We start from the raw sequence: 288,358 nt of genomic DNA on the forward strand, positions 1-288,358 counted from the left end.
AGAGGTTACGTACCAGTTGTCTCATCATAAAAACATAGGGTTTCGGTTATCTAGTATCCTAACTGCGCATATCTATGAAACGAAGCAATAGCAACCTCCGCATCTGTCGTCTGGCTCAGAGCAATTAACCCTGCATTCCGTGCGCAATTGTATGCCCGGTTTCTTTTACCAAGAAACTGAACATCATTATGTCAATTCTCAGTGTACCCGCTGTCAAACAGTAAACCAAATACTCCCACATCTCTTCTCCCTTACCTTCATAATTTCATCACGTCCCTCTTTCTCCTCCTTCGACACTCTCAGCCCATTGCTGATAGCGCTCGGCGTTTAAATCTACCTTCCTCTAATTTTTCATTGTACTTGACACGAACGATTACAAACTGCTTCACTGCAACACTCTAATTTCTAACGTTTTATTCTATATTAAATGTAGCTTAAAATAAACTTACCTTAATGAATGGCTTGTAAAATATTTAGAATATCTGGTTGTAGAAGTCGCCTAGCAGTAATTGCCACATTAAATAAACAAACTGAAATCTTGACTGTTTGAAGTTAACCTGTCCAGACGATACAACTGAGTTTTCGTTACTGTACCTAGAATAAACTGACAATGTGCATGTTCATATCTGATCCCGAGTGAAATTTTGCCGACTGCCTCCCTGCTAACTGACACCTTTCCAGGCTCGTTCTCTTCAATCCACACTCTTGATTCAATCCTTAGCAGCGTTGATTAATGTGAATCATTGCCAATCACTTTCTCCATACTTAGTGTGGTAGACCCTCTTGTCGTTAAACTTCTCTCAGTAAATAGTTTAGTGAACCACCCCTGCTCGTTCAGTAGACAGTGTCCCAAGGCAGACAAAACTTGCGAGTAATCATATTGTACTATGTTCGACAATTCCTATTAAAAACTTCTAAGAGTTAGATTATAATTCTTATAAGGAACGCATGCACGGGAAATGTACTGTTCGGCTGTAACTGTAGCTCGAAGATCGGATGACTTTCACGGTATGCGCCCAGCAGAAACAGCGGGCGCTGAGCTGCGTTGTTGTCTACAAAATACCACGACATGCGGAGTGTTGAGAAATTATTGCAAGATTCCAGAATGAGATTCTCACTCTGCAGCGGAATGTGCGCTGATATGAAACTTCCTGGCAGATCAAAACTGTGTGCCCGACCGAGACTCGAACTCGGGACCTTTGCCTTTCGCGGGCAAGTGCTCTACCAACTGAACTACCGAAGCACGACTCACGCCCGGTACTCACAGCTTTACTTCTGCCAGTACCTCGTCTCCTACCTTCCAAACTTTACAGAAGCTCTCCTGCAAACCTTGCAGAACTAGCACTCCTGAAAGTTGTTTTATTGCAAGATTGTCTTCCACGTGACGGACGTCCTCCTCAGAGCCGAGAACGCGCCGTGTCCGTGGAGTACGTCAGCCTTCCTAGCTGCGAAGCTACCAGTTTCTCTCAGCCCTTGTAATCCGAGGAAAATAGTATGTGACGTCATTAAGACATGGACTAACGACGGTGCCCTCATCTCGTGTACGTACTATGAAGAGGGAGATTTGTTAGTGATCCGATCTTCAAACTTATTTAATAAGCAAACGATACATTTCCGCACTTGAGTTCATCAGAAATTTATCTGATAAGTCCTTTATAAACCACAGGTGCCTCTAGTGTAATTCTGGAACACACTATGTAATCTTAAGAAATTCCTGCTGCCGCTGCAGCTGTAGCACCAGACTGAGTAGTGTAAATAATCTGGATCCTCAGTTATGTATCTTGCTTCATACTTTCAATTTTTTTATTTATTTTAGAGTGCAAATTGCGTGAACTGCGGCCTTCATTCCGAAGACTAGTTCCATACAGCTCTCCGTATTGGTCTGTCTTGTGCAAGCTTCATATCTACATAACTACAGCGACCTACATCTACTGCTGTTGTCAAGTCTAGGCTCAGTTCCACAATTTTTACCCCAGCACTTGCCTGCATTACCGAACTGACCATTCCTTGCTGTCTCCGGATGGCGCATGAACAGATTGCTTATTTCCTGGTTTTTGTTAACTTAGATTTCCTTACAGTACTTCTTTTCTTACGGGTTTTACAAGTATCTGTTGATGTCTTTAACCCCGCAAAAGACATCTGCAAATGCTTTTGCTTAGTCAATTGTAATCCATTCGGTAAATATGTTTAAAAATGGAAATTTCCTCTTTGTTTCTGATAAATTTCCATTGTCCTTTAATTTCCAACACTCTAAAAACTATAGAGGTCATAATAAATTCCTTATTCTTCTCATACTAATTATTTTTTAGTCTCATAATTCAGTAATGAACACTGGCTGGCATGAGGGCATTCCAGTTTCACTATTTTCTTTCAATATTTTTAGATAGGCATTTTCTATTGCAATTGCCCTTAATTACGGTGTAACCCCTTTCGACGTTACATGCCGTTACCTATATGACGTGTTTTTGTAAACCACACTTTGATTCCTCTCAAATATTTGAATTTTAAGTTACGCATTGGGCCAACGGCTTTTTCCTTCTATTTTCATGTTCCGTTCTTTTTGATACGGAGAAACTACTGTAGTGATGAGCAACAGGGTGAAACTGCATCGATTAAAACTGTATTCTGGGACTGGGATTTAGACATAGACATTTGCCTTCAGCGGACATTGCTCTGACTGGGTTATGCAGATACAATTCTCCATCTTGCACAGCTATAATAGTAGTCTACATCTCACACACGGTCCAGTCCTCTTGTCACCACCTGCCAAAAGCCTGGATAACCACCTGTTGAAGTGCGGACAGCTGCAACATATACAGGAAGACCAGAATGAGATTTTCGCCCTGCAGCGGAGTGTGCGCTGATTTGAAACCTCCTGGCAGGTTCGCACGAGAGCTTCTGTAAAGTTTGGAAGGTAGGAGACGAGATAGTGGCAGAAGTAAAGCTGTGAGGACGGGGTGTGAGTCGTGCTTGGGTGTCTCAGATGGTAGAGCACTTGCCCGCGAAAGCAAAGGTCCCGAGTTAGAGTCTCGGTCCGGACCCAGTTTTAATCGGCTAGGAAGTTTCACATACAGGAAGAGTTAATGAGGTGTTGGAAAGTACATTAAGGGATGTGGGCCCCATGTCCACTCCAGTTCCATGGCCAGCTACTCTTAGGTTTCATGAGGATTAATGGCGCGAACAGCCTGACAGAGGCGATTCTCAGCTGGGTAATCCAAGGAGCTTCGTGCTCAGGGGAGTGCGGTAAGGTCACGTTGGTGCTCCTGAGGAAAGAACTCCTTGTGGGATTGGACACGGTCCCTAAGGACAGACGCATTCTCGTGCTGATCCATTGTCCCTTCCAGAATGACGTCATGCAGGGGATGCTACGAAAACATTCGCCAGACCATAACTCTCCCTCCTCCAGTTTCACGCCATACATGCCAACAGCCATCTGTCCGATGGAGCACAAAACGTGATTTATCTTAAAAGGTCACCTGTCTCTGCTCAGTGGAAATCCCAGCCTCCATTGCAGGTTCACAGCAGTTCGCACTGATGCATGAACCAAACACCTGCTGCAGAGGCCCGTACGTGGCCATGTTCACTAAACGATCGTTGAAGAGACATTGGTAGTCCCTTTGTACATCTGGGTGGCCAGTTGCTCAACATTTGCACATCTATTTGCCCGTACTCATCTCTGCAGCCATAGTTAAACCATCATCTACGGCCTGTGGTGCACCAATGTTTGCTCATCGCGAGAGTTGGATAGCGCTATATTTCCATGCATCGAATACTTCAACCAGAGCAGCACGCACACGGTCCACAGACTTAGGTCTTTCAGAAATGCTTCCATCCTTGCCCCAAAAGCCAATGACCAGAGCAAATAAATTGCTCCAATTCCGCATTACGACAGTAACTGCGCTGCGCTTTTTTGGCCACAAAGCCTTCACTTTTGTCGAACACATGGAAGACAAAAGCAAAACGAGGATAATGGAATGTATTCGAATTATGTCGGGTGACGATGAGGGAATTAGATTAGGAAATGAGACACTTAAAGTAGTAAAGGAGTTTTGTTATTTGGGGAGCAAAATAACTGATGATGGTCGAAGTAGAGAAGATATAAAATGTAGACTGGCAATGGCAAGGAAAGTGTTTCTGAAGAAGAAAAGTTTAACATCGAGTGCAGATTTAAGTGTCAGGAAGTCGTTTCTGAAAGTATTTGTATGGAGTGTAGCCATGTATGGAAGTGAAACGTGGACGATAAATAGTTTAGACAAGAAGAGAATAGAAGCTTTCGAAATGTGATGCTACAGAAGAATGTTGAAGATTAGATATGTAGATCACGTAACTAATGAGGAGGGACTGAATAGAATTGGGGAGAAGAGGAGTTTGTGGCACAACTTGACTAGAAGAAGGGATCGGTTGGTAGGACATGTTCTGAGGCATCAAGGGATCACCAATTTAGTATTGGAGGGCAGCGTGGAGTGTAGAAATCGTAGAGGGAGACAAACAGATGAATACACTAAGCAGACTCAGGATGTAGGCTGCAGTAGGTACTGGGAGATGAAGCAGCTTGCACAGGATAGAGTAGCATGGAGTGCTGCATCAAACCAGTCTCAGAACTGAGGACAACAACAACAACAACAACAACAACAACATTGAAGACAAATACGAAGTTGCAGCAATCTCGGATATGAAGGAAAGTTCCCTCCTGCTTCAGACATCTCCTGCCCAGTCAAAGGCGCTGCTCTCTTGTGAAAAATTGGGTGACATTCCCATGACTCACTCCCAACAAGTGTCTCAGTATGGTTAGGGCATCATTTCACCGTGATCCTCTTTTGCAACCTGACAATGAGCTGTGGACCAATTTGCAGTGGTGGAGGTGTGCACTTCGTTTTGTCTGGGTCCAAGGAAAACAGAGTTACTTATTTGACCTTCATTTTGGCTTTCAGGGCTGATTCGTTGCCTGAGAAAGTAAAGCTGGTGGTCTACCTGTGTGACGTGAAATCCTGCGTTTCTCCTCCTATAAGACGCTTAAAGCATATGAAGTTCAGATATGTCTTCCCATTGCACCGCTACCCTGTCTGCATTGCGTGGACTGTGGACATCTGTTGCACATGAATGTCCCTTGTGCCCATCTCCCATCTGTATAATCTGCTCTGAGCTGCTCCTCTCTTCCTTCTCACCAGACCATTAAGTGTGAGAAGAGAATCCATGAGTATAAGGGCCTGGACCAGCTGACATATCAAGAGACCAGAAAAAAAGTAGGATTGTCTTAATTCCTTACACATTTCACAATCTTAAGCTACAGTCGCAACGTCGTCGCCTTCTCAGTCGATGGTGTCTTCCTGTTTGCGCCTCTGAGTGGACCCTCAGAGCTTTCCGCTAATACCTGTCCCTAGGCAGTTGGAGGCGCTTCAGGTGCTTCAACTGCACTCACTTGGGAAGCATTGGCTCCACACTTCATAGGACAGTGGTGCACATCCCCCAGCTGGAGGCGCCTCATCCACCTCCAGCTTCTCTAGCTAAAAAGCAGCCCCTTGGGAAACATGGTTCCTACTGGTCCATAGTCAGTTGCCAGATGGTGGCTGAAGGAACCAGACTGCTGGCTGTTGGACTTCTCGTTCCTCCTCTGTCACTGTAACCAATTCGGGGAAACCTTCTCAGTCCTTCTAAGGAGAAGGATAAGGAGGACAGAAGTCCTCTAAGACGACATGTAGCCTACATGCCATCAGACACTGCATGTACTCCTTCTGTGCCCTAGGTGGAGGTCCCTGAGCCCCCTGAGGCACCAGACCTCTCCAGACAATGCGCTACAGAACCTGCCACTGGATCCCCTGCTGTCTCAGCCGATAGTAGCACATGACTGAGTCATAACCTGTCCCCCTCCTCCCCCTCCCAGGTCGTTTCATGCAGCCACAGTACTGTCAGTCTGATCCTCCAGTGGAATTCAACTGTGCTGGATTCCATACATAGTGATCTTGAGCCTCTTGATACACCTTGGGACGCTGTGGCTGTTGGGGTAAGGGCGCATCAGGATTTTACTATCTGTAATGTTTCTCTCTCCTGATGTCGTGTCGCAGGATGTAACGTCGGCATTAATCTCTCAGCTCCTCCCACCTTTCCCAGTCTTGGGCAACTTCAACAATGATAACTAGCAATGGCAGAGGCATCGAAACTTTACTGGCACAGCTCGATCTTTGCTTCTTGAACTGTTGTGCCCCATGCAATTTAGTGTGGCACAAGCAACATACTTGGCCATTGATCTTCCTTGTTGCAGCTCTGCTCTGCTACAATGTGTCCAGTGGGCAGTCGACGATGACCTGTGTGGTAGTGACCACTTCGCAATCTCCCTGTCCCTCACCTGGACGCTCGCCCAGATGAGTTCTCCATAATGCCGACATGTATGGGTTCACTTCTGCTGTTGTCCTTAGTTCCCGATTGCAAGGCTGTACGATATGGCTGTTCAGTATTCAATGGCGGCCATTCTTTTTGCTACTAACCAAGCCATTTCCTCTTCCTCTGGTTCCCCCTCTTCTGAACATGGTATCCTGTTGGACACCAGTGATCACTGCACCCATTATAGATCGTAGACAGGCTCTCCAACGCCATAAGTGGAGCACCTTATTGCCTTCAAAACAGCTCTGTGCCGTGTCCACTACCTCATAAAACCACGAAAGCAAGAATCCTGGGGATGGTATGTTTCCACCATTGGATCATGTACCTCTCAATCACAGGTATGGGCAAAGATCAGATGCCTCCATGGCTTCCAGTCCCTTACAGGTATACAAAGTATTTGCTTGAATGCTTCCATTTATACTGACCCAGATACTGTCACCGAATATTTTGCTTAGCATTATGCCCATGCATCTCGGTCTGAGAACTAACATCCCACCTTCAGACTCATTAACAGCGAGAGGAGCGAATGTGCTTACCTTTTACTACCCACCACCTGGAGCCGTATAATGCTCCATTCAGTGAATGGGAACTCTACAGTGCCCTAGCCCACTGCCCTGATATGACCCCCCAAGGGGTCCACAACTTTTCTGTGGATATGTGCGTGGCGAGCACGGGGCCCCGAGCAACTTCAGCCTTCCTTCTTTCCAGGGTTGCATTTCCTTCCCCCTCCCAGCCCCCACTCCCAGCCCCCCCCCCTCCCAGCCCCCTTGCTTATGTTGGCCCCTGCTATCCTCCTGGTTACGTTGGTTATACAATTTAGCTTTGTTATGTAACCACCTCCTTTTGGCACTGTCTGGTCCCCCTCTGGGGTTTGACCTCCATTTCTAAATTTCTCTTCCGTAGTGTGAGTCATTTGGGGAAGAGCACCTTACCTAGTGTCTCATGTGTGCCCTTTTAGTTCATTCCACCTTTTCTTACATGTCATTGTCTGATGCTAGGGTGCATAGCCAGGATGGTAGCCAGCCCGTGTGGTGGGGTCGTTATGTACCCTTTTGGTTGAGCCCCCTGAACACACATGGATCACACTTCTGATACCTGAGCTGTGACCACCTCATGCAAGCCTTGGAGTGGTTGCTAGTCATCCTGGATCATTGGAACTCCCAGTAACGGCCGCCGTGCCAGACGGCCCTTGCTGTAGCTGGGTGAGGAGAGCCCCTGATAGGAGTGGGTGGTATCAGGATGGACGCTATGCAAATGAAACACGTACAGGTCCAGAACTCTGTCCATTCTTCTGCGGCCGTCTCTCTGTGTGGAACTGATTCTTCTAGTGCTGCTTCTCCTGCCCCTTCAGCCTTCCCTTCGATGGCTACACCCTGGGAAGAGGGTCAGCTTCTGTGGTTCTACAGGAATCCCATTTTACTGATGATCGCTCACTGACCCTCTGTGGGTTCCGTGTTTTCTGTCGAAATTGGGTCAGACCCCTGCAGTTTTCTGGTGGCGTTTGTACATTGGTCTGTACAGACATTGCTAGGGTGTGGATTCCTCTTCAAACTACATTGGAAGCGGTTGCTGTTCGGGTCCACCTGGACTCTGAGGTCACGGTTTGCAATCTTTATCTTCCTCCTGACAGACCTCTTACACTTGCTGCCTTGACTGCCCTTCTTCAGCAACTTCCTTCTCTGGGATTTTAATGCTCATCATCCTGTGTGAGGCAGTGCATTTCCATCTAGATGAGGTCTTCTCTTAGATCAGTTTATTACAGACCACGACTTGTGCCTTCTTAATGGTGGCTCCCCTAGTCATTTCAGTGCCAGTCATGGTATCTTTTCTGCCATTGATCTTCCTCTTTCTCCTCCCTCTCTCCTCCCTTGATTACACTGGTCGCCACACGACGACCTTTGTGATAGTGACCATTTTCCGTTGATTCTCTCTCTCTCTCTCTCTCTCTCTCTCTCTCTCTCTCTCTCTCTCTCTCTTTCTCTCTCTCTCTCTCTCTCTCTCTCTCTCTCTCTCCCTCTCCCTCTCTCCCTCCCCCCTCCCCCCAATGGACAGGTTACCTCGTTGGTTTTCCCAACTCGCCGATTGGCCTCCATACACTGCACAGGACGTGTTTCCTCCCTCTTTGTCAGGATGTATTGATGTCTTACGTGACGCGTGTGACGCGATTGTTCGCGCTGCTAGCCTTGCTGTACCGCGCTCATCTGGACCATTTCGTCGCCGACCAGTCCTGTGGTGGAGTACGGCCAATTCCATTGCCATCTGTGATCGCCGTCGAGCTTTGCAACACCTTAAGAGGCACCCATCCGTTGTCAGCCTTATTACCTTTAAACGCCTTCGGCTAAAGCCCGTTATTTAATCAAACATAGCAAACGGATATGTTGGAATGATTTGTTCCTTCCATCGGTTCTACTGTCCCTATCTCACGGGTATGGGCTACACTTCCCCCTCTCCAAGGTTGCCATTGGCTGTCCACCCTCCCAGGCCTTCACCTCCCAGATGGCCTTTGTACGGACCCATTGATTCTTGCGGAACATCTTGCGACCCATTTTGCAATGGCATCAGCATCAGCCATCTATCTGGCTGCTTTCCTTCACCGGAAACAGCGGGCCGAAGCTTCCACCTTATGTTTTACCCCTTGTCAGTCAGAATCTTAAAACAACCCTATTTCTGAATGGGAATTTCCTTCCGCCCTTTCTTCTTCTCATGATACGGCCCCTGGCCCAGACTCCATTCATTACCAACTGCTTCAATATCTCAGTGCTCCACAACGGCAACATCACCTCTGGGTGTTTAACCATATCTGGCTCCAGGGTCCTGTCCTTAAGCCTGATAAGAACCCCCTATTTGTTGGCAGCTATCGGCCAATTAGTCTGACCAATGTAGTTTGCAAGTTACTTGAATGGATAGTAGCCCATCGGCTCAATTGGGTCCTCGAATCTCGGGATCTATTGTCCCCATACCAGTGTGGCTTCCGAGAGGGATAGTCTCTGATCGATCATTTACTTCACTTGGAATCTGCAGTTCGGCAGGCTTTTTCCCAGTGCCGCCATTTGGTTGCAGTATTTTTTTACCTTCGCAAGGCCCATGACACGGCCTGGCGCCATCACATCTTACTTTATCAGTGGGGGTCTTCGGGGCCCACTCCTGATTTTTATCCGCCAGTTCCTGTTCCATCGGTCATTCAGGGTTCGGGTTGGTACTGTTTTTAGTTCTCCACAGACCCAGGAGACGGGCATCCCACAGGGTTCTGACTTGAGTGTACTTCTTTTCCTCTTTGCTTTCGATGAACTTGTGGCCTCTGTCGGTCCTTTGGTCGCCCCTGCCGTGTATGTGGATGATTTCTGCATTTGGGTTCGTTCCTCTTCGATGGCCTCTGCAGAACGGCAGCTCCAGGGAGCCATACGGTGTGCCTCTGCATGGACCCTCTCACAGGGGTTTCAATTCTCTCCTTTAAAATCGCTGGTGGTCTACTTCTGTCGCCGTACTACAATCCATCCTGATCCAGAGCTCTATCTCGACGCACAACGATTGCGTGGTCCCACAGTTTCGTTTCCTGGGTCTTCTTTTCGACGACAAGCTTACTTGGCTGCCCCATATCAGACTTCTGAAGGTAGGATGTTTCTGTAAACTCCATGTCATTCGCTTCCTTGCCCACTCCTCTTGGGGTGCGGACTGCTCCCTCCTTCTCTGTCTTTATCATGCTTTAGTTCTGTCTCGCTTGGACTATGGTTGTCAAGTTTATGGTTCGGCTGCTCCTTCCACACTGCACATGCTGGATCCAGTCCACCATCATGGTATCTGTTTGGCCACCGGTGCCTTCCCTACTAGCCCTGTTGATAGTCTCCAGGTTGAAGCTGGGATCCCCCCCCCCTTTTCTGTTCAGCGGTCCCAGCTTATGGTGTCTTATGCACTCGCCGTCCGTTCCTCTCCCACTCATCCTTCCTATTCTATCTCGTTCCAAGACCATGGACATCGCCCACCTGATTCCCGCCCACAGGCAGGTTTACCGGTTGGGCTCCGCCTTGCGTCTCTTTGCCGTGATTTTCAGCTTCCTTCTTTGTCTCTGTCTTGTCTTCCTCGCTCCCTCCCCTCAACCCCCCCCCCCCCCCTTGGTTAGTTGTTAGTTCCTCGGCCTCGAATTCGGATGGATCTCCACCGAGGTCGGAAAGATTCCATCCCCCCGATGGTGTCCCATTCCTTTTTCCGCCGAATTTTATGGGAGTTTCGGGATGCTGTGGTTTTTTGCACTGATGGCTCTAAATCTGCTGATAATGTGGGGTATGCCTTCACGTCCTCTGTTGGAACGGAAAATCATCTGCTGCCACCTACATGTGGGGTGTTTACTGCAGAATTTATGGTAATTTCCCAGGCCCTTACCTTTACTAAACAGTCCCAACACAACCGCCTTTTCTTATGTACGGACTAAATGAGTGGCCTTCTGGCTATTGACCGATGTTTTTCGCGCCATCCCTTGGTCTCTGCCATCCATAACCATCTCGCTGCTATTCACCATGCTGCTTGTTCCGTTGACTTCCTTTGGGTCCCTGGCCATGTGAGTATTCCGGGTAATGAGCTCGCTGATCGTTTGGTTGGGGGAGCAGTCACTTACCCCCCATTTTCTGTAACCCATCCTGCAGCGGATTTACGGCTTCACATCAAATCCCACTTCTTGCAATCATCGACCAACTCTTGGGAGGCTACTTCCCTGTCTAATAAACTTCATGCAATTAAGGTGACATCAGGCCCTTGGTCTTCTTCCTATCGCCTCTCCCAAAAGGACTCGGCCACACTGTGTCATCTCCGCATTGGCCATACCAGGCTAACCCATGGTTTTCTTTTGTGTGATGAGCCATCCCCACTTTGTGGTTGTGGAGCCTTCCAGTCAGTAGCCCACATTTTGGTTGAATGCCCCTTCTTTTAGCTCTGCGTGCTAGGTACAGTCTCCCCCGCACTTTACCTTTGATGTTGGTTGACGATTCCCGGATGGTCGACCTAGTTCTCGGTTTCCTCCAGGAAAGTGGTTTTTATTCTCAGTTTTATAATCTCCATTTGGTGTTGGGGCAGGGCGGTGAGTGTTGGGTTATCTCCCACTATAAGCCGTGTTTGGAGATTCCTGACTCCCCTCCCTGGCTGAGATCCTCTTTTCTTCCCCTTTTACTCTGTTTTTATCATTTTTTAGGATTGGTTAGTCTCCTTTTCCGTTACACACTTTTACATTCTAGCTGTTGCACCTTTTAAGTCGCAGGTGGTCTTCCCTCTGCTGCTTCAGAAGTGAAACATTTTCTGCCTGTAGCATAGTGTTGGGTTCGCTCTCATGCTGACTTACCTCATTTTGTTTTTACCATTGACAACATGTCTGCCCTTTTACAATTTTTAACCTTTTCCCTATTATCGTTCTCACTTTTCTGAGATGTCAGACTATCAGAATGGACCATATTTGAAACAAGGGACTGATGACCTTGCTTTTTTGTACCTTCAACCCCCACCAACCAACCCTGATATGACCCAAGGAGTAGATCGCATCAAAAACCAAATGTTCAAACATCTCTCAGTGGATTGTCACAGTCACATGCTTGCTCTCTTTATTCTGATCTAGAATGAGGATAAGTTCCAATCTCAGTGGCGAGAAAGTGCGATAATTCCAGTAAAGGAACCAGTAAAGAGATACAGTTCTCGCCCAGTCAGCCTTACCAACATTATTCCCTGCAAGTTGCTTAAACACATGGTAAGCAAATGGCTGTGTTGGCTCCTTAAGGCGTGGGGTCTCGAGGCTGCCTCTCAGGGCAGTTTTCGCAATGGTTGCTCCACTGCTGATAATTTGGTTCACGTAGACTCTGCCATCCAGTCAGTCTTTGCACGTTGCCAGAAACCCATCGCTGTCTTCTTCGACCTACAGATGTCTTGTAACAGAACATGGCATCACCACATTATTTACTATGTTTGAGAGGGGTCTCCATGGCCCACTCCCAATTTTTGTCAAGAACTTCCCGTTGCACCATACGTTTCAGGTTCAAGTGGGTGCTTCACTCTGTATCTCTTTCCACCCCCCCGCCCTTCCCATATTAAAGAACATGGTCCCACAGGGCTCTGTGCCGAGCATCTCCATCTTTCTAGTGGCCATCAGTGTTCTGGTGGTGGCTGTGAGGTCTTCGCTATTGCCTCACTTAAATGCCAACAAGTTTAGCTTTTGTGGATTGCTCCTCTAGGGTGCCATACGAAAGGTGCAGTCATGGGCTCTTACCCACGTTTTTCTGTTTCCAGCCGCAAACACTCATGGTATGCACTTCTGTCGCTGTTGTACTGGCCATCTCCATCCAGAGCTTTACCTAGACGATGATTTACTGCTGGTCGTTGGGACGCACCATTTTCACGAACTAGTCTTAAATCCCAATCTGACATGGCTTTCCCACCTTCGCCAATTTAAGCGAAAGTACTGGCGACACCTCAATACGCTTCACTGCTTCATTGACACTAAGTGGGGGTGCAGATCGCTCCACAAAGCCCTGATTATGTCATATCTTGATTATGATAGTCTTAGTTGTGGGGGTGGTGTCGTCCTTGGTTGTGGGGGGGGGGGGTCGTCCTTGGTTGTGGGGGGGGGGGGGTCGTCCTTGGTTGTTGTGGGGGGGGGGTCGTCCTTGGTTGTTGTGGGGGGGGGGGGTCGTCGTCTTTGGTTGTTGTGGGGGGGGTCGTCCTTGGTTGTTGTGGGGGGGGGTCGTCCTTGGTTGTTGTGGGGGGGGGGGTCGTCCTTGGTTGTGGTTCAGCATCACACTCAACATTGCAGATACTGGACCCCAGTTGTCATTGTGGGATTAGACTTGCGACAGGAGCCTTCCAAACTAGCACTGTGAAAAGCCCACTAGTTGAGGCTGGAGTTGTTCCATTACCTATCAGGCAGCCAAGAAAAGCCTCTGAATTGCGCTATATACGTCGTAAGATAGGGCTTTCTGGCCTCACTGACTTCCTGATAGGTTCATGGGGCCTCTCTTCTGCTCTGCCCCATCCACCCTCCCAGGGGTTCCTTTGTGGCCCTTGCTTGGTGGCCCAGCCTGGCCTCTTCCCTTTCTACCTTTTTACGTTATTCTTATTATTTCTCGGTTTTAATGCCTTGTCTGACTTGTCTGTTCTGTCTTTTTTTTCTGGGCTCTTACCTCTGTTTTTTTGTTGCGTTGGTTACATTTAAGCTTTCCAGGATTTACCTATTGTCCCCTTCCTTTGACGACCGCTTCTGGGTTGAAGGGACTGGCGACCTTGCAGTTTAGTCCCTTTCACTCCAAGCCAACCAGCCGTCTGAATGATAGTGTAAGATAAAGGTTAAATACACAAAAATATTAATACTTAGTACTAAAACATGGTCCTCAGTTGGATGTATCATGAAATAAGAAATATGTTCGGCCTGTATTAATTGGTCCTCCATAATATTCTTAAAAAACGTCACTGTATGTGTTACAGAAATGTTCACTGTCACAATGGTGGCATGTAAAACTACAAAAACATTACTTACTTATCGACCTTAGTTGGATGCATTCCCTTATCTAAATGTTGGTTGACCTGAAACATAAAAGATAGCAGAAAATAGTCCTTCAGATTATGAGAAAAAACAACTCTCCAAATACACAGAAAATGTCGTGAGGTACCATGCAGTACAATGTGACAGAAGGTGTGCCGTAGTATCACATACGTAAGATATAAAAGGGAGTCCATTGGAAAAAGTCATTTGTACTAGGTGCTTCATGTGAAATTGTTTCTGATGTGATTGATACAATCTGCATGCAGAATGGTAACCGGAGATAGATGCAAGGGACATAAAAATTTTGGTAATCGTTAAGGAATTAAATATTCCGCGACCCTCAGTGTCAAGTGTGTGCTGAGAATTCCACATTCAAGCATTACCTCTCACCACAGACAATGCAGTGGCTGACAGCCTTCTCTCGACGACAGAGCAGTGGCTTTTATATAGAGGTGTCAGTACTACAAAATGATCAACACTGTGTGAAATAATAGCTGAAATCAGTGTGGGATGTACGACGATCGTGTCTGTCAGGACATGGCGGCGAAATTTGGCAGCAGACAAAAGAAAAGAGTGCCTTCGCTAACAGCGTGATATCGCCTGCAACGCCTCTTCTGGGCTCGTGACCACATCGGCTGGACACTAGACGATGATGCCTGGTCAGATGAATCCCGATCTCAGTTGGTAAGAGCTGCTGGTAGGTTTCCACAGTGGCGCAGGTCCCACGAAGCCATGGGCCAAAGTTGTCAACAAGGCACAGTGTAAACTAGTGGTGGCTCCATAGTGGTGTGGGCTTTTTGCGTACAGTGTACTGGGTGCTCTGGTCCAACTGAACAAATAATTAACGGAAATGGTTATTTTCAGCTCCCTGAAGAGCATTTTCAGCCATTCATGGGCTTCATTACTTCATTTTCCCAAACAATAATGGAATTTTTATGGATGACTATAAGCCATGTCACGAGGCCACACTTGATCACTGTTGGTTTCGAGAACCTTTTGGATAATCAAAAAAAACCGTTTGGCTGCCCAGATCACCCAATTTTAATCCCATCGAATATTCGTGGGACCTAATTGAGAAGTCCGTTCGTTCACAAAATACTGCGCCAGCAAAATTCCCACAATTATGGATGGCTATAGAGGCAGCATGGCAAAATATATCTACAGGGGACTTTCAATGACCTAAGTCTGTCGCATCAAGATGCTGTGCTATGCTAGACAAAAAGAGGTCCGATATATTAGGAGATATCTGATGGCTCTTGTCATTTGGGGGATGATAATGTTCGCATAAGTATTTGTTTCGTGGCACTCTGTCTCCCAAGGACACAATGAGGGGAGGGGTATATGCAGAGAGGGCATCTACTCAGTTTATCGCCTCAATCTGTCTTTACTCAAAGGCCACGCAAAGTTGTTGACCTGCATCAGCAAAACATTGTCCTATCATAAATCACAATTTATTAATCATTGTTCACAAATCTCTCCACCTGCAGCCTGTAGCGGGCCAGGCCCTAATGATGACATGAAACGTCCTTAGGAGGGAACTACACACTGCTGCTACTCTTAACACACATGTTCGCAACCTCTGGTCCATTCAAGTACCCAGTGCAGCACTCAGGATAATGAGACTGTAAGTCATTTCAATTTATCACTCTTCAATGTAGCCTGCAGCCTTTAGTTTTCGGGTTGCCCACTTCTACATGTTTGATATTTGTGTATAGGTCAGTGGAACCCCGCCTCCCGGTAGGACAGCAGGCCTGAGACAGTAGCAGACGAAGCAATTATGTGTTGCAACGTATCTCCCAGTGGTTATATCAGCGTGGGTGCTCTTTGTGGCCTGCAAAGAGACTGATCGTAGATCAGCTGATGGCAGCAGGCAGTGACATGTGGGCATGAAGGCATGATCAGTCCGGACCAAGGCTGGTGGGAGCTCAGATGGGCTGTGGAATGGGAAGCAGCAGGAGGTGACGGCTACTGTTGCCGGATGCAGACCATCCTGTCTGAGCTGTGGTCTTTCTTCTTTTTTTAACGAAGTCTGAACTTCAGCTGGCCACAGGTATACTTGGCCTCGGATTTCGACAGTGGCCTTGGCATTTGTGGCACGTTGGATCCCCCTACCGGAACGGACCAGAATATGGTAGCTTGCATCTGTGGTTCACTCTTTCGCCTCCCCCAGATGACGACTGCTTCAGCGTTTGCTGCCCAAGCTTCACACTAGAGTGTGATGGCGTCATACCTCATAACAATTTTAAGTCACTTGGACTATCTATATTCATTAAATGAATACTTAAATAGGACATAAGCAATTTAAAATAGGGCGGGGGTGCGCCCCCCCCCCCCCCCCCCTACACACACGCGCACACGCGCACAATATAATTGTTACATAACGAAAAATGGCGGCCGGTTTCAGGATAATAAATGGATTGTTGAAACTGCTATTAACCATGCATTTACCTAAGAATAAAAAAAAACATAATTTTGAAAGGCCTTTAAAATGTAATTGAACAAAATAGATACGCATGATAAATCACCTAAAACTGGCGCTGCGAATATGTTGAAATGGAAAGTGTTACTGATGTGAGGTTTTCACAGATTGTATTTGCAGTTAGGGGCACATATCATTAGCCAGTCAACAGATTGTAATAACACTTAGAAAGTGTATTTTTCGTGCAAATATACAGTTTGCAAGTGGAACAATACCTACTGACGTTAATAAACTAAAAGTAGGGTAAATTAAACTGTCGGTCGTATTTGTTGCAGGATTCTACTGTGAGTTGCTCACGAGAAACCATATTTTGAAAAGTTCTCACGCCTACACTCGTAAAATACGTGGTAGCAGATACTAAAGAATAACACCAGTATGTACTCTAGTTATGGCTCCCAGCAGCCTCGCCACCCTTTGGCAGGTTCGTGCTCGACTACCACGGGGCCCCAGCCTTTCCAGCATATTCCCCCTCCCGTGCTGCATGTCTGTCCTCTTGCTATTCTTTTTCGCCTCCCTTTGGAACATGTCAAGGCTGTTCATGGAAATGTATTTGGCATTTTCGTTAGCCAATATCAAAATACTCTTTACTGTTCTTCGTTCCTTTTCTCTTTCTTCATTCACCTTCTCCAATCCTTCTTCCGCATCGCCGTTTGAGATTTCTCTTTTTTATCTTCCTTCCTGTGGAGCCCTGAAGGCCAGCATCATGCATCTGATGAGTAAGGCGTGACTGAGTAATGCATAATTCCCAGCCCCAGATTGACAGAAGATTCGCCAGGCCCAGGAAGAGGTGATTACCTGAGCTGCTACCTTCCCGAATTGCCGATTGGTTTCCGGGAGGTGTAACCCAAGGTGTCAGTAGTCACCTTAGGTGGGCGAGCTCCTTTCTGAGTGGAGCCCCCAGCTGCAAGGAGCGCGCCATCGGGGACGCTGGCAGTCATGGAGATTTTCTTGTAATGGACCAATCATCATATTTACAGTCAGTGTCTGCTAAACGCAAACAGAATGAGGCTGATCATTCAATGACCCTCCCAGCTGCACCAATGTTCCTCATGGTGTCACGTATTCAAGATGCAGTCCTTCGCTACAGTAAATCCGTTTATTATTCAGAAAGGTGCTGACGCAGATGCCAGCTCTGTGAAATTCTGCTCTCGTTTACACAATGGCACTTCGCTTTTGGAGACTTTCTGATTCTCAAGCACAGAAACTGCTTGCCACTTCACTTCTCCATGGCTATCCAGTTCGTGTCGAGGCCCATAGAACTGTGAACTCGTGCCGTGGTATTATTTGCACAAGCCTGCTCTCAATGGTCTGACCAAGGCAGAAATGCAAACATACCTCTCTGATCAGGGTCCCATAGCATTCCATTGGGTGATGGAAAGGTAAATCGACCCTTAGTGATCACCTGCAGCCTTTTTGTCACTTCTGATAGTGTGCCTTCCTTCTAAGATCAAAGCAAGCTATGAAGTTATCACAGTACAACCATACATTGCAAACGCAATGTGCTGCAACTCGTGTGAGCGTTTCAACCACACTCAAATGTCCTGCAACACCTGGCCAAATGTGTAAGCTGTGGTAGATATGCTCACAATGGCGACTGACTGCCTCCTTTTCCCCACCGTATCTACTGCAAAGGCGACAGTTCTGCCTCCTTTAGAGATTGTCTGACGTATCTCGATGAGGGGGCTATCCAGGAGCTCTGGATGAAGGAAAAAGTGCTTTACCTGACTGCTCACAAGGTACTTGCTAGTCGCAAGCCTGCATTCTACAGGGTGTTTCAAAAATGACCGGTATATTTGAAACGGCAATAAAAACTAAACGAGCAGCGATAGAAATACACCGTTTGTTGCAATATGCTTGGGACAACAGTACATTTTCAGGCGGACAAACTTTCGAAATTACAGTAGTTGCAGCGCCATCTGTTGTTGAAAATTGTAACTACTGTAATTTCGAAAGTTTGTCTGCCTGAAAATGTACTGTTGTCCCAAGCATATTGCAACAAACGGTGTATTTCTATCGCTGCTCGTTTAGTTTTTATTGCCGTTTCAAATATACCGGTCATTTTTGAAACACCCTGTACCATGGCCATGCAGACATGCGATCTCTAATTCACCACTGCAGTTGTAAAGCCGCCTAGTGTCATGGTAGCGTCACCATCTCCCCGTCCAGCTGTGCAACAAGCCACCATACATTAGCCTCCCAGGGCGAAGTCACCTGATACACAACCAGGCCAGAAAGCATAGAAGGAATACTCCCACGAAGACTTCCTGCGTCCCTCCAGCCAACAAATATGAATGAGTCTTTCTCTGCCACATGATACCCTCGCCCAGTCGTCCTCCGTGTCGCCAGTGTGCACCGCCAATCATTTTTCTGCAATAGGCTCTGCAGACAGATAGGAGTGTACCAACACCTCTGTAGATCTCATAGAGCAGGGACCTCTAGCCTCTGAACCCTGTAGCAGAGGTCTTTGAAGGCTGGCACTCCGCTGTCGCCGAGGTAACACTCCTTCATTTTTATATCTCCTCCCCTTTCCTCGTTATGATTCGCCTTCAATGGAACGTTTGTGGTCTTCAATCACACAGAGAATTTGTGGCTGCTTTTAAAATCGGAGCTTGGTTTGTTCCATGCCTCCAGGAAACAAAATTGTGTTCTGCCGACTGCTTTGATCTCTTGCCATTTTTTCCTGGTCCGTTTTGACCTCCTCCACCCCTTACGCTCTGCAAAGATGGCATTCCATCTAATGGGGGAGTCGTCTGCTCATGCAGAATGACGTTCATAATCGACCCATCTCCCTGACTACTCACATTTCAGTGTCGCATTTTCCCTTTTCCTTCCTCACTTGACCTTTTCCCTATGTACAATTTACATCCCTCAGTCATGCTGTGTCACCAGGGCAGACTTTCTCCACCTTAGTGAGGGACACCCACACACTTCCAACACGCACCATACCTTTCAGGGCTCGCCCAGAACGTGTCCAAGAGGTGCCCTCTTGTCTGACCACCTTAATCAACTTAACCTCCTCGGTCTTAACATAGGAGCACCCACATTCATTTCAGACGCCACGAACACCTATTCCCATTTGGACCTATCCTTCTGAACTGCCCAGCTTTCTCATTTCGTGTGGTCCCTCATTTCGTGTGGTCCCTCATTTCGTGTGGTCCCTCATTTCGTGTGGTCCCTCATTTCGTGTGGTCCCTCATTTCGTGTGGTCCCTCATTTCGTGTGGTCCCTCATTTCGTGTGGTCCCTCATTTCGTGTGGTCCCTCATTTCGTGTGGTCCCTCATTTCGTGTGGTCCCTCATTTCGTGTGGTCCCTCATTTCGTGTGGTCCCTCATTTCGTGTGGTCCCTCATTTCGTGTGGTCCCTCATACCTCACCTACGTGCACACGCAAATGGTAGCTGTCTAACTAAGGCTGACTGGAGGCCTTACTCCTCCCTGTCGACCTTCGACGAACATCATTTCCCCAGATCTGATGACAGGGTAGAATATTTTACAAACGTTACCCTTACCACCGCAGGACTTCCATTCCTCTCACTTTCTCTTAATCACACAGTGTCCCAGACCCTTGGTTTACTGAGGCATGCAACGACGCAATTTGCATGTGGAGATGGGCTCTCCGCGTTTTCAGCCATCATCCTAAGATGGCATACTCCATTCATCAGAAAGAGTTGCATGCACAGTGTTGTCGTGTTCTTCAGGAATTCTAGCTTATTTCATTCACTAGTACTTCTAACAGTACCACTCGCTCTTCTGTCATGTGTGCCAACCTCTAACAACTCTCTGGGACCAAGATCCAGTTCCCAATTTCCAGCTTGCCAGTAGCAGACGATGTCATAGAGGACCCTCTTGCTATCTGAAACATCAGGAGCCACCATTGCGCAAAACTTCAGAGTTCCTCCTACTATCACCCTGCCTACCTCCAGCGGGAATGAGTCGAGGTTTGGGCGTTACCCTTCTCTTGTCGCAATCGTGACTGCTACAATGCAGCCTGTACTATGATGGAGCTAGGTCATGTTCCCACTTCATACCAATCCTCCACCCCAGTGCCAGAGGCTGTTAACATTCCGATGTTGCAGCACCTTTCTCTTGCGGGCAAGCACTTCCTGCTTCATATGTGAAACAGCATCTGGGTAATGTGCACAGTTGCCAGATGCAGGCGTGAAGACACTATTGTACCCACACCTAAGCACAGTAAGGACAAAAACCTTCCTTCTAGCTACCACCCCATTTCCTCACCTGCTGTACTTGCAACGTCATGGAACGTATGATTCATGCTTGGCTGGTGTGTTGGTTTAAGTTTCGCGGTTTACTGACCACTGAACAGTGTGGATTTCGAACGCGCCGCCCTGCAGTTGACAATCTCGTCACTTTGTCCACCCACGTCACGAATGGTTTTCTGCGAAAATCCCAAACTGAGGCCGTGTTTTTCGATGTGGAGAAAGCTTAAACACCTTCTGGAGGACTGGTATCTTCCATATTCTACACATCAAGTATTCTGAGGCCGCGTGTCCAGTTTCCTTCAGGAATGTTTAAAAGACAGAATTTTAAGGGTACGTGTGGGTTCTGCCTTATCAGACATTTTTATCCAGGAAAACGGTGTGCCTCAGGGTTCCGTCCTGAGTGTCTTCCATTTTGCTATCGCCATTAACCCTGTAATGGGCTGTCTCCCGCAGGGCATTTCAGGCTCCTTTTTTGTTGACTATTTTGCCGCCTATTCCAGTTCCCCATAGGTCTGTCTCATTGAGCGGAGTCTTCAGCGAGGTCTCGATCATCTTTACTCATGGAGCATCAACAGTGGCTTCTGTTTTTACACTGATAAAACTGTTTGTATTGCAATTGGTTTCCTCGATCGTCTTTACATCTTGGGCCTGTTACTCTTCCATTAATTGAAACTAAGAAATTCCTGGGACTCAAGCTCGATAGGAAACTTTCTTGGTTCTCCCACGTGTCTTGCCTGGCAGTCCCTCAATGTCCTACAAGTCATCAGTGGTACTTCCTGGGGACCATATCAAATGACTCTCCTTTGTTTGTATCGGTCCCTTGTGTGCTCGAAACCAGACTGTTTCGTTTATGCATCTGCATGTCCGTCCTTAGGCCGTCTCAATGCTGTCCACCAACGTGGCATCCATTTGGCGCCTATTACGCTAGCCCATTTGAGTGTCTGTCTGCAGAAGCTTCCGAACTACTGCTGTCCTACCGCCGTGACTTTCTCCTCAGCAGATACCATGCCATTTGTCTGCCACGCGTGGTCACCCATCCTATGACTCCTTATTCGATGACTCATTTGGTCGCCAAAGTGGGGTGCATCCTTCTATTACCTCCTGGCGTTCGCTTTAGACTCTTGCTCTAGCAGCTTAACTTCTACCTCTTTCCTGATGCGTATGAACCCTTCATCACCTTTGCTTCATGCGGCGGCCTGACTTGACCTTTGCCTTCATTCGCTTTCTAATGACACTACTCTAGCCTCACTCTGTCGCCTTCAGTTTCACGCCCTACACAGTGAACTTCATAATAGTACCTTTGTGTGCACCGATGGTTCTCGGACTGATAGAGGTGTGGTGTCTGCCTTCGTCATCGGCACTTTCTTCGGTATCGGCTTCTGGAACACTGCTCGGTATTTATAGCAGAGCTCTTCACCCTGCATCAGACCACGCAGTACATCCGGCGACACAGACTTTCCAATTGTGTGATTTGCTCAGACACTCTGTGCCCTTCAAAGCCTCTCTGTGCTGTACACCATCTATCCCTTAGTGCAATAGGTACAGGAAAGTTGCTTGCTCACTCTTGATGGTGCCACTGTGATAATTATGTGGGTTCCTGATCACTTTGGTCTGCCAAGGCTGCAGTCCTCATACCTTGGCCTGCTAGTTCTGACATTCCCTCCGATGCTCACTGTGTTGCTGTCTGTTAGCAAGTGGTGTCACTTTGTATCAGCACTGGTCCTCCCTTCATGGGTCCAAGTTCCAGGCTATGATGCCTTTCCCAGTGGGTTGGACGACCTCCTCTAGGCCCTCTCACCGTGAGAACATTTTGGCTAGGTTGCGTAACGGGCGCTGTCATTTTAGCCGTCGGCATTTAAGTGGTGCTCCCCCACCACTTTGTGCTCATTGCGTCAGCCTTTGACGGTCCGCCATTTCTGATGGCCTACCCATTTTTAATCACTTACGTTCTCGTTCCTGTTCAACGTCTGTGTGATCGGCCGTTTTAGCGAACGACGCGCGGGCTGTCGACCGCGTTTTCTTTTTCCGTCCTAGCAGTATGACGAAGGACATTTAATTTTTAGTTCTAGACCTCCGTTTATCTATGATGTATTTTGTAGACCTCTCTCCACGTCCCTGTTTATAGCTGTCTTCTCTTCCGTCGGTTGGGATTGACGTTTAGTCGTTTTAACTCATCTTTGTCTTCGTGTTCTACAGTTCTGACATGGGCGCGAATGACCCTAGTTGTTTTTGCGCCCTAAAACAAAACAAGACTCTAATTATGTGGAGTCTGACCAGTAACGAGATAACTGAACAAAACGGGCTGTGTTCAAAATTACCACCAGCAGCGGCAATACACGCTTGCAGTTTGGTACGGAACGACTGCCGCACGTATGCTAGCATTTCTAAGGAGGCGTCGGAGTGGGCTGCAGTAATACATCTACATCGATACTCCGCAAGCCACCCAACGGTGTGTAGCGGAGGGCATATTACGTGCCACTGTCATTACCTCCCTTTCCGGTTTCAGTCGCGTATGTTTCGCGGGAAGAACGACTGCCGGAAAGCCTCCATGCGCGCTCGAATCTAAGTTTACATTCGTGATCTCCTCTGGCGGTATAAGCAGGGAGAAGCAATATATTCGATATCTCTTCCAGAAACGCACCCTCTCGAAACCTGGCGAGCAAGCTACACCGTGATGCAGAGAGCCTCTCTTGCAGTCTGCCACTTGAGTTTGCTAAACATCTCTGTAAAGGTATCACGCTTACCGAATAAACCTGTGACGAAACGCGCCGCTTTTCTTTGGATCTTCTCTATCTCCTCTATCTCCTCTATCAACCCGATCTGGTACGGATCCCACACTGATGAACAATAATCATGTTTAGGTCGAACGAGTGTTTTGTAAGCCGCCTCCTTTGTTGATGGACTAAATTTTCTAAGGACTCTCTTAATGAATCTCAACCTGGTACCCGTCTTACCAACAATTAATTTTATATGATCAATCTACTTCAAATCGTTCCGCACGTATTCTCCAGGATATTTTACAGAAGTAACTGCTATCAGTGTTTGTTCCTCTATCATATAATCATACAATAAAGGATCCTTCTTTCTATGTATTGGCAATACGTTACATTTGCCTATGTTAGGGGTCAGTTGCCACTCTCTACACCAAGTGCCTATCCGCTGCAGATCATCTTGCATTACGTCGTTGTATATCATCAGCTGTAGTTGGTGTGTCCTTGTAGACAGCGTCTATCAGCTTTCCTCACAGAAAAGCGTCTATGGGCGTTGAATCCGGCGAAAGGGCCGGCGAAGGGACAGATCCTCTGTGTTGAATCCAACGATTTGGAAACACTGTAGTATATCATGCACTATGGACCGGATAGCCATCATATTGAAACCACAGATTCCTCCCAGTCTGCAGAGGAACATTTTCTAGCATCCATGGAAGATATTGTATTAATAGGCTGCAATACTTATGTGCGTTCAGTGTTCTGTCTAATAAAAACAGGCCTATGAGCTGATGGTTTACTAAACCGCACCACACTTCTACAGTCCATGGACGCTGATGTACCACATGACGAGGCCAATGGGACCAGTAGTGCACGGTTCGATGGTTTACTTGGCCATGACGGGTAAATGTGGCTTCATCACTGAACAAGATAAAAGATGCATTTGGTGTACCTTAACGCCTATGTACAAAAGTAAATACGATTCTCATAGTTGTTTCCATGCAGCTCTTGATGGAGGAAGACGATAGGACTGGAACCTATGTCTATGAATAATGCGTAGGACACTTGCCTGACTCGTCACTTCCCTCCGCTATTGCATGCGAGCTAACATAGGGATCAACTGGTACAGAAGCAAGAACATTTTTTCCCTCTTCTATTACGTTGTCAAAGTGTTACACGCTACTTTCGTACAAGTAGTTGAAGAGGTTGATAAATAACTGCCGAGATGGCTTACGTCTCTTGGGATATCTTGCCACGTACACTGTACAAGAAAAACTGCAATCCCCTTACACTTCCCGTACAACATGAGCATGTCAGCTTTTTCTTTATTTGTAAATACCATCGTCCACTCACGACCTACTGCTTGGACTGCCACACACTGAATAGCAAACTACGATGTACTCAAGAATCACACAAGCGAACTGTAAGCAAACATAACATCGTAGCTAGCAACTACGCGGGTTGAATGGCGCAAGTCACAGTGTGGAAACTTTTCAAAATGTATATCGTAAATGAATCGCACTAAAAGCATGCAACAATACCACTAACGTTCTAATTTCTTACTTTTAATTTCACTAGCCATTATTCTACTTAAAAATTTTGTTTGCACAAAATAGGTATTATTACAATTTTTAGTGGCTAACAATACGGGCCCCTGACTAAAAGCCCATTCTGCGAATATCGCATATTACCCTTTCCATTTCCGCAGCTTTTACGATGCAAGTTTTAGGTGATACACCCTGCGTAGGCAAGCGACAACACTGCTCATACCCCACCGCGACAATGAATATCATTTGTTGCCGTTACGATTATTCTAATTCGGTATGAGTCTACACAGATGGATCGGAAGTCGATGACAGAGTTGGTTACACTTTTGTACGTACAAGGATACATGAGAAGCACTCTTTGCCGAGGGCCTGTAGTATATACACTGAAGAATTGACTGTCGTATCTCAGGCTTTGCGGTACATAAAGTCTCTGGCCAGCGCGAACTTTCTGATCTGTAGCAATTCTATTAGTTGCTTAAAAGGCATATCCCTGTGTTATAACCCTCAGGGGGCTCAGCATTTAGTTGCTGGGTACGGGCTTAGCGACCCTAGGATCCCTGAGCTGGGGACTGGGAAGCGCCACCAGTCCTCAATACTGTAAGCTCTGAGCGTGCTTCATCGACCACCGTAAGGCGCGACGGTGGAACGTTGTATGGTACAGAGCCCGGGGATCTTGGCGTACCTGCCTGGGTCGCGAGGATGGTATAAACCTCTATAAAAAACCCTCAATCTCAAGATGTGCTGCGCGCTAAGGAGATGCATGGCTGTTGAGATAGAACAGTTGCTAGCGGGTGACCTCTGGGGAACCTGCCGCCCCCGGTTGCATCATGCTTAGCCAGGCAAGTGGGGCTCTGTCTGGGTGGACAGTCCTTTCCCTAGCTGCTTGTGGGACCACCATGAAAAGAAATACGAATAGTGCGCAAGCACGAGTCTCTAAGAGAGGAATGTTTAATGCTTTAAAGTATGATTCCCCAATCGTTTCCTTCCCTGCCCACACCAGGGGAGGAACGGCAGTCTAACTTACCTGATGAGACGTATTCTCCTCGATTTCTGGTCTGCAGCCGAACAGATGGGGGCTCATTTCTGACCACAAAGCCTCAGTTTTTTGTGGAAAATTTAGAGGACAAGTTCGGAGAAGTTGAGGGCATGTCTAAAATGCGATCTGGGGCAGTCCTCATACAGACAGTATCCCCAGCACAGTCACGGGCACTGCTTGTTTGTGACAAGCTCGGTGCTGTTGCAGTCTCTCTTACGCCTCATAAGAGCCTCAATATGGTTCAGGGACTTATTTTTCATCGTGACCTGCTGTTGCAGTCTGACAACGAGCTCCGTGAAAATCTGGAACGCCGTCGTGTCCATTTTGTACGTGTCTTCAGGTAACTAAAGAGTGTAGGGTCGCCACCGGCGCCTTAATCTTGGCTTTCGAGGGTGACACCCTGCCTGAGAAGGTCAATGTGATGATATATCGATGTGATGTTAAGCCTTACGTCCCTCCTCCCATGTGCCGCTTTAAGTGATGGAGGTTTGGGCATATTTCATCGAGATGAGACGCCAACCCTACCTGTCGGGATTGTGGACGTGCCTCCCACCCCAACGTCCCATGTTCGCCGGCCCCTGTTTGTGTCAACTACAGACAGAAACATTCACCTTGCTCGTCAGACTGTGCAGTTTATCATAAAGAATGAAGATTATTATGGAGTGTAATACCTAGGACAGGCTCACTTACGCAGAGGTTAAACGCAAGTACGATCGACTTCACCCTGTGCACATTTCATCGACGTTTGCTGCAGCAGCTTCGCTGTCGCCATCCCTGACGATAAGCCACCAAGCTTAGCCACTTTTTGTGGGCCCTCCAGCTCGGCCGTCTATTCAAGCCCACTAGTAGTTGGGAACACCCTCTTCCATTGCTCCCCTGTTTTCAACATCGGGAGTACCAACCCCTCCTTCTTTGGGGACTTCAGTCCTCACCTCTGCGCCAGAGAAGTGCCCACCTCCTCTGGCTCCCCACGCGCAGAAGGGATCGCTTGGTGCCCTTCCTTCCACAGTTACTGGCCCTCCAGATGTCAGCCAGTGGCTGAAAAAGCCACCACCTGAGGGCAGTAGGGCTTCCAGGTAATCCTCAGTCCATGAGACTGGGTCGGAAAAGCCCACCCAGCCTGATAAACCGAGGGACAAATGGGACCCTACCAAAAATAAGAAAAAGCAAAAGGACATAGACATAAAAGGAGTTCACCACTGCACCGGAAGATGATGTGGGGCATCTAATGTCCACTCAGTAGCTTGATGTTGCTCGACCCGCAGCTCCTATGGAAGTTGATCAGGCTACTTCGCAATCAGTGGCGGCAAGCGCTTCAAAGGCGTGACCTATCTCTCCCCCCCCCCCCCCAGGTGCTTTCATGTCTTCACAGTTGGATACCATTATCCTTCAATGGAACTGCCATGGTTTTTTCCACCACCTTGCTAAGTTGAAACAGCTTTTGTGCCGCTTCCCTGTCACTTGTCTTGCCCCCCCCCTTCCCAGGAAACTTGGTTTCCTGTTCAGCGGACCCCCTCCCTCTGTGGCTACCGGTTTACTATAAGAACCACGTAGAATACGACAGGGTGTCTGGCGGTGTCTGTGCTTATGTTCTTGCCACTGTTCCTAGTGCCCCAGTGCCACTTCACACAGCTTTCGAGGCTGTGGCTGTTCAAATCTGGGCAGGAATGGAGCTTACCATCTGTTCCCTCTACCTTCCCCTGGATGAGGTTGTCCCTCTTGCTGATCTAGCTGCCTTGTTCGCCCAGCTCCCCTTGTCATTCCTCCTTTTGGGGGACTTTAATGCCCACCACCCTTTATGGGGTGGGGCCCAGATCTCAGACCAGGGTAGGAACGTTGAGGCGCTCTTGGCACAACAGGACATTTGCCTCCTTAACATTGGTGCTCCCACATATTTTAGCTTGACTGATGGCATATACTCGGCCATTGACCTCTCTCTTAGTAGCCCCGGTCTTCTTCCATGCATCATGTGGAGGGTCCACGATGACCTCTGTGGTAGCGACCACTTTCCTATCCTGGTTTCTCTTTTTCAATCCCTACCCCCTGACCAGCTACCACGATGGTCTCTTCATGGAGCCGACTGGGCAGCCTACACCTAAGCTACTATGGCCATCGCTCCGCTCCTAGTGACATTGATATGGCAGTGGACGAGGTCACTATGGCTATTGTTTCTGCTGCAGAGGCAACTGTCCCCTGTTCTTCAAGTACCCTAAGGCATAAGTCAGTCACTTGGTGGACACCAGAGATTGCAGAAGGTATCCGGGACCGCCGGCGAGCCCTGCAACGACACCGGCGTCATACTTCCCTAGAGAATCTGGTTGCCTTTAAATGGCTGTGGGCCCGGGCTCAGCGGTTAATCTGGAGGAGCAAACAGGACTGCTGGGAACGATATGTTGCCACCATAGGTTCTCGCACCTCCCCATCTCAGGTGTGGACGCGGGTTCGGCGCATTTTGGGCTTTCTGCCTCATGCGTCTGCCCTTCGTTTTTCTCTTTGTACTGACCCAATCGCCATCGCCGAACATCTGGCAGAGTACTTCGCTCGTAGTTCCATGACAGCAGGCTACAGTGCAGAATTCTGCGTCATTCGAGAGCAGGCTGAGCGTACGCAGTTGTTGTTTCGCACGCACCGTTGGGAATGATACAACGCCCCATTCAGTGAATGGGAGTTCCAAAATGCACTTACAGCTTGCCCTGACACCTCTCACGGTCCAGACCGAATTCACAACCAGTTTCTTTGCCATTTCTCGGCGCCCTGTCAGGATGAATTACTCACCCTGTTTAATCGCATCTGGATGGAGGGCGTTTTCCCGACTAGTTGGCAGGATAGCGTTACCATCCCGATGCTGAAACCTGGTGCAGATCCGCTGGTGATTGATAGCTATCGTCCTATCAGCCTTACCAACGTTATGTGCAAACTCCTGGAACGAATGGTGAGTCGGTGGCTCATGTGGATCCTCGAAGCTCGGGACCACCTTGCCCAGCAACAGGGGGCTTCCGTCAGGGCCGCTCAGCGATCGACAATTTAGTCTCGCTAGAGTCGGCTATTCGTACAGTTTTACTCGGCGAGAACATCTAGTTGCTGTTTTCTTTTATCTTCAGAAGGTGTACGATACCACATAGTGCCATCATATCCTTGCTATGCTGCACAAATGGGGCTTACAGGGTCCACTTCCGATTTTTCTACGGAATTTTCTCTCCAATCGTTCCTTTCGGGTTAGAGTTGGCACTTCTTTTAGCTCTGCTCATATTCAGGAGAACAGTGTCCCGCAGGCCTCGGTTCTCAGTGTTCCCCTCTTTTTGGTGGCGATTAATGGTCTTGTGGCTGCGGTGGGCTCATTGGTCTGTTTCTCTCTATATGCCGATGACTTTTGTCTTTATTACAGTTCCCCAGGCATCAGTGTCGCTGAATGGAGACTGCAGGGAGCTATCCGTAAGGCACATTTTTGGGCATCCAACCATGGTTTTCAGTTCTCAGCCTCTAAGACCAGAGCAATGCATTTGTCGTCATCGAATGGTCCACCTCCATCCAGAGCTCTACCTTGCCAATGAACACCTTCGCATTGAGGAGACACATCGTTTCCTTGGCATATTGTTTGATGCTCAGCTCACTTGGACATCTCATCTGTGCGAGCTTAAACAATGGTGCAGGTGGCACCTCAACATCCTTCGCTGCCTCAGCCACACCATTTGGGGGGCTGCACGAACAACCCTCCTACAGCTCTAAAAGGCCTTAGTCCAGTCCCATCTCGACTACGGGAGCGTGGTGTACGACTCAGCAGCACCTTCAACGTTGCAGATCCTCGACCCGATTCTCCATTGTGGCGTCAGACTGGCGACAGGTGCCTAACGCACTAGTCTGGTGACTAGCCTTCTTGTAGAAGCTGGAATCGCTCCCCTACGATTCTGCTGACAACAGTTGCTTGCATCATACATCGCCCGCGTCCATGCCTCGCCCAACCACCCAAACCGCCGGCCCCTTTCTCCATCTTCTGCACTCCCCTCCCCACGTCGGCGGCCTAGGTCGGGTCTCCCGATCGCGGTCCGCGATCTTTACCTTCTCTCGTCACTCAAGTCCTTTCCCCTTCCTCCATCCTTCCGGCCCTCTTCTTCTACCCCTCCTTGGTCCCTCCCTCGCTTGCAGCTTTGCTTAGATTTGTCCTGCGACTCAGTCCTCAGTTCCACCTGCCAGTCTTCAACAATTCATGGCTCTTCTTGCCTCGTTTCGCAATGGACATGTAGTCTACACCGATGGTTCTGTGGTCGATGGACGCACTGGGTTTGCTTTCATCCACGGCGACTACATTGAGCAGCATTCCCTGCCTTGTGGGAGCAGTGTTTCCACTGTGGAGCTGGTTGCTCTTTGTCATGCGCTCACTCACTTTTTCTCCTGCTCTGGGGAGTCACTTTTCATATGCAGTGACTCCCTGAGTAGATTGCAAGCACTCACCAGTGTTTTTCTTGGGACCCTTTGCTGCGCAGTATTAAAGATGCTGCGTTTGCTCTCGTCGAATGTGGTTGTTCAGCGACGTTTGTGTGGACCCCTGGCCACATCGGCATTCCAGGAAATGAACGTGTCGATCGATTGGCCAAGCAGGCCACCGCTTCGCCACCGCTTCGCCACCGCTTGAGCTTGGTCTCGTGGAAAGAGAGCTCCAGTCAGCCTTACATCGCAAGGTCCACGGCGTCTGGAGCTCTGAATGGTCTGTCTTGAACACGCCAAATAACCTCCGCATGGTAAAGTCGTCCACAGCCGTATGGAACTCATCCTTGAATAGCACGCATAGTGACTGTTCTTCTCTGCCGTCTCCGAATTGGACATATGCGGTTGACCCACAGCCCAAGTGTCACTGTGATGCAGGGCTGACAGTGGTCCATCTTCTGATGGACTGTCCCCTTTTAGCCCCCTTGCAGCAGTCCTTTAATTTACCAGCTGCACTTCGTTTAATTCTAGGTGACGATGCCTCTATAGCTGACTCAGTTTTATGTTTTATCTGTGCACTCTAGTGCGGGCACTCTAGCATGATTTCTCAGGCTACACCCACTCCAGCGACTTTTGTGACGTGGATACCAAAATAGTGTCTTTCATGGTAACAAGTTGTGTTGGTACCTCTATCAACACTTTCCAGCTGGAGGTTCTTCGTTTGTAGTTAAGTGGTTGGCTTTTACCTGATCCATCAACCACTGAAGTCTGTTTTACTCTAACTATTTGCTTTGCTCCTTTTAAGTGTCCTTTATTTTGTGTTATTGCGGTGTTCATTTTAGCTCTGTACCCCTTGGTGTTCCCTCCCTTTGAGTGCTGAGGTTACGCATTTACTGTATAGGCCTTTTACAGGTATGTCTGTTTGGAACAGAGTACTGTTGACCTCGATGTTTAGCCCCCATAAAACCCCAAAACCAACCAACCAACCCACCCACCCTGTGTTACCCCAAAAATCTTTGGCTAGTCAACATCCAGGATCTCTGCAAATCTGCAAAGGCAATGACCTTCATATGAACACTGAGTCACATAGGCATTTCAGAAAACGAACTCTCCAACCGTCAAGCTAAAGACGCAGCTGTAGATTAACTTGATGTCCGAATACTGGACACAGACTTACAATTACAACTTTGACGAAATATTTTGAGGCTCTGGGAATTGGAATGCCAGGCTACTGCGACCCAACACAAGTTAAGAGCGATTAAGTGGTTCTCAAAAATGTCGTTCATCTTTCCAGGTCTCTCAGAAAGATGCCATTGTGTTGTGCCGACTATGCATTGTCCACATTAGACTAAGCCACGAATTTCTTCTGCATTGGGAGGATCCCCCTCACGTTAGCCTTACCTGTTTACTACTTCATCTCATGAGATGGAAGCACTGGTGTTACAGTAGTTTAGTCCCTTTAAACCAACGCCGCCGCCACTACGAAATAGAATAAAGAATAAAATTATCCACAAGTGTGTGTGAAATATAGGCGGAAACTCAACGTATCAAATGATAATCTAAGAAACCTAAAATAAGAGAACTATTATAAAACAAAAACCAACAATCATGGCGTGACTTGTCTGTTCCATGATGAAAGTCAGTTTACAGATACCATCTGATAAAGAAATTCTGAGAAATAAGTTGCTTACTATCACAGGGCTGTTCCAAAGTAATTGCTTTGTTGGATAGGAACTACAGAAGTAATTCTGGCTCAGTCTATCAAATTTCGGATACTGGTTCGTATAAGCGAAATGGACTAGTGGAAATAAACAAATTGCAGTATAATTGGATAACATAGTCCTTAAGATTACAGTATAACCATGGTATTTTCCAGGAAATTGACCAGCAAGCGCAATCTGGAGCTTCGCAGGGCCCACACCTGCATGCACAACAAGGAGCTTGGCAAGCCCCATACCTGCATCCACAACCTGGAGCTTCACATGGTGGCTACCTGCCGGTCAAACCTGGACCTTCGTATGGTGGCGACTACCTGCCGGGAAAACCTGGACCTTCGTATGGTGGCGACTACCTGCCGGGCAAACCTAGACCTTCGTATGGTGGCGACTACCTGCCGGGCAAACCTGGACCTCCGCATTGTGGCGACTACCTGCCGGGCAAACCTGGACCTCCGCATTGTGGCGACTACCTGCCGGGCAAACCTGGACCTCCGCATTGTGGCGACTACCTGCTGGGCAAACCTGGACCTCCGCATGGTGGCGACTACCTGCCGGGCAAACCTGGACCTCCGCATGGTGGCGACTACCTGCCTGGCAAACCTGGACCTCCGCATGGTGGCAGCTACCAGCCGGACAAACCTGGACCTTTGTATAGTGGCGGCTACCTGCCGGTCAAACCTGGACCATCGCATGGCGGCGGCGGTGGCTACCTGCCGGGCAAGCCTGGACATTCGCATGGCGGCGTCGGCGGTGGCGGCTACCTCCGGGGCAAACCACCTGGACCTTCGCATGGCGGCGGCGGCAGCGGCTACCTCCGGGGCAAACCACCTGGACCTTCGCATGGCGGCGGCGGCAGCGGCTACCTCCGGGGCAAACCTCCTGGACCTTCGCACGGCAGCGTCGGCGGCGGCGGCGGCGGCGGCGGCGGCGGCGGCTACCTCCCGGGCAAACCTCCTGGACATTCGCACGGCGGAGGCTACCTGCCGGGCAAACCCCCTGGACCTTCGCATGGCGGCGGCGGCGGCTACCTGCCGGGCAAACCCACTGGACCTTCGCATGGCGGCGGCAGCGGCGGCTACCTGTCGGGCAAACCCCCTGGACCTTCGCATGGCGGCGGCAGCGGCGGCTACCTGTCGGGCAAACCCCCTGGACCTTCGCATGGCGGCGGCGGCGGCTACCTGTCGGGCAAACCCCCTGGACCTTCGCATGGCGGCGGCGGCGGCTACCTGTCGGGCAAACCCCCTGGACCTTCGCATAGCGGTGGCGGCGGCGGCTACCTGTCGGGCAAACCCCCTGGACCTTCGCATGGCGGCGGCGGCAGCGGCGGCGGCGGCGGCGGCGGCGGCTACCTGTCGGGCAAACCCCCTGGACCTTCGCATGGCGGCGGCGGCGGCGGCTACGTATCGGGCAAACCCCCTGGAACTTCGCATGGCGGCGGCGGCGGCGGCGGCGGCGGCGGCTACCTGTCGGGCAAACCCCCTGGACCTTCGCATGGCGGCGGCGGCGGCGGCTACCTGTCGGGCAAACCCCCTGGACCTTCGCATGGCGGCGGCGGCGGCTACCTGTCGGGCAAACCCCCTGGACCTTCGCATGGCGGTGGCGGCGGCGGCTACCTGTCGGGCAAACCCCCTGGACCTTCGCATGGCGGTGGCGGCGGCGGCTACCTGTCGGGCAAACCCCCTGGACCTTCGCATGGCGGCGGCGGCGGCGGCTACCTGCCGGGCAAACCCCCTGGACCTTCGCATGGCGGTGGTGGCGGCGGCTACCTGTCGGACAAACCCCCTGGACCTTCGCATGGCGGCGGCGGCGGCGGCTACCTGCCGGGCAAACCCCCTGGACCTTTGCATGGCGGCGGCGGCGGCGGCGGCTACCTGCCGGGCAAACCCCCTGGACCTTCGCATGGCGGCGGCGGCGGCTACCTGCCGGGCAAACCCCCTGGACCTTCGCATGGCGGCGGCGGCGGCGGCTACCTGCCGGGCAAACCCCCTGGACCTTCGCATGGCGGCGGCGGCGGCGGCTACCTGCCGGGCAAACCCCCTGGACCTTCGCATGGCGGCGGCGGCGGCGGCTACCTGCCGGGCAAACCCCCTGGACCTTCGCATGGCGGCGGTGGCGGCTACCTGCCGGGCAAACCCCCTGGACCTTCGCATGGCGGCGGTGGCGGCTACCTGCCGGGCATGCCTCATGGACATTCGCATGGCGGCGGCGGCTACCTGCCGGGCATGCCTCATGGACATTCGCATGGCGGCGGCGGCTACCTGCCGGGCATGCCTCATGGACATTCGCATGGCGGCGGCGGCTACCTGCCGGGCATGCCTCATGGACATTCGCATGGCGGCGGCGGCTACCTGCCGGGCATGCCTCATGGACATTCGCATGGCGGCGGCGGCTACCTGCCGGGCATGCCTCATGGACATTCGCATGGCGGCGGCGGCTACCTGCCGGGCATGCCTCATGGACATTCGCATGGCGGCGGCGGCTACCTGCCGGGCATGCCTCATGGACATTCGCATGGCGGCGGCGGCTACCTGCCGGGCATGCCTCATGGACATTCGCATGGCGGCGGCGGCTACCTCCCGGGCATACCTCATGCACATTCGCATGGCGGCGGCGGCTACCTGCCGGGCAAACCTCATGGATATTGGCATGGAGGCGGCGGCTACCTGTCGGGCAAACCTCATGGACATTGGCATGGCGGCGGCGGCTACCTGTCGGGCAAACCTCATGGACATTGGCATGGCGGCGACGGCTACCTGTCGGGCAAACCTCATGGACATTGGCATGGCGGCGACGGCTACCTGTCGGGCAAACCTCATGGACATTGGCATGGCGGCGGCGGCGGCTACCTGTCGGGCAAACCTCATGGACATTGGCATGGCGGCGGCGGCTACCTGCCGGGCAAACCTCATGGACATTGGCATGATGGCGGCGGCGGCGGCTACCTGCCGGGCAAACCTCATGGACATTGGCATGGCGGCGGAGGCTACCTGCCGGGCAAACCTCATGGACATTGGCATGGCGGCGGTGCCAGCTACTTGCCGGACAAACCTTATGGACATTCACATGGCGGCGGCGGCTACCTGCCGGGCAAACCTGTTGGACCTCCACTGGGCCAGTATGCTCCGCCACAAGCTGGACCTCCACTGGGCCCAGAGTGGGCACAGCATTCCAGCAGAGTTGAGGCAACACATCTGCACTTGGGATACATTGCAGGACAACATCAAATAGCGCGCCCCCTCAGTGCTGCACCACTGCGAATAAGGTAAGTCAGTTAAATGAATGACAGGTTCCTCGCTGTAGCTCCCTTCCCAAATACTACAGCAGTGTTATTGGTTCGCTCATGTTCACATAAAATTGAAACTAGTTAGTGGTGGAGGTAAATCAGTGCTCTACCAGGTGATCTGTTGAACACCAGCATTTCACTATCTGTGGATTTGTTGAGTGTTCTTGCATTGCTCCAGCCACTGAACTGACTTACCCAATTATAGTGGGGCTTACAGTTTCACATGGTCTCCAAGCAAAGTTGCAGATTATCAGTTTTAACATTCACTAATAATTATCACAGGTGAAGGAAGCGATAAATGATAAATAACCCTAATACCAATTGTGGTTTGAACTTTGGAACTGTGCTGTCACACTAATCTGTGGAGCTACTGAGGCTCAATAGATAACTGAATGCTTGGTGTATGCTTCTAGAAGTGCATGAAATTTTCTTTGTTAAGCAGAACTTCCTTCTGCAATTGCAAACAGAGCTAAACTCTGCAGCAAAGCCTGAATTGGTTTCAATCTTGTTAGCTGATTAAAATTGTTGGCTGTGTTGTAGTTTCATAATTAGAGCACAGTGCTACACAGAGGTCAATGATGGCGACTTAAATGAACTTCTATGATGTTTCTTTAACAGGGACCGATGATGCCTCTCTCATTGTAAATATTTCAGTCATTTCCGTTTTGCAGCCACTGGCTAGTGCATGCTAAGCCAAAACCTAAAAGTGTCACCCTGTTCTCTTTTAAAAAAGTCGACATATTGGGGCCAGGCAGTTTCTGGCGCACTCTGCATTGTTGCCAGATGTATCAAAGATTGCTATGTGCACTCTTGGCAACAGCTCATGACGTCATCCAATATGGCGGATTTTGGCGGGAAGATATCAATTGGGCAACCTCCACTAAGCTAACTCCCTCCCTCCCTCTCCCCTAGAAAAATGGAGGGATGTTCAAATTCCAACAGGATAATACATCACACCATAGTTACTCTACTAACCTAAGAAAATGGTGGGAAAGAAAGGTAATCTCCACTAATGTCACCTAAACGCCACCTTCCCCCAGGGATTCGACCAGTGTTGGACGTAAGTCTTTACTTAAACAATTAGAGGCACTATCACCATCTAGTCTGTTCGCCACAAGGTCCTGAGCCGAACTGACATAGTACACTGTAGCACTACCAGAGGGTGCTGTCATCCATTCTGTGATGTAATCCAAGGTCGCAGTCATGTCAGCTGATGATGCAAGTACAGTTATCAAAGATGGCGTCAGTCTGTTAACCACGAGGTCTGGACCTAGTACACAGTACTGCCACCAGAGGGTGTTGCCATCCATTGTGTGATGTAACCTAAGATGGCATTCTCATGTGGGGGAAAGTTGTGGGAAAACGACTCAGCCTGCACCGGGTTGCTGGATAGAGTAAGGAAGGAGTGTACTTTATTTATTTTAGAACAATTTATTTAGGGATGGAGTATATCACACTGATACAAAACACATGCTTGGGGTCATGAAACACAGTCCACAGACCTGTAAACTACTCCTAAATATCGCTCTGAACACACTCAACTCCTGATGTATCAAAATAATTTTAGTACAGACATGCAGACTGTTCCTAAATAATGCAGTACACTGATGGCTAGACATGCTCAGTACTTGCACACTGTCCAAGTAATGCGTAATGCAGCATACAGACATGCTTCCAAAATAATGCAACAGACACACAAACAACTGTACGCAGACACCGCCCGTCGCCCCCTGTCCATTGGACTGTGCAGGAGGGTACTGCACATGTTACCAGAAGTCAGGATGCACAGACACCCCTCCCCCTCAAAGTGATGCACAGATGCCCACTCAGTTCCCACATGTATGAGGTGACGACATCCCTTTCATATTCCTCTTGAAATACGTGTTAACCTTGGCACTGTTCCTGAAGTGACAGGACGGGAGCAGAGACCTTTTTACAGAGAGCAGATGCTCCAAGGTAGGCCATGCGCACATGTGTTCGCAGTTGCTGGCGTGAATGCTCCCTCTACCTGCAGTCCAGCAAAGAGCTAACTGCCGAGTGACGCCCCAGAAATCCGTTCCAGAATAGCACAAGCTGCTTTCTCCATAGCAATTCTAATGGACCATGTGTGCCATATGGCTGATGCATCGCTGCGTGTAGCTACATACCATCGAAAGTGCATCTAGCAATGTTCTCAATGTTACACTGTAGCCACTGGAAATCTAAAACAATAACAAAGTCGAACTCTGGCAAATTGCGTAGTGTCCCAGAAATACTTAATGTGCGCTTTTGTAAGAGTTTTTGTGATGTCTCAGCTTGTATGCACGGAAATTCTTGCCCTAACCGAACATGTTTACGAAAACAGCGCAGAATAACGTCGAATGCAGTCTTCCTAGCGGCCCTAACATGGCACCCCATCCATCACGTGTTACCCTTCCTGCTTTCAACATGCACAAACGTTCTCAGCACTATTTAGAAACTCTTATATCCCTGCACAAAGGATGTCTTGTGAATGAATGGGTGATTATGATTGGCTCTCATTGAATGTACCCTCCAAATTACTGATGCCATTGGTGTGGAAGCACCGTCCACCTTGTCTTTTCCTTTCTGCAAACAAGACTTTCAGTGGCAGAAAACTATTTTACACTGATAGCCATATTCCAACAACAACTAAACCTTGCAATGTGCCCTATGTATCCTTCAAGTACAGAGGGACTCTTATTCAGTTACACTGCCCTCCCACTGAGGACAGGAGCTTGAATATTAGAGCGTGAAACTGATCTCCAACCCAGCCCTATATCACCATGTACCATGTACCATTTACCATGACGATGTAGTAAACATACAATTCGTATCCTACACCATACCAAAAGTGCCCCTTTTACATCATTTGCACAGTTACCATGAAGACAGATAGCACCATAGATACACTTGTGGCAATAGGTAGTTCCCTGCGAGGTTGGCAGTCATCCACTCCCGACATGTGATCAGAGCACTGTCAGCGGGCCAAAGTCGGAACGGTTATACAAATTCAGGATGGTTCCCCCTAGACAGCTGGCTGTTTTGACCGAGTGGTTCTAGGCTCTTCAGTCTCGAACTGTGTGACCACTATGATCGCAGGTTCGAATCCTGTCTCAGGCATGGATGTGTGTGATGTGCTTAGGTTAGTTAGGTTTAAGTAGTTCTAATTTCTAGGGGACTGATGACTTCAGAGGTGAAGTCCCATAGTGCGCAGAGCCATTTGAACCCTCTAGACACACACACATTGTGTAGACCTGCTTCCCTGCTTGCTTTTTTCTATACCCATCTCCATACTCGGGGATGACAAGAACAAATATATTTCCACATGGTCCGCACACAGGAGTAGCCTACTGATCGCTCATGCAACATAAATCTGAAGATGCAGACTGGGAATTATTTCTCAACAAACCTGACCACTGAGTAACTAGAAACTCATCCCGTCTGCGAAGACCTTTACATGAGAACTCTAAACAAATTGAGGAAATAGATACTTCCACTTGTGAATACTGACGTCGGTGATTTAACAGATTCCAAATCATCTCTATGATTTACAAGGTCAACTAAGGTAGTTCTCATGTCTAGAGAACCGGCAAACGTGTCTTCCACATGCTAGATGCACACACCACAATCGATCTCTCTCAACTAAATCAAGACGGGAAATGTGAAGAAACTATCAACTGAACAATTTACATGGGAGGGAATAACCATCCAATGCAAACTCACCTACATACTTCTCAAATTTTCACTTGATCACGAAAGCTGTCCAACACATACTAAGTATTAGTTCGCTATTCGGTCGTCTAGAGGACAACAGATAATTCATCTACATTCCTACACTCCAACAGACCTATCCATTCTGACAGCTCCTGCCGTTAATGGGAAACGTGTATCATTCCCACCACAGGCCGGGAAGAGAGAGTGAACGCGGAGCAGCTAGGAGGCGTGAGTTACGCATGCACTGTGTTGGGAAGCACACTGGGTGTCAGTATAAGCTGGCAACGCGTTGAACTGAGGCCGTTAGTACTAGCGTTGGTGATTCCGACGTTCATTAGTTGACGGAACTCTCAGTGGACAGCCTTGATTCTGCTCACGGCGGCATTGGAACAATGGATAGATCTTCTTTTTTTTTCTATTGGTGAGCAAAATTTCAGCCCATGAACTGTGGTAACGACGTCATTTAATGTATTGCTGCCTCTTGTTGCCTCATTAGAAATTCTCGTCAGCTACTTAAATCTGTGCTATGGGTATTGCCATCTGCCAGTCCTGAACGATTTCCTTAGTAGTGAAATGCCCTTATTTTGATGGTTTATCAAATGTGGTTAATTTTTTATTTTGTTTACTGGACCAATTGGTTGCTTGAAGTTTTCCAGGCCATAGCTTAAACTGTCGCTATTGTCTGCCCTGTATTCCCTAAAGCACATATGAGCATGTTATTGAGGCTTTTTGAATTAACACCATCTGCTTGTGTTTTAGAAGCTTGTCTTGTTACTTCGTGTTCTCTTCCGTGTGTACAACGACCTGCCTGAGGAGACGGGCGAGCTGGGTCTGTTGATTGTTGGAGAGTAAAAGGGCTCGTACCAAGAGCGGCAGTTCATGTGTAATGAGAGGAAAGCAGTGTAATCGTGCTTAAAGTACACGCCTCCATTTATAACCATTATCTATTGATGCATTTGTAGTTGCGTGAGTGGTGGCTTAAGTTTAAAACCACGAGTTTCTTCAATTTTGTTTAATGATCCTGTGTTTAACTATTGCAGAAGTTAGCTCTAAAGTCATTCACTTGTCAGCTTGAATTTGTTTTCGAGCTTTCTATATTTAGAGTAATGGTTTTATGAGGAACTTTCTCTTAAAATTCTATGCTCTGTGCTTTTTTTTAACAAGTTCCAAGGAATGAAACTTTCTGACAGTTACATTGTAATCAATCTTGTTTGATAATTGTGGCCTAGTCCTTTCATTAACTGAAACTTGCCTGTGCTAGTGTCAGTCGACTTGAAAATAATTTTTTTTTTTTTTTTTTTTTTTTTTTTTTTTTTTTTTTTTTTTTTTTTTTTTTTTTGAGGGGGGCCAAGAATCATTTTATTAGGTACTACATTCGACAGATAACTTCCAGTTTCCATCTACATGTTCGTCGACACTCCAATCCTATTTGCAGATGACACCAGTGTATTGATTGAAGGTGGAAATAGAAAGGCTCTTAGGCTGCATGCTGAAGTCACAAATGAACAGATTTCAGAGTGGTTTGTGAGGAATAAGCTACTGATTTACCCTTAAAAAAAAGAAAAAAAGCTGTCACTATACAATTCCACACACAGCAAAATTAAAAATCCATTAAAACGAAATATTTCTTTCGAAAACCAAAGAATTGTCACTGAAACAAAATTGCTTTGTTCACTTACAAGACAATCTGAAATGGAATTCCCACATCACATTATTAAATTCTAAGCTATCTAAAATGACCTATGCAATGAGAATTCTATGGAACAACACAAGTTCTGAAGCAGAGAGGTGTATTATGCACGCATCCTTTTCCTTTCGAGTTATGACATCATATTCTTGGGAAATTCCACTCACAGCATAGCTTCCAAGAAACAAAAAAGATTGTGAGGATAATGAAAAGTGCAAACAGCTGAAAATCATGCAAACTAAGATTGGCTGGCGACTAGCCCCTACTCCTCGACTCGCTGAAACGTCAATCACAATGTCATTTCAGTCGGAGTATAGGTAAGTAGTGGTACAGTACATATATAAATGAAGTTGAAGAAACATGCCTTAATTTTTGATGGCAAATGTACTCCTCAGATCATTCCTCATATGAACTCGCATATGGCATCAAGGTAGAGTTTCATCGACTCTTCCCCCCCTGCGGGTTCGGGGGTAAGAATAGGCCCGCGGTATTCCTGCCTGTCGTAAGAGGCGACTAAAAGGAGTCTCAAACGTTTCGGCCTTATGTGATGGTCCCCTCTCGGGTTTGACCTCCATCTTTCTAAATTATTCAGAAGAGCGAGCCAATTGGGGAAGGGCGCCTTACATGGTGCACTGTATCCGTCGTGCAATTAGACCTTTAGCCGTCTTTCTCGTCGTTGCAATGGTGTCCCGCTCGTTTTCGATCTCTTGGGCGATTACCGCGCTGCACTCTGCAGTGTTTCTTTTAACTGCGACGACGACCTTGGCCATTTTTGCACCTAAGATCCAGCACGGTAGCCATTCCGTTGTGGTGGGGCCGCCATGTACCCTCTTGGTTGTAGCCCCCTGACAACACAGGGATCGCTCTGCTGATGCCTGCGCCGTTAACTCCCCACGTATGCCAAGGAGTAGATGCCCATCTCTCTGGGGCATCGGGACTCCCGGCAATGGCCATCCTGCCAGGTGGCCTTTGCTGTGGCTGGGTGGCGCCCGTGGGGAGGGCCCTTGGTCGGAGTAGGTGGCATCAGGGCGGATGACCCGCAGTGAAGCGTGGTACATCATCTCTCGCTGGCGGCCAGCCGTCAGCAGTCTCTAAGCGTTCGAGAGCCCATTTTAAAGGTAACGTTTATGACCCCAAATCGTTCCCCTCCCTCGCCACACCATGGGAGGAACGACAGGCATTGCGTGACAGTGAGACGTATTCGCCCAGATATCTTGTCTGTACCAGAGCTGATGGGGAATCCTTTATATCCGTGAAGCCTCAGTTCTTTGTAGAGCATTTAGAGGACAAGTTTGGGGAGGTGGAGGGCTTGTTCAAGTTGCGGTCCGGATCGGTGTTGATAAAAACGGCATCCTCCGCCCAGTCGCGGGCCTTGCTCGCTTGTACTAAGCTGGGGGATGTCTCCGTCACTATCACGCCCCATAAAAGTCTGAACATGGTCCAGGGCATTATCTTTCACAGGGATCTCCTTTTACTGTCCGACGACGAGCTGCGCGCCAACTTGGAGCGCCGAGGTGTCCATTTCGTCCGGCGCGTCCACCGGGGTCCGAGGGATCGTCAAGTTGCCACCGGTGCCTTCATCTTGGCCTTCGAGGGTGACACGTTACCTGAGAAGGTCAAGGTGATGGTGTACCGTTGTGATGTCAAGCCGTATATCCCTCCCCCGATGCGGTGCTTCAAGTGTTGGAAGTTCGGCCACATGTCTTCACGCTGTGCTTCCGACCTAGTCTGTCGCGATTGCGGTCGACCTTCCCATCCTGATCATCCCTGTGCGCCGCCTCCAATCTGTGTGAACTGTGGTGCGCACCATCCGCCTTGCTCGCCAGACTGTCCGATTCTGCAGAAGGAGCGGAAGATCATGGAAATAAAGACTCTCGACCGCCTGACGTACACTGAGGCGAAGCGGAAATATGATCGGCTTCATCCAGTGCGCATGACAGCTTCTTATGCCGCAACTGTCACTCCTTCTACACTTCCATCCGCTCCAGTCAGCTCTCAGAGTCGAAGTCCCACACCTGCCCCCTTGATGGTGGGGGGCACTAAACCTCCTGTTGCTCCTGCTCCATCTACTTCAGGAGCAACACCCCCCCAACCATCGGGGACATCAGTCCCCCCTTCCCAGCCGGAGAAGCGTAAGACTTCTTCGGCTACTCTCGTAAGGAAGGGGTCCCTTGGGGACCTCACTTCCCAAGTTCCGTCCGGTACAAAGGCCGACAGCCGCAAGTGGCTTAAACAACCGCCGGTCCCTGGTCGTAGGGACACACGGTCGTCGTCTGTCCCTGAGACCGACCCAGTTGCGCCCTCCCAGCCTGCGCCACCAAAGGCACAGCGCGAGAAGCAGAAGAAGAAGAAACTCCCCAAGGCTACCGACATTGCGGTGGCACCCATTCCACCGCTTCCTACAAGCTCTGCGTCTGAGGATGAGGTGGAGATTCTGGCGTCCGCTGAGGACATGGATCTCGCCAGTCCCTCGGATGCAGTAGATGGCTGTTGTCCAGGTGGTGACTCAGTAGCAGCAGGGGCCCCGGAGGCGTAATCTGCCTCCCCAATCCCTTCACGCCTTTCCCATCCATGGCTAATACCATCCTCCAGTGGAACTGCAGCGGTTTTTTCCACCATCTAGCTGAGCTCCGCCAACTTATCAGCCGTCATCCTTTCCTTTGCATTGCTCTGCAGGAAACTTGGTTTCCAGCAATGCAAACCCCCGCCCTCCGTGGCTATCGGGGTTATTTTAAGAACCGGGCAGCTTATGAAAGGGTGTCTGGTGGCGTCTGCATATATGTCCTTAACTCTCTTCACAGCGAGTTTGTACCTCTACAAACAGCTTTAGAGGCTGTCGCTGTTCGGGTGTGGACGCCACAGGCTATCACCGTATGCAGTATTTACCTTCCACCTGATGGTGCTGTCGCGCAGCATGTCCTGGCTGCTCTGATAGCCCAACTGCCGCCACCTTTTTTGCTGCTGGGCGATTTCAATGCCCACAACCCTCTATGGGGTGGGACTGTCTCCGATGATCGCGGTCGGGCCGTGGAGCATGTATTGGCTCAGCTCGACATTAGCCTCTTGAACACGGGTGCTCCCACGCATTTCAGTGTGGCGCATGGCTCGTTCTCGGCCATCGATCTCTCTATTTGCAGCCCTGGACTTGTCCCATCCCTCCACTGGAGAGTGCATCCTGACCTGTGTGGTAGTGACCATTTTCCCATCTATTTGTCACTGCCCCAGTGTCATTCTTCTAGGCGCTTGCCCCGCTGTGCTCTCCACAGGGCTGACTGGCCAGCTTTTACTTCCGCTGTAACCATTGCGTCTCCCCCACAGGGTGACATTGACGAGGTGGTCCGTGTTTTCACTACGTCCATCATTTCAGCGGCCGAGGCTGCCATCCCCCGTTCTTCTGGCCTCCCTCGGCGGAAGGCTGTACCCTGGTGGTCGCCGGAGATTGCTGAGGCTATTCGCGACCGTAGGCGGGCTCTCCAGCGTCATAGGCGGCACCCGTCTCTGGAGACCCTCATCGCCTTTAAGAGGCTCCGTGCCTTTGCCCGTCGTCTTATTGCACGGCGTAAGCAGGAGTGCTGGGAGAGGTACGTCTCCTCCCTGGGCTCCCGTGTCTCCTCCTCGCTCGTGTGGTCCCGGATCCGGGGGATTTATGGATCCCAGACCCCTATGGGTGTCCTGGGCTCTCCTTGGACGGCGCTGTCTGCACGGACGCTGCCGCCATTGCTGAACGGCTAGCCGCGCACTTTGCTCAGAGCTCTGCGACTGCATCCTATCCCCCTGCCTTTCGCTCTCTAAAGGAGCGAGCCGAGCGGGCGCCGTTCTCATTCCACACGCGTCATTCTGAAAAATACAATGCTCCTTTCAGCGAGAGGGAATTCCTCGCTGCCCTCGCCGATTGCCCTGATACAGCACCAGGCCCGGACTGCATTCACGCGCAGATGCTGAAGCATCTCTCCAGGGACTGCCAGACACACATTCTCGCGATATTTAATCGCATTTGGAGCGAAGGCGTGTTCCCGTCGCAATGACGAGAGGGTGTTATTGTCCCCATCTTGAAGCCCGGTGCGGACCCACTGGCGGTGGACAGCTATCATCCCATTACCCTCACCAACGTTTTGTGAAAATTGCTCGAACGTATGGTGGGGCGGCGTTTGTGTTGGGTCCTTGAGTCGCGCGGTCTCCTCGCTCCATCCCAGGGTGGCTTCCGTCGGGGCCGGTCTGCAGTGGACAATTTGGTGCGGCTGGAATCTGCTGTCCGTACGGCTTTTGCTCGACGTCAGCATCTTGTTGCTGTATTTTTCGATCTGCGGAAGGCGTATGACACCACATGGAGGCATCACATCCTCGCCACGTTGCATGGGTGGGGTCTTCGTGGTCGGCTCCCGGCTTTTCTTCAAAGCTTTTTATTGCGCCGCTCTTTCCGGGTGCAAGTCGGTGCCACCTCTAGTTCCTCTTATATACAGGAAAATGGGGTCCCGCAGGGCTCGGTGTTGAGCGTCTCCTTATTTTTAGTGGCCATTAATGGTTTGGCTGCAGCAGTGGGGTCGTCGGTGTCTCCTTCTTTGTATGCCGACGACTTCTGCATCTCATTTAGCTCCACGACTACGGGAGTCGCCGAACGCAGGCTGCAAGTCGCCGTTCGCAAGGCAGCATCATGGGCTCTGACTCAAGGTTTTCAGTTCTCTGCTGCCAAGACTCGGGTTATGCACTTCTGCAGGCGTCGGACGGTCCACCCTCATCCTGAACTTTACCTCGACGGCCACCTGCTTGAAGTGGTGGACACTTGCCGCTTCTTGGGACTCGTGTTTGATGCCCGGCTCACATGGGTTCCTCATATTACTCAGCTGAAGCAAAAATGCTGGCGGCACCTCAACGCCCTCCGCTGCCTTAGCCACACGTCTTGGGGTGCTGATCGCTGCACGCTGCTGCGATTGTACAGAGCCCTTGTGCAGTCTCGGCTTGATTATGGGAGCCTGGCCTATGGGTCTGCATCACCCTCAGTGTTGAAGTTGTTAGACCCCATACACCACTGTGGGGTCCGGCTTGCAACTGGCGCTTTTTGTATGAGCCCCGTGGATAGTCTACTGGTGGAGGCCGGGGTTCCCCCGCTGCGGATTCGCCGCCATCGACTGCTCGCCGACTATGCTGTCCACGTGCATTGCTCGCCAGGCCATCCCAATCGTCGCCTGCTTTTCCCTGCCATGGTCCTCCATCTGCCCGAACGGCGACCTAGGTCTGGGCTTTCCGTCGCTATCCGCGTTCAGTCCCTGCTGTCGGAATTGGGTTCTTTCCCTCTTCCGCCTCCCTTCCGGGTCCGTGCACCTACGCCTCCCTGGTGTTTGTCCCGGCCGTCCGTCCATCTGGACTTGGCACAGGGACCCAAGGACTCGGTTCCGCCTGTGGCCCTCCGTCGCCGTTTTCTTGCTCTCCTCGCCTCATTTTCGGACTGTGAGACTGTCTACACTGATGGTTCCCTGGTTGATGGTCGCACTGCCTACTCTTTTGCTCATGCTGCTCATGTTGAGCAGCGCTCCTTGCCGACTGGCTGCAGTATTTTTACTGCAGAGCTGGTGGCCATATTGCGCGCTCTTGAGCATATGCGTTTCTGCTCAGGTAGGTCCGTCGTGATCTGCAGTGACTCCCTGAGCAGCCTTCAGGCCATCGACCGCTGCTATCCCTCCTCTCCTCTGGTGTCCTCCATTCAGGAGACTGTTTCCGCCATTGCCTGTTCTGGTCGTTCGGTGGTCTTGGTTTGGACGCCCGGTCATGTTGGCATCCCAGGGAACAAACGTGTAGACAGGCTGGCCAAAGGGGCGATCGACGCCCCGGCTTTGGAGGTCGGCCTTACGGCTCGCGACCAGCAGATGGTGTTGCGCCGTAAGCTGATTGGGATGTGGGCTGCTGAGTGGCGTGGCATGACAGCCCCGAATAAACTGCGGGCTGTCAAGGGGACGACCGATGTGTGGCGTTCCTCCCTGCGGGCTTCTCACAGGGACTCGGTAGTCCTGTGTCGGCTGCGCATCGGCCATACATACCTGACGCACGGCCATCTGTTGTGTCAGGAGGATCCCCCCTTGTGTCGGTGTGGGTCCCGGCTGACGGTCGGCCACATTTTGCTGGAGTGTCCTCGACTGCGCACACTCCGGCAATCTTTTAATCTCCCGGGCACTTTGGCTTTGGTTTTATCCGACGATGCCTCCATGGCTGACAATGTTTTACATTTTATCCGTAGTAGTCGTTTTTATGGTTCGATTTAGGGAGGTCCTGCGCCTTTCCCTTTCTGTGTCTTTTGTCCTTGTGTCTGTTGCTGTTCTGGTGTGCCGTCAGATGGTTGACTCTTTCCCTTTTTTTCTCATGGTCAGTCAACCAGTCTCCGGCCATCCTCCTTTCTTCTGTTTCTTTCTGTCTGGTGTTCCTCTGTCCTGTTCTTGTCTGTAGTGTTTCTTGCTGCATTTGTGTTCTTTTAGCGCCTGGGGGTCGTCTCCTCCCCCTTTGGTTTTTATCTGCTCCGTTGATTTTCGGCTCGCCTGATTTTGGAATGGGGGACTGATGACCTTCGCTGTTTAGTCCCCCTCAAACTTCCCAACAACCACCACCATCGACTCTTCTCTATGGGCGTTGAGAAGGGCGCTGGCATTACGTCGATCCTGCCTCATTACAGAACGAAGATAAGTTTTCACCCTCCGCAGACAAGGAAAAGATCACTTAGCGGTGCAGGACGTTACCGGAATCGTCAGCACTACACGTTTGAATTTCACTAGTTCAGGCAGTACGTCAAACAGGTGGGTTTCCTGTTTTAGGTATTTCGCTATGTCATCCAACGAACTAATATTCGCAGAATCACTGCTTCGGATAATCTCATGAAATATGCTTCGGTGGAGAAGCAAGCGTTCTTTGTCTATATCTGATTCGTAGAAAGATAAAATATCCAATGAATGTTTATCACCAAGAAGAAATCGTTCAATTTGATTTACAAACATGAATGATTGAGTTTTGAACCGTGATTCCAAGAAGCTGATGGATGTATCCATTGTTTATCTTCTATATTTGTCACATACTTCAGTGAATGTTTCTACACATGAACTGATGGAGTCATCGTATTTCTTAGGAAATTTTCTTCTAACGGGTAATTTTGGGAATCAACATCCATATCTTGACATTTTGAAGTTACTTCACGCCAGAACGATTCAAAATTGTTTCTCATAAATTTAATAGAAGTTACAAGAGTGGAAATCGTCTTGTTGACCGCCTCTAAGTGTAGGGATTTCCTCTGTAGTGCTATGTCTACGGTATCAATGTGACCTAACTGTTTTCCCAAAGGTGATAACATGAAAAAGAAATCACATGTCTGCATATTAATCAAAAAGCCGCTTGCTTTGGCCCCAGTGTCTGAATTGTCATTTCTTGAAACATTTAGAAAAAATTCCTGAAGTTCTGTATAGTTGGACAAAACTGAAGACTTTGCCAAGTATCTTACGGCCCACCTTGTAGGACAGAGTTTTAACGAACCGTGCCATCGCCCAGGGCGGCAGGTTTTTGGGGGCGCAAATCCATCTTGCGTAAATGAAGGAATGTGAGAGTAAATTGGAAACACAAATTATTCGTAAAATCAAGGGTCTTATTGAAAATTAGCTATGGTACAGAAACAGTGTGCTCAGATTTTCGAAAGAAACGTTTCCTCCAACAAAAATGGCTTAAAATGTATTGCACTGTAAACGTATCACTCACTGCTGCTTTGATCTTAGACATATTCACAACAAAGAGACGAGTGAGTGTGATATGTGAAAATAAGGCTTAATGTATTAAATATATTGTGGGAAAAGTTGACTATGTCGAAAAAGCGAGGGGGGTGGCGGTTGACAAGTTCGCGCCGGGCGACAAAATCCCAGGAGCCGGTGCTGATTTTGTGTGGTGTTGTACCTAGTGATTGTCAATAGAATTTACAAAAGCGAACGAAGAGCCACTGGTTAGCGATCGCCATCAAATTCGGTGTCACTATTGCTCATTAGTTTCTTTACAAGGAAGTGGAGTTCGTCCTAGCAGCCAAAGCGCTGCGAGCTCATGGTGAACTTACGTTCCCCGCATACCTCCGTACAGTAAAAGTGTGAGAATAGTACCGATGCAGGGGACAAACCCCGTCACGACACTTCTTCATATGCAGAGGTGGGAGGAGTAGCAGAAAGTAATACGCAATAGCTGGTAAAATCGGTATTTTTCCCTAAATAATCGTTAGATACTATTAAGCAAAAATGTATATAACAGTTTCAACAAAGTTCCCAGTTAAGGCTGAGGAAGGGGGGAGAGCGGTAAGAAATGCCTGTTTTGAATATTGGGGAGGGGGGCGAGGCCCCTACTTTTAACTATTGGGGGGGCACAAAGTACCTTGCCGCCCCCCCCCCCCCCCCCCCCAAATAACTTGGCGCCACTGGTTAGCGTAAAGTTGCGCTACAGCTATACTTACAATTAAATGTTACGATTGAAGGCTCAGTTGAACGACATTCGACAATGAGCGAAGTATCGTAAATACACCCTGCATTACTTTCTTTATCTGTGATCGCACAGTCAGCAGCTTTGGACTTTACCTCACACAGTTGGGGAAACAAGCCTAGGAAGTATTCGAATTCCTATTCAGAGCTTTGACAAGCTGTGTCATTTGGCCCAACTTTTAGTGGTTCCCACTTCACGCTCCGCTTTCCACACATAGAATTCGTTTCTCTTTAGCCAGGTCCGCCTCTTTTAGTGAGAATCAATGTCTTTGCTATCCTGAAGGCAAATAAAAAAGGAAACTTAGTAAAATCACTTTGCAGACCAATAAGTTACTCAATTTTAATCTCTCTTCTCCCCCTCCCTCCCTCCCTCCCTCCCATCCATACATTTGGTGGATTCTAGCAAGAACTGGACGCTTGTGTAACTCTTAGAGATTAATTGAATGATACAGATGAAATTATGGGTATATATTTCCACTGTAAATAAATTTTGAGGCTTTATAATGAGCTGTCTGTGAATGGATGACAATGGTTTCGATTGAAAGGCCTTGCGACAGCGTCAAATAGGCCTTTACATTATGGCAGAAATTTATATCATTTGACGAGAAAAAAGAACCCCTGGAAAAATCGTTGTGGAAGTACCTCCGTTCAGAAACGAGCACAGATTTTTCACGTAATCAGCCACAACACAGAGGTGACAAGACATGGCACATCTCCTAATAACGTGTTGGACCTCCTTTGCCCAGCGTAGTGCAGCCGCTAATATTGAGCAATGCTGCCTCTATAGTTGTACATAATACCGAAAGTGCAGGATTTGGGGCACGAATTAACGTCTCGATTATGTCTCATAAATGTTCAATGGGATTCAATTTGGGCTATTTGGATAGCCAAATCATCGATCGAATTGCACAGAATGTTCTTCAAACCAATCTGGAAATAGAAATACCTGTACCATTGTTATCACTTTACTCTTCCCTCTATCACAGTATCCCACGTCAAATCCATACCTTCCTTTCTGCACATGTCGGAACACAAACACATACTTTATAAGCCTGATGCTCAAGGTGAACCTATCACGCATCCCCTACTACTACTAAATATAATACTTCGCCAATAAATGATTGCCTACGATACGAAATAATAGTGAGAGAAAATCAATTGGAGTGAAAGTAAACCTATCCTAGTGATGGGTGGACATGTCTCGTAACTTTTACTTGCTAGTGCTACCACGTAATCGGCCAGATGTTAAAAAACCCGATTGCAAGAACTACTGTATGTTACTGTCACAAGCGGCCTTGCTTCCACAGGTGCTCATCATTATCGATGTTAAGAGCTATACTTGCTTTATAAATGTAGATATGACATTACCTCTGAATGAGGTGGTTTTACGGTGATCACTGGAGTGTGTATTATCATACCAGCAGTCCAATTACACGTACCCCACGATGCAGCCTCGTGATAAAACCGCTGAATTTTGACTGATTCAGCTAAGGAACGTGGTATGTAACAGGTATTTGCGAATCCCTCATGCCACTGCAGCTAGATATTTCTCCAGTATGTGTAACGTATTCTGTCGCGATACCATATCAGAGGTTCTGCGCTATAACCACTGAGTTATAGGCGATGACTGACTGAGAAGATCACAAATAGCAGTAGATGGTGAGCTGATTGAGGTCGTAAGACATGTACACCAGCTTTTGAGATGTCTAGAAATGATGCATATGATTTGTAATAAAGTCCTCCCAGTCAACTACATACCTGCGTTGGATCATAACCACAAGTGAATCATATTTCTAACACTGTTGTAAGATTTCAGCATCATAACGAAGTAAGCGATAGGTGCTTGTGAGGGACTGCAATCCCCATTTATACATTTGCCTGACAGATGTGCTGTTTACAGAGTTCGTGACAGTGACTTGTAGACCACATGTCGGAAACTGCTGCCTTAAGTTCGTTCTCTCTCTCTCTCTCTCTCTCTCTCTCTCTCTCTCTCTCTCACTCACTCACTCACTCACTCACTCACTCACTCACTCACTCACTCACACACACACACACACACACACACACACACACACACACACACACACACACACACACACACACACGTGTTTTGTAAACAGATAGTGTTATGGCAAGAATTTCCATGCATGCAAGCAAGCAGACACATCACGAAAACCTGGGCGCTAATGACCATAGCAGTTTTGCGCCCTAAAACCAAAACAACAAAAAAATCACGAAAACTCCTACAAAAGCGCACGTAGTATTTCTGGGACACTATACAATTACTTAGAGTTAGACTTAGTTATTATTTTAGATATCCATGTGGCTTCAGTATAATACTGAAAACGTTACTAGATGCACTTGCAATGGTATGTAGCTACACACAGCGATGTGTCAGCCACACGTCTCCCATGGTCCATTAGAATCGCTTGGGAGAAAGCAGCTTGTGCTATTGTGAAATGGGTTTCTGTAGCATCGCCCGGCAATTAGCTCTTCGCTGAACTGCAGGTAGAGGCCCACCTTGGAGCGTCTGCACTCTGTAAATAGTTATTTGCTCCCATCCGGTCACATCAGCAACAGTGCCTAGGTGAAAGGGTATTTAGAGAGGAATATGAAAAGGATGTCGCCACCTCATGCATGCGGGACCCAAACGGGCATCAGTGCATCACTCGGCACGTGGTGTTGATGCATCCAAACTTCTGGGAGCGCCTGCGGTACCCTCCTGCCAATGGACAGGGTGCGACAGGCAGTGTCTGCGTACGTTGTTTGTGTGTCTGTTGCATTATTTTGGGAGCAGGTCTGTGGGCTGTGCTATGCGTTATTTGGACTTTGTAAGAGTACTGAGTGTGTCTACTCAAGTGTACTGCATTATTTAGGAGCAGTCTGCATGTTTGTACTGAAATTATTTTGGTAAATTAGGAGTTGTTTGCTTGTCTGCAGAGCGTTATTTAGTAGTAGTTTACAGATCTGTGGGCTGTGTGTCATGACCCCAAGCATGTGTTTTGTATCAGTGTGATCTACTCCATCCCTAAACAAATTTTTCCAAAATAAATAAAATACACTCCTTCCTTACTCTCTCCAGCAACACGGCACAGGCTGGGTCATTTTGGCGCCATTTTCCCCCTCCAGACCACTTAAATTGTCACAATAGGGATGACAGCACCCTCTGGAGGCTGTACTGTGTACAATGTCAGTTGGAGTCTAGATCACATGGTAAAGACACTGTCTGCAATATAGACTTACGTCAAGCACTGGTTGAGTCGTTTTCCCAAGAATCCCTGGAGAAGGTGGCAGTCTGGTGACTTACATTAGTGGAGGTAGTCCAGATTAGTAGAGAATACTGTGGTGTGATGCATTATCCTGTTGGAATTAAAACTTCCCGCCATTTTGCTGGAGGAGGGGTGGGGTGTATTGGGTGGGATAGGTTAGTGGAGGTTGCCCAATTGACCTATCTTCCCTCCAAAATCCTCAATCTTGGATGATGTCATGCACTGTTGCCAAATCTACACATCACAACTTGGCTGACGTCATCACCGCCATCTTGGCTTCATCTCGCAACAATGCAGAGGGCGCCAGAACTGGCCTTGCCCCAATATCCATGTGTGGTTGGATTTTCTTCTGATCCTTACATAAATACGTTGCTCCTTCAGCATATAATTAAGGTAACCGGATCTGTCAGATTCTGCATGTATCCTTGCGAGTCCCACACAGCTGATAGATGATTGCAACTAAATATAATACACATCGATTTTATATAGATCTACTTTATAAAAAACACAGTGCACCTCACTGTTAGTGGGAGATATTGCAAGACTCAATCCAGCGACCTTGATGTTCACATATATTTAGTGCTTGCATATTACCAAAATTTTCAACAGTATGATTGAAAGCACAGCACAGCAATCTCCCACTTCATTTTGCTGTCCATTTGTGCGCTATGTAGTTTCGCATTCCCTGTCCGGTTAGGTCTTGGCTCAGCTGGACTCACAATCTCATAAATGGATTCCACGTACTCTTTCAGGTATGTTAACATGAAACAAAAATCTTATCTTCATAGTACAGAAATTTCATGAAACTCTACAATTAGTCACAAGTTACTTCTGTATTGTCGGTACTGCGTTTTTGGCAGTCTTTGTGCGTTTAACAATGAGACATACTGAATTACCACACTGCAATGTAATGTTTAAGTAATGTCTTATGAGAGACAGACACACACAGACAGAGAGACAATATTAAAATCTAATACCACTGAAACACGACATAAGGCGTCAATCTAGCTTTGCGAGACGTGTAGCTATCTGCCCTAGTCTATCATATACTAGTATAATCCCTGCACAGAATAAAGCGCAGCTTTTGTTTCGATGTTAGTTAAAATCTTTCTGAAACACACCGTATTAAGCCTACGACTTCTTGGCAAATTAGTTACGTAGCCTGTGCTTCTCTGCACTACTGACTGTGTCGAATAGAGAGACAAAGTATTGGAAGTGCCGAAAGAAAGATACTAACGCAGAACAGTGGTTATAGATAAATTCAATGACGTAAGCACATTATTAAGTTCGTCTGGCTGATTGACATTGGGTGAACAGAATCTCAAAGCACACATCAATTACGTTATTCTTTCCAAAGTCCATAGAAAATGAGCAGCACAATTAATTTACTAAGAATGGTAAAATTCAGAGCGATATTAGCAACTGCTAGTTTGTATTTCCACTTCACAATCACATTACATGGATTGTCTCCTTCCCAATGTCTCGGGCTCCCTCTTTGTCGACGATTTTATAATCTCCTACAGCTCTCAACGGACCAGCCTTCTTTACCGACGTCTTCAAGATGTCTCGATCGCCTCCCCTTATGCAGCATCGAAACCGTTTTCCGATTTTCTCCCAGTAAGACCGTCTGTGTAAATTTTTGGCGTCGTGCGGAGTTTTATCCGCCTTCCATACGTCTAGGCGCTGTTGACCTTCCGTTTGCGAACGTCGCCAAATTCTTGGGACCTATGTTTGATAGAAAACTGTGCTGGTCTTCCCACGTTTCATATATTTCGGCTCACTGTCTGCGATCCCTCAGCATCCTCCGTGTTCTGAGTGGTACCTTCTGGGGAGCGGAGCGAGTGTTAATCATCCTATATTGCGCCTTAGTGCGCTCGAAATTGGACTATGGAAGCACGGTTTACTCCTCCACACCGCCGTCTATTCCTCGGTGTCTAGATTCTGTCCACCACTGTGGTTTGCGTTTAGCGCCTGGAGCTTTTTATACCAGACCTGTGGACAGCCTTTACGCTGAGACTGCTGAACCTCCGCTGTCCAATCGGCAAGCTGCCTTAGTCGTTAAGCTAGTAACGTCTTCCATGGCTGCTCATCCAACCCATGCTATTTCCTTCGATGCCTCCTTGGATTTAGGGTATGCAGGCAGCCCTTCCTCTCTACTACCACCAGGAGTCCGCTTCTGTCACCTGCTACATGCACTTTCCTTCAAATTTCCTGGAACATTCTTGAAAAATAAAGGTACATTGGCTTCGCCCTCGAACCTGCTTCCTACGTGATCTTAGTCAGGTTCCCAAGAACAGGAGCCCCCATCTTGTAGTTTATCGTAGGGCATTTGTTGCTGTATGTGTACGAATGGAGGATCCCACATTTATTTATACTGTTGGTTCCAAGGCCATCTTTGGTGTCTGGAGTGCCTATATTATTGACGTCACCCCTATCAGATTTCTGCTTCCTGACCAATGTTCGGTTTTTACTGCGGAGCATTACGCTGTTCTCCAAGCTGTCCAACATATCCGTCGCCATCAGTGGAGCCTGTATATTATATGCTCGGATTCGTTGAGCTCTCTTCTCTACCTCGAAGCTCTTTATCATGCCCACCCTCTGGTACACCAGACTCAGGACTACCTCCACATGCTCCACTTTGGAAGGCATCTCTGTGGCATTTCTCTGGATCTCTGTAGCATTTCTCTGGATCCCAGGGAATGTTTGTATACTGTGCTTGGTCCTCTTCCTCCCGACCGCGTCGTCGGAAGGAAGTAATTTTAACTAGACTCCGGATTGGACACTGTCCTTTTAGCAATCGACGTCTTTCAAGTGGCGATCCTTCCACGCTTTGTCCCCATTGCTCTCAATCGTGGACAGTGAGACGTCTTCTACTTCAGCGCCCCTATTTTAATCCGCTACGCGCCCGTTAACTGCTGTCGCCTGTTACGTCTTCCCTTTTGGTGACGCGCGCCTAGCCGATCGCGTCCTTGAGTTTGAGTGTTATTGAGATGACATCGGTTATTTGAGGTTCTTTTTTGGGATAAACACCCTTTCAATAGCACTTTTCTAAGATTTCCTTCTGATTTTAGTTTCCCTCCTTGAGTTTCACTCCCATAGCAAAAACAATCCAATCACCAACAGTCGACCTCAGTAGACTTAGGAAGGTAGGAACATCATTGATGAGCTTATTATTCAGGTGACATCGAATGACTAGTCCAGTTTCGAACTCGCTGAGCTGTTCTGCATCTCTACTGGCAAAATGCGCTACCCTCTCCAGAGCGACTCCTCCAAGGAACATACACAGCCGGAGTAGTAGTGTTGGGAGCGTCAGAGCGGGTCTCAAATATATGAGTAGAGGTTCATTGCCGAGCTTTACGCTTAAGGATAGAACAGCCTACGCTCCATATTCCCAGACTGACCGACCCCGACATCACTTCGGGCCTGTGTCAGTAATAACTGTCTTTTTCTATGTTTATTATCAGAATTTCTGAAGTAAGCTCAATGGATAAAAGCATTTCATCTACATTTTTGTCCTCATTGTCTCATCTGGTAGCTCCTGTCTTAAATCTTTTGGTAGAAATTTCAGATTTCCCCATGGCTGCGGAAAAATCAGTCTAACATGCATTCCTCTTTTTGGATCGGCAAGTATTCCTAACGATTGTGAATTACCTTCCACCAACATCCATGAAGCAGAGTTACTATTTTCTGCAGATGACACAAGCGTTAGAACTAATCCTGGTAGTGAGAAAGCAACAGAATAAAATGTTCGTAATATTTTTCAAAGAATTTTTCAATAATTACCTGAAAATACCCATTATTTTGTAGAAAGACAGTGTATTCAGTTACGGGCAACATACTGACCGCTAACTACTGATAGACTTTGATACTTTCAACATTGCAGCCCCGTCAGCAATCGGGATAATCTAATATATAAGAAACTATCAGCCTCGAATCCGGTAATGAAACCAACCTAGGTTTCAGCCCAAGTATTTGAGCCTTCTTCAGAAGATAAACCTGATTCTATAATATGTCTACGAGGGCATGGTCTAGAAATAAAACTAAAACAGCCTGAATAGGCGTAGTCACATTTTAAAAATGCGGTACTGATAGATCTTATAAACTGGAGACAGTAAATAGGACATGAGATTGCCAATTTTTTGGGTAAGTAATGATTTCTACCGGAACCTAGCACTGAGCTGCTCAAAGAACTTAATTGTAACTTCTGCTCTTAGCATAATATCTAGCTTTGGAAACATCAAAATTGTGGTTTCTGTTCTTCTTAAATTGGTCTTACGGCACAATTTTCTGGATTAACGCTTCAATTAGAACATATTTATTGCTCTACATCGAATATGTGACGTGCATCCGCAATAAATTTGTAGACTGCTCATAAAGGAGTTAAATTTTAAACGCTCGTCAACATTACGTATGTTAGTCATAAAATTAATTCTAAATATCACTGCTCGGAAAGAATAGTTACGTCCACAGTTAGAACATCAGGAGGAAAAATAACTTCCATCACGCAATAGTAAATCTATCTGTTGTGGACTGGCAAGACAGCCAATCCACAATGACGGGTAGCCGAAAGGCACGCGTTTAAGCTCATGCAAGATGACGTGAGGTCTGGAACAGGTCAGGGATATGAGACTAGCAAAAATAGTACGTATCTGTTGGAATACTTAACTTTAATCCATAATTGGTGAACATCGGTCTGACGGTACATGCATCACAAGATAAATAGCAAATGATAATGGCGCCTTGCTAGGTCGTAGCAAATGACGTAGCTGAAGGCTATGCTAACTATCGTCTCGGCAAATGAGAACGTAATCTGTCAGTGAACCATCGCTAGCAAAGTCGGCTGTACAACTGGGGCGAGTGCTAGGATGTCTCTCCTAGACCTGCCGTGTGGCGGCGCTCGGTCTGCAATCACTGACAGTGGCGACATGCGAGTCCGACGTATACTAACGGACCGCGGCCGATTTAAAGGCTACCACCTAGCAAGTGTGGTGTCTGGCGGTGACACCACACTATCATTGTCCTAGTACCCACGGTACTCAGCAGTAGTGGGTCGTATCCGCGTCTGGAGCTGTCACAGCTGAAGTGGCGCGACCTTGTGACGTCCTCTGGCCGGCGCTGGACCTGGTCAGTTGCTGTTGATGCAGACCATCGTCGCTATGTCTTCAGCTGGGTGTGCTGGCAGCCTGTTTCAGCAGTGACTGACGACGGAAACGATGGCGTTCTGAGAGTGAACCTCGGCTCTGACATATGTTTGGTGACAGGGGACACTAAACGGTTTGGTCGCTAGAAAGGTCCTAGTTTGACCCTCATACTATTGGAACTGATGTTAGACCATATAGCAAGCAGTCCAGAAGACAACGAACGTGGCAGTGCTTCTCAAAGCCACGTCTAGGTAGCCTTCTCCACAGTGACCAGTCTCAGTATCTTCTCCCAGTTATGTGGCAGCTAGCACTTATGTGCCCAAGGTTTAGCCATGTTGACGTGTACATATCCCATGTGTCGTGTCTTAATGCATCCCAAATCTCTGTAACACTGCTGGTTGCTGACCGGCTGGTCGTAATAAAACAGGGGCCAGCTACGTTGGAAAAATACTAATATAGATTCTTGCTGTAATTGAGGTGGTCATGGCAGCAGTGGCTTGTGCCAACCAGTGCCATGACAAGGCCCCTTATCTTTTTTGGGTTCAAATCCTGAGTTAATTGAACAACTAGATCTTTCAATCGATCATCACTGTGACTATACGGCTACAGAGGGGCTGAGTAGAGACTCTTGCAGGAAGTCAGTACAGCTGTTGGGAACCTGTGAAACATCTTCGACACCAGTAAAACACTAGTTGGAGTTTATTCGCAATGTTTAGAACTCTTCTTTCTTCTGCACCATGCTTGGCTGTTGTTTATTCAGCTGTGTGTGTGTGTGTCCAGCTGATGTCTGTCTGTTCAGCTCAGCAGTTGCACGCCAAGGCGAGGAGTAACGATGTCAGCACTGAGGCAGATTCCTGGCGAGTTGGTACGACTGTTGCCCAGTGCTAAATGGTCTCTTGTTGGCTCCCAGTGTGTCCACTGTCCCACTCAGAAGTCTACTCCGTTGAAGACCCATCAGCACTGAACCTGGTGTCGGTAGTCTTGTGGTTGGCTGATCTTTGTTACCAGCCTGATAGACTTCAGCACCAGGAGGCACCTGAGTGTTGAACATGAATCACGAGAGGTCCTGTTGTTGGCTTCCACGTTGAAGTTAAATGTTGGCAGCACCCTATGATGATGTGTCATGGTCAGAAGTCAGTCAGTTGATGTACCAGGATTTGATAGATGGCAAATAGCATGAAATCCATCAGGTGAAGATCACCACTTCGAGTACATCTGCAGTTCGGTGTGTGTGCTAGAGAATCTAGCACTTATTCACTACATTATTGTAATCGTAGAATCAAGTGCTGTTACTGTAAATGGAATCAACCCCTGTGATCAACTCATGATGAGCTGGAACGCTGGATTATTCAAAAGGAGCTAGGATGAGGTTATCACACGAGGCTAAGTTTGTAATGAACACGTGTCCACCTTGCTCTGCTGTATTCACTTCAAAAATTGTTCGAATGGCTCTAAGCACTATGGGACTTAACATCTGACGTCATCAGTCCCCTAGAACTTAGAACTACTTAAACCTAACTAACCTAAGGACATCACACACATCCATGCCCGAGGCAGGATTCGAACCTGCTACTCAGATTTAGGGAAAACTCCCCTATCCCCAAAAGCTGGAGACTCGTCATTTCCTGGATCCAGTTTGTTAAGCAACGGCTTCAGATAACTTTGATGTCCACACCAGGCTTAGTGAAAATCTGCTCTAATCGCAATTATTACATATAAAATAACTATCCAAATAGAAATTTAGATCGTAGTCATACAATTAGTTCTCAAACAACTCGTCTGTAGCTCCCTGGAAAACTTCAATATTTCGAAGGAATGATATCGTTAATCTGACCCTGCATGTTCTCGAACTATTCCTTTCTTTCTTCAGGGGTCATCAGTCTTCTAACTACTCTGGTGCTTTACAGTTTGGACTCCCGTTGTGGCAGTCTCTGCAACTCCAGTAGCACCTACATTAATCTTAAATTATTTGTTAGCTATGTCATGTATGTCGACTTCGGCAATGTTTGCCCTCTGGACCTCCCTTTAGTAGCATAATTTATTCCCTGATTACTGGAGACATCGACTATCGTCGTATCCCCACCTCTAGTTACTTTCTCACATTTCTTTAACTGATACTGAGAACATCGTTTCCTACTGTCAACTTGATTTGAAACATTCTTCTGGAATATATTTCAAAAAAATTCTCTGCTTTCTGGTTTTCCAATAGTCCATGTTTTTAACATGTACATCGTCGAACATTTATTTCTCAAGTCAAGTTCTGCGTTTGCTGCCTCTACGCTTGTTTTGGCGAGGAATGGTCTTCTCTCTTCTTCTAGTCTGCTTCTTATGTAATCTCCATCGGCCTAACCTTACTTTTATTTAAAACTGAGAGTACAACATGTGCTACATAGAGGATGGCAATATCATCAGCGAATCTTGTCACTGGCATCTATTCACTCTGAATGGTAATCCCCCTTCTGAACCTGTTTTTCCTTCATTGCTTCTTTGCTACAGTATGGGAGCGCCTGTTTCTTTGCCTTGGTGCCTTTTTTATACAAGTACTTCTGTCTGCCGTTCTTATTGTTCGCTGATTGTCCTTGAACGTATTGCATATTTCCAGTCTTTCCTTATATTGGCCGCACGGGGTAGGCGTGTGGTATGAGGCCCCTTGCCACTGTTTGACTACCTCACGTACCAAGAGGCCAAGAAGAAACAGGATCGCCTACATTATAGACATAAGACGGTGACGAATACTGCTACTATTATGACATCATCCATCTTAGACGTACTGCAATCGCCTTCCATGTCTTCTATGCCTGGCCCTTGGGGTCGCCTCATTTCACTTGCTCCCCCCTGCGGGTTCGGGGGTAAGAATAGGCCCGCGGTATTCCTGCCTGTCGTAAGAGGCGACTAAAAGGAGTCTCAAACGTTTTGGCCTTAATGTGATGGTCCCCATTCGGGTTTGACCTCCATTTTTCCAAATTCCACAGAAGTACGAGCCTTTTGGGGAAGGACACCTTACGTGGTGCACCATCAGTCCTCTGTGCCCTACGACCTTGGCACTCTTGATCGTCTTGGCGTCGTCCCTGCACCCTCCATCCCTCATTTTGGGCATAGACACCTGATGTATTGTGTAAGTACCGCCCTTAGTGCGTCACCACCAGCACCCACGATCACTATGGACTACACATGGCACCCGAAATCCAGCACGGTAGCCAGCCCGTTGTGGTGGGGTCGTCATGTACCCTCTAGGTTGTAGCCCCCTGACAACACAGGGATCGTACTGCCGATGCCTGAGCTGACTCCTCCCCACGTAAGCCAAGGAGTAGATGCTCGTCTCTCTGGGGCATCGGGACTCCCAGCAACGTCCATCCTGCCAGGTGGCCTTTGCTGTGGCTGGGTGGCGCCCGTGGGGAGAGCCCCTGGTCGGAGTGGGTGGCATCGGGGCGGATGCCCCGCAATGAAGTGGGTGAAATCTCAATCTGGTGGTCGCCCGACCGCCAATGTCTCTAAGCGTGGTAAGGTGGAATTTAACGCTGTGACATATAACCCGAAGTCGTTCCCTTCCCTAGCCACACCATGGGAGGAACGTAGGGCTGCAGACAGACAGGAGCTGTATTCGCCACGATACCTTGTATGCAGCAGAACTGATGGGGATTCGTTTTTGGGGACTAAGCCTCTTTTCTTCGTGCACAATCTCGAAGATAAGTTTGGGGAAGTGGCGTCTCTTTCCAAAATGAGGAGCGGGGCCATTTTGATACAAGCAGCTTCATCTGCGCAGTCCCAGGCATTACTCGCCTGTGAGAAGCTCGGTGACATCCCCGTTACTGTCACTCCCCATAAGTCCTTAAATTTGGTCCAGGGGATTATTTTTCATAAAGATCTTCTGCTACAGTCTGATGACGAGCTACGTGAGAACCTGGCACGACGAGGTGTACACTTTGTCCGTCGTGTCTTTAGGGGGCCAAAGGATAATAGGGTCGCTACCGGCGCTTTCATCCTGGCCTTTGAGGGCGACTGCTTGCCTGAGAAAGTCAAGGTCATGATATACCGGTGCGATGTCAAGCCCTATGTCCCCCCCTCCCCCTATGCGATGCTTCCAGTGCTGGAAATTCGGACACATGTCCTCCAGGTGCATTTCCAGCCCCACGTGTCGTGATTGTGGACGACCTCCACATCCTAATGCTCCATGTGCTCCGCCTCCCACCTGCGTTAACTGTGGGGAGCATCATTCTCCCTGCTCACCAGACTGTGAAGTCTATCAACGAGAGCGGAAGATACAAGAAATTAAGACCTTGGACCGTTTAAGTTACCAAGAGGCAAAGAAGAAATTAGAACGACTCACCCCTACACCTCTGTTGAGGAGTTATGCTAACGTCACACTGCCGCCACCAGGTCCTGCACAGACTACCTTCTCTGTTGGCCCACAGAGAACTCAAGTAACGTCTGCCCCACCGCTGGGACAGGCCGCTCTCTCTTCCACTGCTCCCAAAACACCGAGTTTGGGAGCAGTGCGCCCCAAGCAACCGGGGACGTTAGTCCCCAACTCTCAGCTGGAGCGGCGACAGCCCTCTCCGGCTCCTCAGCCGGGGAAGCGACAGCTCTCTCTGGCTGCTCAGCCGGAGACGCAACAGCCTCCTCCGGCCTCCCTTGTTCGGAAGGGATCCCTTGGGGACGTCCCTTCCAAGGACTTCCCCAGTGTCTCACAAGACACTAGCCAGTGGCTGATGAAGCCCCCAGCTGCTGGTCGAAGGGCTTCACGCTCTTCCTCTGTTCCTGATAATGCGTCAGGACAGCCATCCCAGCATGCCAACCCTCCTCCCAAAGACAAGAGAGAGAAGAGGAAGCTCTCCAAGAAGGATAAGGACCCAGTGGTTCCCGCACCAACGCTCCCTGTCAGCTCAGCCTCTGAGGACGAGGTCGAGCTCTTTGCGTCCCCTGATGACCTGGATCTTGCCATCTCCTCAGAAACGATGGCCGTAGTGACGTCCGTCGCTCAGTCGGTGGCAGCATGTGACCCTGCCAAGTAATTTGCCTTTTCAGTGCCTGAATGCCCCTACTGGACACGCTTTGTACAATCCTCCAGTGGAATTGTGGCGGTTATTTTAGCCATCTCCCTGAGCTACGGCAGCTTCTAAGCCTGACACCTGCTTTCTGCATTGCCCTCCAAGAAACCTGGTTCCCGGCAATGCGGACCCCTGTCCTTCGTGGATACAGGGGCTATTACTGCAACCGTAGCACTTACAATTGTGTGTCAGGTGGAGCCTGCGTGTATGTCCTTACCTCTGTATATAGTGCTCCTGTGCCCCTTCAAACATCATTGGAAGCTGTGGCTGTCCGTGTAAGGACTACCCAGGACATAACCGTCTGCAGTGTCTATCTCCCTCCAGGTGGTACAGTCTCCCTGACCGAATTGGCTGCGCTTGTTGGCCAACTCCCCACGCCTTTTCTTCTCCTGGGGGATTTTAACGCCCACAATCCCCTGTGGGGTGGAACGAAGGTTACTGGCCGAGGCAGGGAGGTCGAGAATCTCATCTCCCAACTCGACCTCTGCCTCTTAAACACTGGCGCCGCCACACATTTCAGTGTGGCGCATGGCACGTTCTCGGCCATAGATCTGTCGTTGTGCAGCCCAGGGCTTGTACCATCGGTCCACTGGAGAGTCCACGAGGACTTGTGTGGTAGTGACCATTTTCCGACCTTCCTTTCACTACCACAGCGTCGCTCCTTTGCGCGCTCGCCTAGATGGGCATTTAGCAAGGCAAACTGGGACACGTTCTGCTCTGCTGCCACTGTTGACTCTCTCCCCCATGGTACCATCGATGTGGCGGTTGAGACACTGACTGCAGCAATTGTTTCCGCTGCGGAACGTACCATTCCTCGTTCGTTCGGGTGCCCCCGGCGAAAGTCGGTGCCTTGGTGGTCTCCAGAGGTCGCTGCCGCCATTAAAGAACGTCGGCGGGCTCTTCAGCGACATAAGCGGCACCCGTCTTTGGAGAACCTCATTTTATTCAAACGTCTCCGTGCTCAGGTACGGAGGCTTATCAAATGGCGGAAACAGGAGTGTTGGGAGAGGTACATTTCCAACATTGGTTCCCGTACTTCCCCCTCCCAGGTGTGGCTGAAAATTCGGCGCATCTTTGGATTGCAGTACTCTACAGGTATCCCAGGGCTTACCATCAACGGGGCAGTATCCACCGATGCCGATGCAATCGCCGAGCATTTTGCTCAGCACTATGTTCGGGCCTCTGCGTCGGGGAATTACCCGCCTGCGTTTCGCGCGCTCAAACGCCGGGAGGAAGGCAAACGGCTTTCTTTCGCTTCTCGCCACCCTGAGGCGTATAACGCCCCATTTAGTTTGTGGGAACTCCAGAGCGCCCTGGCACAGTGCCCCGATACAGCCTCTGGGCCAGATGGCGTCCACAATCAAATGCTCAAACACCTGTCCCCGGACTGTCAGTGATGTGTCCTTGCCATCTTCAACCGCCTATGGGGTGATGGTGTCTTTCCGTCGCAGTGGCGAGAAAGTACCATCATTCCGGTGCTGAAGCCTGGTAAGGACCCGCTTACTGTGGATAGTTATCGGCCCATCAGCTTAACAAATACTCTGTGCAAGCTGCTGGAACGCATGGTGAGTCGACGGCTGTGTTGGCTGCTCGAGTCTCGGGGTCTTCTGGCTCCATGCCAGAGCGGCTTCCGTCAGGGCCGTTCCACCGCCGATACTTTGGTCCTCCTTGAGTCTGCAATCCGCACTGCTTTTTCCAGGCGCCAACACCTCGTCTCCGTCTTTTTCGACCTCTCTAGAGCATATGACACGACGTGGCGGCACCATATTCTCGCCACGTTGCACGGGTGGGGTCTCCGGGGCTCTCTCCCCATTTTTATTCAGAATTTTTTATCTGTTCGGACATTCCGCGTTTTAATTGGCACATCCCATAGTTCACTTCATATCCAGGAGAACGGCGTTCCACAGGGCTCTGTATTGAGCGTGCCCCTTTTCCTTGTGGCTATTAATGGCCTTGCAGCAGCAGTAGGGTCGTCTGTCTCACCCACGTTATATGCTGACGATTTCTGCATCTTTTTCAGCTCCTCCACCATTGGTGTTGCAGAACGTCGGTTGCAGGGAGCCATACGCAAGGCGCAGGCGTGGGCCCTAGCCCATGGGTTTCAGTTTTCTCCTGCGAAGACTTGTGTTATGCACTTTTGTCGGCGTCGCACTGTCCATCCCCACCCTGAGCTCTATCTTCAGGATGCTAAGCTCAGGGTTGTTGACACTTACCGTTTTCTGGGATTGCTGTTCGATGCCCGGCTTACTTGGCTTCCACATATTCGTGAGCTCAAGCGTCAGTGCTGGCAGCATCTGAATGCCCTCCGCTGCCTCAGCAACACAACTTGGGGTGCAGACCGTAACACGCTGCTGCAGCTCTACAAAGCCCTTGTGCTGTCCCGACTGGATTATGGGAGTGTGGCGTATGGCTCAGCGTCGCCCTCAGCGTTGCAACTGCTGGACCCCGTTCACCACTGTGGGGTTCGACAGGCGACAGGAGCATTCCGCACCAGTCCTGTTAATAGCCTACTTGCTGAGGCTGGGGTTCCTCCGCTCCACATTCGGCGTCAACAACTCTTAGCCAACTATGCTGCCCACGTCCGTTGTTCTCCCCGTCACCCTAACTACCGTTTCCTTTTCACCGATGCGGCAGTCCATCTTCCACGCCGGCGGCCGCGATCAGGCCATGCAATTGGGATCTGTGTTCGGTCACTCCTTAGTGAACTCGAGTCTTTGCCTCTTCCATCTGCTTTTCAGGTCCGCCCACATACACCACCTTGGTGTATTCGTCGGCCGCAGCTTCAGCTGGACCTCTCCCAATGGCAAAAGGATTCAGTTCCTCCTGCAGTCTTGCGCCGCCAATTTCTTGCTCTCCTCGACGCATCCCGTGACTCGGAGGTTATCTATACCGATGGCTCGATGGTTGATGGCCGTGTGGGGTACGCTTACGCTCACGCGGACTATGTCGACCAGCGCTCCTTGCCGGACGGCTGCAGTGTTTACACCGCAGAGCTAACAGCTATTTTTCGTGCCCTTGAGCGTGTTCGTACCAGCACTGGCGAGTCTTTTGTCATTTGCAGTGACTCTCTCAGTAGTCTCCAGCCTCTTGACCAGTGCTACCCACGCCATCCCATTCTTGTTGCCATCCAGGAGTCCGTTCATGCTCTTAACCAATGTGGCCGTTCAGTGGTGTTCATATGGACCCCAGGACACGTTGGGATAGCGGGCAACGAACACGCCAACAAGTTAGCTAAAGAAGCCACCCGCAAACTGCCGTTGGAGATGGGCCTCCCGGCAACTGATCTCCGATCGGTGTTACGCCGTCGGGTCTTTGGGATGTGGGCAGACGAATGGCGCACCCTGTCTGTACCCAACAAGCTGCGGCGTGTAAAGGAGGCCACGACTGTGTGGGGTTCCTCCATGCGGGCCTCTCGGAGGGATTCTGTGGTTCTCTGTAGGCTCCGCATTGGTCACTCTTGGCTGACGCATGGTCATCTGCTGCGTCGAGAGGACCCCCTCATTGTCGCTGTGGTGCGATTATGACGGTGGCCCATATATTGTTGGACTGTCCTCTTTTAACCGCCCTCAGGCGAACTTTTAATCTCCAGGGTGCTTTATCATCTCTTTTAGGTGACAATGTCTCTATGGCAGATCGGGTTTCAAGTTTTATTCGCGCAAGCGGCTTTTATAGGTCCATTTAAATTTTTTTTTAACATCACCCTCTTTTGAGCTCTCTCTTTTAATTAGTTTTGTGTTGTGATTCGACTCCGCCCTAAACTTTTAGGCTGGAGGTTTTAACGTGTTGCAGAGTGGCTGGCTCATCCTATTATTTTCGTGATCAGCCAGCCACAGTCCTCTGCTGTGCAGTTTTAATTCCTTCTGCCTTTGTTCTCTATGTTGTTTTTGTTGCTGTGCTCTGTTTTCCGTGTTGTCTTACAATGGACTATGGGGCTTTTCTTCCCCCGGAATTTTTCTTTCAGTGCTTTGCCTGCCTGGTGGATAGTTTCACTCTGCTCTGTGTTTTTGTGAAACAAGGGACCGATGACCTTTGTAGTTTGGTCCCTTTAATCTTTAACCCAACCAACCAACCATTTCACTTGCTCTGCTGATGGTTTGGTGTGCTGCTCCTAATACTTACCCCACATCCCATTTAGGAGAATCGACTACCTACCCACTGGGACATCAGTCCCTGACACCCAGGCAGAGAAACAAAGCCCTCCTCCAGCACTCTTCACCAGCAAGAGGTCCGAAGGGACACTCCCTTCCAGGACTCTGTGGACTTGCACCTGGATACCAGCCAGTGACTGAAGGAGACATAGGTTTCACATTGTAGGACTTTGCATTCACCTGTCTAGCTAGCAATGGTCTAACTGCAGCTATGGAATCTGCAGTATCATCCTCCCTGCATGCTGACAACTTTTGCGTTGACTACAGCTCCTTAGTTGTGGGTATTTCTGAACACCAATTGCAGGGTGCCATATGAAAGGTGCAGTCTTGGGCTCTTGCCCACGCCCTCTGGTTTTCCGTTGCCAAGACATTCGTAATGCATGTCTGTTACCATTGTACTGTCCATCCCCAACCATAACTATACCTCAAGGACCAAATGCTCAATGTGGTGGAGTCTTAGCGTTTTTCAGATTGGTCTTAAATGTCCAGTTGACATAGAGTCTCCATTTCAGCAACTTAAGCAAATGTGCTGGTTACATCTTAATACTCTTCACTGCCTTAGTAACACCAGTTGGGGTGCAGACTACTCTACACTTCTGAAGCTGTATAAAGCGCTGATACCATGGTATGTTAAATATGGGATCCTGCTGTAAGGCTCAGCATCACCGTAAGCATTGCAAATGCTCACCCACTACACCATTGTGGGGTCCAACTTCCAACAGAGGCCTTAGGACCACTCTTGTGGACAACCTACTTGTAAACACTGCTATCCCTCCCTTACAAATCAAGCGCCAACTACTGCTGCTAAACTACACAATACACATCAGCTGCACCCCTGAAGATCTAAACTACTGTGTCCTTTTTCCCAGTAGGGAGATCTACCTCCCACCAACACACCCCAAGGTCTTCATAGTGTCTGTGCACTGAACTCGTATTTCCTGGCTGTTGCGTCCTGTCAGGGAGAAATTTCATGTGCTCCAGTGGTGTGGTGTGCCCCATCTTTGGATGTTCTTCGACCTTTCCTTTGGACTGAAACACTCAATAGGCCCTATGATTTTCTACCACCTTTTCATGGTCATCTTTGCTGTATTTCCAGGCTCAGACATGGTATACACTGATAGCTCTGTGTTAAACAGATGAGCCAATTCTGTCTACCCATGTGCAAGAGGCAGTGAAGTACATTCCCTAGTAAATTGGTGTGGTGTATCCACTGCAGAATTGGTACCATTACTTGACACCTCAGCCATCTTTGTTCTTCTACTGGGGAGTCGTTCTTGCATTGACTCGTTGAGTATTCTTCGGGCTGTCAACTAGTGCTACCCTCGACATCTGTTTGTTGTGACCGTCCAGGATCTCCTGTATGACCTCCACCATACTGTACTAGTCGGTCATCCATGTATGGGCCCTTCGTCACATTGGGATCTGTGTTGACCAGCTGGCAAAGTTCATTACCAGGATGCCAACTTCGGAGATAGGGGTATTGGAACCAGACCTTTGCTTGACTCAGTGGTGACTATTATTGGGGCCTTGGAATGCAGAGTGGTGTACCCTGATTACTCTCAATAAATTGTGTATAATAAAGGAGACCACGACCCTGTGGCAATCTTCCCTCTGTGCTTCTCACACAGAATCTACTGTCCTCTGTTGGCTTCACAATGGCCACACTCGGCCGACACACAGCCACAACTTCCATCGTCGCAACGCACCCCACTGTAGGTTTGTTGCCTATCTCATTGTGGCCCACATCCTACACGACCCCCCTACTTTGGCCACCATATGATGGAACCTTAAACATGCTGACACAGTAAATTTGGTGCCACTGGACGAAATCAGAGTGATCTGGTTATACATTTTACCAGTGACTCCTGTGACATAAAGCACATTATCCTTGTTGGCCGATGGAGGGATTGGAGGGGTGCCCCATCACCAGCTCCCATCTGAGTGGCCCATGGCTACCCTTGCTCGTTGGTCTGGTTTGACTAGTACCCTTCCACCTTTTTATATCTTCTTATTTCTTTACATCTCTTGATGATTGACACTGTCGTCAACGTTCTTTCCTGGGGTTTTATCTTGTCACTGTAGCTAGTTTTCTTTTGGTGCTTTCACACCAGTCAGAAGCAGGGGTATGTCTCCGGTTGCATAACGTGTTGTGGAGACCTCCACCTTCTTTCTGGGTGGGGAAACCCTCCCACCTTCACCTTTTTACCCCTCTCTCATTGTTTCTTGCTTCTATATCTTCACTTCCTTGATTCTCAGAACCACAAGAGTCCATTGGGATTTGTCTTCTACGTACTTACTCTCCAAGTAGTAATTCCAGCTTGACACACACATGATTAACACAGCACTGACCTTGTAGTTCAGTTCATTTAACCCCAGCCATTCCTCTATCTTGTACCATTACATATAGTCAAACACTTTTTGTAAATCGACAGGTCCTATGAAAATGTCTGGAATTTTAAGTTTTGCTTCCACTATGAAATGTAACATCGTAACTGCTTCTCTGATGCCTTCACCTTTATCAAATCCAAATTGATAGTGATGTATCATGCTTCATCATGTAGATAACAAAAATTTCGTTCTGGGCTAAGTGTTTCGTTAAAGAGACATGTTTCACGTAGCCAGAATCATAAACTCTAACATAGTTTCAACAGTCTCAGAATGGAAACATTATTATACCCAAGAAATCAAACCACCCATATTTCTAAGAAATGATACCTTTCAGACATACGATATACAGGCTCTGCAGAGCACCTCCAAGAAAAAGAGCTATGAAGACCAAAACAACCATCACTATAGGGCAAAACAAAGGAGCAAGACGGTACACAAGATACATATCAAAATGGAAATACTCGCAGGAGCAGAAGACTGTAAAATTAAAAATATTGCAGATACACCAGCACACAGAAGACAGCAGAACTAAAAAACTACACACACACACACACACACACACACACACACACACACACGGACCGCGGGACACGTTGGAATAGCGGGAAACGAACTCGCCGACAAGTTAGCCGAAGAAGCTACCAGCAAACTGCCGTTGGAGATCGGCCTCCCGGCAACTGATCTCCGAACGGTTTTGCACCGTCAGGTCCTTGGGATGTGGGGAGACGAATGGCGCACTCTGTCTGCACCCAACAAGCTGCGGCAGGTAAAGGCGACCACGACTGTTTGGGGTTCCTCTATGCGGGCCTCTCGCAGGGATTCTGTTCTGTGTAGGCTCCGCATTGGTCACTCTTGGCTGATGCATGGTCATCTGCTGCGTCGAGAGGACCCCCCTCATTGTCGCTGTGGTGCGAGCATGACGGTGGCCCATATATTGTTGGAATGTCCTCTTTTAACCACTCTCAGGCGTGATTTTAATTTCCTGGGTGATTTATCCTCTCTTTTAGGTGACAGTCTCTATGGCAGATCGGGTTTTAAGTTTTATTCGCGCAAGCGGCTTTTATAGGTCCATTTAAATTTTTTTAACGTCACCCTCTTTTGAGCTGTATCTTTTAATTAGTTTTGTGTTGTAATTCGACTCCACCCTAAACTTTTAGGCTGGAGGTTTTAACGTGTTGCAGAGTGGCTGGCTCATCCTATTATTTTCGTGATCAGCCAGCCACAGTCCTCTGCTGTGCAGTTTAAATTCCTTCTGCCTTTGTTCTCTACGTTGTTTTTGTTGCTGTGCTCTGTTTTCCGTGTTGTCTTACAATGGATCATGGGGCTTTTCTTCCCCCGGAATTTTTCTTTTAGTGCTTCGCCTGACTGGTGGATAGTTTCCCTGTGCTCTGTGTTTTTATGAAACAAGGGACCGATGACCTTTGTAATTTGGTCCCTTTAATCTTTAACCCAACCAACTCACACACACACACACACACACACACACACACACACACACACACACACACACACACACACACACCTCCCTCTAGAGCACGTCATATCACATCATAATTAACTCAGACATAAGATTACTAACGTTTTCAAGTCAGATAAAATTGATGCATCCTTTAAAACAAACAGAGCAATATAAAAGAAATTAAAAACTGACGACGGAGAGAGATTCAGTAGTTTTTGATGTTTCCCACAACTTTGATAAATATAGACATAACATTTTGTAAAACATGAAACTGCTGTACAATTTATTTCTAATTGTATTATCGGTTTTGGTCAGACTTTTCCAGTATGTGTTGCACAATATAATGGATCTAGGATAATTTTCGCGCAAAAAGGATGTTTAAAAGTCTTAGTAAAATACTAGCAATTTTTACAAACAAGTGGCCCATAGCAGCAAGAAGAATCGCACCAACCCATAGCTTGCAATCGATAGCGACAATTTGCTCAATGGCTGTAGTGAATACAGCCCCTGGTGTCTCTATCTTCTTGCAACTTCACTCCCGACTTCAAAAAAATTTGGAGCTCAGAAGCCTTAGTCCAAAACGACTAATTCCACATGTGGATTCCTTATGGCTGAGTAACGGTGCGATAGTGAGCTAGCGCAGCCCCCACGAGTCCACTCACTCCATCAGCTACTCGGCGAATGGGGCCAGATTGCTCACTCTCTTCTGATACTCTTCCCTATTTGGGGAAGCGTGTAGGATAGTTTGTAGCCTTTCGGCTTTTACTCCACTTGTTTACTTGTGTATGTGATTATTTCTGCATAATGTGATGATTGTTCTGTGTGTGTCTGTACTTGCCTGAGGTTGGCGAGATGAATGATATTATGGGGGAGGGAGGAGGATTAAGGATTAGATATAGGGATTTTCTCTTCAACTTAGTCGTCGAAGAGCATCATTGGCCATTTGTGCTTGTCGTGGGACATGTCATACCGACCTAAGGAGTGGATGAGGATGTTTCCTGATATGGAAGAGCTTTCATACAAGGCCCTTGCCAGATCTTGGACGTGCTCTTTCAGGGGTGGGATTTCAGCTGCGGTGTGCAGATAGTCATTGGGGAATCGCAGGTGTAGATGCAGCGCTCTCCTGAGGGCGCAGTTCTGCAGCTTCTGCATCTTGTCCAGGTGCTGCTTCACCACGTATCCCCAGACAGGGGCATGTATACTCCATTACTGGCCATATAAGGGCCTGATAAACATTCACTCCTACAGAGCTGGGAAGGGAGCTGGAAGTGTTAAGGACTGGGTAAAGTATGGGCATTCTGGCACACTTTCCTGTGGAGTTTCCAAGTAAGACGAGAGTCCAAGGTTACTCGAAGATACTTGGCGGTTCTGTACCAGGGGAGTTGGTCAGATTGCGGCCGCCAACGCAGGTCCGTGCCGGGTAGTGGAAGATGCAAAATCCTGTAGTATGTCCTCAGTGACAGTCGTGGAAGGATTTTGTGTCCACTTCAGGCGTGACTCCTTGATGGAGCTAAGTAATAGTTTCCATGCCTGGCTGAGTTGAAAACTTGTCTCAGTTTATGAGATCGATCGTTATGCGAATTTCAATGACCACCTTGAAGATGCTGTTCCAGTGGAAGCTGGTAGGGGCCAGAATCTTGGTCTCTTCATATTTCTCTTTGTGTCCAGTTTCCAAGATGTAATCTGCCAGTGCCGATTTGTTGGCCTGGTCTAGGCGTCTGTGGCTTTTGTGTTCTTTGCAGTAGCCTTCGACTGTTTGGATTGTTTGACCGATGGAGGATTTGCCACAACCATATGGAATATTATATATGCTCACTTTCTTGAGCCCAAATCAGTCTTTCGCTGTCTCCAGTGAGGTGCACATCTTCGACGGCAGTGTCAACTTTGTTTTTAGCAGTCTCCCAACTTTTGATATCATGTTGCCTGCATACGGTAAAAGGTTCCCCGCCTTCGGACTGTTCCCTGCCTTCGTTTCTGCTGTGTTTCCATCGTCTGAGGGCTGTCTGGATCTGTCAATTGCTGTACCCGTTCCTGCAGAACACATTTTCTAGGGTTTGAGTTCTTTGTGCAGATTTTGTTCGTCCAGTATAGAGTATGTCCCGTGAATCAGTGTGTTGAGCATCCTGGCGAGTTCTGCAGGATGGTGGCTACCTGAGGCAAGTAAATATAAGTCCGAATGTGTAGGCTTGTGGTATGGAAAAAGCACAGGTTTCCGTTTGGTCGCTTGTAATGCCTCCTCTTCAAAACTCTCCATAAATAAGTTGGCTACCACTGGTGAGACAGGGCTCCCCATAGCCACACCATCACTCTGTTCATAGTATTGGCCATTGAAGATGAAGTAGATGGATCTAAGTACCTGCCTGAAAAGTTGTCAACAAGGATCAAATTTCTCGCTAATAAAGTGGTTCGAATCTTCTAGTGGGACCAATGTGAAAAGTGATATGACATTAAAGCTGACTATGTTGTCTGTTTCTCGTAGGGTCAGTTACTTAAGATGAAGTCCATGGAGTTCTGAATATGGTGTTCACACTTTCCCACATACAGTCTGTTCAAATCACTTTTCACCAACAAAAACAAACACCACTACACGTTCTGTACAACAAAAACACAACAAAAGTGTCATCGGAGACCTCCCAAAATGACTGTCCCCTCAGGCTATTAAAACAGATGACTGCCCAGGGATTCGTCGTCAAGGGTGTTCAACAGATGGGCAAAGTTGAAAGCCAATTGCCTTTATTCCAGATCACACTGCCTGATATCCCCCAGAACAAAAAGAGAGAAAAATGGTAGTGGCTGTGTCTGTCACCACCGAGCCACTGCACCACAAAAACAAGATGGTGCAGTGCTTCAGGTGTCAGTCGCTGCGCACTGCACTATGGCGGTAATATGCAGGAAGTGCGCCAAGCCCCATGACATGAGGTCCTGTACACTGAAACCCATGGACCTACGAATAAGGTGCACCCTTGTGGTAAAAACCACACAGCTGGTTACCAAGGTTGTGAGGTCCATAAGACACGCACAACAGGGAAAAGGTGTAAAGGCAGCCACCCCTTGCACACAAAAACAAACAACCACCACCACCACCACCACCACCACCACCACCACCACCTCTAGACACACAAAGAAATCAAACACATCAACATATGCAGACAAGACTTGCATTACACCAAGACCCGACATGCTGAGGGCGACATACGCCAAAATGGTTTCTCCACAAAGAAGCCAGAAAAGCATAGCCCTGTCCCCACAAATCAGCCACAAACACAAAAACAACACCGAGTAAGACAAAACAACAAAGACCATGTCCCCAACAGAACTCTCTCTCTCCCAGCCCCTCGGATCAGTTGTTAGGCATGATTGTCCAGACCACGAACCAAGGCAAAACATGCAGATTCTCATTGCCCTTCAGGCAGCTTTCCAGCAGTCAGTCCCTCCTCCGACTTCACCAGCAGCAGAAAATCCCATCTTGGATAGACAACCAAATGTTCCAGGCCTGACAGTGCACATCTTTAATGCAGTTGGCATTGTTAATAAAGTGGTCGAATTCAGAGTGTTCATGAAAGAATTATCAATCGACATACGCATAATGGCGGTAACCCACCTCAAGCTGCGAATCAGACAGTTCCTAATTACAATAGTTAACGTGTAGACAAGCCAACCCAAGGCAGAGGAGTGGCCATCTACATAAAGAGGGATCCCCCACCACCAGGCATACTTACCAGCTACCAATAAAATCCAAGCAGTGGCAATAGAAGTAACCACTGCTACCAGATTCCTAACAGAAGCTGCAGTCTACCGACACCCAAATGATGAGATTGATGAGGGAGATGTAACAGCTTTAGGCCAAACAGAAAGCAAACTCCTAGTTGGCAGCGACTCCAATGCCAAGCACCGACATTGGAACTCAAGAATAACCTTCAGAGCAGGCGCCAATCACACACTATGGCTAGCAACCAAGCAAATCGCAAAAAGACACACTAGGATGCTGCCACTGCATGGCAAGTGGGGTCTGGCCTACAGCCATGCTAAAATGACAGACTCTTCGAGAAGCAGTTTCAAGCAGCAGAAACCCAGGATGAAGAACATGAAGTGGTAGTCCATCATCAACCGGCTGTCTTCCTCATTGCTGAGGTGGAACCAGAGGACGTGGCAAAAGTAATTAGGTCGCTCCCCACAAAAAAGGCACCAGGACACGACAATGTTGCCAACCAATTAGTTAAAAACCTCCCAAATGATCATTGTCCATGAGCGTGTTCATACCCTTTTTGCTAACTCAAAACATGACCACCTCACGCTTCTCCAAGCATGACACTTATTGCCATATGTGGGCTTCAGTTCTCTGTTGATTTCGATTGGTATTCGTTCCATGCTTCACAGGAAAGAATCAAACTCTGTTGTACACAACTGACATGTGAGTCTCAATCACAATCTTAAACGACTGAGCAGCACCGTGCTGCAGAGCTACCAGCAGATAAGGCTGGCTCAGTCCATGGAAGGTCCTTTGCTGGGAATTGATACATTGACTTAGGATTTACAACTGTAAGGAAATAAGGGCAATGACTTGGTTTGCCTTTGTAGATAATATGGTCAATTTTTATGTATATTTGTTTTTTGTGCACATTTTGATGTCTTTTGTATTACACTTGCTTTGACAGCACAAGGAGAGACGTGGAGGCAACGTATGGCGTCGGCACACTGGGAATGGCAGCAGCGTATCAAAGGTGCACAGAAACCTTGCCACAGGAGCAAGGTCCCAGCACCTACCCTGTCACACAGGAGCAAGTCCCAGGCACAGCTGATGAAGAATACTACTCCACACCACAAACCAGGCTCAGTCCAACCTCAGCAACTGGACAAGGCCACCGTGATGAACACAGGTATGCATTGTTAAACCACTCCAGTGTGGGCACATTCAAATTAGGTTTCCTGGTTTGACCATAATTAGATAGCGGATACATAAATTGGAAAAATAGTCTTACAGTTCACAAACTTGACACTTGTTCATAATTTTGTCCTGATTGCACTCTGTTATACAGGGTAGTTCAAAAAAATTCATGTTTCCAGAAATATATTCCTCATATTGGGGCCTTCAGAACTGTGATATGTCACATGCCTCTCTGAACAAAATAAGAAATTAAGAGTATTTTGTATTTTCATAATGTGCCTTAATTATGGTCTGAAGCACTAAATGCTCATTCCAAATGCAGAAATCCATCTCCCACAATGGTGACCCAGATCAATGTTTGAGACTGCAGTCTGCATCAGTCCCTCCTCTCTGAACTCCAGTACTTTCTTCTACCGCCTCTCACATACCTCAGCCACAGCTTTGTCTTCACCTATCACAAGGCCCAAAAGACTTGGTTTGTCGTGAGGCCCTCTGCCATCAATTTTTCTCCATCTTCGGTGCATCTTTATGGTTGTTGGTCACGTATGCTTTGCTTCCATGCAAGTGGGACATAACAAACTGCACACCTTGCCAGTTGACTGTAGCATTTTCAATGCAGAGTTAGTAGCCATCTCTCGTGCTCTTGAGCATAATCTGTTCCTGCACCAGTGGGTTCTTTCTCATATGCCATGAATAATCCTTCAGTCTGCAAGCCCTCGACCAGTGTTAACATCACCATTCCTTGGCCATGGCTGTTGAGGATTTCCTGTGTGCCCTTGAGCACTATGGATGCTCATTGACCTCCTCCTGGACACTGGGTCACATGGGGATCCCAGAGAATAAATGCACTTATAGATAACCCAAACTGGCTACCGGTAAGTCAACTCTTGAGATAGGTGTTCCGGAAACAGATCACAGATACGTGTTACGGCATCATGGTTTAGGAACCTGAAACACAGAATGGCTCACTCAGACCACCAAACTGCAGGTGATAAAGGAGCCTATGAATCTATGAGGTCCTCCACGCAGGCCTCTCACAAGCACTCTGCCATCCTCTGCCTGCACTGCATCAACCATACTCGACTGACTTATGGTCGTCTTTCCCCATCATGAGGAACCATCCCGTTGTTGTTGTTGTTGTTGTTGTTGTTGTTCCCATTTGACAGTGGTTCACACTTCACTGAACTGTCCCAACCTGTCCACCCTTCAGTGGACTCGTAATCTCCCTCACTCACTACCCTTGGAGTTAGGAGACAATGCCTCAGTGGCTGACTTAGTTTTACATTTTATCAATGAAAGGGGCTTTCAACAGTCTCTTTTTATGGGAGCGCCACTTAACCTTATTGACCTATTGAGATGTTGGCAGAACACTGTTGCATTCTCTGCCCACACCAGGTTGTGGCTGTCTGGCTTAGTGGTACACCCCAGCCCTCACCCTACCTGCTTTTTCACTCTTCCTCCCCCTCATGCATGGCCTGTTTGACTTGTTTGTCTTTTGTCTACCTGTTCTCCTGTCTTGCCCTGTCCATGTTGCTAGTCTTTTCTACGCAATTTCTGAGTGGGGTACCTCTAGCAAGTGGTGGGAGTGACAGATGTACATACCTTCATTGCACTCTGCTTTTGGGGACTTCTGGCTGCTCCTTATATGGTGCATGTCACCTGCTTTTCTTGCTATGTCTCCCCTGCTTTCTTGTCCCTTATCCAGTCATCATTAATCTTTGGTAGACGTTAGGCTTTTCTTCCCTTAGGGGTTTGCCTGAGGTAGGGCATCTCAGGTGTACATTCTTGGAGACCTGTCAGTGGAAGAAGGGACTGATGACCTACTAGTTAGGTCCCTTTAAACATCCTACCAACCAACTACCTAACATTTGGAAGTGATTCCATGTCAGGCACAGATGATGATACACTAATGATCTTGAATAGTCCCACAAGTAGAAATCTGTATGACTGAAATTGGGTGAGTGTGGAAGCCAAGTAATTGGGCCATTTCTACCCATTCATCGATCAGAAAACATTCGAGAAAGTACTGGCAAGCTGTGCAGCTGGGGTGAGTAAAAGCACCAACATTCAAAAGTGAGCCTGCCAATGAAAGACTAGTGGAATGTCTTCAAAAGTGGGAAGTATGTTGTTCTTCCAGAAATTTGTGAAGACCTGCTTCTTAAGTCTGTTAGCAAGTACATGGAATCATGCTGACTGCCAATGATATTGGTCTCTATTTTGAGGGAGAACAGCACTTGGTGAAGAGTTGGAACAGTTACATGTGGGTTTGTGTGTACCCATATATGCATGCTGTGGAGGTTTGTAATGCAGTCTCGTGTGTTCTGTGCTTCATTGGTGAATAGCATTAAACAGGGAAGACTGCTGCAAGAGCTACTGGCAGAAAACAACTCGTGGAGTGTAATCTGCTGGGGATGGCCTGTAAGCCTGACAAATATGGATACAACTGCTGTTCTTGTAATTGTCTCCAGACAGTTGTACCAGAAACATTCACTTGAAACTTCAACCTTCATGTGCTGATAAGTCATGATCACAAAATGCTGAATGTCCTCCAACTGAAGCTGCAGACCTTGGTCATCCTTTCTCTAACTCACATACCAATTTCTCATTGGCAGACACTGTGATGGAGATGTTCAAATGTCATCTAATCTAAAAGCCATCACTGTGGGTACCTCTCCTGGTGCAAACTGAGGTCATACAGCATTGTGGTTATTTTAAGTCACCAGTTATCTCTGACTGGTTTGATGTGGCCCACCATGAATTACTCTTCTGTGCCAATTTTTCAATCTCAGAGTAGCACTTGCAACATACATCCTCATTTATTTCCTGGATGTATTCCAGTCTCTATTCACCTTCATAGTTTCTACCCTGCACAGGGGTCTCCCCCCCCCCTCCCCTGGTCTCCCTCCAACCACCACAATCAGAGGGATTGCTGCTGTTTGGTGGGTTCATGCTTGGCTATCACAGGGCCCTAGCTTTTGCACCATCTCTTCCCTCCTTCCATCCTGCATGTCTTTCCCCTCTCTTGGGGAATGTGACAGGGCTGTTTCTGGAAAAGTATTCTGCATTTTTGGCAGTCAACTTCAGAATACTCTTCACCATTTTCTGTCCCTTTCTTTTTCTTCATTCATCTTCTCATATCCTCCTTCCACTTAGGTGTTTGAGGTTTCTCTTTTTCTTCTTCCTCCCTGCACGCTCTTGCATCTGACATGTAACAGGTGACTGAGTAAAGCATAATTCTGAGCCCTGGGTCGACATGTGAGGTTCTCACATACTCTCTGGTACAGGCCAGTCCCAGGGGCAGTGATTGCTCAAACTGCTGCCTTCCCAAACTGGTGATTGGTCGATCTGTCAGGTGTTTGGAAGGAGTGACCTGAGGTGTGAACAATCACCAAAGGTGAGTGCACCCCTTCTGAAGGGGTTCCCAGTTGGAGTGCACCATTGGGGATAATGGCAACTGGAAGAGATTTTCTCACATTGAGCCAATCATCTTCACAGTCAATGGCTACCAAACGTAAATGGAATTAGGCTAACGATTCTAAGCAACATGGTTCCTTGTGGTTTCACCTACTGAAGATGGTCAGTCCTTTGTTACTGTAAGTCCGTTTATTATTCAGAAAGGTGTTGATGCAATTGCTGCCCCCCCCCCCCCCCGTAAAATCACGCTCTTGGTTACGCAATTACGCAATGGCCTTTAACCTTTGAGACTACTTCTGATTCTCCACAGCTATTGCATTTGCTGTTGTAGACCTCGTGGAGCAGGATCTGCTGCCTCTGTGCCATGTAGTAGCAAGCCTTCAAAGGCTGGCACTCAGCAGCTGCAGAGGTGCACCCCTCCATATTTTCCTCATCTTGACTCTCCTCCATGGCAATGTCTGGGGTCTTTCATCCAATAAAAGGGATTTACGGCTGCTCCTAGAATTGCAGCATCCACACATGTAGTAGCAAGCCTTCAAAGGCTGGCACTCAGCAGCTGCAGAGGTGCACCCCTCCATATTTTCCTCTTCTTGACTCTCCTCCATGGCAATGTCTGGGGTCTTTGATCCAATAAAAGGGATTTACGGCTGCTCCTAGAATTGCAGCATCCACACATGTAGTAGCAAGCCTTCAAAGGCTGGCACTCAGCAGCTGCAGAGGTGCACCCCTCCATATTTTCCTCATCTTGACTCTCCTCCATGGCAATGTCTGGGGTCTTTGATCCAATAAAAGGGATTTACGGCTGCTCTTAGAATTGCAGCATCCACTCGTTTCTCCCTTCAGGAAACACAATTGCATCCTCGTGACCATCTTGTGCTCTCGCATTTCCTCCTGGTCCATTTGACCTTCTCCAAGAACAGCTTTCCTTCTCCTCATTGGAAGTCATGTGGGATAACATTTATAGTCGACCCATTTGCTTCAAACTGTTGCCTTTCCCCTTGCTTACTAGACCTTTCCCCTTTGCACCATTTACATCCCTCTGTCATTCAGTGTCACAAAGGCAGACTTCCTTCAGCTTATTGGGCAGCTACCTCAGCCATTTCTGCTGCTCAGTGACTTTAAAGTGTACCATCCCCTTTGGGGCTCCCCAAAATCTGAGATGTGCCCTCTTGGCTGACCTTACCAATCAACTTAGCATCTTCTGTCTTAACACAGGAGCTCCCATGTTTCTTTCAGGATCCTCATAGATCTATTCCCATTTGGACCTATCCTTCTGTACTGCCCTTCTTGACCGTCTCAGGGGGTCCATTCTATGACACGTACTTGAGCAACCATTGCCCACGTCCTATCAGTTGGCTGACTACTACCCCACCTATGTGCACACGCAAATGGCAATGTACTAAGGCCAACTAGAGGCCTTACTCCTGCCTGGCGACATTTGATGAACATTATTTCCCCAGTTGTGATGAACAGGTAGAATACCTTACTTACGTTATCCCTACTGCCGCAGCATGTTCCATTCCTTGCACTTCCTCTTTACCATGCTGTCTCTCAGTCCCTTGGTGGACTGAGGCATGCCACGATGCAGTTCACGAGTGAACACATGCGCAAACTGCACTCATTATAAACAGTTGTGTCCACCATCTTGTATTGTTCTTTGGGATAGCAAAAAAGTTAGCTGGCTTTCATTAACAGTTCCACTCCCTCTTCCATTGTGTGGGCCAACGTCCAACAGCTCTCCAGAAATGAAGTGCATTCCCCAATTTCCAGCCTGATAGTAGCAGACAATGTCATAGTGGACCCCCTTGCTATCTCAAATGCCTTGGGCTACTACTTCGCAGAGATTGAGATCCTCCCAATATCATCCTGCCCTCCTCCATCAATAATGAGCAGAGGCTCTTCTCAGAATAGTGAGTGCTACAATGACACCTTTACTATGAGGAAACTAGATCGTGCTCTCGCTTCATGCTAGTCCTCCACCCCAGGGCCAGATGATGTTAACGTTCAGATGTTTCAGCACCTTTCTCCTGCAGGCGAGCACTTCCTGCTCAATATGTACAACCACATCTGGGTGGAGGGCACGTTTCCCAGACACTGGCATGAAGCCAGTCATACCCATACCTAAGCACAGTAAGGGCAAACGCCACCCCATCTCTCTCACCGTCTGTTTTTGCAAGGTGATGGAATGCATGGTTTGTGCCAGGCTGGTGTGGTGGCTATAACGATATGTTTACGTAATGTGTATACATAAACATACAGTTATAAATGTCCCCGTTCGTAGCCGCTAATTATAACAATATGTTTACTTTTGTGCTGTAACATATAGCTATAATCAGCGGTGGAAACATATTTGCAAACGCCGATCGTGTGCGGCTGTTTCTTGTTGGATCGTCTGATCAGTCGGAAGTTGCATTGCGGAAGAGAGTAAATGCCTATTCAAAATATAATTATTTTTGGATAGCTCAACATGAATTTCCTAAGGGACCGTAGTTTATCATGCATTTACCAATAGAACATGGCGCGGAGAAAATATTTCGCCGCATACAACTTCCGTCCGATTTCGACGAAAGAATTCGTGACTGTGAACACTCTATTTGGCAGAAACATAAAGAAAATTAAATAACTTCATGAAGGAGTGAGACATAGATTCTATATTAAATAAATAGTCCATACATCTGTTCCATTTAAATCTGAATTTATGGCAATTAATAGACGAACTTACACTGCAACGAAGGATTTAACATGGATGCCGTTTTGACTGGCACTTCTAGTAATGAAAACAATTCCTTTGACGTTTTCACATACACGTCGCACAATAAATCTACTGTTACGCACTTTTAGTATTACACATTTACTTTACACTAGAACAATATTATTTTTAACAATAATAATACGGCGGCAAGACATGCGCGTCCGACACACGTTACAGGAGACAAGAGAAGAATGAGTAGCTGTTCATCGAGAATATCTCGTACATAAAAAAAAACGTGTAAAAAAGTGTTCTTCTTCTGTCCGTTTTTCGCGCCGCGGTTTTCAAAGTCAATAACTCACTACATCTCTGACGGCGCTTCGACAATAAACAAGTTATGTCACAGGTCGTTCACCTTTTACATTCTCGCAACATTATTTGCTAACTGTAGCTGTTGCCGAGCGACTGCTCGATTAGTGAATGATTTAAAATGTTAAGGCAATCACATAATATTACATTGCCTTCCATGGGAATCTTGGAAATCAAGGAGATTACCAAAATTCACATGTCGCCGTTAACATTATGGGATTGAGTGCTTTACAGATTTACATTGATCAAACACAGTATTCCTGTCATTTGATTATTAGGATTACACAAATATGGTGATCTCTCATTCATAGACAAAGTCAGTTCTTAAGGTAAAGATACACAAAAAAATTTAAAAACTAAGACAGTAAATCTACGAAGTTTACAATGGACATTATACATTATACTCATTAAGTCCTTTTTTTACAGAGTTCATACCGACCATCTTTGTGGCCTCAAGTTATTGTCCAGAGCTCATAGGCTCTTTGCTCCTGAAAGAAAACACATAGGATTCATCTTTTTATACACACATAATTCTCACACAATTCTCACTCATGGAATTTCTCACACGTGTCCATTTTCCATTGCTCACTAGTTGTTATAATTTTTACGCTTTCATTGTTTGTGTATTGACAGGAAAGTTAAAATTTGATTCTTCTCCAGGTGAAGCTTATGCCTTGAGAAGTTGGATCGCTACTTTGCGGTCTCCGAGTAGAAAACTTTTCATCAGCTCTGGCGGGCGAGTCTCACTCGCACGTTACATGTAACAAAAAATATAAATACCCATTAGTCTAAGAACTAAGCTTAAATCTAGGACTTGGGATTCATAGGAATTTGACTTTGTCACTATTCGCGTGTGGTTTGGCTGTTCGCATTTCATCCACGGGATATAACATTAGCATAGTATGTGATATGTTGTGAACTCATATAAGAGTCTTTTATTTTGGGAGCGGCTTTCATGGAAAGTCCGTTCGTCGAACTGCAGCGGGAGTGCTGTGCAAGTACATCACTTTAAATTTAACGCGTTTGTTGCGTCGATGGACGTTGACACAGGCTGATTGTTAGAGCTGAATCGCAACTCGAGGCGCTCACCAGCCTCCACGCGGTACTTCAGCTTTTCCGCGCACGGTTCAGTGAACACGTTACGTCGATGGTGTTGTGGTTTGCTGAGCTGGTGCGGAGGGACGAGTATTACCAGGGACAGAGACTCCATTGAAACCATCCCTGTCTCCACATTTTCCAGCCGATTTTGAAGATTTTAAGGTTGGCTAGCGCTCGCACTTTGCAAAGCAGCCAACACACTTGGTTTCCGATGCACTGCACGTAATCACATCACCGCCTTCGGTTACACAACCGGACTATCATTGTCCGTCGGCCTATCTGCACGTTTAACACTTTTTATCTTCATTGTGTCTGTGGCAGACTTCCACACCATTTTAAGCCTTCACTTATACACTACTATGTACACAATTTTTTTTTTACAGTTTATGATCAAATAGTTTGTCTCACTTTGAAGCTTGCTAATTGAGAGCTTCTATTATCATGTCCATTTCAATTTCTGTTACTTTGTTGGTAACTATCTTTAACATTTCGCTTTACATTGTTCATCCTCTTTCTCTAAGACTAATTATGCTTTTAGTTCACAGTCACAATACATTAGTTTCTCCGATCTGTTAGCAATTATTATTATTTTAATTCATTTCAACCGTTCTTTCTATTTATTAGATTCATTAAAGTTATCACTGTCATTTCAACAAAAATTCTCTTTTTACTAGATGTGAGGATCAATCAGTCACATTTGATCGCCCTCTCACATGAGAACAGAACACCATTCAAGAAAATATTCAAATTCCTTATCGCGATCTCGGTTTCCGTCTCGGATTGACTTTAAAAGGAAAAATAAAGACATTTCAAAACTAGCTTTTCCCGATTTCGTTCACGCGTTTCCTTTTGAAAATCGTATGCCAAACCAGCCTTCCACGTCAACCGCATTTCTCAATCTGTGACGTCAAGTCTACGGGACGGGTTTAGGCGGGTTAGGGTATTTAAACAAATTCAGAAGAAAGACATAGGTATAATAATACATAGAAGAAGAAATCTAGCAAACAACTCCTTGTTCCTTATGACTTAGAAATTAATTTCCCTTTGCGCCGTACGTCTGCGTACGCGCTCCAATTAAGAACTAGTTGCGTTGTTTTGCCGGCTGTTTCATTGTCATTTTATTCTCGCCTTGACGCCTGCTTGCGCTACACTGCATTGACCTCTATATATGACCTTAAGTCATCATTGCTTTGTCCTTGCCACTTACGCTCTTATACTTGGTATTTATTTCACTTATGGCTTTGAATGTATCTGTCCTGCGTATTGCAATTACAATTAATGCTACTTTGTTTATCTAGCTGAAGGATAGCGCTTTCGTGGTCATGTTGGTACTTACAAGTAACTCACATGCTTCGTAAACATTACGTTATTTTAATGCAGAGATGAACCTGTTCCAGATTTCTATGTACATTGGAACTTAATGTAGACATAGCTGACTTAGAAACTAGTTACTTGTTTTCCTTTTTAGTGGGATCAGGAACCAATAATTGTCAAGCGACCCTTGTTCTTGACGAAAATAAATTTCGTTTCTGGATCATTGCTCCTTGAACTTAAAAAAAATTCTTACGTACTATGTTTTATTTTCACTTCTTTAGCATTTCATATCGCAGAAGCCGGCTTGTTAAGCACATCCTTCGCTTTATATTTCATTTTTCTCTCTTAAATATTATCTCCTTAAAACTAAATCTTAAAACTAGAGTTCTTGGAGTTGACCACTTTCTTTGTTAAACAAGAATTTTTTTATTTATCAGCTTGTCTGTACTTAAATTATGGCTCAAGATAACATATTTTAAATTGTCTGCTGTATAGCAAGATAGACTCACTGTCGTGTAATATATTCTAAGCATTTTTTTTAACGAAGTCAAATCAGTTGTCACCTAGTCACTAGCGGCTAACCGTCTCTTGTCATTATAAAGCTTTCCTTTTGACTTATTCTGTAGCATGATATTTTTTAAGATCAGAGTGATGGTTTAACCCCTTTATTTTTCCATTTGCGGGATCAGAAATCAGATAACAACCTGCATGCGGTATACGAAGGATCTCGTAAGGTCCCTCAAAAAGAATTTGCCATTTTCGATTTTTGTGTAAGAGCAACGATGGTTTAAAGTGTGTTTTTAGCAAGACCTTTTCGCCTACTTTATAAGTTAACACCTTATTAATATGTTTGTCATACGCCTTCTTGCGTAAATTGGCTTGGGTGGTCAACGTTGTTAGAGCTTGTCTTATTCTGGCGTCTAAACTAGCACTTGTGTTGTTACACTTAGGAATTGAATTGACCCATTCATTTTTCTCTTGGTCAGAAGACATCAACTCACTCGGAGTGAAACCAGTAGACAGGTGTGGTAGATTATTCAATTTCCTCGAAAGGTGACACAAAGTCAACCCAGCGAGTCTGCTGATTTGGTATATAAGTACGAATAAAACGATTAAACTCCTTGAACACCCGCTCAGTCGGGTTCGACTGCGGTCTAAACTTGGAGATAAGGATTTGCCTAATTTGATGACTAGCAAGGAAAAGTCTCCATCTTTTGCAGACAAAGTTAGACCCATTGTCTGAGAGAATTGATTCAGGTTTTCCGAATCTAGGAAAGTAGTCACGTTCTAAACGATTGATGATTAGTTGAGTATTTGCAGATCTCATAGCGTACAATCTCAAATGGTTGGTAAATACAGTAGATCAATGACAGCTACAAGGTACCTTAGTCCTCCACGACCTCGTGGGAGGGGTCCTGCCAAATCTATGCCTAGGGTTTGTCTAGGTTTCTCTGTGATAATAGGATTCAAAGGCAGTATATTCGAAAGATTAAAAGGTTTCGCCTTTTGACAAATGATACAGTGTTTCAAGAGCTTGTGAATTCTGCTATGAAGGTTAGGGATGTAGCAGTACTTTGCTATTTTACGCTTACACTTTTCTGGACCAAAGTGTCCCCACGAAATATGTGTATACCAGAGTAAGTGTTCTACATATTCCTGCGGAATGCATACTAGCCAATTTTCTGATGACAGTGATGTTCGATGGAAAAGAACTTGATTATGCAATTTGTAATATTTGCACATGCGATGGGTAGGATTAGTTTAGAGGATGTGTTTCACACCTCTCCATTTTGGATCAGTTGCCTGCAATTGGACAATCTGGTCACAAAGATCAAGAAAATATTTCCGATGTATTGGATCCTTCATAAATAGAATTCTGTAATTTGACATTTGTTCCAAAAGTTCAGTACTGTCCGAAGAGCCTTCAGGCATGCGAGATAGAGCATCCGCAATAATGTTATCTTTGCCTTTTATGTAGATTATTTCGAAGTCATATTCCTGTAAGAAAAGACACCACCTCGTTAAGCGAGGATGTAGGAGTTTACACGTCAGAAGAAAACTAAGAGCCTGATGATCAGAATAGACTTTGATTTTCTTGCCATTGATGTAGTAGTTGAATCTCTCGAAGGCCCAAACTACTGCAAGAGCTTCCAACTCAGTAATAGAATAGGATCGTTCAGTTTCTGTAAGAACCCTACTAGCAAAACTAATTACTCTGATGTCTGGTTTTCCATTGGTTTCATGGATCTGGAAGAGACATGCGCCTGATCCCTGAAAACTTGCGTCAGATGACACAAAATTCCTTATCCATATCTGAATGATAAAGAATGTTCCTATTTAACAAAGCTTCTTTGATATCGAGGAATGCCTTTTGACAGTCGTCAGTCCAATTCCACTGAGTATTTTTCTTTAACAATTTCAATAAATCAGGGTTGTTCATTACTTGCTTTGGTAAAAATCTTCTGAAGAATGAAGCGAGTCCAAGATAACCTTTAAGTTGTCGTTTTGAAGATGGGATAGGAAAATTTTTAATTGCACTTAGCTTAGCCGGATCAGGACGGATTCTGTCAGATGAAATGACGTGTCCTAAGAATTTGATTTCGGCTCGGCCAAAGTGTGACTTTTGCAAGTTGGCAGTGACTCCGTATTCCAGGAATCGCTGAAACACTTTCTGTATTAGTTCAACGTGCACTTCCCAGGTTTTAGTGGCAATTAAAAGATCATCAACGTAGAGAGTGTCTTCATCAATAAGATCTGGACCAAGAACATGATCTAAGGCAGAGATGAATACTCCAGAACTAACATTCAATCCAAAAGGCGTGACCTGAAATTGATAGGATCTGCCGGCGAAAATAAATGCCGTATATTTTCGTGAGTTAGGATTTAGTCTCACTTGCCAAAATGACATTTTCAAATCTATGCTACTCAAATATTTAATTCCATAAAATCTCTGGAGGTGTTCTTCAATCGCTTCAGGTCTCGTTCGTACTGGCACAACAATTTTATTTATGTTTCGTGCGTCAAGTACGAGTCGTACGGTGTTATCCTGTTTCAAAATCGTCAACAACGGGCTACTATATGGTGAATTAGAATACTCTGACTTTCCAGTTCAACATTTTCTTAATTTCATTACGAACTGCTTCCCTTCTTGCATACGGTATGGGATATGTCGTGCGACAGAAAGTTTGGTGCGGCACCACTTCCATAGTATATTCATAGTCTTTTATAATACCGGGTCGTTTTGAAAACACGTTGATATAGTGTGATAACAAATTGAATAATTCCTGTCGCTGAGGTTCGGATAACTCAGTTGATTCTGTAGTCTTATTGGTTATTTCCTGCTGAGAGGGTAAGTCACTGACTGTTATTGTATCATTAAATGTATCACAGTTGCCATAAAACAAATTGAAATGATTACGACAAGGAGATTTTCTGCCTATCCTTTGTAATCTAATGCTATTACAAGTCCCAAAGTTTTTTACTCTTTCTTTCACTAACTCCAGTGCAACTTCTGTTTGCTGTACTAACGGTGTGTAAATGCCTATATAAAGATCTATTCGGGCTCTATATCGTCGTAGAAAATCCATTTCCAAGAGACATGGCACTGCCAAATTCTTGACAACGAGGAAAATACATTTTGTGGGTATTGATTGAATCTCCAGTGGTACCCAAGCTTGTATGCTGACCTTTTGTGTCTGGGAGCCGATGGCTCCTGTTATTGAACATCCTTGGATGGGTAATGTTGGAATTTTAATTAATGTACTAATTTGCTTATACGAGGGCAGTTCAATAAGTAATGCAACACATTTTTTTTTTTCTGAAACAGGGGTTGTTTAATTCAGCATTGAAATACACCAGGTTATTCCCCAATCTTTTAGCTACACAACACTATTTTTCAACGTAATCTCCATTCAATGCTACGGCCTTACGCCACCTTGAAATGAGGGCCTGTATGCCTGCACGGTACCATTCCACTGGTCGATGTCGGAGCCAACGTTGTACTGCATCAATAACTTCATCATCATCATCATCCGCGTAGTGCCTCCCACGGATTGCGTCCTTCATTGGGCCAAACATGTGGAAATCCGACGGTGCGAGATCGGGGCTGTAGGGTGCATGAGGAAGAACAGTCCACTGAAGTTTTGTGAGCTCCTCTCGGGTGCGAAGACTTGTGTGAGGTCTTGCGTTGTCATGAAGAAGAAGTTCGTTCAGATTTTTGCGCCTACGAACACGCTGAAGTCCTTTCTTCAATTTCTGAAGAGTAGCACAATACACTTCAGAGTTGATCGTTTGACCATGGGGAAGGACATCGAACAGAATAACCCCTTCAGCGTCCCAGAAGACTGTAACCATGACTTTACCGGCTGAGGGTATGGCTTTAAACTTTTTCTTGGTAGGGGAATGGGTGTGGCGCCACTCCATTGATTGCCGTTTTGTTTCAGGTTCGAAGTGATGAACCCATGTTTCATCGCCTGTAACAATCTTTGACAAGAAATTGTCACCCCTCAGCCACATGACGAGCAGGCAATTCCGCACAGATGGTTCTCCTTTGCTCTTTATGGTGTTCGGTTAGACAACGAGGGACCCAGCGGGAACAAACCTTTGAATATCCCAACTGCTGAACAATTGTGACAGCACTACCAACAGAGATGTCAAGTTGAGCACTGAGTTGTTTGATGGTGATCCGTCGATCATCTCGAACGAGTGTGTTCGCATGCTCCGCCATTGCAGGAGTCACAGCTGTGCACGGCCGGCCCGCACGCGGGAGATCAGTCAGTCTTGCTTGACCTTGCGGCGATGATGACACACGCTTTGCCCAACGACTCACCGTGCTTTTGTCCACTGTCAGATCACCGTAGACATTCTACAAGCGCCTATGAATATCTGAGATGCCCTGGTTTTCCGCCAAAAGAAACTCGATCACTGCCCGTTGTTTGCAACGCACATCCGTTACAGACGCCATTTTAACAGCTCCGTACAGCGCTGCCACCTGTCGGAAGTCAATGAAACTATACGAGACGAAGCGAGAATGTTTGAAAATATTCCACAAGAAATTTCCGGCTTTTTCAACCAAAATTGGCCGAGAAAAAAAATGTGTTGCATTACTTATTGAACTGCCCTCATAGAAACATAAGGACATAGCATTAATATTTGCACCTGTATCTACGATTACAGTCGTCAAAATTCCGGCTATAGGAAGTTTTGTCATAGCTTGCACTTGGTCATCTATCGGTTCATCACCGTCAGTCGTCTCTTTCTCTTGTAATAATTCTTGTCTCATGTCAATCCCGTCATTGTATCTCAGTACAAGTACGTCATGGTTAGTCTCTCCGTCGAAGTGGTAGCCCCCATTCTCTCACACAGCATCACTTAGGGAGCTTTCAGATGCTGAACTTAGTTTTCCTGCTTGTGTGGTTTCGATTGGCTTTCATCATTAGAAAGTTCGACCAATCTGACATTGTGAGAACACTGAGGAACAAAATTACTGTTATGCACAAACCTCGTGTCAAAATGTTGCTGCGTTTGTTCTGGTGTCCAATACGTGTTACTGTCTTCCGCGTTTGCGAAAAATACAGGGGGATTGTAATGCCTTCGCGGGTCTGATGATTTTTATTACTATTATGATTTCCGGAATTGTTACTGTGAAATCCACCTTAACACTGTGGTTTGCCGTTAAACTGTGTGTATCTGTACTTTCCCTGCGCTTGATTTTTACTAGGCGCGGAGTTGTATTGGTATGAGTGGGCGTTATCAGCTGTTTGTTGCTGCCCGTAATCTGAGTGTTGGCTGCGCGAGTACGGTGCATTCCATTGCGATCCGCTCTGCTGTTGCCAACCTTTTTGACTGAAACCGTTTCCAAACTTCTGCTTGTACGATTGATTGCCGTACTGGTTACCAGTCGTGTTATACACGGGATTGAATCGGTTGTGTTGATTATGTCTATTCCTTTTGTGCGGATACCCACTGCCTTTATTTCCGTTTTGCCAATCGTTATTATTTTTTGAATCGTTCCCTGACTTTTCATACCCGTTACTGTCGTAATGTTGTGGCCAAGAATTGTGCGGAGTATTCCGCGGTTTGTTAGCTCTCATGTCCTCATAGATCAGGTCTAGTGAATCTAATATCGACAGAAAGGTATCTGGATCATCATCTGGTATGGCTATCAGCTTTTCACGAATCGAAATGGGTAATTTAGACTTGAGAATCATAATTACATCTTTACTGTTGATAGGGTTATCCCAATGCCTAATTTTGCCAAGATATTTTTCGAAGTACTTTCTCAGGCTACTATTCCTGGGGTCAAATTGTTCTGCATTATAGACTTCTTTACGAAGGCGCTTCTGAACACCTTCGCTCCAAAATTTGCTGAGGAAACAGTGCTCAAACTCCTCATATGTTCGACACTTATCAACCATTTCTGTTCCCCATATTGCCGATTCGCCACCTATATATCCGGTAACAAATTGGATACGCTGTTTATCAGTCCACGAATTTGGAAAAATGCCGGAGAATCCACGAAGAAAAACAATTGGGTGGATATTTCGTTTTTCCGGGTTAAAGGTTTGAAAAACTCGATGCTTTATCATGCTTTCTTCCTTCATCATTTTTACTACTGAGTCAGATTCTTGGTTTCGGTGACTAACTGGAATATGTGGTGGTGAAGTGTGTTCATTAGATACAACAGGTATTCGGAATTGACGAAATAATTCATCTTCTTCCTCTGAGGCTAAAGAGTTAGGAAAATTCGGTCTCTGTATTCGGGAACTACTACTCAATTGTACCTTCAGGTTATTTAGCTGTTCCGTTACCTCTTGCTTCCAATTTGGTAATTCTTGCTGAAGGGTACGCCTAATGCTACCGAGTTCAGACATTACGGTATCTCCGGAGCTTCCAGGAGCTGACAAGATACCAAGACTGGTTGCTTTCACAGTCTCTACTAGGTCTTTGTTAATTTTATCTTCGACAAATTTGTCCTTTCCAGCAATCCAGTTCTCATACTTTTCTCTAAATTCTCTCTCATGACTATCTAGCCTCTCCTTTATTTTCGTTTCCGTTTCCACAGTCAAGTTTGACATTCCCTCGGTTAATTTTTCTACCTGCATAGTTACTCTGTCTAATCTGTGATTAACCGTGGTTACGGTGGAATCAAGATTCTTGGTTGCGTTTCGGATGTCAGCTGTCTCGCTTTGTATGGTATCTAAAGTGTCATTCAGTTCGATAATTATTCCACTTCGCATTTGAGAAACAGCATCCTTAACTTGCTTTGCTTCTTCATTGGCTACGTTTTCTCTAACAGTTTTTATTTCTTCGCTTACTGTAGACAGTTTATCTTCAAGCGAGGCTAACATTTGGCGATTTCCGTCCTGCATCATTTGACTTATTTGACTCAGTAGCTGTTTGAATACATCGTCTGTCACTACCCCTGAATTGCTTTCACCTGCCTCTCTTGTAACAGGTATATGGCTACGACTACTAGTGGCAGAAACTATGCTGGCATTGTCTAGTTCAGTACCAGTAACATTATGGTGTGAGGCATCAAAGTCCGTAAGATTTCCCACTTCACTTTCTACAATTGTTTCGATTGGTGTCTCAGCCCTACTAATTATTGTGCGGGACCGTAAGCGACGCGACACTTCACTCGTTTCATTCTGTTCATTTGAATCTAGTGATGGCATTTTATCGTCTGCCATAGCTCACTTATTTATAAACAGTAAGTCAATGAAGTTCGGTTGAGCTACGGCCGTCAGCTGTCGACAGAGATGTAATTTATCGGTTGCGAGTCGGTTGTCACTGCTACGTCCAAGTTCGGAATGTCGGGAGTTGCACGTCACGAGAACAAGAGACTATTCTGGACCGTAAAGAAAGTATGGCTGCACACTGGTCAAAATAAATGAAAACTAAGGCTGGTCAGCTCCGTGAACAGGCAGCGGACATTTAAAAACAATTGATATGCAATACACAACAATGTCATTTTAACAATACTTGAAGAAATTTCTACTCTACTAAATGCAATCTACCGAATTCAAAGCAAATTTTTACTACAACTACTAAAGATCGTCACAAATTGATTAATGTCGGATGAAATTAAGGAAGCTTGGCTATGGCTAACGGAATTTTAACTTACGTTGTTGATGACTGCCTTGGGCGTTGCAACTAGATTTTCGCACAAATTCTGTTCAAAAAAAAAAAAAAAATCTCTCTTCCGTAATTTTCTCTGAATATCTCGTTTCTTTCGCTCAATGGAAATTTTATTGGACGGCGTTTGATGTCATGTAACAAATAAAAAGCACAAGATTAGCTACAATTATTTTATGAATATTTCCACAATGCCTATCTTACATAAATTTTTTTTCCTTTAATTTTTTTTTTTTTTATTTCGGTCCCTGTTCGGGCGTCAATTATAACGATATGTTTACGTAATGTGTATACATAAACATACAGTTATAAATGTCCCCGTTCGTAGCCGCTAATTATAACAATATGTTTACTTTCGTGCTGTAACATATAGCTATAATCAGCGGTGGAAACTTATTTGCGAACGCCGACCGTGTGCGGCTGTTTCTTGTTGGATCGTCTGATCAGTCGGAAGTTGCATTGCGGAAGAGAGTAAATCCCTATTCAAAATATAATTATTTTTGGATAGCTCAACATGAATTTCCTAAGGGACCGTAGTTTATCGTGCATTTACCAATAGAACATGGCGCGGAGAAAATATTTCGCCGCATACAACTTCCGTCCGATTTCGACGAAAGAATTCGTGACTGTGAACTCTCTATTTGGCAGAAACATAAAGAAAATTAAATAACTTCATGAAGGAGTGAGACATAGATTCTATATTAAATAAATAGTCCATACACCAGTTCCATTTAAATCTGAATTTATGGCAATTAATAGACGAACTTACACTGCAACGAAGGATTTAACATGGATGCCGTTTTGACTGGCACTTCTCGTAATGAAAACAATTCCTTTGACTTTTTCACATACACGTCGCACAATAAATCTACTGTTAGGCACTTTAATATTACACATTTACTTTACACTAGAACAATATTATTTTTAACAATAGTAATACGGCGGCAAGACATGCGCGTCCGACACACGTTACAGGAGACAAGAGAAGAATGAGTAGCTGTTCATCGAGAATATCTCGTACATAAAAAAAAGTGTAAAAAAGTGTTCTTCTTCTGTCCGTTTTTCGCGCCGCGGTTTTCAAAGTCAGTAACTCACAGCATCTCTGACGGCGCTTCGACAATAAACAAGTTACGTCACAGGTCGTTCACCTTTTACATTCTCGCAACATTATTTGCTAACTGTAGCTGTTACCGAGCGACTGCTCGATTAGTGAATGATTTAAAATGATAAGGCAATCACATAATGTTACATGGCTCAAGTCTCGCAATTTACTAAGCACTGTGCAATGTGCAATTTAAGGGCGCCATTCTGCAGTTGACCAACTCGTCACTTTCTACACCCATGTCAGGAATGGATTTCTGCGCAAATCCCAGACTTTGGCCATGTTTTTTGATTTGGTGAAAGCTTAAGACACCTGCTGGAGGACTGGTATCCTCTGTACACTCTACACTTCATGCTACCATGGCTGCCTGCCCCGTTTCCTTCTGGAATATTTAAAAGACCATGTTTTCAAGGTGTGTGTGGGTTCTGCCTTGTTGGACAACTTCATTCACAGAAACAGTGTGCCTCAGGGTTCCGTCCGAGCATAATCCTCTTTGCTATCACCATTAACCCTGTAATGGGCTGTTTCCCGCAGGGCATATCCACTCCCTTTTTAGTGACGATTTTTTCATCTATTGCAGATCTCCATGGACATGTCTCATTGAGCAACATCTTCAGGTGCGATGTCTCAATCGTCTTTACTCGTGGAGCATCGACAGTGGCTTTCGTTTTTCCGCTGACAGAACAGTTTGCATGATTTTCTGGCGACGAAATTGGTTTGTTCCACTGTCTTTACATCATGGACGTGTAGCTTTTCCATTCATTGAAACTATGGAATTCCTGTGGCTGATGCCCAATAGAAAACCACCTTGGTCCTCCCACGTGTCTTACGTGGCATCCCACTGTACGTGGTCCCGCAATGTTCCACACGTCATCTGTGGTGCTTCTTGGGAAGCAGATCGAACCACCCTCCTGTGTTTGTACTGGTCACTTGTCTGTTAAAACTGTCTCATTTATGCATCTGTACATTCGTCTCTCTTATACCCTCTCAATACTGTCCACCATTGTGGCATCCGTTTGGCTAGGGCACCTTTTACACTAGCCAGGAAGCTGCCGGACTACTGCTGTGACTTTCTCCTCAGCTGATATGCATGCCGTTTGTCTGCCATGTATGGCCACCCACCCTTTGCCTCCTCCTTTGACGTCTCCTTTGATCGCCAGTATGTGGTGCGTCCCTCTCATCTATTATCTCCTAGAGTCCACTTTCAGCTCTTGCTCAGGCAGCTTAACTTTGTGCTACTTGCCACATTCCTGATGGATATAAACCCTTCACCAATTTGTCTTCATGCAGTGGCCCATGTTCACCTCAGCCGTCATTTGCTTCTTAAGGACACGACTCCAGCCTTGCACTATTGCCGTCAGTTTCATGAACTTTGCACGGAACTTCGCGATACTACCTTTGTGTGCCCTGATGGGACTAGTGCATCCAACACACATTTTCTGTAAGAACCATGAAGAATAGATAGGCAATGGCTTGTACAGAGGAATATGGGCTTTGTTCTTGTCTCACTCCATTTGCAAGTGGAACTGGAAAGGAAAATCTGTTAGTGGTGCAAGGAAAATGCTGCAATTCACGATATGGTGGCTTGTGGATGTAGATGAGCATACAGAAAAAAAAATTCTAAGAGACATAATAAGGATAATTTGTCTGGCAACAACACCTGCTTTGCACATGCAGATACATGAAAAAGTGAGAATGGCTGACTTGAAGGTAATCTACACTTTGACAAAATAAGCTGTAGCTGGTAGAGGGCACTTGTAATGAGGTAACATGTCTAGCATAATATATACAATAGTTTAAAACAGAGTAACACATCATTAAATGAAGTGGTTCCACGTGGTTGAACCGTGAATCTAACAGTCAAAAATAAAACACATTGTTACGTAGTAACAAAAGCCATACTTGAAATCGGAATACAATCAGCTCAAGAGTATCTGGACACCACTCTGTAAAGCAGATTTGACAACTAGATCTCTTGAGTGGCAGATGTATCGGTATAAAAGGACACAGTGACTATTTTCTGTAAAGAAGCAGTAACAGCAGAATACATCAGTCTTGAGAGCTCAGTGAGTTTGACATGGACTTGTCACGGGATGTCATCTGAGTAACAAATCCACAAAAGACATTTCAAACTTCCGGAATTGACTGTTGACATGATTCTAAAATGTAAAGAACCAACAGCTAAAACAAGATCAGACAGACCTCGTGTACTAATGAGCAGTGACTGTTGAACATTGCAGAGTTTTGTTCTAAAAGGTCACTTGAAATCAGCAGAAGAATGAGTGAAGCATGCCAAAGTGATGCCAGTAGTCCAGTTTACACAATGATGATGTGTAGAGACTTAATAAGCATGAGATAAAATGGTTGACCAGCTCCTCATAAGCCACCCATTTTTGTACGCAGTGCTGACTGATTCCACTGGACAGTGAATTACTGGCAACAAGTGATTTGGAGAGATGAGTCACACTATGCCCTGTGGCAATCTGAAAGCAGGGTCTGGTTTAAATTGTGCATAGAGAAGATTGATTGTAATCGTGTGTAGGTCAACAGTGAAGTACAGAGGTGCTGGTGTTAGTGTGTGGGTATTTTTGGTAGTTAAGATATTGTTCACTTATTGTGTTTAAGAAAACTGCAAATGCAGAATAATATTCACACACCTTACAGCACTGTGTATTCTTACAGGGGAACAATTTAGAGACTGATCGTATCAGTGTCACAATGCACCCTGTCATAAAGCAGCATCTGTGAGGCAATGATATGCAGACAATAACACCCCTGAAATGAAATGGGCCAGCCTATCTAGAGCCCCAGCTCAAACCCAATGGTACAACTTTGGAATGAGTTAAAACATTGACTTCGCTCCTGATTCAAGTATCCCACATCCAAAAGTTTTCTGATTTTGGCTCTTGAAGGAGAATGGGCAGCCATTCCTCCACACACATTGAGATATTTCTTAGACGGTGTCCCCAGCAAAGTTAAAACCTTCATAATGACAGTGTGTGGACATGTCCCGTATTAATGTCCTATATCGGGGGTCTTGATACTTTCGATCAGAATGTTTAACTCTCTTAAAAGTTTTACACTACCTGTTAACAGAAAGCTTTCTACCAGTGCAAGGTAATTAAAACAAGATTTTGCATGAAAGGCACTTGAATGAAATAGCAAACAATTTGTGTAGGACTTGATGGCCGACAGCACATGTCAAGTCTCATACTTTAATTTATATGCTCATTTAAACACTGTGAAACTGTTGTAACTAATGACTGTTAGTATCCTATTTTAAACTATTGTATTTGTGATGCTAGACAGTTTTTACATCAATAACACCTTCTGCTGGTTGTAGCTCATGTGGCATAAGTACGAAGTCTGTTCAAAAAAATTCGAGAACTTTGGCCACAAAATTTTTCTACACTTACTTTTTACTTGCAGTGCATGGTCTCCTTCGAAAAACTTGACTCCACAATTGATACACTGCTCCCAACACAGTTTCCACTTCCAGAAGCAGTCTTGGTACCTCTCTTGCTGGGTCATGCCAGGCGCTATCTGTGAGTTTTCTTTTATCTCATCTATCATTGAAAGTCTTCATCCTTTCAATGGGGTTTTGAACTTTGAAAATAAAAAAGTCCACAGGGGTCAGATCTGGAGAATGAGGATTATGAGACAGCACAGGGATTTCATTTTTTGTGCAATAGTCACACACCAACAGGGATGAATGTGTCGGTGCATTATCATGATGTAACAGCCATGAACTCTCACCACATTTCAGGCAGTTTCGTTCTCACCTTTTCTTGTATGTATTGCAATACATCCCAGTAGCACCATCGATTAACAGTTTGTCCCTTTGGCATAAATTCGTGATGAACTAATCCTTCAGAGTCGAAGAAAACTACCTGATGAGCTTTTTTTGCTCTTGGAGAACCTTTCATGACCCATTGTGAAGACTGAAGCTTGGTCTCAACACTATAACTTTAGACCCTTGTCACGTAACCAGTTATGATTCTCTTAAGGAACATCTTATTCTCATCTTCCCAAATTGTCAGGCAAAGACCTTTCTGGTCTTAACTCATGAGCCATGGGACAAACTTGGCAGCAACACAGTGCATTCAGAATGCTGTGTCAGAATTTCATGATTTGATCCAACTCAAATGTCACAATCTTCTGTAATCTGTCAGTCTGTTTCAACTGGCACACACAGTTTCATTGACGTTCCTGATGTGAGCATCGTCAGTAGCTGTCAATGGGAGTCGTGAACAAGGGTTATCTTTAACATCCATCCAGGAATTTTTAAACTGTGTGGATCATCCATAACAATGAGTACCATTTAATCACTCCTCACTGTAGGCTTCCTGCATCATTTGGTGTCTCTCTGTAGGTGGTGTCGCTAGTTTCAAGCCAATTTTAATGCGACAAGTCCTCTAATTCTGTTATCTTGAAATTAGCAAATTGTGTGATGTAAGTTCTACTCAGTACAGCACTGAACAAGGTAACAGGAAACTTCCTGCAGTTACACATCAAACAGAGGGGTGTGTAGGGATGCCAACTGAATTTCGCTCACACACACCATTGACACGAAATTACGAATGTTCCAGAATTTTTTGAACAGACCTCATACACACCACCATTAGGTTATTGCCAGCACTTATTCCTGTACCTGTGTGAACAAAGCATTTGGTCTTCATACTCGTATTAGAATACTTTCAATAATATTTTATGGCTGTCAGCTATGTTGTTATTACATACTCTGACTTGTTTCTTTAGACTTGGCCTCAGCCGACTGAACCTATTATTGTTAGGTCAGTCTTCTTTTTTCTGGTGCCAAAAAGCAGAAACCATTCATACTGTAAATTATTGTGTGTGTGATCACAATGGACAATTTTGAATATAAATGTCAAATAGGTCACAGTTATGATTTGCTACTTTAGATTAATATTTAAACTCGACTAAATTAGGAATGTTTGCCATTGGACTCAGCCGGGAGACTGGTTGGGAACACCTTATAACACTACCATTTACTACCACAATATCAATAAACCGATAACGTTATGCCTATGAAAGGAATTTAATTTGATACATTTCCATTACATACAGTCACAGTCAGACTTTTTTTCATTATCCAAATGTTGTTTGATAGGAAGCAGTAGCCAGACTAGCAAAAATAGAACCAAGGTTCCAGTGGTTATAAAGCAAAAATGACATAAAGGAAGCCACTAGCCTCATCAGGCAAATTAGCATAAAGTATTTATACTGTACATAAAAAAAAGAGATACTACTGTATAAGACTAGCACAATCTAGCATGCCTCGGAACACATTTGCAATGAGCAACATAGGCGGAACTTCAAAATACTCTGGCAATAAACAGTGTCTCACTAATACACTAAAGTGCCAAAGAAACTGGTTTAGGCACACACATTCAAATGAAGAGATAAACAGGCATTATATGGTGCTGTGTTGGGCAATGCCTAGATAAGACAAGAGTGTGATTGGTTACTGCTGATAGAATGGCAGGTTATCAAGATGCGAGTGTGTTTGAATGTGGTGTTCTAGTCAGCGTATGCAATGGGACACAGCATGTCTGAGGTAGCGATGAAGTGGGGATTTTCCCATATGACCATTTCATGAGTGTACCATGAATATCAGGAATCCAGTAAAACATCAAATCTCTGACATCGCTGCGACTGGAAAAAGAGTGTGCAAGAATGGGACCAATGATGACTGAAGAGAATTCTTCAACATGACAGAAGTGCAACCCCTCTGCAAATTGCTGCAGATTTAAATGCTGGGTGATCAGAAAGGTTCGGTGAAACATTTATATGGGCTTTCGGAGCTGAAGGCCCACTCATACACCCTTGATGACTTCATGACACACACCTTTATGCCTTGCCTGGGCTCAACAACACCGACATTGGACTGTTGATGACTGGAAACATGTTGCTTGATTACAAGAGTCCCATTTCAAATTGTACCGAGTGGGTGGACATGCACGTGTATGGAGATAACCTCATGAATCCATGGACCCTGCATGTCAGCAGGAGACTGTTCAAGCTTATGGAGGTTCTATAATAGTGTGGGGCATGTGCAGTTGGAGTTACAATGGACACCTGATACATCTAGTTATGACTCTGACAGTTGACACATGTTTAAGCATCCTGTCTGATCATGTACATCCATTCACGTCCATTGTGCATTCCGATGGACTTGGGTAATTCAGCAGGGCAATGCAACACCCCACACATCCAGAATTGCTGCAGAGTGGCTCCAGGAAGACTCTCCTGAGTTTAAACACTTCTGATGGCCACCAGACTCTCCAGACATGAACATTATTCAGCATATCTGGGATACCTTGCAACGTGCTGTTCAGAAGAGATCTCAATCCCCTTGTGTGCTACAGATTGATGGAAAGCCCTGCAGGATTCATGGTGTCATTTCTCTCCAGCACTACTTCAGACATTAGCCAAGTCCATGCCATGCCATGTTGCGGTACTTCTGCATGCTCACAGGGCCCTACAGTGTTAGGCAGGTGTACCAGTTTCTTTGGCTCTTCAGTGTACATTACTTCTATATTAAGCACACAAAGGATAATGTTCATTACAGTGTTACTACATGGAGGAGGACCACTACTACTTCGGACAAGAGCTTCTAGCATAAAATACAGAGAAACACTGGCTTAGAATTCATCTATAGATGATTGTGTTAAATGATCTGATTACTGTTCTTATTGGCAGGATTTACTACTTCGTATTAAGCATATATGAAACATGAGGTCCCTGAATCTGATGTAAACTGAAAAATTGCAGTCGGTTAAGCTTTAAAGAACACACAAGCTATTAAACTGAGTGCTGCAGTTAAGTACTTTTACTGAAATAACATCTGTAGTAGTGGCTCAATATGTTTTATGGCAACCCAGAAACTGCGCTATCAATTTACTGAAGACAGAACTAAACACTTCGAGCAAGACACAATACAGAAACAATTTTAAGCACAAGTACACAAATAAAAAAATTTTTACTAACCAGTGAAGCAGGTACTCATTAAATTAGCCTTTAAACTGCAATTACAAATAAGAACTTAAAGTTACTGTTGCATTCATTGACTTCTAATGCTCATCATAAATTTTAGTGAACTACTTAGTTCTCCTATTTGCTTCTACAGTTAAGTATTGGCTCAACACTTACAAAAATTTATGTGGAATATTTCAGAAACAAATTAACTAGACACGTAAAGAATTTAATACTCTAAAAAAGTTAATGAGTGCTATTAAAGCTATAAATACTTTGCAGTTCAAGAAAATAGGTATTAGTATAATGGAAGGAAACATTCCACGTGGGAAAAATTATATATAAAAACAAAGATGAGGTGACTTACCGAACAAATGAAGTGGTTCCACGTGGTTGAACCGTGAATCTAACAGTCAAAAATAAAACACATTGTTACGTAGTAACAAAAGCCATACTTGAAATCGGAATACAATCAGCTCAAGAGTATCTGGACACCACTCTGTAAAGCAGATTTGACAACTAGATCTCTTGAGTGGCAGATGTATCGGTATAAAAGGACACAGTGACTATTTTCTGTAAAGAAGCAGTAACAGCAGAATACATCAGTCTTGAGAGCTCAGTGAGTTTGACATGGACTTGTCACGGGATGTCATCTGAGTAACAAATCCACAAAAGACATTTCAAACTTCCGGAATTGACTGTTGACATGATTCTAAAATGTAAAGAACCAACAGCTAAAACAAGATCAGACAGACCTCGTGTACTAATGAGCAGTGACTGTTGAACATTGCAGAGTTTTGTTCTAAAAGGTCACTTGAAATCAGCAGAAGAATGAGTGAAGCATGCCAAAGTGATGCCAGTAGTCCAGTTTACACAATGATGATGTGTAGAGACTTAATAAGCATGAGATAAAATGGTTGACCAGCTCCTCATAAGCCACCCATTTTTGTACGCAGTGCTGACTGATTCCACTGGACAGTGAATTACTGGCAACAAGTGATTTGGAGAGATGAGTCACACTATGCCCTGTGGCAATCTGAAAGCAGGGTCTGGTTTAAATTGTGCATAGAGAAGATTGATTGTAATCGTGTGTAGGTCAACAGTGAAGTACAGAGGTGCTGGTGTTAGTGTGTGGGTATTTTTGGTAGTTAAGATATTGTTCACTTATTGTGTTTAAGAAAACTGCAAATGCAGAATAATATTCACACACCTTACAGCACTGTGTATTCTTACAGGGGAACAATTTAGAGACTGATCGTATCAGTGTCACAATGCACCCTGTCATAAAGCAGCATCTGTGAGGCAATGATATGCAGACAATAACACCCCTGAAATGAAATGGGCCAGCCTATCTAGAGCCCCAGCTCAAACCCAATGGTACAACTTTGGAATGAGTTAAAACATTGACTTCGCTCCTGATTCAAGTATCCCACATCCAAAAGTTTTCTGATTTTGGCTCTTGAAGGAGAATGGGCAGCCATTCCTCCACACACATTGAGATATTTCTTAGACGGTGTCCCCAGCAAAGTTAAAACCTTCATAATGACAGTGTGTGGACATGTCCCGTATTAATGTCCTATATCGGGGGTCTTGATACTTTCGATCAGAATGTTTAACTCTCTTAAAAGTTTTACACTACCTGTTAACAGAAAGCTTTCTACCAGTGCAAGGTAATTAAAACAAGATTTTGCATGAAAGGCACTTGAATGAAATAGCAAACAATTTGTGTAGGACTTGATGGCCGACAGCACATGTCAAGTCTCATACTTTAATTTATATGCTCATTTAAACACTGTGAAACTGTTGTAACTAATGACTGTTAGTATCCTATTTTAAACTATTGTATTTGTGATGCTAGACAGTTTTTACATCAATAACACCTTCTGCTGGTTGTAGCTCATGTGGCATAAGTACGAAGTCTGTTCAAAAAAATTCGAGAACTTTGGCCACAAAATTTTTCTACACTTACTTTTTACTTGCAGTGCATGGTCTCCTTCGAAAAACTTGACTCCACAATTGATACACTGCTCCCAACACAGTTTCCACTTCCAGAAGCAGTCTTGGTACCTCTCTTGCTGGGTCATGCCAGGCGCTATCTGTGAGTTTTCTTTTATCTCATCTATCATTGAAAGTCTTCATCCTTTCAATGGGGTTTTGAACTTTGAAAATAAAAAAGTCCACAGGGGTCAGATCTGGAGAATGAGGATTATGAGACAGCACAGGGATTTCATTTTTTGTGCAATAGTCACACACCAACAGGGATGAATGTGTCGGTGCATTATCATGATGTAACAGCCATGAACTCTCACCACATTTCAGGCAGTTTCCTTCTCACCTTTTCTTGTATGTATTGCAATACATCCCAGTAGCACCATCGATTAACAGTTTGTCCCTTTGGCATAAATTCGTGATGAACTAATCCTTCAGAGTCGAAGAAAACTACCTGATGAGCTTTTTTTGCTCTTGGAGAACCTTTCATGACCCATTGTGAAGACTGAAGCTTGGTCTCAACACTATAACTTTAGACCCTTGTCACGTAACCAGTTATGATTCTCTTAAGGAACATCTTATTCTCATCTTCCCAAATTGTCAGGCAAAGACCTTTCTGGTCTTAACTCATGAGCCATGGGACAAACTTGGCAGCAACACAGTGCATTCAGAATGCTGTGTCAGAATTTCATGATTTGATCCAACTCAAATGTCACAATCTTCTGTAATCTGTCAGTCTGTTTCAACTGGCACACACAGTTTCATTGACGTTCCTGATGTGAGCATCGTCAGTAGCTGTCAATGGGAGTCGTGAACAAGGGTTATCTTTAACATCCATCCAGGAATTTTTAAACTGTGTGGATCATCCATAACAATGAGTACCATTTAATCACTCCTCACTGTAGGCTTCCTGCATCATTTGGTGTCTCTCTGTAGGTGGTGTCGCTAGTTTCAAGCCAATTTTAATGCGACAAGTCCTCTAATTCTGTTATCTTGAAATTAGCAAATTGTGTGATGTAAGTTCTACTCAGTACAGCACTGAACAAGGTAACAGGAAACTTCCTGCAGTTACACATCAAACAGAGGGGTGTGTAGGGATGCCAACTGAATTTCGCTCACACACACCATCGACACGAAATTACGAATGTTCCAGAATTTTTTGAACAGACCTCATACACACCACCATTAGGTTATTGCCAGCACTTATTCCTGTACCTGTGTGAACAAAGCATTTGGTCTTCATACTCGTATTAGAATACTTTCAATAATATTTTATGGCTGTCAGCTATGTTGTTATTACATACTCTGACTTGTTTCTTTAGACTTGGCCTCAGCCGACTGAACCTATTATTGTTAGGTCAGTCTTCTTTTTTCTGGTGCCAAAAAGCAGAAACCATTCATACTGTAAATTATTGTGTGTGTGATCACAATGGACAATTTTGAATATAAATGTCAAATAGGTCACAGTTCTGATTTGCTACTTTAGATTAATATTTAAACTCGACTAAATTAGGAATGTTTGCCATTGGACTCAGCCGGGAGACTGGTTGGGAACACCTTATAACACTACCATTTACTACCACAATATCAATAAACCGATAACGTTATGCCTATGAAAGGAATTTAATTTGATACATTTCCATTACATACAGTCACAGTCAGACTTTTTTTCATTATCCAAATGTTGTTTGATAGGAAGCAGTAGCCAGACTAGCAAAAATAGAACCAAGGTTCCAGTGGTTATAAAGCAAAAATGACATAAAGGAAGCCACTAGCCTCATCAGGCAAATTAGCATAAAGTATTTATACTGTACATAAAAAAAAGAGATACTACTGTATAAGACTAGCACAATCTAGCATGCCTCGGAACACATTTGCAATGAGCAACATAGGCGGAACTTCAAAATACTCTGGCAATAAACAGTGTCTCACTAATACACTAAAGTGCCAAAGAAACTGGTTTAGGCACACACATTCAAATGAAGAGATAAACAGGCATTATATGGTGCTGTGTTGGGCAATGCCTAGATAAGACAAGAGTGTGATTGGTTACTGCTGATAGAATGGCAGGTTATCAAGATGCGAGTGTGTTTGAATGTGGTGTTCTAGTCAGCGTATGCAATGGGACACAGCATGTCTGAGGTAGCGATGAAGTGGGGATTTTCCCATATGACCATTTCATGAGTGTACCATGAATATCAGGAATCCAGTAAAACATCAAATCTCTGACATCGCTGCGACTGGAAAAAGAGTGTGCAAGAATGGGACCAATGATGACTGAAGAGAATTCTTCAACATGACAGAAGTGCAACCCCTCTGCAAATTGCTGCAGATTTAAATGCTGGGTGATCAGAAAGGTTCGGTGAAACATTTATATGGGCTTTCGGAGCTGAAGGCCCACTCATACACCCTTGATGACTTCATGACACACACCTTTATGCCTTGCCTGGGCTCAACAACACCGACATTGGACTGTTGATGACTGGAAACATGTTGCTTGATTACAAGAGTCCCATTTCAAATTGTACCGAGTGGGTGGACATGCACGTGTATGGAGATAACCTCATGAATCCATGGACCCTGCATGTCAGCAGGAGACTGTTCAAGCTTATGGAGGTTCTATAATAGTGTGGGGCATGTGCAGTTGGAGTTACAATGGACACCTGATACATCTAGTTATGACTCTGACAGTTGACACATGTTTAAGCATCCTGTCTGATCATGTACATCCATTCACGTCCATTGTGCATTCCGATGGACTTGGGTAATTCAGCAGGGCAATGCAACACCCCACACATCCAGAATTGCTGCAGAGTGGCTCCAGGAAGACTCTCCTGAGTTTAAACACTTCTGATGGCCACCAGACTCTCCAGACATGAACATTATTCAGCATATCTGGGATACCTTGCAACGTGCTGTTCAGAAGAGATCTCAATCCCCTTGTGTGCTACAGATTGATGGAAAGCCCTGCAGGATTCATGGTGTCATTTCTCTCCAGCACTACTTCAGACATTAGCCAAGTCCATGCCATGCCATGTTGCGGTACTTCTGCATGCTCACAGGGCCCTACAGTGTTAGGCAGGTGTACCAGTTTCTTTGGCTCTTCAGTGTACATTACTTCTATATTAAGCACACAAAGGATAATGTTCATTACAGTGTTACTACATGGAGGAGGACCACTACTACTTCGGACAAGAGCTTCTAGCATAAAATACAGAGAAACACTGGCTTAGAATTCATCTATAGATGATTGTGTTAAATGATCTGATTACTGTTCTTATTGGCAGGATTTACTACTTCGTATTAAGCATATATGAAACATGAGGTCCCTGAATCTGATGTAAACTGAAAAATTGCAGTCGGTTAAGCTTTAAAGAACACACAAGCTATTAAACTGAGTGCTGCAGTTAAGTACTTTTACTGAAATAACATCTGTAGTAGTGGCTCAATATGTTTTATGGCAACCCAGAAACTGCGCTATCAATTTACTGAAGACAGAACTAAACACTTCGAGCAAGACACAATACAGAAACAATTTTAAGCACAAGTACACAAATAAAAAAATTTTTACTAACCAGTGAAGCAGGTACTCATTAAATTAGCCTTTAAACTGCAATTACAAATAAGAACTTAAAGTTACTGTTGCATTCATTGACTTCTAATGCTCATCATAAATTTTAGTGAACTACTTAGTTCTCCTATTTGCTTCTACAGTTAAGTATTGGCTCAACACTTACAAAAATTTATGTGGAATATTTCAGAAACAAATTAACTAGACACGTAAAGAATTTAATACTCTAAAAAAGTTAATGAGTGCTATTAAAGCTATAAATACTTTGCAGTTCAAGAAAATAGGTATTAGTATAATGGAAGGAAACATTCCACGTGGGAAAAATTATATATAAAAACAAAGATGAGGTGACTTACCGAACAAATGAAGTGGTTCCACGTGGTTGAACCGTGAATCTAACAGTCAAAAATAAAACACATTGTTACGTAGTAACAAAAGCCATACTTGAAATCGGAATACAATCAGCTCAAGAGTATCTGGACACCACTCTGTAAAGCAGATTTGACAACTAGATCTCTTGAGTGGCAGATGTATCGGTATAAAAGGACACAGTGACTATTTTCTGTAGAGAAGCAGTAACAGCAGAATACATCAGTCTTGAGAGCTCAGTGAGTTTGACATGGACTTGTCACGGGATGTCATCTGAGTAACAAATCCACAAAAGACATTTCAAACTTCCGGAATTGACTGTTGACATGATTCTAAAATGTAAAGAACCAACAGCTAAAACAAGATCAGACAGACCTCGTGTACTAATGAGCAGTGACTGTTGAACATTGCAGAGTTTTGTTCTAAAAGGTCACTTGAAATCAGCAGAAGAATGAGTGAAGCATGCCAAAGTGATGCCAGTAGTCCAGTTTACACAATGATGATGTGTAGAGACTTAATAAGCATGAGATAAAATGGTTGACCAGCTCCTCATAAGCCACCCATTTTTGTACGCAGTGCTGACTGATTCCACTGGACAGTGAATTACTGGCAACAAGTGATTTGGAGAGATGAGTCACACTATGCCCTGTGGCAATCTGAAAGCAGGGTCTGGTTTAAATTGTGCATAGAGAAGATTGATTGTAATCGTGTGTAGGTCAACAGTGAAGTACAGAGGTGCTGGTGTTAGTGTGTGGGTATTTTTGGTAGTTAAGATATTGTTCACTTATTGTGTTTAAGAAAACTGCAAATGCAGAATAATATTCACACACCTTACAGCACTGTGTATTCTTACAGGGGAACAATTTAGAGACTGATCGTATCAGTGTCACAATGCACCCTGTCATAAAGCAGCATCTGTGAGGCAATGATATGCAGACAATAACACCCCTGAAATGAAATGGGCCAGCCTATCTAGAGCCCCAGCTCAAACCCAATGGTACAACTTTGGAATGAGTTAAAACATTGACTTCGCTCCTGATTCAAGTATCCCACATCCAAAAGTTTTCTGATTTTGGCTCTTGAAGGAGAATGGGCAGCCATTCCTCCACACACATTGAGATATTTCTTAGACGGTGTCCCCAGCAAAGTTAAAACCTTCATAATGACAGTGTGTGGACATGTCCCGTATTAATGTCCTATATCGGGGGTCTTGATACTTTCGATCAGAATGTTTAACTCTCTTAAAAGTTTTACACTACCTGTTAACAGAAAGCTTTCTACCAGTGCAAGGTAATTAAAACAAGATTTTGCATGAAAGGCACTTGAATGAAATAGCAAACAATTTGTGTAGGACTTGATGGCCGACAGCACATGTCAAGTCTCATACTTTAATTTATATGCTCATTTAAACACTGTGAAACTGTTGTAACTAATGACTGTTAGTATCCTATTTTAAACTATTGTATTTGTGATGCTAGACAGTTTTTACATCAATAACACCTTCTGCTGGTTGTAGCTCATGTGGCATAAGTACGAAGTCTGTTCAAAAAAATTCGAGAACTTTGGCCACAAAATTTTTCTACACTTACTTTTTACTTGCAGTGCATGGTCTCCTTCGAAAAACTTGACTCCACAATTGATACACTGCTCCCAACACAGTTTCCACTTCCAGAAGCAGTCTTGGTACCTCTCTTGCTGGGTCATGCCAGGCGCTATCTGTGAGTTTTCTTTTATCTCATCTATCATTGAAAGTCTTCATCCTTTCAATGGGGTTTTGAACTTTGAAAATAAAAAAGTCCACAGGGGTCAGATCTGGAGAATGAGGATTATGAGACAGCACAGGGATTTCATTTTTTGTGCAATAGTCACACACCAACAGGGATGAATGTGTCGGTGCATTATCATGATGTAACAGCCATGAACTCTCACCACATTTCAGGCAGTTTCCTTCTCACCTTTTCTTGTATGTATTGCAATACATCCCAGTAGCACCATCGATTAACAGTTTGTCCCTTTGGCATAAATTCGTGATGAACTAATCCTTCAGAGTCGAAGAAAACTACCTGATGAGCTTTTTTTGCTCTTGGAGAACCTTTCATGACCCATTGTGAAGACTGAAGCTTGGTCTCAACACTATAACTTTAGACCCTTGTCACGTAACCAGTTATGATTCTCTTAAGGAACATCTTATTCTCATCTTCCCAAATTGTCAGGCAAAGACCTTTCTGGTCTTAACTCATGAGCCATGGGACAAACTTGGCAGCAACACAGTGCATTCAGAATGCTGTGTCAGAATTTCATGATTTGATCCAACTCAAATGTCACAATCTTCTGTAATCTGTCAGTCTGTTTCAACTGGCACACACAGTTTCATTGACGTTCCTGATGTGAGCATCGTCAGTAGCTGTCAATGGGAGTCGTGAACAAGGGTTATCTTTAACATCCATCCAGGAATTTTTAAACTGTGTGGATCATCCATAACAATGAGTACCATTTAATCACTCCTCACTGTAGGCTTCCTGCATCATTTGGTGTCTCTCTGTAGGTGGTGTCGCTAGTTTCAAGCCAATTTTAATGCGACAAGTCCTCTAATTCTGTTATCTTGAAATTAGCAAATTGTGTGATGTAAGTTCTACTCAGTACAGCACTGAACAAGGTAACAGGAAACTTCCTGCAGTTACACATCAAACAGAGGGGTGTGTAGGGATGCCAACTGAATTTCGCTCACACACACCATTGACACGAAATTACGAATGTTCCAGAATTTTTTGAACAGACCTCATACACACCACCATTAGGTTATTGCCAGCACTTATTCCTGTACCTGTGTGAACAAAGCATTTGGTCTTCATACTCGTATTAGAATACTTTCAATAATATTTTATGGCTGTCAGCTATGTTGTTATTACATACTCTGACTTGTTTCTTTAGACTTGGCCTCAGCCGACTGAACCTATTATTGTTAGGTCAGTCTTCTTTTTTCTGGTGCCAAAAAGCAGAAACCATTCATACTGTAAATTATTGTGTGTGTGATCACAATGGACAATTTTGAATATAAATGTCAAATAGGTCACAGTTCTGATTTGCTACTTTAGATTAATATTTAAACTCGACTAAATTAGGAATGTTTGCCATTGGACTCAGCCGGGAGACTGGTTGGGAACACCTTATAACACTACCATTTACTACCACAATATCAATAAACCGATAACGTTATGCCTATGAAAGGAATTTAATTTGATACATTTCCATTACATACAGTCACAGTCAGACTTTTTTTCATTATCCAAATGTTGTTTGATAGGAAGCAGTAGCCAGACTAGCAAAAATAGAACCAAGGTTCCAGTGGTTATAAAGCAAAAATGACATAAAGGAAGCCACTAGCCTCATCAGGCAAATTAGCATAAAGTATTTATACTGTACATAAAAAAAAGAGATACTACTGTATAAGACTAGCACAATCTAGCATGCCTCGGAACACATTTGCAATGAGCAACATAGGCGGAACTTCAAAATACTCTGGCAATAAACAGTGTCTCACTAATACACTAAAGTGCCAAAGAAACTGGTTTAGGCACACACATTCAAATGAAGAGATAAACAGGCATTATATGGTGCTGTGTTGGGCAATGCCTAGATAAGACAAGAGTGTGATTGGTTACTGCTGATAGAATGGCAGGTTATCAAGATGCGAGTGTGTTTGAATGTGGTGTTCTAGTCAGCGTATGCAATGGGACACAGCATGTCTGAGGTAGCGATGAAGTGGGGATTTTCCCATATGACCATTTCATGAGTGTACCATGAATATCAGGAATCCAGTAAAACATCAAATCTCTGACATCGCTGCGACTGGAAAAAGAGTGTGCAAGAATGGGACCAATGATGACTGAAGAGAATTCTTCAACATGACAGAAGTGCAACCCCTCTGCAAATTGCTGCAGATTTAAATGCTGGGTGATCAGAAAGGTTCGGTGAAACATTTATATGGGCTTTCGGAGCTGAAGGCCCACTCATACACCCTTGATGACTTCATGACACACACCTTTATGCCTTGCCTGGGCTCAACAACACCGACATTGGACTGTTGATGACTGGAAACATGTTGCTTGATTACAAGAGTCCCATTTCAAATTGTACCGAGTGGGTGGACATGCACGTGTATGGAGATAACCTCATGAATCCATGGACCCTGCATGTCAGCAGGAGACTGTTCAAGCTTATGGAGGTTCTATAATAGTGTGGGGCATGTGCAGTTGGAGTTACAATGGACACCTGATACATCTAGTTATGACTCTGACAGTTGACACATGTTTAAGCATCCTGTCTGATCATGTACATCCATTCACGTCCATTGTGCATTCCGATGGACTTGGGTAATTCAGCAGGGCAATGCAACACCCCACACATCCAGAATTGCTGCAGAGTGGCTCCAGGAAGACTCTCCTGAGTTTAAACACTTCTGATGGCCACCAGACTCTCCAGACATGAACATTATTCAGCATATCTGGGATACCTTGCAACGTGCTGTTCAGAAGAGATCTCAATCCCCTTGTGTGCTACAGATTGATGGAAAGCCCTGCAGGATTCATGGTGTCATTTCTCTCCAGCACTACTTCAGACATTAGCCAAGTCCATGCCATGCCATGTTGCGGTACTTCTGCATGCTCACAGGGCCCTACAGTGTTAGGCAGGTGTACCAGTTTCTTTGGCTCTTCAGTGTACATTACTTCTATATTAAGCACACAAAGGATAATGTTCATTACAGTGTTACTACATGGAGGAGGACCACTACTACTTCGGACAAGAGCTTCTAGCATAAAATACAGAGAAACACTGGCTTAGAATTCATCTATAGATGATTGTGTTAAATGATCTGATTACTGTTCTTATTGGCAGGATTTACTACTTCGTATTAAGCATATATGAAACATGAGGTCCCTGAATCTGATGTAAATTGAAAAATTGCAGTCGGTTAAGCTTTAAAGAACACACAAGCTATTAAACTGAGTGCTGCAGTTAAGTACTTTTACTGAAATAACATCTGTAGTAGTGGCTCAATATGTTTTATGGCAACCCAGAAACTGCGCTATCAATTTACTGAAGACAGAACTAAACACTTCGAGCAAGACACAATACAGAAACAATTTTAAGCACAAGTACACAAATAAAAAAATTTTTACTAACCAGTGAAGCAGGTACTCATTAAATTAGCCTTTAAACTGCAATTACAAATAAGAACTTAAAGTTACTGTTGCATTCATTGACTTCTAATGCTCATCATAAATTTTAGTGAACTACTTAGTTCTCCTATTTGCTTCTACAGTTAAGTATTGGCTCAACACTTACAAAAATTTATGTGGAATATTTCAGAAACAAATTAACTAGACACGTAAAGAATTTAATACTCTAAAAAAGTTAATGAGTGCTATTAAAGCTATAAATACTTTGCAGTTCAAGAAAATAGGTATTAGTATAATGGAAGGAAACATTCCACGTGGGAAAAATTATATATAAAAACAAAGATGAGGTGACTTACCGAACAAATGAAGTGGTTCCACGTGGTTGAACCGTGAATCTAACAGTCAAAAATAAAACACATTGTTACGTAGTAACAAAAGCCATACTTGAAATCGGAATACAATCAGCTCAAGAGTATCTGGACACCACTCTGTAAAGCAGATTTGACAACTAGATCTCTTGAGTGGCAGATGTATCGGTATAAAAGGACACAGTGACTATTTTCTGTAAAGAAGCAGTAACAGCAGAATACATCAGTCTTGAGAGCTCAGTGAGTTTGACATGGACTTGTCACGGGATGTCATCTGAGTAACAAATCCACAAAAGACATTTCAAACTTCCGGAATTGACTGTTGACATGATTCTAAAATGTAAAGAACCAACAGCTAAAACAAGATCAGACAGACCTCGTGTACTAATGAGCAGTGACTGTTGAACATTGCAGAGTTTTGTTCTAAAAGGTCACTTGAAATCAGCAGAAGAATGAGTGAAGCATGCCAAAGTGATGCCAGTAGTCCAGTTTACACAATGATGATGTGTAGAGACTTAATAAGCATGAGATAAAATGGTTGACCAGCTCCTCATAAGCCACCCATTTTTGTACGCAGTGCTGACTGATTCCACTGGACAGTGAATTACTGGCAACAAGTGATTTGGAGAGATGAGTCACACTATGCCCTGTGGCAATCTGAAAGCAGGGTCTGGTTTAAATTGTGCATAGAGAAGATTGATTGTAATCGTGTGTAGGTCAACAGTGAAGTACAGAGGTGCTGGTGTTAGTGTGTGGGTATTTTTGGTAGTTAAGATATTGTTCACTTATTGTGTTTAAGAAAACTGCAAATGCAGAATAATATTCACACACCTTACAGCACTGTGTATTCTTACAGGGGAACAATTTAGAGACTGATCGTATCAGTGTCACAATGCACCCTGTCATAAAGCAGCATCTGTGAGGCAATGATATGCAGACAATAACACCCCTGAAATGAAATGGGCCAGCCTATCTAGAGCCCCAGCTCAAACCCAATGGTACAACTTTGGAATGAGTTAAAACATTGACTTCGCTCCTGATTCAAGTATCCCACATCCAAAAGTTTTCTGATTTTGGCTCTTGAAGGAGAATGGGCAGCCATTCCTCCACACACATTGAGATATTTCTTAGACGGTGTCCCCAGCAAAGTTAAAACCTTCATAATGACAGTGTGTGGACATGTCCCGTATTAATGTCCTATATCGGGGGTCTTGATACTTTCGATCAGAATGTTTAACTCTCTTAAAAGTTTTACACTACCTGTTAACAGAAAGCTTTCTACCAGTGCAAGGTAATTAAAACAAGATTTTGCATGAAAGGCACTTGAATGAAATAGCAAACAATTTGTGTAGGACTTGATGGCCGACAGCACATGTCAAGTCTCATACTTTAATTTATATGCTCATTTAAACACTGTGAAACTGTTGTAACTAATGACTGTTAGTATCCTATTTTAAACTATTGTATTTGTGATGCTAGACAGTTTTTACATCAATAACACCTTCTGCTGGTTGTAGCTCATGTGGCATAAGTACGAAGTCTGTTCAAAAAAATTCGAGAACTTTGGCCACAAAATTTTTCTACACTTACTTTTTACTTGCAGTGCATGGTCTCCTTCGAAAAACTTGACTCCACAATTGATACACTGCTCCCAACACAGTTTCCACTTCCAGAAGCAGTCTTGGTACCTCTCTTGCTGGGTCATGCCAGGCGCTATCTGTGAGTTTTCTTTTATCTCATCTATCATTGAAAGTCTTCATCCTTTCAATGGGGTTTTGAACTTTGAAAATAAAAAAGTCCACAGGGGTCAGATCTGGAGAATGAGGATTATGAGACAGCACAGGGATTTCATTTTTTGTGCAATAGTCACACACCAACAGGGATGAATGTGTCGGTGCATTATCATGATGTAACAGCCATGAACTCTCACCACATTTCAGGCAGTTTCGTTCTCACCTTTTCTTGTATGTATTGCAATACATCCCAGTAGCACCATCGATTAACAGTTTGTCCCTTTGGCATAAATTCGTGATGAACTAATCCTTCAGAGTCGAAGAAAACTACCTGATGAGCTTTTTTTGCTCTTGGAGAACCTTTCATGACCCATTGTGAAGACTGAAGCTTGGTCTCAACACTATAACTTTAGACCCTTGTCACGTAACCAGTTATGATTCTCTTAAGGAACATCTTATTCTCATCTTCCCAAATTGTCAGGCAAAGACCTTTCTGGTCTTAACTCATGAGCCATGGGACAAACTTGGCAGCAACACAGTGCATTCAGAATGCTGTGTCAGAATTTCATGATTTGATCCAACTCAAATGTCACAATCTTCTGTAATCTGTCAGTCTGTTTCAACTGGCACACACAGTTTCATTGACGTTCCTGATGTGAGCATCGTCAGTAGCTGTCAATGGGAGTCGTGAACAAGGGTTATCTTTAACATCCATCCAGGAATTTTTAAACTGTGTGGATCATCCATAACAATGAGTACCATTTAATCACTCCTCACTGTAGGCTTCCTGCATCATTTGGTGTCTCTCTGTAGGTGGTGTCGCTAGTTTCAAGCCAATTTTAATGCGACAAGTCCTCTAATTCTGTTATCTTGAAATTAGCAAATTGTGTGATGTAAGTTCTACTCAGTACAGCACTGAACAAGGTAACAGGAAACTTCCTGCAGTTACACATCAAACAGAGGGGTGTGTAGGGATGCCAACTGAATTTCGCTCACACACACCATTGACACGAAATTACGAATGTTCCAGAATTTTTTGAACAGACCTCATACACACCACCATTAGGTTATTGCCAGCACTTATTCCTGTACCTGTGTGAACAAAGCATTTGGTCTTCATACTCGTATTAGAATACTTTCAATAATATTTTATGGCTGTCAGCTATGTTGTTATTACATACTCTGACTTGTTTCTTTAGACTTGGCCTCAGCCGACTGAACCTATTATTGTTAGGTCAGTCTTCTTTTTTCTGGTGCCAAAAAGCAGAAACCATTCATACTGTAAATTATTGTGTGTGTGATCACAATGGACAATTTTGAATATAAATGTCAAATAGGTCACAGTTCTGATTTGCTACTTTAGATTAATATTTAAACTCGACTAAATTAGGAATGTTTGCCATTGGACTCAGCCGGGAGACTGGTTGGGAACACCTTATAACACTACCATTTACTACCACAATATCAATAAACCGATAACGTTATGCCTATGAAAGGAATTTAATTTGATACATTTCCATTACATACAGTCACAGTCAGACTTTTTTTCATTATCCAAATGTTGTTTGATAGGAAGCAGTAGCCAGACTAGCAAAAATAGAACCAAGGTTCCAGTGGTTATAAAGCAAAAATGACATAAAGGAAGCCACTAGCCTCATCAGGCAAATTAGCATAAAGTATTTATACTGTACATAAAAAAAAGAGATACTACTGTATAAGACTAGCACAATCTAGCATGCCTCGGAACACATTTGCAATGAGCAACATAGGCGGAACTTCAAAATACTCTGGCAATAAACAGTGTCTCACTAATACACTAAAGTGCCAAAGAAACTGGTTTAGGCACACACATTCAAATGAAGAGATAAACAGGCATTATATGGTGCTGTGTTGGGCAATGCCTAGATAAGACAAGAGTGTGATTGGTTACTGCTGATAGAATGGCAGGTTATCAAGATGCGAGTGTGTTTGAATGTGGTGTTCTAGTCAGCGTATGCAATGGGACACAGCATGTCTGAGGTAGCGATGAAGTGGGGATTTTCCCATATGACCATTTCATGAGTGTACCATGAATATCAGGAATCCAGTAAAACATCAAATCTCTGACATCGCTGCGACTGGAAAAAGAGTGTGCAAGAATGGGACCAATGATGACTGAAGAGAATTCTTCAACATGACAGAAGTGCAACCCCTCTGCAAATTGCTGCAGATTTAAATGCTGGGTGATCAGAAAGGTTCGGTGAAACATTTATATGGGCTTTCGGAGCTGAAGGCCCACTCATACACCCTTGATGACTTCATGACACACACCTTTATGCCTTGCCTGGGCTCAACAACACCGACATTGGACTGTTGATGACTGGAAACATGTTGCTTGATTACAAGAGTCCCATTTCAAATTGTACCGAGTGGGTGGACATGCACGTGTATGGAGATAACCTCATGAATCCATGGACCCTGCATGTCAGCAGGAGACTGTTCAAGCTTATGGAGGTTCTATAATAGTGTGGGGCATGTGCAGTTGGAGTTACAATGGACACCTGATACATCTAGTTATGACTCTGACAGTTGACACATGTTTAAGCATCCTGTCTGATCATGTACATCCATTCACGTCCATTGTGCATTCCGATGGACTTGGGTAATTCAGCAGGGCAATGCAACACCCCACACATCCAGAATTGCTGCAGAGTGGCTCCAGGAAGACTCTCCTGAGTTTAAACACTTCTGATGGCCACCAGACTCTCCAGACATGAACATTATTCAGCATATCTGGGATACCTTGCAACGTGCTGTTCAGAAGAGATCTCAATCCCCTTGTGTGCTACAGATTGATGGAAAGCCCTGCAGGATTCATGGTGTCATTTCTCTCCAGCACTACTTCAGACATTAGCCAAGTCCATGCCATGCCATGTTGCGGTACTTCTGCATGCTCACAGGGCCCTACAGTGTTAGGCAGGTGTACCAGTTTCTTTGGCTCTTCAGTGTACATTACTTCTATATTAAGCACACAAAGGATAATGTTCATTACAGTGTTACTACATGGAGGAGGACCACTACTACTTCGGACAAGAGCTTCTAGCATAAAATACAGAGAAACACTGGCTTAGAATTCATCTATAGATGATTGTGTTAAATGATCTGATTACTGTTCTTATTGGCAGGATTTACTACTTCGTATTAAGCATATATGAAACATGAGGTCCCTGAATCTGATGTAAACTGAAAAATTGCAGTCGGTTAAGCTTTAAAGAACACACAAGCTATTAAACTGAGTGCTGCAGTTAAGTACTTTTACTGAAATAACATCTGTAGTAGTGGCTCAATATGTTTTATGGCAACCCAGAAACTGCGCTATCAATTTACTGAAGACAGAACTAAACACTTCGAGCAAGACACAATACAGAAACAATTTTAAGCACAAGTACACAAATAAAAAAATTTTTACTAACCAGTGAAGCAGGTACTCATTAAATTAGCCTTTAAACTGCAATTACAAATAAGAACTTAAAGTTACTGTTGCATTCATTGACTTCTAATGCTCATCATAAATTTTAGTGAACTACTTAGTTCTCCTATTTGCTTCTACAGTTAAGTATTGGCTCAACACTTACAAAAATTTATGTGGAATATTTCAGAAACAAATTAACTAGACATGTAAAGAATTTAATACTCTAAAAAAGTTAATGAGTGCTATTAAAGCTATAAATACTTTGCAGTTCAAGAAAATAGGTATTAGTATAATGGAAGGAAACATTCCACGTGGGAAAAATTATATATAAAAACAAAGATGAGGTGACTTACCGAACAAAAGCGCTGGCAGGTCGATAGACACACAAACAAACACAAACATACACACAAAATTCAAGCTTTCGCAACAAACTGTTGCCTCATCAGGAAAGAGGGAAGGAGAGGGGAAGATGAAAGGAACTGGGTTTTAAACGAGAGACCCTCTCCTTTAAAACCCACTTCCTTTCATCTTCCCCTCTCCTTCCCTCTTTCCTGATGAGGCAACAGTTTGTTGCGAAAGCTTGAATTTTGTGTGTATGTTTGTGTTTGTTTGTGTGTCTATCGACCTGCCAGCGCTTTTGTTCGGTAAGTCACCTCATCTTTGTTTTTATATAAAATAGGTATTAGGATTGATTCAGTGTTCTCAACACAAAGTTGAACTAAAAACAATTATTATTTATAAAACAGAGCAACTAATTGGCCCATAAAGGTGGGAACTTAATTATGGATCTTGCTGTATTAAAGCTCTGAAAATTATATTCTTGGCATTGGATTATTGCAATTCATAACTAAACAGTAAATTCTATGAATAATTTGCCGGTTACCTTCCACATCCAAGGCACTATCATTCAATCTTGCTGCTTACTAGCCTCATTCAGCATACAAGATGTGAACAGTTTGCATGCTAACCATGACTAACTATGGTACAGACTAATGGCATTTCTACATAGATCTGGTAATTGCATGCACAGATTAATTACAATGGGATAAACTGTCAAGAAATGAGAGTAAACATTTAGAGATGCTTAACCAACAAAAAAAGGTACAGATGTAACAGTGAGCATATGGATAAAAAGCATGTACATGATACAGGTATAGTCGATATTGTACAGGTGTTCCAGGCTCTCCATGTTAATTGCTTCTTTCATGTATGACTATTGTGACTAATATCTAGTAAAGCATCTGTCTCAATCAAAAACCCTCTACCCTCCATTATAGAGATAACTATTCCTTGATGCTCAATTCAAATCAAAAGTTCACCATAACAAGTCATACATGTGTGTATGATGTAAACGTGACAGAAAAGGAGACTGTGCTAAAAGTTACCAGACAGTCATATATACAAAGATACATGTCTTAAATGACAAATTCATGTGATTCAAATCTCCAAAGTGCATAGAGGAAATGAAAATAAATTAAGATTGCTTACAGTACATGTACAGTTTGTTGATATTCTTCGTCTGGTAATGACTTGTTAATTCAAAAGTCACAGTCCCTATATGAATTATTGGACACACAGAGGTCCATAGAAAAATAGCATAACAAGACACAGCTATACTATAGGTGCAGCCATGATAATTAAAATCTGTTGGGGGCTGAGAATAACCTGTGAGTCCTGAAAAGGAGCAGCAGCCTTTTCAGTATTTGCAGCGGCAATGATATCAATGATTGATTGATTGATCTGATTTTGGAACATTAGCAAATACAGAACTATGTTGGTACTATGGACAGCCGAAAGCTAAGGAAAACTGCCATTCTAATGTGTGGCTTAGTCATAATGGCATCTTCCTGAGCAAAATAGTCCAGGCAGGGACTATTTGGGAGATTGTCGTCAGGGACAACTAAAATGGTGCCATACAGGCTGGATTGTGGAATGTCCCACCTCTTAGTTGGTCTGGCAGCATAGAGAATTTAAAAAGGGAAGTGGATAGATTGAGATTACAGTGGCAGGAAGAAAACTGCTTCTCACAAGGTGAGCACAGGGTTATAAATACAAAATCAACTTGTGGTAAGGCAAGACGTTGCCTAATAATGAATAAGAAAATAGGAATTTGGGTAAGTTACTATGAAAAACATAGTGAGTGCATTAGCAAAGCCTATGGGATATGAAATTAACACTCACCTAAGCAGTAAAAGTTCCTCTGCCTCCTAGCTTCACAGATTAAGGGATGGAAAGAATGTATGATGAGAACACAAATGATACACGTAGTTAAAGATAAAAATTTAGTAGGAAAATGGAGGCAAGGTAAAATCATACAATACAATGGACTGGGCAACAGTAGTAGTTAAAGAATAATGAAAGTAGGTAGTATATGTTGAAGAGACTGCACAAACCAGAAGTTTGATTATGAAATAATAAGATTGATTTTGGAGCAAAAATTAAAAACGTAGCACAAATACAGATTGACAGTTCACAGAATTTTTTTTAGGTGACAGGTAAAAGCGAATATATACCAGGAGGATAGCATGACATGGTGCTGCCTTGTAATACTTACTCATTATGACTGGTTTCAGTCTTTGACTATCCACATGGCAAGCAAGATTACTATTGCATCATTACATGTCATAAATACCTTCCCATACAAAGAATAAATATAACATAATCAAAATGTGTAAAACAATGATGGTTGGTTTAAAGTACTACAGCAATGTTGATATAGACTGGGTCACATTGCTTCAGCACTGAAAACTTTTAATCATTGTTTTGCACATTTTGTACTATGTTAAAGTTATTCTTTATAGATGAAGACATGTATGATGTGATTTGATCCTAATCTCGCTAGCCATGAGAATGGTCAATGACTGAAACCATTTGTAATAAGCAAGTATTAAAAGACTGCACTGTGTCACTTTTTTTTCTTCAAGGAAGGAGGTTATAAATGGCAGATTAAAAATGAAGTTGCAGGAGGGGTAGAAAATTGAGGAGACTGGTTTTGGATAAATTGAAAAAACCAGATATTGCTGGGTTTCAGAAGGACCATTAAGCAATGTTATCACTGAAACAAGGAAATGGAATACAGAAAAATAACAGAATATGATGAATAGGTAGCTTTGAGGGATGAAATAATGAAGGCAGCAAGAGATCAAATAGATAAAAAGCAAAGAGCCAGTAAAAATTATTCAATAATAAATGAGATATGGAATATAAATCACAGAAGGCAAAATATAAAAACACAGCAAATATGTTGTCTAAATAAGATAAACAGAAAGTGTGAAGTGGTGGTGCAGAATAATTAGAAGTGAGCAGCAAAGCTGTAGAAATGTGTACAACTAGGAAAGATTGATACCACCTATAGGTAAATTTGAGACATTGTAGTTATGCAGCCACTTCTCTTTTCTCCAAAGAGCTGTGCCGTCAATCCAATGATGGGCAAAGAAGGTAAGGCTGGAAGTGGGAATGAACACACAGAATCTTGCAGATGATGCAGACCTAAGTTGAACAAAGTCCCACAGGGCAAACAATATTTGCTTAGAATTATGAGGATCCTTGGAACAGCCAGCAATGATAGAACTACTCCACATAGTGCACAAGGTATGAGAGAAGCAAAATTCCCAGAAGCTGCATTCACACAAGCCATGCCACACTAAACCAGAGAAAAGATGCTTGGCACAGCACAGTGCATGCCAAACCATTCCCACTGTGCCATAATGAAAAAGTTCTGTACTATGTTGGGACATCAAAGGAAATGGTTCATTTGTCCACACACTATTTGGACAGCACTCCTCATTTTTCATTCTTATTGGTGTTGCCACACCAGAACATTGCTGCACACCTATGAACATGCTGCTCTATTCAGCACAGTTCTGCCCTGGTATATATAAACCAGAAAAATGCTGTGCACATATGAATACTGTGCTCTATTCTGCACAGTTCCATCATACACTCTGTAAGATGCCTGAAAGCATGGTTGCTCAAATATTATGCTCGGTTCTTGAATCTCGGGCCCTTTTGTCCCCCTATCAATGTGGCTTCTGGGTGGGATGATGCACAGCTGATGCTCTGCTTAAGTTGAAAACAGCAATCTGACAGGCTTCTTCTAAATTCCAATATCTGTTGCACTTATTCTTGACCTGCATAAAGTGTATGACACCATTTGGTGACATCACATTTTACTCAATGACTGGTGCCTTTGAAGTCCCCTACCAATTATTACCTGTGAGTTTTTATCCCACCAGTTACTCTGGGTGACTTGCCACTTCACTCAGCTCCCCCCCATGTCCAACAGAAAGGCATCCCACAGGGCTCTGAAATTAGTGTAACTCTTTTCCTCATTGCCATTAACAGGTCAGTACCCTCTGTTGGGCAGCTGGTAACCCTGAGTTGTATATTGACAATTTTTGCATATGGTACAGCTCCCACTCAGTAGCCTCTGCTGAATACCAGCTCCAAGGTGCCATACAGGGGTCTCTGCATGAGCTCTTTTCCACTCTTTCCATTCCTCTCCTACAAAACACAAGTCATGCATTTATGCCATTGTACCATATTGGCCCAGAACTCTACTTAGGTACCCAGCTCTTGGACATTGTAGTATAGTCCTGTTCTTGGGCCACCTGGCTGCCCCATATTCATCACCTGAAGACTAGCTGCACGAGGAAGCTTAATGCTCTCTGCTTTCTTGCCTCACATCTTTGGGTGCAGACCATGCTACTCTTACCCATATTTCCCAGTCTCTGATTTCATCCCACCTGGACTAGGATTCCCATTTTCATGGCTCAGTGGCTTGGTGGTTCCTTCAGTTTTAAAACTGTTAGACCCAGTCCACAATCATGACATGCGTACGGCCACCAGTGCCTTTTCGACTAGTCCTGTATACAGTCTCCTTGTGGAAGTGTGGATCTTACCTTTCCAGATTCGATGCAAACTTCTTCATTCTTTGTATCCCATTCTCTTTGCATACACGGGGTGTTGGCATCCTGAACCTGCTCTCAGGTGGGATTACCAGTTGGAATGCACTCCCTTCCCTCTGCCAAGATCTCCACCTCCCCTCCTCGTGCTCTTATAGTGTTACCTTGCACACTCCCTTGTGGATGGTACCCAGGTACAGACTAGAACTGATCTCTTTGAGGGTCCTAAGGCCTATCACCCCCATGACATTTTGGCATCTGATACAACCAGTTCTTAAATAGTTCCAGGGTGCTACCATCTTTCAGACTGACAGCTCTAAGACTGTGGATCAGATGAGATATGTATTTACATCTACTGTCTGTTTGGAACCCCACTCACTGCCAGGAACATGTACTATGTTTATGGTAGAGCTGACAGCCACTGGCAGGATATCCATTTTATTAAACTGGCCTCCCTTGACCATGTTTTAACATGTACTGACTCAGTGAGCAGGCTTGAAGCTATTGACTGACTGCTGTTCTTGCCACCCATTGATCTCTGCTATTCCTTCTTACTGACCATCATCATGCTGCCTGCTCAGTTGTATTTCTCTGGGTCCCTTGTCATGTAGGTATCCTGGGGAATACTGACCATTTGGTTAGAGGAGCATTTACTCACTGCCTGTTCACTTTGCTGACACACAGGAGCATATCTGCAGTTGCACAAGAGACACTTTGCTGACACACAGGAGCATATCTGCAGTTGCACGAGAGACCTCTGCTCACTTGAAATGGAACGTCTTCTTGTGGGCTAGTGCTCCAGCCAATAAACTCTACACAACAAGGAGACACACCGAGCGAGGTGGCACAGTGGTTAGCACACTGGACTCGCATTCGGGAGGACGATGGTTCAATCCCGCGTCCGGCTATCCTGATTTGGGTTTTCCGTGATTTCCCTAAATCGCTCCAGGTAAATGCCGGGATGGTTCCTTTGAAAGGGCACGACCGACTCCCTTCCCCATCTTTCCCTAATTCGATGAGACCGATGACGTCGCTGTTTGGTCTCTTTCCCCAAACAACCCCAACCCAGCAAGGAGACTACTGCAGCATGGTGCTCTTCCTTCTGCTTCTGCCAGGAGGAATCCAGTCCTATATTGTCTCCATACATTGGTCATACCAGGCTAAGCAACAGTTCCTTTCATGCAATGAGCCATCCCCACATTTTGGTTGTGGAGCCCTACAGACAGTAGCTCATCAATGGTAGAATTCCCTCTCCTTTTGGTCCTTCAATTGATTATGGGCTTTCAGACTCATTGACTATAATATTATAGTCCAATCCATGAACGATGGCAGTTCATGCACATTGAGACAGAGACAGGTATTGCATTGTTGAAGATTCCAAGAGACAGTTGCAGTTCATGCATGAGTGTGCTTTCCGCTTGAAGAAAGCATTTGTCCTGAAAAGTAAGTCTTCCACTTGCTTATGCAGAATTTATCACTTACCACCTGAATTATCAATGACAACTCGCAACAAATGTAATCAAAATCTACTAAACAACTCGCTAAGATTGCGGTTAATGCTCGCATTAGCTATGGCATTCACAGCAGAGTGCTCAGAACACTACTGAATGCTAAATGGCTGTTGGAGAAAAATAACACAAGTGTGCAGAACAAGCCTAAACTTTACAACCATCATTTGTAACACCAACTATAGCAGATGACCCATAGATGGATTAACTGGTTCTGTATTTTCTCTGTGAAAGTGGTTTCTATTCTCAGTTAAGACTTCAGTCTCTCTCTGGAGCAAGTTGAGGGGACTGGGGATAGAGCACCTTCTTGCGAGATTAGTTTTCACCCCTCTTTCACTCTGTTTTAATCATTTTTTAAATTCAGTTTGCCTCCTTCCTACTGCACCCAGTTATTTTATTTTGGGAGCTGTACTTCATTGAATGGTGGGCACTACTGACTGTAATGGATCAGGGATAGGAAAGCTGCAGGCAGGAGATTTCCTCTTGCATGCAGAGCCCTGGGGACACCCCCATGCTGACTTCTGTCTCCTTCATCTTACTTTTATTATTGAGGTACATTTTGTTATGAATCTCTCAACTAGATCAAAAAATGTTCTCAGTGAACATCTCTACTTCCAAATGCACCACTCAAGGAGTGAGGGCCTGCTGATAACCTTGTTGTTTGGTCCCTTACTCCCCCTCACCCTCCCCCCCCCCCCCCTCCCCCCCCACACCAACACTACTTTGTGGAGGTGTCAACAAGAAGTTCCAAAAAGGTCTGAAATGTGTAAAATTAGATAGAACTCACTAAGTGCTTTTGTCCTAAAATACTGGAAGTATGGAGTCAGAGTAATTTTTGTGCCATGACTTACACTGCCTCAAGACAGTTTTTAACTTAAATACTTGGATATTGTGTTAAAACTTCAACATAAGATTATACCTCTTTGTGCACACAATGGCATTTTAGACTTTTTAATTCAGTCACTAGTTACATGAAATATTCAAAATAAAATTTTTGTTCACCTTGGTTGCAGCATGGTGGCTACCTGAAACTGGCATCATGCACCATTTTGGCCTTTCAGTAATGTAGATGGATGGAGACTGTGAGAAGGCTTTTGGGTGAGGCGACACACTGTGTAATGTGTCTTACAGTGGTCTCTCTGTGATATTTTCAGAAATTTTATAAATTATATAACTCGGTACATATCTCGAAATATCTCTTCTTATCTTACCGATTCCTAAACTTTAATATACGATGATTGTCAATGCAAAGTAGTTTCAAGCCCTATTATTCCTTGGAGCATCCATTTACTCCATGGAATAGCTTCTCTGCTATCTATGTTTTCTCTTACGAAAAGAATGAAGAGTGCTTGCCGATTAGCCGTGAAAGGAGGAGGATGTATATGTATGTATTGTTGAGCTAGTCGCCATCTTGATGAGATTCTGTATGAGAAGGAATTTAATACATGAACTAAACTAAAGTAAGTGTGTTTGCGTATTTTTTAACTGATTATTATTGACAGTGTCTGCTTACTACGCAGTGTTGCACGGGATCAGTGGGGAACGTCTGATTTACACTGGACGAACCTGCTGTTTTGTATGCTCAAGATATCCAGTTACTTCAAATAAATAGGCTAACACAGTCTTACCGGCAGATCTCCGGTCTTCCCCATGTGATCACCGAAAGTTAATAATTATGACAAATGTTTTCAGGAGATCGACTGAAAATTTTCGTCGCACCGAGACTTCGAAATTGCTTCACTGCCTTATGGAATTTAAGTTAAGCTCAATTTAATCAGGATAGAACAGTATTGAACTGTGTGAATGTGATAAGCCTGCATTGTGAATGAAAATTCCCTTAACATACGCATGTTTTTACTATCCTGATCAGTGAAGCTAAATCAGGCCGGTGTGAGAGAGGTTTTTAAATTATTTGAATACCACAAAAAAAAAATTAAAACTGGACTAACTGAATCATAGAAATAGAAAGATATTAACAAATATTGGCTGATTTCAGGTCACTGCAAAAAAAGCTAGTAGAAAACACTTTGCTTACCCCATTCTTTTGTAGATATACTCATTAAACAGTTGACTGTTGCTGAAATGTCATATGGAACAGAGCTTGAAAGAATATTATTTACAGGTATGTTGGACACAATATCAGTTTGTTACTGTTTGAAGTTCAAGGTGATTGGAAAAGAGTAAATACTGATAAATACTGATAAATAGCATTAAATTCCTATTGATGATGTTACTCCCACCAACCACCTCAATTTTGAGGCAGTGCATATTCGTTCACATCCTTATAAAGTATCTTGTCTGACAAAGGTCTCCCTAGTTCTGGATCGGCTGAAGTCAGCAGAGTTTGAACCTTGAGTATTTTGAAGGAGCCACTGTCAGATTTGGCAGTATGTGCTGTAATTCAATTCATTAGCATCCTTGTACTACATCTTCAAAATGACATAGGACTCGCCAATAAACTTTACAATTAAAATACATGTACATGAAAATTTATAATTGAATTTACTTGTCACTTAGACATTACTATTTTAATAGAACTATAAGAACATTAACATAAAAATATATAAGTAGGATAACAACGTACAAAAAAAAAGCTAGTGATTCTCACAACAAAGATTATTTCCATTCTTACATTAACACTGTTTCACACTTTCATAGAAACAGCAAGTATTTAAATGTGAGCAATTACACACATTTATTATGTCAGGGAAATATTAACTGTGCTTTTATTGTCAATAATTCATAAACTCTTCAGTACTGTAAAAACTATTGCTCAATAACATGTTTTTTTAATTTCCTTTTAAATATGTGCAGTTTTGGTATTATTTTTAGGTCTTTGGGGAGAGCACTGTAGAGGATTTTGGGTTGGTATAGTACACTTTTGTGATACATAGCTGTTTTATGAATTTCTCTGTGGAAATCATTCCTATTCCTTGTTTCATAGTTGTGAAATTCTCTGTTTAATGTAGAAAATTCCTTGTGTTCTTTTAAGAAACATATGCTTTCATAGATGTATAAAGATGGTAGTGTCATAATTTTTAATTCTTTGAAAGCATGCCTACAAGATTCTCTATATCCTATACCTTTTATTATTCTGACTGCCTTCTTTTGTAGTCTAAATGAATGTTTTGTTAGACTGTTGTTCCCCCAAAACTGTACACCGTATCTTAATAAACTGTGCATGAATGAGAAATAAACACACAACACTGTTTTAATATTACATGAGCTTTTAAGCATTCTAAGTATATAACATGTTGTTGTTGTTTTAGTCTCCAGTCCTGAGACTGGTTTGATGCAGCTCTCCATGCAAATCTATCCTGTGCAAGCTCCTTCATCTCCCAGTACCTACTGCAACCTACATCCTTCTGAATCTGCTTAGTGTATTCGTCTCTTGGTCTCCCTCTACGATTTTTACCCTCCACGCTGCCCTCCAATACTAAATTTGTGATCCCTTGATGCCTCAAAACATGTCCTACCAACCGGCCCCTTCTTCTTGTCAAGTTGTGCCACAAACTCCTCTTTTCCCCAATTCTCTCCAATACCTCCTCATTAGTTATGTGGTCTACCCATCTAATCTTCAACATTCTTCTGTAGCACCACATTTCAAAAGCTTCTATTCTCTTCTTGTCTAAACTATTTATCATCCATGTTTCACTGCCATACATGGCTACACTCCATACAAATACTTTCAGAAACGACTTCCTGACACTTAAATCTATACTCGATGTTAACAAATTTCTCTTCTTCAGAAACACTTTCCTTCCCATAGCCAGTCTACATTTTATATCCTCTCTACTTCGACCATCATCAGTTATTTTGCTCCCCAAATAGCAAAACTCCTTTACTAGTTTAAATGTCTCATTTCCTAATCTAATTCCCCCAGCATCACCCAACTTAATTCAACTACATTCCATTATCCTCGTTTTGCTTTTGTTGCTGTTCATCTTATATCCTCCTTTCAAGACACTGTCCATTCCGTTCAACTGCTCTTCCACGCATACAACATGTTTGACTTAATTTTTTGTTCAGTGATATTACATGCTTTTCCCATCTTAAGTGTTCATCAAACCATACTTCCAAGAATTTAGTGTATGATGCTTGTTCAATCTTACACTTACCCAGTTCTATTGTAAGGTTAGTTTTTATTTTATTTGTAATATGTCTGAAGTTGATCCACGTTGTTTTTTTGGCATTCACAATGAGTCTGCTTTCATTAAACCATCTGTCTGCTTCGTCTGTTGCTAATGCTGACTTTTTACTGTAAGTCAGCTTCACTATTTACTTTAACAAACAAACTTGTATCAGCAGCAAACAGTACTACCTCTGCTTCAGATAGTTGACTTGGTAGGTCATTGATAAATACACTCCTGGAAATTGAAATAAGAACACCGTGAATTCATTGTCCCAGGACGGAGAAACTTTATTGACACATTCCTGGGGTCAGATACATCACATGATCACACTGACAGAACCACAGGCACATAGACACAGGCAACAGAGCATGCACAATGTCGGCACTAGTACAGTGTATATCCACCTTTCGCAGCAATGCAGGCTGCTATTCTCCCATGGAGACGATCGTAGAGATGCTGGATGTAGTCCTGTGGAACGGCTTGCCATGCCATTTCCACCTGGCGCCTCAGTTGGACCAGCGTTCGTGCTGGACGTGCAGACCGCGTGAGACGACGCTTCATCCAGTCCCAAACATGCTCAATGGGGGACAGATCCGGAGATCTTGCTGGCCAGGGTAGTTGACTTACACCTTCTAGAGCACGTTGGGTGGCACGGGATACATGCGGACGCGCACTGTCCTGTTGGAACAGCAAGTTCCCTTGCCGGTCTAGGAATGGTAGAACGATGGGTTCGATGACGGTTTGGATGTACCGTGCACTATTCAGTGTCCCCTCGACGATCACCAGTGGTGTACGGCCAGTGTAGGAGATCGCTCCCCACACCATGATGCCGGGTGTTGGCCGTGTGTGCCTCGGTCATATGCAGTCCTGATTGTGGCGCTCACCTGCACGGCGCCAAACACGCATACGACCATCATTGGCACCAAGGCAGAAGCGACTCTCATCGCTGAAGATGACACGTCTCCATTCGTCCCTCCATTCACTCCTGCCGCGACACCACTGGAGGCGGGCTGCACGATGTTGGGGCGTGAGCGGAAGACAGCCTAACGGTGTGCGGGACCGTAGCCCAGCTTCATGGAGATGGTTGCGAATGGTCCTCGCCGATACCCCAGGAGCAACAGTGTCCCTAATTTGCTGGGAAGTGGCGGTGCGGTCCCCTACGGCACTGCGTAGGATCCTACGGTCTTGGCGTGCATCCGTGCGTCGCTGCGGTCCGGTCCCAGGTCGACGGGCACGTGCACCTTCCGCCGACCACTGGCGACAACATCGATGTACTGTGGAGACCTCACGCCCCACGTGTTGAGCAATTCGGCGGTACGTCCACCTGGCCTCCCGCATGCCCACTATACGCCCTCGCTCAAAGTCCGTCAACTGCACATACGGTTCACGTCCACGCTGTCGCGGCATGCTACCAGTGTTAAAGACTGCGATGGAGCTCCGTATGCCACGGCAAACTGGCTGACACTGACGGTGGCGGTGCACAAATGCTGCGCAGCTAGCGCCATTCGACGGCCAACACCGCGGTTCCTGGTGTGTCCGCTGTGCCGTGCGTGTGATCATTGCTTGTACAGCCCTCTCGCAGGGTCCGGATCAAGTATGGTGGGTCTGACACACCGGTGTCAATGTGTTCTTTTTTCCATTTCCAGGAGTCTATTAAAAACAGTAGTGGCCCTAATACAGATCCCTGGGGTACTCCGTACAAAACTCTCTTGAATCTTGATGAATATGTCCTATCTGCATGGCTTACCTCCACCTTCTGATACCTGTCAGACACACATGATTCAAACCATTTGTGGGCAACTCCATGTATCCCATAGGCATATAACTTCGTAAGCAGTAACTTATGGTCGATGACATCAAAGGCCTTTGATAAGTCTAAAAATAATCCACAATTTAATTCCTTTCTAATTATGGAATTTAGAACAAGTTGCAAAAAATTGAAGATAGCTGTTTCAGTTGATTTATTTTTATGGAAACCATTTTGCTCATTAACCAATATTCTGTTCTTAAAAAGAAATTTGTATAGTCTACGATACATTATCCTTTCTATTATTTTTGAGAAACCTGACAACATTGATAAATATAATGTTAGTAACTTCAGGCCTTTATCACTGTTCTTGTAAATTGGCTTTATAGTTGACATCTTAAGTTTTGATGGAAACACCCCTGTCTTAAAAGATTCATTTATAATTTCAGTGAGATGTGAGACTACATTTCTTGCACTTTGCTTAATGACTGGCAGGAATCCCATCACACCCACATGACATTTTATTTTCTAACTTACTTATAGCATTTAGTACCTCTAATTCAGTTACTGAATAAAGGAACATTGTCATGTCATTCATGGGGATTTTTACCTTGCTATTGGAATTGCATTTAGTTTTAATTAAATTTATGGCTATATTTGTGAAATGTTCGTTAAATATGTTGGCAATCTGAAGTGGATCCTTAACAGTTTTATCCCCACTTTTAATGGCAAAGCTGTTATCTTTTCTTTTGTGTCTACCTATATTTTTATTTATTACCTCCCAAGTTGACTTCATTTTGTTGTTACCTTTCTCAATATATGAATCATTATCAAGCTCCTTAGTGGCAATTATTACTTTCTTGTACAGGCTTCTATAACATTTCACATGTGCTTTCAGAGCTAAATTCTTCCTGGCTGATTTATTTAACTTTCTGAGAGTGTCTGATGACTTTCTAATCCCCTGTGTAACCCATGTTTTGGTTTTGTTTAGTTTTGACTCTTTTTATAGGAAAGGCAACATAGAAGCAGTGTTTGTAGCTTTCAAGGAATAAGTCAAACTTTGTGTTGACATCACCACTTGATTCACTACCGCCGTTGTTACTTTCCAGAACGTAATTAAAAATTCTTATGCTATCATCATTTATAAATCTCCTTTCTCTGTAATTGTTCTTGATAAAAGGGCCATTGTGAGATGTGATATTTCAACTCAATTTGATACCCTTGTGATTCGAGAAACCAGTGTCAATTACTTCAGTGTTATATTCACACTTGTCCTTGTTTATAAATACTCGATCTATTACAGTTTGATATATTTCCGCATCTGGTAACTTCATTTACAGTTGTTGTCATATTATGACACAAAAACAGATTGCACAGTTGCTGTTGTTTACTACAATCATTCTCAAAGTTAACATTAAAATCACCAAGAACAATTAAATTATGTTTAAGTTCATTCAGTAGTCCCTGAAGGTTTTCCATAAAAATGGCAAAGTTGCCCAATGGTGATCGGTACACACACACACACACACACACACACACACACACACACACACACACACACACACAATAGCAATTTTTAATTTGGTTAGCTCACATATAATGTATTCAAAATCTTCTTCTATGCATTTTAGTTCACATTTAATTTCTTTTGATTCTACCCCTGTCCTAACATAAATACATGTCCCACCCCCTTCATCGTTGATTCTACAAAATTTGCTAAACATTTCAAAATTTGGAATAATTATGCTAGACGCTTGCATTCTTTTACCCAGTGCTCACTTATGCATAGTATGTTAGTCTTTTAGATAGTCAGTTAATAGAACTTCTATTTGAGCCAGTTTACTTTCTAGTCCCTGCAAATTTTGGTTGTTGTTGTTGTTGTTGTTGTTGTTGTTGTTGTTGTGGGCTTCAGTCCTGAGACTGGTTTGATGCAGCTCTCCATGCTACTCTATCCTGCGCAAGTTTCTTCATCTCTCAGTACCTACTGCAGCCTACATCCTTCTGAATCTCCTTAGTGTATTCATCTCGTGGTCTCCCTCTACGATTTTTACCCACCACACTGCCCTCCAATACTAAATTGGTGATCCCTCGATGTCTCGGAACATGTCCTACCAACCGATCCCTTCTTCTAGTCAAGTTGTGCCACAAACTCCTCTTCTCCCCAATTCTATTCAATACCTCCTCATTAGTTATGTGGTCTACCCATCTAACCTTCAGCATTCTTCTGTAGCACCACATCCCAAAAGCTTCTATTCTCTTCTTGTCTAAACTATTTATCGTCCACATTTCACTTCCATACATGGCTACACTCCATACAAATACTTTCAGAAACGACTTCCTGACACTTAAATCTGCACTCGATGTTAACAAATTTTTCTTCTTCAGAAACGCTTTCCTTGCAATTGCCAGTCTACATTTTATATCCTCTCTACTTCGACCATCATCAGTTATTTTGCTCCCCAAATAGCAAAACTCCCTTACTACTTTAAGTGTCTCATTTCCTAATCTAATTCCCTCAGCATCACCCGACTTAATTAGACTACATTCCATTATCCTCGTTTTGTTTTTGTTGATGTTCATCTTATAGCCTCCTTTCAAGACACTGTCCATTTAACTGCTCTTCCATGTCCTTTGCTGTGTGACAGAATTACAATGTCATCAGCTAACCTCATAGTTTTTATTTCTTCTCCATGGATTTTAATTCCTACCTCAAACCTTTCTTTTGTTTCCTTTATTGCTTGCTCAATATACAGATTGAATAACATCAGGGATAGGCTACAACCCTGTCTCACTCCCTTCCCAACCACTGCTTCCCTTTCATACCCCTCGACTCTGACTGCCATCTGGTTTCTGTACAAATTGTAAATAGCCTTTCACTCCCTGTATTTTACCCCTGCCACCTTCAGAATATGAAAGAGAGTATTCCAATCAACATTGTCAAAAGCTTTCTAAGTCTACAAATGCTAGAAACGTAGGTTTGCCTTTCCTTAATCTTTCTTCTAAGATAAGTCGTAAGGTTAGTATTGCCACACGTGTTCCAACATTTCTATGGAATCCAAACTGATCTTCCCCGAGGTCGGCTTCTATCAGATTTTCCATTCGTCTGTAAAGAATTCGCGTTAGTATTTTGCAGCTGTGACTTATTAAACTGATAGTTCGGTAATTTTCACATCTGTCAATACCTGCTTTCTTTGGGATTGGAATAATTATATTCTTTTTGAAGTCTGAGGGTATTTCACCTGTCTCATACATCTTGCTCACCTGATGATGGTAGAGTTTTGTCAGAACTTGCTCTCCCAAGGCTGTAAGTAGTTCTAATGGAATGTTGTCTACTCCGGGGGCCTTGTTTAGACTCAGGTCTTTCAGTGCTCTGTCAAACTCTTCACGCAGTATCGTATCTCCCATTTCATCTTCATCTACATCGTCTTCCATTTCCATAATATTGTCGTCAAGTACATCGCCCTTGTATAGACCCTCTATATACTCCTTCCACCTTTCTGCTTTCCCTTCATTGATTAGAACTGGGTTTCCATGTGAGCTCTTGATATTCATACAAGTGGCTCTCTTTTTTTCCAAATTTTCTTGTAGGCAGTATCTATCTTACCCCTAGTGAGATAAGCCTCTACATCCTTACATTTGTCCTCTAGCCATCCCTGCTTAGCCATTTTGCACTTTCTGTCAATCTCATTTTTGAGAAGTTTGTATTTCTTTTTGCCTGCTTCATTTACTGCATTTTTATATTTTCTCCTTTCATCAGTTAAATTTAATATTTCTTCTGTTACCCAAGGGTTTCTACTAGCCCTTGTCTTTTTGCCTATTTGAAACTGCTGCCTTTACTATTTCATTCCTCAAAGTTACCCATTCTTCTTCTACTGTATTTCTTTCCCCATTCCTGTAAGTTGTTCCCTTATGCTCTCCCTGAAATGCTGTACAACCTCTGGTTCTTTCAGTTTATCCAGGTTCTATCTCCTTAAATTCCCACCTTTTTACAGTTTCTTCAGTTTTAATCTACAGTTCATAACCAATAGATTGTGATCAGAGTCCACATCTGCCCCTGGAAATGTCTTACAATTTAAAACCTGGTTCCTAAATCTCTGTCTTACCATTATATAATCTTTCTGATACCTTCTAGTATCTCCAGGGTTCTTCCATGTATAAAACCTTCTTTTATGTTTCTTGAACGAAGAGTTAGCTATGATTAAGTTACGCTCTGTGCAAAATTCCACCAGACGGCTTTCTCTTTCATTTCTTAGCCCCAATCCATATTCACCTACTATGTTTACTTCTCTTCCTTTTCCTACACTTGAATTCCAGTCACCCATGACTATTCAATTTTCATCTCCCTTCACTATTTGAATAATTTCTTTTATCTTCTCATACAATTCATCAATTTCTTCATCATCGGCAGAGCTAGTTGGCATATAAACTTGTACTACTGTAGTAGGCATGGGCTTCGTGTCTATCTTGGCCACAATAATGCGTTCACTATGCTGTTTGTAGTAGCTTACCTGTACTCCTATTTTTTTTATTCATTATTAAACATACTCCTGCATTACCCCTATTTGATTTTGTATTTATAACACTGTTTTCACCTGACCCGAAGTCTTATTCCTCCTGCCGCTGAACTTCACTAATTCCCACTATATCTAGCTTTAGGCTGTCCATTTCCCTTTTTAAATTTTCTAACCTACCTGCTTGATTAAGGGATCTGACATTCCACATTCCGATCCGTAGAATGCCAGTTTTCTTTCTCCTGGTAACAACGTCCTCCTGAGTAGTCCCCGCTTGGAGATCTGAATGGGGGACTATTTTACCTCCAGAATTTTTTACCCAAGAGGACGCCATCATCATTTAATCATACAGTAAAGCTGCATGCCCTCGGGAGAAATTACAGCTGTAGTTTCCCCTTGATATCAGCCGTTCGCAGTACCAGCACAGCAAGGCCATTTTGGTTAATGTTACAAGGCCAGATCAGTCAATCATCCAGACTGTTGCCCCTGCAACTACTGAAAAGGCTGCTGCCCCTCTTCAGGATCCACACGTTTGTCTGGCCTCTCAACAGATACCCCTCCATTGTGGTTACACGTACGGTATGGCTATCTGTATCGTTGAGGCACGCAAGCCTCCCCACCAATGCCAAGGTCCGTGGTTCGTGGGGGGAAGCACATTTTGGTATACAACTGTTAAAGTTTTATGTAGTAGATTTGCTGCAGTATTTACCTTTGTACTTTCTTGTTGCTGACACTGTAAATATTCTGCCTTTTCTTCTTCTTAGAATTGCGAAGATCCCATAAAAAAATAGTCACTATGCACAGCAGCTTTTCTTATCCTGAGGCTCTTACTTTGAGATGTCTGCAGAGCAGCTGATGAGTTTCTGGATCTAGTAGAATGGTTGTTTGCTGTTGGTGTGGTTGCAGTCCTAGTTACAAGTGAGCATGAGGCATTAAGTGTGTCGAATGTGCTGACAGCTTCATCCTTGGAGGTTTCAGGTGCACACAAGTTTACACTAGGTTTGTAGGCTTTCTCATCTAAAGAAATTGTTTCCTCTTCAACTTTGCTGGATGTTTCTGACATTTCTACTGGTACCCCATATTCTACCACTCCTTCAGATACTGGTACCGGTATGTTAGGTATCTCTCTCATCTTAGACGTTTCCTTGCAAATTTCCATTTGCTCAGTTACTGCTATGGTGAGGATACCAGGTAGTTTGTGTTGATCATTGAGATTATTTATTGTTTTCATAATTTGAGCACAGACATACAGTTGTCCTGCTCTATTTAGGAGATCTCCACTGTTTATGAAATGTTGTTTTCTGAAATCTAGCTGGACAAATGTTGAATTTGGGTAGCACTTTATTTTGTGAAGCAGTCTGTTAGTTTTTTGATTTCTTCATTAACACGAGATTTCTTAAAGAAAAAATCGTATGGAATGCTGGTTACCATCACATGTACATTTTTGAGCTTTTCGAGCATCTCTTAGCGCTCGTCTTGCTGATAATACATCATTGCACCATTGTGTTGATCATTGAGATTATTTATTGTTTTCATAATTTGAGCACAGACATACAGTTGTCCTGCTCTATTTAGGAGATCTCCACTGTTTATGAAATGTTGTTTTCTGAAATCTAGCTGGACAAATGTTGAATTTGGGTAGCACTTTATTTTGTGAAGCAGTCTGTTAGTTTTTTGATTTCTTCATTAACACGAGATTTCTTAAAGAAAAAATCGTATGGAATGCTGGTTACCATCACATGTACATTTTTGAGCTTTTCGAGCATCTCTTAGCGCTCGTCTTGCTGATAATACATCATTGCACCAGACGTCTACTCCACCCCCTAGGATTAGAACACAATCATTTTTCTTTATCTTGATACTCAGATTTTAGCAGTTCTTGATGATCTTTCAGTGGAGCATCAGGTTTTATTACGCCAGTAACACTGCCTCCTGAGTTATATAAGGTTTCTGCCAGTCTTTTTCCGAGACTGTCGGTAAGTATATATACAGTAAAAGCATTATTTTTTGTGCTCAAGTCTTCCGAAGTTTTGCAGTCTACTATACAATCTTCTTTCTTTTCACAGTCTCTATGTACTATATTATTAACAGATTTTAACGATTTGAGCACATTATGGGCTGAGTTGTTAACTTTTTGCTTGAGGTTTTTGTTAACAGTTGCTTGTATGTTAGGTGTAACGAACTTTTCGGAGGCTTGTTTACTTTCAGTTCTCACGACGCTTAGTTCTTCCTCTCTCTCACCACAAGATTTTATTTCATCACATATTTCCAGAGCATTGTATCTGTTTCGCACAGCAATCTTTTTAGTTGCTTTTAGTTTTTTTTTTTCTTTTAATTTACGCTCGTTTTAGGAAGATCAGATGTGCTGTAGATTTAGGAGTTTGAGTTAAGTGATGATACTCCATTCAATTCACATTCACAAAGCTTTGCTTTTAGGACATTTATTGTTTTTCTAGCACTTTGCAATTCATACAACACACTTTGTAACACATTAATTTCATGTCCGGTAGCGAAAGCGACTAACATAGCATTAAATCCGTTACAGCTTCCATGATCACATTCACATGAAAACACAGTTTTTGCATTAATGTATCTCACACATGCAGAATGTATCCATAATTGTGATTCTAAGCAAAGTCTGAAACCATTTTGCACATTTGAATTACAGATTACACACGATTACTTTATAATTACTGTTTTCTTGAGAGAAACTGTAACTCACTGCTGTTACTGATGCCATATTGGATGAAATGTATGTACAGTAGCTGTTACAATGTAGTCGTCATGCTGTGATGTGCCAAAGCAGTAGGCACATATGTAACATATATTGTTCTCATATGTAGTTCCACTATCTCTGCTTAAATGAGTAGAGCTTGTTCCTCAGATCCCCACATTCTAGAGAGATCCACAAGTTTCTATAAGCTAATTTTGGTGCAACTGACAGCCTTTACACTTGATGAGAATTTGAATTTTGTGAAATATTTTTTGACAGCATTGTGCTACAGTAGTTGCTACACCCACCACTTAGAAAACCAGCCATGCAAACTAACTAATGGGTGATTAGTCTCCTCTAATTGTGATGGTATGTGTCAGTGGGTAACATCTGTATGAGTGAAGTAATTGTTTTCTGCGAAGTTTTTGTTCCCTCATTGGTGAGTTTGATGGCAAACAGAAAAATATGATTGTAGGTTTATGACCATAGTCAATACCAAGCCTTGTCTGACCAACCTCATGTACCCTAAATTTACATTTTCATGGAGGTTTCTTCTCTATTGTGAAAAAATACACCATTTATATTTCCCAATAGTCTATACTCGATATGTGTATTTCAATACACAGAAATGCATACTGCCACCAACTCTGGTTTTTAGTCAGCTTCCTCCACTGCTTCTTAAGGCTGCTTTAAACTCTGGGACATTGTTGTGAATGCTTCAGCAAAAATGACCACTGGATTTTAACTGTTGCATTTGTGAGCACCATTTCTTAGCATTGTTGACTAGTACTACAGCCACCATTATCTCAATTGGGTGGACACTTCAAGAATCCCTAAGCTGAAACATACCATGTGTGCAATCAAGTCAGCCACCTGAGTATCAATTGCTGATATGTAGCACTTTCTTGGCCTATTTGGAGGTCCTGAAATTCCCAGCTCATTTGCACTAGTCCAGGAAGTTACAGCCTAGTTGTCACAGAATGATTTTAGTCTGACTTGAGTTGATTGCTTGAAAAACTGAAGCCCATCAGTTCTCAACAACATACTTCAGACTTGAGCTTAATTGAAAATCTGTGAGCAAGGGCATTCTCCTCAAAAAATGGTTCAAATAGCTCTAAGCACTATGGGACATCTGAAGTCATCAGTCCCCTAGACTTAGAACTACTTCAACCTAACTAACCTAAGGATATCACACACACCCATGCCCAAGGCAGGATTCGAACCTGCAACCGTAGCAGCAGCGTGGTTCCGGACGGAAGCACCTAGAACCGCTTGGCCACAGTGGCCAGCGACATTCTCTTCAACCCTGTCTGAAAACAGTTGCAATGATCAAAGTTATGTTGTCAAGCCCCCCACACACAAATGCTTTGGCTGTTCCAATGTGCACAACAATCTACAGTTGGTTCCACCATGTATCCTCAATGGTTGCCAGAACAGCCTATTCCCCATATATTTGAGGTACTGTTGATCAACAGGGCCCTACCCAAATACTTACCTTTCCATAACACACAACACAACACTACTATCCTTCTTTGTATGCATTAAATATCCGAGTTAATACAATTTGATATAGATACCACATATTTCAGTGGCATTTTGGGATTAACTGTTCAAACTCATTTGTAAGCTGGCTAAATCTTTCCAGTGTCATACCAGTTGTGACTAACATCTGCCACCTCATTTATCAGTGACAGTGTCTATGTGGTCATGGCTTTTCATGGTCCTACGAACTGTTACTCTAGTATTTAAACTAGGATTACGTTCCACAGTTGTTACAACTGTGTGCATTGTCTATATTCAAAACATGCATGTGGAGAGTTTGCATAAATTTGATGCCATTAATAACCTGTAAGTATGTTGTCAGTCTGCAGGGTGTTAAAGACATTATGGGAAACATATCGTCTCTGTAAATATCAGACATCCTACACATTAAATTGGTTTGGTAACTCCTCAGAAAGTAATTAAACCACATTCAGGACCCAGAATTTCAAGAAAATGTGGTCATTTCTCGAAAATCTTGCTTATAGTTACTCCCTTCATGTCCACATCCCGGTACTAGTCGATAGATATAAACATGTAGTAGTCCAATAATGTAGTAAAAACAGCACAACATTTTACTCTCAGTGACACAAGTATTCTGATGTAAAAGTGATTTTGGGTGCAATATGTAAAAACAACATAGTAAACAATACTGCAGGTTGTATGAATCTTTTCGTGAATGATACTGATGTATGGAGAGAAGTAGCAATGCTAGAGAATTGTAGCGAAATGCAGGAAGACATGCAGAGGATATGCACTTCATGCAGGGAGTGGTGGTTGACCCTCAACATAAACCAATGCAGCATGTTGTGCATACATACACAGAAAGACACTTTCTGGTATGATTACATGACTACAGAGCAATAGCTTACAAAACCCTTATTCAATCAGTACATGAATATTGCTTGTCAATATGAGTCTGTACCAGATAGGATTCATAGAAGAAATAGGGAAGATCCAAAAAAGACCAGTTTCATCTAGTAAGGGTGAAAGTGTGCATCAGAGATTGTCAAGCAACTCCAGAGGCAGGTGCTAAAAGAGAAGCATTGATAATCATGTGTAGTTTACTTTTGAAGTTCAGGAAGCAGTCAACAAATATATTGCTTTCTATGTATATCTTAAGGAGAGATTCTGAAGACAAAATCAGAGAGATTAAGGCCCACAGGGAGACCTACTAACAGATGTTCGTCCCATGAGCCATACATGACAGGCACAGGAAAGGAGGGAGTGACAGTGGCACATAGTGCTCCACACACTGAAAAATGACTTTCAGAGTATAGGTGTGGATGTAGAAATCATCCCCACATAAGGTTTCCACATCTGATATTCTGTAACAGTAATAGACATTGAGAAGGTATACTGTCACTCAAGGCATTCCAGCAATGTGTAGTATACATGCTATACACCTCTCTTTGTACCAAATTTTTAAAGGTAAGGTATTTCTGTTCAGCTCTCTTTCAAAATTTTCTTTCCTGCTTTTGTAATGTACTGGATTGTGTTTATCTACAGTGAGACTGAAGATCTACCAGCCATGCTCAGTTCTGAGACATCTGCAGACGAAGCAAAAAACTTCCCACCCGGATCACAGCAGTATCCAACATCTTATCCAGAGGTACTGGAACAGGATCAAATGGGTGCACCATTGCAGTCGCCAGTTGGGCCAACTGCAGAGGACACATCAGCATTTCGTGAGAGATCTAAATCTTATGGAAGTCTGTAAGTAAAAACTGACTTCAAATGTCTCAAACTAAAGCTGAGTTGTGAAAGTGAGAAGCCTATGGAAAAGACCAGATTGGAATATCAACATGGGCATAAGAGGAGAGGAGCAGAGAAAGGGAAAAAACCGGTGGCAGTGTGGGATACAATGAGGGTGAGGGTGAGGAGACATGAACTGGGAGAAGGTATGACAGAAGGGATGGAAATTGTTGGGTGGAAATTGTTGGGTGGAGGGTGTGGGGACAGTAAGTTACTGTAGGTTGAGGCTGGGATGATTTTGGGAGTGGAGAACTACCATCTACCCAGTTCAGAAAAGCTTGTGGTGGAGGCGATGATCTGTATGGCTTTGGTTGTGAAGCAGCCATTGAAGTGAAGCGTGTTATGTTCAGCTATATATTGCACCACGAGATGGTCCACTTCGCCCTTGGCCACAGTTTGGCTGTGGCCATTCATCCTGGTGAATAACTGGTTGGTAGTCACAAAAATATAAAAAGCTGTGCAATGATTGCAACAGAGCTGTTATGACATGTTTGCTTTCAAAGGTGCCTCAATCTTTGATAGGTGTAGGATAAGTGTGTAACAGCACTGGAATGAGGTGTTCTGGGTGGGTTGACTGTGCAAGGCTTGACCAGGGATACAATGCCAGTGCCAAGGGATTGGGATTGGGAGTTCCATAAGACTGGACTAGAATGTTTGGAGGTTGGGTGGGTGACGAAATACCACTTTAGGATGAGTGGGAATGATATAGGGTAGGATGGCTCGTATTTCAGGGCATGATGATCACAACCTTGATGAAGTATGTGGTTCAGCTGTTCCAATCCACTCCTAAAGTGGTGTTCCCTCAACTATTCAAGCTCAACAACATTCTATTCCATCCTTAAGAGACTGCTAATCCCAACCCCTCACTACAAGGATCATATCCCTGTGCAAGAACCAGATGCAAGCCCTGCACAATACACCCACCCAGCTCTTCCTATTAGTCCTGTTGCGGAATTATACCACTGCATCAGGGGGTAATGTACCTGTGAAAGTGCTCATGTCATATATTCCAGCTCTGCTGCAGTAACTGCACAGCCTTTTATATTGGTGTGACTGCCAAACGGCTATCCACTGGGATGAATGGCCACCACTATACTGTGGCAGAGGGCAAACTTGACCATCCTGTTCAACAATATGATGTTGAACATAACACGCTTGATTTCAATGGCTGCTTCAAAACCTTGGCCATTCAGGTCCTCGCCTCGATCACCAGCTTTCCTGAACTGTGCAGTTTGTAGTTCTCAGAGTCTGACATCATCCCAGCTTCAACCTACTGTCCCCAAGCCCTCCACCCGGAAGGTTCTGCCCCCTCTGTCGTATCACCTCCTCCCAATTAATGTCCCCTCAACCACACTGTGTACCACTATCTGCCAATGCACCCACCAGTCTTTCCCCTTCTCTGCTCCACTCCTTTCCAACTCACTGTTTGCACCATCCCTCCCCACAGCCTCCTGACACTGTTCGTGGCAGTGTTGTGCCACCTAATCCCTGCCACCTGGTTGCAAATCAGCATGTCATCTTTACAGTGAGTAGCAGTCTATCATTTTCATAATATTGTTTTTGATTTGATCTCCTACAAGGGTTCAGGTAGCACAATTGATTGTATTTGTTCAATAAGAGACAGAATAGTCAAGAGATCAGAAATAAGCCTTGTATACTCACTTTAAACTCCCCAGTAAGTCCTGTGGCCTCCTCTGCAAACTCACTCTCCGCTTTTCACAGTAGATTTGACTCGTGAGTATCTGCCACAGCCCAATCATCACCTGAATCTATTGCCAGGTACAAGTGGACTTGACTCACTCAGGAAGGAGAGTGAATACGCCAGATAGTGGGTATAAATGCAGACTCGGAGGATTCCCACTAGTTACACAATCATTTTGAAATAAATTTCCACTGTTAAACTGGAAAGTAATGTTACTTTATTTCACAATCATTATTTCATCTTTATAGCCATTCTCTAGTGCAAGCTGAAATGTCACAAGATGTTTGACCTACCTAAATGACAGAAGTGGCTTGAATACCAATATAACAATGATTGCTCAACTGTGATTATTATTCATTTGATACATACATTTATTTAGGTAAAACTTTTGAAGATTGCTGTAGATTTATTTTAATATTTAATATATATTCAGAGAATGCCTAACAATTATATTGACATGTTTATAGGTATTACTGATCTGTAAGGACAGTAACAGAAAGCATGACATGAGGGTGAACTGCAATCTCTAAATGGTGATTAATTATTAAAATAAATTACTGAAATGAATGATAAGCAACACAACTCACAGCAAGCCCAAAAAGACAAGTTGCCATCACAAAATAAATACATAAATAACACACTCTTTTGTGGCACAAGTATAATAGTGATGATGCTCTGTGTCCAGTTTTCATTTGATGAGGCACATATATTTTCTCCTGGTGGAGGTGAAATAAACAAGAATAAAAGCATTTTGATTGCATTTGACAACATTTGTATGTTTCTGTGTGAAGCATGGACTATAGTGTAAACATACTGCAGATACCACTCCACCTCTAATGGAACACTTTTGCAATGGCATATTTTCCATCAATTAATTTTTGGTTTACATCCTCTACAGTCCCATAAGACAGCTTCCTTAAATGCCATTTGATCCTGACAATTCGTCATTTCCTCCTGTTGGTTCCACTTCACAGCAGCAAGATCATGTACTCATCTCCTGCACTAACTGTAAGTTTCAGCTCACCTGCTTTAGTAAGAGGGAACAAGTCAATGAGTATGAGGTGACTGCAGCACCATAGTTCTCAGACTCCTCTTACTCGCAAAACTACAGCAGGAATGACGCAAACACATTTGCATTGATGTAACGGCAGTGCCTTGATGTTTTAAGTAAGCAGCCCTAACATCACTCATACTTGCTCCATTTGTGATCTCTAGTACTGCACGGACATGCAGTTTTAATTTATTGGATATCCAGGTCTTCATATGTAATCGTCAAACTGCTGCATAGTGGGTGGTAGAGAGTGTCTTGTACAAAAGTTAGTTTGTCATGTTCAACTGGAATATGTTGAAATGCATCTTCACCTTGGCCTTTACATCCTTACCATTTCAGTATTATGGGAGATATGCACACACTCAGCAAGATAAAATGTTGCTTCCAGAATGAGATTTTCACTCTGTAGCGGAGTGTGGACTGATATGAAACTTCCTGGCAGATCAAAACTGTGTGTCAGACCGAGACTTGAACTCAGGACCTTTGCCTTTCACGGACAAGTGCTCTACCAACAGAGTTACCCAAGCTGACTCACACCCTGTCCTCACAGCTTTACTTCTGCCAGTACCTCATCTCCTACCTTCCAAACTTAACAGAAGCTCTCCTGCAAACCTTGCAGAACTAGCACACCTGAAAGAAAGGATATTGCGGAGACATGGCCTAGCCACAGCCTGGGGCATGTTTCCAGAATGAGATTTTCACTCTGCAGTGGAGTGGTAGAGCACTTGCCCGTGAAAGGCAAAGGTCCTGAGTTCGAGTCTCGGTCCGGCACACAGTTTTGATCTGCCAGGAAGTTAAAATGTTGCTGTTTATTTTGCATGATAAAATCTATATAAGGCACATGCTGGTAACCTGAGCACATGTGATTGTTAAATTAAGCACTCATAAGGTCATTACTGAATCACTAACAAGTAAATCACACTGAAACATCAAAATAGTCTCCTAAAAGGATCTCTGTGCCTCAGAGTTCAATCAGTTCAAAACTAGTAACTGATAAAATTCCAATAACAAGAGCTAAATTACTTACTTACAATATGAAAACAGAATAGCAATAGCTGAAAAAGGAAGTTAGATTCATCCTGAAAAACTCTGTTCAGAAACTGGTACAAGAACTACTTAAATTTGCCACAGGTCTCAACAGGCATTCTCGTGTTCAGACAGGTGTAATGAAACAACAAGGTTATACAGTTCTAAAACAAAAAATAAATTCTAAAACATGTCATATTATCTTGAAACATTTATGTATAATTTAAGAAAAGGTACCAGGACTGCGCCTTTTTCACTAATCAACTCTGGTCCAGTTGCACACATTTCAACATATTATAAGCCAGTACTTTTAAGGGGACCCGAAACGTCCTATACCTCCAATGTTAAATGTAAGGAACATCTTCTTACGAACTATTAACACCAAAATGATGAAACTTTTACAGTATAATATTACATATATTTAATACCATGTACCATATGGATTTTAATTTATTGGGAAGATATTATTGTTACTGAAAATAATTGACACATTTTTTGACATAGTATCTTTGAAATAAAATCTGTTATCAATCACGTATCACAAAAAGGCTGTGACACAAGGTGTATATTGGCATTGTTTACATTCCTTGAAAATTTTAAGTCTATATCTCTAATAGTTTAGTACAAAATGTTCCTTATATGGCAAAAAAGTGAACTTGTGGAAAAAGAGTTTAAAAGTTTCACTAACATTTTAGTGGAGTCCAGGACCACAGCGGGGTTTTCACTGTTACTAGACATCTCCCCATCTAGCCTTCTTTTCACACCTTTTATTCTTTGTCTGGCTTGCCCCTCACACTCCTTTTATTTCCTTTCAGCATCCCGTTCCCTCTTTGTCTATCGACATCATTGCACTCACCATGTACTTTCCGGGCATCACATCCAACTTCTGCAGCACATTGCACTTTATAATGTTACCTTTGTTGTACGTAGCAATGGCATCATATACTCCAAAATGAAGAGTATGAGTTTCCACAAACACATTTTTTGGGATTCTGGTCCAAATTACATTATTCACACTTTCATTTTGATTTTGTGTACGTCCATGGAGACATTTCTTCAAAACTTCAGTTGCAGAAAGATCTCTGAAAATTGGTTTTATAGCCTTCATGACAGTTTCTGGTAGACTGTGGTGATGCTTGTATACACGTTCAGATCCCTGATATTTGTTGTACTTGCATCAAGAATTGGGTCCCTGTGGGCATAGTCCATGTAGTGGTTCCTCGTCAGTCGATAAGGTGTGATAGTAAAGTGCCATTACCGCCTTTTCCATTGCATCAACACTGAGTATTTTACCTTATTGCCAGTCCCTAGTCTCTCTGAAATCTGTTGATTACCTCGTCTGTCAATCTTTTAGCTCCACCCAAAAGTTTTCCATCACTGAGTACTTGGCCTTTCATTGTGGTCTTCACTCGACGCAGCCTTGTTCCCATACGTTTCTGAACGTGACCTATGCAATCCTGTTTAGTAATGGTAACTCATTTCCATAAGGTTTCAGCTCAGATAGAGCATCAAAAGACTTCGAATCACCATCACCCAGGAACTGTAGGTATCTGACCTTGAGCCACATGAGAGAGCGACTGTCTTTCACACCGGAAACTTCCATGGCCCCACTAGACCCACTGTAATTCCTTCGACAGTTTTCTGCATGCTCATCCTTCACTCATTTAGGACACCTACAGTCCTTGGATTTAGTTATAACATCTATAACTTTTGTAGTATGAGCACTTGTTGCCGTTATTACCCCATTATGTGAAGTGTGCCCGCGCTTCTGCCATGTACCATCTAGTGCGACAGTCGGGTCCCGAGGATTCTCAACATCTGGAATTTATTCAATCGCTGCCATAGCCTCCACCACTGCTTCTTTCAAGGGTTCTTGGGCAATATCTTCAACACAGGATCCAACAACCGAGTTATATTTTGAGAGTTTTGGTGGTGGTGGTGGTGGTGGTGGTGGTGGTGGTGGTGGTGGTGGAGGAGGAGGAGGATTCATTACACCACAAAACATTTGACCAGCAGAGTATCCCTTACCGACTGACCTTAGAGCATAAACACATTTAATATTTACACAATAGTACTTGCTTTTTCACTATCAGTTTCACCTTGGCCTATTTTGACATATTCTGAGTTCCAAAATGAAACACTGTAATGACAACTAGTACAATGGAGACACATTACTGCCGCAAGTCCTATGTGTCGCTTGACATTTATTGACATACTCAATTTGCAACATTCCTTACACAGTACTGAACTCTCATTCACCTTTGAGAGCAATGAAATGTTAATTATTTCATTCACATTATCCTCACTACACTTTTCCAATAAACTGCAGTATTTTTTTCAGTTGATCCATGCAACTTCTTGCTTGTGCTAGAGACAGGAGTAGATTTCATTTCATGAATAACCTCACTATTTTCAGAATCATTTCCCAAGGTTGGAGAAATTGTCACAGTTCCACTAGTGTACCTCGGAGGAGGCTTCTTCCTCCTGTAAACTCTGTTACTAAATCGAGGCATATTTGATAAGTTCCAGTTATGCAATAGAAATACAACACAAATCATGCAATAACCACCAAATGCTCAATGTAAACAACAGTATCCAACGACCACAATACACAGACAAAACAATTGCCTATCAAATCATGTTGCCAACATAATACAAAGTCTTTGGAAAGACTGGAAGTTTTGAAAAACGATGTTTTCAATGAACATGTATCCATGGAAATTCAATGTCGCGACATGCCCTCTACAGCACATTATTGAAAATATTTTCAATACTTTGAGTTGTGCTACAGGTAAGATTAATATGTCATTTTAAAGAGGAAGATCTGTAGTATTTTATTTCAATAAACTGAAAACCCAAAATTTCATCATTTTTAAGTTCCAGGTTCCCTTAATTGCTACTGGGGAATTAACTCCTCTCTGTCATTAATTAAATTCAATCACAGTGACAACCCACACAACCACAAGACGACATAATAAACTTAACTACAGTAAATCAGCTCACCTACTTTGAAACAAAGTGAAGTTCATGGCAATATTTCACCCAGGGGTATAATATATACAGATTTGTGGTTATCACGGAAGACTCGTTGAGAGGTAACTCACTTCAATCTAAAATATACATTTATTGATCACTTGTACCTATAACAATTATGACAGTTCCACATCTTATGCACCAAAAGTTCACACAATACATACTAGTCAAAAGAAGAAAGGTGCTAAAGATAGGACACTCTGTGCCAGAGACACCACAGATTAATTTCAATCACAGCAGCACACCAGTTACTTACTGCACTCCTTTTCAAATCTTAAAGGAACACACAAATTTAACATACTGTACCACAATAGTTACCACCTGGTTTCAAAACATCAAACAAAGAACCAATTTTTGTAGACACACAAATGATGGGCATCTGATCTTACACGAGTACCATATTCACCCTCACAAGTAGTATGCTCACTGGCTTTGTACAACTAAGTCCTACTTACAAGGGAATGATACCATAAGACATGTTGAAACGTAGCCTGAAATTTTTTTACACAGGAAGAAGACGACAAAAGAAATGTGCGTGCGAGGTTGGCAGCACATTTGTAAACAGAAAACACAACACAACCAGATAAAAATTTGTAAAGGACATTTCAGGTTGCTGTTCATTGATAGTTTCTCTGATTTGAACCTGCGACCGTAGTGGTTGTGTGGTTCCAGACTGTAGCGCATAGAACCGCTCGGCCACTCCGGCCAGCTTAGTCCACGCACATTGACAGTTGACAACATGGAAAGGCGGCAGGTTTTTCAATTTGGGGATCACTATATGATTGATAGCCATATATAAATTCTTCATTTTTTCTTTTTTCTGCACTTCAATTGCTGGTCTGCAATATTTCCATATGATAGATGTATGTTCTAATTCTGCCACAAAAGTAGTTCAAGGTGTACCTGCTGTGAGATCACTGTGGTATTCATTATCATATACCATAACAGAAGGTAATGATGAGCTCCCATCTGCTGAGTTACATCTAACAAGGGAATGGTCCATTGAGACGTGTCAAAACCTACCTTGAAATTTTTTACATGAGAAAAAGGCAACGAATGAAATGCACTGCCAAAATTTTCACTGCTAAGAGGCAGTGCAAACATTTTGTAAAAAATGTTGAAGTTACACATTTATGCCGCGCAAAGAACAGTTTATAACGGCAGTTTGTACAGCCCTGCCTGCCTAGTTTGTAACTCGGCAAATCACTCGTGCAGCCCCTGAAGACTGGTTTACAATGGAATGAATGGAAGTGAACATGTGCGAATGAGCATTTGCAGAAAAATTCACTATCTTTCACTTGTGTATGGGTAGAATCATTTATACTACAGGAAATGGAACAGAACACGAGGTAGCAAACATTGACTATGAACACTGTGTTGTTAGTTTCTAGTTTTTGGAGGTAATATAAAACATACAGGATATTCAGTGATGATTATTTTGCATGGAGAGTGCACTGTTCTTGATGGAGTATGTAAAATGGCACAGGGAAGGAAGAATTTAAGTGTCAATTTGTATGGAAGCGTAACGTGTGGAGATTATGTACTTTACATGGAATTGAGTCTTCACCTCCCCTGGTACAAAATTTTCCTTGTATGTTGGCTGTCATTTTTCCCTGGCTTCCCATTACCATTGAGGGGAAATTTATAAACAGAACACTAATTACCAATGTCAAGCATCACCTCAAGTAGTAGCACAGCTAGCGTTTCCACTACGCGTGTAAGGTCTAATGGTCATTTTCTTTCCTCTGTTTTTCTAAAACAAAAATGGTCTAGTGGCAAAGAAAGCACTCTCTTAGTAATCCAGATAACACAGGATGTAATACTGTTTAGACCGCAACTTTTTCACTATGATTTTTAACTGAGTATTCAATTCTCACAGATGGAGTAGCCACAAAAGACATGCTCCGGATTTCCCGTTAAACTGCAGGTCTCCATTTTCCAATTAGCTAACGGGGGAGGGTTAGGGACACTTAAGTAGCTGCAGTGGCATCCAATTGAAAGACCTGCAAGAGGCCTACTGGTACACCAGGCAGAATTATCTTTTGCTTGTGCTTGTTCTTGTTTGCTCCTCTGAAAAACTGGCTTAAACTATACAAGCAATTTTTTGAATAACTTCATATTGACAGTTCAGTTCTTCCCCATGTAATTCTGAAAAAAGTGGCTGGTACAGAAATAAAAATCATGGCAGTGCTTGATGTCACATATGACTTCAGTCAGTGAGGACTTAATGTGTTGAAATGAAATATGTCCTGCGGTACAGTATGTTATAACAATACCTGTAGGCCATTCCTTATTATAATGTCTGAATGTTGTATATTTGACTATCAGTGAAACAGTTCTTTGTTTATTCCCCGTAGTGTCACAAAAATGCGAAATGTGTATTGAATGACAAAATCAAACATTATTCGTGTACCAGGCGCACTGGACAAAGGAAAAATTGATGAAGTCGGGCACTTTGCAGTAACCTAGTTTTATTTAGACAGAATTGGGTTGGAGTCAGAAATGTTTGTTGTTGTTCTGCATATTGTGCTGCATACTATGTGTACTTCATCAAATTCGTGAAGCATGATGAAAACTGGTAATGCACATATGACCGGAGCTTAAGAATACTGTTCTGCTCATAAACCTGAAGTAAGAGAGACGTAGCAGAAATTATGTTGTCTGATTATTTCATGAAAAGTGCTTTCCACTGTCGAAAAAAATTCTTTATTAAGAGGTTGAATCACTCTAGTAGTTCCAAGTGGACTCCACGCTACATCTACAGATTTTTTTGTCATCCTGCACAAAAACAGAGGTGTCATTACATCCAGACGATGAATCCAACAAAAGCAAGTTATTAGTTTCTGCAGCTGGTAGGAATATGTTTCGATAATTATTCTTTCCCATTTTTCCAGATTTTGATACACTGACTAAAAGATATTTGCAACTAAACACTCCATTTTTTTTATTTGTGGTCCTGATTTGCTTTGCCATTGTTTAAGAGAGATATACAGCTGCGGAAACAGTAAACCACTCATACTTATCACTGGCATTATCGTATGTGAATTGCATTCATTGATTGGCAGCCAACTTCATATTTTTTTATTTATTTTTATTTATTTTTTATTTTTTGTTTATTTTTTTATTTTTTATTGTTTTTGTTTATTTTTTGTTAATTTTTTATTTTTTGTTTATTTCTTTTTTGTTTTTCTTATTTGTTTATTTCTTTTGTTTATTTTTATTTTGTTTGTTTTTTGTTTGTTTTTTTGTTTGTTTTTTATTTTTTGTTTTTTGTTTATTTTTTGTTTTTTGTTTATTTTTTGTTTTTTGTTTATTTTTTTGTTTATTGTTATCAACCCACCCCCCTCCGCATCCTGAAATGATAATGTGCAGTGTGCACGCAGTTCTTTCATGAAACCTGATTCATCGGCATTATTAACAGCAGTTTGTCTTTATGTCAACTATGAATTTCTCTATAGCACTGTATATCAGTGGCAGCTGCTGTACATGTTTATGTGATGTAAACTTTGTAATTTTGCGACTTCCTATTCTGTAAGATTTCTTGAACATGCATAGCCTGTTCAACGAAGCCTTGAAATAAGAAACATTCATGTCGGATGCAATTTGGAGGGCCCAGTCTCCTAGATCCCTATCGGTAACGGTGCATAGCCTCTCACAAGCTGTTTTAAATCTTTTGAACAGTTTTTCATTCAGATGGTTTCGGGTTTCTGCTTGGAGCATATTTCTTTCTTAATGTAATTCATTCTTCCGTTTGAACAGTTCACACTCAAATTGTACAAAACGAAAATGCCTTTGCACACTGTGTAACTTCAAGTGTTTTTCTCCTCTTTCGTTTAACTAATATTACACTGCCTTTTCTTTGTCACTGAAAGCAGTTTCAGTAAGTGTCTCTTTTAGGCTTGGAAGGTATTCTTCATAGCTGTTACTGGCACAACTGACGTCATCTTAATCACAATTCATCACATCATCACAGTTATTTCCTATTTCTTCTAATGTATCCACAATTTCAAACAAAATGTCAATATCATTTGAATGAATGTCGAGGAAATAAACTAACAAATGACACATTTGTACATCCTCAGGAGAAGTAGGTGATTTTTGGCTGGAGACCACATTCTTCATATTTCATCATTGCTAAATAGATAACATTAATTGGATTCCACATTACTGTGAAACTGGAAGAAAAAAGATATCAGGCATGCCTTATGAAAGCACAATAAATATTAATTCAGCTTTGTCTGTATTGTCAATCTTAACAATACTACAAAAAGCAACTGATAATTTGTAATACGTGAGTAGCTAATTCGAGAGAATAGTAACTGTGTAGTGTAGTGTCAGTGAAACTACCAATGAACAGCAACCTGAAATGTTCTTTACAAATTTCTATCTGGTTGTGTTGTGTTGTGTTTCCTGTTTACAAAGTAGGGGTGCACATTTGTACTGCTGCCTGGTGCACTAAGAATTTGGCAATTTTTAGCTGTTTTTTTTAATACTTGCAGTGCCTCTTAGCAGTTAAAATTTGGACAATACATTTCTTTCGTTGTCTTCTTCCTGTAGGTTTTGACATGTCTTTTTGGACCATTCCCTTGTTAGTGCAAAGAAATGGGATTTGATGCATCAACTTTGGCTAATGATATCTATAAATTGACATTTTTACAGGGTTATTCATATGTACCTCCAGCATTTCAAAGGTAAACTATCCAAAAACAAGGCATACAAAGAAATGAGAATATTAGTAGATAGAGCATGAAGTAGTTTGTGAGAGCCCCACTGGTGGAGGCAGGTCAGAAAAATGGTCTGTAATGGCATGGTGGGTGCATTTTGTGATAACAGATAAAAGCTCTGACAGAAGAACAATCCACTCATGAGAAAACACATTCCATGGGACTGGCTGCTTATGTGACATAAGGAAGGCAGGTCAATTTTGAAGCATCAGCAGAGAAAGTGAAGAGAGAGTGTGTGTGTGTGAGTGTGAGTGTGAGTGTGTGTGAGTGTGTGTGAGTGAGTGTGTGAGTGTGTGTGTGTGTGTGTGTGTGTGTGTGTGTGTGTGTGTGTGTGTGTGTGTGTGTGTGAGTGTGTGTGTGTGTGTGTGTGTGAGTGTGTGTGTGAGTGTGTGTGTGAGTGTGTGTGTGAGTGTGTGTGTGAGTGTGTGTGTGAGTGTGTGTGTGAGTGTGTGTATCATTCGTCTGCTTCCCGAAGAAATTGATGACGCATGCAGCCAGAGAACTGCAGATACTGCATTCAAATGTCTGGAACATTCTATGCAAATGTGTGTGTTTAAAAGCATGACAGCTGCAGTTGTTCAGTGTTCTAACCACTCAGGACAATCATCACTGTTCTGACTTCCAGTGACTTCCAGTGACTTCCAGTGACTTCCAGTGACTTCCAGTGACTTCCAGTGACTTCCAGTGACTTCCAGTGACTTCCAGTGACTTCCAGTGACTTCCAGTGACTTCCAGTGACTTCCAGTGTTTACTGAAGGAAGACTTTCACAGAAATTGATTTTCAATGATGAAGCCATGTTTTATGCTTCTAAAGTTTAACCATAATAATACACATATTTTGGGCACAGAACCACCACATAAGATTGTGAAACAATTTTGTGATTCACCTAAAGTTATTGCCTTTTGTGCCATGTCCTTGTAAGGACAATCTTCCTTTGTGGAGGAAACTGTGACTGGTTTTATTTGTATTGACATTGTGCAGTAATGACACAGCTCAAATTACTGGAAGACAATGGAGACCTCATTGTGCAACAAGATTATGCTCTACCACTGTTTCTTTCAGATGATGGTGATTATTTCAATGCCAAATTACCTCGGCAATGGATTGGACATGCTCCCCATTATGGCTTTCCTTTCCTTTCCTTCAGTGGATCCTACAGTCACCCATCTTAATCCCATGTAATTTCTTTTTACACAGGGTTATGTCAAAAATTGTGTGTTCCTGCCTCCACTGCCATTTAATATGGAAGAAATAAAAGGCAGGATAATTAATGCAGTTGCTGATATCGACCACATGTTGGTACATATATGGCAATAGTTTACTATCATACTGACATTTACCATGTCACAAATGGTACCCACATTAATCACCTGTAGAGTCGAGAACTTGGAGAAATGCTCTATCCATTGGCATATGTCTATTTTCTGAATGTCTGGCAATTGTTCCACAATAGTTTTCAGACTCTGGAGACACAAAAATACCAGTAACCCTGTATTTTTGTGGAATTCCAATTGTGCAATAAAATAATTTAGTTGCCAGTCCTAAAATGGACAAGTTTTCTGATAATTATTTGTTACTACCAGACGTCATGCAACAGTAATTTACATGTATATTGATGAGATCAGTAATTACATGTGTGAGAGTAAATTCTCATAGTCAGGGGATAAAAAAGTTAGTTACATTGATGTGCAGAATCACAGCTTTTGAACTGTTTAAAATATTAATACGTTATAATAAAAAAATGAGAACTGTATGGATTACTGTAGAATGTGAGACAGCAATGACAACATTGTGATCTCACATTCTTCATTTCTGTAAAGTCTGAACACACTTTTCCAAATGCTTGAAATTCACAATCAATATTACTGCATTTAAATCTTAATTGCTACAAAGCACCTTGGTCACATTGGAAGCAGGTATCAAAGACATCTATACAAAAATTGCTGAGATCACAGTTAATTAATACAGGTACAAAAGTTGGATCTATTGAGGAAGGAGAAACTATGGGTTCAACCCCAGCTGGATACCATAAAAATAAGAGCCATCTATGAATGGTCAGCCATCATCTGTTGTGGGGAAAGTTTCAAACAGCTCAGACGCAATCTGGTCATAAATAATAGTGCTGCTCAAAAAACATCTGTGGCTATTGCCAAAACTATTGGTTCCAGACTGGAACAAAACCAATGAAATAATTTAAAGGCAACCCTGTACAGAAAAATAATCACTCTGTAACTACCACAAGAAGAATCTGAAAGACATGAGCATAGGACAGGACTGATGCATCTCAGACAGACATCAACCTATCGTATCAGACTGACAGCAATATCAGTACTGTCTGAGGGGCTATACTTATCAGTGATGGCTACAAGTATCAGCATGGAACAAATTATTCAATCTACTAAAGTGGCGCTCTGACTATTCCCACAACCTGAAGCCAAAGACTACAAAGAGCAAAACCACCCAAACGTTACATCTTTTGGGAAGAAAGACCCACCATAAAAGTAATTAAGGATAGAGGAACACAGGAATGAATACATGGTGGTTTTTCACGTGGATTAAGAAAAAGCCATATGGTTGCAATAGGTATTGTGCAATATGAACAAGAACTGACAGATTTGTTGAATGAGCCCATCTACAAACAACTTACAGTGAAGGTTATTAAGAAGATGCAATCATTAATCCAAAACTCCAGCCTTGAAAATGATATAGCATGGGCACTGACCACCAAAGTTCTGGCAACACCAAGAATTTATGAATTACCTTTGATACATAATGAAAGCTGCTCTCTGAGGTCCATTGTTAATGGGACTGAATTGCCTACCTAGTGGGTTGCTGCAAAATTTCATAGTGTTTTTCCATAAGTTTCATAATCACAACAGATACACATAATAGACTTTAGTCATTAAGAATATATTTCCCTTCACTATTTACAACAGTCAGCCAATGCTTGGGTACCATTTTTATTCCGCAACTGTAGAAAACATGTGGTTTTCAGGTGAAGAACTCTTCGAGCCATGTTTGGAGTGCATTTTCGTCCAGAAAGGAAGTTCCTTAAAGGTTACTTGATTGAGAGCAGAAAAGGTGAAAATCTGAGGGAGCAAACTAAGGTGAACAAGGTGGGTGGGGAATGACTTTCCAACCCATCTTCGGCATAGTGTTTTTTGTCAGTCTAGCAGAATGCAGGCGAGTGTTGTTATGGAGTAGCATCACTTCACACTGTATTCCTTATCATCGTTCTATTGTTCTTAGATTGCTTCTGCAGGAAGCCTCAATTGTTAACAATAAATGTCAGCAGTGATCCAAATGACAAAATGACAATACGTAAACTCAAATAGAAACTACAAATAAAAAATGATGATCAATAAATAAGCCCATAGCAACTGGAAAATTAACATACCAAACAAAAATGTTACAAAATTACACACCACCCTAATGAAATAATATGTGAAGGATTGTACTTGATTCATTTAGCTTACCCAGAAGCAGTGCGTACAGCAAACTGATACCTATTCTGTCCCTGGACTTGAGGCCCACAGAACTCCCAATGGCAGACACATGAGGTCTACTGAAAACTTACATACATCAACCATTGCTACATACCAAACCCCATCACCTCATTCAGAAGTGTTCTACCCTACACATGGCAACAACTAGAGCCCACATCAGTATCAAAAGCAAGATCAAACAACAATCAAGAGAACTGCATAACACCTATGGAGCTGACAGATACAATAAGCGGTCATGTGCTTACCATAAGTCAAGGGTGTCGATGACAGAGAAGGCAAACTGCTTTGCCAAGGAGGCATCAAATCTATTTCTGGAATGACAACAGGATCCAGGATTTGGTAGGCCCCACTAAAGTTACAGTAAAAGCCCTCATTATCACAGATTCACAAGAAGATAGTGCTAGTGTAGAGCAAAGGAGGGATATGGAGGGAGGGATTGGTGATCTGACTGACTGACTGACTGACTAAGCCCAAGTGCTATGTCCAGTTGGGGCACACAACAGATCAGCACAAGTTGAGCACCATTGTGATTGTAAGCAGGCTATAAAGTTTCAAGAAGCATGAAAACTTGCAAGACAGCCATTGCTGCATACATACAAAACAAGAACCAATAAAAATCTGAAATCTACAGTGAACTGTCAGTCTACAGCTCCAAATCTTCCTGGAATCAGGCAACTACTTTACATCTCTCTGCAGGTTATGTTGACCTGATATAATCCCAATAGCCAGCCACTAAATGCTTTAAATGTGTGCTGACCATGCCTACTTGTTAAAAAAAACCCACAGAAAGGATAGTATCATAGAATTAGTTAAATTTGTGTCTTGTATGTTGTTGGTTCTACTCCTACATGTTCCCGTTTGTTTTCCATCAAGGTTTCCTTATGGTGAGTTTGTGTCTTCACCTACCTCTTTTCTACTAGTAATATTACCCTTAGACTTATACAGTGTAAAATGAGCCATACATTTAAAGGTAATCTTCTAAATGGGCGCTACCAGATTCTTCCTGTTTGTTATGGGCATTGTCTTAAATTTATCAATGCCTAAAGAATATTGGTATTCACTACACAAAATAAATACCAAATCATAAATTCACTCAAAACTATTAAATGATCATACATTTCTGCACATAAAAGCATCTTTACAGTATCAAAATGCATCTTTGTTTCCTTTTACAGCCATAGGCAAACAGTTCCTAGATAAACAGAAAATTTTTGGCTTTATTGAAAGAATGGCAACAATAATTTTTTATTTACTTGTTGCTTATTTGGCCTGACCAGTCAGTCAGTATGTACATAATTGGGAACTGAATGTTGACTGCCGTGTCCATTGATGACAGAATGGCACATACATACAAATTGTCATAGCTAACAGCAAAGACACAAGTTAATGCCAGGGATCGTACCTAGTCCATCTAAGGAGTAGGTCAGAATCTTGATAAATTAAACTCTCATTATAGATGACACAGATTCAGTGAAAGTTGGTGTTTTATTTTGTTACACATGGCGTAATAATGTGGGTGTTCAAAAATGGTTCAAATGGCTCTGAGCACTATGGGACTCAACTGCTGAGGTCATTAGTCCCCTAGAACTTAGAACTAGTTAAACCTAACTAACCTAAGGACATCACAAACATCCATGCCCGAGGCAGGATTCGAACCTGCGACCGTAGCGGTCTTGCGGTTCCAGACTGCAGCGCCTTTAACCGCACGGCCACTTCGGCCGGCAATGTGGGTGTTAACTTCAGTTGCAAATACTTTGTCTGCAATGCTCACTGAAGCAGTTACGGCACGTATTATTCATTCAAATAAATAACCCATAACGACTCACAACTCTTGTATGTGCTCGGCTACCATGAGAGTCCAGCCTTGGCGGCATTACTTCCTTTTCATGCTGCAAGTTTATACTTCCACTATCCCTTTCCCCCACAGCCTCTCCATTGGATGGTTTTCTTGGCATAGACACTGCTTCCACCTGGTTTATGATGGGGACTAGAGTTTAAAACTTCAGTAATTCTCTACAGTGTTTCATTAAATAAACGCATGGTCCCCAGTGTTCAATTTGACCTGCCACCAATTTTCAAAATTCTGCGTAAGTGTGGATCATGCAGGAAATGTCACCCAATGTGGTGTATGCTCCATCTTCATCTTTCCATCTGTGCATCCTTCCTTCTAATAAGATGATACACCCAAAATCCAGCACAGTAGCCATCCTGTTCTGGGTGGTGGTCATCAAGTACTTGCACCCCTGACCACACAGAGATCGCACTGTTGACGTCTGGGCTGCACTGTTGACATATGGGCCGCTAACTCCACAAGCAGAATGTGTCCATCGTGACTGGGGCGGAAGGACTCTGAGCAATGGATTACTGGCAAGGTAGCCATTGCCGAGGCTGAGTAGTGCCAATGGGGAGACCCTCATTTGGAGTAGGTGGCACCATGGCAGGTGAGCTGCAAATGAAGCAGATGAAGTTCTATCACTGGTGGCCATACAGGCCCAATATTCACTATGGAAGGAAAGCCCTCTTTTTAGTGTAGAGATATACAAAACTAAAATGTTACTTTCCCTGGCTCTGCCATGGGTGGAAGGCTTCAACATGGGAGGAGCATAGGGCTACGTGACTCGCAGAAAAAAACTCTCTCCAATATTTAGTTTGTACAAGGACTGATACGGATTCTTTCTTGGCCACAAAGCCCTCATTCTTTGTGGTGAAGTTAGAAGACAAGTTTGGGGAAGTGGCAGTCATCTCTAAAATGAAAAGTAGGTCAGTTTTGATCAAAACAGCATCCCCTGCAGACTTAAGGGTGCTGCTCACTTGTAAAAAGCTGGCTGGCATAACAGTAACTGTCACTCCCCATAACAGTCTGAACAACTTGGAACTAGGGGTGTACACTTCATCCGCCGTGTATATCAGGGACCAAAGTACAATAAAGTCACCTCCAGTACCTTCATCTTGGCAGTTGATGGAGACTAATTGTCTCAAAAGGTCAAGGTGATGGTATACCAATTCAATGTGAAACTGTGCGTCCCCCCTTCACCATGAATTGCTTAAGTGTTTGAAATTTGGTCATGTGTCTTTGCATTGTTACACTAGCCACATCTGCAGAGACTGTGGATGAGTGCTGCATCATGCCAATGCTCCCTGTGCCTGTCTCCCATATGAGTCAGCTGTGGAAAGCACAATTCTCCCTGCTCACCAGATTGCACTGTTCGGGAGAGAGAGGGAGGGAGAGAGAGGGAGGGAGAGAGAGGGAGGGAGGGAGAGGGAGGGAGGGAGAGGGAGGGAGGGAGAGGGAGGGAGGGAGAGGGAGGGAGGGAGAGGGAGGGAGGGAGGGAGAGGGAGGGGGAGGGAGGGGGAGGGGGAGAGAGGGGGAGGGGGAGGGAGAGAGAGAGGGAGGGAGTTTGTATGCTAAAGCTATGACAATGTTGCGACCTCCCCCACCCACTTAGGCATTGGTGCTCCTGCCTCTTAAATCTCGTACACTGGACCCTCAGGGCCACTCAGCCATGCCTGCCCTCGCCCCTCCCCCCCTCCCCCGATGGTTGGGGCTCCACTCTCGCTGTTTCCCTTCTTTGGGATTGATGGTTTCAATTGACCCATCAGAGACATTGGTCCCTATCTCCTAGCCAGAGACGAATCGCCTTTCTCCAGCGTCTCCCGCCAGGATGGGTTACTTCATGACTTACTGTGAATATTTCTGCTGGTCTGCAACCAGACACTAGCCAGTGGCTGAAGGTGCCACAGGCCGCTAGTCACAGGGCTTCCCCAATCGCCATCTTCACCTAGAACTGATTCAGAGAAGCCCTCGCAATCATCAAAAGCCTCTATGGAGAGGAACGCCAAGTAGTAGTCTCCAAAAAAAAGACATACCGGTGGCCCCCCACGTCACCAGATAGCAACTGTTCCACTCCTGCGGCTGAGGCAGATTTTCCAGCAGCCCCGGGTGCACCATTTTGCACCACACAATGGAACCTGGAACCTATGTATATGGAGGCCATAACCCCTCAACCAATGGCAACAGATGACTGTAGGGCTTGCATCCTCGGTATTTTCATGGCCTCGAGCACACTGGCAACATTATTCTCCAGTGGAATTGTAGCAGTTTTTTCCACCATCTGGCTGAGCTAAGACATCTTTCAAAAACTTACCCTGCCTTCTGCACTGCCCTTTAGGAGATCTAGTTTCCAGCATTGACCCCAGCCCTTTGTGGATACCGGGAATATTATAAGAATTGTGCTAACTATGACAGGATGCAGGGCAGAGTTTGCACATATGTTCTGGACACACTGTATTGTGAACTTGTGCCTCTTCATACACCTTCAGAGGCTGTGGCTGTTCAAGTAAGAGCATTTCAGGATATCACCATCTGCAATATTTACATACCTCCCTCTTGATGTTGAAGTCTCAGAACATTTTGTTTGCATTGGTTGATCACATCAGCTCACCTTCAGTAATGTTGGGTATATTAACACCCTTAACCCTTTGTGGGGCTGAGCCAAGATCACTGGCCACAATAAAGACCTTAGAAACTTACTGGCACACCTTAACGCTTGCCTCTTGAACACTGGCATCCCCACACACTTCTGTGTGGCACATGGAGCTTTGAAACTCCCTGGCAGATTTAAACTGTGTGCCGGACTAAGACTCGAACTTGGGACCTTCGCCTTTCACGCGCAAGTGTTCTACCAACTGAGCTACCCACGTGCTTGGGTAGCTCAGTTGATAGAGCACTTGCCCATGAAAGGCAAAGGTCCCAAGTTCGAGTCGCAGTCCAGCGCACGGTTTTAATCTGCCAGGAAGTTTCAAAATCAGTGCACACTCCACTTCAGAGTGAAAATTTCATTCTGAAAACACGGAACTTTCTTGGCCATTGACCTTTCCATTTGCAGTCCTTGTCTTCTCCCATCCATCCACTGGAGAGTCCACAATGACCTGTGTGGTAGTGATCACTTCCCAATCTTCTTGTCCCTCCCTCAGCATTACTCCCATGGATGCGTCAAGATAGGCTCTCAACAGTGCTGGCTGGGATGCTTTCACCTCTGGTGCCACCTTGGCTCCCTACCGCATGCAGATATTGATGAGGCAGTCCAGAGTCCAACTATAGCCATTCTATCAGCAGCCAATTTGGTGATACCCTGTCCCTCAGAACTCCCCCAATGGATGACAGTACCTTGGTAGTAACCAAATATTGAAGTGGCCATTAGAGATCATATATGAGCCCTCCAGCACTGAAGGGGCACCCATCAATGGAGCACATCATTGTCTTTAAACAGCTACATGCTTGGACCAACCACCTAATAACACGACAGAAACAAGAATTCTGGGGACACTATGTTTTCACCATAGGACCACACACCTCCCTTTTGCAGGTTCCAGCAAAGATCAGACATCTCTATGGATACCAGATACCTGCAGGTGTAGCTAGTATTACCTTGAGTGCCGCTGTCTACACTGACCTAGGTGGCATAGTTGAACTTTTTGCTCTCCAGCATCTGAAGAGTACGAATCTGCCTTTCATGCCTTAAACAGTGGGTGGACTGAAATCAATTATCTTTCACTATACACAACCTGGAGCCTTATACTCCATTCAGTGAATGGGAAATTTTGGTTTGGAGCACTTTGTCTAGGAGAGTATGGTGTGCACACAAACGTGCACAGGCATACATACTGCTCACCCTTCATCATTATTGGGGATCTTGTCTGCATAATTTGGAAGGATATTTTATGTTAAAACTGGAGCTGTAATGCTTAGGCTGCAAAAGACACACACATAGTAGCTGAATAGAGGAATTTATTTTCTTTTATATAAACCCAGACTGCAACTGCATTAAGTGCATTTGCCACTCATTGCCTGTAGCTTCATAATACATGTGTTCTAGTCCTCAGAGGGCAAATACCAAGTAGACTAAGCAAATTACTTGCTGTTTCAGATAGGTCTTCAAAATGCTCATTTTAAGGTGACCATTAAGGCAGTTTAAAGGTCCACTTCAAATGTATCATAAATTTGTGCATTTTCTGCATCAGTAATAGGCAGATACCTCACTGTATATGTACAGCAGCAGTTTACTGGAGATGCTACTTGAGCATTCCTGTAGTTACAAACACTGAGGGTGACAGTGGTGTAACTTTCAGTGTGTTCCTAGATGTGATAATTAATTTCATTAAACACAACACAAAACAAAGCAAAAAGACATTGTTGCTGAGCATATTTTTAGCTGGCACTAACAAACTGTATAACTGCAGTTGAGTAAATTTTCAGTAAATGCTTCCAGAAATTGCTGAGAACATCTTTACTTTGGCTAGAAAGAAGTTAAAATTATGCAAATATTTGAAATTATGAGTAACTGAAATGTTGTTTGTAGTAGTGACACTACATTCCGGCTAGTTTGTTTTTGATTGCCAATATAGTAGCTTAAGCTCAGATTAAATTATTTCATACATTGCTGTGAGAAACAGATTTGAAATGAATGTAGAAGTATGATGCCAGTCCAAAAGTGACGGTAGCTAAACAAGTCTTAACTGGATGTTAGTACCAGGTGTTCCAAAATTAATAAGGATCTTAAGGCTTTGTAGTGTTCATTACATTAAACTTAAAATTATAAATAATACAGCGAATTAAACAGCAACTCATAGCTAAAGTAGGAAACAAGCACAAATACCTGCCCCCAGCCCAAACCCCAATTCTGTGTGCGGCCTTTTCATATATATAATTGTTAGTGTGGAAGTGCTGTAAGGTTAATTGTAAGTTGAATGTAATATATGCTAAAAACCCTGATATTCATTTTAAAATCCCCAGTATATATTACAGAAGTAGCACACAGTAAATGGTTGGCTCCCTGTATTCTGGTCCATAGGAGAATTTTATTTGGCAACACCCCTCCCACCACCAACCCTGAGCCCCCACCCCCCTTCTGTTGGCTACTAAGAACAAAAACTAAGTTGTTAATCTAAGTAATATAATATTATAAACTATTGTAAAGCACCATAACTGATTTAAGAACACATTTTGAAATTTCATTATGAAAAAGATTAATTGCAGAATAAAGCAACATATTGGGCTGAAGGAAAGCAGTTTTTTCATTCTTAGTGTAGGGTGAGAAGAAAATTATCCAATGTGGAGTCTGAGTGTTACAGCAGTGCACATAACTTTCAGAAGGGCTGACAAGAGCAATGTCTTGATATCATGGTGGTCATGAGTCTAATATCATAAAAATGCAGAAAAACCAATAATTTTTATATAATCTGTGTGTATCAAAATAACATTTGCAAAGGACATTTCTGCCATGTTCTGTTCCCCATCAATTCCTACAGAAATGTTTAAATAAGAAATGTAGGCTATCTTAATTTGCCTCCTTGTAAACATACTGAGAACATATATATTCTTTAGTTTGATGTAATGATACAGTACTGATAGCATGAAAGCTGAAGTCATTCATTTGTCAATTTACTCACTAACTTATTGCCAATTACCTATTATACTCCATAGATCCATCATGAACAGTAGTTTTCACTGATGTGGAATGGATATACGCAGATGTGACACTAATTATGTGTTCTCTCATAGCAACTACCTATCATTAGATCAGTAGAAAAGTTACCTAAAACCTTATTGCTTTCTCAGTTAGCAAAATTAGCTACTGTCTAGCTACAAAATATTGTCGTACCAGAGCTGATAATTGCCAAATAGTTTCCCTTGACATTATAAGAATAGATTCCTGTTTATAATTAACATTGCTACTTGATGTGGTGCTAATACTAGTTTGCATTTCTTCAGAGTATTTGATGGGGTAATTTATGTAAGAAGTTATAAAGGAATTTAATAAATATCTTATGTTTTTGTTAACACTTTCTAATTTAGCTTCACTTTAGTGGTGAAGCCACTTCCCATGTTTTGGGAAATTGGGAAACATCAAAAGAATATATATATATATATATATATATATATATATATATATATATATATATATATATATATATATATATATATATATATATATATCTGGGGAATTTATCGAACACATCAGAGTATGTGAGAAAGTTAATGTGTTGTGTGTCAAAAAAGCCAATGGACCATCCTTCACTTAGAGAACTACAAATGGCATTACCTACTTTAACATAATGCAACTGTTGTTCATGCCACAACTTCAAACTGATTGCAGAAATTCAGTCTTGCAACAAGATATTACCACTCCATATTTGCAAAACTATGTACGAAACTATCTGAATGAGCCATTGGCACTGGTAACCTAGTGCTACTCACATCGTCATCTTGTAGGTTTACGTCAAGGATTTTGTTCATTCCATCTCTACCACAGACCTGCAACGACTTCTGATAGTGCATCACAGCACCTGTTGTTACCATCACCCCTGATACACTGGTCCCTTAGGAATTCACACTCATTTGAACCTTTATTACATAAAGGATCATTCATTACATTGTCATTAGTGATTTATCATTTTTTATTTTTATTTAAATGTTTCATGGACTTTTTAATTAACCTGTATCATTTACTGTTAATTGTTATCTGCCCCTCTTCTTTTCTGGTTCTATCACTCTTCTCATTTCCTACCTCATATATTGTCTTTATTTCGTTACATGAAGATAAGTACCCAGTAGAACAGTTTGTTACGAAACTTCCAAAGAGACACATGCAACTGTATAATAGGTGTAAAACAATGTGTAAAACTACATATAGAGAGATGCTGAAGCACATTTATTTGGCTGCCAGGAGAGCAATGCATGACGCCTTCAATTACTAGCATAGCAGAATTTTGTCTAATTATCTTCCAAAAAACTGAAGAAATTTTCATTGTATGTGAAGGCTGTTAGCGGCACCAAAATTAGTGTCCAATCACTTATGGCCAAAACAGGAACTAGAACCCAGTGTATCAAAGCAGAAGCAGATATGCTTAGTTGCTGCTCACCATACAATGGAGATGCTGAGTCTCAAATAGGCACAACAAAACGACTGTAAGAAAGTGAGCTTTTGGCCAACAAGTCCTTTTGTCGAAAATAGACAACGGACACACACACACACACACACACACACACACACACACACACACACACACACACACACACACACAAAAAAACCTCTGGCAGCTGAAGCCAGACTACAAGCAGTAGTGCATGATTAGAGAGGCAACTGAGTGGGGGTGAGGAGGAGGCTGGGGTGGGGAGGGGGAGGGATAGCAGATAGCAGGGTAGGGGTGGAGGATAGTAAAGTGCTGCTAGTGGGAGTGTGCAGGGGTGAGGTGGAGGGAGGGAGGGTAGGGCAGATAGGTACAGTTGCCTAGGTTTAGACAGTGGGTGGGGGAGAGGTAGGGGGGGTAGTGAGAAGGGAGAGAAGTAAAAACACTGGGTGTGTTGGTGAATAGAGGGCTGTGTAGTGCTTGAATGGGAACATGGAAGGGACTAGATGCATAAGGACAATGACTAACGAAGGTTGAGGCCAGGAGAGTTACGGTACTCAGTATTTTGGAATTACGTTTGTAATGAGCTATAGCAACATCAGAGCAGTATTGTATACAGTGCTAATGACATTAGTGGAAAAAGATGCCTGGAGAGTTCCCTAAAAGATTAAATTTTTGGCCGGCTGGCGACCCTCTTGAACTCTATTTAGATGCTAAATTGTAATCAGTATTCAAATTTAACAAAAGTAAATGCATGTCATGGTGTGAGACTACATAATTTTGTTCCTTAGACCAGTATATAAAGATATTATCAGTGGCTGTTTTTGACCTATTAGCTATCATAGTAGAGAAGTTTACAGGGAGACTTAAATTGAATGGTAATGTTACTGATTGCCATAAATGCTTATTGGAAGAGTCTTAAAGAAAACTACCTTAAAAACAACCAGAAAAAGGCCATTTCTTTGCTCATTACTGTTAACATAGGCCAAATAAAGCTTAAAGGTTCTTTATGAAAAGGTTAAAATTACCTACAGGGTGCTAAGTATAACTACTGTAATGAATTTATTATGAAATTCTACTGAAGTTGCACATGTTTCTATATGCTGCTGTAAGCTAAATTTTTCAATGTCTGTTCTTAAATTCAAGAAAACTTCTGATGAATGTGGCAACTTCTCCTTTCTCCATTTATTTTCTGGAGAAGTAAAATGCTAACATAAATCCTATAGTACAATAACACACACAGATACCAGCTGTCACATCACGGAACGGGCAGATTTTCACAACTGGTTTTGATGACACTTATAAACTATTTATACCTGCATCTATGAATTCAGTTTACTTCCATCCTAGGAATTTGGCAGTTCACACTGAAATGTAATTGGGTGGAAATTAAATTCCTAGTAACTGTTGAAAATTTTCAGGTCAATAACTGTTTGGACTGATGCAATAAGCCAGAGCTATGTCGCAAAATTGCTTTTTTAAAACAGTTTGTTTGAATCCTGTCCTCTCTTAAAAAAATTTTTTCCTCTCAGCAGTTCTAGAAGAGATGTCTCCTCCCCAATTCTAAAGAAGACTCAAATCTTAAAACTGTAACAACTGGTATTTGTCACTCACAGTGCATTACCCACCCCCCCCCCCCCCCCCCCCCCCCTCCCTTCCTGTCCACTTTCTGTTGTTAACCCTGCCAGTTTACCTTCCCTTTCCCTGTCATGAAGGATATCCCTAGCGTGTTCCCATCCACTGACAGAATGAACCAGGAACACCACAAATAGATGGCCCGGCACATCACATAAGCTGCTGTTCCAACTTGAAATTAACTTTTCTGAGGTCTTCCATGGCATCTCTGGACTGTTCAGAACTCGATTATGGTTCAATGCCACTTCAATCGTACCAAGTCTTACTCTATTCTGTGCCCATATCCCTTAGTACTACAACCTGGCCCCACCCACTATATTCATGGTGTCGTCGTTGGTGAAGACTTAATGAAGTGATTGCAAAGATCATTTAAGACAGAGGTTAAAACATTGGTGACCTGGTATTCCAACCCTAGTTCATCCTGCAAATGCCATCATACACTTCTAGCTTGGGGATTATCTAACATAAAAGCTTTCTTTCTTTTACCTTATGAACATTCTTACTTTACAATTTATTGCTGAAAATTTATTATGCCCTGTCCATACATACATCTGTCAGTCTTATCCACTTCTAATTGAGACAATGGGCCAGTTATTTTCCATTTTCACCACAAATGTATCACATGAAGTTCTGTATTATGAGAAGGCAAAGTTCTACTCATCTTATAGCTAAGATGCTGAGTAGCAACTTCCGTACTCATAATATTGTTACACTCCATTCTAGATTCCCCATTGTTAGATGACGTTCTTTGCATGTTCTGCGTATTACCTGTTGCCACACCCTTCTCTTCACCATTCTCCTGCTTATCCTGTCCAGATCTCTCTCTCTCTCTCTCTCTCTCTCTCTCTCTCTCTCTCTCTCTCTCTCTCTTACTTACTTCCCGTTTCCACACTACTACTCACCACAATGACAAAACTGCAGCAGCTAGAACTAACAATTCTACAGCAAATCAGGCACTTTCCATTCACTGTACAGTAAAAAATTAGTAAGAATAAATCACATTACAGATAGACAATAAAACAAATTTACAATAATTTGGCTCATACACAGATGTATGACTAAGACCCATTACAATAATTTGGCTCATACACAGATGTATGACTAAGACCCAAAATCAAGAACTTGTTGCATTTTCTGGAATAATCTGTAAAGAAAACTGAGCTTTAATAACAGCAAGTTTAAAACACAAACTAATTAACTTTATTTAATGAGTAATGTAAGAGTTATTTTAATACAGAAAATGCTAACTCATTTTCATGGTGGCACTAAGTACTTAACTATCACCTGATGCAAGGTTGCCAGACATATAACAATCCTTGCTCAGAAAAGTAGAGCCATTTCTTCTCCAAATGGTCTTATATCATCAAATGCATTACTGAAACTGCTAACTCTTTCTAGCACTTAAAATAACAACAAACGAACCTAGTATATAAAATAATTTCTAGATTCCAAAAGACTTCCAATACTATACACAGGGTAAAGAATTTAAATGATCACTATGTGTGAAGGAGTGAATAATATGGAGACAGTTTGTATCCAAGTGTGTTTTTATCTTAATCTGGGGGTAGCAAATACATTACTGAAAGAGGTAAAGACCTGTCACCCATTCTAAAATTGTAATACATGCAGTTGACTGGGTAATCTGCTCATACACTTTGAAACAGCTAAACTATAAATTTAATTTTGCAGCATGAGGTTTGGCACTTCAGGTTGCTTCATGCTGTAGTACGAGTGGTATTGCTGTTAACATCCAATTGACAAACTGGCAATTTCAGTGTCAGTGCTTACTGCAAGAATCCATTGTCCATCCAGGGCCTTGTTCACAAAAATAGCAAATTGGTGATTCACTCTGTAGTCTGACAGGCAATAACATCGGAAAACTACTGGTTAAATGTTTAACACCAACACTGCTGCATCAAGCCACCTACAGTATCCAGTATCGTGCTACAAATGTGAATATGTAAACTTTTGTATGTTTAATCTCAAGAAGAGCCTGAAGGAGGTTGAAAACTATTTCATAGAAAATTATATAGCAAATGACTGGCCTTAGCCATTTTAGTTAAATTTTATTTGATGGTGGTTTGCTTTCCCTTATTGAAGAATTCTTTCCCTTTGCAGCTAAAAAATATTAGCCACTTAGCAATAACTTCAGCTAGCCAAATTCCTCTACTATTTTATAATATTTCTCTGTAGTGAACTGTCTTTCACAGTCATCTCATAAACATATTATCCGCAGATCGTCAGAGGAAACACCCGAAGGAAACACTGCTGGGAAAGTGCAAACAAGACACAGCCGGCATGGAAGTGGAGGGCTAATTTGCCCCACACAGCAAACAACTGGTGGGGACAGCTGGCTGTCAATTGCTGGCCCATCAAGAATGGCACAAGAACAGTTACCAGGAGAACGCCCAGTGCAAGAGGCACCTGAATTTTCAGGGTCAGCCTCAGCTAGTCAGACAGCAACTGAAATGACACTATTACAAGAACAAGATGTCAGTTCAACATCCAGCTTCATCCCAACACCTGGACCATCTGGTTTAGCACGCAAACGACGAATAGGAGGAGAGCTGTTTGACTACCAGCATAAAGTGAGAAAGGAAGCTGAGCGATCAGACACAGCAAGACACAGCTGGCATGAAACAAAAAGGAAGGTTTTGCCACAACAGGGTGGAAGTACCAGAGCCAAAGCCAAAGGCAAAAAGAGTGCCACATCACCACAGCAGGCTGATACAGAAAGGAGAGGTGAGTGTACATTGGGCGAACAGTCAGGAGGCAGTCCCTTCACAGCATCAGAAACTAGTGGAACAGGTGATGATGACTCTGAAGAGCAGTAAGTTCAAATGTTACTGAAAAAAGTGACAACTGAAACTAAAATTGACAGTGACAGTATATTGCCTTCAGAAGACTATTTTGGGCTGGGAGGGGGTTCATTCACAAAACACATGAAGAGAATTTTTAAAGAAACTGCTCAGTTCTACAGAATGGACTAAGCACTTAAATTTTTAATCAAGTGACAACACTCATAAACAGCGTTGAGAATGTTTGTGAGGGAATATTTTGCCAATAACTCGGTGATATATGCTGCTTAAATATTTCGACTAGATTTTCAGAAGACCCATAAGAAGAGTTACGCTTGGTGATAAATTTGGCATCAATGCTGCAAATGCGTCAAGAAAACAAGGATTGTGTAAATGCATCACAATAATGTTCTTATGGCCAATATCTAAGTTAGTGAACAAAATAATTTTTAAAATCAAAACAGTAAGTGACAAATGAAAATTGATGCCATGTGTTTAAGCAGCTTTTGTTGAAAAGCCATTAAGCTTAATTGCTTACCTAATCATAATAGATCTGATAGAAGTATGCAAACCATATAACTGAAATAACATGGCTGCAAAAATCTACATCTATACCGAGTTTTCAGTATATGAATCTGTTGTATACATATATAAGGTGTCAACAAAGAAAATTTTTGCTAACATTAATACAAGGTAATTGAATCACTGATTGGAAAAAGGAAGATAGTCTATTATTTTTTATTTTTTTTTTCGAAAGTAAGCTGAGATATACATATAATTTTGGAGCTGTCCAATCATTGATGAGTGGAAACAGTAAGAAAAAACAGGTAATAATACGGAAAGTATAGCCTTTCAAAGTTTTTAATTAGTGGAATAGAGAAGAATGTCTGGACATTCTTCTGTTTTCCACTTGCTTGTGTAAGTAGCACCACCAGATGTCTGGCAAAGGATGTTACAACAATGCTACTAAGTGGCATTTAAACACATTGTTTCAGTTCTACTGTCCCACATTGTCAGTGTGTTTACATAAGTTGCTGTTTGTAGACTCTTAGCATATGAGTGAAAGTGACTCTGAAATTGAAAAAGTGCATGAGAGAAGAATAGGTGTAAGAAATGTAGATGACTATGTCAAAGAAAGAAGCAAGAGAGCTAGATCACTAGGACAGGAAAACATAACATCTAAAGGATTAAATGTGCCAGCAAAACAGTCTGATCCACCATGCAAGTTACATTTATATAAAATGTTTTCATGTGATATCTGTCTTCATTTTAATGTGTAATATTTAAGTGAAGTATATTGTATCTTGCTCCAACATTGTTTTATTGCAGTTGTTCAAAAACATGTTTTGAACATTTCAAAGATGAGGATCAAATTGAAATAATTAGGAGAGGGAGAAAGATCTGTATTTAATTGGACTGATAGAGCATTCACCTGTACAAAGGAGATGGAGCAAAAAGAAAATCAGAAATTTTCCGGGTGGAGTCATTCCTGATGTGGAAAGGGTCCTTCCGGATGCCATGAACAGCACAGGGTGCAGCCAGCTGCAGGTGGTGGCACATGACGGCACTAATGACGTGTGTTGCCTTGGCTCTGAGGAAATTCTCTCTGGATTCCAGCGGCTATCTGATTTGGTGAAGGCTGCCGAACTAAGTTGTTAATTGGCTCCTTCTACCAACCCCCAGACTCCGATGATACAGTTACTGAACAGTTCGGAGAAAATTTGAGTCTCGTAACAAATAAATCCCACTCATACAGTTATAGTTGGTGGGGACTTCAACCTTCCGTCGATATGTTGGCAAAAATACTTGTTCAAAACCGGTGGTAGGCAGAAAACATTTTCAGAGATTGTCCTAAATGCTTTCTCCGAAAATTATTTCGAGCAGTTAGTCCATGAACCCACGCGAATTGTAAATGGTTGCAAAAACACACTTGACCTCTTAGCCACAAACAATCCAGAGCTAATAGAGAGCATCATGACTGATACAGGGATTAGTGATCACAAGGTCATTGTAGCTAGGCTCAATACCGTTTCTTCCACATCCACCAGAAACAAACGTAAAATAATTTTATTTAAAAAAGCAGATAAAGTGTCTCTAGAAGCCTTCCTAAGAGACAATCTCCATTCCTTCCGAACTGACTATGCAAATGTAGACAAGATGTGGCTCAAATTCAAAGATATAGTAGCAACAGCAATTGAGAGATTCATACCTCATAAATTGGTAAGAGATGGAACTGATCCCCCATGGTACACAAAACAGGTCTGAACACTGTTGCAGAGGCAACGGAAAAAGCATGCGGAGTTCGCAAGAATGCGAAATCCCAAAGATTGGCTAAAATTTACAGACGCGTGAAATTTGGCACAGACTTAAATGCAAGATGCCTTTAATAGGTTCCACAACGAAACATTGTCTCGAAATTTGGTAGAAAATCCGAAGAAATTCTGGTTGTATGTTAAGTACACAAGCGGAAAGACGCAGTCAATACCTTCACTGCACAGTGCCGATGGTACTATTACCGACGACTGTGCCACTAAAGCGGAGTTATTGAACACAGTTTTCCGAAATTTTTTCACCATGGAAGACGAATGGAATATTCCAGAATTTGAAACATGAACAGCTGCTAGCATGAGTTTCTTAGAAGTACAGGGTGTTTCAAAAATGACCGGTATATTTGAAACGGCAATAAAAACTAAACGAGCAGCGATAGAAATACACCGTTTGTTGCAATAAGCTTGGGACAACAGTACATTTTCAGGCGGACAAACTTTCGAAATCACAGTAGTTACAATTTTCAACAACAGATGGCGCTGCAAGTGATGTGAAAGATATAGAAGACAATGCAGTCTGTGGGTGCGCCATTCTGTATGTCGTCTTTCTGCTGTAAGCGTGTGCTGTTCACAACGTGCAAGTGTGCTGTAGACAACATGATTTATTCCTTAGAACAGAGGATTTTTCTGGTGTTGGAATTCCACCGCCTAGAACACAGTGTTGTTGCAACAAGACGAAGTTTTCAACGGGGGTTTAATATAACCAAAGGACTGAAGAGCGATACAATAAAGGATCTGTTTGAAAAATTTCAACGGACTGGGAACGTGACGGATGAACGTGCTGGAAAGGTAGGGCGACCGCGTACGGCAACCACAGAGGGCAACGCGCAGCTAGTGCAGCAGGTGATCCAACAGCGGCCTCGGGTTTCCGTTCGCTGTGTTGCAGCTGCGGTCCAAATGACGCCAACGTCCACGTATCGTCTCATGCGCCAGAGTTTACACCTCTATCCATACAAAATTCAAACGCGGCAACCCCTCAGCGCCGCTACCATTGCTGCACGAGAGACATTCGCTAACGATATAGTGCACAGGATTGATGACGGCGATATGCATGTGGGCAGCATTTGGTTTACTGACGAAGCTTATTTTTACCTGGATGGCTTCGTCAATAAACAGAACTGGCACATATGTGGAACCGAAAAGCCCCATGTTGCAGTCCCATCGTCCCTGCATCCTCAAAAAGTACTGGTCTGGGCCGCCATTTCTTCCAAAGGAATCATTGGCCCATTTTTCAGATCCGAAACGATTACTGCATCACGCTATCTGGACATTATTCGTGAATTTGTGGCGGTACAAACTGCCTTAGATGACACTGCGAACACCTCGTGGTTTATGCAAGATGGTGCCCGGCCACATCGCACGGCCGACGTCTTTAATTTCCTGAATGAATATTTCGATGATCGTGTGATTGCTTTGGGCTATCCGAAACATACAGGAGGCGGCGTGGATTGGCCTCCCTATTCGCCAGACATGAACCCTTGTGACTTCTTTCTGTGGGGACACTTGAAAGACCAGGTGTACCGCCAGAATCCAGAAACAATTGAACAGCTGAAGCAGTACATCTCATCTGCATGTGAAGCCATTCCGCCACACGTTGTCAAAGGTTTCGGGTAATTTCATTCAGAGACTACGCCATATTATTGTTACGCATGGTGGATATGTGGAAAATATCATACTATAGTGTTTCCCAGACCGCAGCGCCATCTGTTGTTGAAAATTGTAACTACTGTAATTTCGGAAGTTTGTCTCCCTGTTGTCCCAAGCATATTGCAACAAACGGTGTATTTCTATCACTGCTCGTTTAGTTTTTATTGCCATTTCAAATATACCGGTCATTTTTGAAACACCCTGTAGATACCTTAGGGGTTGCGGAGCTACTCAAATCGCTTGATACGGGCAAATCTTCAGGTCCAGATTGTATATCGATTACGTTCCTTTCAGATTACACTGAATCAATAGCTCCCTACTTAGCAATCGTATACAACCACTCGCTCACCGATAGATCTGTACCTACAGATTGGAAAATTGTGCAGGTCGCACCAGTGTTTTAAGAAGGTTAGCAGGAGTAATCCATCGTACTACAGACCTATATCATTGACGTCAGTTTGCAGTAGGGTTTTGGAGCATATACTGTATTCAAACATTATGAATCACCTCGAAGGGAATGATCTATTGATACGTAATCAGCATGGTTTCAGAAAACATTGTTCTTGTGCAACGCAGCTGGCTCTTTATTCGCACGAAGTCATGGCCACTATCGACAGGGGATCTCAGGTTGATTCCATATTTCCGGATTTCCAGAAGGCTTTTGACACCGTTCCTCACAAGAGACTTCTAATCAAGCTGCAGGCCTATGGGGTATCATCTCAGTTCTGCGACTGGATTCGTGATTTCCTGTCAGAAAGGTCGCAGATCATAGCAATAGACAGCAAATCATCGAGTAAAACTGAAGTGATATCATGTGTTCCCCAGGGAAGTGTCCTGGGACCTCTGCTGTTGTTGATCTGTATAAATGACCTGGGTGACAATCTGAGCAGTTCTCTTAGGTTGTTCACAGATGATGCTGTAATTTACCGTCTAGTAAGGTCATCTGAAGACCAGTATCAGTTGCAAAGCGATTTAGAAAAGATTGCTGTATGGCATGGCAAGTGGCAGTTGACGCTAAATAACGAAAAGTGTGAGGTGATCCACATGAGTTCCAAAAGAAATCCGTTGGAATTCGATTACTCGATAAATAGTAAAATTCTCAAGGCTGTCAATTCAACTAAGTACCTGGGTGTAAAAATTGAGAACAACTTCAGTTGGAAAGACCACATAGGTAATATTGTGGGGAAGGCAAGCCAAAGGTTGCGTTTCATTGGCAGGACACTTAGAAGATGCAACAAGTCCACTAAAGAGACAGCTTACACTACACTCGTTCGTCCTCTGTTAGAATATTGCTGCGCGGTGTGGGATCCTTACCAGGTGGGATTGACGGAGGACATCGAAAGGGTGCAAAAAAGGGCAGCTCGCTTCCTATTATCACGTAATAGGGGAGAGAGTAAGGCAGATATGATACGTGAGTTGGGATGGAAGTCATTAAAGCAAAGATGTTTTTTGTCGCGGCGAGATCTATTTACGAAATCTGTCACCAACTTTCTCTTCCGAATGCGAAAATATTTTGTTGAGCCCAACCTACATAGGTAGGAATGATCATCAAAATAAAATAAATCAGAGCTCGAACAGAAAGGTTTAGGTGTTAGTTTTTCCCACATGCTGTTCGGGAGTGGAATGGTAGAGAGATAGTATGATTGTGGTTCGATGAACCCTCTGCCAAGCACTTAAATGTGAATTGCAGAGTAATCATGTAGATGTAAGTGTAGATGAAAGGTACTTTCAGATTGTTTGTAATGAAACAGACCGAAAGGATGAAAGTGTGTCACAAAGCATTTTGCAGTTTGCATGCTGTAAGTGATAAGACTGTTGCACGCTTAACGTAGCTCCTTGTTAGTGACTAGTCTCCAGATGACCATAAAGGAAAGCATATTGGGAACAGGGGAAATACAATTGAATCTGATGTCACTGCGAAGATTGATGCTCATATTCAATCTTTCCCAACCGACCAGTCGCGCTACAGTGGCAAAAGTATTGTATATTTGGATTCCAACTGAAATGTGAAAAAGACTTGTTTTGTAGTATAAAACTAGAATTCACAGTGAAGTATGAATATTATCTCAAGTAATTTAATGAAAATTTTCATTATAGATTCAGTCACCCACAAGTAGATGTGAGGGGCTTCTAGCCAAAATTAGATCTTCGTTCCTGAATGAAGTTGCAAAAGGAGTGGCGGTTGCAGAATTGATGGTTCACAAGTGATGAGCATCTAAGTTTGATAAAAAAACAAGAGGTGATAAAACTGTGTGCTGAAAGGAATTATGTAGTCTGCCTGGTGTTTGATTATATGAATAACGTTTTACTTACCAAAACTGTAGCTTTTTGTATTTGTAGTCCATAACCTGAAAGACAATACAGCACAGTTTTACTGCTAGCATGAAGGACAAGGCAAGTGAGATCCCAATGTAGTGTGCACATTTTTCAGTGACTACATAAGTGGACTACCTGACTCAGTGAAAGAACAACATATTCAGTGATTCTTGGGGCAGGCAAAAAAAAACTGTTGTACTGTACCTGATGTATCTCACAATGACTGGGAAATTTCAAAAAATTCAGCATTATTTTCCTGTTAGAGGTCACGCCTTCCTCCCATGTGATAGGGATTTTGCCATAATCAAGTGTCTCAAATGGCCGCGAGATAGAATCTACTCTGTCAAACTATGTTGAAATGATAGTTAATTCAAGAAAAACACTGAATTAATTTCAAGTCAGGATCATTGAAAATAAAGATATTACTGACTATAAGGAATGGTGGCCGCACCACTTTAAAAAAAATTCTTCATTTGCCATAAATTATCAAGCAAAGGAAGGATTTTCACTCTCTAAATTTCAGTATCAGAATCTGGGGAATGTCATTTGTTCGGAATGTATAAATGGACTGCCATGCGATACATACAGGCTTTTTAAAGGAAAACAAATACCTGATTATCCCAGAATTATGGCATACAACAATAAAATTCCTATGAATATGCCAGCCGGAGTGGCCGAGCGGTTCTAGGTGCTTCATTCGGGAACCACACGACCGCTACGGTCGCAGGTTCGAATCCTGCCTCGGGCATGGATGTGTGTGATGTCCTTAGTTTAGTTAGGTTTAAGTAGTTCTAAGCTCTAGGGGACTGATGACCTCAGATGTTAAGTCCCATAGTGCTCAGAGCCATTTGAACCATTTGAACTATGAATACGAAGAAGCTGCAAGATTGTAATAAAATAATGAAGTACATTCCATTAGAGTATTAAGAGTTTTTTAACAACATTCTACAGTGGCCAACAGGAAATGATGATTTTTCAGTCTGATAGAGAAGATTAGGACTTCCAAAAAGACAGCATAGTACAATCTGATGAAGATTAAAAAGTGTTAAAGAATATTGTTATTGAAATCTTTTTATATTGTATCACAGTAATTGTATTTCTTAACATGTTTTACTAAATAAATATCAATGTTTTCAAATGGTTAGTAACATAAATAAAAATAAAAAGCTGTGTAAACCTGTGTTACTGTGACATTCTTTGCAATCTCCCCATGAGAAGATCATTTATTGGAAAAGGGACGAATGTCAACTAACTTCCAAAGAGGATAGCTTCAAAAATATTTATCAAATGCCCTGGAATGACTCATCACAGTGTGCAGATAACCTAGTTCTAAAAGTTTGTAATGGATCACAAAACTGTGCGACCAGTATTGCAAGTGTTAAGTTTTTTTATTTTTTTTTATTTTTTTTAAATTTTTTTTTATTGAACTTTCATAACTTAATCACTCATTGGAAAAAGGAAGAGACACACAAATTTGGTTTCAAATAAATTACTTCTACTGCAGTCGTTAAAGTTGACGCCTTTAGGTCCTATGTAGGATACATCTGCAATTTTAAAATGGGAACACTTCCACTAAAAATTCAGGAATAATCTCTACTTTGTAGTAATATTTTATTGTAACAATGATGACTTAAATATACTCACTTTAAGGAAAATAACTGATCTGTGTGTTGGAAGTGAACAAGCATGTCATTACTTGTACAAGGTGTACAACTTCCCTTCCGCAATATTTTCCCCATTTGAGGCTTTAATGAAACAAATTGGTTACACAAGTATCATTCAAAGCATTTTCCATCGCTGGCCACTACTTTCTCCCCTCTTTCGGGCAGTGTACGAATCCCACGTCGAAAAAATGCTTCATCTTTTGAAGTGATCTACAAATCAATCCAATGTGTGACTTCTTCGTGAAATTGGAAGTGTTGATCAGCCCGGCCATGTGCCATTGATCTAAACAGGTGATTGTCAGAGGGAGCAACGTTTGGAGAATACAGTGGGTGAGGTAGGACGTCCCATTTTAACGTTTCCCACTCTTTTGCAACGTGGGGTCGAGCGTTGTCATGCTGCAAAATCACTTTATCTTGCCTCTTGCTGTATTGCAGCCATTTGTCTTTTAATGCTCTGCTCACACATTACAGGTGTTCAATAATGATCACCTGTGATTGTTTCACTTGGTTTTAACACCTCATAGTACACGATGCCGAGCTGGTCCCACCAAATGCAGAGCATGATATTGCAACCGTAAATATTCGGTTTGGCTGTTGACGTGGAAGCATGGCCGGGATATCCCCATGATTTTTTGCATTTAGGGTTAGCGTAATGACCTCATTTTTTCATCCCCCATCACAATGGGATGCAGAAACCCCTTCAGTTTTTGCCTCTGAAGCAACTGTTCACAAAGTCTCTCGGTTTCAGCTCACACGAGATCCACGTTCCTTCTTTCGGAGTCATGCCCATAGCCTTGAGACATTTTTAAATGGCTTGCTGTGTCACTCCCACTAGTCGTGCCAATTCTTTTTGCATTTGACGTGAGTTTTTTTCTCAGCAATGTCTCCAATTCTGCATCTTCGGAAACATTCTCTCTTCCATCACTATGCCGGTCTACGACATTAAAATCACCATTCTTGAAGAATTGAAACCACTCACGACATGTTCTTTCACTAGTAATGTCCTTACCATAAGTACCTGAGAGCATTCAATGAGACTCTGCAGCTGTTTCCTTCATACTGAAACAAAACTGTAACACCTCCCACAAATGACGAGAATTAGGCTCATAAACTGACATTTTCAATCGAGAACAATTTTATGATGCAGACACAAATAGAGTAATGTTTGAATGAGGTTATGTTGACCGAGGTCAAAGCTAACTGCCAGACGTCTATGATACGTTTCTTTCAACCGCTACTTACCGATGTCGCCACCTATCGGCAAATGGCGGAAGCAAAGTTGTTCACCTTGGAACAATTTTACTAAATATAATAGTTTTAATAACAACTTTTGATTATAAACAACTGTTAACAATTTTGCTTGTAGAACTGGATATTACGTCTTCTTCAGTGAAGTTTCAGGATGGAAGCTTGTTGTAGAAAAGTTTGGGGCACAGTGTTTAAACTGTTTATTTGCCAGTAATTTTCATGCAAGGTGTCGAATGCATTACATAGATTCTGGTTATGGACTACTTGTTCACTGTACACATTCAATACATGTGTTGTCACTCTCCTGAATTTGATTAACAGGTGACAAGTTAAAATATCATACTCAGAAATAAATTACCACTAGCTGCAATCAAGAAACTTCATCTACAATTTATTGCTCCAACAGATTAGAATTTTTTTTTTATAATCATGTAGTGTAGCCTGATCATTTATATTGTAACGCTAGAACTGTAGCACTTCTAACATTTACTTTTTCAGTAATTATCATGTTGTAATTATTTGCTGATAGGAAACTTTTAAACAAAGCACTTGAATAGCAAGTTTTATTACATACCAATAATTCCCTGATATTTGTAAATCAGAATTTTAGATGCACTAAATTTCCACAAGACATAAGATAAGTACATGTTCCCAGAAGATGATGAAGCTAAAACAGTCCACTAAAGAATATGGTTGTAAAGATTACTCTTAACTGTTCACCAGAATTCTATTCATCCAACATGTCACATGCTGCAAGTAGACACATCAGACATCTTGAACAGTATCCAGCTTTGAGTTAAGTCTGCAGGAATAAGAAGTCACCTCACCACCTATCAAGTTTCACCTCAACAATGAACGACGTTTATTGCTCTTCTCACTTCGTGGCCCACTCTGCCTCTTTGTATTCAAAGTGCAGAGCTTTTGACTTTGTATGCCTCAGACCTGGTGGAAAAAAGTTTGATATTAAGAATAAGTTTTTAATAATTGCAGCTGAGAACATACCTAGTAATTATGGAAGAAAGATAAAGGTTGTCCAAATAGCTTTAGGTGGCTTATCCACTGATATACTGCTCATAACTTGGATATTCTACAACATTTACATCTTTATGCTGCATGTGTTAAGCTAAAGTCATTGTTACTTGACTGAAAAGGAATATTGTAAACTTTTAAGTCTTTGTAAAACTGGAAGCTTATTCTCCCAGCAGCTGTTGAAGGAGTTACTACTGTTTTTGAAGCATTAAATTCCTATCTCCTCACCCTTGACAAGGGTTCCATCATCTTGGAGGTGGTTTGTAAAACCCTGCTTGCTTCACCACCCTTCTTTCTTTAAAGTATTTTCTCCAACAGTATCCTGAGCACTGAAAAAGAAAACATTAGTGTAATTAATCTTAAAGACGAAATATTTGTTGCTCAACAAATTAAAAGCCAGATAATACAAAAGATTTGACATGTGCAGGAAAAAGGAGTTTTGTGCAAAATGGTATCTTTTTGCAAAATCTCATCATGATCTTCTCTATGGATCATAAAGAATGGCGTGCAAGTACTGTTTGACCACGATAACTTGATGAATGAGCTAGTGCTGCCAGAAATGGAAAAAGTGGGCATCACCTGAAAAATATTCATTTGTCTCAGAGGGCTGTCAATGTCAAGCTGCCCCTAGATGCTAAGTATTATGAAAGGCTTGTGCTTACTAGCAAGTAACATCTGTAAGCACTTGGTAAGGTGTTTACATTAGAACAAAATCTTACGCAAGTTTACCTGTTGGTCACTGAGGCAAGTTTATTTTAGGAACTTTCTGCAAGTTGTTGCAGTTATTCTCAAACACCAAAGCAGTCTTCACTATTGTGATTATGTATGCTTTCCTGGCGTAATAAGTCTTCAGTCTCTTTGGGTTTGCTGCCGGATCCTAAAATCAACTTCACTTGATGTTTCAGTGATCAAATTGGTCATCATCTTCAGGAAAATACTGCTTCTGCTGACGAGTCCCACTGAGAACTGACACCAGGTTGCAAATCGACATCCTATGTAGGCACCATTCAGTACACAGTGCATGCACCACCAATCACGGTTTCTGCCTTCCAAGACAGGGAGGTGGCGCCGCCGTTAGTGAAACACTGCTGGCAATGCTATATCGCAATCAAGGCCACACCGAAGAACGTTCAGTTTTGATGCAAGATAATACAGGATTCCATGTCTTGCTAAGAGGAAACCCATTGTCTCTGTTGATTAAATTAGCCAACCTAATTTTAATCGCCTCTTTATAGACACTGTTCCAAAAACCGGAAATGTTGGCAACTATCACAGTTTCATCAAATTTCATACTGTGTCCCTCATTTAGGCAGTGTTCTGCTACTGCCGATTTTTCCGGCTGTTGTAGCCTCGTATGACAGTGATGTTCCACACACCTGTCATGCACTATGCGAATCGAATGGCCAATGTAAGCTTTCCCACATTGACATGGAATTTTGTACACACCGGGTTTCCTAAGCCCCAAATCATCTTTCAGAGCCGAGCAGAGCCCTAATCCTAGAAGGTGGATGGAACATACTCTTAATGTTAAAATTCCTTAAAATTTGTCCAATCTTAAATGATAAGCCTCCAGCATACGGAAGAAAGGCCACAGATCTATGTTCCTCTTCATACACCTCCGGAGATGGTCCAAACTCCATAGCCCGATGAATCTACTTTTCGGTGTCTCCATTTTCCTTAAAAACAGCCATCAAATGCTCAAGTTCTTGGGTTAAGCTGTCAGTGACGGAAATGGCATATGCTCTCTGTACCAAAGTCCTAAGGATGCCACTGCATTGGTGTGGTGGATGGAAACTCTTAGATGCAGATACCAATCTCTCTGTGTCAGCTTTCGGCGAACACTGCATCCCAAAGTACCATCTGTCTTTTATAAACCATAGCATCTACAAATGGAAGCATCCCATCATTTTCAGCCTCCATAGTAAATTTGATATGGGATGAAGGCAGTTGAAGTGGACCAAAAATCTGTTAAGAGCATCACATCCATGCGGCAAGACGAAGAAGGTATCATCCACGTATCTCCAGGAGAACATTGGTTGCAAAGCTGAAGTCCTCAGTGCCATGTCGTCGAAGTCCTCCATAAATAAATTGGTGACTATGGGTGACAAAGGACTACCAATAGCCACTTCGTCATTCTGTTCAAAAATGTTACCGTTAAATAAAAAAAAAAAATACGTGGACGTCAACAAATGACGACAAAGATTCACCAGCTCTTCATCCAGTTTTTCACTGATCAAACTAAGGGACTCTTCCAGAGGAACTCGTTTAAGATTGGACAAATTTTAAGGAATTTTAACATTAAGAGTGTTCCGTCAACCTTCTAAGATTAGGGCTCTGCTCAGCTCTGTGAAAGATGATTTGGGGCTTAGGAAACCCGGTGTGTACAAAATTTCGTGTCAGTGTGGGAAAGCTTACATTGGCCGTTCGATTCGCACAGTGCATGACAGGTGTGTGGAACATCACCGTCATATGAGGCTACAACAGCCGGAAAAATCGGCAGTAGCAGAACACTGGCTAAATGAGGGACACAGTATGAAATTTAATGAAACTGTGGTAGTTGCCATTTTAGGAACAGTGTCTACAAAGAGGCGATTAAAATTAGGTTGGCTGATAATTTAATCAACAGAGACAATGCGTTTCCTCTTAGCAAGACGTGGAATCCTGTATTATCTCGCATCAAAACTGAACGTTCTTCGGTGCAGCCTTGAGATACATCGTTGCCAGCAGTGTTTCACTAAGGGCGGTGCCACCTCCCTGTCTTGGAAGGCAGAAACCGTGATTGGTGGCGCATGTGCCGTGTACTGAACGGTGCCTATATAGGACGTCGGTTTGCAACCTGGCGTCAGTTGTCAGTGGGACTTCATTAGCAGAATCAGCATTTTCCTGAAGATGGCAACCAGTTTGATCACCAAAATATCAAGTCAAGTTGATTTTAGGATCCGGCAGCAAACCCAAAGAGACTTTAAAGTCTTCATTATTGTTGAATTATTATTAATGAATAAAAATCATGACAAAAACCCCAAGATAAAAAAGTCTAGAGTAACACCTATTGATGTTACAAAGGGACACCATTAATTACAATTGGAGCATTTCACTTAGATTAGACTCTGAGGATGTCACACGCAAATTCTGAATCTCTCTTGTCTATAGTATAATCAAATATTCGATAACAGGGAACAAAAATGTGGTGCGGTGTATCAAGAGACTCATTTAATTACTCTTAGATTTTTGCAAGCAGTATTTACTAATTTTATCATAAATGTGATGCATTTATGTTTAAGGTAACATTAGAAAATCAGCTAAAATTTAAAGAATTTTGCCCTTCTGCTTTCCCTTGGTGAAACAAATTGATTGGCAACCTCATTTTGCAATTTTTTGACTGATGGCGCCAATTATTTGTGCTTAAAGGTTTCAGTGGTACATTTATTTAGGCCCATCTGTCTTTGTGCCATTTTTGCATCATTGCTGAACACACACGCATCTTCTGTAAGTTCGAGAAACCTTTCCTCAAATGACAGATCCAGCAAACTCTTGTAGCAAGATGCAAGAAACTAGAACAAATTTTCACCCTACAGCAGTGTGTGTGCTGATTTGAAACTTGCTGACAAATTAAAACTGTGTGCCAGACCACCACTTGAACCTGGGAATCTGGTCTGGCACACATTTGTTTGTCAGCAAGTTTCCTGCAAGAAACTGTCTTCACTAATGTGCAAATTTCTTGAAGTTTATGAAACTACTGGGTGTTGGGGGGAGGGGGAGGTTCACAGATATGGTGTTTCCTATATTCCACCCAATTCCGTGAGTGTATGGATGATGTGCCATACCACAGCAGGAAGTTTGACTGAATGCTTAATAAATGTAATTTCAGGATTATGATGTTAGAGTAGTTGCAAGATAGGCAAATAAACTGAAATGATTTAATGACGAAGACTGAATTGTTGTCTAAAAAGGAAAACAAACCAGCCCCAGAATGGTACGTCAAGAATAAAATCGCTGAGAGCATAGGCCATAGTCCATTTACTGCACTACAACTGTAACCTAAATCCTATACAATAGGCATACACCAAAATAACACTATTTCAGAGAGAAAAATGTCACAGGTGATATGTCAGAGATTGCAGAATCTTGTTAATGCTGCTTTCATTTCAGTTACAGCAGAGGATTGGCACTGAAGTTACTGCAGCTTAGTCTAGCAGCTGGAACAAGAATAATTGACAAGATGGTCATCGATTGTTACCATCAATACCATGCTGCCTGGTGGTGGTGGTGGTGGTGGTGGTGGTCTTGAATCAAACGTAGATGCCAGTAGATGCCAGTGATCTTTAGTGAACATCATTTTTACAAATCTTCCGGGTACAGTTAATTACACCTAGTAAACATTACTGCTGAATCATCACTTTATCGTGGACAAACAGTATTGATTAAGAAAAGAACATTAAGGTTAACAGTTCGACTGTAATATGAAAAAAAATGGGGGAGCAGGCATTTTTTGTTAAAGAGGGGACAATATTCAGAAAAATTGATATTAGCCCATACTGTTCCGAAATAGATGGGAAATTCACCTGTGTAAATCTTGTGAATCATAACCTAATTATTGTAAGTCTCTATAGATCACTAAGTGGTAACGAGTGTTTTCTTTGAGAAATTTGAATTAATAATGGAAAAGTTGTTAAAATCTAAATCAAAAATTGCTGTCTGGGGGTACTTCAATATACACTCCTGGAAATGGAAAAAAGAACACATTGACACCGGTGTGTCAGACCCACCATACTTGCTCCGGACACTGCGAGAGGGCTGTACAAGCAATGATCACACGCACGGCACAGCGGACACACCAGGAACCGCGGTGTTGGCCGCCGAATGGCGCTAACTGCGCAGCATTTGTGCACCGCCGCCGTCAGTGTCAGCCAGTTTGCCGTGGCATACGGAGCTCCATCGCAGTCTTTAACACTGGTAGCATGCCGCGACAGCGTGGACGTGAACCGTATGTGCAGTTGACGGACTTTGAGCGAGGGCGTATAGTGGGCATGCGGGAGGCCGGGTGGACGTACCGCCGAATTGCTCAACACGTGGGGCATGAGGTCTCCACAGTACATCGATGTTGTCGCCAGTGGTCGGCGGAAGGTGCACGTGCCCGTCGACCTGGGACCGGACCACAGCGACGCACGGGTGCACGCCAAGACCGTAGGATCCTACGCAGTGCCGTAGGGGACCGCACCGCCACTTCCCAGCAAATTAGGGACACTGTTGCTCCTGGGGTATCGGCGAGGACCATTCGCAACTGTCTCCATGAATCTGGGCTACGGTCCCGCACACCGTTAGGCTGTCTTCCGCTCACGCCCCAACATCGTGCAGCCCGCCTCCAGTGGTGTCGCGGCAGGCGTGAATGGAGGGACGAATGGAGACGTGTCATCTTCAGCGATGAGAGTCGCTTCTGCCTTGGTGCCAATGATGGTCGTATGCGTGTTTGGCGCCGTGCAGGTGAGCGCCACAATCAGGACTGCATATGACCGAGGCACACACGGCCAACACCCGGCATCATGGTGTGGGGAGCGATCTCCTACACTGGCCGTACACCACTGGTGATCGTCGAGGGGACACTGAATAGTGCACGGTACATCCAAACCGTCATCGAACCCATCGTTCTACCATTCCTAGACCGGTAAGGGAACTTGCTGTTCCAACAGGACAATGCACGTCCGCATGTATCCCGTGCCACCCAAAGTGCTCTAGAAGGTGTAAGTCAACTACCCTGGCCAGCAAGATCTCCGGATCTGTCCCCCATTGAGCATGTTTGGGACTGGATGAAGCGTCGTCTCACGCGGTCTGCACGTCCAGCACGAACGCTGGTCCAACTGAGGCGCCAGGTGGAAATGGCATGGCAAGCCGTTCCACAGGACTACATCCAGCATCTCTACGATCGTCTCCATGGGAGAATAGCAGCCTGCATTGCTGCGAAAGGTGGATATACACTGTACTAGTGCCGACATTGTGCATGCTCTGTTGCCTGTGTCTATGTGCCTGTGGTTCTGTCAGTGTGATCATGTGATGTATCTGACCCAGGAATGTGTCAATAAAGTTTCCCCTTCCTGGGACAATGAATTCACGGTGTTCTTATTTCAATTTCCAGGAGTGTAGAAATGGGAAATGATTGTGAGCAAGACACAAGGTATTTTTTCAACCTACTCAGAATGTTCACTCTATATTGTAGCAATATAAATGCCACAGATTATGGAGCATGTATAGATAACATCATTGGTAACTTTGATAGGGATTTGTACACTGTCAGTATGGTAGGTGGGGATTTGCAGATCATGATCCAATACTTCTCACACTCAACCAAAACAAAACTGAAGGACTCCCCTACAACACAGGTGCCAATGCTAAGGAAAAGGTAATGTGGGTTAGAGCGCAGAAGGAAGATGTAGTAAATCAGTTCATTCAGAAAATATAACTGTCAAGTGGGAATAAATAAAACTGACACTGCTTTTGAGAACTTCATTAAAATTTATTTAGATTTGTGGTATTCTCTTCCTCTTATAAAAATCAATCATAAAAGCCAACCTATAAAGAAAAACATTAAGTGGTACACAGATGAACTTACCAATATGAGGGAAAAGATGTTATTGTTGTACCACATGTATAAAAATTCTCTTAAATATGGAGCAGAGCAGAAAGATGAATTGTACAAAGTGTATCTTGAATGTTAGAGAACATACAGAACTAAGCTTAGAATGTCAAAAAGAACAGCATATGAAAGATACATTGAAGGGGCTCCTAATAAGTGCAAAGCTGCATGGAATGTTGTTGCACAAGAGCATTGCAGAAATAATGAACATAGCATAGCTCTTGACCCGGATAAAGTTAATGGTTTTTTCATAGACTGTGTAAGTGATATTAGGAACAAAATTGAAACAACAAACACTTATGCAAGTGATCTACTTATGCAACAACCACCTGCAAACAATACCTTTAAATGGAGGACAATTGCACCCACTGAGATTACGAAGGTAGTGGCAAAGTTCTCAAACTCAAAGAGCATGGACTACTCTTGGTTGTCCAATTACATAATTAAAAAAACAGTGCATATAATTAGTGCACCATTGGCCTTTCTTTTTAATAGGTGTCCAGAGTTTGGTGTCTATCCTACAACTCTAAAAATATCGAAAGTTATCCCAGTGTATAAAAAAGGGGACAAACATGATCTCAAAAATTACTGACCAGTTTCAATAGTTCCCATTTTCTCGAAAATATTTGAATCTCTTATTTATAACCAACTAAACTACTACTTTGAGTTGCATAACTTACTCTCTAATAGTCAGTTTGGCTACCGAAAGGGAAGAAATACCACCACTGCTGTTCTTTCAATTGTGAATGAAGTAATAACAGCCTTCCAGAATAAAAATAAAGCCTCACTTCTTTTATGTGATTTCAGTAAGGCACTTGACTGCATTTCTCATGATATCTTACTTGCTAAACTCAAATTCTATGGTGTACAAGACTCTGCATTGGCAGTAATTGAATCATCCTATAGGAAGCAGTTTGCCTCTGTCAGAAACACAATTGCTAGAAGTTAAGACAGGAGTCCCACAAGGTTCTGTCCTTGGGCCCTTCTTTTTTATAGTTGCAGTCAATGATTTACCCCATTGTATCCCCAGTACTGTTATTCATGCTGATGACACAACTTTGCTTGCTCAGCATGAGAAGATATCGGTTCTGCAAGATATGATGCAAGGTGGCCTGGAAGAAGCACTAAATTGGTTCTCATCAAATACACTGCTTTGCAATCCTGATAATATTTATACTAGGATTGTCAAGAGGTAGAGGTGAAAGCAGTAAAATTCTAGGAATTTATGAAGACTCTAAGTTAACGTGGGAAACACACATCAACCATACCTGGACAAAATTGTCTAGAGTTACATATTTAATGTGGAAACTGAGAAGCCTGGTGACAAAAGAATACTTAAGAGTTATTTATTTTGGACTCTTTCAGTCACATATAGAGTATGGACTGCTGATATGGGGACACTCTTTTCACATCACTGAAGTTCTAAAAATTCAGAAGAAAGTGATACGGGCAATGAGCAATTCTGGTATATCAAAGCACTGCGGGCCACTGTTCATTCAGCTGAAAATATTAACAGTTATTAATCTTTATATATACGCCTCAGCATTATATGCAAAAAACAATATAGCAGATTTTGAAATGAGGGAAAACATACACCACCATAATACCAGAGGCAAAACAAAATTAGACATACATAGGCACAGGCTGACAAGAACAGGGAATTCCCATCTAATCAATAGTCTAAAAATATTTAATGAACTTCCACTTTCTTCTCGGTCAGCTCACATAAGTAGTTTCAGGCGCAAGCTACTAAACTGGTCACTAATCAATCCTTTCATTCTCTCTCTCTCTCTCTCGCAACGGCCATCCTACACTTCAGCAAATCCAGGATACTTCTTTTGGGAACTCTGTTTTCTCTGCAATCTTCTCTATACTGCAACCAACTACTGACAGTGCTCAAGTCATGAAAGTGAAGTATTAATTGTAGAGTCCATCACCTTGTTTTGAACAAAGTTCTATAACACTCCATCTGTTGATCTCCCCCCCCCCCCCCCCCCCCATGATTTGGTTATAATTTTCTACAACATATGGACAGACTATTTCCACATACTATTGCTCCTTTTCTGCCAGTCTTTTTACTTTTACAAGTGGCTCTACGCCTGCACAAGTTCATGCCAAAACCACTTTCTGGTTGTCTTTCCAATGTACTACAACCAGGACACCAACAATAACAGACATTATTTATGGCACCCGCCCCTCTAAGCATTTCCTTCTTTTAGTTTCACATCTCTGATGTGATTCACCACGATGATGCCTGTGGCATCAATTCCTATTTTCTGTATAGCCTCTAGCAATTGAACTGAAGTAAAATACTGGTCACGGAACACACAACTTCCTGGGGGCAATGTTTCAGTAAGTCTCCGTACAAAAGCAAAGCAGGACCTAGACCCATATTTTGGTCTCTTAGTGGTGTGCTATCACCTTGGTAAATCTCAAAATGCGAAGAGCGAATAATAAATTTTTTCAGTCCAGCAGGCCTACATTTATTCTTCGCATAATGTTTGTCAACGACAACCCAAAAAGGCACCATTTGCTCAAATAGAGTGAAAATTTATTCCTTGACATCTTTTGGCAGTGACTTCTGTGTCAATGACCAGTTGTTTTTTCCACAATTTGTTTACTCGAGCTTGAAATGGGACTACTTTCGAATCCCTATCTGAAATTCCTTCCTCGGTTCAATATCCCCTGAAAGGGTCAATTTACCTTGCATTTTTAACTTTCTGGACTTTATACTGTTACGTATATACCCAGTTCCAATAGTAAACCACTTATTAAAAAATTAACAGAAATGAGTTTACTATCTCAGATTAAATTTCACATTAATATGTTACCCGATTTCAATTATCAACTAAGGGGAGTAAGCCATTTGTTGATAATCCAACTTTGAAATTTCAAGATACACATTGTGCAGCCATGTTGCACCACATTCTTGAAAATTTACTTCTCCCCCATTTCTGAAAAGCTACAATGTTTATTCATTATGATTATTTAAAATGAAAACTCTACTTGAGAGCTGTCCACAATATCCTTAACAATATTTTATGCAAAAAGATTTGTTTATAATTAACTAAAATGTAATTTAAATGGTTGTACTGCAAAACTCATTGAAATTATATATTAAATTGAGTAAATTTTCCCAGATTGAATATCAGAATGTGTAGGGCACTATGTCGCCCATTTTTTGATGTAAGTAATAAAAATCATCCAATGACTCCTAATTTTTATTTTGTAAATCTTTCATTTAACAATGTGTTCAATTGTTCAGTTTTATATAAAATGGTAGAGGCAGTAGAATAGACAGTGACACAGCCACAGGCAGTCAGCAGGAGATGTTTGTATGAGACTCTTACGGAGGCTTTCGGACAAGAAATGTCAATATCATCAATGTACATCCAAATTGGTTATAATACAAAATAAGAAAAGTGAAACACTCCGTGTTTTATTTAAAAATTAGTACATCAGCAATGTTAAATGTTGGATCTTTCTGAAGCAACAACCTCGGGAATATTCAAGTTGAGTCTCTCATATAGAGGAACTAAATTATTGTGTGAGCTGTTATTAATTGTGACTGAAACTTTCTAATTTTTAATCATCATCATCATCATCATCATCATCATCATCACCACACGTGTGAGTGGTGGAGCCCAAACTATTAACTTGCTCTGATGGTATGACGGAGAATTCACTATTACTACACTGCAATTATAGATTGAACGACAAAACAGAATATTTTATACTCACTCAGCATCAGTGGTTATTAAAATGCTTCCCTTCTCTCACACATTTGAAGGTATTGTTTTAAGCTCCCTCTGGAGGTGACTGTATCAACAAAATGAATGTTTCGTCTGACAGAGAGAAACCTATCTCTAGACATGCACTCACTTGAAATTCATAGCACCAGGCCTTCTTCCAAATACATAGGTAACCTAGGGTAAGAGATACAGCCTGATACTAACTACATGCAAAAAGTTTTTACTGCTTCTGGGGTGGAGAATCATGCATTTATATAATAAAAAAATAACACAGTTAAAATCAAGACATGACCTCAGTACAGTAAGTGGAGACAAACACTTTGAAGTATCACCTATTGAATTAAATTAACAGAAGTTCTAGGTAAAGTCTCAAGCACAAAGGTCAACATAATTCTGTGTGGGGACATTAACATCAACATTAATCTCATAAATAAATCGAACAGCACCCTCATAAATATCTTTCAAAGTTTTGGTATGTCCTTGTTGGTCAATAGTGCAATGAGAGTTACTGCAATGACTACATCAGTAATTGACCATGTGGCCACAAATATGTACAGGGAAAAACATGATGTATCTGTAAAAGATCTCTATCAGACCATCTCTGTCATATAACAACAGTAAAATCAGGCATCAAATCATTCCCTAAACTAAAAGCCTACAAGTGGCATCTATTAGAAATCAAAATAAATGCAAAAATAAACAGAAAAGATTTTTCAAAAAAACTAGCAAAACAAAGCTCAGATGAAGTGTCTAAGGAAACCAATGTGAATATGAAATTCTCTAAATTCTCCACATTATTTAAACTGAACTCTGAAAAGGCAGTTCCAGAAGTATGCCTGTCTGCATCATCATCTCACAAAAACAGGAGGATAACAGTAGGTCTTAACAAGTTCTCCCAAACACTTAAATATCTCAGTTCCATTATAAAGTTGCAATGATCCAAAATTCTTAAATTTCTATTGTAGATACAAAAAGATCTATAGGAAGGTGCTGATTGATGCAAAAAAGTCACTTAATGACAAAATATTATATAATGCAGAGAACAAAAGCAAAGCAGTCTGGGATGTTGTTTGTTGTTGTGGTCTTCGGTCCCGAGACTGGTTTGATGCTGCTGTCCAAGCTACTCTATCCTGTGCAAGCTACTTCATCTCCCAGTACCTACTGCAGCCTACATCCTTCTGAATCTGCTTAGTGTATTCATCTCTTGGTCTCCCTCTACGATTTTTACCCTCCACACTGCCCTCCAATACTAAATTGGTGATCCCTCGAAGCCTCAGAACATGTACTACCAACCGATACCTTCTTCTAGTCAAATTGTGCCACAAACTCCTCTTCCCCCCAATTCTATTCAATGCCTCTTCATTGGTTATGTGATCTACCCATCTAATCTTCATCATTCTTTTGTAGCACCACATTTTCGAAAGCTTCTGTTCTCTTCTTGTCCAAACTATTTGCCATCCATGTTTCATTTCCATACATGGCTACACTCCATACAAATAATTTCAGAAACGACTTCCTGTCACTTAAATCTATACTCAATGTTAACAAATTTCTGTTCTTCAGAAACTCTTTTCCTTGCCATTGCCAGTCTACATTTTATATCCTCCCTACTTTGACCATCATCAGTTATTTTGCTCCCCAAATAGCAAAACTCCTTTACTACTTTGTCACATTTCCTAATCTAATTCCCTCAGCATCACCCAAGTTAACTTGACTACATTCCATTATCCTCGTTTTGCTTTTATTGATGTTAATCTTATACCCTCCTTTCAAGACACTGTCAATTGCATTCAACTGCTCTTCCAAGTCCTTTGCTGTCTCTGGCAGAATTACAATGTCATCGGTGAACCTCAAAGATTTTATTTTTTTTCCATGGATTTTAATACCTACTCCGAATTTTTCTTTTGTTTCCTTTACTGCTTGCTCAATATACGGATTGAATAACATTGGGGAGATGCTACAACCCTGTCTCACTCCCTTCCCAACCACTGCTTCCCTTTCATGTCCCTCGACTCTTTATAACTGCCATCTGCTTTCTGTACATATTGTAAATAGCCTTTTGCTCCCTGTATTTTACCCCTGCCACCTTCAGAAGTGAAAGAGATTATTCCATTCAACATTGTCAAAAGCTTTCTCTAAGTCTACAAATGCTAGAAATGTAGGTTTGCCTTTTCTTAATCTAGCTTCTAAGATAAGCCGTAGGGTCAGTTTTGCCTCACGTGTTTCAACATTTCTTTGGAATCCAAACTGATCCACCTTGAGGTCAGCTTCTACCAGTTTTTCCATTTGTCTGTAAAGAATTTGCGGTAGTATTTTGCAGCCGTGACTTATTAAACTGATAGTTCGATAATTTTCACATCTGTCAACACCTGCTTTCTTTGGGATTGGAATTATTATATTATTCTTGAAGTCTGAGGGTATTTCACCTGTCTCATACATCTTGCTCACCAGATGGTAGAGTTTTGTCAGGAATGGCTCTCCCAAGGCCGTCAGTAGTTCCAGTGGAATGTTGTCTACTCCGGGGGCCTTGTTTCGACTCAGGTCTATCAGTGCTCTGTCAAACTCTTCACACAGGATCATATCTCCCATTTCATCTTCATCTACATCCTCTTCCATTTCTATAATATTGTCCTCAAGTACATAGCCCTTGTATAGACCCTCTATATACTCCTTCCACCTTTCTGTTTTCCCTTCTTTGCTTAGAACTGGGTTTCCATCTGAGCTCTTGATATTCATACAAGTCGTTCTCTTATCTCCAAAGGTCTCATTAATTTTCCTGTAGGCAGTATCTGTCTTACCCCTAGTGAGACAGGCCTCTACATCCTTACATTTGTCCTCTAGCCATCCCTGCTTAGCCATTTTGCACTTCCTCTTGATCTCATTTTTGAGACGTTTGTATTCCTCTTTGCCTGCTTCATTTACTGCATTTTTATATTTTCTCCTTTCATCAATTAAATTCAATATATCTTCTGTTACCCAAGGATTTCTACTAGCCCTCGTCTTTTTACCTACTTTATCCTCTGCTGCCTTATCTACTTCGTCCATCAAAGCTACCCATTCTTCTTCTCCTGTATTTCTTTCCCCTGTTGTTGTCAACTGTTCCCTTATGCTCTCCCTGAAACTCTGTACAACCTCTGGTTTAGACAGTTTATCCAGGTCCCATCTCCTTAAATTCCCACCTTCTTGCAGTTTCTTCAGTTTTAATCTACAGTTTATAACCAATACATTGTGGCCAGAGTCCACATCTGCCCCTGGAAATGTCTTGCAATTTAAAACCTGGTTCCCAAATCTCTGTCTTACCATTATATAATCTATCTGAAACCTGTCAGTATCTCCAGGCTTCTTCCATGTATACAACCTTCTTTTATGATTCTTGAACCAATTGTTAGCTATGATTAAGTTACGCTCTGTGCAAAATTCCATTAGGCAGCTTCCTCTTTCATTTCTTAGCCCCAATTCATACTCACCTACTATGTTTCCTTCTTTTCCTTTTCCTACTATCGAGTTCCAGTCACCCATGAGCATTAAATTTTCATCTCCCTTCACTATCTGAATAATTTCTTTTATCTCATCATACATTTTTTCAATTTCTTCATCATCTGCAGAGCTAGTTGTCATATTAACTTGTACTGCTGTAGTAGACGTGGGCTTCGTGTCTATCTTGGCCACAATAAGGCGTTCACTATGCTGTTTGTAGTAGCTTACCTGCACTCATATTTTTTAGTCATTATTAAACCTACTCCTGTATTACCTCTATTTGATTTTGTATTTATAACCCTGTATTCACCTGACCAAAAGTCTTGTTCCTCCTGCCACCGAACTTCACTAATTCCTACTATATCTAACTTTAACCTATCCATTTCCCTTTTTAAATTTTCTAACCTCCTTGCCCGATTAAAGGATCTGACATTCCACGCTCCGATCCGTAGAACGGACATCTGGGATGTTATTAAAAAAACAAAACAAAACAAAAAGAAGAGAGGAAACTGGGAGAGGCAAACAAATGCAGAATAACATACTGCCAAGGGAGGGGGATAAGGTTATAAATAATAAATGATCCACAACACTTAGCAAACTGTGTAAACAAACATTTTTCAAGTATTGCGGAGAAGTTACACCAAAACTTCCCCAAAAGAATACAACACCTGTAAATAATGTTGCACAAGATAAAATGATATTACTTCCAACCACAGATAATGATGTCAGTAAAACTGTTTCATAACTAAAAAATAGTGTCAGTAGGCTTAGATGAAGTACCAGTGTGTGTACTGAAACAATGTATAGAGATTATACAAGCCCCCTTAACAAATATAATAGTCCTTCACATCAGGGACATTTCCAGAGCAGTTAAAACAGGCAAGAGCTGTACATTTGCTTAAGAAAGGTAATGCAAAAGACACAGAAAATTACCAGCCTGTCCCTCTAGTGTCACCATTTCCAAAAATAATAAAAGCAATTATGAAAGACAGATTAATGAATTACCTGAATAAATACAATCTTTTAAGGGAATCACAGTTTGGTTTCCCAAATGACAAAAATACGGAGTCAGCCACAGTACTATTGGCAATAATTTTACTTGATGCTCTTGACTAAGATGAGTGTCATAAGCATATTTTTGAATCTTTATAAGGCCTTTGATACAGTCAACCATAAGATTCTATTAAATAAATTAGAAGTATTAGGAATAAAAGGGGTAGCTATTGACTAGTTTCGATCATACCTAGCAGATGGAGTACAAAGAGTAGAGATAACACATACTTGAAATAGCTCTAAACGTTTAGTAAAACACTTGTCAGAACCAAAATACGTTAACATAGAGGTCCCGCAAAGTAACATATTAGGACCAATACTGTTCCTGATATACAGGGTGGTCCATCTGAAGTTACGGATGAGATTATCTCGAAAACTATACATCGGGTAAAAACAGTGGGTAAGACAAGTTAGTAAACTCAAAGAGGGACATCAAATTTATGCTACACACGACCTCCAGCCCCCGCCCCCGTGGGTGGGGTGGGGGGCAACTTTTAAATCCTAAGTGGAGACACCATTTTTATTGCAGATTCGGATTCTCCATAAAAAAAGTAATCAAGTTTTGTCTGAAACATTTTTAAACCGTTGACAGATGGTGCTGAAATCAAGAAAAATTAAAATTGGGGAAGAACTCAGAATCTTGTTAGGGAATTCTTCACAACTGCATTACTCACCCGACTGTGGCACTACCGTGGACAAACTGTGAACTATGGCTCAGTATAAAGATCGGTGCAATGTGATCAGACGTCACTTCACTTTCAGACTGTGAACCATAAAAATCAACTGATGAAAGTAAATTATTCTTTAGTGCTACATGGCTCACTCTCCCCCAACAGAGATAGTTGATATGATGTTAATTTTAGGTGAATGCCATAACAATTATGCTGCAGCTGCGCAATTGTATGTGAATTGTTTCCCAAACAGACAACATCCAAGCAAAAACATTATTCGAAATTGCACTCAATGAGCTCGAAATGGATACATGCACCATCCACCTCGTCATCGTGAAAACAATAAAAATGACACTCGTACCCTTACGGTTCTTGCTTGTGTTAACTGGATCCCAAAATGAGTAGTTGTGCGATTCAGAGACAAACTGGAATACCAAAATCAACTATTTTGAGGATTCTGAAGGCACATAAATATTGTGTGTATCATATCACAATGACACAGGCATGAACACCGAAAGATATGCAAATACGCGTGCTTTTCTGCCGATGGACCTTGGAAATAAGAGGTGACAATGATCTTATAGATACATTATGTTCACCGATGAAGCCACATTCAAAAACAATGGCAAATTAAATCATCATGATTGTCATTATTGGTCCCCTGTCAATCCACACTGGCACAGACCCATTGACAATCTACAGAAATAGTCATTAAAGGTCTGGTGTGGAATTTGAAACGGTTACTTGGTGGGACCATATCTTTTGACTAGAATGTTACTGGGGAATCTTATTTACAACTTCTCTGTGAAGATTTGTTGGAGCTAATGGAAGATATTGATTTAGAAACTAGGCAATGAATGTGATTCCAACAGGATGGAGCAGCTCCCCATTATGCTAAAAATGTGCAGTTATTTAAATGTGGGGTTATTTAAAAAATACCAAGAGATGTGCTGCTCAAAACTGGACAACTTCTGCAGATGATTGACATTATGCATTGAAGCAACTGGGGATAATTTTGAACAATTTATTCATGGCTAATTTCATTAATTAAGCACCCCAAATTGTGAGAGGCAAGGGGACTCACACTAATGAAGCACCCCATGGAATATCATTCTACAACGTCTGTGTTGTTGTTCCTGAGTAACACTAAAAGTAGGATACAGTACATTTTATACAAAAATAGCATAATTTGGCATAACAAAAGAATTGGTGCATATTTTTTATCAATTTGATGCGTCTTTCTTGGATAATTCTAAATAAAACAGAGTTCTTCCCCAATTTTACTTTTTCTCAATATCAGCGCCATCTGTCAATGGTATAAAAAAGGTTCCAGCAAAATTTGATTACTTTTTTATGGGGAATCTGAATCTGCAATAAAAAATTGGTGTTTCCATTTAAGATTTAAAAGTTGCCCCCCCCCCCCCCCCCCCCCAACCCACTTCAGGGGGGCGGGGGCTGGAGGTCATATGTAGTATCATTTGATGTCCGCCTTTGAGCTTACGAACTTGTCTTCCCCACTATTTTTACCCAATGTATAGTTCTCGAGATAATCTCATCCAAAACTTCAGATGGACCACCCTGTACATCAATGACTTTCCCAGTAGTTTACTCAAGGTGGAAAAAATTCTCTTCACTGATGACAGCAGTATTAGTCACTGAGAAAATGAGAACTGCTTGGAGAGAAAGCAAATGAAACTCTCAAGGAAGTTTATGATTGGACAGTAAGCAATAAAGTGACATTGAACATAAAGAAAAGTAATGCCATGAATTTCCGTTTGAAGAGGAGAAAATGACAATATTAAATTAAATATAGATGGCACCTGTATAGACTCTGTAACAAATGCAGAGCTTCTAGGAATGAATATTGATTCTCAGCTGAAGCAGTGTGAACACACACACAGGTACTTGCAAACAGAATGTTGTCAGCATGTTATGTCCTTTGAATCCTATCATCATTGTGTAACATGCAGTGACTTTTAGTGACCTACTATTCATATGTACACTCAGTTCTTAGCTATGGCATTAATTTTTTGGGAAACAAATGCACAAAATATGAACACAATTTTCAAACTCCAGAAAAGAGCCGTAAGAATAATGACCAAAAATAGTCGAGCTCATTGTAAAGATTTGTTCAAAACACTGGGGATTTTAACTGCTCCATGTGAATACATTTACCAGTCAACTGTACACACAAAAAAAGATACATTGGTAATTACTGCACAAACAGTTCTGTCCATGACCATGGAACAAGAGCTAGACTAAACTTACATTTACCAAGCATAAATAAATGTAAAATTCAAAACAGCATTTTCCACCAAGGAATAAAACTTTGCAGTAAATTATCAAAAGAGGTTAAAGGAATTGCAAACATACACTTATTGAAAAAGGCAACTAAGAAGTACCTGTTATGCAATACATTTTATACACTGAAGGATTACTTGGATAAAACAGAGCAGGAGTTTGATAAAGTAAAAATGTTATACAAATAAATAAATAAAAATGATCATAAAACAACCAACATCCCACATAACAACTTCACGCTGTTTCTTTTCCCTTTTCTAGAAAAATTTACCCCATTGCCTTGGGTTAGATTAATAAAATGGAAGAAAATACATTGCATTTTCCTCTCGGATGCATGGCTCTGTCTTTTTGTAGAAGTTTGGAGGGGTGAGCAAGAAATTGCATATGTTATAAACCACAGTGATTGAGAAGTCACAGATATCAAAATAACAACTCTACAGAATCTGGCTGCGATTTCAGTCACAACTAGGAGTCGCAAGTAGCCTTTAACTTTCTATGCCATGGGCCATCTGTTGGCTGAATTTCATCATGCTTCCTTTGAACCTTTTGTCTAAGAACCTTGTGTCTCATGTTACGAATATATTTCATGCTTATGGTCGCAAAAATGAACCAAGAAGCTAATTTGCTTTGAGAAAAATTTTATACTCAGTTGAGAATTGGTGCAGCCGAGAAATGTGAAGACCAAATAAAGGTTGTGCTAATAGACAGACCTATACTGTAGTCTGGAATTATCATCACATATTTAACAAACTCCTCATCACTTAAAACTGCAGGGTAATTTCAAAAACAGATAAGGGATAAGGCTTCGACGAGTATTTTGATGCGTATTACATACATATATCATACATGAACTATTAAAAATACAATCTGGTGTCTACTATGTAAGTTTTGCCAAATGTTTAACAACTGCTTTCACAAGGTGAATATTTTTTTCCGACAGTGCAATACACAGTTAAACTTTTGTCTGTATCTTCAAATATTGCATTGGTACTATTCCCAATATCAACTTGTAACTGTAAGAGCAGTGCTTTCTACAGTTTTCACTTGCACATCAACCTTCAAACACGCAACCTTCCAATGTAACCTACACCTCGGGCTTTGCTGCAGGTCACTCTGTCCATCACAATGCACATTCAAGGCGGGAGAGTTCGACGGATCAGTATCACGCTCTAGCAAATCTTTATCACTAAAGGCACAGCAGAAAATTTTGGGGTATGGGATGAAAGTTCAGAATGTAATTTGCTTAATTCACTCAAGGTGTGGTTCACGTTAATTTATCATCTCTTTCCAGTCACATAATGACTTCTCAATGACATTCTGTACCAATACTCATTTTGCAAAATTATGTTATCAATTATCGCTCTCATACACTGCAAATTCTTCATGGGTCATCTGGAATTTTCACGATTATCTTTTCTAGACGTGGATGGGTACATAGAGCAGTCTGTAATCTAAATGGGAACTGCGTCTGGAAAATCACACGGATTATTAAACTTGTCTACTGCTACAAATTACTAGCAATATAATTCACATTATACAACTGCCAATACATCTGGTAATGAAAGCTGTTGAGGCATAGGGGGAGGGAGAGAGGCATTACACTTTGCATAAATGGTGCCCCTACGTTTATTCACAAACTTAGAAACTAACCTTACTTCTGCAGAAGACTGTGTAACGGTGCTGTCGCAAATTGTCCAGTTCTGTTGTCACTGATATTTTGAATTATTGCTATCTCGAGTGACTGACAATGTGGTTCAGATACTTGTGAACGTAACAACGTGGTCAGAATCCGTACTCTAAACATGAACTTCTATTCGTTCTGTGTGGTATTTGTGTTATGATTCTCAATGTCACACTACTAATATTTTCACAGTTGTTCCATTAATATAAAACTAAAGCCAAAGGAAGAACATAGGGCAAGCGTTTCTTTCATATACCATGCAACAACTGAGGAGGAACTGTTGGAAATATTAATAATACCATTGCAGGTAACTGCTTGTCAGTTGGGTTACTGAAACATTACATTAGGCCATCATAAATAATCACCTATACAGACGACAACATATTTCTCGGTTCCACTGACAGTTCATTTGGTAATTTCCAATAATAATTGCCTATCAAAGTCACGGGGGGATAGATCGCAGAAATAGCGGAGGGATACAGTTTGTGAATAAATTCTACTGTCCGATTCCACTCGTCTGCTTTGAGCAATGAAGAAAAGCACATAGTGAAGTTACACTGTTATCAAATAACATTAATTTCATACTTATTATTGAATCTAAAGGGAGAAGCGCTGGAAAGTGGGCGTTTTGGGTGGGTAGAAACTAAAGTGTATCAGAAAATTAAATGATTGACAACAATAGGAAACAGTAACACAAAATGTGGAGAATCAGACACACTAAATTCTAAAAGAAAAGCCAGTACATGACGAACAAATATCTACCAAAAATAAATAATATTGGAATCGATAACTAGAAATAACCTATGTAGGTAAATTCCAGTTACAGATTACAACTGCTCCATGATTCATATGTAACTTACTTTTGCAGTTCTATGCACTGAATCTTAACACCATTTCTACATTTGTACTTGCTCTCTAAAACTACCGCAGTGTATAACAAAAATCGGAATCGGTAACTAGAACTGACCGTCTATATAGGTCAATTCTAGTTACCAATTCCAATATTAGTAATTTTTTTGCAGGAGTTCAGAGAGAAATTACATATGTAGAAGTCATATTAGCCCACATTTTAGTGCACACACGTGCAAAAAAAAATCTAATTAATGAACCACCGAATAGTTGGAATCGGTAACTAGAATTGACCTAAATAGGAGGTCAAGTCTAGTTATCGATTCCAACATTTCGATGGTACTTAACTTTGGACACTTTTGAAGTAAATCTGTGGCCTATGTTTTTGTAGGATTTCTCATTGATCTCATAACTACTGCGAAGATACAGCTTCCAAATTTTTCTCTTTTTCTTACTAATGAAGACAGTAATACCATACGTAGAAATCCTGTAACACTTTAGTGTACACACTTGTGGCGGAACGATCAAAATAACGAACTGTGGAATGGTTGGAATTGGTTAACTAGAATTAACCTATATAGGTCAGTCCCAGTTAGCGATTGCAGCATTTGTTAAACCCTACTTTTTGTCAATTTTTGATACTTGTGTAGTTGCCACGTTAGATGCAACAATTAGTACCAAAAAGTTAACGCTGATTCATAATATTTGACTTCATCACGCGCTATACTGTACTGGATTTAAAGGTTCTCTGTGCTTTTCTTACTAGCATAAATTACGATAATAATTTATTTCGGACATGTACTTCTCGTCTTCTGTTCTTATCTATTTTCGTTACATTTAGTTCTTGTCGATATAATTTGTGGCTGAATAATTAGCCACATGAACTACGTTTGTAATTTTATCAAATGCTACATTCGTTTGTTTACGAATATGATCAGTTGCTTTCAAAGTTTGCCTCTATGTATTTGTATTTGTAGCATATAGCGTCTGTGCCTTAGGTATGACGTAATTGATCAAAGCCGCCGAGTGGAATCGGACACTGGAATTGACCCCTTGTTTGTTCTAAGTCATCGCCAACAATTTATTGTGATTGTAAACTTTTAATGTTGACTGCTGCGGCATGCTACTGTGTGTCTTGTCATATCACATTTTATTTGGTTTTCCCCTTTGACGGTGGCGTGTATTGTCAATGTTTTGTCATAAATTACCATTATGTTTGGCTTCGTGTGAGTCTGTGAGTGAGTATAACATCAAAAAGTTAACTTAAGTGAATCTTTAAATTTTATACCAGCATATTTGTCGGTTATAATGCAAACACCCATAATTAATTTTATGATTTCAGTTCGTAATTTCCGTTTTTATGTCAGCAGCTCAGTAATTAAAACTCGTTTTAAGTAAGACTATAATGGATATGTAGCACATTAAATAGAAAAAACTAAGTAAAATGGAAGTAAAATCAGGGTGTATACGACCCGGGAGATCCGGGAAAATCTCGGGAATTTTTTCATCTGGGAGAAAACCAGGAAAAACCCGGGATATTTTTAGAATTCCAGGAATGTTTCATTGTTTGAGTTTTCAGTTAAATTTTTGTAATTTTGACTGGTAAGAACCGATACTCTAAACAAAGGATATTACTGTATCCCGCCACAGTCGAATAATACTTCAACAATAAAACATAAACGAGAGAAAAAAACGAAAATAACTTAAATTGCAAAGGAAATGCGCCATATACAACGACACACAGTGCTCATGCAAGCGTCTGCCAAATGAAAATATGTCAAAGGCTTTAGGAAGACTGTGCAGTGCTTCATAACAACAAACTGCCTCTGATGAGCGTGAAGTCGCAACTGTTGACATTCGATTTGTTTTAGCAGTTACGCGCGGGCTTATGCGCATGCGCAGTTGATTCAGGTTTGAGTAGTAGATTCTCCCGCTTCTGGCTACAGGAACGTGGCTGTTGGCTGTGCAAGCAGTCGCAGCAAGCAGATAGATGCTACGGGGAAAAGGGGGCGCCAAATTCATATTGTTGAGAAAAAAAAACTTGTTTCACAAAGCGCCTAGCATCCAGCGCACGTTTGTCTATCGATTATTCATATGATTTTGAAACGCTTCCCTGATGGTTTTTTAATGCAAGCATAGTGTACGTGATTCTGTCAGGAGAATCCTCGTCGCATCTAGAAATAAACTTTCCGCAGACAAAAGGGGGCGAGGCAATACGAGCTGTCTGATTATGTGGTTGATTGGGTTTGCGAATGATCAGCATTGTTATAATTACTAGTGAAACCCATAGATTCTGACCACCAGAATGGAAATAAACGACTAACAGGAATAACAGGTGTGAAAGATTACGTTTATCTTTTTGGTGTATCCAAGAAAATGAAATTCTGACAGAAAATTTTTGGCCAGATCGCTACACTAGTAAGGACCAGTTGTACAGTCCCCGGCTAGCAGACGCGTAAGTGCTATTCTGGAAGTAACGCGAAAAACGTGTTGTTCCAACACGTAATAACGCCTAACCGGAAAATAATCGCGGGATAACTAAACCTGTGATTCTGACAGGCATAGTGAAGTTAATCGGCGAAAAAGTTTTGACAGTGGCAGCAATACCTGCAGAATTGGTGATGATAAGATTGTTAGAACGAGGAAGGAGAAGAAACGGGGACATCACACAAATTTTGGAAGCATAAGACGATTCCAAATTTATATAAAAATTTCGTAATACTACTTTTCGATCTCATGCTTGAGAAGCTGGTGCGTATGAATGATACGTGAAACTATTTCCTAACATAAAGCTTTTTGCTTGTAGTAGGCCTAATAGTCATTTGATATTGGCACTTCGTGAATTAAATTCTGTCGTCTTATAAAAATGGCCATTTGTGGCAAAACAGTCTCGTTTATTTGGTGTGTTACAAAACTGCTGCCATATTAGAAAGGCCTATTTTATTTTATGTAGCAGACAGTGACAAAATAGCCGTAATCAGATCGAGAAACCACTCCAGTCTTGAGTATTATTTGTATTAACAGCTTTTTCAGTATTAGATAACGACATTTCGATTTTTCATGTAGCAAAACGTTTGACGAACTTTGATGAGGAAATAGATTCTTTCGCAGAAAGAAAAGCGCGCCATGTAAAGCTGTAGAGATTAGAGAGAAAAAAATGCTAGGAGCTAAGGTTTGAAGAAATGTGTAATTTCTTGCTTATCTCTTCTCAGTATTGGTTTCATATATCCTACATTTCATTTTATGTCAGACAAAACAGCAAGTTATTAACTAATAGGCAGTAAAGAGTTCAGGTTTTACGAAGAGTTCTTGTTCTCTCGATTGCAAATAATCCCATCCGCTATTAATTGCGAGATTTTTTGAAAGAGGGGAAGGCTGTCAAACCGGCCGACTGGGAGCAGGAGAGACACCACAGGACATTTCAATTTCCACTCGCCTAAATATAGTTTGAACTTGCGGTAGAAAAATGCATTATGAAGAGGCGTGGCACTGCACTTCGGCATACTTAAGACCAAATAATATGTCTTACATTTCCTTGGATACATATGTTTTATGTTTCAGACTTTTCAGAAAGACGTGCGCTACAAGAAGAACATATTTTGAAAATTCGATATTTTTAGTATTGACTCGGTTCGCAAATGTCGTAGATCCGGGCCTGATGCGCAGGCAGTCTGAGTTATAGTGGGTAGTTGCCACATGACCCGTGTTTACATTTTGTGATTTTGCTGTTTCCCCTTCGTTTACTCTCACGTCAAATGAAAACAAAACGGATATCTGTGCCCGGGAGCTCTCAAGTGAATTAAAACACATTCACATAATTGCGGAAGGCTAAAATATGTCATTAGTTTCAGATTTGATTTTATTTCCACCTTTCTGACAGTCAAGCATTAATCACCTTGGCTAGCTTCAACTGTTCGTTGCATTTCAAGTGCACGTTTTCATTTTCTAGCACGTATGGCATTATGTCATAATAAAGCTCCAAACATGATATAATACAGTACTGGTGCTCCAAGAATATTTACATCCCGAAAACCACACTGAAAAGCTTAATATCAAGTCGAGGTCTACTTCATTGGGAATCAGACATACAAATGTGCACTTTAAGTATGCACTTTAAATGTGCACATTTTAATACTGTTCACGAAATTCCGATGCTCTTGCAGTATGCTCTGATGTCTTGTTTCTTTTATGACATAATGTATGATCTTTCAGTGTTTTTCACGTACGTACATACGGGCTTCCTACATCATGATAGCTACGCAAGCGCGGTGTCACCTGTTATCTGTGCTATCTGGCAACTGCTGAAACGAACCTATTACTAACAGGTCGCGGGAAAATATTGCGAGTAGTAGTTTGAAAAGCGTTACTTTCGAAGTAAATATCCTTTTACGTAAGTTGAACTATGTGCAATAATGTACCATGAATTTATTGAATCACAGAGCGTTTGACTCTCATTTGAAAATCAACTCTTTGATGACGCGCCATTTAGAAGAATTTCGAACCCTAAAGATCAGACATTTATGTCATTATTAAAAATTTTACTGGCACATTTGTGTGATATATCTTAAAGTGTAACACGTGCAAAAAAGATCAACAGTATATGCGAAAGCTTAGCTTCTCTTGCAGCTTGAGAACAATATTATATGTGAAAACTTTGGTTTTCTTGTAGCAACACTATGTATATTAATTTAAACTATTTACTTTCCCTGTTTGTGTGTTCGTGTTACTTAACAGTGATGTTGCTGTTGGCTGACTACATCATGTGTCCTATGCTCTGAATATCCGCTGTCATCGGCTGGCGAGATTACGTGACATGAGCTACGAACGGCCTACAAAAGCGCATCGAAATCTCGATTTCAATGATTCGGAAAGTAACATGCGGTGTTTGGTGAAATTCCAGTGTATACTTTCATAATACGAAAATACGCAGCGTACATGTTGCTGCACATCAAAGATGTTTCCAAAATGTGTCTTTTTCCGAGAGTTTCGTTTTATAAAGTGTCGGGAAACTGTACGCCCTTGTATAAAACCATAACCATTCAAAGGATTGATAAGGGAAAATATACTGTCACCTGGGAGAAAGTGTATTTTTAACCTGGAAATCAGGGGAAAATCCGGGAATTTTTTTTCCTTGTCCACATATACACCTTGAAACTATAAAAAATTATATTTCTTAATCAATCAGTATGATGACCATTGGTTAGATTCTGTTATTATTTCTTCCTAAATTCTTGCTACCAAGTATTTTCACTGGTATTATCGCATTTGGAAAAAATCACATATTTCATGAAAACACTTCTGGAAATTGAACATAATATTATTATGCAACCACCATGCATGTGCAAAAACGAATACCATACACACAACAGATTGTTAACACCAAAAGGAATTGTAAAATATACTTTTACTAAAATACATATATATTTTTGGGAAAATTATGTCTTCTTTTACAAGGAATATTATTAGTTTTGTTTAGACTTTGCTTTTATAAGTTTTGCAGTTGTAAATGTTATGAACTTCAGTAGAGTAATTGTAATAGCTCAAATTCAATATTTTAAGTTACAGTACAAATAGGTTAATTCAGTTTGCTGATTTTTGAATAAAAATATGGAAAAATTACAATGTGATCAATTACAAAACTGACTTGCATCAACAGAACCACACTAATACATGAAATGTGATATTCAAAGTTCAAAGTGTTAAAGAACTTATACTCTGTATTTAGAAAATTCCAACTGAACTCTGATAGTCCTGATAATGTTAGATTCTTAAAGAGAAATTATGATCTTTGTAATGTAACAGGTCCTGCAAGTAAGAGAAGCTCTGAGGTTACTTAAAATTATTTAGTTTACTGTTCAGATAAACATTTCATCAGCCAAAGCATGTGTCCACTGTGGATGCTCTTCAGATAAAGGATAAGTTAGTGGATACATCAGCAAGATATGGGAAGGAACATCTTGTGTACGTGGAGCCTTTGAGGGAGGAAGAGGGTGAGGTGGCAGCAGCACTCATTGGGCGTGTTGAACTGAGAGCTCTGACAGTCAATAGGGTACAGCATGCAACCAGTCACAGACTGTGGCACACATTGGAACAAACACCGCCCATGTGTGGAATTCAAGTTCTTGCTTGGATTACTATAGTAACTGACCAGAAAAGGTTGTGATCAGCCTCGCTCATGGAATTTCTGTGAATCTCAATAAGCAGCATTGTTCCCAAAACTGATTGTGGCACCCTGCTTCTGAGTCTAGAGGTAGGCCAGTACCAGAAGCTTTGAAGGTTCTGTGACAATCTGGGCTATGACTACTTTGACTTAAGGGTTGGGAACTGTGTGGTTGCCCAAAATGGTTGACAGGTGCAGTCACATAAGAGGTTGCTACCCCAGTTATCTGGCTGTGTGTGAGGATCACATCACACAAGTGCTTTTTATACTAGGCAACTCTCCATTCAGTCACTTATTGGTAGCCATAGGAGACCACTAATATTTAATGTAAAATCTGAAGGTATGCCCTCCTGCAGAATGGTTAAAATTGCTATAACTTCTAGTGGTGCCCTGCCCTGCCTCTAGTTGACATATTGTTAAATAACTAATGTAACAAAAATATAGTTACAGTTCTGTCAGTGATTTGCAGATATGGGTCCAAGAATTAATTCATTAACATTGTACTTTGTAAAAAGTGAGTAGTTGAAAACAATACTCATTTTTCTGTCTGTTGTTGTAGCTTGTTACTGTTGTTGCTCTTTGTCTTGAAAATAAATGGGGTATAATTTCAATGAGATAGCTCCTGGGTCTTGGAAGTGTTTAAGAACAACATTTTAATCTTCCACTTGGTCTCTGTATTGTGGTGTAATTCCTTCATTCAGCAAAAAAAGCCGTTAATAGTGTACATCAGTTGTCGCCTTAAAATGATGTATTTCAGGACTAAATATAACTGCTTTAAAATGAAACACCAGTTCATCACTTTCACACCTATTCTTCACTTTCAGATAACCACAAAAAATATTTTTCACACTTCATGAAACAACACTGTAACCTGCAAACGCACATCAGAGGTGAGTTACATTTTGATTTCCCTCCAGCACAGCTCACATCCAACTCGCTACTACTAAAACTGCTACTACTACTATTAGCCAGAGAAAAACAGAAATCAGAGATACATAAGATTTATCAAACCTCAAGCAGGCAGACAGCGAACTAAGTGGAAGGACTAAACAAATTGAGATTCACGTCATTCGCCATTGTTTATTAAAACACATTTATTTTAAAAATAACTAAAATCAAATAAAGCCGAGTAAGAGGCTTACAAATAACATTCTGAACTTTTCAGATTTAAGAAGTTACACATCTTAATTTAATGACAGTTTAAATAAGCCAGCAGCTACAGAAAAAAGTTGTGTCTGACAGTAGTTCTTAGAGCTCAGAATGAAAATTTCTATTTTTATGTGCCAGAACTCAGAAAATGCTTGAACAAATGATTAACACTTGGAAGCAGATGGCTCTTTAAGGCAACATAGAAGCATTACTCATCTCAAAAGATTAAAATTTAAGAGATGTACAGGAAGGCAGTGTAACTTACAGCTGCCTCTAGACAACTAGGAAAAAAATCTTTTAAAATACACCTCCAAGAGCATCTAGATAATATAAGCAAACAGCTGCACAAATTTATAGAGCTGCCTTTAGGCAGACAGAGCTAGTTTCCTTAACCCAAATGAGCAGTTAAGGAATTAATAATAGAACAAGTGTGCACTGATTGATATAACTGTCTTCAGGCAGACAGAGAAAATTCCCTTAAGGTATACTCTAGAAAACACTTCAGTGATTCAGCAAGTGATTGTGTACGCATAGTGGCTTAAGAATGCCACTTAAGAAGGAAAAGAACCAGTAATTAGTGCTCAGAACCAACTTGCAGCAAAATAAATAAATAAATAAATAAGAGGCGACAAAAGGTCACCCCATAAAGACATTTAAATAACAAATAACTGAACAACAATCTAATAAGCCCTGAGACAGGGAGTAAATTTCTTTTACTCTTCAGCTCACAAATGGCTAGTGAACAAACACTCAAGTAATCTTCAGAGCATACTATGCATATCATAGTTTTATACCCTTTTATCTTTTACATCCATGAACCTCAAATGAGCCAGTTAGTTGTTATCAGGGGGTTATAATTCTTTAAGTCCAGACAACATCCCAGTATTATCTGCAGTTCATATACAACTGACCAACATGTGGCCATCATAACAGGGTTGACGCTATGTCCAACAAAAGCACTTGACACAACAAAGCCTCAAACATCAAAATGTACACAATGTTAATACAAAATTTCCTACAGTAATTTCCATAACTTGGGTTAAGGCAGCCCAAGTGTAGCCAGCAGTGCTGCATTCCATGTTATAGATGTACAGGGGCAATGTTAACAGCAGTAATATGATGAGCATGCACTAGGTTCTGGATCAAGACAGCCAAAGCCTGCCGCAACAGTAGAAAACTGGAACAGACTGAGGGAGCATATAAATTCCACTGTCATTCTCATTTAATACAACCCCGTGACTACAGTCGGATCAGTGGACACCAGCTGATACTCTTGAAAAACCTGGTCCATGGCTAAACATGATCACACTTAAAACAGTCTACAGCATTACCAAATCATCAAATCCATTGCTGAATGTGGGAAATTGAATTGCAATAACAAGTGTCTCAGGTTGCTACACGTCACCCTAACCCCGTCCAAGGCAATGCCACAAGATATTAAGTCACACAAAATGATCCAAATCGGGCACTTTATCTGATCAGAAAGCTCCTTACATTTTGGTACTTCCACTGAGAAGAACCAACAGCAAAATCTAATAGCCAAGGCAACACAAACATTCTGTCTTTAGATGACCCCTGTTCCAACAACTATTAGACAAAACGTTTTGCTAAGTTCGGCCAAAAGGCACATACTGCTCACAGGCCCTGGGTGGCCTACCCTCTGGTCCGGCTTCTAAACACCAACTGCCCATCCGATCCACTGCCGCTCAGTGCAGCTCCACCATAATGCCTTGTACCATATGCTCTGAGCTCCAAGAAGTGGCATATGCCAGGCACATGGGGTGGGAATTCAAAGAGGGAGCCCGCCATGGCTCAGTTTATTTAGACAGATCAGAGTCTTTCTTATCGATTTTTCAACACAGATGACATATACATGGAATAGCTTACATCGAATAATTACTGTATTTAGTTAAGTTTGAATAATCAGTTAAATATTGGATAGTCTTTTGTAATGTTGTTGTTGTTGTTGTGGTCTTCAGTCCTGAGACTGGTTTGATGCAGCTCTCCATGCTACTCCATCCTGTGCAAGCTTCTTCATCTCCCAGTACCTACTGCAGCCTACATCCTTCTGAACCTGCTTAGTGTATTCATCTCTTTGTCTCCCTCTACGATTTTTACTCTCCACGCTGCTCTCCAGTACCAAATTGGTGATCCCTTGATGCCTCAGAACATGTCCTACCAACCGGTCCCTTCTTCTAGTCAAGTTGTGCCACAAGCTCCTCTTCTCCCCAATTCTATTCAATACCTCCTCATTAGTTATGTGATCTACCCATCTAATATTCAGCATTCTTCTGTAGCACCACATTTCGAAAGCTTCTATTCTCTTCTTGTCTAAACTATTTATCGTCCATGTTTCACTTCCATACATGGCTACACTCCATACATATACTTTCAGAAATGACTTCTTGACACTTAAATCAATACTCGATGTTAACAAATTTCTCTTCTTCACAAATGGTTTCCTTGCCATTGCCAGTCTACATTTTATATCCTCTCTACTTCGACCATCATCAGTTATTTTGCCCCCCAAATAGCAAAACTCCTTTACTACTTTAAGACTCTCATTTCCTAATCTAATTCCCTCAGCATCACCCAATTTAATTCGACTACATTCCATTATCCTCATTTTGCTTTTGTTGATGTTCATCTTATATCCTCCTTTCAAGACACTGTCCATTCTATTCAACTGCTCTTCCAAGTCCTTTGCTGTCTCTGACAGAATTACAAACTCATCGGCAAACCTCAAAGTTTTTATTTCTTCTCCATGGATTTTAATACCTACTCCGAATTTTTCTTTTGTTTCCTTCACTGCTTGCTCGATATACAGATTGAATAACATCGGGGAGAGGCTACAACCCTGTCTCACTCCCTTCCCAACCACTGCTTCCCTTTCATGTCCCTCCACTCTTATAACTGCCATCTGGTTTATGTACAAATTGTAAATAGCCTTTCGCTCCCTGTATTTTACCCCTACCACCTTCAGAATTTGAAAGAGAGTAATCCAGTCAGTATTGTCAAAAGCTTTCTCTAAGTCTACAAATGCTAGAAACGTAGGTTTGCCTTTCCTTAATCTTTCTTCTAAGATAAGTCGTAGGGTCAGTATTGCCTCACGTGTTCCAACATTTCCACGGAATCCAAACTGATCTTCCCCGAGGTCAGCTTCTACCAGTTTTTCCATTTGTCTGTAAAGAATTCGCGTTAGTATTTTGCAGCTGTGACTTATTAAACTGATAGTTCAGTAATTTTCACATCTGTCAACACCGGCTTTCTTTGGGATTGGAATTACTATATTCTTCCTGAAGTCTGAGGGAATTTCGCCTGTCTCACACATCTTGCTCACCAGATGGTAGAGTTTTGTTAGGCCTGGCTCTCCCAAGGTTGCCAGTAGTTGTAATGGAATGTTGTCTACTCCCGGGACCTTGTTTCGACTTAGGTCATTCAGTGCTCTGTCAAACTCTTCATGCAGTATCATATCTCTCATTTCATCTTCATCTAGCTCCTCTTCCATTTCCATAATATTGTCCTCAAGAACATCGCCCCTGTATAGACCCTCTATATACTCCTTCCAGTCTTCTGTAATAACAGAAGATAAACAGATGACAAAAATGTGTGTCCCCAAACATCAAAATAAACCAATAATTTTGTATTAAAAAGATATGCATTACCAGTGATACAAAATATTATAACAGCAAAAAGGTTTATCATGTTGAACAATTGGGTACAGCTGTATTGAAATCTACTATACCCCAGAATCACACAGATTGAGTACCTGTTAATTTATAACAAGACTACATAATGCCCTGGAGTCTTATTTAAGTCCTATACAGAATTTGCAGCTAAACTAGTGCTCATTTAAACCACATTATACTGTAGTTCCATTAAAGAAAAGTCTATACTCATTATTAGGAAGAAAGCACAGGTCACACCTGTCTACTAGAAGAGTAACTGAAATGATCTACAGAAGTGTTGTCCCATCTCCTACAACATATTATTAGCTCAAATGTAATGAGCTGTTGCAAACAGAACGATGACTTTTATACCACTCAGCATGGATTCCATAAACATCGATCATGTGAAACCCAACTAGCATTTTCTGCACACGATATCCTTAATGCCATGGATAAAGTCAGCCAGGTGGATTATAGCTTTTTGACTTCCAAAAAGCATTTGACTCAGAACCACACTAATGCTTATTAATTTATCACATGACATTTACACCAAAATCTCCGTGGTAGGCAGGACACAGTACATTATCTTCAATGGAGAGCCATTGACAGAGGTAGAAGTAATTTCAGTTATGCTCCAGGGAAGATTGTTGAGACCCTTGATATTCATAATTTGTGTTAATTAGCAGGTAGACAATGTAAGTAACAACTTAAGACATTTTGCAGATTGTGCTGTTATCTAAAATGAAGTTATGTTTGAAGAAAGCTGCAACATATAGGGATATCTTAAGATTTTGAAGTTGGTTTAACCATCTAACACAAGCAATAACCACATAATGTGGCCTCACATAGTATCAAATCGCTCATGTGAATGAGCTCTGCTGTACGTGGAAGTAGCTTGTGAGTGAGCAGAAGCACAGCACAGCATAACACACAACAAAATACAATGAAATATGGTACATTTCCCATTCTTCTTTTGGATCCAGAGCTAGAACTGGCACTGGGCAAATTAGAAATTTATTTTTCTGTTGATAGTTATTTTGAAACTTAATTACTCCATATTACTTTTTTTACATGAAATACAGAAGTAATTTAATATATCGTAGGTGAGAACACGCTATAAAGTTTCTCTTCTGAAAAATAAATTAAAAAATGTGTGTTTCCATGTTAGGTGATGGGTTATTGAGCTATTACTTTTTTTGTTACAATATACTGCCCTCTAGCCCTTGAAGAGAAAGCCCTCATGTAGAAGAAAACTCAATGATCAGTAATTAAATGAAACCACATGGTCTCAGAGTTATTTTCAAGTCTGACACCTATGATGTATATATGCAGACATAAGCAATGAATGAAAATTTGCATCAAGGTCAGCATTTGAACCAAGTCTCCTACTCACTAGACACATGTGCTAACTACTACGCCACCATGGCATAGTGGCTTTGCACAACTGCAAGGAGTACCCTAGATTGAGGGTGAAAACATACTAGGGTAGTCTGTGCAGTTGTGCAAAGCCACTGTGCCAAGGTGATATACTGGTTAGTACAGCTACCTAGTGAGCAGAACACTCAGGTTCAAATCTCAGCCATGGTGTAATTTTTCATTCATTGCTCCAGTCTGCATGTATACATCATATGTATTTAAGACCTGAAAAGGTCTCTGGAAATATATAGTTTCATTTGATTAAACCACCTATGCCTGGGTCTCAGGCAGGAGCCCCCATTTCCTTTGATGCTGAGGTGCTATTCCAATACAGTTGGACAGCCTCTTCAATTCTGTTTGAGTTTAGGGGGAATACCAAGTGGGCTGAGGCATGATTGGAAATTTGGTTTGAAGAGGAAGGCATGCTATGGTAGTTCATGCAGATGTGCAAAGACACTGTGTTAGGGTATCATAGTAGTTAGCATGTCTGCCCAGAAGCAGGAGACCCATGTTCGAATCGTGGCCTTGGTACAAATTTTCATTCATCGCCTCAGTTGGGAAATATATACCAGTGGTGAGTACAGGAAACATTGCCCATGCTATGGCTCTTGCAAGGCACACAGCTCAGAACTTGTCTCTGCTGTGGCGGTGTAATGATAAACTGGAGATTTGAAAGTGTTCTGGTCTTTAAGCTTATTTTACATCTAAATGGTACTGAGATGCCCAGCTTAACCCGCAGGACAGGACAGGTAGTTTGAAATGTGGAAAGGGGCAAAAATAAAGGGCTGTCAGTTACACTCGAACATATATGAGGGCTATCCACAAAGTACATTACGTTTTCGTTTGTGTCCGTTAGGGGCAGGGCTAGTGCGGCTATCTTGGTGTCATGGCATTCTGCTGCTCAGTCGGCATCCTGCCGTGCTAGTGAGAGGTCCATGCTGTATTCCGTTGAGTTACTGAGACAGTTTGAAATGTCAGTGTTAATTGAAAATGCCGCGAAGTGTGAAGTGCGTGCTGTAATAAGGTTTCCGACTGCAAAAGACTGTACACCGATAGAAATCTATCGGCAGCTTTGTGAAGTGTATGGGGACAACATAATCACTGAAGGTAGAGTGCGTCAATGGGTCATAAAATTTAAAAATGGCCAAACTAACGTTCACGACAAAGAGCGACGTGGAAGACCCAGCATAGTGACTGACTTTTTCGACAAGTTCGGCAATGCCGCGGTCCGTGAAAACCATAATTTCACAATAATGGAACTCTCTATGAGTTTTCCACAAATTTCACGAAGTTTGTTGCACGAAATCATTACCGAAAAGCTTGGTTACCATAAGTTTTGTGCAAGATGGATACCAAAAATCTTGACAGAGAGTCACAAAAATCAGCGAATGGCTGACGTTTTTGGACGTTTACGAGAAAGATGGCGACTCATTACTCGATCGCATCGTTACTGGTGACGAAACATGGGTTAAGCATGTGAACTGCGAAACAAAATTGCAGTCAGTGCAGTGGGGGCACACAAATTCCCCCCAAAAACCCAAGAAATGCATGCAAACAATGTCGGCAAGGAAGGTGATGGCGACTGTCTTTTGGGACAGAAAAGGTGTGATTTTTGTGGATTTCCTGGAAAGAGGCACTACAATAAACTCTCAAAGGTATTGCCAACCTCTGCACAACCTCAGAAGAGCAATACAAAACAAGCGCAGGGGAAAGTTGGGCCCAAAGATCTTGCTGATTCACGACAATGCCCGGGCCCACACGGCAAATGCCACTCGTGAAGTTCTCGAATCTTTTAAGTCAGAGTTGTTTCTCATCCGCCGTACAGTCCCGACCTGGCACCGAGCAACTTCCACTTATTCCCAGCAAAGAAGAAGTGGTTGGCTATGCAGCGATTTGATGACAATGCACAGCTTCAAGAAGAGGTAACCACGTGGTTGAAGGCGCAGGCGGCCGAATTTTATGACGAAGGAATTTCCAAGCTCGTCCATCGCTACGATAAGTGCCTTAATTTAAATGGAAACTATGTAGAAAAGTAGTATTTAAGTGTGGCTTTCATCTGTATATAATAAAAAAATTTCCAATACTTTATTTATTTTTTATTCCAAAACGTAATGTAATTTGTGGATAGCCCTCGTATCTTTATTATTTGAACAAACATTACAAGAGCCCAAAAAAATTTTTTTTAACACACAGCTTTAATCTTTGGTACTTAATTATCGGCTGAAAGTCACCTTAATTTAAAAATGGCTGCAGGCCAATAACTTAAAATGCAAGCATAATCAGAAATTTAAAAGGCAAGCCTTATCTTATAACAGTTCCTTATTTAGGCTGATGGCCCAAAGAATTGGACACTTCAAGAGCAAGCAATTTAAATTCAAATCGGCTGAAGGCCTAACACTTAAAACTCCATAACATTAATTTTTTTAAATACCAAAGGCCTTATGTGAAACAGTTCTTTAATTTAGGCTGAAGGCCTTAAGAACAAAACAAATCAAACTTAAAACTGGCTGAAGGCCCAACACTTAAAATTCAACAACATTAAAACCTTTAAAATATCAAAGGTCTTACGTGAAACAGTTCTTTAAATCAGGTTGAAGGCCTAAAGAATCTTATGCCTTAAGGACAAAACAACCCAAATTTTTAAAAAATTGGCTAGAAGCCATACAAGTACAAACAAGAAGAACAAATAAAAAAGGCAGTACACCCAACTGGAATTCAAACACTAATGCTTGCTTAGGTGAGACAGGCAGTCAGGCCAAGCATTCATGATCTGACAACATCCCAACCGACCGACAGTCAACAGACCCACCGACAGGATAACTTCCAACTCACCCGACCAGGGCACAACAGGGAGTTTAACGGAACAACGTAGAAGATATTGGTGCCCACAAACAATCATACATGGAGCTGTCAAACTACATTCCGTGCTGGACAGCAACAACACGATGAGGAAACAACACTGCCTGAAATTTACATCAACGCCCAGGGCAGGTAAACGGAACATTAACAACCACAAGGCAGAATATTCCGCTGGTGCACTTCAATTCAAATAACCAAATACAGTGAAACTCCACCAGAGAGTGGCTAGAATTTTCCAACTTGAAAACCACATTGTTGCTCGCGGGAATATCCCAACAGCTGACAATGAACTCCAAATGACACAATGTGAACAGTCTTGACTTGCTGGTAGGTTAAATCAAAACTCAACTTTCGTGTCCAGAGTCTGTGTGCCATGGCCCTCATAGCAATGGGAACAGCCCCACACACACCGACACTGCGTAGAAACCACCAGTGGCCCCGGCCAAACTACGTCCCGCAGAGAATTCCTTGCTGCTCCACGCCAACCAACCGACTGGTTGCACACCGCCCAGCCGGAAACTATAAGTGCCAGGTCAAAGATAGTCCAAGGTGCGAATATCGATACACACCACTGCTGCCACCCGTGGAAGGAGAGCATAACAGCATAATCGCGATAACCACGGGAGACTAAAGTCATTTGCAGATAAGAGCACATTTTACTTCATTTCTAGTTTTGCTGTTTCACATAAGTAAAGTGGGAGCCAGCCACAGCTCAACTGGCTGTCGGCACCTCACCGTCTCTCCATCCCCGACTTCACTGCTGCTGCGTCCCGACTGCACTGCTGGTCCGTCCCAAACTCGCTCCTCATGCTGTGTCCACACGCTTGCCAAACCTCGACAAGCCATCACAAATTCAAACATGTAGATAGGGCGTCTGGCTTGACTTTCGTAGGCTTCCTTGTGCTTGTGGCCGATCCAGTAGAGTGTCGGTTTTTTGGCACAAATCAAAGGAGGTTTGTGGCAAGCGCTTGCGACACGTCCACACGTTTGTTGTGGACTTAGTATTGTTTGTGCACTGGCGGTGGACAGAAGTGCGTTCCTCTTTGTGTAGAAGTAGGCTACAGCAGGGAAAATGAATACCGGTAACTGATCCAATGAGGAAATATTACAATTCATTGAATGTTATCAAGCAGAACCCTGCATTTGGGACCTGAGCAATAAAAACCGTACAGATGAAAAAAAGTGGCTGATGCCTGGAGTTGTCTCAGTGAATTTTTAAAGAAACATGTAAAGGAGATTAAAAACAAAAAGGAAATTCTTATGGCCACATTTTGTAAACATTTAAAGAAGAAACAAGATTCTATTCGTTCTGGCTTGGGTACAAATTTATTTATTTATTAATATTTACAGGATATATATACAATAAATTTGATAAATAGATGACTGGAACAAACTGCATATTTTTCAAAGTTCTACATTTATTTTTACTAAAATAGTGGTGTTACTAACAAAATAAGTATGTATATGACGTAAATAATAAGTAATAATAATTTTCCCTCCGGAGTCGAAGATATTTACGAATCAGTTTGGTTTGCATACCAGCTTGTGGAATCATTTCTTTTGCTGCTATATACCAACAAGATTGGTTTGAACTCAGATACACTAAGCAAAATTTTGGAATCTACCAGTTTTGATTTTTACTGCTTCTATAATATGAAGTACATGCTCTAAAATTAAGAAGTCAGAACTCCTCATGAAGCATTCGTACTCCTACAAAAGTATGAAGTAAATTCATCCCTAATCTTGATGGCATTTAGCGGTGATCTTCGAGGTACAAGTGGCAAATTTTGTATTGCATTGTATTCTGTTATATTCCACCATGCACCAGGTGTTATCAGATTCCCATTACTATCCCATAGATCCAAAGTTCCAGGGGGAATATATCTTTCTGAAGAAGATCTACTTTTTCTGAGAAAGTTATGTAGTAGCACACAAGTCATAGTAATTTCTTTCACAGTTTTGAGATCTAAATTAATAGGTCTCCTAAAATTCTGAACACTGAAGTTAAAATGCCAAAAGTATTCTCCACTCCAACCTGGGTTCTAGGCAATTGTTTGTTAAATATTCTTTTTGGCAATACAGTCTCATGATGTCCACGGTAAGGTTTCATAACATGAGTACTGAGTGCAAAGGCACCATCTGCTAAAAATACGTATGGCACGTTTACGTTATTGTTCGATCCAGGAAGTGGGCATGGTGTGGGGAAGTTCATTTCATTTCTGCAGATTCTTTGCCATAATAATGAATTGTTAAAAACACCACCATCACTAATCCTCCCTTGACATCCTATGTCAACAAATACAAAGTTATAATTACTATCAACTAATGCCAAAAGCACTATACTGAAAGTTTTCTTGTAGTTGAAATATTCAGTTCCACTATGAGGTGGACTCTCGATAACTATATGTTTGCCATCCAACGATGCCACAATGTGGGAATTTACTGCTGCATCCCCTTCCGCTGTAGAGGGCATCTGAAAACACAATGTTAAACTGTAGAATTGTTAATAAAATCTAATTTTTGCAGCAATCACGATCATCAGAAACAGCTGGCGAAGAAATTGTGGATGAAGCTGAGGAGACAGAATATTATAACAGCATGGCAGGTTCCTCGACTCCTGCTTCTATGGTTTCTTCACCATCTACAAGTAAATCTAAGGAGAAATCTTGTCATCGCACTGCTTTGAATATAGCAGAACAGCAAATGGCCACAGCATTTGTTCAATTAACGAATGTGTACTTAGTGTCCATCATGTGCAAATGCTGAAGATGATGAATGTGATCTATATGCTAAGCTACTAGCCAAAAAGATGCGGGAACTTACTCAAGACGACAGGAAATTAATGATATATGAAATAGATGGTTTATTTATCAAAAGAATTAAATAGAGGCCATTTTCATGTGAAACACCATCCCCTCATAATTCATTTCAATATTCTAGACCATCATCAGTGTCAAGTGGATTTATAGTAGTACCAAACTGCTCAGCACGTGTTCAAACGTCATTTTCTGAACCTTCTACCCCAAATTATGACCCCTTCACTACCAATCCCATCTCCAATTTTGAAAGATCCCCTACTCCATTACCACCAACACATCATCGAAACAGAGATGACAACATAACTATTTACTCAGCTGAATCCAACCCTTCAAAGACCACCTCTACAATTACAGTAATACTGGTCCCGGTATCTGATGAAATAATCACGCCTCAGAGACAAAACGTTATTAATGAAGCATTCCAGAAAGCTTATGAAGATTTTGAGTGCTACGATACTAGTGCATAAGTAATAAAAATTGTACAGAACAGTGATTAATATTTTTTTACACCGAGCTATTCAAACTAATAAGAAATACTAAAAACAAAATATCAAACATGTTTCACGTTACCTTTATTTCAACTTTCAGAATGTTATTAAGAGCTCTGCAGACTTCAGGTATAATTTTTGATATGGCCTGGGTGGATACTTTAAACAAATAGTGTAGACTCTTGTAACTGTCTCTGGATGCTAAATATCTTAGTGTTATTGCCAGACGATATTTAGCTGGTATAGCTGCTCTGAAGTCTGTACTTTTCTTCGAAATCGTAGGTGAAATTTCATTCACCAAATATTCAAAATCAGTGTAGCTCATCTTGCAGAAGTTATCAGACTGTCCGAATGGTTCATGAAGAAGCTCATTACATTTTTCTTCCATATATTCTCTGCAATCACAAATTGTAAATCAATAATTTTTTCATATGCCTAATTATATTAAACGAAATACACATAAGAAACTGTATAATGATCATAGATACATAAATGAAGCTATAATGTAATAATTTAACAATTACCTGGTATGGTCTCTATGAATTTTTAACATCCACCTTCTCTGTATTAACACAATTCTCGTTGTCCATCGCACTTCACATAGTGTAAACCGGTAACTGTCTGCTAGGCATGCCCGATGTAAAACTGACTGGACACTAACCGTGCTGCCAGAGTTGTTGTTTCTCCGGCAGAGGGCGCGGCCAAATTCTTGCGTGCCCTCTGGTGGACGGGACTTTACTTGCGGCCACTACTGTCCGTAACACACCGTACCGATGTGCGCCTCCCACGATCTTTCTGGTGGCTACTGCACTCCTTCGGGGGGTGAAGCCACTGTGATCCACTGTGTCGGAAGGTGGAGCATCGTGCAGTAGCGATGGCCTCCACTTCCATTGGAATGCTGGAGTTGTGGGGATCTGCCAACCCTCCAGCCGAAAACTTCGAATACGGTTGGAAGTGACCCACAAGAAGAGGCCCCCGTCGTCCCACCACCGGAGCCCGGGACAGAACGGGCGACAAGCTGTCGAACTCCGGATCCCATTTCACCTTGGGAGGGGCAAGACCCAGTGGTGGGGATGATGGGGAAGGCACGACCACAGATGAACCAGCCTCCTGAGAAACCGGGCCTGCGAGGAGGGCCGGCTCTCGCCGGGGCATCTCTAACGATGGCAATGCTGATGCTGGAGCTACTGGAGGCCGCCAAGGCTGAGAACCAATGCAGTGTGGCGGAGTCACAAGAGGGAGGGGCGGTAGCATCCCCTGAGAAAACAACACGGGTGCCGGCAATGGGGAAGCCAGTGCCTGAGGGGTTGGAGGGTGGGTGCCAAAACATGGACGTAGCTGATTTTGGTGACGACGTACCTCCCGGTCCCCCGCCTGCAAGGTATAGAGCCTGTGGCCATTGCAGTGCAGGACCACCGCTGGTATCCAATGTAGATTGCGACCAAACCCATGTGCCCAGACCCACATACCCGGTGGAAAGCCGGGTACCCCGTTTTGCGAAGACTGGCGAGGACCAGGCTGGAGGAGGTGCAGCAGAGTCCTAGGTTGGCGCCCGTGGAGGAGCTCTGTGAGGCTGCATTCTCCCATCGGTGTGGTCTGGTATGCCGTCAGGAAAAACGTCAATGCCTCCTCTGCAGGACATTCGTGCACATACTTTTTCATCTGCGTCTTAAATGTGCGCACCATGCGCTCGGCTTCCCCATTTGATTGTGAATGAAAGGGGGGAGAGCAAATGTGCCAAATACCGAAGCGCCTACAAAAATCCAGGAAGGCCTGCAAAATAAACTGAGGTCCATTGTCCGATACCAGGGTGACTGACAGGCCTTTCACAGAAAAGATTTTTGTGAGTGCCTGGATTGCAACTTCTGAAGTGGTTGAGGGGCAGCGAACCACATATGGGAATTGGGAATAAGCATCAATGACAATGAGCCAAAAGCCATTGCGAAACGGGCCTGCAAAATCTATGTGAACACGTTCCCATGCCCAGGTTGCAGGCGGCCATGAAGAGAACACTGACCTGGGAGACGCCTGTTGGCTCACATACTGGGAAGAGGCGGCCACCAAATGCTCAATTTCTCTGTCAATACCAGGCCAGTACACATGTCTGTGAGAAAGGTTTTAGTACGGGATACACCCCAGTGCCCCTCATGTAATAACGTGAGGACCTCCCTTCACAAACTTGCAGGAACAACCACGCGAGGAGCTGTATCATCAGTAGCCAGAAGGAGAACTCCTTCCAAGACTGAGAGGCGGTCTCGTAGAACAAAATAATTACGAAGAGGGTCCGAGACCCGGCCTGGAGGTCGGGATGACCACCCCTGCTGAACGATGCGAACTACTTGCCGGAGAACCGGGTCAGCTGCCATTTCCCTGGTGGCTCTAGAACTAGTGATCGGGAAGCCGTCAACTGCTTGGCGGGACACCACATCCAAATGAAAACACATAATCTCCTCCTGATCGAACTTAGGATCCGGGCCCACCGGAAGACGGGAAAGAGCATCGGCATTGGCATGCTGTCTGGTAGGGTGAAAATGAATGTCATAATGGTACTTAGAGAGGAACAAGACCCAGCGTTGCAGTCTGTGGGCCGCCCTATCCGGAATCTGAGAGGCGGGGCCAAATAATGATATTAATGGCTTATGGTCAGTGATTAACGGAAACTTCATGCCATACAAGAAAGGGTGAAACTTGGTAACAGCATAGACAATGGCCAAAGCCTCTTTTTCCACCTGGGAATAATGGGCCTGCGCAGGACTAAGAGTTTTAGATGCAAACACCAGTGGCTGCTCGGAGCCATCTGCGTTGTGATGGGCCAGGACCGCCCCATCCCCATACTGTGAAGCGTCTGTAGCCAGGACCAATGGCTTATTGGGGTCAAAAGTAGCCAAACAAGGCGCTGACGTGAGGAGGCTCTTCAATGAGGTGAACGCTCACTCGCATGCAGGCGACCAATCAAAAGGAACACCCTTGCGCAGAAGGCAGTACAGGGGGTGGGCTATGGTGGAAGCCCTGGGAATGAACCGGTCTTAATAGGCAATCTTGCCTAAAAAAGCTTGTAACTCCTTCAGTGAAGCGGGCCACGGAAGGTCGACGATATCTTGCACCAAACTTTCTAGCGGTTGGACGCCGTGCCGAGAGATGGTGTAGCCCACATACTCAATGGACGGTTGGAAGAAGTTCGACCTACGCAGGTTGCAACACAGGCCCACAAACCTGAATTTGAGAAAGAGGGTTCGAAGGTTGTGCAAGTGTTCCTTCATGCTGCAGCCTGTGACAATTATGTCGTCCAGGTAATTAATACAATGAGGGATTGTTGTGACATGCTCAAGATAACACTGAAATATCGCCGGGGCACTGGATATTCCGAAGGCCAGTCACTGGTATTGGTAAAGGCCAAACAGGGTGTTCATGACCGCCAGCCGTTTGGAGTCCTCACCAAGTGGTATCTGATGATAAGCCTCCAAAAGATCGATTTTCGAAAAATACTGGCCTCCCGCCACGTCGGAGAACAATTCATCAGAACGAGGCAAGGGATAGGTGTCCACCACCCATTGGGAATTAATGGTGGCCTTGAAATCGCCACAAAGACATAATTTTACCAAGGGTTTGCTGACAATAACGAGGGGCGAAGCCCACTCACTAGAAGAAATGGGAAGAACGACCATGAGGGCTGTCAGCCGGTCTAGCTCTGCTTTTACCTGAGGGCGGAGAGCCAAGGGGATCTGTCTTGCACGTAGGAAATGCGGGCAAGCTGACGCCTTCAACGTTAAGTGAGCTTCAAAGTCTGAAACATGCCCCATGCCCTCTTCAAAGATATCCTTAAAGTCAGAGCTCAAAGATTCCAATGACTGATAGGGAACGTCTTCGGAGACCAACTGTATGGTGTCTGCGATAGAAAAACCGAAAGCTTGAAAGGCATCCAATCCAAAAAGGTTAACGGAGCTCGCATCACTGACAACAATAAAAGTAAGAGACCAAGTGACTGATTTGTAAGTAACGTTGATAGTGAATTGACCCAGTAGGGGAATGAACTGTTTACCATAACCGCGGAGACGCCGGTAAACTGGCGCCAATGGGGGCGACCCAAGGTCGGAGTAAGTTTGTGCATTCAACATTGTACTTGCAGTTGTAATTGGCGCGACTGAACCGACACCTTGATAAAGAGTTTGTGTGCCGATGCATTGGGAGCCTGGCCCAATGAAACTTCCTGAATGTCAATGTCCATGTCCTCTGTACCTGCTTCCTTCGATTCTTTCGAGGCTGAGCGGCAAACTTTAGCAATGTGTCCTTTTTTATTACATTTGCAACAAATGGCCCAATGCTGGGGGCACTCTGACCGATCATGATGTATATAGCACAACGCACAGGACGGTAACAGGGGCCGGCGGCCGGAACTCTGTTTATGCGCCGTGCGGGAGCGGCCGTAACGGCCGGATTGTACTGCTCGCAAGTCGTCCACCCCGGACGCATTGGACGTGGCCGCGCCGCCCTGAACCGCCACGACGTCGCACCACGCTTCCAACTGTTGATCTGCGGCGTGAGAGACTTCATACAATTGAGCAATGGACAGGACATCCTCAAGGGAAGGATCTTCCAACTGCAGGGCCCGTTGCCGGACCTCCCTATCAGGGGCCGTACGAACAATGATGTCTCGCACCATAACGTGGGCATACGACTCTCGCAACTGCACCGTGACAAAATGATACTTGCGACTAAGAATGTGCAGAGTAGCGGCCCACGGCCGGTAAGACTGATGGGGTTGTTTCTTGCATTGATAGAACTCGACCCTAGCCGCCACAACATGCATGCGGCAGTGATAATATGAAGACAGCAATGAACACAATGCGTCAAAAGACAAGTATGAGGGTTCCTGCAATGGCGCTAGCTGCCGCAAAACTTGATACAGTGAGGGTAGATATCCAAGACAAGAAAGGAGCACGACATACCTCTGCATCGGCAACATAAAATGCCTGGAAATGCTGCTGAAGGCGATGTTCATATGCGTCCCAATCCTGCGCCGTCTCGTCATACAGGGGAAAGGGAGGAGGGAATGGCGCTGGAGCAGACTGTGTGGAGAGCAACGCCGGAAGCGCTTGTTTCATGGTGGCCATGAGCTCCGTCTGCTGCTCAACCAAAACCCGCACTAAATTCTCCATGCCATGGATAAGCTGCGAAACTGGAGCAACGATGCAACACGCGAAAGAACGACCCTACTCGTCACCAATTATGTATTAACACGATTCACATTGTCCATCGCACTTCACATAGTGTAGACCGGGAATCGTCTGCTAGGCATGCCCGATGTAAAACAGACTGGACACGGCCCGCGCTGCCAGAGTTGTTGTTGTTCCGCTGGCAGAGGGCGTGGCCAAATTCTCGCGTGCTCTCTGGTGGAATGGACTTTACTTGCGGCCACTACTGTCCATGACCTGCCGTGCTGATGTGCACCTCCCATGATCTTTCTGGTGGCTACTGCATTCTCCTTTCCCGCATTTTGTGTTTTCTTTCCTCGTTTTTCTTTTTAGTCTCTTTTTTCTTTTTTATAATAAAGATAGGTTAAGCCAAAGGTTATGGCCGACACAACCTCTACATCCATCATGCTTGCTTCTCCAGAACAAACAAGTGCCCTCGCGAGCATGTGGATGGTTCCCCAAATGTAGCCAAGCGTTTGTAGAGGCTTGGAGTTTGTGGCAAGCGCCAAGCGTGTGGACGCGGCATCAGACACACAACGACCCCGAAATACTATTGGACGCTCCAGGGACGGTGCGACAGTGCGCTTATCGATACGTGCTGCTGCTGCTGCTGCTGCTGCCACTCACGGGCAAGTAAGGCAGGAAGCTAGTGACGCCAGTAAATGGAATAAGAAAACGAGGTGGCAGTAAAGTAATAGAAGATGACAAACAATAAATGTCATGAACACGAGCTGCGAATGGCTCAGATACATTTCTGGACATAAGTTCCTTATCAGAGCTTTGTCTTCTAAGTCCCCTCTGCAACACCTGAAAGCCTGTAACAGGAATTCTGAAACACCCAGGAGTAGACATTGATGGCTTGGCTAAATTTTATATATTTATATAAGTTGTATGTAATGTGGTATGACGATAGTAATTATATTAGATCTTGCACTCACGATAATTTTGCACTCACGGTAATTTCTTTACCGAGTTTGGTGCAGGTTGGACAGAGAGAGCAGATTTTGTGAACTATGTTGCGTCGGTTCTCGATTGTGTCCAGGGGGAATCGTGTCTGATTACGCGAAGGTGGTTTGAACCTGACATTTAACCCAGATTGCCTTCACGCAATCCGATTTGTCAATACAAACTCCTAAGTGCCCTAACTGAGTATTTAAAAGGAAATGGATGAAGGAAAGTGGGATACGGTAATGGTTATCAAATCTGTGATTGAGTATATTAGTAGCCTCTTGAAAACAACCAAGATAAAGAGCTGCCCTGTAACATAGTTTGCATACAATGGAAAAACACTGTTACTCAAAGAAAATAATAAAAAAAGGGATTTCATTATTACACATCAGTATATCCTGAAATAATCCATACCACTAAGCATGAACTAATAACCATGGAATATAAAACTTAGCCTACATTTTGCACTTCTTATGCACATTCCATGCTACAACAATTTCCTTTCTTGTATGTCCAATATTTTCTCAAAATTAATTCTCCTTGTGTGCACATGAATATTTCATGGCGTTGCACTGTTTATCGAACCGGTCGTTTGAAAATTTTAATTGCTGGTACAGTAGCGATGTTACACTGTACTTCTTAACACTTCTTAACATCTTAACACATCGAAACAGTAAAAGGTAACCAAAAATCTAGAACTATTCATATCAAAAGACAAAATTTTTTGTGATTCATATTTTCATATCTTATTAGGATCGAGTGATGCGGCAAGTATTTGCATATCTGCGGTCAGCGGATCATTGTGTTTATTTGAATAAGTTAATGCTGGACTTCTTTTCCTAACATTTGTGCTGTGATGCGTAACAGTTTACTAACTGCAGCTCAGTGACTGTTCTTCTCTTTTATGACAAATATTTTATATACAGAGCATCCAAAACCCAATAATATTACAAATCCCACATCACTTAATTTTCTTGTGACTCTAGTATCTTTTCACAAAACAGGTGCACTTTTTTCATGCAGTACTAACCTACATGTGTACTTACTGATTTGACACAGTAAGGTACAGAAATTGCTTTGTAATGGCTATTGTACTCACATAGGTACTTTGTTATTAAATTGTGAAAGTTGGTAGCAGCCAGGCACAAAACACCTGTTGCCCAAAGTTGACAAACTTCTGCTCACTTCAGCCAATCCAGAACTGGGGAACGTTCATTCAGCACATTGTTAACAAAAAAATATTTGTTTCTCAGGAAAATGATTTGTGGAGATCTGTGTGGCTACAAATAAAAGGCATGCCTCTGTTACTTTGTCTTAAGAAACTAAAGGAGGGTAAATTATTTCTATGAGGAGGACAAAAGTGACAGCAATGCTGTAGAACGATAAGAGGTATGTCTACCTTGAACATCGTGATACTGAACTCAAAGTAATAAACAAAAAACATGGAGAAGTGTTCAAGGCTGTAGCAGTCATGGCTTATCTTAACACAATGAGTGGAGTAGGTAACAGAGTAGCACTTTGCTAATAACCCAACAACTCAAAAAGGAGAAATAAATATTACAAGAAAGTACAGTTCTGTCTCATTAGATTTGTTGTCATGAACACATGTCCTCTCTAAGGATGTAAAAAAAATTCCTCCAGGGTTATGTATAGCTCATTTTGAGATAATTTCAATACAGCAGAAAGAGTAGTTCACTTCAAAACCAGCAGGTGCTCCATCTTCTAGCACCAAACCCAGGCAGCCAATTGCCTAACATTTTCTGTCATTAGCTCCACCAACTGCAAGTAAACTTTATCCAAGAAGAACCTATGTTACATGAAGCTGTGTTCAGGATATGGATGGGAGAAAGATAAGAAGGGAGTCAGGATATTGTTGGGAAGATGTTGACGTCACCCTGTATGCTGTTCCCTGCTGTCACATTTATCACACAGTTACAAACACTGAACACTAGGACAGCAGAAGGGATTAAAGTGACCACATCCTACTTCTTTCTTAAATTTCATAAACAATTTTTTTTGAAATCATATGGCTTTACCTAATTTATGCTTCTTTTTATGATGATGTATAAGGATTTACAAAATATGAAGATTTTCTTGGACGTCTCATTTGATTCACCTGGAATGGCGGAGAGGTAAATTTCACAGCACTGCAATTTCTCTTCTGAATATATAGAAATATATCCTGCACTGAAGCAGCAACAATCAACAACTGTGCAGAGTAGTTGTTGCCCATTGTTGTGTTGGGTCTTGGTACATGCACATTCCAGTCTGCTACAGTTTCTGTTGTGTCATTCAGGAAGCATTCTTTGTCCATGAAAGCTGTTTACAGACATGTCTGATAGTGTGGACTTTCTGATGATGGGATGTTATGTATCTTAGAAAATGCAGACATTGAATCAAAAATTGACTTCACTGATCAAAATGAGGATGAAGACATTATGAATGAGGAATTAGTGGAGGCAGAGTCTGATGCTGACCTATGTCTCGCCTCTCCTCTGCCTCCTGCCATCACAGCAGGCTCAGATGCTCCTGCAGAGATGATTGTTAGGGATGGAGCCAAATAGGAGATTGACAAATTGTCATCATCTTGAAGGAAGCCATTTGCAATTGTTCCAAAGGAGATAGAAGGTCCCACTACATCTGCTTTCCAAAGAGTAGGCTCCTATTTTCCATTTTATTTTTCATGAAGCAATGGTACACCTTATGAAGAAATACACAGTATTGCCAAAAAGTACTAAATACAATTATTGGACTGTGTGTCAGGCCTTCTGGCCAAAATCTTACTTGTTTAGCAGTTTCTTTATTGTGCATATCTGTGACTCCATTCAGAGAAACCATTGTTTTCAAATATTTCTAGTGTACACTGATAACAGGTTAGTTCATCCAAAAACCCTCTTTTTAAAACAGTTGGAGATTGACTACAAATACAAACCAAGTAACGGTGAAATTTTCAGTGAGCAAATGGCGGTTTTTTTCCTGAACTGGGTTAGTACATTTGAAGGCTCACATTCCCCTCTTCTCAGGAAGCAACTTACTTTTCAAAAACATATTTGAAAAATTATTCACACCAAAAAATTTCATGTTCCAGAATGTTTCAGTTTTAACTTAATTATTTCCAAAATTCAGTACCATAGCTTTGTAGCTTTTATTTACTGTGCAGTGTTATGTGGCTTTATGCTTAATTACAACTTACTATTTTATCAGTTGATTTGTTTTCACCACATAATGCCTGCTGTTTACATCCTTCTTCGTTGCTGAGCGATGTATCACCTTTCGTTCTGAAGCCGCAACTCTTCCTTTCCTATCTCTTTACTACTTTTTATCTATATAAATAATGAACTATTGGTATTGCCGTTTAACAACTTTTTAATAACTGTGGAAGTATTACAGGCATCGGATCCCACCTAATGTGACACCCACCTATACATTTTACATGAACCTTTCAAGACTCGATCGATCTGTTTACAAAGAGAAAGCAGAATATCTCTTCCTTTGACGTTGTCCAACAACGACCTAGGAAGCTCAACGCCCTCGTGGCCCAGGCTCTTACATGCTCGCGGTAGTTTGCAGCATTTATTTTATTCCTTGCCCACTTGCCACTACGTCAAACTTTTGTGGTGATCGTTAGGCAATGTCTTCCACATTATCTGCAACATAAATAAACTTTCTTCCCACAGTATTTCTGAAAACCCCAAAACAAACTTAAAGAACATAATAATAACTGTTCTTACAATTATTCGTATAAGTCTTGGTCAATTTAGTGAGGGGCTGGACAGGCCTAAGCCTTGTGACACCACAACTGGTTGCAAAAATACCTACTTTCATAAAATGACCTTGATATTTTGCTATTATTCAATTCAGAAAATTTCACCTTCAAAACTTTCTGGCATGCTTTGGGAATCCCTACATATGTAGAAATCACATTTATAACATACTACCTACAATTTCTTTCATTTGCTAACTGTCCAGCTCATTGTTAAAATGATGATTGTGTCTCTGTGTCCCCTAGTTTTTGTGCACATTTAGTTAAATTTCTAGCAATTGTGTCATAAGTATGTAATTGGTAAAATAATTTACATTTTCTAAGTAATGAGGAAATGAATACTAAAATATACACAGTTGTATGTGCAGCTTATTGTTACCTTAATTCGGCTACTAATCTTTGGTTACTGACAATCAGTCATATTTATTGTAATAAGCTTGGTGCTGGTACTATGATTATAAGGATCCTTGGCCTAGGACACTTACAATGTAGCTCAAGGTCTAGGTCAGAGTACTGAAGATTAGCAAGGCAACCATAAGCTGCACATACAGTTTTGTACACTATAGTATTTATTTCTTAGTTACTGCAAAAGTCTACATTATTTTACAGATCATAGTGACATATGATTGCTTCAAATATGAAACCAGCCTCACCATTATAGTGGAACCTCAATTTTACATTCTCCAATTTTATGTGTTTAGCAATTCTACATCATAAATCTGTAGCCCCTATGAAAAACCCATAAGATAAATGCTAAAAATTCACCGACTTTTCATTTATTCCTAGTAAGGTTTACCTGAATTCTAAGTTCTTACTCAGTGTCTCACTTGAGTTTATCCTGTTCTCTTCCTACTGACATCTGATGTGACTGGAAAAGTTGTAAGTGACTCAAAATAAATAGTTCACACCAGGAGTGGTGGCAGAGTTAAGGAAGTATTTTAAACCATTGTGAAGAGGGAGATGTGAAAGGAAATGCTGACGTAATCCAAGATAAGTGTTGCCAACCCCAAATTGCAACATTTAGATTCTCCACACAGTTATGATACAACTACTGCTAGGTTGCAGCAGTAAGACAGTCAAAACGAAGTGTTCCAGATGGAGCCAATATGTGATGAAGGGGCCCAGACACGACTTTTTCTTGTGGCACTTACAACTCAGTCTCATCTTTTTGTATGTATTTCTGATGTACTGTATTCAGCTACAATATCAGTTGTCAACCTTTCAAATTCAAAAATTGAGTCTCTAAGAATATGTTCAGTCATAATTGAGGAAACATTGCCCATTTCCACCTAGTGAACTCATATTGGCCACCAATTTGTTAAAGTCATCCAATAGTCAGCGCAGCCACCACATCACATTAACATGTGAAATGAGCTCACCTACTGAGAGGGGGAGTGGCCCCTCAGTGACAGGAGTGCAGATAGGTGTGAAAGCATTTTGTGGAGTGCTGAAAATATACTGTTCATGCAGATGATGTACTATGACAGATGTCACATGGAAATTGAGCAAGGATTTTGTGATAGCACATTTTAAAGACTTTTGTGTTCCAATCTGACATAGTACACTATTCATGTATACACTTTACAGCACACACTGTAGATTGTAAAGATTGCCAGCAGTGATAGAAGGCAAGCGAAACTGTAGCACCTGAGCTTTCTTTCAAATTTAGATTTTACACAGTGAAAAGAAATTCACTGAGTCAACTTCTAATGAGCTTGTAATGTCACTTGGGGAAGTAAACTCATTTTTCACATGTTTCTCTCATCAAGCCTAAAATAACACTGTAACAGTGGTTAGCATATGTAGTGGAGCTCATAATAAAAGCATTAAACAATTACAGCAATGGTTACAAAGTATGTCACTAAGCATATGTCTGCATTTATGCTTCTGGTTTAACCATTTAGCTACTGTTATATTTTTGGTTTAGTTCAATATGTTCATCAATTTTCGCTTTTTTCTGGATGAGTACAAAGGATGATCTCTCAAAACTGCATGTTTTGAATATATAATCTGTAGTCATAACATGTCAGAAAACAGCTCGATTACCTTGTACCCACATATCAATCTCCATTTTTTGGTGAGTGTTTATTTGCTGTTACACATTTCTGATTTTTTAATAACTGATGAAATTCATTACCACAAATTATTGTATAAATGTAGTACTGTACATTAAAATTCCCTTCATTTACACAGATTTTATACAAAGTATTGGAGAGGATTGCAATTTTTAATCATATGCCAATTAGGTTTGTTTTCACTCATATTTTTGGGGAGTTTTATATTTCCTTTACTTCAGCATTTTTTCTCAATTTTGCATTTTTTTAAGTTTGGACCACACAAAAAGGTAAAATAGGGGTTCCACTGTAGTACCCTCTCAAAATTTAATGTAGGACCTAGGCCTCAAGCTAAAGAGTGTCGCTATGATTTTGGCAAAATTGTCAGAATGCTACAGGAAGGTAATCTCATGGTGTGTGTTAGGCCTAAATATTTAATAAAAGATCCTTGTATTATGACAATAAGAATAATGTAATATTTATAATGCAGGATTCTGATATAAATGTAATTCATAAACCCAAGAGTACATCACAGATACAATACGAATATTAAATAAAGTTTTTTTTTTTTTTTTTTTTTTTTTGTGTGTGGCGCACAACTTCAATGGTCATTAGCGCCCAGACTACGTTAAGAATGCACCGCGAGGCACAAGTTTAAAACAACTACTAAAAGGGAAAACACGATAAAAGACAGACTGACAGGCATAGGATTAAAAAAACAGCATAATCAAATGTCCTTAGAGAGGTTTGTCAAATTGATAAAACGTAGAACGCGAGCAGCTGCTCATGGGTCATCCGCTAAAATGGCATCTAGAGTACATGGCAGGCCAAGATCAAGACGCAGTGTGTTAAAATCTGGACAGGACGTTAAAATGTGGCGGACCGTCAGCAATTGCCCACATGGGCAGAACGGCCGTCAGCAGATGGCGATGGCTGAACCGGCAGTGTCCAATGCGTAACCGGGCCAAAACGACCTCCTCCCGCCGAGAAGGGCAGGAGGAGGACGTCCAAGCTGCGGGAAGAGGTTTCAAGGCCCGAAGCTTGTTGTCTGTAAGTGCAGCCCAATCGGCATGCCACAGCGATAAAATGCGCTGACAAATTACCCTGCTACAATCTGACGAAGGTACACAACAAGAAGCTGTCCAAGGCTGGAGGACCGCAGCCTTGGCCGCGGCATCTGCAGCTTCGTTCCCAGGGATACCAACATGGCCAGGAACCCACATAAAGCTAACCGGAGAACCGACGTCCACCAGCTGCTGAAGAGAGCGTTGGATCCGGTGCACGAAAGGGTGAACCGGATACGGATCACTGAGGCTCTGGATGGCGCTCAGGGAATCGGAGCAGATGACATAAGCAGAATGTCGGTGGCGGCAGATGTAAAGAACAGCCTGGTAGAGGGCAAAGAGCTCAGCTGTGAAGGCCGAACAATGGCCATGGAGCCGGTAATTGAAACTTTGTGCCCCGACAATAAAGGAACACCCGACCCCGTCATTGGTCTTTGAGCCATCTGTATAAATGAAGGTCATATTAATGAACTTCGAACGAAGTTTAACAAAACGGGAGTGGTAGACCGTACCGGGGGTAACCTCTTTTGGGAGCGAGCTGAGGTCAAGGTGAACGCGAACCTGAGCCTGGAGCCAAGGTGGCGTGTGGCTCTCGCCCACTCGAAAGGTTGCAGGGAGTGAAAAATTAAGGTGTTGAAGGAGGCGACAAAAGCGAACTCCAGGGGGTAGCAGGGCAGAGACATACAACCCGTATTGACGGTCGAGAGAGTCATCAAAAAAGGAACGATAAGATGGGTGGTCGGGCATTGACAGTAGCCGACAGGCATACCGACAAAGCAGTATATCGCGCCGGTAGGTGAGTGGCAATTCGCCAGCGTCAGCATGAAGACTCTCTATGGGATTAGTATAAAACGCTCCGATCGCAAGTCGTAAACCCCGATGTTGTATGGAGTTGAGGCGGCGTAAGATGGATGGCCGTGCAGAGGAGTATACAAAGCTCCCATAATCCAGCTTGGAGCGGATGATCGACCGATATAGACGAAGTAGGACAGTTCGATCCGCTCCCCACGACATACCACTGAGAACACGGAGGACATTTACAGAACGGGTACAACGGGCAGCCAAATATGACACATGTGGAGACCAGCTAAGTTTCCTGTCAAATGTAAGACCTAAAAATTTTGTTGTCTCCACGAATGGGAGAGCAACGGGACCGAGTCGTAAGGACGGTGGGAGAAACTCTTTGTAGCGCCAGAAGTTAATACAGACCATCTTCTCAGCAGAAAAACGGAAGCCATTGGCGACACTCCAGGAGTAAAGACGGTCAAGAGAACGCTGAAGACAGCGCTCCAGGACACGTGTACGCTGCGCGCTGCAATAGATGGTAAAATCGTCCACGAAAAGGGAGCCTGATACATCAGCTGGGAGGCAATCCATTATTGGATTGATGGCTATGGCAAAGAGAGCGACGCTCAAAACTGAGCCCTGTGGCACCCCATTCTCATGGTGAAAGGTGTCTGACAGGACAGAACCCACACGTACCCTGAACTGTCAATCCATTAAAAAGGAACGAATAAAAAGAGGGAGGCGACCACGAAAACCCCATGTATGCATGGTGCAGAGAATGCCCGCTCTCCAACAGGTGTCGTAAGCCTTCTCCAAATCAAAGAACACAGCCGCGGTCGGGTGCTTCCGCAAGAAGTTATTCATAATGAAGGTCGACAGGGTAACCAGATGGTCAACAGCAGAGCGGCGCCTACGAAATCCACATTGTACATTGGTAAGTAGGCGTCGAGACTCGAGCAGCCAAACCAAACGAGAGTTAACCATTCACTCCATCACTTTACAGACACAGCTGGTAAGCGAGATGGGTCGATAACTGGAAGGCAAGTGCTTGTCCTTCCCCGGTTTAGGAATCAGGACAACAATAGACTCGCGCCAGCATGCGGGAACATGTCCCTCAGTCCAGATGCGATTGTAAGTACGAAGAAGAAAACCTTTACCCGCAGGAGAAAGGTTCTTCAGCATCTGAATATGAATAGAATCAGGCCCTGGAGCAGAGGACCGTGACCGGGCAAGTGCGTTTTCGAGTTCCCGCATGGTGAATGGGGCATTATAACTTTCACGATTCGAGGAGCGGAAGTTAGGTGGCCTAGCCTCCTCTGCCTGTTTGCGGGGGAGGAAGGCAGGGTGGTAATGAGCGGAGGACAGTACTGTATTTCCCCGCTGGGAGCAGCATGGGCTTCCTACTAGCCAATAGCTTGCAAGCGGCCGAGGTGGACACTTTCTCTTTGACCCGAATTTCTTGGATACAGCGTTCTTCCTTATAGACAGGACAGTCGCGGGAGGATGCGGCATGGTCACCCTGACAGTTCACACAACGAGGAGACGGAGGTGGACAGTCACCCTCATGGGCATCCCTGCCACAAGTGACACATTTAGCCGCATTGGAACAAGACTGTCGAGTGTGATTGAAACGCTGACACTGGTAGCAGCGCGTAGGTGTCGGGACATAGGGGCGAACAGAAATAACCTCGTAGCCCGCCTTGATGCGTGATGGCAGCTTAACACTATCAAAGGTCAAGAAAAGTGTCCGGGTCGGTACAAGGTCATTGTTGACCTTTTTCATGACCCTATGGACAGCCGTCACGCCCTGCTCAGCGAGGAAAGATTGAATCCCCTCGTCAGTCAATCCGTCGAGGGATCTAGTATAGACCACACCACGAGACGAATTCAAAGTTCGGTGAACCTCCACCCGGACAGGGAACGTGTACAGGAGTGTGGCCCGAAGCAGTTTTTGTGCCTGAAAGGCGCTCTCAGTTTCTAGTAATAAGGTACCGTTACGCAACCTGGTACAAGATTTGACAGATCCGGTTATGGCATCTACGCCCTTCTGGATAACGAAAGGGTTGACAGAGGAAAAATCCTTTCCGTCCTCAGATCGAGAAAAGACGAGGAACTGTGGGGCAGGCGGTAGTACTTTTGTCACTGGTGGCTGGTCAAGTTTCCGTTTTTGGGCAGAAGTCGAGAGAGATGGAGTGAAATCCATTGCGGAGGAATCCCCCATGATTGCCAGCGTCTCCGATGGCGCGCTCCTTCCTTGTGGAGACCCTCTCAGAGGGCACTCCCGCCTTAGGTGAATGTTTACACCTCAGGTCACACCTCCCGAGAAACAGACGGAGGGACCAATCGGCATGGTCAGAAGGTATCAGCTAAGGCAATCACCCCGCCCTGGGCCTGGCCTTTACCAGGGGGTACGTGCGTGCCTTACATGTCTACCCAGGACGGGGAATTACGCGTTACCCCGTCACCGGCTACGTGTGCGAACGCGTGGGTCGGCCTTCAGGTGCGCACAGGGAGGAAGGAAGAAGAGGAAAAAGGAGAGAGAGAGGGAGGGAGAGAGAGGACAGACTGTCTCAAATGCCGAGGTGGAGACCAGAGAAGGCAAGGAGAAGAAGGCAAGGAGAAGAAGGCAAGGAGAAGAAGACAAGGGAAAGAGTAAGGAAGACAGTGAGGTGGAAAAGAGCAAAGAAAGGAACCAACCAAAGGAAGGAAGAAACGAGAAGTGAAAAAGCAAAATGACCGCAAATAGAGGTCGTGGAACCGTCCGTCTCTGGACGCAGGCGCTAACTATCCCCTTGAGGGGGAGGGACTCCTTTTAGTCGCCTCTTACGACAGGCAGGAATACCTCGGGCCTATTCTAACCCCCGGACCCGCATGGGGGGAAAGTTTTTTGCTGCTCATGCCAACTGATTCAGGATGTGCAAACAGGGTATCACTGCAGTTATATAGATAATGCAACTAATATAACTTGTAAATACATTTGCATTCTCGGAAATGATGTCTAATGGTAATAAACCAACTACAATTTTACTCATACAGTGATGATACATTGATGTAAAGATAAAAATAAAAAAAAAAATAGAAGATAAATTTTATCTTTAATTTAATATTAGTATATGTTTTTACTACAAACTGTTTTATAAAAGAATTTCATATTATATTGCTAGCCTTCATTGTGTAGGGGCTTGTTTCACACTTTCCTACCACAAAATTGTTCATTGTCATCCTTTGCGTGTGGTGAAACGAATCAATATGTCAAATCCCATTTCATAATTCTGTAAATGTTGACAGTGTACCTTTCCCCTACAGCTTCTATTACATATATTGTGTGGTATAACTCTGTAATTTATTTGTCATTATTACATAACAGAATGTTTCCTATTTTTATCTGACAGAGTTCCATGACACTTCACAGCACACTGCGTCTCCTTTGTATACAATTTGAGTAAATTTTTCTGTTATGATTGCTTGGCATATACTACTTTGATGTTACATTCCTTCTGTTAATTCCTATGTTAACAAGTCCGACCCTGTTAAATTAGTTGATGTGAAGCAGTGCAGACCACCATCTAGTGGTCCCTCTCAGTAATCATTTCCACTGAACTCCAAATCCAGTTCACAATTACTGTCTCAGTCAATATGGCATTATACCACAAAGAGACAAGATGTGGTCCATATCTGTCTGGTTCATGCTACTCATACTCCAAGCTGTGCATGCATTACGATAGCACGCCTGGCATGTCATTGTAATACCTCAATGTTCTTATGGTATGTTCTTATTTAAATTTTACTTATTAGAGGTATTCATCATCAAATTTTGACTTTGGATTGTATCCATATAAGCATAATTTTATTAGAGTTATTATATTACAGCATACTGTATAGTCCTACATTGTTCGATGTAACTATCACTGTCCAGTTCAACGGGTATGCAATGTTTGTCATTTAGCTGTTGTGTATGCCCACTTTATTTTTATGACTGCAAGCCTGTAACCTTGGCATATTTTCTTTTTATAGATTTGAAAGTGCAATATTTATTGCTGAAACTAGGAATCTAATTTCTGTGTTATTGTTGTTGTTTTCAGTCCAGAGACTGGTTTGATCCAGCTCTCCATGCCACTCTATCCTGTGCAAGCTGTTTGATCTCCGATTAACTACTACAACCTACATCCTGAATCTGTCTAGTGTATTCATGCTTTGGTCTCCCTCTATGATTTTTACCCTCTGCACTTACCTCAGATACTAAATTGATAATCCCTTGATGTCTCAATGTGTCCTAACAATCAATCCCTTCTTCTAGTCAAGTTATGCCTCAAATTCCTCTTCTCCCCAATTCTATTCAGTACCACCTCATTAGTTACATGATCTACCCATCTAATCTTCAGCATTCTCCTGTATCACCACATTTCTAGAGCTTCTATTCTCTTGTTGTCTAAACTATTTATCATCCATGTTTCACTTCTGTACATGGCTACACTCCATACAAATACTTGTGGAAAAGGCTTCCTGAGACTTAAATCTATATTCGATGTTAAAAAATTTCTCTTCTTCAGACACTTTCCTTGCCATTGCCAGTCTGCATTTTATATTTTTTCTACTTCGACTATCATCAGTTATTTTGCTGTCCAAATAGCAAAACTCATCTATTACTTTGTCTCATTTCCTAATGTAATTCCCTCGGCATCACCTGACTTACTTCGACTACAGTCCATTATCCTCGTTTTGCTTTCGTTGATGATCATCTTATAGCCTCCTTTCAAGACACTGTCCATTCCATTTAACTGCTCCTCCATGTCCTTTGCTGTCTGACATAATTACAATGTCATCAGCAAGCCTCATAGTTTTTATTTCTTCTCCATGAATTTTAATTCCTACTCCAAATTTTTCTTTCATTTCCTTTACTGCTTGCTAAATATAGAGATTGAATAACATTGGGGATAGGCTACAACCCTGTCTCACTCCCTTCTCAATCACTGCTTCCCTTTCATACCCCTTGATTCTTATAACTGCCATCTGGTTTCTGTACAAATTGTAAATAGCCTTTTGCTCCCTGTATTTTACCCCTGCCACCTTCAGGATTTGAAAGAGAGTATTCCATTCAACATTGTCAAAAGCTTTCTCCAAGTCTACAAATGCTAGAAATGTAGGGTTGCCTTTCCTTAATCTACCTTCTAAGGCAAGTCATAGAGTCAGTATTGCCTCACACGGTGCAACATTTCTACGAAATCCAAAATGATCTTCCCAAAGATCGGCTTCTGCTAGTTTTTCCATTTGTCTGTAAGGAATTCGTGTTATTATTTTGCAGCCATGACTTATTACAGTAATTTTCACAACTGTCAACACTTGCTTTCTTTGGGATTGGAATAATTATATTCTTCTTGAAGTCTGAGGGTATTTCACCTGTCTCATACATCTTGCTCACCAGATAGAGTTTTGTCAGGACTGGCTCTCCCAAGGCTATCAGTAGTCCCGGGACCTTGTTTCATCATAGGTCTTTCAGTGCTCTGTCAAACTCTTCACGCAGTATCCCATCTCCCATTTCATCTTCACCTACGTCCTCTTCCATTTCCGTAATATTGCCCTCAAGTACATCACCCTTGTATGGACCCTCTATATACTCCTTCCACCTTTCTGCCTTCCCTTTTTTGCTTAGAACTGGTTTTTCATCTGAGCTCTTGATATTCATACAAGTGGTTCTCTTTTCTCCAAAGGTCTCTCTAATTTTCTTGTAGGCAGTATCTATCTTACCCCTACTGATATATGCCTCTACATCTCACATTTGTCCTTGCTTCATCTACTGCATTTTTATATTTTGTCCTTTCATGAATTAAATTCAATCTTTCTACTGTTACCCAAGTATTTCTACCAGACCTCTCTTTCTAACTACTTTATCCTCTGCTGTCTTCACAATTTCAGCTCTCAAAGATACCCATTCTTCTTCTACTACTGTATTTCTTTCCCCCGTTCTTGTCAATCATTCCCTAATACTCTCTCTACAACACTCTATAAGCTCTGGTTCTTTCAGTTTATCCAGGTTCCAATCTCCTTAAATTCCCACCTTTTTGCAGTTTTAATCTACAGTTCATAACCAACAGATTGTGGCCACAGTCCACATCTGCCCCCTGAAAATGTCTTACAACTTAAAACGTGGTTCCTAAATCTCTATCTTACCATTATATAATCGATCTGAATCCTTCCAGTGTCTCCAGGCCTCTTCACATATACGACTTTCTTTCATGATTCTTAAACTAAGTATTAGCTGTGATTAAGTTAAGCTCTGTGCAAAATTCTACTAGGTGGCTTCCTCTTTCATTCCTTACCCCCATTCTATATTCACCTACTACTATTCCTTCTCTTCCTTTTCCTACTATCTAATTGCAGTCCCCCATGACTATTAAATTTTCATTTCCCTTCACTATCTGAATAATTTCTCTTATCCTCATCGTACATTTCTTCAATCTCTTTGTCATCTGCGGAGCTAGTTGGCAGATAAACTTGTACTACTGTGGTAGGTGTGGGCTTTGCGTCTAGCTTTGCTACAATAATGCATTCACTATGCTGTCCACAGTAGCTTACCCACGCTCCTATTTTTTTATTCTTTAGTAAACTTACTCCTGCATTACCCCTATTTGATTTGGTATTTATAACCTTGTATTCATCTGACCAGAAGTCAGGTTCCTCCTGCTACCAAACTTCACTAATTCCCACTATATCTAGCTTTAGGCTGTGCATTTCCCTTTTTAAATTTTGCGACCTACCTACCCGATTAAGGAATTGGGCATTCCACGCTCCAATCCAGAGGACACCAGTTTTCTTTCTCCTCATAACAAGAATTATGTTTTAATGTAAATAAATTGGTTTTTCACAAGAACACGACAGTACATCCTTTACATTGTATAAGTCATTCAGTCCGTGCCAAGTTATCAGACTCCACCTATCAGTAAGGCTCAGTACAGTAACTATATCTGTAGAAGTCAAGGCTGAATAGAGGTAGAGTGCAGTTACTATACAATGAGCTCAAACCTCACTTTATTTGTCAGTGAGAATTCCAGGGTAAAGGTGTAGATCTGTCAAAACAATTGTAAGTGAAGTGCTGATCCATGATATACTGTATTAACTGTCTAAATTCATGAATAGAAGTTGAACATTGCAGTTTTACTTGTATCAATAAAAGTGAAAAGACTGCAAATTAATTTATACAGGTCAGTTTAATTTCAGACCCACCAATGAAAGTGTGCAATCACTGCAAAAGGAAATAAAATTTTTAAGCTATTCAGTATTACCAAAGTAGACACACAAAATGTAGTCCATCTAATCAAAGTTACCATTCCCGTCTCATTTCATTTCTTTTTTATTAATATATACATAACTTTATTGGAATGATGAATTCAGATCATATTTGTACTAATTTTTCTTGTGTTTCTGGACATAGTGTGGAATCCAGGCACATTTAGAAGTAGACTCAACTATCAGACAAAGTCCACCAAATTTAAAAATGCATACATATGGCCACAGCCATCTCTTGATACTGAGACAGTACGCAGAGGCAACATTGGCAGAGAGAGAGAGAGAGAGAGAGAGAGAGAGAGAGAGAGAGAGAGAGCATGTTTTCCCTAAAAGTGATGAAGGACTTTATGTGACAACTTAGTCTGCTTTTAAAATGTTTTTATCTGTTGCTCAATGCCGCCTATACATTGTAAGTAGCAATCAATTCTAATTCATATCATTGTTATTCCAGCTCATTTTCCATTATTTGAAAAGGCATATTTTATTGTTAAGTGTCTACATCTATGTACATATTCCTCAAGCCAAGCCATCATACAGTGCATGGCAGAGGTAGTTTTCCATTCCGCTCGCAAAGAGTGCAAAGGAAAAGCAACTGCATTCATACGAGCCCTAATTTCTCATTATTTCCATGATCTTTATATGAAATGTAAATTGGCAGCGAATTGTTCTGCCGTCAGTCCCAGATGCTGATTCTCTGAATTTCCTCAACTGTGGCTCACAAAAGTAATGTCTTACCTCCACGGATTCTCATCTGAGTTTACAAAGCACCTCCGTAATACTTTTGTGCTGACTGAACCTACTAGTAACAAATCTAGCAGCTCAACTCTGAAATGCTTCAATGTCTTCCTTTAATTTGACCTAGTGAGGAATCCAAACACTCTAGGAGTACTCAAGAATGGGTTGCATTAGCATTATATACATCGTCTCCTTTATAGAAGAAGTACACTTTCCCAAAATTCTACCTACAGTCAGCCTGACATGCTTGTTCCATTTCACATCAATTCGCAATGCTAAGCCTACATATTTAATCACTGGTGACTGTCAAGTAGCATATTACTAATGCCATATTCAAACATTACTGGGTTGCTTTTCCAACTCATCCCAAGTGACTTTAATTTTTCTACATTGAGAGCGAGCTGCTATTCCTAACACCAGTTAGAAATTCTGTGAGTATTTTTGTACCCTCCTTCAGTCGATCAATGATATCTTCCCATACCCTATAGCGTAACCAGCTAACAGCCATAAACTGCTGCTCACCCTGTCCATCAGATCGTTTGTGTATAAAGAGAAAAATGGAGGTCTTGCCCCCCCCCCCCTTCCCGGAGCACTCTTGACATTACCCTCATTTCTGATGAACACTCACTGTCGAGTACAACATACTGGGTTCTGGTGCTTAAGAAGTCTTCGAGCCACTTGGGTAACTGGGAACCTCATCCATACGTCTGGATCAAAATTAGAATTATATTAATACCGTCAGCTGCACACGGGCATTGATATAGATCAACAGGGATAGGTGAAAATGTGTGCCCCGACTGGGACTCGAACCCGGGATCTCCTGCTTACATGGCAGATGCTCTATCCATCTGAGCCACCAAGGACACAGATTATAGTGCGACTGCATGAACTATCTCACGCACGCCTCCCGTGAGAGACACATTCTCACCTTGTATGTCCACACACTACATTCGTAGTGTCCCACCCCAACACAGTCATTACTCGTGGAAGACAGACTTCCAAGTTCCGTAAGAGTTCGGGGAATGTGTGTGCATCCGCACAGAAGAAGGGGGTCATGGTCGGTATCACCAGAACAGACACCATATCCATGGAAGTATACGTCTGGATCTTCAGCAACAGTCTGCGGCAGGGTACTGTGTCAAATGCTTTTGAGAAATCTATGCCTATTGCCCTTCATCCATGGTTCACACATACGAGAAAAGGACAAGCCAAGGTTCACACAACTGATGCTTTCTCAATCCATGTTTATTTATGGACAAACTTTTCAGCCTGAAGGAAGTTTGTTACATTCGAACATGGAATGCAATTGGATATTTTGCAACAAATCATTGCAAGGACATTGGTCTGTAATTATGTAGCTCCGTTCTTTTACCTTTTTTATGTACAGGAGTCACCTGCACCATTCTCTAGTCACTTGGGACTCTGCACTGGGTGAGAGATTCAAGCTAAGTAAGAGGTTAATGCTGCAGAGTACTCCATGTAAAAACCAAATTGGGATTCCATCTGGACTTGGTGACTTACTTTCTTTCAGCTCATTCAGATGGTTCTCTCTACAACAGAGATGCCTATTTCTATGTCCTCCATGCAGGAGTTTGTGTGACAGTAGTAGTTGGGCATGCATGTTTTATTATGCAAAAAATATCAATCAACAGAAATATGCACATCTAACATACCATGTGCAAGTCCAAAGCCTGCAGTCAAAAGATTGATTGTGTGTTGGTTGGTTGGTTACTTCAGGGGATGTGACCAAACAGCGAAGTCTTCAGTCCCATTGGATTAGGGAAGAATCGGGAAGGAAGTTTGATGTGCCCTTTCAAATTAATCATCCTGGTTTGCCTGAAGGATTTAGGGAAATCACAGAAAACCTAAATCAGAATGGTTGGACACAGGTTTCAACTATCATCCTCCCAAATGCGAGTCCAGTGTGCTAATCACTGCACCACCTCACTCAGTAAGAAGGATGTACATAATTTTGTTGCATCCAGTCTCATGTTGTACACCCATTTGCCAACACATTATATTCATGTACAGCTGAGCTTGTGAATACAGATGATACCCTACCACTTGGAGCCACACTGTGTGGCCATAGCCAGCATTACAGGGCTAATGGTCATACACTACATGGAGGGTTCTGTTTAATAGTCCTGGGTGGGGGGCAGTTAAGTTAAAATGCAGGCAACTATTAAACTAATGAAGCAGCTCAGTTATGTGCGTTTTGACATTAGAGACATTCCTCATTGAGGTCGCCTAAAGACAGGTGTGTTGGCTTATTTTGAATCTCTTCACTGCTTACTGTCATGTGGAATTACCTTCTGGGGCAGTGCAACAAATGCAAATAAATGTTTATTTGTCAGAAGCCAACAGTAAAAATAGAGTGCACAGCACATAACCACACTTTTTTTAAGAGCCTCTTTAATAATCATTCCATTCTTCTCAGTACATAATACTTTTTGTTGCTGTCAATAATAACCATTTCACTCGACTCAGTGACGAACACAGTCACAGTATAAGACACTAATTTCGATGTGGACTTTGCCTCCTTGTCTGTGATTCAGAGTGGAGTTACATATTCTGGCATCAACATATCCAACAAGCTTCATCTAAGAAAGTCAGACACAAGGAATCCCAACCAGATCAAAACACTGTTAGCAACTGTTTCTACTAATTATCAGAATATCTAGATGAAAGAACTGAGAAGTTATGTGATGTACACAGCAAGCAGCATTGTTTGCTGCAAAGATTTACGACAAAAAGCAATGTGCAACAATAATGGAAATTTCTGGATGGCAAAATATATAACATAAGGGTAAGGCAACACCTATAGCAGACCAAAGCATTGAGCACAGAAGTGTAACAGAAAACAGCATGCACGATAGCTGTTGAGCATTCTTTTTCTAGTAAAGTTACACACATTCACTCACAGAAGCACACACGATCCAAAGCCACAGTCCTGTGGCCACTGCAAAAAACAGGACTATTTATAAAAGTGTTTCCTTTGAAAAATACTATTGTAATAATCAAGAAAATATTTAGTTGTCAATAACAGCTAGCCAATATAACTGAGGAGAGAGCAGTAATTCTTTCTCACTTAACTGATTAAATATAGCCGTCATAAGCATGAACATCTTTAAGCAGTATAGTGAATTTACTGTTAATAGAGTACACATATAAGAAGTACACATATTAAGAAAATGATTTTGTTGTCTTTTGTTAATGCAGACCTTGACCCATTCCACATCTTTTAATGTTATCCTTATTGATAGGATCTACAGAACATCTTGAATAGATGAATTAATGGACATCAGCATCCCCTATGTTTACAATTGTCCCTATTTTGTTGTATTTTTATAATTGCATTTTATAGTCATCAAAGAATTTTTGAACAGTGTGATCCCTGTAAACCATGCTGTATTGTCCTCTTTACTTGCCATACTGTCCACCTCTGTAGCATAGCGGTAGCATTACCGCCTACCACGCAGGGGCCCGGGTTCAATTCCCAGCAGGGGACTGGGTGTTGTGTGTCCATCATCATTGACTCGCAAGTCACCGAAGTGGCGCCAAATAAAAAGGACTTGCAATACAGCAGCTGAACTCCCCCCCCGAATGGGGCCTCCCGGCCAACAATGCCATACGATCACTTCATTTCTTACCATACTCTATTCTAATTCGTATTACCCATCTATTCCTCAATGTCATATTGGAACTGCATTATCCAATTTTCTGTGGAAACAATTATCAAAGATATGGGAGAAACGTTGTTAGAAATGCATTAAATTTAGATTTCAGATATGTGTAACATCGCCACTTACATTCAGCATGGTGCTTCTAAATGTATGTGTCTCAAACATTTCTTTTTCATTTCTGACTATGAATTCATCACGATGAGAATTCATTTAAGGTTATAACATAATGAGTCATTTTAGACACTGGAAACTCCAGGTTGGAATATCAAGAATGCAAGGAAAAGATAGACTGGTATTTACTGTAAAGATGACACATTAAATTGCAGAGAGGCACAACTAAAAGACACTTACACATTAGCTTTCAGCTACAGCCTTCGTCAAAAACACACACACACACACACACACACACACACACACACACACACACACACACACACACACACACACACACACACAGACATGACTACCCTACCATCTCCGGCAGTTCAGATAGGAATGCCTTTAAAAACATACAGAAACATGGAAGAAAAACATATGAAGCATGTGTTAGTATAAGGGAAGAGAGAGGAAGGTGGATCAGTTCGGCCGAGGGCCCCAAGTTCGGCCGAGGGCCCCAAGTTCATGTGGCATGGCTAGGTGGGAAAATAAAATGTGAAAATATGTTAGGATGAGTGAAAAAGTGTGACCAATAGGAATAAATGTAATAATCTGTGGCATCAGATGTTGCGTCAACAATCTGCATGGTCATGTAGGCATGTGTTGTGCATGGACCATCACTGATACAGTATGGCTGAAGTGTGTAAACTTTGGCAGGCAGTGAGTAAACGCAGGAAAGAAGAGGAAGACCGTCACTGAGGCCAGCTGGGAGATGACTGTATTTCATTTTGTGACAAAGGATGTGGCTGAAAGCTAATGTGTAAGTGTCTTAGTTGTGCCAGTCTGCAATTTAATGTGTCATCTTTACAGTAAGTAGAAATCTATCTTTCCCTTATACTACTGAGTTATTTTAATAAATGGTAATCATCGGCATTTTGTTGGACACAAGTAATTTGCATGTAAATATAAAAACATTTTTGAAAAATATGTTGTCTTCAATACAAGCATACATTTCTCAAATAAAAGCTTTTCATAAATTGTAGAAGAATAATACATCTCCATTTATTTTAATAAATAATATTTACAATATTAATCACGTATGACTCATGGGGTCTCTCCACAGTTTTTGTCAAATGATTTACATTTTTGTTTCCTACTATTAACACACTAGCATTTATCCATGTCTATTTCCTTGGTGTAGACATTATATAGTAGAAGCGGAAACTTTCAAACAGTCCAATAGCACACAAGGCTACTGTGAGTCCAAATAAGGCTCTGTCCATAGGACCACCTTTCAGATGAACTGGAACACCATCTCGTTTCTGAAAATACAAAAATATATGGTCTTTTATTAATGATGTGTTGTTAGTCATATAAAGAGAAACTGACATTTACATTGCATGGAAGATTAATAATAGGATTAAAAATAAACATGAAAATTTTATATTTCAAAGAGTAATACTGTTTACAGAGAAGACTGAAAGCTCACTTGTAAAGAGTATCACTGCCAAGCACATTTAAAGTATTCCGACATGTATGACTAAAAAGAATCTGTAGCACAATATATTAAAAAGGTAAGTCATGCATTTTGGACCTTAAGAAGAAAGGTCTAATTCTGAGCTACCCAAACCACACTGGCAGTAAAATTACAGAGATTAAACCACAGCTCTGAGATATGCAAATTCTGGTATAGGGGCAAAACAAACTTTTTACACAACTAAAAGTCATTGCTTTCATATCTTTCATATATTTTTGCACCAATTACATTAAAATTATTTCAGGTCAATTACCTGACACAAACATTTTAATAACTGAAAAGAATAACTGGAATGAACCCGAACTCGGAGGATCTACAGGACAGTCTACCTGAAATAAGTGATCGATAACAGCAGAATGAAAAAAATTAAAGTAGTTCAGTCAATGGGCAGCATCCAAATGAAGTGGAAACTTCAAAGAAAGTGGCCATGTATCTCATCAGTGTCAAGGACAACAACATCAGCAAGTCACTCAGTTTCAGTTGGCTATCATATCATCACATTTTGGCTTTACTGTTAGGATACAGTGCATGTGAGAAAACTGGTGTTTAGATGAGAGTGATACAAAGTGATGATGAACTGGACCATAAAATGTAAACACAGCCTTGAATCACTGTTATCTGGTTTTCATAACCATAACAAACCATAAGATTTTCTCCAAAAAGTTGGCTCTACTATCTGTGCACTCTCGGGAGCCCCTCAGTCTGGTGGTTGGAGGTAATAATTGAATCTCTATAAATGAAATGACTGACTGGTAATGATTTCTTTCTGATTTTTGCTAAAATTAACTAGCACATAACAATTTTGAAATTAAAAGTGATATGGAGTTAATGATTAATTTGTTGTGAGGAATCAATCTGAAAGTGATACTGACATTGTAGGTAGCAGATGATACAAAGTTTCATTCATCTGAAGTTGGTACATGCTGGAAAGCATTCAAGACAGTTAACACTTTTGCAACTTCTATCGATGTAGCAACATTCGTCGGCCTCTTGCTGAAGGTGGCCTTGGGCTGTACATACTATCCATAGAGCCCTGCAATGGGTATAGACCTGTCTGCACTCATGTTGTGATGCCAAGCTGACTGAATTGGTGGCACACATGCCATGCACTAGAGTCCAGTCAGGCAGCAACAGCACCTAAGGCTGAAAAATGGATGTGAAACTATCTCTAGTATGTGACTGACAAAATTTACTGTATGTGGGCACAAGTTTCGCTCTGGCCTATCCTACAGCAAGGGTGCTACATTTGTAAGACAGTACCGTGATACCCATTATTTCACAGGCTACATTGTTAAGCAATGTAGCACAGACATCCTGAATGTGGTGGTTTGGAGTATTACAATAAATAATAATCTCTTCTATTGCAATGTGCCATACTGATCAACCTCATGTACGAGTCTCTAAACACAGTGAGCCTTTTCTCTCAAGCTAGAATCTGTGCACCCCATCCATCTGTGCCTAGAGCAGGTATCATATTCAAGCATGATAACATTTTCTAAATATTTGTTTAGTGTGTACCTGAGGTGGGACATCGGTACCAGTCGATCATTTATCTAGCTTGATGTGGCAAATGGCCTAAAACACACATCCAGGCTGGGTGGCTCACCAGTTCTCATTAATCCACAGGACAAATTTGGTAAGGGCTGATTCCCTGTCTGCTGACAGCGCATGACCTTGCTTGTGCATTACAGACTTTGATTCAGAGATAAGAGAGATAATGGATGGAAAAGAGCAATGTAAACATTGGATGTGTACAATGACACAGTGTGAGCTAGGTACTACTGAAACAAGCAATGTAAACAGTCACTGGGTTGTCAAGAATGTGCAATTCGCTTGTGTAAACATTGAATTAAGTACAACCAAATGTTTCTTTTCTTTCACAAAATTACAGTAATGAAGGTTGTGGTACTAAAGAAAAGCTAACTTCAAATGTCTCCCTTAGTACAAAATCAACCAATTATCTGTAATTTGTTTTCTATTAATTGCAATCAACTGTTTCCTCTTTTTAACAATGCCATAATGAAAATTAAATTCAAATTATTTTCCTTTTCTATAACAGTATCGTAACAAAAGTGAAACCCACATTACTTTGTTTCCTATTACACCAATACTACAAGAAGTGTTCGAAATGCCCACCATTCGATTCGACACGTGCTTCATTATAGCGAATCCAGTTTCAACTTTCTCTCTCTCTCTCTCTCTCTCTCTCTCTCTCTCTCTCTCTCTCTCTCTCTCTATCTATCTATCTATCCATCTATCTATCTATATCTATCTATCCAGCCACATGGTCTCCTCATATAACACTTGCAATGCATTTCGATACTTGATACTACCCCAACAACACGTATGTCCTGCATGAACTCCAATTGGACAGGCAGTACTTGGCAGAGCACTGCATACATCACAGTAAGGAAGAACTATTCTTTTTGCCCCACTACTATGGAAAGGTAGGTGTTCTTACCTCTCACAGCAGTTCTTTCCACATAGCAAGTGCTATGCATAATGAGTTTGGTTGAAATTGATTCAGTAGTTTAGAAAGATATGTTTAAGATCCAAATATACACATATCAATTTTTACAATTATTAAGATCAAGATGAACTCCACTGATAATGAGATTGACAGAATGTATGACGAGACAAAAGATCACTAAGGGAAATGACAAATTAACTGTGATGTAGAGGCAGAATTTGATGGTAAAAAAAGGAAGAAACAGAAGAATTGTAGGAGAAAATCAGCTGAGAGTTGGTGGGTTTGGGGTGGGGAGGGGGGGGGGGAGGAGGAGGGAGTTAGATGGGACGAGAGAGGGGTGAAAGGATTAGTCACCTGATAAAATTTGGAACCTAAATCAATCTATCTATCACTAACACTTGGTTTAAAAAGTCATGATGTAGGTGACATGCAGACTATTGTATGACTTGACAATTATGGCATCTTCTCAGGTAAAATATGTATGTAAAGTTGGGTATATGGAAGGGTCCTAGTGATTTTAAACTCTGAAACCTTTACAGTTGCAGATGTTTACAATGACCATTATTTATTGGTTATGAATTATAGATCAAAACTGAAGAAACTGCAAAAAGATATGAGACCTGGATGAATTGAATTAACCACTGGTTGCTGAGAGTTTAAAAGGAAACATTAGGCAACTTAGACAAACAAGGAAAAGGAAACAAACTAGCTGAATGACCAGCCTTAAGGAATGGGAATGGTAAATGCACCAGACGACCAAATAAGCAAAAAACAAGCCCAGTAATAATCCTCAGATAACATGAAACACTGAATTTAACCGATGAAAGGAGAAAATATAAAAATGCAGCAAACGAAGCAGATGAAAGGGAATGCAGATGGAACTTCCTGGCAAATTAAAACTGTGTGCCAGACCGAGACTCAAACTCGGGCCCTATGCCTTTCGCAGACAAGTGCTCTTCCAGGCAAATAAATTAAATTCCCTGCCTTTTGCAATATTTATTTTATCTGGTGCCACCCCTACGGACACAAGAAAGATAGTCTACCACAGTTATTTTGAGTCTGTTATTCGGTGTGGGATAATTTTCTGGGGCAACTCTAGAAGCAATACAAGGCTACTATTTCTTCAGAAGAAAATCATTAGAAACATGTGCAGCCCACAAAAATGAGACATGTCACCCTTTGTTCAAGAAATTAAAAATACTAACAATTACTTCAATGTACATTTTTGAAATTCTGATTTTTGTATATAGTAATCAACATACTCTTGAAAAGATCCGTTTCAAGCATAGCTATGGTACTCGTCGCAAGGAAAACTTCAAATTTCCTTTGCACCACTTAAAGCTTTATGCTCAGACACCACTGTACACGGGGCTAAAAATATATAACAAATTAAAAGGAAGAAACCTATTAACAATGGACCTTGGTTCGCTGGAAAGTTTACTCCAAAATATATTAGAGAAATGTTACTACACCATTGAAGAATTCATGGAAGACAGTCTGATACTTTGAACAATGAAAATCTATAGCTAATATTGCAGTGTTGTCTGTGTACAACAAAGGAAATTGGGAAACTGCTGATTTATAGTAATATTGTGGTGTTTTATTTATTGGCATTATTTTTAAAACAGTGTAAAAAGAATTTCTGTATATCATTATACATTACATTTTTGCTAAACTTCACATGTCTCCTGTACAACAGATCACAAGATCTGTACAATATATGTAATGAGACTAATAAATCACATTTCACCATCTGAGCTACCCAAGCACAACTCTCGACCCATCCTCACAGCGTTAGTTCTGCCAGTACCTCATCTCCTACCTCCCAAACTTTACAGAAGCTCTCTTGCAGACCTTGCAGAACTAGCACTCCTGAAAGAAAGGATATTGCAGAGATATGGCTTAGCCACAGCCTGGGGATATTTCCAGAATAAAAATTTGCCTGGAAGCACACACTGCTGCAGGGTGAAAATTTCATTCTGGGAATACAAGTGTCTAAAAAATTTGATTGACGGAAAGTGTAAAATTGCATGCACTAATGGCTTGCAGAAAACTGCAAAGCTTTTGATGCATGATTATGGGAAAAAATAGATCCACTTATAGCAAAATTAAACAACTTTTTGATATCTATAGATATTAAGAGCTTTGATGGCGAGCCAGTACTACGCAAATAAATGAAGGATGAAAGTGGAAGGAATACACAGAAGGGAAATGAACTTAAGACCAGTATTGTAGAGTGGCAATAGGTTGCACATACAGACGAGATGTGTAACATGATACTGCAAGAAGAAATTGGGAGAGCACTGAAAGACCTACATTGAAACCAGCCCCACAAAGCCTAGTACATTCCCTCACTCAGATTTACTGGGATCCCCAGAAGAGCCAGCCACAACAAAACAATTCTACCTAGTATGCAAGATACATCGAACAGGTGAAATCCCTCGAGACTTCACAAAGAATGCAATAAATCCACTTCCAAAGAAGGCAGATGCTGTCAGGCGTGAATACTACTTAACTGCCAGTCTAAAGTTCTGTTTGCAAAATAATGAACTGAATTATTTACAGAAGAATGGGAAAACTTTTAAACGTTGATCTCAGGAAGATCAATTTGGGTTAAGGAGAAATGTCTTGGAGATACTGTAAAACACACACCAAAAGTAAAACGGATAACTGAATGTAATCAAATCAAGTGAAGGTGAGGGAATCATGTTAGAAAATGAGACACTAAAAATAATGAAGACTGTCATTTTGTCAGAAAAATAACTGGCAATAGTCAAAGTAGTGAGGATATAAAAATGCATAATGGTAATAGAAAAGCATTTCTGAAAAAGTGACAGTTATAAACATCAAACAAATTTAAATATTAAAAAGTCCTTTTCTCGAAGTATTTGTTTGGAGTGTAGTGTTGTACATGGAATGAAAATGGGGTCAATTGTTTGTACCAGAAAATTAGGTAATTTTTGAGAAGATACTGAATCAAACTGGCAAAAAAAAGAAATTTGTGACAACCTGACTAACAGAAGACATCAGTTGACAGGATACATCCTCAGGCAAGATAAGGGTGGAGAGTAAAAGCTGTAGAGAGAGAGACCAAAACTTAACTACAGCAAGCAAGTTCAAATGGATGTAGACTGCAGCAGTTATGCAGAGATGCGGAGGGCAGACTAGTGCAGAGAGCTTCATCACTCCAATGTTCAGAATGAAAAACAACAACAGGTAGTGCCTTTACCAACAGGTAATTGACATGAACTTCAGGAAGAATAAAAGATCAAGCCGAAGTCACATCCAGTAGAGAGTAATCAAATTTAACTAAGCATATTGTATGTCACACCGACTTGAAGCTTCCAACTGTCACAGTTCCATATAGTCACACAGAATTGGTATAATGTATACTACATAATGTAAGAAATTTCAGTCTATACAGGAGATGTTCCTGGTGTAGTTTTCATGTAATATATTTTAAACATTTTTGTTTAACTTCCAACAAATATTAACTGGTGATATACATACTATAAGAAGATTATCTACTACATTTATAATCAGGTAACTTATGGGAACACAGCTGGATAACATCTTCAATACAGGCCAGTATTTTGACAGATGTACATCCTGTCATTTTCAAGACACAAATGCAGCAAGGGAATTTAGAACTTTGGTATGCACATCATTTCCAGTAAAGTAAGGTAGCTAAACACACACACACACACACACACACACACACACACACACACACACACACACACAAAAAATAAACACTAAGCCCCCACAGTTGACTGATGTTAGATGCTATCAACAGTGAAAATTAATGCTCAATGGATGAAGTAGCATTAACTCTGCCCTGCCCCCCCCCCCTCCCCTCCCCTGCCTCTCCAGTGGAGAGGGAGATTATGTTAGAACTTATTAAAATATCAGACATTCAAACCCATTCACTCTAGTTAACATAAGAAATTCACAGGGTTCTTATTCTTAAGCTGTTTGGAAATATGAAAAAATTCTGAAACAGGTCTATTTTACCTGAAAATGTTCCATCTTGCGCCGCAGATTCTCAGGTACAGGACCATAGGGGGTATTTGTGCCTGGAATAAGGTTTTGTGATGCATGTCTAACTGGTGGTGCAACCCGTGCCATCTGTTCATTTTTGCTGTGAAATATTATCTTGGGAGGTTCCCTCCTTTCCAGTGGCTGTGCACTCTTCCATGGGGCAAAAAATAAAACATTTAAGCATGTATATCAAACATTACATTCTCTAATATAAATTAGAGTCTGTTCAAAAGTACAAAACTAAATTTAAACAAGTATTTTTTCATTTTTTGTAATTGATCCAAATCACAGATCATAAATGTTTGCAAAACGCTAAACAGTTTCTTCAATGTCTCACGTTCTGTTTGAGAGCTGTACAGAACAATCTTGATACTGACATGTCACCAATTTCCTAACTAAAAATCACTTCTTGTGCCATTTAAAATGGTTGGAGAATATTTAATAGTTCATAAATCAAGTTTTCTACTCTATAAGTAGAACTGCCATTTGTTTTAGGACTTTACAAAGCAAGTTTGCTTCTGGAAGCACCTCTAAATGCTTGTATTCCACCTTTTGCATTTAAAATAAATTTTATCATTCAGTCAAGTGTCAGGTCTTAAGAGTCCACTATAACATTTTGCTATGTTAGTACCATGAGACATATTGCCTTCTAAATCTATAACTGCCAAAGTAAACTGCATTATTAGAAGTTTTCTACTGCTCGAAATCATTTCCTTGGGGCTATGATTGGAAACAAACATTATAAGAAGAGCTCCCATGAAAAAAATCTATAGTGAGAAGGTGGGGCGGGGGGTGGCGGTAGTAACATGAGGAGAGGAATTTTAGACATGTCAAGTAAAAATTTTACAAATATTACGATGCTTATAATGCAAATTGCTGTTTAAGGAAGTTATACAAATTTTGGGTTTGGAAATTGGTGTGTGTTAAGCTCTGCTGAACAGGATAGTTTTATAAACTTTAAAATAAAAGAAAGAATCAAAGAAAATGAAGGACAGGTTGCCCACCATTAGACTGGAAGTAAGGCCTACAAAGAACTCTTAAATTGCCTACTCAGTAAGAAGAAGAAATCAGTTACACCTAACATGTTTCATCAGTTTGTTTTGATAAATAAATGATGTATATGCACACTGGGGGACTATTTTGATCTTTAACTATACAATTCAAGTACACATTTTTAAAGAATGTATTAATTTTTCTTGCATGCCAAATTTATTCATCCATTTTCACTCAAAATAAAAACCTACTCTGTGGTATATACCAGCAAACTTCTTGATGAGCAAGTACTTTGATGAAACTGCCATTCACAAACATTTGGGCATGCAGATCTGTTTTTGATCTGTGCTGCACAAACTGAGATCATAAAATGGACACTTTAGAGGATTTTATTAAAGCTTGTGATTGAGACTCCTACTTCCTGTAAACTGTCTTTACTGAGAATAAGAGCTGGTGCTATGAGTTCACACTTGTGCAGTTTAGGCAAGCCTGTCAATTACTGTGCACCAATGTCTGCACCTCACTTCTAAAGACATCTATTAATAATGGAAGTTAACTAAAGTATGTCATTGTCAATTGGTACTGTACAAAACTGGTTAGACATATTTTGATTCTAACATATTTTATGATAGCACTCATAAAATTATTTATACACAGCTTGCAACTAAAATAAGTCAGTAACTATTTGTTTCCCACAAGTCCAACTCCTCAACCACATTTTGGAGACAGGTAACTGCCTGAAGTAGGGCATTGCCTATAGGATCAAAGTACAGTGGAGAACACTAGGGTAGCTTTGAAGACCCTAAAGAAACCTCAAAAAGTGACAGGCAGCAGGGCAGATTTGTCCAAAGAAATACATAGGACTTAAACATTGTATCCTTATAAAAGGATGCAAGAACCCAGGAAATAGCACAGATCATGACAGGAGGGTACATACCAATGATGGTACTAAGTGAGGTAAGAAAGATAGGGACTTTTAGTAAGGTGCAGGATAAAGGATATAAGATATGGTGGTCAGGAAAAGTCAAAAGAAGAAACAGTGAACAAATTACTTAATGTGGAAAATATAAGAGAATAATTAAACTTAAGATGGAAAGAAATATTCTTGATGCAGTCCACATATATGCTCCTCAAATAAGATGCAAAACAGATTAGAAGGAAAAGTTTATCACTAACCTGCAATATGGTGAAACATCTAACAAGACTGTGATTATGGGAGAGTTTAAGGCCAGAGTTGGGAGTGATAGAAGAGGATATGAAACAGCCACAGGAAGCCATGGAAGATATCACAGAAATGAGGAAGGTGAGGTATTACTTGACTCATGTCTGAGAAATAAATGGATAACTGATAATGGATGGTATGAGAAAAGAGTGTCACAAGTTTATCAGCTACAGTTGGAATTTGGCACATAAATCCATAATAAGCTATGTATAGTAATAACTGAAGAAATCAGAAGATGCCTGACAGAAGTGAAAGTGATACCAAGCATTAATCTTTAAGGTGACCACAGGCTATTGGTACGGACACTAAAGAAATTCAGAAAAGGAATAAGACAGACAAAAATCAAGTGCCAGAATCTGAAAGGTAGAGAAACCCAAGAGATATATGGGGATACAAATAATATACACCTTCCTAAAGATGAGAGGAAGGATGTACATGAAGGATGAAGGAGTGTCAAACAGGCCCTAGCCAGGGCAGTGGAAGAAACAAGGAACAAGTGCAAGGACATCAACAAAAGTCATACACAAAAAACTTCCTGGGTGAAATGTGAGAATTACAGACACTGTGAAGAAGAAGGCAATGAAAGAATGGTTCAAAACCAGAATGGAAAAAAATGGAAATGACTAAGAAGAGCAGCAAGGAAAATGACAGCATTGGCTGAGAAGATGCCTTGGGAAAAATTCACAAAAGAAGTAGAAAATTTTATGAACAACAAGAAGATGATATACCACATATTAGGTAAAAGAAGAAAACAAAAAGAAAATACTTCAAACATCATCAACATGGAAGAAAACCTGTGTCAGAGGAAGTAGTAGTCTTTAAAGAATGGAAAGACTACTTCCAAGAACTATACGAAGGAAAGGATGAAACAAGTATGAGATAGAGGGAGATGAAAGAAATACACAGAGAAGAAATAGGAGGAGAAGATCTGCAGATGATGAATGTAGAGAAAGCTGTATTACAAACAAAAAATGGCAAAGCCACTTGAGTAGTGACATCACAGTGTAAATGATCAAAGCTGCAGGAGCTATCAGAATTCAGTGGTTTTATAGATTGAGAATAGTACGGACATATGGAAATATTCCAGACAATTGGACAAAGGAAATAACTATACCTACCTTTAAGAGGGGCAACAAGGCACTCTGTGAGAATTAGAGAGAAACAATGCTAGTGTGCCACTGCATGAAGATTTATGAAAAGATAGTTTTACAGAAAATAGGGAATAAGATAGAACAATTAATAGAAGAACAATGATTTTGACCTGAAAGATCATTTATAGATGCTTTATTTACAGGCAGACAGGTTGTTGAAAAGAACTAGGAATTTGGGAAAGACACAGTTGCATTCATAGATACAAAAAGGCCTTATGACACTGTTAGAAGGGAAAGAGACAGCAAGGTCTGCACAGACAGGGACTTTCAAAGGGAATGCCAGTGAGAATCAAACATGTACAAAAATGCCTGAATTATGCTATAGTAGATGGCAAAAACTCCATGGTTTACAGCAGATAAAGAGGTTTGGCAAAAAAGTGTGCTCCACCAGTGCTTTTTAATATAGTCACGGACAGCATCATACGGGAAGTTCACCAAGGGTCAATGGCAATGATATGAAAAACATAGCATATGCAGATGCTGTGATGATATGAGAAGAAAATGGGCATAAATTGGAAGAACAACTAAATGCCGGCTGAGAGTAATTAATGAATCAGCCTTGAAAATCCGCTTAACAAAAAGTGAAGTAATGAAATCAGCAAGAAAAATGAAAAAATGAAGGTTGTAACTTGCAATGGAAAAATTATTAGAGAACTAAATGCCTTCAAGTATCTAGGAAGCAAATTAGCCAAGAAAGGAACATCAAGGATGAAATTTCTGCGAGAATAGAAAATTGTTTTAAATTTTGTTATTGTTTATTGGACGTAATTAAGACTTTGTAAAATATGTGCCAAAATAAAGATCACAATGTACAAGTCACTATCTGCTGGTTTTGACCAATGAATCACAATGCTGGATTTTGACAAAGCTCTGATCAGAACGCAAGCAACAGAGATATGATTTCTATGAGGGTTCTAGAATACGACAAGAAGGGACAGGATAAGGAATTAAACAATATGAAACATGTTGCATTTCAAGCCCCTAAAATAAACTATGGAGTGTTAGGCTTCAATGGTCTGACCACATTAAATGAATGGGACCAGAAAGACTTTTTGAGAAGAGCCCTAAAATTGACAGAATCTGGACAAAGGCTGACTGGAAGACCATGGACAAGACAGGGAGACCAGGTGAAGAATGATGTGACCTGAAGAGACAGCAATGGGAGCAGATGCTACATGATACACTGCAGGAGAACATATATGTTTGGCAGAGGCTCTGTGAATGATCTGCATGGGCACAAACATTTCAGGAAGAAGAATAAATCACCAACTGCACAGAAATATTGGCTCTTAAATGAGGTGACACAAATGATCCACTGAATTATACATGTCCATATTATCATATGCTCTATTTTGTATGTTTCCATACACCTTCAATGCACTAAAATATACTCAATAGAGAATGTTGCAGTGCTTGTGCATATATCATATCAATGATGTGACCTATAAGTTACCCTTGCAAATCCACTTTTCTTGTACATACTGCTGTATTAATCCAGACCCAAACAAAAATATAATGAATTATAGTCCTCACACCAAGTTGTCCATAATTGCAGCATCATTATTGATACACAGGAATTTATTTTTTTAAAGTAGACTACAAATAAATCTAGAAGAAATTCTACTTATCAATATAGTACATTAGCACTAGCCATACATTGTTGTTAGTATACTTTCTGGACATAATCTGCAGCTGCACAGTGTACTGGCAGATGAATGAATAGTACAGAAACTTCAGAAGTATCAAATTTATGGGTGGCTGTGAAGGGGCTTCATGCAGAAATTCTAGAATATTTTATAGGCCAATGGAGTCTTCTCTATTACTACAATGTATTTATATCTTAGAATAATGAAAATTACTGTCTCTTAGCATTTTTTCCCTAAAATAACAGGAATATTAATATACCACTGAGTATCACATTCCATACTGATACAGATATGAGGTTTCGAATTTATTTCAAGTGTAACATATGGCTTCTTCTGCAACCATTAATGGTTCTTACAAATGTTATTAATTCCATTTGAGCAAAAGGGAAAGATAATTAGAATTCGACATATTAGAAAAGATAATTAGAATTCGACATATTAGAAAAGACTAGGCCTAATAATATTCTTTAACAGCAGTGGGACCATTACCATCACCAAAGTCAAAATGTTATGAATTTACACCCTGACAAATTATAACTAAAAAATAAATAATCACATAAAACAAGTTCACAATGATAAAAATTTACAATTATTTATAAAGGACATCTTTTGAAACAGGGCAAATGTCTACTGGGCTTTTTTTGGTTCAAATGACAACTAGAACTTCACAGCACATATGCCTTACAATTGTAATACATATTTGTACCGATCTCACAGTTACCTCTATACAGTATAAAAGTAGGCTAATCAGAATTATGATATGAAAAACACTGAATTTTAAAATTATGTAGATTTTCCAAATCCATGCTAGTAAAAATTAAATTAATGAATATTAAAATCCCTTAATTCTTTGTCTTGCTGTGACCATTGCTATCTAGACATGGGAGACAAATATTCCAAAACCTTTTCCATGAAATACGAGTAACTTCACCTATGACTTCCAGACATTCAAATTACATTAAGGACAGAATATAAAGTAAAAATGACAGCTGAAATTCTATTTTTTCTTAATTTTCTGTTCTTTTCCAATATAACTGATTTTATACCTAGTCTCTGTTATCACTGACTCAAAATCTTATGTTCAGTAACACAAAAACAGTTTTCAAAACTTTTGGATACATACAATACAGTAAACACTCAATCTCCTTCTAGCAGATGTGTTATCCTTAGCTCCCAAGTTTACACAATTAGAAAAAATATACAAATATAAATTTGATTATTTCTATTATTATTGAATAGATCATAACAGCACGAACAAATGTCATAAATGTACTAGGCAACTTACTAATTAGTACCTGAGCTGCATCCAAAATGTTGCAGTAGAGGACACACCAGTATTTGCATCATTACACTGCAGGAAATTGCCTAGACCTTACTTCAGGTTTGCTGAACTGCAGTCGCAAACTGAGTCTTGCAAATCACAAATTCACAGTAAACTACATTTCACCCCATCTGCACAAAATATTGTAAATTTGGGGACCGAGACAAACATGTATTGTGCTTTATTCAAAGCTTTGCAGTTGTAGCAAACTTGGAGGCTCCAAAGGCGATCTTCTGTAAGTACATTTACAACATTCCGGCTTACCACTGCTAATACGGAATGGGCCAAATATACAAATTAGAAATTGCGATGACATCTTTTTAAATACCTGTCGCAGAACTGAGGTGCATTTCTCTGTATTATGGTCAGATTTTGCACGATCCACATAACGTGAGTAAATCCCGAACGTAATCAACTGTGAGCACATCACTACGTTTGCTTATATTATTTTACAGAAAAAATACTTACTGAAGAACAATGACTAAGTTTATCAGCATCATTATATTTAACTATAATTAAAATGTGTTGGGTTACGTGTAACAAATATTGGTTTTGAGTAGTGCACAGCTATATCTCAAAAATTGAATAATTAAAGCCAACTGGTCTCATAATTGAACAATAATGTTGGCCGCTTACCACAGGGAAATATGGATGCATGTGTGTGGAGCCGGTGAGTCTCCCTGTGAAATTATTAAACTGGAAGAACATTTCGCTTCCCTTTTCGTGCACACAATATCGTCTGCTTGCAATACCCCTACACCGCTCGACCTCTGGATCTCTGCCACGAGCGTGCTGCTGGTGGGAGGTGCTGCTCCTCGCGGCAGGTAACGTTACTACGAACAACGCGCCTCAGTTCGAAGCGCGTCGCCTATCATTGCACATGGGACCCATATGAGAACCGTGGTACTCCGATGTAGTGTATTTCTTACACCAATTTTAAGCAAAATATTCTCGCTGCTGCAGATTAAAACTGGAAAGTTGTATCTTGGTGGGAAATTACTGAAACTGCTTGCAAATTTTTTTCTTATATCTATGAAAGTGGCGTATTACCCATGCGTCTCCTCTTCCAGCGTGTTTGGAGTACCTACATTTTTTTGTTGGACAAAACTATAGAACCATCTGAAGAAATGCATGTTATAACATAAATGTAGATGCTAGCCACGCCTGCAAGTTGCACTGTTGCATCTGACTGCGAACAGAACCTGTACGATGCACTCAATACCTTGCAGGTGTCAGACGAGATCAGAAAAGTGTTCCGTGTAGTTGTGAGTGCATTATGTTTGAGAACAGTGCTTTCGAACAAAGTGGAATTGTTGGTGCTCGGATGGCGGATGCTTCCCTAACCAAGGTACCTGAGGAGTTTGGTGTTTCAAGAGGCACCGTACCGAAGATATAGAGCGCAAGGAGGGAAAGCGGAAGAACGTCATTCACTATATCGGACACGCCAAGAAGCGTTGTAAACATGGGGCGTTGTCCACCTATTTGAGCTACACCTCAATGAAACCATTTGACCATTCAACTGAGAGACAAAAAAGATGCACCTTGTGGTGGTCGCCTCCCATCAACAACACCAGCTGATGACGAATGAGTACTGTACATATCAAAACTAGTAGGTACTCCAGATACAATGCAACAGAGTTGCATGCTATCTTTTTGGATGCTACCAGGAAGGCTGTGTCGAGCCAGTCAGTACACAACTATCCTTCCTCGACCAGTTTGGCATCTTGGCAAGACAGAAACACAATCTCGCTCTCCCACAAGGATCGAGGTGCCCAGAGAAGGCGACCAAAGATACATTTAAAATGCGGTTTCGATCAGTGGCTTCAGTTCTCTTCCTTGACAAATGCAAGATAGGTCTGGAGCCTGATGATCATATTAAGACTCATTTACACCTGAGCAAATGGAGGCGAACACAATTGAACGAACGTTTGCAGACAATTCGCCACTGTTCGGTAACATTCGCTTGTACCCGTGAACATGCGTTTCTATTGGAGAGAACAGACGGAAACATACGAGGTGCATTCAAGTTCTAAGGCCTCCGATTTTTTTTCTCCAGACTGGAAAGAGATAGAAACATGCGCATTGTTTTAAAATGATGCCGCGTTCATTGTCAATACGTCCCAGAGATGGCAGCACCGTACGGCAGATGGAATTTTACCGCCAGCGGCGAGAATGACAACTGTTTTAAATACTTAAAATGGCGACGTTTTCCTCACTTGAACAGCGTGCAATCATTCCTTTTCTGAATTTGCGTGGTGTGAAACCAATTGAAATTCATCGACAGTTGAAGGAGACATGTGGTGATGGAGTTATGGATGTGTCAAAAGTGTGTTTGTGTGTGCAACAGTTTAATGAAGGCAGAACATCGTGTGACAACAAACGGAAACAACCTCGGGCTCGCACAAGCCGGTCTGACGACATGATTGAGAAAGTGGAGAGAATTGTTTTGGGGGACTGCCGAATGACTGTTGAACAGATCGCCTCCAGAGTTGGCATTTCTGTGGGTTCTGTGCACACAATCCTGCATGACGACCTGAAAATGAGAAAAGTGTCATTCAGGTGGGTGCTACGAATGCTGACGGACGACCACACGGCTGCCCGTGTGGCATATTGCCAAGCAATGTTGATGCACAACGACAGCATGAATGGGACTTTCTTTTCGCCAGTTGTGACAATGGATGAGACGTGGATGCCATTTTTCAATCCAGAAACAAAGCGCCAGTCAGCTCAATGGAAGCACACAGATTCACCGCCACCAAAAAAATTTCAGGTAACAGCCAGTGCTGAAAAAATGATGGTGTCCATGTTCTGGGACAGCGAGGGCGTAATCCTTACCCATTGCGTTCCAAAGGGCACTACGGTAACAGGTGCATCCTACGAAAATGTTTTGAAGAACAAATTCCTTCCTGCACTGCAACAAAAACGTCCGGGAAGGGCTGCGTGTGTGCTGTTTCACCAAGACAACGCACCCGCACATCGAGCTAACATTACGCAACAGTTTCTTCGTGATAACAACTTTGAAGTGATTCCTCATGCTCCCTACCCACCTGACCTGGCTCCTAGTGACTTTTGGCTTTTTCCAACAATGAAAGTCACTCTCCGTGGCCGCACATTCACCAGCCGTGCTGCTATTGCCTCAGCGATTTTCCAGTGGTCAAAACAGACTCCTAAAGAAGCCTTCGCCGCTGCCATGGAATCATGGCGTCAGCGTTGTGAAAAATGTGTACGTCTGCAGGGCGATTACGTCGAGAAGTAACGCCAGTTTCATCGATTTCTGGTGTGTAGTTAATTAGAAAAAAAATCGGAGGCCTTAGAACTTGAATGCACCTCGTAAGAACGACGTAGTGTATTGACCCCACGACGCTGCGTTACTGTTTTGCGGGTGTTGGTAACCAGCAAGTAGGTAACACTCGAAAGCAATGCTAGTTGTAGCCACAATGCAAGACTTTTATGTTCAAATTAAGTAAACACAATGGCGTAGAAAAAGACGAATGTAGGTGTCTGTATTTGTAGTAAGGGTGAAGAGTGTGGACACAATGCAGCTCCACACTGGAAGCAATAATCCAAAACTCTGCGTGTGTCAGCTGTCGTTTTTCGCTGGCTTCTCATTACAACTGAGGCGAAAATTTATAAGCTGAACAATAATTGACAATGAACAACACAACTCAAAAAACAAAAATAAATGAAGCACAGTTTGACCAGGGGCGCCAACTTATAAAAAATTTTGGTGGGGGGGGGGAGGGGGGGGGGGGCATACTAGGGGTCTTGCCCCGGGAAATTTTCTAAGTTTTAGATGAAAGATAGTGAGTTTTAAAGTTTTTTTAAGCATTTTAGAGTCATATGATCAACATTAGAACCCCGAAAACTGGACTCTCGATAACTCGACACTCCAGAAAACTCGACAAGCCTGACACATTTTTGGCTTTGAAAAAAGAAACAAAACATAAACACGCACGGTATTTTCGTAAAAAGCTTATTTAATTTACAGTAATAATCACGCTTATAAACTACTACAGAGCAGTGAATATATAGCCCTGAAAAGAGTGAAATTATATTTAAATGAATCCTAAACTATCATTAAAAGAATAAAACGTAAAATATTGCTATCGCACAGTAATAGCACTTTGATTAATAAGTGGAATAGTTAACTTAAGCTTAGTCTGAATAAGGCTCAGGGTTCATTAAATAAAAACAATATCTCAAAGTTAATGCTTTAATACAGTTAATAAAGTTAATACAGTATGCCTAATACTTTCACTAAAAAAGAATGTAAATAGCGGATTTTAATTGGTTCTTACACCCTAAAAATATTTAAGTATTTGAAAATAACTAATACACTACTACAGTAATATGGTAATACACTAAACTAGTACTAATATTTTGAAACTTAAAATTTAACATTGTGTACGTATTTAATTCTCTATTTTATAAAGATTTTTAATATTGCTCTAAATGTCATTATTAGGGCTAGAGTGTCTGTAGAATGGTTAGCGCAAATGTCGACCGTCTGACTGGATTACTGAATATGAAGTCGTTGATGATTGCTCGGATATCCAATTCATCCAAAACATCTCGGTGGGCACGAAGAACAGCCAAGTTGTTCAATCGCTTCTGTCCCATTGTTGACTTCAGAGGTCTAAGGGCGCTAAATGACCGTTCTGCTGTTGCTGTCGTGATTGGAACTACTTGGAGAAGTTCAATGCACTTCACTACTTCACATAACATTTCTCCAACTGCTGGCTCTTGTGTAATGTACTTTCTTACATCACACGTTTTTTTAAGACCAATTGTTTTTTATTAGCGATATTGGCTAACATATTTAAGTGTATGCGCAGTCTCTCAATGTCTAGGTCATTTCTGAAAAATTCAGTTGATTTTTCCAAGTTTGTTTTACCTCTGTTTACTAAAAGCAAGCACTCTTGTTTAACTGCAATGACCTGTGTGAGTCCAGTTGAAGCAAACCGCTCAGTAATGCAAGATTGCACTGTTTCACAAACTTCAATGTAAATAACTTTGTAGTATTCCTTTGTGGTTTTGAAAGTGTGCGGTGAGCTGGCTTCGTTGTTTTCATACGCCTTTGGTATACTTCGACTCTGAGGAAGCGAAGGATCATCAACTTGTGAATGTTTTTATTTTAAACACAATTCCCAAATGTGTTCAAAACTATCACGCCTTCCATTCAATATACAAATCAAGAAATCATATATTTTTTCCAGATCAGCAACATTTAGATGAGGGCATTGAGTTTTTTCATTGACATCCTCTACTGGGTTCCTAGCTTGGTAACATAGACGTAAAAAGAAATAAGTCTTGAATTATAACAGTGACTCAAGGTAGCCTGTATATTTGTAACCTGCCCCTGTTTTGTCCTCTGCAGAAAATGTTTCAAAAAACTCTAGAAGTTCTTCAAAGTTTTTCAATATTCTCAAGATAATAGAAGATCGCATAGTCCATCGAGTCGGGCAAAGGGGTCGTAGACCAGCTTGGTCGTCGGTGCTCTCACAGCGTATGCTTCTGAAAAGTCCCATCCTTTTGCTGGATTCCCTTACAGTCCTTGGCTAAAGCCATAATATCCCTCATAGACGTAAGATGGCTGAGACTGTCTACATCTGCCAAGTCTGAACTGTGAGCAGTGCAGTACAAATAACATGATTTTGGTTGTATATCCAAAACTTACGTTCTTAGTCCTTTGAACTTACCTCTCATACTCGAGGCACCATCATAGCACTGTTAAGTTATCCATTGACAAATGAAGACGAGCCAAAACGTCTTTTAAAATACTAAACAGAGTTTGTGATTCAGTGTTGATGATTAAGGAACCATTGACATTATGAATACAAAATGGGGCACTTGTTCATGAATCGAAGAATCACTTTTTGTCACCCATAATAGAAAAATGTCCAGTCTTCTTGATTGAAGCCAATACCTTTCTCAACACAGACTTTCCTAGTAGATCAATGATCTCGTTTTGAATATTGTGGGACATCCCCTTATACCCCGAACGCACTAACCAATCTTTAAACTCAGGTATGTCATTCTTTCGGAGTTCAAACAGTTGAAAAAAAATTGAGTTTACATCTTCATGCCCTCTAATTGCTAGTCCTTGGCATAGAAATTGCACGGTAATCAAAATTGTATCAAAAGCTAAACGGCCTTTCTTCATATCACTATCCAATTGGGAGGCCACACTTCGGTTAGTGATAGAATTTAGTTTCAGAACACGTTCTTTATGCGTAAACGCATTTTCATGAAGACGGATTTTTTCCAAAGCCTTTTTCCAGTTAGAAAACCCTATGAAAGTAAATGCATCTTCTTTTTTTTTTTTTAGATGAAAATTGTAGTAGATTTTTAGCATCTGCCTCTTTGCAGGTTTTGCAAAAAAAATTTCGGTAGATGCTTCATATTCTAGCCATGTATATGCTGATCAACCAGGACTTCTGAAATGATCTTCCCTTACCGGATTGTGCAGGTTTCGGCTGTGAATGGTTCTCGCCTGAAGACAACTAAGCAGCTGAGGACACAATAATTGTTGGAGGTTGACTTGCACTATCATCAACTTCCAAGGCCGCCTTTTTGGTAACAAATTTATCCATTCCAAACTTAATTCACAATATACTACGAGACTAAAGTAAACTAATAAAATATAGTCATATAAAATAATCCACTAGACACTAAAGTCGGAACACTAAACACGTCTGCATCATGCACTGACCGAAATTATCCACACTGAATGACTGCGACAGCAGGGTGGGCTTTATACAGCCGCGGCGTCGTAATGCCTCGAAGCGTCAAGGCGACGCTTGGCGGAGGGTTCCAGGCGCTTCTGCTCCAGTCCTTTTGATGTCGCCCAAAGGTTAACGCACCGGGACAAATTCTAAGTGTGCCCGCAGCACAGTAACACTATCATGATTCACACTATTCGTTTTCAGTTAACCTACTTACTACCGTAACAAGTATTTGTTTTAACTCATTACTGAATGTATTCTAAAGGATAACTTATCATCAAACAAGGAAAATAAAAAATTCCAACATAATTTTGCGATCTTACAAAGCATAATATAACTGATAATCTTCTTAAATTTTTGAGTGGGCTCAGGCCCCCTAAGGCCCCATGGAGTAGGCGCCTGTCAGCCTGAGTATTAGGAACTGTTGAAATTTACGTTAGTAATTGTTTCACATTTCAGTAGCTGCTATATCTCAAATGGTTTTTGACGCTTGCAACGACACATGCGAAGCACTTCAATAATTTTATTAAATTACGTTTTAGGAAGATAATAGCAATGAAGCGTGATCAGTGAAATGTGATATACAGGGTGTTACAAAAAGGTACGGGCAAACTTGCAGGAAACATTCCTCATACACAAATAAAGAAAAGATATTATGTGGAAATGTGTCCGGAAACGCTTAATTTCCATGTTAGAGCTCATTTTAGTTTCGTCAGTATGTTCTTCCACCTACGCTCAATGGAGTACGTTATCACGATTTCATACGGGATACTCTACCTGTGCTGCTAGAACATGTGCCTTTACAAGTACGACACAACATGTGGTTCATGCACGATGGAGCTCCTGCACATTTCAGTCGAAGTGTTCGTACGCTTCTCATTCGGTGACCGATGGATTGGTAGAGGCGGACCAATTCCATGGCCTTCACGCTCTCCTGAACTCAACCCTCTTGACTTTCATTTATGGGGGCATTTGAAAGCTCTTGTCTACGCAACCCCGGTACCAAATGTAGAGACTCTTCGTGCTCGTATTGTGGACGGCTGTGATACAGTACGCCATTCACCAGGGCTGCATCAGCGCATCAGGGATTCCATACGACGGAGGACATTTTGAACGTTTCCTGTAACAAAGTGTTTGAAGTCACGCTGGTACGTTCTGTTGCTGTGTGTTTCCATTCCATGATTAATGTGATTTGAAGAGAAGTAATAAAATGAGCTCTAACATGGAAAGTAAGCGTTTCCGGACACATGTCCACCACATATTTTCTTTCTTTGTGTGTGAGGAATGTTTCCTGAAAGTTTGGCCGTACCTTTTTGTAACACCCTGTATATCTACAGGATGTTGCGGAAAGACGTCTTAAAATTTGTGGGCCTGTACAGCACGAAGTATGCAGCATTTTGCGATAGTGAACCAATAGTTGGAAGTGTGAATTAACACACATTCTGTAGGCTAAGTGAAACAACAGAATGCTGTAGTCTGGAAAACTTTTACTGGCAAAATTATAGAGTACTTTCAAACACTGTAGACTGGATCTGTGTTTTCACTACTTTAATATAAATGTTCAATGCGACGGCCACCAACTTCGTTACATAATGTGCAATGAGGAATCATGTTCTGTCTGATCTTCTGTAAGATTGCACGCTCCCCACCGCTGGTATCAAACGCGCTCAGTGAGCTGAGGCGTTGGTACTACTGGTGTTGAGTACAGTACGCAAGGGGCCTCATGTAACCGCAGAGGAACAAGCAAAGAGGGGTGCGGTCAGGAGGGCACACAGGCCAAAGGACTGGGAATCAACCCCCTTCCAATTGCATGCCTGGCGCACATTGGGATGCAGCCGACGAAGGGCAGGACAGGGCGGCGAAGGAAATACTTACAAGGGAACCTCCCCATAGCACCCCCCTCAGATTTAGTTATAAGTTGGCACAGTGGATAGGCCTTGAAAAACGGAACACAGATCAATCGATAAAACAAGAAGAATTTGTGTGGAACTATGAAAAAAGTAAGCAAAATATACAAACTGAGTAGCACATGCGCAAGATAAGCAACAATAAGAACAAAGCGAGGTCAGGAGCGCCGTGGTCCCGTGGTCAGCGTGAGCAGCTGCAAAACGACAGGTCCTTGGCAAAGGTCTTCCCTCGAGTGAAAAGTTTAATTTTTTATTTTCAGACAATTATTATCTGTCCGTCCGTCCGTCCGATGCGACTTAACTGCGCCGTAGTATGGGGACGCTACACCTAAACAAACATCGAAACACACGACCTCAGACGACTTCAGCGCACGGAAGAGAGAGCTTTCCTGTGGAGGAATCGGTTCACCTATGACCTTGCGATCAAATGTTTTCAGTTCCCATTGGAGAGGCACGTCCTTTCGTCTACTAATCGCACGGTTTTGCGGTGCGGTCGCAAAACACAGACACAAAACTTATTACAGTGAACAGATACGTCAATGAACGAACGGATAGATCATAACTTGGCGAAAATAAAGAAAGTAGACTTTTTACTCGAGGGAAGACTTGAACCCAGAACCTCTCGTTCCGCAGCTGCTCACGCTAACCACGGGACCACGGCGCTCCTAAGCTCGCACTATCCTTGATGTTGCCTGTCTTGCGCATGGACTACTCAGTTTGTATAGTTTGCTTATTTTTTTTCATAGTTCCACACAACTTCTTCCTGTTTTCTCGATTGATCTGTGCTCCGTTTTTAAAGGCCTATCCACTGTGCCAACTTATAGCTAAATCTGAGGGGGAGGTTCCCTTGTTAGTGGCGCAATGTGTGTGCATATTGAGAGGCAGTTGAGTCACTGACGCACAGTCTTTCCTTGTTGATTCAGTGCGCGTTTTTTCCTTGTGAGGGTATGGGTGAACTCATGAATTTTAGTTCAGGGTCGGATTCTGATGAGGAAATGGACTTGCCGTTGTTCTTATATAACACTTAGAAATGGAACAAATCAGAATCGAAAAGCTGATACATGAACAAGAGAAATACTCATGGTGAATTCGCTTTAATCATGGTTTTCTGATAGTTCACCAACTAATTCCGCTTGGACCAAAATCATATCTGCGAGGTTCACAGGCTTGAGCGGAAATCTACAGCTGATTCAGGAGGAATGTCACATAATTTGTGAGGTGCTTCTACATATGAAAACAAATCGAAAAAGTCCTATGAACATGTGTCCGATTTTCGATCGTTATGGGACTGGAGCGGGTTGTTGACTACATTCATTCGTGAATGGATATGAAGACAAGTGTGAATATTACTTACCGAAATGCTGTGTAAGCGCTGTGGTGGACGGAATAATGGTGGTACACGTGACTGATCCATGCTACAAGAGGAGTGGGGGTTTTCCAACAGATTGGCTTCTGTCTCGGGTTCTTCGGCCGACGTTCATCTAATGATTTTTCTGACGTTTCGCCAGCACGAGTGGCTGGCATTGTCAAAGCTTCACCCTCCATTGCCGGTGGTGAACTGGAGCCGAGCTCGCGGCCGCAGACTATATGTACCTGGCGCGCCAACGTCCGAGGACTTCTCCGCGATCATTTCCGGTGCGGTTCTCCTCTTACTACCTGCGACGGTCGTTCGCTGCAGTACGGGAAGCCAGGATCCGTTTACCTTAAGGCTTTCCTCTTTCTTGTTGAAACTGTTCCCGTGTTTTTGCATTTCTACAGCTTCTCTGAACAAGCGCGTGTGATAGTGCTTCTCTACAGCCAGAACTTACGTGTCGGCGAATTTTATTACGTGGTCGGTCTCATTCAGTGCGTGCTCTGCCACGGCCAATTTCTCCACCTGCCCCAACCTGCAATGTCGCTTATGCTCTTTGATCCTGGTGTTAATTGATCGTCCAGTCATTCCTACATAAACTTTTCCGCATGTGCATGGTATACGGTATATTCCCGACATTGCAAATGGGTCTCTTTTCTCCTTCGCCGGTCTAAGACACTCTTTGATCTTCCTTGTCGGTTTGAAAATCGTCTGGCTGTAGAGAAGCACTATCACACGCGCTTGTTCAGAGAAGCTGTAGAAATACAAAAACACGCGAACAGTTTCAACAAGAAAGAGGAAAGCCTTAAGGTAAACGGATCCTGGCTTCCCGTACTGCAGCGAGCGACCGTCGCAGGTAGTAAGAGGAGAACCGCACCGGAAATGACCGCGGAGAAGTCCTCGGACGTTGGCGCGCCAGGTACATATAGTCTGCGGCCGTGAGCTCGGCTCCAGTTCACCACCGGCAATGGAGGGTGAAGCTTTGACAATGCCAGCCACTCGTGCCGGCGAAACGTCAGAAAAATCATTAGATGAACGTCGGCCGAAGAACCCGAGACAGAAGCCAATAGGCAGTTTGTCAACAAATGGCCACGAAAGCCTTAACAATTTTGTATTTCCAACAGATGTTGCCAGCTGCAAGCATACCCAATGTGTAATTGGGGTTGGATCGGTGAGTAATCATGACGCCACGTGCGTGTCGTGCGTGCTTGAGTGTTGTTTAAGTGAGCGATTCCATTGTGTCTGAGAATACCAACATGCCGCTTACGTTCATCCATACAGAATATGCAGACATGTTGTTTGTGTTCGGGTACTGTAATGGCAGCGCCCGTGCGGCTGTGACAGACTACCAGAGAGGTTTCCCTGATCGATGAACCCACTGTGCAAGGATGTTTCCCAGAGTTTTCAAACATTACGAAAACACTATCCACTGTACACGTAACATCAAAACAGGATGCTGTCCAGTCAGTTGAAGAAAGGGACAATACTACTGCAGTGGTACAACAGAGCCCCATCGCCAATACACGGTGTATTAGCCAGCAGCTCTATATTCCACAAGTACGAGTGTGGCATATATTTCATTCCAAGGGCTTGTACCCATTCCATGTGCAGCCTGTGCAACATATGCATCCAGGAGACTCGGCAAGCACACAAAAATTTTGTGTATGGTCAGCTGTACACAGAGACGTCATGCAATACACCTTTTTACAGATGAGGTTACATTTACACGCAATAAAACGATGAACAGCCACAGTTCCCATACATGGGCGATGGAGAACCCACATAGCACTACGGAAACAATATTCCAAGTTAGGACCTCAGTGAATGTCTGGTGTGGTGTAGTTGATGACTTGGCGATAGGGTCTTTGTTCCAGCGAAACTGCATGACAGCCACAGCAAATGCACATTTCCTTATAGAAGACTTACCTGCACTTTTGGAAGACTTGACATTAGAGCAACGACGGCAAATACAGTATACCTGCGACATGAAGGATCACTGATTCACTGTACCAGACAAGTATCTTAGAACCTGAATAACAGATTTCCTGAATGGTGGATTGGCGATGGTGGGCCTGCCAAATCACCCGACCAATTAGACTTCTGTTTATGGAACTGGTTAATGCAGTATGTGCACACTATGAAGATGTAATGCCCGAAAACCAACTGCAAGTGAAGAAAAACATGCTGTGTTCTTGGAAGTTTTACTGAAATTTATTACAAATTAAACGCATAAGCAAGAGTTGCATAGGTTACTTTGGAAATTAATTAAAGAAATGGTTGTCACTATTTATGAGTTGAGTGTAAGGTCCAGCTGAGTTCTGACGAAGTGTCAAAGATACACTACTTACTTCTGACGAGCCTAATGGTAATGAAATACTTGCTGCGCCGTGATTACGAGTTGTTTCGGGTTCTTGTGGTGGAGACCGTGAATTCCTAGGGGAGATGTCTCAGCTTTCGAAATCACTTTAAATATTTTACTGCAGATGAAATGTTGACTTGTTATATTTTTAATTGCTTGTGTTACGGCCAAAAGTCAAGCGCCGGCACGCTAGTCGGGAACGACAATGAAGAGAAGGCTTTGTGAAGACGTCAGCCAATCGAACACTGACCAGACCTCCCTCCAGGACGACAACGCAACAGCAGCAGCCCCTATGTGGAGAGGCGCCATGACGGCTGCTGGCGGCCCCAGTTCAATAGCAGCTTCAAGATGAGCCATCTGGATAGCAGCGTCGACGGTAGGCACATCAATAGCAGTTCAGGAAAGACTTTTGTCAGTCAGAGATCACCAGTCACTGCAAAGACATTATTTCGTATGTCATCCTTTGCTGTGTAGTTGCTAAAGTTAAGTATTTTATTTCATTAATTGTAATAAAACTCATTAGATTAGATTAGATTATTTTTTCGTTCCATAGATCCGCGCTGAGGAGATCCTTGTGGATGTAAACATGTATTTTTTTTTAAGCTGAAACAACAATACTAATAGTATGAGTCTATACAATACATCATTTGTTTCTATTAAAAAATTCGTCAATGGAGTAGAAGGAGTTGGCCACTAGTAAGTCTTTCAGGCTCCTTTTAAACTGATCTTTATTTGTAACTAAATTTTTTATGTTTGCTGCAAAATTATTGAAGATGAGTGTTCCTGAGTAGTGGACCCCTTTTTGAACTAAAGTAAGTGTTTTTAAGTCCTTGTGCAGATGATTTTTGTTCCTGGTATTGTATGTATGAATGAGCTGTTTGTTGGAAAAAGAGATATATTATTTAGGACAAATTTCATTGTTGTTGTTGTTGTTGTGGTCTTCAGTCCTGAGACTGGTTTGATGGAGCTCTCCATGCTACTCTATCCTGTGCAAGCTTCTTCATCTCCCAGTACCTACTGCAACCTACATCCTTCTGAATCTGCTTAGTGTATTCATCTCTTGGTCTCCCTCTACGATTTTTACCCTCCACGCTGCCCTCCAATGCTAAATTTGTGATCCCTTGATGCCTCAAAACATGTCCTACCAACCGATCCCTTCTTCTAGTCAAGTTGTGCCACAAACTTCTCTTCTCCCCAATCCTATTCAATACCTCCTCATTAGTTACGTGATCTACCCACCTTATCTTCAGCATTCTTCTGTAGCACCACATTTCAAAAGCTTCTATTCTCTTCTTGTCCGAACTAGTTATCGTCCACGTTTCACTTCCATACATGGCTACACTCCATACAAATACTTTCAGAAAGTATTTCATTAAGGAGTAAATATACTGAGAGGCAGTAGTTAGTATACCTAGTTCTTTGAAGAGGTTTCTACAGGACGTCCGTGAATTTACTCCACAAATAATACATATTACACACTTTTGGACTCTGAAAACTTTTGTTTGACTTGAAGAGTTCCCCCAAAATATTATACCATATGACATTATGGAATGAAAGTAGGCAAAGTATGCAAGCTTTTTCATTTTTATGCCGCCTATGTCTGCTAACACTCGAATTGCAAATACAGATTTGTTAAGGCGTTTCTGCAGTTCTGTGGTGTGCTCCTCCCAACTGAATTTATTATCAAGTTGTAATCCCAGGAATTTAAAACTGTCAATCTCTTCTATCTGCTCTTCTTCATACTTTATGCATATGGTGGGTGGAAACCTCTTACAGGTTCTGAATTGCATATAGTGAGTCTTTTCGAAGTTTAATGTGAGTGAGTTGGCTTTAAACCATTTATTAATATCCATGAAAAGATCATTAGCTGAATTTTCTAGAACTACACTCAACATACTATTTATTGCAATACTTGTGTTACCTGCAAACAAAACGAACTCAGCTTCTGTCTGATTGTTTGTCTAGCGAACCGAGTATGGAGGCTTTCTGGACATAATAGCTTTGTACATTGACATGAAGAAATGGCACAGTGGGCCACTGACAGATATGAATCTTCAGTCTTTTTACATTCAGTAGCTTTTTCTTTTGACCTTTGTTCACTCTGCACAATGGAATGTTGTATAAGCTTGGAAACATCAACTTTCTTCATTTTCTTTGGTTGATCTTTACTACATCGGGCCTAGATAAATCAGGAACTGTCCAGTTCTGATGGCTGTGAAATTATTACTGGAATTCTTATAATTTTGTAGGGTGTACTCATCCAACTGCTTTTTTTTCTGCTGCTGCCATCAGCACTGTGTTCCTTCATGTCCACTGTAACTTGGTTTTTACACCAAGAATGACCAATACTAACATAATGTTTCAGAACATTTATTCTATATCACGTCATAATTATTATGTTACATTGACAAAACTCAAAAATACTGACATGCTTACAACACTAATGTACATCTTACTTAAGCAATTACATGCTTCTTGCACAAAATCTCATAAGACACCGATGTAAACTGCCAACATGGTTGCCCCTTCATATATAATTCCTAACAATCCTCGGTATTGTTATAAAGGTTTTTTTAATAAAATTACACTTAAATCTGTTGCCTCAAAATTAATGACATATTTCAACAGTTGCACTGGCTCTTATACAGCAAATACATATATGGATTTCCAAGCATTTAACACTTTAGGAGTGTGCAAATACTCAAAATATGAAATAGCAACAACACTTTTACTATTTTTATAAAATGCAAAAGATACTTGGTTCGGAAAATGTTGCTACCAATTACAGGACCTATACACCTCAATACAATTATAATTTAGTAACCAGTTTCATTGCAATAATTCTACAAGCACAGATCCACCTTTTGTTTACATGAGTGATTCCTGTTTATTTCAAAAATGGGATCGAAAAATACGCGTTTTAAATGGGTTTCAATGGACTGTTACGTCTCATGGCCCTCTGTTTGAGATGTAACTTCCTCAAAACTATCAATATTTAAATACCCTAATCTGCGCTGTCGTCATTCTGAGACACTACCCTGCAGCAGCACGGGTGGCGCTCTCGCAGTAAACTGTGTCCGTGACACTACGCGGCGAAAATGGAAGCAGGCACTTTGCTACCCTGCCCTTCCTACGCTTCAACTTACGCTGCTGTATTTATGCATGTGAGTCACAAAAAACTGTGCTGCTGCGCCTGCCTGCCCTGCCCTTCGTCATCTGAGTCCCAATATGTGCCTGCCTGAAGTCGTCTGTGGGATACACCCTGGCCCGACAATCAAAGTGCGCTGTAGCATTGTCGCGCTGAAGCAGCAAACTAGCGCGCAGTTGCAAGGGAAAGTCGCCCAGAAGTTCAGGCAAGGCATTCTCCAGAAAGGTCAAATACCGTCCCCGATTTAAACTATCTGGTAACGTGTGGTCCAATAGGGTGTTGTCCAAGAAGTCCAAAAATGGTTCAAATGGTTCTGAGCACTATGGGACTTAACATCTGTGGTCATCAGTCCCCTAGAACTTCGAACTACTTAAACCTAACTAAACTAAGGACATCACACACATCCATGCTCGAGGCAGGATTCGAACCTGCGACCATAGCAGTCGCGCGATTCCGGACTGCGCGCTTAGAACCGCGAGACCAACGCGGCCAGCAAGAAGTCCAGCCCAAATGTTTACTGAGAATGTCATCTGATAACTTCTCTTAGGGGTATGTGTGCATTTTCAACAGCCCATTGGTGGCTGTTGCTGGAATTAAAAAATACCCATCCATGTAAAAGCTGAGTTACCAGTAAATAGCACGAGATCTACACAACTGGGGCAGCACCACGCCGACGAAAGAACCATTGTGAGAAATGTTGCTGTGGTTCAAAATCAGGCTGTCTGAACAGATTGCCCACGGAATGGATGTAGATGCCCATTCGACACTAGCGTGATTTACGTGCACTGCACGTGTAATTTTTCTAGGACCGGCGACTAAATGTTCCGTAAACATCTTCCGATTCAGGGGTTTGTGTCCTTTTCCTTGCACCAGTACTTGACGTGTATCGGTCAGCTTGGTTCCTTTCTCCGTCAGTCGACGATCGACAACGGCGAATAACGAGATGCTAGGCTTATGAACTGTAGATTAAAACTGAAGAAACTGCAAAAAGGTGGGAATTTAAGGAGATGGGACCTGGATAAACTGAAAGAACCAGAGGTTGTACAGAGTTTCAGGGAGAGCATAAGGGAACAATTGACAGGAATGGGGGAAAGAAGTACAGTAGAAGAAGAATGGGTAGCTCTGAGGGATGAAGTAGTGAAGGCAGCAGAGGATCAAGTAGGTAAAAAGACGAAGGCTAGTAGAAATCCTTGGGTAACAGAAGAAATATTGAATTTAATTGATGAAAGGAGAAAATATAAAAATGCAGTAAATGAAGCAGGCAAAAGGAATACAAACGTCTCAAAAATGAGATCGACAGGAAGTGCAAAATGGCTAAGCAGGGATGGCTAGAGGACAAATGTAAGGATGTAGAGGCTTATCTCACTAGGGGTAAGATAGATACTGCCTACAGGAAAATTAAAGAGACCTTTGGAGAAAAGAGAACCACTTGTATGAATATTAAGAGCTCAGATGGAAACCCAATTCTAAGCAAAGAAGGGAAAGCAGAAAGGTGGAAGGAGTATATAGAGGGTTTATACAAGGGCGATGTACTTGAGGACAATATAATGGAAATGGAAGAGGATGTAGATGAAGGTGAAATGGGAGATATGATACTGCGTGAAGAGTTTGACAGAGCACTGAGAAACCTGAGTCGAAACAAGGCCCCAGGAGTAGACAACATTCCATTACAACTACAGACAGCCTTGGGAGAGCCAGTCCATGACCGAGGCAGGATTCGAACCTGCGACCGTAGCGGTCGCGCGGTTCCAGACTGTAGCGCCTAGAACCGTTCGGCCACCCCGGCCGGCTCGGAAACAAAGAATCATGCCAATCGCTTCAGTAGAGTAGAAGTTACCATACCACGCGTTGAAAAAAAAAAACGCCATTTCCAGAAAAACGCGTTTGAAGTTTTGACTACATATAAATGCAATATTATGCAACGTACGTAAAATCTGCTATTCCGGGTCTATAAAGTAGTTCTTCCTCCTCGTCAAAGAGGGCGTTCTACTCGATCTGGACCATCCTGCGCTGCTCCAGAGCCGTTCGTACGGCCGGTGACAAGTGGTTTTCGGCCGCTTGAATCCCCTGGTTGTCAGAATGCTTGGCGAACCGAACTGCGTCGAATAGAGTCCCAGGTTGTCACGGTCTTCATAATTGCTCAATATCCTTCGTTGAAGCTACTCACTGCCAGGAAAGTCGCAATCTCCACAGTCTTCACACCAGAATGCAAATGCTTGAGGGCTAACTTCCAAACACACGCATTCAAACTTTCATTTGAATTTTGTGTGTTTCCTCCCAAGCACCGGTACAGTAACTCGTCCCCGAAAGAAAACAACTGGTGCGTGGAAAAACCGTTTCAGGGGTGGATTCTAAACACTTTTATGATCCAAAAATGGAATTTTAAAAAAAACGATTTTTTGAACCAAAAGATAGTAAACCTCCCCCTTAAGGTATGCATTTTAGGGCCCACATGTACTAGTCTTTTTTTCTCTTGTTTTCGTCCATACTACCTCCTCGAAAAATATGGGCACCATAGAGCTTGCAATAGAGTAGGTCTGAAACTTATTGGCAGAGTAAATCTGTGTGCTGTACCGAGACTCGAACTCGTGACCTTCGCCTTCGCGGGCAGGTGCTCTACCGACTGGACCATCCAGGACCGCTCCGCGCTGCTTTACTTCCGCCAGTATCTCATATCCTACCTTACAAACTTCACAGCAGTTCTGCAAATAGATGAGGTTGTGGCGAAAGTAAAGTTCTGAAGATGGGTTCTGAGTCGTGCTTGGGTTGCTCAGTCGGTAGGACTCTTGCGGGCGAAAGGCAAAAGTCCCGAGTTCGAGTCTCGGTCCAACACACAGTTTTAATCTGCCAGGAAGTTTCATATCAGCGCACACTGAGTTCCAGATTGAAAGCTTGATTCTAGAAGAGATGTGCTTCACGGTATCGAAAATGACCAACTGTTCATAGCTCTTAAGGTATGCATTTTAGAGCCCATGTTTACTACACTTTTTTTTCCTTGTGCTGGTCCATACTACCATCTCTGAAAGTTGCCTACTCTACAATCTTAGCAACAACAGTACCATTACATGTACCCCACTTCCAGAGGAATCAGAAAGATTTTCGCTTGTAAATCCCTATTTGGTGGTTTCTGTGCCAACATCCATTGCCCAAGATCGATATATTTATCCTTCTCCATCATCCCTGAACGTTTGTGACGTTATAACGGAATCACCCCGTACAGTTAGTTAGAGGGTAGACAACAGCGTGATCGCTGGAAAGCGGTTTTTGTTCATTCACTTATTGCAGCAAAAACCTCTAAAACAACAGTGATCATCATGCAGCTGCCACGAAGGTAAGCAATGTGACTGATCAGGTCTCTCTCATACCTTTTTTTTAAATTTTGATGTTCATAAGGGAACTATGTTCATTATGCTGTTCCTTTTCAATAAAAATTAAATACAAAGCTTGCGCATATTCACTCTGTTCCCGTCTCATCGAAGCAGATAATGAATTTATTGTCTTTCCCTTTCCGGACATTTGAGGGCTTCGACAATTTTCTGCAAACCATATTTCTTTTACTTCAGCATTTGTGCTGTGGATATCTTCGACCCACAAGCACCTGTGATATCTAAATTCTTTTATCAGTAAGATTACATATTCTTCAGATTAACCCAACGCTCACTTAGCTCATGCCACAAAAAAAGTGGTTTGCACGCAAAATAGTGGACGAATGTTCTCTGCGCTGCTATAATGCGAGAAAAACGGAGAAAACGCGAACATCCTTTGATGGTTCGTTAAAACAACAACCGGCAGAACAAGTGCGAGCACCAACTAAAGCGAACAGAACACGACCCGATGCTCTTCGTTTGTCGTCGCCTGCAGTTTACACCAGAGAGAAATATAGCTAGTTCGATGTTTGCCCTTTCTCTTTTGCTCTAAAGCGGGCTTTACGAGAGTGTGGAGGCAACACACCTCTCAGTGTATTACGTAGATAATAGGGTTGGCCGATTCTGAGTAAGAGTCGATGAATTGGTCTTCCCAGTTATTTAAATGAATCGATTAATCATATCGATGAACGGTATCGAAGCAATCGATTATTCGGTTAAACTATATGTTACCCCTTTATTTTTAGGCCTACAAAGCATTTTCCTATGACTATTTTTATGATAAAATGTTTTTTTTACCAAAAAGGAAGCGATGTTATCACACTTTTATTATTTTTAAATTAACGGAAGGTGCTCAGTTTCATGATATACATATTACAATTTTTTTATCACACCAAAAATACAGCCTATTTAATATTTATTAGTAAAGCCAAATAATATCGTAGTTTTCGGCATAGATATTGTAGTGAAAACTCTTACAAGCAGCGCAATTTTTCAGGCAGTGAACTGAGGAACTCTAATTCTTGTAATGTTTTAAGAATGTTGGATGTCCTCTGCCTTAGAAAATAGTCTTTTAGAAGAAACCGAGGAAGCTTTTATACCTACATATTTACGAACCACACTATGTAGAACAGGATAAAATGCCTCACTGTTTTCCCAGAATTGCAGAGGAGATAACTTTCGGTTGTTGTAATCAGAGCCCGCATCTCGTGGTCGTGCGGTAGCATTCTCGCTTCCCACGCCCGGGTTCCCGGGTTCGATTCCCGGCGGGGTCAGGGATTTTCTCTGCCTCGTGATGGCTGGGTGTTGTGTGCTGTCCTTAGGTTAGTTAGGTTTAAGTAGTTCTAAGTTCTAGGGGACTTATGACCACAGCAGTTGAGTCCCATAGTGCTCAGAGCCATTTGAACCATTTTTGTTGTAATCAGATTCAATCTTCAGAGACTAAACTCTGGCTATTTGTTGTTACTCTGGTAGAGCTCTGCTCCTGCTATATTGAAACTAACGTCTCATGAGTGTCCCAAAAATCATCTTGTGCAGTGGCCGGTAACTGCACTTGTGATACTTTGGCTGCTTACTGTATCCGCTTCTTTTGAACAATGTCATTTAACAGAAGTACGAGGGTAGTTTGGAAAGTTCTCGGACTGGAACAGAAAGAAACGACTTGCGGTGGCGCAGTTGTTAGCACACTGGACTCGCGTTGGGGAGGACGACGTTTCGAATCCGCTTCCGACCATCCTGATTTAGGTTTTCCGTGATTTCCCTAAATCGCTTCAGGAAAATATCTGGATGCTTCCTTTGAAGACCGACTTCCTTCCCCATCTTTCCCGCATCCGATGGCTTCGATGACCTTGCTGTTTGGTCTCTGAGCCGTGCGCTCTCCCAACTATGCGTTTTCGTGAACTTCGCTGTCCATCTGTGTTTGGTTTCCCGCCCTTGTCGCGGTTAAGTTGTGGTTCTTCTCCCTTCTACGTGTGCAGCAGTGATGTGTATCGATATTTGCGCTGTGTACCAACTTTGGTGTGGGGCAGATAGTTTCCGGCAAGGGGGTCTGGAGTGAGTCGGTTGATTGTTGAGGACGAGAGAAGTTATCTCTGCGCAGTACAGTCGGCTGGATCCGCTGGCAGCCCCGGCGCAGTGTTGGAGCGTGTGTGGAGCTGTCCGATCGCTACGAGCTACGTGGTTCGCCGACTCAGGACGTCAAAGTTGAGTAGTGGTTTCAATTACCCAAGCCACGTCTATTCATGTTGTGGTGGTTCGCTTCGGTGGTCTGCTGTTGGGGAGGTTTTCCGGTGAGCAACACCGAGTGGATCTACTACTGAGATTTCGCCGCCATGCGGTGCAATTAACTATTTTGGTCGACTATGATTTGAGTGCACCAGTGGAATTTTCTGTCTTGCAGCCGTTAGTGTTCTGGTTACCTCCCCTGGGCACTGACGTAAATTTAGGCAGTGTTCTTTTGAGCGAAATTAACTATTACCGTGTTTCAAATTAAAGTGCACCAGCGGAATTTTCTGCCTAGTGGCTGTTAGTGTTCTGGTTACCAGCCCTGGCCACTAACGTAATTTCAGGCAGTGTCCTTTCCTCACGTGTTGTCGCTGTCCAACATGGTGTGTAATTTTGACAGTTAATACATACTCCATTGTGACAAATGTCACGTTTGTAACATTGCGGTTTTCGTCGTCGCCGGCGAATGCTGGTTTACAAATCACTTGTCAATGTGGACGGCACTCTTGGTGCTTCGACATCTTCTGCGAAGGGTAAAAAGAATGAAATAAGAGGAGTTGGTAAGACTACTCAATTTGTTCTTATTCATGGACCTACTTTATTTTGTGGTGCGAGGTTCAATTTTTCTTTGATGAAAGTTTCTTCTTCTTCTAGTTTGGGTAACGGGTGGCTAACTGTAGCTTTCGTTGCTTGTAACAATGCAGGAAGAGCCGGTTTGGAATCCTTTGAAACTCGGGAAATCTCAGCTTACCGTACTATACCTGTTACAAACGTGACAAATGTCACGTTTGCAACATTGCGGTTTGAGTTCTCATGTACTGATGGACGGGAAGCAAGTCGTTGTGTCGGTCAGTCCGTGGCTGTCCCCTGGTTGGGCTCACCATCTGTCTCACCTCAGTGAACGAGGGCAGACCGACCTCCCTGGAGGCTTTCTGAGTGCCACCGGTGTTTAATTATCTGTTGTCAGCTATTTTAAATTTTAGGCTTATGGTTATTTGTTTTGTTTTCTTAAAATTTTGCACAATTAATTTTTAAATTTGTCTTTCAAACTTAAACACTGCGGCCTTCTGCCTTTAAAGATTGTGGTAATATATTTTAAAAATGTGAAGTGTAATTGTGGCCGTCAGCCATTGGTATTGCACCTTGCATATCTTGCTTCTTTAAATTATTTTATTGCTATCTTAATTGGATTTTAAGATTTCTTGTTGTTAAACATGCTGGCCTTCTGCCTTTAAGGGTCTATGGCAGGGGTCTCCAAACTACGGCCCGCGGGCCGAAACCGGCCCGCGAGGGCCGGAAAACCGGCCCGCGTTAGCTGGCCGGACTTCCCCGGTATCCGGCCCGCCAAATATTTGAGGTATTACCTGTACTGCCAACAATTGAGTTTCGAGGGCTATCGCGACCAATACACCGCGACATTGTCGGAGCTCTATCTTTACAAAGCGGGAGGCCATGGTTAAACTTGTGGCTATCCAAATAATACACATTGGTTTGTTGCTTCACTCCACCACGAAATATTGACATCCCCACTGCTCTTTAAAAATTCTGCATTCACTGTCAACCTTTCGTTTCTTTTCCATATTTGTACAGAACTTCACAAAAAATTGTAACCTGAAAATAAAACTGTGCTATTTAATACTAATAAAACTAGGGAGTAGTCTGCCTAAACAAACTGCAATGAATTTATTTTTAAGGTACTTTAACTACTAAATTAAATACAATTACACTGTAGTTCCATTAACAAATACAGTGAAAAAATACCCAAGTCGTGCTATACGTATTTCGATTTTCAGATTTTCCTTGTCTCTTCGAATTCAAACTTTGAATTGTCCCACACTTCGTCGTCTCACCTACTACTACAGCGCATAAAACACTAAAAAACTCGTGAGACAGTCGCAACATAGACACCATCACGCAACAGAACTATCAAATATATGCTCTGGCTATGCTACTTGCTACAAGACTACATAACAAAACTTATTGTTGCGCCGCTTGAAATAACCTTGCGTTAACATACACTACCTCTGTTACGTCTTGCAGTAATAGTGTTGCTAACAATGATTTTGAGATTTCGTTAACTTTGCAGGACGCTTTCGTGAAGAATGTGCAGTGACATACTTTTTTGTCGGTGAACTTCGCCAGAATAAAATACGCCAGAGTTTCGGTCAGGTACGTCCACCAATCAAAATTATGTAATGAAATAAAAATCGTAGTTCGTTTCAATGTTAGTTATTCCCACAACCTTAGATTTTTGCGATTTCATCTTTCCTTTAGCCTTACATTACGGTGATCATGGAGTCCTAGGGTGCTTTAATCGCACTAGGTAGATCTTGGCCCTTATGACTTTGTGGACAAGTCAATGTGGCCCGCGGACTAAAAAGTTTGGAGACCCCTGGTCTATGGTAATATATTCTGAAGTTTTGAAATTCAATTGTGGCCCTCAGTCATTTGTGTTGCACCTTGCATATGTTGCTTTTGGGGTTTTAAATTAATTTATTGCTATCTTAATTGAATTTTCGATTTTTTTAAATTTCTTGTTGAAGAATGTGCAGTGACATACTTTTTTGTCGGTGAACTTCGCCAGAATAAAATACGCCAGAATTTCGGTCAGGTACGTCCACCAATCAAAATTATGTAATGAAATAAAAATCGTAGTTCGTTTCAATGTTAAGTATTCCCAAAACCTTAGATTTTTGCGATTTCATCTTTCCTTTAGCCTTACATTACGATGATCATGGAGTGCTAGGGTGCTTTAATCGCACTAGGTAGATCTTGGCCCTTATGACTTCGTGGACAAGTCAATGTGGCCCGCGGACTAAAAAGTTTGGAGACCCCTGGTCTATGGTAATATATTCTGAAGTTTTGAAATTCAATTGTGGCCCTCAGTCATTTGTGTTGCACCTTGCATATGTTGCTTTTGGGGTTTTAAATTAATTTATTGCTATCTTAATTGAATTTTCGATTTTTTTAAATTTCTTGTTGAAGAATGTGCAGTGACATACTTTTTTGTCGGTAACTTCGCCAGAATAAAATACGCCAGAGTTTCGGTCAGGTACGTCCACCAATCAAAATTATGTAATGAAATAAAAATCGTAGTTCGTTTCAATGTTAAGTATTCCCAAAACCTTAGATTTTTGCGATTTCATCTTTCCTTTAGCCTTACATTACGATGATCATGGAGTGCTAGGGTGCTTTAATCGCACTAGGTAGATCTTGGCCCTTATGACTTCGTGGACAAGTCAATGTGGCCCGCGGACTAAAAAGTTTGGAGACCCCTGGTCTATGGTAATATATTCTGAAGTTTTGAAATTCAATTGTGGCCCTCAGTCATTTGTGTTGCACCTTGCATATGTTGCTTTTGGGGTTTTAAATTAATTTATTGCTATCTTAATTGAATTTTCGATTTTTTTAAATTTCTTGTTGAAGAATGTGCAGTGACATACTTTTTTGTCGGTGAACTTCGCCAGAATAAAATACGCCAGAATTTCGGTCAGGTACGTCCACCAATCAAAATAATGTAATGAAATAAAAATCGTAGTTCGTTTCAATGTTAAGTATTCCCAAAACCTTAGATTTTTGCGATTTCATCTTTCCTTTAGCCTTACATTACGATGATCATGGAGTGCTAGGGTGCTTTATTCGCACTAGGTAGATCTTGGCCCTTATGACTTCGTGGACAAGTCAATGTGGCCCGCGGACTAAAAAGTTTGGAGACCCCTGGTCTATGGTAATATATTCTGAAGTTTTGAAATTCAATTGTGGCCCTCAGTCATTTGTGTTGCACCTTGCATATGTTGCTTTTGGGGTTTTAAATTAATTTATTGCTATCTTAATTGAATTTTCGATTTTTTTAAATTTCTTGTTGAAGAATGTGCAGTGACATACTTTTTTGTCGGTGAACTTCGCCAGAATAAAATACGCCAGAGTTTCGGTCAGGTACGTCCACCAATCAAAATTATGTAATGAAATAAAAATCGTAGTTCGTTTCAATGTTAAGTATTCCCAAAACCTTAGATTTTTGCGATTTCATCTTTCCTTTAGCCTTACATTACGATGATCATGGAGTGCTAGGGTGCTTTAATCGCACTAGGTAGATCTTGGCCCTTATGACTTCGTGGACAAGTCAATGTGGCCCGCGGACTAAAAAGTTTGGAGACCCCTGGTCTATGGTAATATATTCTGAAGTTTTGAAATTCAATTGTGGCCCTCAGTCATTTGTGTTGCACCTTGCATATGTTGCTTTTGGGGTTTTAAATTAATTTATTGCTATCTTAATTGAATTTTCGATTTTTTTAAATTTCTTGTTGAAGAATGTGCAGTGACATACTTTTTTGTCGGTAACTTCGCCAGAATAAAATACGCCAGAGTTTCGGTCAGGTACGTCCACCAATCAAAATTATGTAATGAAATAAAAATCGTAGTTCGTTTCAATGTTAAGTATTCCCAAAACCTTAGATTTTTGCGATTTCATCTTTCCTTTAGCCTTACATTACGATGATCATGGAGTGCTAGGGTGCTTTAATCGCACTAGGTAGATCTTGGCCCTTATGACTTCGTGGACAAGTCAATGTGGCCCGCGGACTAAAAAGTTTGGAGACCCCTGGTCTATGGTAATATATTCTGAAGTTTTGAAATTCAATTGTGGCCCTCAGTCATTTGTGTTGCACCTTGCATATGTTGCTTTTGGGGTTTTAAATTAATTTATTGCTATCTTAATTGAATTTTCGATTTTTTTAAATTTCTTGTTGAAGAATGTGCAGTGACATACTTTTTTGTCGGTGAACTTCGCCAGAATAAAATACGCCAGAGTTTCGGTCAGGTACGTCCACCAATCAAAATTATGTAATGAAATAAAAATCGTAGTTCGTTTCAATGTTAAGTATTCCCAAAACCTTAGATTTTTGCGATTTCATCTTTCCTTTAGCCTTACATTACGATGATCATGGAGTGCTAGGGTGCTTTAATCGCACTAGGTAGATCTTGGCCCTTATGACTTCGTGGACAAGTCAATGTGGCCCGCGGACTAAAAAGTTTGGAGACCCCTGGTCTATGGTAATATATTCTGAAGTTTTGAAATTCAATTGTGGCCCTCAGTCATTTGTGTTGCACCTTGCATATGTTGCTTTTGGGGTTTTAAATTAATTTATTGCTATCTTAATTGAATTTTCGATTTTTTTAAATTTCTTGTTGAAGAATGTGCAGTGACATACTTTTTTGTCGGTGAACTTCGCCAGAATAAAATACGCCAGAATTTCGGTCAGGTACGTCCACCAATCAAAATTATGTAATGAAATAAAAATCGTAGTTCGTTTCAATGTTAAGTATTCCCAAAACCTTAGATTTTTGCGATTTCATCTTTCCTTTAGCCTTACATTACGATGATCATGGAGTGCTAGGGTGCTTTAATCGCACTAGGTAGATCTTGGCCCTTATGACTTCGTGGACAAGTCAATGTGGCCCGCGGACTAAAAAGTTTGGAGACCCCTGGTCTATGGTAATATATTCTGAAGTTTTGAAATTCAATTGTGGCCCTCAGTCATTTGTGTTGCACCTTGCATATGTTGCTTTTGGGGTTTTAAATTAATTTATTGCTATCTTAATTGAATTTTCGATTTTTTTAAATTTCTTGTTGAAGAATGTGCAGTGACATACTTTTTTGTCGGTGAACTTCGCCAGAATAAAATACGCCAGAGTTTCGGTCAGGTACGTCCACCAATCAAAATTATGTAATGAAATAAAAATCGTAGTTCGTTTCAATGTTAAGTATTCCCAAAACCTTAGATTTTTGCGATTTCATCTTTCCTTTAGCCTTACATTACGATGATCATGGAGTGCTAGGGTGCTTTAATCGCACTAGGTAGATCTTGGCCCTTATGACTTCGTGGACAAGTCAATGTGGCCCGCGGACTAAAAAGTTTGGAGACCCCTGGTCTATGGTAATATATTCTGAAGTTTTGAAATTCAATTGTAGCCCTCAGTCATTTGTGTTGCACCTTGCATATGTTGCTTTTGGGGTTTTAAATTAATTTATTGCTATCTTAATTGAATTTTCGATTTTTTTAAATTTCTTGTTGAAGAATGTGCAGTGACATACTTTTTTGTCGGTAACTTCGCCAGAATAAAATACGCCAGAGTTTCGGTCAGGTACGTCCACCAATCAAAATTATGTAATGAAATAAAAATCGTAGTTCGTTTCAATGTTAAGTATTCCCAAAACCTTAGATTTTTGCGATTTCATCTTTCCTTTAGCCTTACATTACGATGATCATGGAGTCCTAGGGTGCTTTAATCGCACTAGGTAGATCTTGGCCCTTATGACTTTGTGGACGAGTCAATGTGGCCCGCGGACTAAAAAGTTTGGAGACCCCTGGTCTATGGTAATATATTCTGAAGTTTTGAAATTCAATTGTGGCCCTCAGTCATTTGTGTTGCACCTTGCATATGTTGCTTTTGGGGTTTTAAATTAATTTATTGCTATCTTAATTGAATTTTCGATTTTTTTAAATTTCTTGTTGAAGAATGTGCAGTGACATACTTTTTTGTCAGTGAACTTCGCCAGAATAAAATACGCCAGAATTTCGGTCAGGTACGTCCACCAATCAAAATAATGTAATGAAATAAAAATCGTAGTTCGTTTCAATGTTAGTTATTCCCACAACCTTAGATTTTTGCGATTTCATCTTTCCTTTAGCCTTACATTACGATGATCATGGAGTGCTAGGGTGCTTTAATCGCACTAGGTAGATCTTGGCCCTTATGACTTCGTGGACAAGTCAATGTGGCCCGCGGACTAAAAAGTTTGGAGACCCCTGGTCTATGGTAATATATTCTGAAGTTTTGAAATTCAATTGTGGCCCTCAGTCATTTGTGTTGCACCTTGCATATGTTGCTTTTGGGGTTTTAAATTAATTTATTGCTATCTTAATTGAATTTTCGATTTTTTTAAATTTCTTGTTGAAGAATGTGCAGTGACATACTTTTTTGTCGGTGAACTTCGCCAGAATAAAATACGCCAGAGTTTCGGTCAGGTACGTCCACCAATCAAAATTATGTAATGAAATAAAAATCGTAGTTCGTTTCAATGTTAAGTATTCCCAAAACCTTAGATTTTTGCGATTTCATCTTTCCTTTAGCCTTACATTACGATGATCATGGAGTGCTAGGGTGCTTTAATCGCACTAGGTAGATCTTGGCCCTTATGACTTCGTGGACAAGTCAATGTGGCCCGCGGACTAAAAAGTTTGGAGACCCCTGGTCTATGGTAATATATTCTGAAGTTTTGAAATTCAATTGTGGCCCTCAGTCATTTGTGTTGCACCTTGCATATGTTGCTTTTGGGGTTTTAAATTAATTTATTGCTATCTTAATTGAATTTTCGATTTTTTTAAATTTCTTGTTGAAGAATGTGCAGTGACATACTTTTTTGTCGGTGAACTTCGCCAGAATAAAATACGCCAGAATTTCGGTCAGGTACGTCCACCAATCAAAATTATGTAATGAAATAAAAATCGTAGTTCGTTTCAATGTTAAGTATTCCCAAAACCTTAGATTTTTGCGATTTCATCTTTCCTTTAGCCTTACATTACGATGATCATGGAGTGCTAGGGTGCTTTAATCGCACTAGGTAGATCTTGGCCCTTATGACTTCGTGGACAAGTCAATGTGGCCCGCGGACTAAAAAGTTTGGAGACCCCTGGTCTATGGTAATATATTCTGAAGTTTTGAAATTCAATTGTGGCCCTCAGTCATTTGTGTTGCACCTTGCATATGTTGCTTTTGGGGTTTTAAATTAATTTATTGCTATCTTAATTGAATTTTCGATTTTTTTAAATTTCTTGTTGAAGAATGTGCAGTGACATACTTTTTTGTCGGTGAACTTCGCCAGAATAAAATACGCCAGAGTTTCGGTCAGGTACGTCCACCAATCAAAATTATGTAATGAAAAAAAATCGTAGTTCGTTTCAATGTTAAGTATTCCCAAAACCTTAGATTTTTGCGATTTCATCTTTCCTTTAGCCTTACATTACGATGATCATGGAGTGCTAGGGTGCTTTAATCGCACTAGGTAGATCTTGGCCCTTATGACTTCGTGGACAAGTCAATGTGGCCCGCGGACTAAAAAGTTTGGAGACCCCTGGTCTATGGTAATATATTCTGAAGTTTTGAAATTCAATTGTAGCCCTCAGTCATTTGTGTTGCACCTTGCATATGTTGCTTTTGGGGTTTTAAATTAATTTATTGCTATCTTAATTGAATTTTCGATTTTTTTAAATTTCTTGTTGAAGAATGTGCAGTGACATACTTTTTTGTCGGTAACTTCGCCAGAATAAAATACGCCAGAGTTTCGGTCAGGTACGTCCACCAATCAAAATTATGTAATGAAATAAAAATCGTAGTTCGTTTCAATGTTAAGTATTCCCAAAACCTTAGATTTTTGCGATTTCATCTTTCCTTTAGCCTTACATTACGATGATCATGGAGTGCTAGGGTGCTTTAATCGCACTAGGTAGATCTTGGCCCTTATGACTTCGTGGACAAGTCAATGTGGCCCGCGGACTAAAAAGTTTGGAGACCCCTGGTCTATGGTAATATATTCTGAAGTTTTGAAATTCAATTGTGGCCCTCAGTCATTTGTGTTGCACCTTGCATATGTTGCTTTTGGGGTTTTAAATTAATTTATTGCTATCTTAATTGAATTTTCGATTTTTTTAAATTTCTTGTTGAAGAATGTGCAGTGACATACTTTTTTGTCGGTGAACTTCGCCAGAATAAAATACGCCAGAATTTCGGTCAGGTACGTCCACCAATCAAAATTATGTAATGAAATAAAAATCGTAGTTCGTTTCAATGTTAGTTATTCCCACAACCTTAGATTTTTGCGATTTCATCTTTCCTTTAGCCTTACATTACGGTGATCATGGAGTCCTAGGGTGCTTTAATCGCACTAGGTAGATCTTGGCCCTTATGACTTTGTGGACGAGTCAATGTGGCCCGCGGACTAAAAAGTTTGGAGACCCCTGGTCTATGGTAATATATTCTGAAGTTTTGAAATTCAATTGTGGCCCTCAGTCATTTGTGTTGCACCTTGCATATGTTGCTTTTGGGGTTTTAAATTAATTTATTGCTATCTTAATTGAATTTTCGATTTTTTTAAATTTCTTGTTGAAGAATGTGCAGTGACATACTTTTTTGTCGGTGAACTTCGCCAGAATAAAATACGCCAGAATTTCGGTCAGGTACGTCCACCAATCAAAATTATGTAATGAAATAAAAATCGTAGTTCGTTTCAATGTTAAGTATTCCCAAAACCTTAGATTTTTGCGATTTCATCTTTCCTTTAGCCTTACATTACGATGATCATGGAGTGCTAGGGTGCTTTAATCGCACTAGGTAGATCTTGGCCCTTATGACTTCGTGGACAAGTCAATGTGGCCCGCGGACTAAAAAGTTTGGAGACCCCTGGTCTATGGTAATATATTCTGAAGTTTTGAAATTCAATTGTGGCCCTCAGTCATTTGTGTTGCACCTTGCATATGTTGCTTTTGGGGTTTTAAATTAATTTATTGCTATCTTAATTGAATTTTCGATTTTTTTA

General features: G+C 42.2%; 3 protein-coding genes across 3 annotated transcripts; 1 reads left to right on the forward strand and 2 right to left on the reverse strand.

The window, feature by feature from the left end:
• The first annotated feature begins 32,395 nt into the window (after nt 1-32,395).
• LOC124803437 (fibroin heavy chain-like) lies at nt 32,396-168,533 on the forward strand. Its single transcript, XM_047264622.1, has 4 exons — nt 32,396-32,593; nt 32,647-35,279; nt 139,866-140,072; nt 167,936-168,533. Exons 1-4 carry the CDS (start codon nt 32,396-32,398, stop codon nt 168,531-168,533), a joined length of 3,636 nt encoding a protein of 1,211 aa, XP_047120578.1.
• A 20,408-nt stretch (nt 168,534-188,941) lies between these two features.
• LOC124803438 lies at nt 188,942-218,365 on the reverse strand. The gene is made up of 4 exons (XM_047264623.1): nt 218,224-218,365; nt 217,782-218,094; nt 216,821-216,865; nt 188,942-189,052 (listed from the first exon to the last, which is right to left on the reverse strand). Exons 1-4 carry the CDS (start codon nt 218,250-218,252, stop codon nt 188,942-188,944), a joined length of 498 nt encoding a protein of 165 aa, XP_047120579.1. The 5' UTR covers nt 218,253-218,365.
• A 25,976-nt stretch (nt 218,366-244,341) lies between these two features.
• Nucleotides 244,342-258,479, reverse strand: LOC124802813 (cytochrome c oxidase subunit 7A-related protein, mitochondrial-like). Its single transcript, XM_047263817.1, has 3 exons — nt 258,322-258,479; nt 251,326-251,502; nt 244,342-244,626 (listed from the first exon to the last, which is right to left on the reverse strand). The coding sequence occupies exons 1-3, from the start codon at nt 258,391-258,393 to the stop codon at nt 244,489-244,491; spliced, it is 387 nt and encodes a 128-aa protein (XP_047119773.1). The 5' UTR covers nt 258,394-258,479; the 3' UTR covers nt 244,342-244,488.
• Between the last annotated feature and the right edge of the window lie 29,879 nt (nt 258,480-288,358).

The sequence above is a fragment of the Schistocerca piceifrons genome, chromosome 6, assembly GCF_021461385.2.
Source record: "Schistocerca piceifrons isolate TAMUIC-IGC-003096 chromosome 6, iqSchPice1.1, whole genome shotgun sequence".
NCBI classification, from domain to species: Eukaryota; Metazoa; Arthropoda; class Insecta; order Orthoptera; family Acrididae; genus Schistocerca; species Schistocerca piceifrons.

Excerpts from the sequence above, each read along its gene's own strand:
- LOC124802813 (XM_047263817.1), bottom strand. The coding sequence starts at position 258,393 with ATGTTCTTCCAGTTTAATAATTTCACAGGGAGACTCACCGGCTCCACA. Across the intron at positions 251,503-258,321 it reads TGCATCCATATTTCCCTGTG|AGTGCACAGCCACTGGAAAG; the intron begins GTAAGCGGCCAA and ends GCCCCATGGAAG. Across the intron at positions 244,627-251,325 it reads GCAAGATGGAACATTTTCAG|AAACGAGATGGTGTTCCAGT; the intron begins GTAAAATAGACC and ends TTGTATTTTCAG.
- LOC124803437 (XM_047264622.1), top strand. The coding sequence starts at position 32,396 with ATGGTGGCGACTACCTGCCGGGCAAACCTGGACCTCCGCATTGTGGCG. Across the intron at positions 32,594-32,646 it reads CAAACCTGGACCTCCGCATG|CCGGACAAACCTGGACCTTT; the intron begins GTGGCGACTACC and ends GGCAGCTACCAG. Across the intron at positions 35,280-139,865 it reads GCTGCACCACTGCGAATAAG|TGAGACTGAAGATCTACCAG; the intron begins GTAAGTCAGTTA and ends GTTTATCTACAG.
- LOC124803438 (XM_047264623.1), bottom strand. The coding sequence starts at position 218,252 with ATGTTAAAAATTCATAGAGACCATACCAG. Across the intron at positions 218,095-218,223 it reads ATTCATAGAGACCATACCAG|AGAATATATGGAAGAAAAAT; the intron begins GTAATTGTTAAA and ends TTGTGATTGCAG. Across the intron at positions 189,053-216,820 it reads CAGCAGTAAATTCCCACATT|TGTAGTAATAGTGAATTCTC; the intron begins GTGGCATCGTTG and ends CTATAATTGCAG.